This window comes from Carassius auratus, chromosome 14, assembly GCF_003368295.1.
Source record: "Carassius auratus strain Wakin chromosome 14, ASM336829v1, whole genome shotgun sequence".
NCBI classification, from domain to species: domain Eukaryota; kingdom Metazoa; phylum Chordata; class Actinopteri; order Cypriniformes; family Cyprinidae; genus Carassius; species Carassius auratus.
The window spans coordinates 10,908,826-11,197,183 of record NC_039256.1 but is presented as its reverse complement, the minus strand read 5'-3'; the positions used below and the strand labels follow the sequence as shown (position 1 = coordinate 11,197,183).

At 38.1% G+C, this 288,358-nt stretch overlaps 8 protein-coding genes and 1 long non-coding RNA gene across 23 annotated transcripts; 8 read left to right on the top strand and 1 right to left on the bottom strand.

Moving 5' to 3' along the window:
- Positions 1–16,278: 16,278 nt before the first annotated feature.
- Positions 16,279–19,402, top strand: LOC113113606 (lysozyme g). Of its 2 annotated transcripts, XM_026279911.1 has the most exons (6): positions 16,279–16,637; positions 17,730–17,884; positions 18,037–18,120; positions 18,235–18,431; positions 18,617–18,755; positions 18,867–19,402. In XM_026279911.1, exons 2-6 carry the CDS (start codon positions 17,881–17,883, stop codon positions 18,998–19,000), a joined length of 558 nt encoding a protein of 185 aa, XP_026135696.1. In that variant the 5' UTR covers positions 16,279–16,637; positions 17,730–17,880; the 3' UTR covers positions 19,001–19,402. The 2 variants fall into 2 exon arrangements, with proteins under 2 accessions (XP_026135696.1, XP_026135695.1); XM_026279910.1 differs by lacking the exon at positions 17,730–17,884.
- An 8,551-nt stretch (positions 19,403–27,953) lies between these two features.
- On the top strand, positions 27,954–43,814 carry LOC113113607 (lysozyme g). Of its 2 annotated transcripts, none has more exons than XM_026279913.1 (6): positions 27,954–28,163; positions 29,280–29,405; positions 29,569–29,652; positions 29,736–29,932; positions 43,263–43,407; positions 43,515–43,814. In XM_026279913.1, the coding sequence occupies exons 2-6, from the start codon at positions 29,402–29,404 to the stop codon at positions 43,646–43,648; spliced, it is 564 nt and encodes a 187-aa protein (XP_026135698.1). In that variant the 5' UTR covers positions 27,954–28,163; positions 29,280–29,401; the 3' UTR covers positions 43,649–43,814. The 2 variants fall into 2 exon arrangements, with proteins under 2 accessions (XP_026135698.1, XP_026135697.1); XM_026279912.1 differs by having other exon boundaries at positions 28,006–28,163; positions 29,340–29,405.
- Positions 43,815–68,063: 24,249 nt separating this feature from the next.
- LOC113113605 (lysozyme g-like) lies at positions 68,064–81,989 on the top strand. Its single transcript, XM_026279908.1, has 6 exons — positions 68,064–68,193; positions 69,045–69,176; positions 69,337–69,420; positions 69,504–69,700; positions 81,329–81,473; positions 81,606–81,989. Exons 2-6 carry the CDS (start codon positions 69,173–69,175, stop codon positions 81,737–81,739), a joined length of 564 nt encoding a protein of 187 aa, XP_026135693.1. The 5' UTR covers positions 68,064–68,193; positions 69,045–69,172; the 3' UTR covers positions 81,740–81,989.
- A 4,623-nt stretch (positions 81,990–86,612) lies between these two features.
- Positions 86,613–88,270, top strand: LOC113113604 (lysozyme g-like). Of its 2 annotated transcripts, XM_026279907.1 has the most exons (5): positions 86,613–86,769; positions 86,891–86,974; positions 87,088–87,284; positions 87,515–87,653; positions 87,763–88,270. In XM_026279907.1, the coding sequence occupies exons 1-5, from the start codon at positions 86,766–86,768 to the stop codon at positions 87,894–87,896; spliced, it is 558 nt and encodes a 185-aa protein (XP_026135692.1). In that variant the 5' UTR covers positions 86,613–86,765; the 3' UTR covers positions 87,897–88,270. The 2 variants fall into 2 exon arrangements, with proteins under 2 accessions (XP_026135692.1, XP_026135691.1); XM_026279906.1 differs by lacking the exon at positions 86,613–86,769 and having other exon boundaries at positions 86,838–86,974.
- Positions 88,263–129,988, top strand: LOC113113603 (uncharacterized protein KIAA1211-like). Of its 9 annotated transcripts, none has more exons than XM_026279898.1 (14): positions 88,306–88,373; positions 100,531–100,587; positions 109,304–109,383; positions 116,541–116,709; positions 116,920–117,052; positions 118,785–118,919; positions 119,527–119,586; positions 123,514–123,672; positions 123,844–123,949; positions 124,728–125,098; positions 125,895–127,083; positions 127,776–127,900; positions 128,230–128,302; positions 129,703–129,988. In XM_026279898.1, exons 2-14 carry the CDS (start codon positions 100,538–100,540, stop codon positions 129,864–129,866), a joined length of 2,814 nt encoding a protein of 937 aa, XP_026135683.1. In that variant the 5' UTR covers positions 88,306–88,373; positions 100,531–100,537; the 3' UTR covers positions 129,867–129,988. The 9 variants fall into 9 exon arrangements, with proteins under 9 accessions (XP_026135687.1, XP_026135683.1, XP_026135682.1 ...); XM_026279897.1 differs by lacking the exon at positions 88,306–88,373 and adding an exon at positions 94,625–94,876; XM_026279902.1 differs by lacking the exon at positions 100,531–100,587 and having other exon boundaries at positions 88,263–88,373.
- A 728-nt stretch (positions 129,989–130,716) lies between these two features.
- On the top strand, positions 130,717–134,535 carry LOC113113602 (uncharacterized). Its single transcript, XR_003293611.1, has 3 exons — positions 130,717–132,896; positions 133,039–133,233; positions 133,948–134,535. It is a non-coding gene; the product is annotated as an uncharacterized LOC113113602 (long non-coding RNA).
- A 134-nt stretch (positions 134,536–134,669) lies between these two features.
- Positions 134,670–140,319, bottom strand: LOC113113600 (uncharacterized). The gene is made up of 13 exons (XM_026279893.1): positions 140,192–140,319; positions 139,748–139,833; positions 139,349–139,637; positions 138,478–138,652; positions 138,101–138,305; positions 137,742–138,009; positions 137,464–137,641; positions 137,242–137,318; positions 136,968–137,148; positions 135,716–135,964; positions 135,437–135,608; positions 135,189–135,322; positions 134,670–135,069 (listed from the first exon to the last, which is right to left on the bottom strand). Exons 3-13 carry the CDS (start codon positions 139,622–139,624, stop codon positions 134,795–134,797), a joined length of 2,190 nt encoding a protein of 729 aa, XP_026135678.1. The 5' UTR covers positions 139,625–139,637; positions 139,748–139,833; positions 140,192–140,319; the 3' UTR covers positions 134,670–134,794.
- Positions 140,320–140,693: 374 nt separating this feature from the next.
- On the top strand, positions 140,694–163,486 carry kdm3b (lysine (K)-specific demethylase 3B). 3 transcript variants are annotated; one of them, XM_026279890.1, is made up of 25 exons: positions 140,694–141,101; positions 142,589–142,738; positions 142,948–143,061; positions 143,181–143,286; positions 143,546–143,670; positions 143,753–143,821; positions 144,310–145,011; positions 145,941–147,126; positions 148,966–149,170; positions 149,245–149,459; positions 149,945–150,097; positions 150,182–150,283; positions 150,366–150,490; positions 150,599–150,863; positions 151,770–152,017; positions 152,308–152,580; positions 152,665–152,836; positions 152,927–153,017; positions 153,746–153,876; positions 154,565–154,684; positions 155,665–155,688; positions 160,547–160,686; positions 160,845–161,021; positions 162,381–162,515; positions 162,634–163,486. In XM_026279890.1, exons 1-25 carry the CDS (start codon positions 140,940–140,942, stop codon positions 162,712–162,714), a joined length of 5,271 nt encoding a protein of 1,756 aa, XP_026135675.1. In that variant the 5' UTR covers positions 140,694–140,939; the 3' UTR covers positions 162,715–163,486. The 3 variants fall into 3 exon arrangements, with proteins under 3 accessions (XP_026135675.1, XP_026135674.1, XP_026135677.1); XM_026279889.1 differs by having other exon boundaries at positions 150,179–150,283; XM_026279892.1 differs by lacking the exon at positions 155,665–155,688 and having other exon boundaries at positions 140,695–141,101; positions 150,179–150,283.
- Positions 163,487–169,270: 5,784 nt separating this feature from the next.
- reep2 (receptor accessory protein 2) lies at positions 169,271–183,057 on the top strand. 2 transcript variants are annotated; one of them, XM_026279895.1, is made up of 8 exons: positions 169,271–169,467; positions 171,746–171,818; positions 174,079–174,155; positions 174,345–174,465; positions 174,676–174,789; positions 175,650–175,797; positions 177,705–177,871; positions 180,732–183,057. In XM_026279895.1, exons 1-8 carry the CDS (start codon positions 169,436–169,438, stop codon positions 180,804–180,806), a joined length of 807 nt encoding a protein of 268 aa, XP_026135680.1. In that variant the 5' UTR covers positions 169,271–169,435; the 3' UTR covers positions 180,807–183,057. The 2 variants fall into 2 exon arrangements, with proteins under 2 accessions (XP_026135680.1, XP_026135679.1); XM_026279894.1 differs by having other exon boundaries at positions 169,272–169,467; positions 180,729–183,057.
- Positions 183,058–288,358: the final 105,301 nt, after the last annotated feature.

The window sequence follows — 288,358 nt, the reverse complement described above, 5'->3', positions numbered from 1 at the left end:
TTGAATGGTTTTGGGACGTGTCCTAAAGATAACGACGAGTTTATGATATTGAGAAGCGGTTCTTCGGCTACAGGTAACAGCTCTTTCAGTAATTTAGAGGGTACAGGATCTAATAAACATGTTGTTGGTTTAGATACAGTGATAAGTTTATTTAGCTCTTCCTGTCCTATGGTTGTAAAGCACTGCAGTTTATCTTTGGGTGCGATGGATGAAACTGAAGTGTTAGATGTTGTAGAATCTATATTCGCTATTGTATTTCTAATGTTATCTATTTTATCAGTGAAGAAATTCATAAAGTCATTACTATTTAACGTTGGTGGAATATTTGAATCAGGTGGCATCTGGTAATTTGTTAACTTAGCCACTGTGCTAAATAAAAACCTTGGATTGTTTTGGTTATTTTCAATGAGTTTGTGTATATGCTCTGCCCTAGCAGTTTTTAGAGCCTGTCTATAGCTGGACATACTGTTTTTCCATGCAATTCTAAAAACTTCCAAGTTAGTTTTTCTCCATTTGCGTTCAAGACTACGAGTTAATTTCTTGAGAGAGTGAGTATTACTGTTATACCATGGTACAGTACGTTTTTCTCTAACTTTTTTCAATTTGATTGGGGCAACAGCTTCTAATGTATTAGAGAAAATAGTGCCCATGTTGTCAGTAATTTCGTCTAATTCGTGTGTATTTTTGGGTACAATTATCAGTTGAGATAGATCAGGCAGGTTATTTGCGAATCTTTCTTTGGTGGCTGGAACAATAGTTCTGCCCAAGACGGTATGCTGCGACATATAGTTAATATCAGTTATACGCAGCATGCACGATACAAGGAAATGGTCTGTAATATCATCACTTTGAGGTACAATATCTATAGCAGTAAGATCGATTCCATGCGATATAATTAAATCTAATGTATGATTAAAATGATGAGTGGGCCCGGTGACATTTTGCTTGACTCCAAAGGAGTTTATTAGGTCAGTAAACGCAAGTCCTAATGTATCATTTGCATTATCAACGTGAATATTAAAATCTCCCATGATTAGCGCCTTACCAACTGTAACTAGAAGGTCTGAGAGGAAATCTGCAAATTCTTTTAGGAATTCTGTATACGGCCCTGGTGGTCTATACACCATAGCCAGAGCAAGAGATACATTAGATTTCTTTTGCATGTCTGACAGAGTAACATTTAGCAGAAGTATTTCAAAAGAGTTAAACCTGTATCCTGTTTTCTGGATAACATTGAGAATATCACTATATATTGTTGCAACACCCCCGCCATGACCAGTCTGACGGGGCTCATGCTTATAACAGTAGTTTGGTGGAGTAGACTCATTTAGACCAAAATAATCATTTGGTTTTAGCCAGGTTTCAGTCAAGCAGAGTAAATCAAAACTATTATCTGTGATAATTTCATTTACAATAACTGCTTTTGGTGCGAGTGATCTAATACCGTATTTATGAGCCCAAACTTTAAAAATTGTTTTTGTTCATTTACTTTACATTTTTCTGGTTTAATTACGATAAGATTTTTTCTAGATCCTACTTTATATTTATATTTTGACCTCACTATTCGGGGAACAGACACAGTCTTAATAGGTTTTACAGCGCAAGTACTTTTAGCATTTAAGCGGTTGGAACAAAACTCATCATAATGGTTATTTGAGAATTGTCTTACTAGTCACATGGAGCGAAGTGTCCTGGAGATGTTGTCAGAGAGAAGCTCCGCTCCAATTCTGCTGGGGTGTAATCCATCAGCGCGAAACAGTCTAGGACGCTCCCAGAAAAGATTCCAGTTATTAACAAATAGCAGTTTCTGTTCTTTACACCATGACAACAACCATTCATTTAAAGCAAAAAGTCTACTGAACCTTTCGTGTCCTCGTCGATACGTGGGCAGTGGTCCTGACACGACGATCGTAGCCGCGGGCGTCGTGCTTCGAACCGTCTTGATCAGGCTGCTGAAGTCCCTCTTCAGCGTCTCCGTCTGCCGCAGCGTGGTGTCGTTAACCCCGGCGTGAAGCACGACCGCTCTGGGGCTCTCGCCGTCCTTCAGGATCGCGGGTATCTGCGCAGAAACATCGAGAACACGAGCACCAGGCAAACAATGAGTGTGCACTTTACCTTCGGCTAGCGTAGCACTTACGTGTCGGACGATGGAGTCTCCGATGATCACAGCGTCGCATCCTGTCTCGCGGAGGGGAGCGAAGCGGTTCTGGATGGAGATCTCGAAGGCCCGGGACCCAGCTCGCGTCCTCCGCTGTGGATGCACCCAGGGTCCGTGGTGTCCCGGCGTCGCAGTGAAGGACATCTGGGAAGATCGCGTCCTGGGTGCACCGGGCCTGTGCAGAGAAACACACGGAGTAGACGTGGTGGGACTGTTAACAGCACGCTATATACTTACCCCGGACTTGTGAGCGTCAGCCCGGGATGATTCCAGCGCGGCTCTCCGCTCTCTCAGCTGGGCCTGCCTATGTTCCAGGTCGCGAATCTGCTTCCCCACGAGCTCGAGCTCGAGCTGCACAGAGTGGAGACATTCATCCGCCATTAAAGCAAGTAACCGTGAGTACAGCAGTGGTAATGTGTGAGAATAGAGTATTAGCAATGTAAGCGCAGTTAGCAGCAACCACGCTTGCTGATGCTAACTGGCTAAAAGCTAATAGCGGACCCGGGAGATCAAAATAAAACTAGTGATAGCGAGGCGCTCTGATTGTTTTTGTTGTAGAATACAATAGAGGATATATTCACGCGTTATATAAATGGAAACAATGATGTATAAAATTGATTTTTAAGTTAAAAATAGTCAATGAAAAGAATATAGAGACGGAGCTCAAACGCAGTACAGCCGTCAACAACAAACAGGAAGTGACGTATCCTAGTAGTGATGTCCTGAAGTGAAGGTTCAAGAGCAAAGGAGAAGTGATGATACTGTTAAACATATCGTGAGACATGAGGTTGGTCAAGCAGAGGAAAACAATACAAGGGAAAGTATCTTGAGACAAGAGGTTGGTCAAGCAGAGGAAAGCTGCACAGCACTGACAGTGGATAAGTTGATTTTGTTCATTGCTTATGTAATTAATTGTACAGATCAAGTTAAACCAAAAACAGAGAAAATTTAAATAATTGTGAAAGGAGCTGAAAGGTTTTGGGGTATAGATAATATATATTGGGAAAATATTAAGAAAAGACTGGAAGATGGTGGAAAGACAGGAGGTGCAGGTGATAAGTCGACTTGAATATTTTACAATGGAATGCAAGAAGTCTGTTAGCTAATGGTCAGGAGTTTAAAGGATTTATAAAAGGGCTTAGAAAGAAACCAGAAATCATATGTATCCAGGAAACATGGCTAAAGCCAGTATTAGATTTTAGTATTAAAGGGTATGATGGTATATGCAGAGATAGAGAGGAGGATATTGGGGGAGGGTGTATAATATTTTTTTAAAATGGAATACAATATAGGGTTATTGAGAAAGGTAATGAGTTGGAATTTATAGTATTAGAAGTTTTGAGTAAAGAAGGAAATGTTAAAATTATAAATTTTTATAATCCATGTAAAAGATTATCACTAGAGTTAATGGATGAACTTACTGTACATTTAGAAGGAAAAATTATATGCTGTGGAGATTTTAATGCCCATAGCACTTTATGGGATAATTGCAATGATGGGAATGGAACAGTGATGGAAGAGTTAATGGAGATTAAAGACCTAGTATGTTTAAATGATGGAAGGGGTACAAGGATTAATGTCAGAACGGGCACAGAATCAGCTATTGATCTTACACTTGTATCAAATTCACTTGCGGGGGTATGCTTATGGGATGTAAATAGAGAAATGACTATAAGAAGTGATCATTATCCTATAGTAGTAGAAGTTAATTTACGTATAGAAGAAGGTAATACAGAAGGAGTGGACAAATGGTTTTTTGAAAATGCTGATTGGGAGTCTTTTAGGTATATTAGTGAGCAAGAAATGAAAAAAATTGATATTGAAGAAAGTGTTGTTAATGTTAATAATTCTATTTGTAATGTGATATTATTAGCGGCAAGTCAGACTATACCGAAGAAAGGGGGTATAAAAAAGAAGATTGTACCATGGTGGACAAATGAATGTGATAAAGCAATTAAATCTAGAAATAAAGCTTTTAAAATGCTAAAAAAGAATTACAGTTTCCAGAATTTTATTGAATGTAAAAGGAGGCAAGCAAATGTAAGGAGAATCATAAAAAATACAAAGAAGGATTTTTGGAGGAAATTTTGTAACACAGTGGGAAGGGAAACAGAAATTGGTAAGGTATGGGGAATGATAAAAAGAATGAATGGGATAAAAAAAGAATTTGGGTATCCAATATTAAGGGATGGAGAAACAACAGCAATAAGAGATGAGGAGAAAGCAGAAATGCTGGTTAAAAATTTTGTTAAAATTCATAACTCAAACAATATTAGTGAAGAGGGAAAAAAAGGAAAGGAAAGTACACTGGAGGAGTATAAAGAACTATTACAGAATGAGGAATACAATAATGACCAATTAAATATGTTATTTACAAAGACAGAATTAAATTGTGCTCTCAGGAAAACCAAGAAATCAGCTCCAGGCATGGATCAGATTTGCTATATAATGATAAACTAACTCAGTGAATCATCCAAAGATGTTTTATTAAAAATGTACAATAAAATATGGGAGGAAGGAAAATTACCACAAAGTTGGAAGGAGGCGGTGATTGTTCCAACACGTAAACCAGGGAAAGATTGCACAAATCCAGAAAATTATAGACCAATAGCTTTGACATCTAATGTCTGTAAAATAATGGAAAAAATGATAAATGAAAGGTTAATGTATTATGTGGAAAAATTTTAGGAGAGGGAGAAATACCATGGATCCAGCTGTATGTTTAGAACATGATATAAGAAAAGCACAAATAAATCGAGAGAGTGTTGTGGCTGTTTTCTTTGATATAGAGAAAGCATACGACATGATGTGGAGAGAAGGGCTGTTAATCAAACTAGGTAAGTTAGGTATTAAAGGTCAAATGTTTAGATGGATTAAGGATTTTTTTTATTAGGGAGGGCAATAAAAGTGAGAATCGTAAACAGTTATTCAGAGAAATTTATGATAGAAAATGGAACGCCTCAAGGAAGTATAGTTAGTCCTTTATTATTTTCGATAATGATAAATGATGTATTTGAGGAAGAGGAAGGAACATTGATTTTATTGTTAAAGTACAGGAGGCTATTAAAGTAGTTGAAAAATGGTCATATAGGTGGGGTTTTAAATTTTCAGTAGATAAGACAAAGATAATGTTTTTTACAAGGAAAAAAGTTGGAGGTGAGGTAAGTCTAAAGTTATATAATGAAGTACTGGAAAGAGTGAAAAGTTTTAAGTTTTTAGGGTTGTGGTTTGACGAAAGAGTTACATGGGCGATGCATATCCAGAAAATATTGGACAAATGTAAGAAAGTGTTAAAATATAATGAGGTGTTTAGTAGGAAGTGAATGGGGGGCTGATTGGAAGGCATTGAAAGCCATATATAGTGGGCTGATTAGATCTGTATTTGATTATGGTTGTGTGGTGTATGGATCAGCAGCAGATACATCACTTAGAAGGTTAGACCGTATTCAGCATCAGCACAGGAGCTATAAAAACTACACCAATCGTAGCACTACAGGTAGAAATGGGGGAAATGTCTTTAGAAATGAGAAGGATACAATTATCACTAAGTTATTGGGCTAATTTACAAGGCCATAGACAAGAGCATCCTACACAAGACACTTTAAAGCCCTGTTGGGAAAAAGAGAGGAGAAAAACTAAAAGTTTTGGATGGACCGTAATACAGAAAGCAATAGAATTCAAAGTTAATCAATTAATAGTGAAGGAGTGGATGCCGAGTTGCCATATCCTTCATACTGATATTATATTATATTATTACATGATTTCTTGTTTGACTATTAATCAAGTTATAGCAAGAGTGAAATGTGTAACCTTATGTGTGCTGTATTTCTTTTCCTCAAGATGAACGTCCACATATTATGTGTGTGTATCCAACCGTAATGATAAGACACTTGCCAGTGCTAGAAAGCCTTGAATTTTAGATAAGTTCTCTGTGTACGTGTGTTAGTATCTGTCTGTACAGGGAGAAGCTCAGACAGTCCCAGGATAAACAATCAACTGCCAGTGTCCAGCATTTCAGATCTACGTCTTTGGAGAGTTTTATCTAGGTTTTGGAACCAATCAGAATTTTGTTGACTCATGTATTGACGCAATTAGTATCCTCTGTCAGGGTATAACTGTGGTTGATTTTGTATTGTACTGGGGGCGGCCTGCGAACTCCTTCGAGAGTGTTGAAGCTGACTTCTGCTGATGAAATTGCAAACTATTTTCTTCAAGTAAAATTATTATTATTAATTGAACTCATCTCTGAGTCCTGGTCTTCATTGCGACATATCTGGTCCTTGGGTTTTAACTGTAATTCCCCTACAATAGTGAGTCCAACTGTTCCGCTACCAGTAATAAAACCATGGTTACTCTCAGATGCTACAGTAGATTTTACATTGTTAGAAAAGAAAAACAGGGACAAAGAATGGAGTTCATGTAATGTGCAGAAATATATTAATGATTACCACAGCTATGTTCAGATATATACAGATGCATCAAAGAATATAGACAATAGGATAGGAGTCGCTTTTATTGTTCCAGAGTTTCAGTTAGCAATAAGGAAAAGGACTGGTGATGAGTTATCAGTTTATACAGGGGAAATGATTGCAATATTATTAGCAATACAGTGGATAGAGGAGATAAGACCTTTAAATCAGTTGTTTGTTCGAACTCAAGTTCATCATTGGCTAGCATACAGTACAGTCATTCGGAAAGTAGACCAGATATCTTAATAGAAATACAGCAAATATTACACAGAACACAAATGATGGGGCTTACAGTGAATTTTTTATGGGTACCTGCACATATTGGTATCCAAGGAAATGAAATGGCAGATAAGGCAGCAAAGGAAGCCTTTAAAAATAATGAAATTAACTTAAGTGTTAGTATAAGTAAGAATGTATTCAAGAGTATTATTAAGGAAAAGTTGAAGGTAAGGTGGCAAAAACAATGGGATATGGAGAAAAAAGGTCGATGGTTTTACAGAATTCAAAGGAAAGTGGGAGAGATGAGAAGTGCAGGAAAAAACAGGAGAGAGGAGATAGTAATATCAAGGATGAGATTTGGACATACAGGATTAAACGGTACACTTTATAAAATGGGTAAACATGATACGGGAAGGTGTACATTTTGTGGGCAAGAAGAAACTGTGGAACATGTTATGATATACTGTCAGAAATATGAGCTTGAAAGAAGGATTTTAATAGAAAAATTAAGAAAAATAAAAATGCGATTTATTTTAGGGGATATTTTACAAAATAAATCTGGAAATGAATGTTAAAGTTTTATTTTTCAGTATCTTAGAATAAATAATTTGTATGAGAGGATATAAAATGTCATTTTGATCCACACTCCATTACCAGTTGGTGGCGGTAATACACCATTTTGTTGCTTGTCAACCGCCAATAAGACCTTAAGAAGAAGAAGAAGAATCCTGAGCTGATCTGTTGTTTTCCATCGGGGTGTTATGTCCGCTTTTAGTACAGATTCCAGTCTTCCTATTTGTCCCCCTCGGGATGTTTTTTTTTTAGTTTTGTTTAATTTTTTGTATTAAAAGGACCATTCTGCCTGCATTTGAGTGTTCACCTCTTTCGCACCGTGACAGAACAGATCAGCCAACTTGAAGACTCAGCGGCAATGGGAACCCGGCTGCCAGACAACAGAGGATCCAGACCAGGGCCATTGGGCCACATCCCTGCCCACAAGACAACCGCCCCTTTGGGCTGTATGCGGAAGATCTCTTCTATAAAGGCCAGGGGCTAGGGCTTGAGGAAATCACCCTCATCCACCTGTTTCTATCAGGCCTGGATGAGCCTGTCAACAGGGAGGAGCTGGGGGAGCTGGATATGTGGTCCTACTGGGAGATAGTCGACCACATCATCGATTTGAGGGAGGTGGAACTGCTGGATGGTGCCCCCCTCCCAGTCTGGGCTGCAGTTCCAGAACCTCCTCAAGTTGTGCCAGCTACTTCCAGGTTCTTGGAGTCATTCTCTGGGAACCTCGGGCTTATACAGATGCATCAAAGAATATAGACAATGGGATAGGAGTCGCTTTTATTGTTCCAGAGTTTCAGTTAGCAATAAGGAAAAGGTCTGGTGATGAGTTATCGGTTTATACAGGGGAAATGATTGCAATATTATTAGCAATACAGTGGATAGAGGAGATAAGACCTTTAAATCAGTTGTTTGTTCGAACTCAAGTTCATCATTGGCTAGCATACAGTACAGTCATTCGGAAAGTAGACCAGATATCTTAATAGAAATACAGCAAACATTATACAGAACACAAATGATGGGGCTTACAGTGAATTTTTTATGGGTACCTGCACATATTGGTATCCAAGGAAATGAAATGGAAGATAAGGCAGCAAAGGAAGCCTTTAAAAATAATGAAATTAACTTAAGTGTTAGTATAAGTAAGAATGTATTCAAGAGTATTAAGGAAAAGTTGAAGGTAAGTTGGCAAAAACAATGGGATATGGAGGAAAAAGGTCGATGGTTTTACAGAATTCAAAGGAAAGTGGGAGAGATGAGAAGTGCAGGAAAAAACAGGAGAGAGGAGATAGTAATATCAAGGATGAGATTTGGACATACAGGATTAAACGGTACACTTTATAAAATGGGTAAACATGATACGGGAAGGTGTACATTTTGTGGGCAAGAAGAAACTGTGGAACATGTTATGATATACTGTCAGAAATACGAGCTTGAAAGAAGGATTTTAATAGAAAAATTAAGAAAAATAAAAATGTGATTTATTTTAGGGGATATTTTACAAAATAAATCTGGAAATGAATGTTATAGTTTTATTTTTCAGTATCTTAGAATAAATAATTTGTATGAGAGGATATAAAATGTCATTTTGATCCACACTCCATTACCAGTTGGTGGCGGTAATACACCATTTTGTTGCTTGTCAACCGCCAATAAGACCTTAAGAAGAAGAAGAAGAATCCTGAGCTGATCTGTTGTTTTCCATCGGGGTGTTATGTCCGCTTTTAGTACAGATTCCAGTCTTCCTATTTGTCCCCCTCGGGATGTTTTTTTTTTTTAGTTTTGTTTAATTTTTTGTATTAAAAGGACCATTCTGCCTGCATTTGAGTGTTCACCTCTTTCGCACCGTGACAGAACAGATCAGCCAACTTGAAGACTGCCAGACAACAGAGGATCCAGACCAGGGCCGTGCAGAGACCTTTGGAGGGGCAGGTGCTCAAAGTATAAAAGGGGCACATGGAACAAGGTTTAAATAGCGCGGTTCAAAATAGCAATACAGCAATATATCATGATGCATTCCTTGCCGATTTGCGTATTGATATGGATGATTATGATACGGCAGCAAATTATGTGATGCAGTTTTGAAAAAGAAAAAGATTAGAAGAGACAATTTTAAGTTTAAAAGTAAAAAAAGAAAAATTATTTCCACCTAATAATAGCTCTGGGATTAGAAACTGAAATGTCTTAAATTGTCCCAACCTGAAGGCTTTTCCTTCTCTGTTCAACAGAATAATTAGGAACAGTGGTTATAGTAAAAACTACAGAAAAAACTCTACATTTTCCTCTTTCTCACCAGCCTCTGTATACTGGCTTGCTTACCTGCTCTTTCTGTCACTTGTGAGTCTACATTTGCTTTTTTTTCTTCCTCTATCTCCATCTCCTCATCTGATCTATTACTTTCCAGTCTATGTCCATCAAGGATCAAGGCACAATCTACTATTTCATTATCAATCTAATATTTTAACCATCACTACTATTCTTGCACCTAATCAATAAGTCCACCTTAAATATTGATACAAAACAATAAACAACTGAGTCATGCTATGAAAGCACTGTATAACTTATATAGGCTTATGTTTTATTTATTTTTCCCTTTTATTCAAAACAATTCCAATCATGCTTAATATATCAGGAAATATCTTGATTCTCAAACGTGTAAGTAAATGCGTTTTGCACCTTTATAGATTGTTATTTGATCAATAAATGGAAAGGTAGTGTAATCTATTAACTACACATAAAACCCCGACTTTTTACTTAAGTGCCATATCATGCCATAAAATATTTTTAATAAGACTGAATTTGCATTTAATGTAAATTTTAATAACAATATTGTAAGTTACTTATTTTAACACTTTCATTTTACAGAGAGTGAAAAACATTTACATTATCACATAACATTTTCATTCAGTTTAGCTAGAGTTCAGGCACTCTCAAAAACTTCCATTACAATCAGTGAAGCACTTTACATTACATTATGCACATCAGGATTTTTTTTTTGTTTTTTTTTCTCTCTCTCTCTCTGAAGAAAGAATTCGCTAAATAATTCAGTCAGAGAGCAAGTGAACAAAAACACTGCGTTTCATGATGACTCTTCTGTACGTCTCCGATTGGCCATTGCATTCGCGCAACAGAACCGTTGATTGGTTATCATGAAGCGTTGTACGAACGTCTCTGGCTCAGCGCCAGCCAGCGAACACAGATTTGAATTTAGCAGTTCAAAAAATATTATTCTGCTGTTTTTTTTTTTTTGGTCGTTTGGAAGCTGCATTTAAAATCAACTTGGCTCAGAAATCTTTGAATGGGCATGACGCCTCTGCCCCTCGATGCCTGTGAAAGTTTCTCCCTCAAACAGCACGCTAACTTTACTCTACACTACAGGCTACACACCGCAATATAAACAACATATCTGCATGTTCTCACGTCATTCTTGTAAAATAATAATAAGTAAATAAATATCAAAATCACTTCGCTGAGAATGAAACACCACTTACCAGCTTCCGCGGTAATGAAAATATCCTCTGACAATTAAAAAATGCGCGTGCGGCGTGACGAATCATCCTGGTCGGATGAGGAGGTCGTCGTCGTCAGGTCAAAGGTCATCATGTTGGTCATCTTATTGTCGGCTAAATTATTATTCAAAATTTGACTAATATTTAGATTGGACATGAGCAGGCATTCACAAAAGGAAACGGTATGACAAAAAAAAAAATAGAGGAAATTTTGCTTTGACAAAAGGGCACTTTGGGCACCAAAGGGCAAAGGGGCAGGTGCTCAAGCACCCTCCGCTGATATCGGTGAGGGAGGCAATGGCTGCTCACAATCCACCAAGAGCAGCGGGACCTGCTCACAGTTCCCCTGAGGTGGCGGTAGTGTCCGCTCGTGATGCCTCTGAGGCGGCGGTGTCCGCTCGCGAGGCCCCTGAGGCGGTGGTGGCTGCCCGCAATGCCCCCGAGGCAGCAGTGTCCGCTCGCCATGCTCCCGAGGCGGCGGTGTCCGCCCACGAGGCTCCTGAGGCGGTGGTGCCCGCCCGCGATGCCCCCGAGGCGGTGGCAGCCGTACAGAGACCTCCACGTCTCTGCTGAACTACCAGAGCCTCTCCACGTCTCTACTGTACTATCAGAGCCTCTCCACATCCAGGGATGGGCAGTATTTCAGATACATGTATTTAAAATACGTATTTGAAATACAAAATACTATTTTGTATTTTGTATTTTAAAGCCTTTGGAAAAAATCTAATGTAATTTGTATTTAAATACATTTAAGATGAGTATTTTTGTATTTTCAAAATACTTTGAGACAGGCAACCACTTTATCAGGGTGCTGTTTTCATGCGTCAACTAGTTCAGACCAGACACGCCCCTCCCCCCCCACCCCAACATTCATGCACGTGAGCCACAGCTGTACAACCCAGCCTTGGATCGGCAACTTTTCTGGAATAAGGTGAGGATGTGCTACTTGTTGATTAAAGTAGCTTGTCAAATGTGTTTGCAAACCAAAGCGGAACTGGAGACATTGCACTTCCTAGATCAGGGGAAGGATTTTAACATCTTGAACCAGTATCCACTTATTAGACAGCTGTTTGTGAGGTTCAAGACAATCATTCCCTCTTCAGCTCCTGTGGAGCGCTTGTTTTCCTTTGTCGGTTCAATCAATAGGCCACAAAGGCGACGCCTTAAACCCGATCTTTTTGAAAAGTTGGTGGTGCTAAAGGGTATCGCCTAGATGGATGTCTGAAACACACAGGTACACCACCTGGAAGAGTACACAATCAGTTATTTAAAATATGTGTTATCGAGGTCTTGTTACTGAGTTCGAAGTAATGATGGTGATAAAACATAATAAAAGTTAAACATTCAAGTTCAAGCCGAATGTAAATTGTGCACAAAAAAGAAAAACATCACATCTGGCTCTTTAGCTGCAACTAAAAATTTCAAAGTTCATTTAAAGAGGATACACCCTGAAGCAGGACTATGAACAACACAAGCAGGATTTCACAGCCTCAGCAGCAAAGAAAAAGACTCCAGCCAACACCAAAAACAAGCAGAGCAAGTTGTTTGCAGGGTCCTCAGTCACACAGGTATCACAAAAAGGATTAGATGAGCTGATTGTTTGGTTATAGTGATAAAACATAATAAAAGTTAAAAAATAGTTTTTTTGTAGTTTTTTTTTTTATTTCCTACAGGGCAGGGGAAGGGAAGAGGTATATAAAATTAAAACGAAAGTTTCTAAGCAGTTGGAAACATCTAAATGCTTTTTGGCATTCAGAATAGGCCCAGACAGATTTCAGGCTAATGGGGATACCACCACTGAATCTTCAATTTCACATGTATTTTGTGTATTTTCAAAATACAAAATACTGTAGTTGTATTTAAATACATTTTCCCACACAATATTTTGTATTTGTATTTAAATACATTTTTCCACACAGTATTTTGTATTTGTATTTTAAATACATTTCCATGTATTTACGCCCCGGCTGTGGTGGTCTTCTGCGCCGTCCTGGTGGGCTTCTGCCTTGACCGCACAGCTCCAGGTCCACCTGCTCCACCCTGGATTCCTGCCCTGCCAGCTCTGCCCTGGGCCCCTGAACTTTCTGTTCCCTCCTTGTCTTTTTGCTTTGTTGTCGTTTTTTTTTTTTTGATTTTTTTTTTCTCTGTTTCCCTCTACGGGCCTGGCCCTCCATCCTTCCCCCTGATCCACCTCCGTTCCACCACCCTCCATGATTCTGGCTTTGGAGTGTCTGGAATCCACTCCTTAAGGGAGGATTTCTGTTATAGTCTTCAGCTGGTGTATCTGGGAGGGCCACCAGATGACACTGTCTTTTTGTGAGTGTTGTGTGTTATTTGGTGCCATGTGCTCTCTCCTGTCTATTTTCTGACCCCATCTTGTTACATCATTATTGTTTTAGTTGCCACACCTGTGTCTCCCTCGTTAGGTTCCCTATTTACTCTCCTGGTGTCTGTAAACCTGTGCTGATCTGTTGTTTTCCATCGTGGTGTTATGTCTGTTTGTAGTACAGTTTCCAGTCTGCCTGTTTTTCCCCCTCAGGATGTTTTTTTTTTTTGTTGTTGTTTTGTTTCATTTTTTGTATTAAAAGGACCATTCTGCCTGCATTTGAGTCTACGCCTCTTTCGCACGGTGACAGTTACAAGTATTGAAGAACCATCACTTCTACCACAAAAGACTGATTTTTAAGTTATCTTCCTGATGTATCAAAATTCCTTAGCATATCCAAAACCTCAGAACAACTTGATGATGTAACAGAAACTATGGACTCTCTCTTTTCTAGCATTTTAAATACAGTTGCTCCTTTACGCTTAAGGAAGGTTAAGGAAACCAGTATGACACCATGGTATAATGAGCATACTCGCACCCTAAAGAGAGCAGCCCGATTAATTTTCTACTCGTAACATAACCCCAGGTATTTATTCAACACAATGGCTAAATTAATGAAAAATAAAGCCTCAACATCACAGCAGTAATGACTTTATGAACTACTTTACTTCTAAAATCGATACTATTAGAGATAAAATTGTAACCATTCAGCCGTCAGCTACAGTATTGCATCAGACAGTGCACTATAGACCCCCTGAGGAACAGTTCCACTCATTCTCTACTATAGGAGAGGAAGAATTGTATAAACTTGTTAAATCATCTAAATCAACAACATGTATGTTAGACCCTATACCATCTAAGCTCCTAAAAGAGGTGCTTCCAGAAGTCATAGATCCTCTTCTGACTATTATTAATTCCTCATTGTCATTAGGTTATGTCCCCAAAACCTTCAAACTGGCTGTTATTAAGCCTCTCATCAAAAAACCACAACTTGATCCCAAAGAACTTGTTAATTATAGACCAATCTCAAATCTCCCTTTTCTGTCCAAGATACTAGAAAAGGTGGTATCCTCACAATTATATTTCTTCTCAGAGAAAAATGGTATATAAGAGGATTCCCAGTCAGGATTTAGACCGTATCATAGTACTGAGACTGCTCTCCTTAGAGTTACAAATGATCTGCTCTTATCATCTGATCGTGGGTGTATCTCTCTATTAGTTTTATTGAATCTTAGTGCTGCGTTTGACACAATTGACCACAACATTCTTTTGCATAGACTTGAACACTTTGTTGGCATTAATGGGAGTGCTTTAGCATGGTTTAAATCATACTTATATGACCGCCATCAGTTCGTAGCAGTGAATGAAGATGTATTATATCGATCACAAGTGCAGTATGGAGTACCTCAAGGCTCAGTACTAGGGCCGCTACTCTTCACACTTTATATGTTACCCTTGGGAGATATCATCAGGAAACATGGTGTTAAGTTTCACTCTTATGCTGATGATACTCAACTCTATAGTTCTTTGCGGCCCGGTGAAACACACCAATTTGAAAAACGAATGGAATGCATAGTCGATATAAAAAAAAACTGGATGACGAGTAATTTCTTACTGCTAAATTCTGAAAAAAACAGAGGTGTTAATTATAGGACCTAAAAACTCTGCATGTAATAACCTAGAACACTGTATAAGACTTGATGGCTGCTCTGTCAATTCTTCGTCATCAGTTAGGAACCTAGGTGTGCTATTTCATCGAAATCTTTCCTTAGAAAGCCACGTTTCTAGCATTTGTAAAACTGCATTTTTCCATCTCAAAAATATACCTGAATTACGGCCTATGCTCTCAATTTCAAATGCAGGAATGTATGCATTTATGACCTCAAGGTTAGATTATTGTAATGCTTTATTGGGTGGTTGTTCTGCACGCTTAGTAAACAAACTACAGCTAGTCCAAAAAACAGCAGCAAGAGTTCTTACTAGAACCAGGAAGTATGACCATATTAGCCCGGTCCTGTCAAAACTGCACTGGCTCCCTATCAAACATTGTATAGATTCTAAAATATTGCTTATTACTTATAAAGCCCTGAATGGTTTAGCACCTCAGTAATTGAATGAGCTCCTTTTACATTATAATCCTCTACGTCCGCTACGTTCTCAAAGCTCAGGCAATTTGATAATACCTAGAATATCGAAATCAACTGAGGCGGCAGATCCTTTTCCTATTTGGCACCTAAACTCTGGAATAACCTACCTAACATTGTTCGGGAGGCAGACACACTCTTGCAGTTTAAATCTAGATTAAAGACCCATCTCTTTAACCTGGGTTGCACATAACATACTAATATGCTTTTAATATCCAAATCCGCTAAAGGATTTTTAGGCTGCATTAATTAGGTAAACCGGAACCGGGAACACTTCCCATAACACCCAATACACTTGCTTCATCATTAGAAGAATGGCATCTATGCTAATATTTGTCTGTTTCTCTCTTGTTCCGAGGTCACCGTGGCCACCAGATCCAGTCTGTGTCCAGATCAGAGGGTCACTGCAGTCACTCGGATCCAGTACGTATCCAGACCAGTTGGTGGATCAGCACCTAGAAAGGACCTCTACATCCCTGAAAGACAGCGGAGACCAGGACAACTAGAGCCCCAGATACAGATCCCCTGTAAAGACCTTGTCTCAGATGACCATCAAGACAAGACCAAAGGAAAAGGATTATTCTTCTGCACAATCTGACTTTGCTGCAGCCTGGAATTGAACTACTGGTTTCGTCTGGTCAGAGGAGAACTGGCCCCCAAACTGAGCCTGGTTTCTCCCAAGGTTTTTTTCTCCATTCTGTCACTGATGGAGTTTCGGTTCCTTGCTGCTGTCGCCTCTGGCTTGCTCAGTTGGGGTCACTTCATCTACAGCAATATCATTGACTTGATTGCAAATAAATGCATAGACACTATTTAAACTGAATTCAATGATGAACTGCCTTTAACTGTCATTTTGCATTATTGACATACTGTTTTGCTAATGAATGTTGTTCAATTGCTTCGACGCAATTTATTTAGTTTAATGCACTATATAAATAAAGGTGACTTGACTTGACTTGTGGTTCTCACTGACAGTGTCAGGGCGAGACAGAGGACCCAGAGGTGAATGACCGGACTACAAACAGAGCCATAGAAAACTAGAATAAAGGCAGACTGCCGAGCACCGGCTCTTGAGGGTGAATGCAGCTGCCAGAACAAAAATGGTCCACAACGGGAGAACGGGTCCAGGGCTTGTCAGTGGGCTTACGGCGAGCAGGTGGCACAGATCCACACCAACAAACTCAGCACCACAGATGGCAAGTAACCAGACGAGCTCTGGCAGCAAGAGGACTGTACAGAGAACAGGTAAGACGAGCACAAAAAAGACTAAGACTGAGACAAAACTAAAAATAAGTATGAGGATAGCTTGGGATTAGACGTTGAATAACATATTAGCATATACAATAATCTGGCAGAAAGCAGAGGGAACGGCAGAGGGAAATAGCAGTGAGAATTAGAGTATAGAAGAGAAGGTGTGTAGATGATCAGTGCAAGTGCTGATTGCAATGTCTTGTTGTTTAACCCATGTAAAAGTTTGTGAAACCTTTAGAATTTTCAATATTTCTGCATAGATATGACCCAAAACATATTTTTGCACAAGTACTAAAAAGTAGGAAAAGAGACCCCAATCAATCAAATGGGACAAAAATATGTCAAACTCCAGATAGTCCAAAAATGCAGCAGTTAGAGTTCTCAATAGAACCAGGAAATAGGACCATATTAGCCCTGTTCTGTCCACACTACACTGGCTTCATATTAAACATCATATAGGTTTAAATATCTTGCTTATTACTTATAAAGCCCTGAATGGTTTAGCACCTCAGTACTTGAATGAATCCTTGTTACATTATAATACCCCACGTCCGCTGTGTTCTCAAAACTCTGGCAATTTGATAATACCTAGAATAACAAAATAAACTCTGGAATAACCTACCTAACATAGATACACTCAGTTAAAATCTAGATTAAAGACCTATCTCTTTAACCTAGCTTACACATAACACAATAGGCGTTCTCTATTTTTTGTTTCATCGAAACTGCTTTTCAGAGGATAACTGCCAAAACTATTAAATTATGGTGGTCATTATTAAACTTACAGCCATTTTATCAAAGTTGTATTTTTTTATGTTTTACCTTGGAATAATTGCTAAGATTTCCCACAAGCTTTCATTTTATTTTCTTCACTTGCTTCTTGTGCGTGCACCTGCAATGTTAGGGCGTTCCCTATAATCTAGCTGATTCATCAAAATAGATGATAAATTTAACGTTATTAAAGTGCATGAAGCACCTTATAAACCTGTCTGTTCATGATTAATGGATAGGGTTCAATCTAATAATGAGACATAACCAAACGGTGAAATACAAAATTTTGTAACCTTACATTTATCCACACCTTAGAGGAAAAACATCTGAGATAAACAGTTGAACCACTCCCTCTGTGATCATATATAATCCGGCCCTGCTGAGTTCTGATTTATTGAAAACGTTCATCAGACTCACCAGTGTTCATCAGTGATTTGCTCTTACACGGCAGTTCTACATTAACATCATGGGTAAGTCATAAAGTATCAGGTGCTGACTGTTATTATACAGTACTGTCTCAATAATGAAGAGCAGTTTGTGATAGGATAAAACTGCTTGAATATTCTGAATAAAGAATTATTTATTGACTTGAAAGGGCTTGATATTTTACATGTTTTTTTAGCATACATTTATGGAGACATCCTGAAAATAGACACCACCGGTGCATCAGAGGTGACAGCAAAACAGGACAAATTAACCATTAAGGGTGAGAATGCATGACGACATAAAAATCACTTATGGCACTTTTGTTTCATTTGGCAATATATGCAATGAGCACTATGTTACAATATTTTTTGAAAATGATCTAAATATATCATAGGGGTTGAAGCCTCTAAAAAACTGGCTGAGCACGATCTTGCCCGGATGGAGAAATACAAGAGTATGATCACTAAAGTTGGCAAAGCAAAGAAGATAGATCCGGCTGTGATTGCTGCCATCATATCCAGAGAGACCAGAGCTGGAGCCCTCCTGAAGAATGGATGGGAACCCAAAGGCTATGGCTTTGGCCTCATGCAGGTTCATTACAACTATAAATCTACTCTATTTAAAATTGTATTAGACCTAAGATGAGGCTTGTACATGTATGAGTGCACATAAATGGTTCAGGTTTTTTGTCTCAATAATCATCCATGCAAAGTGCTACTAAATATTTCTGCTGGTTTAAAGCTTGATTTCATTTTATTTTATTTATTTTTTTTCAGGTTGACCAACGTTACCACTCTCTAACTGGTACATGGGACAGTGAGCAACATGTCACACAAGCTACAGAGATACTCATTGGCTTCATAAAAAAAATTAAAGTAAAATTTCCCGATTGGACACAAGAGCAATGCTTTAAAGGTAATACACTTCCACTATCAGAAACCACAAACTGTGTCTTGTTTCAGAAACTACGCAAATCTCTTAAAAATAATGTTACCAGTCTGATTGAGGATTCTGTGTCTGTTTCAGGGGGAATAGCGGCCTATAACAAAGGTCCGGAGAGAGTCACTTCGTATGAGAATATCGATGCCAAAACCCCAGGACTAGACTACTCCAATGATGTTGTTGCCAGAGCCCAATGGTTCAGAAGCAAGGGTTACTGAAGAACTGCAGTTACTGAGCTGTTAAACTCTTGTGAAATATATACCGTGTATTAGCTTCACTGAACTACTCCTCATTGATGAAGTTACTGTATTTGTATCGCTTAAACATAAATACCTTTTAATATGTATTTTTCCAGTATCTTTTGATTCAGTTAATAATCCAATTACTAAGAGCGAAATTAGTTCACTTACAAAATGTCTGTCTTGTCATAATCATGATAAAATGTCCTTATATTCTACATTGTTCCTGGGTTTTAGTCACATGACCTGCACGGAAGACTGCAGAGAACTCATGGTTTACACCATAATTAAAGCTGGAGAGATGCAAGCTTTTGTTTACAAATGTCCAAAGTAAGATACGGTGTCAGTGGTGAAACTTTTAGATGCTTCTTCTAATGCAATGTCTTGGTTATATTTGTAATTGCAGTAAAAAAAAAAAAAAAAAAAAAAAAAGTTCCCTGTTATTCGTTTCTGTTTCGTTTTTGCCTTGTTGGCCTTTTTATTTTCTTTTATTAAAAAGTTATAATTTCCGTGCATTTGGACCCAGACCCTGTTTCTTCCTGCGCGTCCCACCGCGCCGTGACAATATGTGGGTAAAATGGCCATAAATAATATTCCCGTCCAATGCAATGTATCTATACACTGTATCTAATTTGCATATTAATGTGTTCTTGGAGCAACATTTAATGAAAAAAGAAGTGTAATAATTGGAGTAATTATTGGCAACATTTAAATATTAATATATAATATTTCATATGAATATTGATGTATAATTTATTCACTTGTTGTGTCTCCCAAAATGCCTGATAAACATGATTTGAGTCCTGAAGTCCTCTACAGTGGACAGGTATGAAATCAATGAGCTGTTCTGTAACAGAAAGTCATTTTTTTTATTTGAAACCCCATAACGTTTTGACATAATTTCTGAGATTTTGGTTTATGAAATATAATTTGAAAAGTAGTCCGTTTTAAATTATAATTACACAGATTTGAAAATACTGTTGGCTAATTACAGGGCCTAATGTTAACCAAACTAATGGAAATAAATAATAACTGAACTTGTAACAGATTTGTTGCAAAGCACAAAATTATGGTGAAATTAGATCTCTGTTTGTTGAGTTAAAACCGAATTATTGTTGAAGTAACATAGCAAGCATCATTGCAAAAAGGCAAAAAAAGTTAAAGAGTTATACCCACCACTTACCATAGCCCTTCATTCATGACGTGGATACCATAATAATCAAACACAGAGACAGTCACAGAAGGTATTTAAAAATCTTGTTCAATAATTAAAATGTAATCTAAATACAGAAAATATTATAATATAAATACAGGAAATAACTGTATTCATTCAATCTAAATATATATATATATAGAGAGAGAGAGAGAGAGAGAGAGAGATGTTATTGAAAATATTAAAAAAATGTTAGTCCTGTTAAATGTATAATAAAAACTGGATTACTGCAACAGAAGACAATGAAAAAAAGACTGAATTATTGAAAAATAACTTTTTTTAGTTCATAATTATATTATTATTATTATTATTATTATTTATTTATTTATTTAAATTGTTTATTTTGGATGGTAACATTTAGAAATGTGATTGTAAATAACAGTAAAAAGATAAATAAATAAAAAAATTTACTAGCTGTCAAAGCACATTTTTTTAGTGCTGTCCTGAGTAAGATATTTAGCATCAAATATGTTTTCATACAGTATAGTCCACAAAACAAAATAATAACTGAATTATAAAAATTTAAAAAATTTTAACGGAAACTTTAAGAGTGGCTGGTGTTACTCCATCAGAGAACGGTCTTGAAGAAACTCAAGTACTGAAGCCACGGGGCAGTAAACTGGATCCATATTACGAATTAAAAACCAGGCAGCAAACAGTTTCCACTTAAAGCATATAAGCGTCTTCCAGAAGCTGCCCTAGAATTCTTTATGGTCTCAACTGGTGGTTTCAACTGAAAAAGCGGGACAAATTAACTCACTCCGCTCAGAGGCCATGCCCCCAGCTTCCATAGATCTGGCCTTGGGTGCCAAATCATCCCTCATGCTTGCGACAGTAAGTCCTGTCTGAGAGGAATCTCCCACGGAGAGCCCACTAGCAGATTGACCAAATCTGCAAACCACGGCTCTGTGGGCCACCACGGAGCCAACAACAGCAGCAGCTCCACTCTGTCCTGTCGTATTCTGGATAGCACTGCTGGAATTACTTGAACTGGAGGAGAAGCATATAAGATCGTCCTGGGCCAATTGTGAGCTAACGCATCCAAGCCTAGGTGTGATGGAGGACATAGGGAGAACCACAGCGGACAATGCATAGTCGTGCTCGACGTGAATAAGTCCACTTTCGCTTCCCCAAACATTAGCAATATAAGACTCACCATTTGGGGGTGCAACCTCCATTCAGAAATTTGTTCTGAGACCAAAGAAGAATATTCCTCGCCAGCCTGCACAGGGGGCAAGTGAGTAATTCTCCCTGATGATTCAGATATGACACAACTGCTATGTTGTCTGACCTGACTAGTACATGATGGCCAGTCAGCAGATTCGAGAAATACTGGAGAGCTAGAAAAACTGCCAGCAATTCTAACCTGTTTATATGCCAGCCGCGTTGTGTCGCTGTCCATACTCAGTGGGTTGGGCATCCTTGGCAAACAGCCACCCAAACAGACTGTCTCATGGGAAGCACAAACCCCCAGCCAAACTCCAGTTAGAAGGAATTGGTTTGACATCCACAGTTTTATTGTCATAACACACCTCCGTGTCACCGTAATCGTCCGATGCGGAAAACAATGGGGTGAAATGTTTTGGTTCTTCATACACCACTGAAACGGGGGTATGTGAAGCAAGCCCAGACATACTACAGGGCATGCCGCCGCCATTGCCGCCACCATTAAACCCAAAAGTCTGAGGCATAAACTCATTGTCACTGCGCAACCTGCTTTGAAGTGGTGCAGGCATGACGTGAGAGACTGAACGCGCAGGAGTAATAGTCTTGCTGTCATCACATGAGAGTCCAAGTCTATTCCCAGAAAGGTTATTCGTTGAGAAGAAATAACAACACTCTTCTGGAAATTTGTGTATAAGCACAGGCTGTTTAGGATATTCAGCACAAGATCCCGATGTGAGTGTGCTTGAGTCTGCGATTGTGCTAACACCAGCCAATCGTCCAGGTAGTTTAATACACGAACGCACTGGAGCCGCAACGGTGCCAGAGCTGCATCCATGAATTTCGAAAATGTTCCAGGAGCCAAGGCTAACCCGAAGGTAAGAACACGGTATTGCTACGCTTTGCCCTCTAAAGCGAATCAGAGGAACTTCTTGTGTCTCTTGATGATCTGAATATGAAAGTATGTATCCTTCAGATCGATCGTGACAAACCAGTTGTTTGGTTGAATCTGAGACAGAATGGACTTTACCATTAACATCTGGAATTAGCTCATCCTGAGTGTAAGATTCAAATGGCATAAATCCGTAAACGTAATCGTAAACCGCCACCTCTTTTGGGCACAACAAAATAGTGGCTGTGAAAACATGACTCCATCTGAGAAGGGTGTACTTCCTCTATAGCCCCTTTACTCAGCAGAACTGACATCTCTTGTCGTAGCACCTCATGGGGTCGGTAAGCAAGGGAAGTGCATATTTGATGGAAGGGAATCACTGTGTTTCGTTGTGTATAATCCTGAAGCGTGTCCAAGGCAGGAATTAATCCAACAATATGAACATCGGGCTCTGCCGCTAGTGAGAACGCGGCAGCTGAACGAGCCGTCATAAACGGGCCGTCTTTGCCAGACTCTTAAGCTGTGCCTCGAACTCTGAAGGCTGGATCGCAGTCTGAAGAGGCGCTCAAAGTGGTAGCTTGATCCATTGCTGCTTGAGGCACTTTTTGCGGTGAGACAGTCAATGGTAGAGGGTAGCGACTGCAATGAAATGGTTGGATGTGCATTAGCGGTCCAACAGCGCTCTCTAGTGGAGGGCACAGGTCTAATCTTTTCCACTGTCGCTGGCGAGCCATTGGAAAAGTCCTAGGACCCCAATCCTTATGAGGGGGTGCCATAGGTGAAGGCTCTTCTCGTGGTGCGACCCGTTGGCGGGGAATACTTTTCTCCTTTCCGCAGAATACTTCCCACGGTTGTGAAGCCAAAGAAGATTAAGGTGAGAAGAAGTTGAGCATGAACGCGCCGCTGGTGCCTGACGCTGTTCAGTTTCTCTGGGACTGCGGGGAATTAGCTGGCGGAAATCGGTTGATTGCTGTTTCGCTGCCCTAGACTTCTCCACCACCGAAGTGACCGCTTCGACAAACAGACCATCCTTAGAAATAGGGGCATCCATTAGAAAAGGTTTGTCCTTTTCTTTAATGTCCGTGAGATTAAGCCAAAGGTGCCGCTCAACCGTAATCAACCCAGCCATAGAATGGAATAGAATGATTTATTATTATTTTTTTTTTTTATTATTATTGTCATTGTACACAAGATAAAATGAAATTGCAGAGCTTCTGCGCAAGGTGCGTGGCATACAATAGACAAAAAAAAGGATACATATGATATACACATATTGCACTGAATAAGATGGAAGGGGTGGGGTCAGTGTGTGTCAATGAATGTTTCTGTTCAGCATAATTATAGCTCTGGGGAAGAAGCTATACTTAAGCCTGTTTGTACATGATTTAATGCACCTGTAGCGCCTGCAAGATGGCAGCAGTTTAAACAGGTGGGAAGCAGGGTGAGAGTGGTCTTTTTCAATGCTCTGAGCTCTGTTGAGGCATAGGGAGTTGTAAAAGTCCTTCAGAGTGGGAAGAGAACAGCCAATGATCCTCTGCGCGGTGTTGATGATCCTCTGTATTCCTTTTCTCTCCGCCTCTGTACAGCTGCCATACCATACTGTGATACAGTATGTCAGCAGGCTCTCCACTGCAGAGCGATAGAAGGCCTCCAGCAGCTTCTCCTTCAAGTTGTTCTTTTTCAGCACTCTTAGGAAGTGAAGGTGTTGCTGTGCCTTCTTGATGACTGCTATGGTGTTGGTTGACCATGTGAGATCTGCTGCAATGATGGTGTCAAGGAATTTGAATGTCTGAACCCTCCCTATGCAGTCTTCATTGATGTAAAGGGTAGCTGGGTCTGCCCTGGATTCAAGGATTATTTCCTTTGTTTTGGTGGTGTTAAGTGTCAGGTTATTAACTGAACACCACTCTGACAGTCTCAGGATCTCATCTCTGTAGGCAGTCTCATCCCCCTTTGAAATTAGGCCCACCACTGTAGTATCATCTGCAAATTTGATAATGGTATTCTGGTGATGGGCTGGACGGCAGTCATGCGTGTACAGAGAGTACAGAATTGGGCTTAGCACGCATCCCTGAGGGGAGCCAGTGCTGAGCGTGTGGGTGGAAGAGAGATGGGGACCGAGTTTAACAGTCTGGGGGCAGTCAGTCAAGAAGTTTCTGATCCAAGTGCAGGTGAGTGAGTGGAAGCCCAGATCTGTGAGTTTGCTGAAGAGAATGTCCAGTATGATGGTATTAAAGGCTGAGCTGTAGTCAATAAAAAGCAACCTATGAAGGTTGGGCCTCAGCCTTCTCAACCTCCCAGTCCAGCCCCAGTTTGTCCACCACATGGGAAACCACGTCCAACAGCTCACTGTAGGAGGGGGAAGCACGGTTCTCCTGTCCACATGGAGGGAGAGAGCCACATGCATCGGCCATGATGTCCTCAGACTCTGAGGCCGCGGTGGATGAAATGTCGTCATCATACAGCCCACAACTGAAAGAGATAGCATCATAGACCTCTGGCGTGGGCCGTAAATTCTCTTTTCTCGCTGAAGCGGCATGGCTGGGATTGGACTTGGGGGCGACCTTAGAAAATACTTCTACCCTCGAGCGCAGTACTTTAAGCCACAGGCAGTCCCTCCAGAAAAACGGCAAAAATGCGGGCAAAAATCCTTGATTTTGTGGCACATTTTCTTAAAAAATGCGATGGAATATGCGGGACATTTTTGCAATTTTATGCGATGAAATTGCATGAACTTACAAAAACTGTGGTTCAATTAAAAAGAGAAAAAAAGTGCAACGTAAATTATTTTACATACTACTAATGTAATTACAACTAAGTTTTTGGTACTGTTTTGTAACAAAAAAGTGCAATCTTACAACTGTAAAGTTGCATCAACTTCTGAATGAAACTACAACAGTGTTAGTAGCCTAGTGTCAAGGGGGTGTTGGGGGAATCACCTTTTTTTCTCTATTTTATCAAACCGCAGTTTTCGCAAGTTCTCGCAATATAATTTGGCTCCACTGTCATGTAACAAATCGGGAAAACTGCTTCGCGATTTCTTTTGCGCTTATTTTTGTTGGCAAATAAGAATGATTTGCATGCTTCAAGTTTCACCGCAGGGTTTGCAGACGATGTTCACGTCACGTAATTACGTCACTTCATAAGGTTCCCACGGCAATAGGGGGAAATTGCGCTTTACTTGTGTGAAGTAAAAGAAACATTTTTCAAATTTCTGCTAATATATATGTGAGTTTTTTTTGCAACGAAAATACAGGGATCATTCTAGCCCCGCATATTTTGCTTTCTGAAATCAGCAATTTAAATTTAAAAATGCGACCCCGCATAAATATGCAGCCTTTGGCTGATTTTGCATTAAATCAAGCAATCGTATAATCGCGTTTTTCTGGAGGGACTGCACAGGCTATCACAATGAGGGCAAGAAGAAAGCCCACTGAGCGCTGCCTGTGCGTGATGTAAGCCCAAGCACTACGCACCTTTCATGAGTGTCTCCCCCCGTGATGAACCTGGTACATGGCTCCTTACACTTCTGAAATCTCATTATTGCGTCCGTGAAGAGGAGTTTACACTGCTCAAAGAAATAACTGCTAAGAACACGAGATGATTAACTTAGGGCACAGATTATTCGCTTTCCTGAAGGAAATGAAATATGATCGAAATGGCACGCGGCACCCAGGTATACTATGCGTACGCATGCTTGGGCGGTGCCAAGTGCTACTTGAGCAATAAAATTGGCGGGATGGTATAGGGCTTCAGACATTTGTCACACCGAAATGTGTTCCCATACGGTGCCGTCACAGCAGCATAAAAGTGACCTATGAAAGGGAAACTATATGTACAAATAGTACAATTAATCCAAGGAGTGGGAGACCTGGAGAGTTTTTATGAATAGTAGACAGTTTAACCGATCAGGAAACTGCTCAGGAAAAATAAGGGACTCATGAACAAAATAAGGGACTTTGATCACCAAAATAAAAAAGAAGAAGAAAAAGAAGAAGAAATGGAATGGATTTTTTTTTATTTAATTGAATAGCATGTGTCCTGAATTACATATGAGAGTAAACCCTGAACTGAAATGTTCAATTAGAAATCATAAACAAGACACACCTTTTGATGTTGAAATATAAGACTTTATTTATTTTAAAAGAATTTATAAGTTTGAATGTCACTCATTCAAAACAACTGCAGCTTATTCCTCTAGGGGGCAGCAATACTGGAGACTCTATGGAAGGCTGTGCAATCGATTTTTGAATGTCAATAGCATGACTTCGGCATTGTTTTTGACATTGAAAACTACTACTTTATTAAATCTGTAACATGACACAGCCTTTGTAGCTGAGATATAAGATTGTATTTATGTTAAACTAAATTATGTATCGGTTTCATTTTCAATAGTATGTGTTCTATTATAGTACTGTGGCTAAAACCGTCATCAAAGTGTTCTTCTAGGAACCAGTAGCAGGACACACCTTTTGAAGATGGAAAATTATCCATTTTAAATGAATTGATTAAAATATTTTGAATGTCAAACTCAGCCAAAACAACTGCAGTATCTTCCTCTAGGGGGCAGCAATACTGGAGACTATTTGGAAGGCTTCACAATAGATTTTTGAAAGTCAGCAGTGTCCCTTATGCATCACTAAATATCAGCTAAAATAGAAGCTTAGCTTTTTTAACTAAATTGTGTAGTGTTTTCATTTTCTACAGTATGTATTCTATTATAGTTGTTTGTCTAAAACCACCATCAACATTTTTGTCTAATCTGTAACAAGACACATCCATTGAAGTGGTGTAATAAAACTGTGTGTGTTATAAATTAATTTATTAAATTCAAGTCAAAACAACACTCTTTGCCAGCATTGTCTTAATAGTTGAATTTCAATAGCATTTTTTCTGTTATAGTTCTGTCACTAAAAAACATAAAAAATGTTCTTATGAAAATAATAACAAGAGACACACCATGAGGTTGATACAGAAGATTGTATTTATTTTAAATGAATTTATTTATTGGCTTTAATTTCAAGTGTGTATACTTCTGTGAATATATATATTTTAAAAAAATGTTCTCATAAGCACCAGGAATCAGCCTACTGCATAACCACTGGATTATGGAATGATAATGCTTTTTATGTTGTTGTTGTTGTATGTTGTTGTTTTATGCATTATAAGTGTTTGTCTTATATCTTTCACAGACCTTGGTGCACAAATTGCTCGTTTTGCTAATAATAAAAAACATTCCGGTGGAAAAATATTAATTGTTTATCCCTTTGTAGACGGTTCCTAGCTGACCTAAGAGCTAGCACGCTGATGCTCGAGTCTTTAAGGGTTGAGGATGATTAAAACAAATAAACTGCGGTGTGTGTTCAGTTCTCATTGCTGTTCAGATATGCCATTTTTATACAATTACACTCATCCACTAATAATTTATTTAAATTTTTCGCGGCTCAATATCTGTCTAATATCCAATATCAAACAAACTTCATATCGGTTGAACAGTTGTCCGCAAACATAAGTGTGTGATACAGGATCCCACAGCCTCCTGTCGCTGTCTTCTCGACGTATCGCCTGCAGCCATAATTGCCTTCTGTCCGGATGTTTCTTTTTACATCTTACACATTACACATTCTTTTTACATGTTTTCCTTTTACAAAGGAATGAATTTCAAATTGGAGTTTTTTTTTTTTTTTACCAACATTATTGGTGCGCCCAAGCACTCAACAACTCTTTGGCATGTTGGAAGGTTTGTCCACTTCCTCGATCCGATGCTGTATGGCGGTTTGTTTTCCCCTAAAAGTGGGTGTGAATCTGAATATGCGCTCCAATATCCACCGTGAAAATGCCGCTGACTGAGTAGCTACAGATCTATGTACGATGTAAGTAAGAGATTAATTTCCTATTTTCATTGATTATGCCTATAAGGGGAGTTTCTGTTCTGAGAATGCTTGAACTCGCGCAAAACTGTCATAATGTTCTTCTTTGCTCGCTTTCTGTAGCCTCTTTTAGACTACTACATTTGGTCATATGCTCTCTATATAACCATGTACAATTATGTGACAAATAAAAATATTGAATCTCTAGTTTAATTTATTCGCTGATAACTGTGGAAAGGAAATGCGTTATATAGTAAATTAAAATGTTTAATTCAATTGTGGTATTGTTAAATAAAAATCCGGTCCTATTAAAATTGTTTTTATGGCATTACACCCATTTCTTGTAGTTCCCTAAAATAACGGGTTTATGATGTGCGTAGTGGGCTATTTTTAGCCCCATGGGGCCTTGGTTTTCCACTTTCCGCCTTTCACTTAATAAACGAAATCAAGTTTATTACGGATGTGTCGCATAATGTTAAAGATAAAATGAAATGAAAAGTTTGGACAAGTTGTATTAAGTCTGTTTTGAATAAAGTGGAAATAAAAAGTGTGTACAAATTGCATTAGGGCTTTCTCGAATAAAGTGAAAGTAAAAAATAGATTAAAGTGTGGACTAACTGTATAACGGTTCTGTCGAATAAAGTGAAAATTAAATGAAAACTGTTGATTAAACTCAACCTATTATGGCTCACAGATAATAACCGATTATAGTTAACAGGTGAAACTAACATTACGCTATATTAAACTTTTTAGTTGGTTCACCCTCTGCATATGCATATAGACTAGAATAAAATAATTCATAAAATTATTTCTTTATTTGAAAATATTGTATTTATAATTTCAGTATATTACAAAATGTTTGTAATGCCTCATATAAATAAATAAAAATACTTGTTTCAAATAAAATATATAGAGGGAAGAGTAGGCTACTTCTATTCAGAGATTCAAATTCTGTCAGTTTTTATCAAATTTTGGCTATTGGGGCCCATAACTAAAAGTCCTATAACCATTTGATCAGAAAAGTTTAAATATGGTATGCATTTACACTGGTACACGTACTTAGATTTCACATTTTTTTTATATTCATCAAAAGTGGTTACTTATTTCTCCACACTATAGTTGGAAGAACTTCTGTGAAAAACAAAAAGAAACCACTGTGATCGTATTTTGTATAATCAGGTCCTGATTCTGAAGGCTCATCATTCAGAATTGCTCTTTCACAGTAGTCCCAAGTAAACATCATGGGTAAGTTATATATTAAGTTATATAACTTAATACATCAGGTGCTGACTTTTCTATGATATTATCTGGAAAAATTAGGAGTAATATGTGATAGTTTAATGCTGTATAAATATTCTGTAGACAATAATTTACTAACTTCCATGTTTATTTTCCATGTTTTTTCTAGCATGCATTTATGGAAACATCATGAAAATAGACACCACCGGTGCATCACAGGAAACAGCTAATCAAGACAGATTAAACGTAGATGGTGAGAAAGCATGACTGCATTCAAATTATAGCAATATATAGCAATATGTAATACAATTATAACAATGATTTAATCTTGAAAAGGTGTTAAAGCCTCCGAAAAACTAGCTGAGACTGATCTGGACCGGATGAAGAACTACAAGAGTATGATCACCAAAGTTGCCAGAGCAAAGCAGATGGACCCAGCTGTGATTGCTGCCATCATATCCAGAGAGACCAGAGCTGGAAACGTCCTGAATAATGGATGGTCTGATCATGGCTATGAATTTGGCCTCATGCAGGTTGGTTAGATGGACAGGTCTACTCTGGTTCAAAATATAATAATAATAATAATAACAATAATAATAATAATAATAATAATAATAATAATAATAATAATCAGGTATTGAAAATAATCAGTTCTGCTCCTGCCTGCTTATAAGCAGAAACTGAAATGGAAAGCACCTCAGGACAACTAAATTCTTGTCGGACCAATCGGACGCAATACCACAGGACTGTTTAGATCAATTCATTTTTCAATTTAATTCAAGTTTATTTTAATTAAGCTTTTCACTATACAAATCGTGAGAGAATTATACGGAGCATACATGACATGCAAGAAAAATAAATAAATTTTGAGCACGATTTACTAATTCGTTACTGTACTAAAACGTGCACAAGATTACTATTGCATTCCCTCGATTTGCTAAATTGTGCACACGATTTAGCAAATCGAGGGAACGAATTAGCAAATCATGCGCACAATTTATAAATCCAGTTAACTAAATAGTAAATCGAGGGAACGCAATAGTAATCGTGTGCACGTTATAGTACAGTGAGGGAACAAATGAGTAAATCGTGCACACGATTTAGCCTACAATTTTTTCCTACATGTCATGTGCGGGACTCCATAGAATTACTGTGGAGAGAGGTAGCGTTCTGTTATGATCGGAACCCAGAGAAACGCAGGAGACAAGAGATCCAAATGCAGTGTGGTATTTAATGGGTAATCCAAATCAGCATCCAACAAGCAGGGGTCAAAACCATAAATCCATCCAACAATAAACAAACAGGGAAGGAGCAAGAATGGGAACAGGAAGATCAGAAGACGAGGAAACTCGGAAGGCGAGGAAACTGGGTGACGGAATGAAAGGACTCCATCTAGTCAACGGAAAAAGACCGGTTAATATAGGCAGGGTAATGACGATCAAGTGAAGACACCTGAGTGCAATTAACAGGAGTGCAATTACTGTGATGAAGGGACAAGGCTTTGTGGGAATTGTAGTGCCTACGGTGAGGTGCTTATGGGGAAGTGAGACCACTGGTGGAGACTCAGGGAAACAGAGACCAGACAGTGTGACACGTTCACACACAAGACAGCAGCACATAAAAGTAGTATTTACTCATCAGCTAATCACAAAGTGTTAAGAATCATCAAAGAATCACATCACCTTAATTAAAAGGAGTCAAAGCCTAGAAGCGTAAAATGTGTAAAGTGTCCTGGTGCATGTGTAATGCGTAGATACCAGTTAGGAGTAAAAGCTTTTTCATTTCATCGATGGGTTGACTGCTCCAAAGTGGATCAACAAAGTTGCTGAAAACTGCCAGAAGAACGGACTCCCCCGGAAGGGGAGTCACAAGGTTTCCAAGATGATAGGTGTCTCCAGGGAACCGCAGGTTAAGAGAAGACACTTTTTTGGTGTGGAGTAGGTTTTATCTGGTTTCCCTGTAACATTCATTTTGGTTTGATTGACCAGTAACAAAGCGTATAGTTTCAAGGGAAAGTATTTAGTTGTCCCAGTGACACCCGATTTGCATGCTTTATGACTGTCCTGATTACCTGGTGTAGTTTTACCCAAAATATGGTACAAATAGTATGATATATGTCACGGTCACATAGAATACATCATCGTTTGAGGAATAAAGAGCAGATCATTTTGATACCAAGAATAACAGTGTCATACTGGTCATAGGTCAGTGTGGTGATACGGATATGCATGTTGCCAAGCCACTGATTTCCCACAATCTCTGCTTGCATTTCTGTGACTTGTGTGGGAGGCTTTGCCTCAGCAGAGTGGCAGAGTGTCTCTCTTTGCATGGGTTGTAACCTGCGGATTCCTTCAGTGTTGTCTCGGAGGAAGGGCCTGCTGGGGCAAAGATAATGAATGTCTTTGATTAGGGTATACATACGCAGATTTGGGGCCAGGTATAACTGTGGGTTACTTTTGTGGTAGGCTACCATAACTGGTGTCTGTATCCTGATCGATAATGTCTTTGAGTCTGAAAAACTGGTGGATTCAAGGATGGGTAGATTCAGGAGAAATGCCATCTTGCTTTGCTGAGGGTCTACATGTAGCAGGATGGACCTCCCAGGGAGTAGGCAAGGTTGTCTTTCTTATTTTGTTAGAAAGGAAGTTCTGTGATGAGGCTGGCCATTCACTTCTTCCATTGTGTAGCAATTCTTGCATGGGGGACTCTGTTCTGCTCAGTACTGGTGATGCTGAAGAGGGCTCCACCCTTCTTGGCTTTTTTTTTTCAGGTGGTCTTCCAGAGCATTTATCTTAGAGTCTTTGTTTTAAGGTCAGTTTTGGCTTTCTCTAGTAGCTGTTCTGCAGACTGGAGATGTTATCTCAAGTCCTTCTGGGAAGCCTTTAGTTCTTGACAGTCACATTCAGCAAGTTCAAGAGCTTCTTTGAGCTGTTCAACTTGTTCCTTTGTTTCCTGTTTCTCTTCTGAATCATTACTATTACTCAGTATAATAACAGTTCAGTGATCTTGTGGGTGAGGCTATCCATAATGCCTCTTAGCCAGGTGTCCACGTCTCCTCCAGTGCTGTGGTGTTTTGTGGTTTGGGTTTGATGTTTGGACTTGACAGCAACCCAGCATGCTCTGACATTTTCCACAATGTCTGGCCAGTCCAGTGTGCTACTTGTTTTAGTGTCTCATAAGTGACTCTAATAGAGCCAAAGATCTTTGCCCGAACCCGATGGGACCCAGTGGGTTTGGTCGGGATCAGGCTTAATCTATATCATTTTACACGGGCTCGGGCTGGGCTCGGGTTTGCACTCCGGTTTGCGAGGTAAATGAGCGGTCATGTGATGTGTTTCGATTAGCACGAGTAAGATGAGAAAATAGATGCTCAGTAGGTGAACGGAGGCTTGCCTCTGGCGATTACATTTTGGTTGCACCAGCAACTAAACAAAGTCTGAGGTTTGTAAAAGTTTTGACTATGTTTATAATGAAAATAATGAGCCAGTGGGTTATATTGCTGGTTGCACCATCAGTGAGCGCAGGAGCATGCTGAAGCAATCTACAGTGGATTCAATAATTTTCCTCCACAAAAACATGTAGGCCTAGCCTAATCTTGGTGATTAAAGGTTTTTCAAATTATAACTCATTTTAATTGAGTCTTAAATGCATAATGTAGACAGAGTATATAGGCTAATGTTGGTATTATTCTTTTATTAAATTTCAGCTGCTATATGTGAAGCAAATCCGGCGGAGACTTCATCTTAGTTTCATTATTGCCAAATACCCAGAATTTATCTTAATTTAATTTTTTAAGAAAGACTCGTTTTAATTGGTGCGTTGGCCTATTTATAAGCTAAATGAGCCTATGCCTAGGCCTATTTAGAGTGCTCAGATGTTACGATGTTACAGATGACTTATTTTATTTGGTTCCAACTTCCAAGTGGCCTATAGCTACGTTAGTCATGAATAAATTATGTTAAAACATGTATAAATGACTCATTCTTAACAAAAGGCAAAAGAGCTGTGTGCCTGCCCATATTTGAATAATGTCAGGCTGTAAATGAGTTCAGACTTTTAAAAAACTGTCAATCAAAATGTACTTGTCGGGCTCGGGCTGAAATCGGTTGGGCTCGGGTCCTGTTGGGCCTAATTTTTAAGGCCTGATTATAGCTGTAGTCTCTAGTAATGTGGTAATCAGCACAGGGTGCATTGTTTGGCATACATTACCCCCCCCCTCCCCCCCCCCCCCCCGTCATTGTGGAACCACAAGCTTTGGCACAGTTTGGTCATCAGTGGCATATTATAAATTGTTGTTCATCACAAGCAACATGTATTTGACATCGTGCAAATGTGATAGGGTGGTTGGAGGGGTTAGGTAGTTGGCAAAGAATAGTTTTATTGTGGTGTCAGAGGTTTGCATTTAAAGGTGCCATATGCAGAAATTGAGGTAAAAATATCCATAACATGACGTACACGCATCAAAAGAATGAGAAGAAATAAAGGGCGATGATGTCATTAAAAAAATGTCAAGTTATAGTGCTGCAGAGATATCAACCTTAATTAGCATTAGCATTACTAGCCCCGGCCCGACAGGTGTTGTAATACCAGTTTCGGCCATGGGAGGCGGTATGCAGGCAACATAACCACGAGCCAACCTACAATACACATTAACTCGCAGGGCCGGTGGGCGTGTACTTGAACCTGATGTCAATCGTGTGGAAAGTACAGCCCACTACTTTCAGTTCAGAGATGAGAGCGGAAGGATAGCTGAAGCCCTTGGCAAGAGACCAACACCCGCTACAGGGATACAACCGCGCTCGGAATCACAAATCAAATCCGATAAGAATACCAGAGTAATAATCGGCACTGCTTTTAATCGCTGGAGACAACTGATGGACCTGAAAGAAATGAGGTTCGACTCCGAACTTGCAAGTTAGATGCTGTTAGTATTTCGCTAGAAGTTTGTTTTATATGTTTGTGTATTTGTTTTCGGGAAGTTATAACATAGAAATGTATCGAAGGCTGTTCGATAAACGTGCTAATGTTAACGATGGCTAACCGTAGCTGCGTTTGATAATTAGCTAGCTATAACTTAACGTTACCCATTTTAGTATATAGGGCTGTGCATGTCTTTACTCATGTACATCTCATCAGTAAAGACGCTCCTGTAATTAGGAGTATATCTCCAGCACGTGTGTTCAGATCAGGATTGCAAGGTTTTCACAACAAATCCTGCCCAGTTGCTTCTCAAAACTAGCCCAATCTCGCTTACAGAAGGTTCCCCGATAAAACATTGCTTCCCGGGGTTAAAATATAGGTTTTTTAGCAGGGTTGCCTTGATATAATTTGCATTTTAGGGGCTAAATATCACGTTATTTGTATTGGGGTCGCTGTGACCAGCGGACATGAAAAACAACCACCACAGACTTGGCAACACTGGTTGGCATTTACTACACAGAGCCGTAATTCACTGACAATCTACACAACATCGATGTTAAAATCGCAAGCGATTCTTTGTCGATTTTGAAAGCGATTTTGTGTTAGTTGTCGGTAGACTAAGGCTCTGTGCAGTAACTGCCGCTCCACCTGAACCAGTGTTGCCAAGTCTGCGGTTGTTTTTCATGTCTGCGGTTTGAAGCAATCCCAATACCAATAACATGATATTTAGCCCCTAAAATGCTAATTTTACCAGGGAAACCCTTCCCCAAAATTTATATTTTAACCCCGGGAAGCAAGTTTTATCGGGGAACCTCCCGGAAACGCGATTGGGCTAGTTTTGGACTAGTTTTAAGAAGCAACTGGGCAGGATTTGTTGTGTGAACCTGGCAACCCTGATCTGAACGCACAGGCTGGAGATATACTTCTAATTACAGGAGCGTCTTTACTGATGAGAGGTGCATGGAAATCGCATTCGATTTTTTGCACAGCCCTATGTATCATAACTAACCTGCTCTGTCTAGTCTGTTGGTCTCCGTGTCCTCTTTGCTTCGTGGTTTTTCTGTGCATGAAAAAATTGATGTGTGGTGTGAAAGTGTGTGAAAAGAGTCAATTGCGTGTGTCTCACGGTGAATGCTTGAGAGTTGGCACATTAGTTCTCAAGCAGAATAAAGGACTTGCCTACAGGGACATAAAAAAATTAATTAAAAGTGATACGTGGACCAAGGTGTCTGAGATTGTTCATTTTAAGTAAAGGATCCTAATATTTCGTCCAAAACAATATTTAATGAGGTTATAACTCATTGTGGTTAGTCTGCATGAGATCAACAAGCTTGTTTGCTTTGCGGCCGCTTTAAATACAAAATAAGCATTCGATCTACGTTAGAGCGTCTGAGCGCTCACAAATCTTTCTGCAGCATCGTGAGCACAGCGGCAAGAGCGATTTTTGACGCTCTAGACGCTGGCGGTGTGAACGCACAGTTAGGCTTCAGCTATGGCTGTAGTGTTGTTGTGAAAGTAGGGGCGGAGCATAGAGACTATGCCGTTTCTCGTTTGTTACTCTAGAGCAGTGTTAATTTCGTTGACTAAATATTTTCGTCATTATTTTCGTCACGAATATATTTTTGCCGACGAAAACGAAACGAAAACTAAAATAGAAGGCACTGATGGAGACTAAAACTATGACTAAATTGATTGACATTATCGTCAACGAATAAAGGACGAGACGAAAATAGACTGTGACGAAAATCAAATCAGCAGACGGGAGAGATGCGAGGAATGAGCAAAAGAACCGGCAAAAAAGAACAGACTGCATGAGAGAAGAGAACCAATCAGAGCCTGACTCATTGAGACGTGAAGCGAAGGTTTTCAGTTTTTATGAGCTCCCGGGAAGTCGGCATTCGAAGAGGTGATAGGGACTTTTAGCAACAGCCTCTGGTGGAACGGCAACGGCATTCTGGCGTTGTATTGCGCCTGCGCGAATTTAACTGCTACTTTGTGACGTTCTAATTTAACGGTCTACTACGGGAGAACAGCTGATTTGCCAGAGTCGCTACAACGTGAGAGGTTAGGTAAATAAAGGTTATGTTTTTAGACTTATTTACATCATACAATATTAAAAACTCCTCTTCTGACAAAAGATTGTCATTTAACGCCAAAAGCAATCCTTCTCCTGCTTTTTTAAATTATATATTTTTTTGGATCTCAATAAATGAATTAATGCTGCGTTGCGCTGTTCTGTTTTACCGTTGCTTAGTGACTTTTACGTTCTTGGCTACAGCGGTGTGACGGCAAACTTCCGGTCGCTGTAGCCGTTCCATTCGCAGCTGTTGCTTAAAGTCCCTACTGTCTAAAAGAGCGACAAAATGTCCACAGCTCACTTCACGTTTGACGACGAACAAAACAAAACAAAGTGTAAAGCACGCAGAGCGCTCATTCGTGGCAAGAACACAACCAATTTGAAAAGACATTTACAGACGAGCCACCCGGACATTTTCTGAAATGTAATTTTACAACGATGTTCTTTTGTTTATTGAGCTAAGCAAAATTGGAATAGTGCAGTGCGTAGATGTTGTAGCATTAAATATTACGAACTGAAAAGTACTGTAAAATAGCCCCTTCTTCAAATTAGATGCGAGCACAATACTAATACGTAATATCATGATAAATACATTTGATTAATACTAATGTTTAGTATATTTTATAATGTTCTACTTGTTGACAATATCACAAATATTTCTATATTAGTCATGTGAAACATGAATGTTCACATCCTATCATTATACATACAAATCTAGCAATAATGTAGTATTTAAAACATACAATATTGCTAGACAAATGAATACCTTATAAAATCTTGTTACTTTTTTTATCCACCTAGCTGCCAACTTATTAAATATTTACTTTAAATGTATGCACTTATTGTTCAGCTCAGCTGTAAGCTTTAAGGTCCTGGACCTAACATTATTTTTCTTTTATTGATGGTCAATTGGCAGCTAGTTATTGTTTACATTATCATGACAGTGTTTGTTGCTGCATAAAAGCTTTTGAATCGAAATAAAGACACAGTTGTGTTGAAATAAAGTTGAATTTGTGTTTTATATATTTTGGTTAAGTTTGTTTCCTATACCAGCTGTAAAAAATTGTCTAGTAAATCTGTTATTGATTTTAGTCTTATTTTAGTCGACTAAAATACCAAGCAATTTTAGTCGACTAAAATACCAAGCAATTTTAGTCGACTAAAATAAGACTAAAATTAAAACAAATCAGATGACTAAAACTTGACTAAAACTAAAAAGAATTATAGTCAAAAGACTAAGACTAAAACTAAATTAAAATTTCGTGTCAAAATTAACACTGCTCTAGAGTAGACCAATTCACTTTATTGAGGCATACTGCCCCCATCTGGTATGGAATGTGGAGTATGACTTGATTTTCTTTGCCAAACATTACAGATGGCACCTTTAAGCAATGCCATTTGTGGATAGTTGTTAGGTTAGTGCCAGGGCTTCAAGATGGGTACCATGGAGGTGAAAGTTGGTGTCTTGCGGGTTATGACTGTCAAGCCATGGGAAGGTGGGTGGGTCATGATTGAGACCATAGCTCACCGTGCAATGCATCTGTTTTGGCAAGGGCCTGTCAGGACTCGGTCGGTTTGAGTAACCTTACACCTTAAAGTAGATGATCAGATAGTGCTTACTTGTAATGTTGCATGCATGGGCCTGGTGTTGGTGCTTGACAGACTTCTTGTTCATTTTGGCAAACTCATATTTTTGGCATAATTTAAGTCTGTGTAAATCAGGAGTTCCTCTTCAGGAACTGGAGTTGCGTCAAGAATGAATGGGGAATGCGTCCAGCGTGATGTCTCTGAATATCGTGTATAATCAGTCAAATGGAAGGGCGAGGCATCATAGGCGAGTGACATCAGAGACCAGGAAGCATAAAAGCATGAGCGGTAAAAGCACGAAGCCGGTAATCAGCCTTCTGTTTTCAGCAAGCGCTCTCTTTGTGTGTCAGTCGCTATCTGTTTGTGAGTCTTATTTAGTGTCGTTTGTCTACTGATAAACTCCATTGTCAAAGCTTCAATCAAGAGAAGTTTTGGGCGAGAGCAGGAAGCATTCAGGCTGTGTGTTTTCCCTGCCAAAAAAAAAAAAAGAGGTAGGGACACACGCAGCTCGTGTGTTGTCTGCTTGAGAGTGAAGCGCGCAGTGTCAGCTCTCGAGGGAGTTGATGGCTGTGATGCGAGCATTTTGCTCCACTCTCAGAAGGCTCTCTTTGAGGAGGGATCCTTCATTGATGTTTCTCGCGGTGCCAGCCCCGCTTTCGTCAAGGTGGAGCAGTGGTTGTGCTCACGGGATTCGCTTTCAGATCTGCTGGAAGGAATGTAAGACGGGCAAGTCCTTATCTTCTTTCTTAATCACCAGATCCGGCGCCCGCTCTCCAGGGTTCGGAAGCCCGCGTTTGCGGTACTTTCTCCCCGACGAGAGGGTGCGACGCACTGCCTGTCTTTCTAATCTGGGTGTGGTGTAGGATTCGAACACAATGCAGGCACGTATGTCACCTGCTCGGATCGAGTCTTGGTTCTTGTCTCAGGGCCCGTGCTGAGAGCTCCTTGTCACTGCGTGATGCTAGCGATGGACGCGTCCCTCACCAGCTGGGGTGCGGTCATGAGTGGCCACCCTGTCCGCGGTCTGTGGAGTGGTCGCCATCGGACATGGCACATCAACTGCCTGGAGATGCTGGCTGTGCTTCGTGGACTTTGTTATTTTCTCCCAGACCTAAGAGGTCACCATGTGTTTGTGCGCACCGACAAGACAGCGGTGGTCTCTTACATCAACCACCAAGGAGGTCTGCACTCATGCCATTTATACAAACTAGTGTACCAGATCCTTGTGTGGGCCCAGGACGAATTCCTCTCGCTCAGAGCAGTTCACATTCCTGGGCATCTTAATATGGGAGCAGACATCCTGTTGAGGCAGGGGCCAAGGCCCGGGGAATGGCGGCTTCACACTGAGGTGATGAAGCAGAGTTGGAGAGCTAGGCCAGACTCGGTTGGATCTGTTTGCGACTCGAGAGACACTGCACTGTCCCCTCTGGCTTCCTCTGACTCATCCAGCTCCACTGGGGCTTGACGCCATGGTACAGATGTGGCTGAGGCTTCATCTGTACATTTTTCCACTGAATGCTCTGCTCCCGAGAGTTCTGGAGAGAGTGCGCCAGGACGGAGTCCGGCTGCTGTTAGTAGCCCTGTTCTGGCTGGGCCGGGTATGGTTCCTGGGCCTGATTTCTCTTTTTGACGCCACTCCATGGGAGGTTCCCGTCAGGAGAGATCTCCTCTCGCAGGCAGAGGGTGTGCCCCCGGATGGAGCTTAGAGGCTGTAGGTGTGATTTCTGAGGAGGCACAACTCTTAGTTACCTGATAGCAGCGTGATGACAAGTGCAACCTTGGATTCCTCTGTGGGAAATGATGAGGGCTGCAGAGGGAAGAACAGTTTACATTGAGTCAGAAATGCATGACAGACTTTGGGCTCACCCGAATAGGCAGCAGGCGGTGACAGTCGGGGTTCCGTGTTGCTGGTAGGTCAGCTGGTGGGTGATGTAGGCACAGTGGGCACGTAGACAGGCTTGACTCTCAGCTGTTGTATCTGGGTGGTGAGATCTGAGACCTGTGCTACCAAGGCCTGAACTGCTTGACCAGTAGCCACATCCTGACGATCAAATCGAATTTTGTTCTTCTTCAGGATCGTTCATACCTCGTTTACATTCGCTGGATCCATGATGGTCAGATCGTTATATCAGGGCAAACAAACACTGGATTCAGTTGCGAATGAACAAAGTCTTCATTTGACTGTTCAAGAGAGCAAAGAGGCCAGATGGTAGGAACAAGTCTCTAAGTCAGCAGTTATTCCTTGGCAGCACAATGACTGCAGTGGGCATAACCTCGAAGACAGGAACCGAAACAGGAAACCGCGAAGGCGAACATGCCAACTCAAACCCGTAAATCCTTGTAATCCTAGTAAGCACTAGCACAACGGCAGGAAACTCCAACAAACTGGACAAGACGGCACTGCAAGGAGCGAAAATGACAGAGAACAGTAACAAACCATCTGACACTAGACAAGACAAACACAGGACTATAAGTAGGCCCACAGACACAAGACGCACCTTTCGCTGATCTGATTGCTCGTCAGCAGCTGACGCTGTTGGCCAATCAGAGCAGTGACACAGAATGAGCAAACAGATCTGCGAACCGTGACACAATGTCATTGTCAAATTTACTGATGACACAAAGGTGATAGGCCTGATCACTGACAGCTATGAGACAGCCTACAGAGAGGAGATGAGCACCCTGACTTGATGGTGTCATGAGAACCACCGCTCACTCAGCATTGACAAGACCAAGGAGCTGGTGGTGGATTTCATGAGACAGAGCAGAGAATATAGATCCATCACCATCGACAAGACACCTGTGGAGCGGGTATACAGTTTTAAAATCCTCTGCGTTCACTTCAGTGAGGATCTCACATGATCCACGCACACAGATGCAGTGATGAAGAAGGCACATCAACACCTCTTTTTCCTGAGATGGCTGGGGAAGTTTGTAATGAGCTGCAGCATCCTCAGAACATTCTACATCTGCACTGAGGAGAGCATCCTGACTGACTACATCACTGCCTGCTTTTGGAAACAGCACTGCTGGCAACTGCTGCTCTGAAAAGGGGTTTTGTGAACTGCCCACAACATTGTTGGAGTTGAGCTTCCCTCCCTACAGGACATCTACACCAGGCGGTGTATAAGGAAAGCCCAGAGGATCACCAGTGACTCCAGCCACCAATCCTACAGGCTGCTCTCTCTTTTGCCCTCAGGAAGGACTCCTGAATCATTGTTTTTGGATTTTAAGAACTAGGACGACATTATTAGACGAATCTCAAAGCTACAGTTGACTTAATCAACATTGACCAGACGAATAGAACTGATTTCAGATTACCTTTTTTAACAATTTCTAAAAGATATTGGTGGTTCAGAACATTTCAGTTTAGTACTGGACGAGTCTACTGACAGCAAAGATGTCGCTCAGCTAGCAGTGTGGGTGCGTTTGCTTAAAGGGGAAAAGTTTGTAGAGCAAATGTTGACCTTGCTTCCATTAAAGGGACAAACCACTGCATTCTGCATCAGGAGCAATTGTGCAGCTAGCTTAAATGTGGAGAGCTTAAAAAGACAATGGACACTGTGCCACGAATAGTAAATTTTATCCTTGCACATGCTCTGAAACACAGTCAGTTCCGTTCCCTGATCGATGAGTTTGAAAGTGCATACTCTTACTTGGCAATACATGCAGAGGTCAAATGGCATATAGTTGCAAAAACTTCCTTGATCGCTTCATGGAATTAATTTCAGTTGTGTGCATATTTTAGCAAGAGAAGGGCAGACATAATTTATTGACAACCTTTGAAAACAAAACATTCAATAACAATGCAGCTTTTTACCTTATGTTACATGACATCTACATGCACTCAATCGTAAACTTTCCGATGATGCAGAATGATGTGGCTGCATTTGAAGCAAAACTGGACCTGTACATACAGTACAGGCTGTTGCATTCACATCAGAACAGTGTGGAAAAGGCAGCATTTGAGGAGCAATTCATAAAGCTGCAGCACAACAGCATCCTCAAAGAAAGACGTGAGGAAGAGGGCACTGATGCATTCTGGACCAAGTGTGTTGTGAAAGACACATACACTGCATAAATCCACTGTGCTGTTAAAATCCTTACCTGCTTTGGATCTACATATGTCTGTGAAAGTGCTTTCTCTGCAAGGAAATAATAAAATCAAAGCAATGTTCTCGTCTAGATGACAGACATATGACAGACTATCTTAGAGCAGCTACAAGTGAAAAACAGGCAGACCTGAAACTGCTTGTGAAAAGAATACAGACTCATATTTCCCACTAGGAATAAGGACTTCTTTTTATCAAGGCTTGTGAACTATATTTGCTCATTGTTTGGGTTTGAACATTGACTTTGTTCAGAGTGAATGCATTTTTTCATATAGTTAATCCATTCCATAGTTCCAGATTAAAAAAAAAAAAAAATCAGTATCATTATTTTCATGTTCAGTATATATATATATATATATATATATATATATATATATATATATATATATATATATATATATATATATATATATATATATATATATTATTATTATTATTATTTTTTTTTTTTTTTTTATATAACAAGGACAAGCAAGGTTTTTTGTCTATGATTGAACAGTCTTATGATGCAAATTGTAATTTGTGGCCCTTTGTATTTTATGTGGTATAAATGTGGCCCCCTTGGCCTTATGAACTTGAATAACCCAGCCCTACAGCATACTTCCACTATACAGTATGCCACGCACTGCACTTCAACTCCAGCACAGTTCAGTACTGGACTATACGTACATACTGCACTTAATACAATAATCTATCTGCTACCACTGGATACCATCCAATGCATATCCATGGCATTTTTTTTTTTTTTTTTTGCGTATCCAGTTTATGTATAATCTGCTGCACCTTTGCATATTATTTTGTGTATATATGTGTACATAATGTACAATTTGTACATACTGTGTATAATGTTGTAATTGTTAACTGTAAGTATGACTAATAGTACACTGCATTTACTGAGTATATGAGTATATTGCACATTGCCATCTGTATAAGTCTGTAGGTATGTAATAGTACTGTCTATACTGTACAGAAATTGTTTCTGCACTGTGATGACACTAAAAGTGATTTGATTTGATTTGATTTAAATTCAAGCTGACTCCTATTTAGAAATTGTCACAGATGCATCATGCAAAACAAGAAGTTAAAAAGTATTCAAAAATAAGTATGGTACCTTAAACATTTTTGAAAATGTCTAATTATTCTCCTCTTTGATGGTGTTTCTTTTAGATTGACAGGCGCTTCCACACTCTAGATCCACGCGTTGCATGGGACAGTGAGGAGCATATCACACAAGCTACAGAGATACTCATTAGCTTCATAAAAGAAATTAAGGCAAAATTTCCCATGTGGTCCCAAGAGCAATGCTTTAAAGGTGGGTTTACAATAACATGTACAATAATAAAAATAGCACAAAACATAAAAAAAGATAGATAAAGGCATATAGAAGATGTCTCAGTTGTATTAAAATTTCTGTTTCAGGGGGAATATCAGCCTACAATGCAGGTGTGAGTACCGTCAGTTCATATGAGTATATCGATGCCAGGACCACTGGAAAAGACTACTCCAATGATGTTGTCGCCAGAGCCCAGTGGTTCAAAAGCAAGGGTTACTGAAGAAGAAAAGCCTTAAATTAGTATAAGGAGTAGGCCTACAACCACTCAAGATTATAAGTCTTTATTTTTAATAACCATTTTAAGAGTTTGTATTTTCAAAATATGACAATATTAATGCAGTGAATTTCCTGTAATGATGGTAATAAAAATCATCTATTTACTCAAATCATGTGTATATTATTTATCACAACAACTTGTGGTTCTCCACGACAGAGGGCGAAGTTAAGTCTAATCCTGCATTCACACATGACATTGTAGAGCAATGTTTCTCTGAGTATGCAGGAAAAAAAACGCATGGATTCCGATTTTCTCAGATCGGATTCAGGCCTCATTCATATGTTGTCATTCATTAAAAAAGTAACGTCAACTGAGATCACGTGACTTATTACAGGCGCGAAATTCGCCCAGACTGCAACAAGGTCTATCCTCTTTTATCTCTACCATACGAGACCAATGTTTTGCTGATTTTTTTGTTAATTTTTCAAATATTGTGGAAAGCAAAACACTGTATAATTTTATTTGCATCTGCATCCATTGTATTTCGTGCTGTTTTACTTCCTTTTCTGGGTCAGAACGTCTATGTTTGGTAGTTTAAGCAGTGTATAGTGTAAATGCAAAAATCGGATATGGGTCACTTTTAAAAGATGATGTAAGCGGGTCGTCCAAAAAATCGGAGATAGTCGGATTTTGGCATCAAGAGCTGCAGTGTAAATGCAGCCTATATATGTGTGTGTGTGTGTGTGTGTGTGGTGTTGTAGGTCTATGCACGGATCGAGTTTATACATTTAAGCAAGTGTCTATGGTGTATGCATGCGTCATTGTATATACTGTAGGCAAGTTATTCACAAGTGTATAGCCTATGCATTCATTGCTAATATGTATTGGCATGGATTTCATCTTAGTGTGCATGTATATTTCATATATGTATTTTTGAACGTCCAATAGTATACATATATATGTGAGTAATTTATATATGCACGTGTTTATGTATCTACTGATAAGCAAAGTTTGATTTAAATCCTACATGGTGCCTAACACCACAGCCCCCTGGTACTGTCTTCTAGATGTATCGCCAGCAGCCATAATTGCCTTCTTTCCGGATAATTATTTATACATGGAAAAGGAATGAATTTCAAATTTGGGTTTTTACAAATATTATTGGTGCACCCAACCACACAACAACTCTTTGGCATGTTGTAAGGTGAGTCCACTTCCTCGACCCGTGTGGCGGTTTGTTTTCCCTTGTGTTGCCAACTAATTTTCAGGGTACTAAAGACAGATCGAGTTGTTGCTCAAAGTTGCTAAATGACATTGTGTGATGTCATGCATAACCATAACACAATACAGCGTTTTTACGTAGAATACACAATGAGATTACTCAGATCTCAGCGAAAGATATTCTTGCAAATGTTATTTGTTCATAAAAATAATTTAAAACATAAAATATATTAATTTGTAAAAGTAACATATGTAACATCTTTATGATCCGATTTGTACAAAATGTAATTATTGAACAGTTACACATTTTATGTATTTTCTTATTAACTAGTAAAGCTGCACATTCTGATCAATTATAGATTTTTTTTCTTACAGTGTATGTAGGGAGGCCAACCAGTTAGAGTGGAAAAGGGAAATGATGTGCTGTACAAAAAGTTAATGCAAAATCCAAAAATTGTGTTTTATTGGAAGCTGGTAAAATATTTACAGTGAAGTAGAAAACAAAAATAAAAAACTGTACGAAAAGAAAACAACAACAATGTGCTAATTTTGACTAAACCAAATGGCCCAAGTTTGCAATACTGCTCAGTATTAGAGTCCACAATCAGAACTGAAATCCTTCTTCTTCTTCTTCTTTTCATTTTTTTGGCAGATTGCAACCATGACTTTTAAAGGTGACTGAAATCCTTCCAGCCATAAAGCCTATTTATAGGCTGAAGACCCATGGAGCATACCAACTAGATACAAACGTTTTAGTTTGCAATGATCAAATTAAATAATATAAACACCCAACACAACACTTAAACCTTCCAAACAGGTAAAACAAAAAAACATTAACAGAGGAAGAGTTTAACAACTATTTAAATGGCAAAAGCAAGTTTTTCTAAATACCCTCCCCTTCTGACATCACACCAAAATGGTATCTTCCACAGGAAGTGATGTGGCTGTTGCTTAAAAAAAAGTAAAGGTAATTATCATATGAATTATTATGTGTTCTGGCATTCTGTTATTTTTAGAAAAATAATAGCAAACTTTAAGGAAAATTATCAAGAGTTGAAAACTATAACAAAACACAGCAGTAACAAACTTTAGATTAAAAATAAAAAAACAACTCCATAAAACTTTCCTGAGGTGTAAACCAATGTTAATAATGCTGCCAATGCACAGTATCAGTGAAATGGGTATATGTTTGTAAATCCAAGTTTATAGAGTCACCAGGTTAACCTTTGACAGTGTACCTAACTGAACAACAGTTATTTACAGGTGCTGATCATATAATTAGAATATAATCAAAAAGTTGATTTATTTCATTAATTCCATTCAAAAAGTGAAACTTGTATATTATATTCATTCATTACACAGAGACTGATATACAGTATTTCAAATGTTTATTTCTTTTAATTTTGATGTTTATAACTGACAACTAAGAAAAATCCCAAATTCAGTATCTCAGAAAATTAGAATATTAATTAAGACCTATACAAAGAAAGGATTTTTAGAAATCTTGGCCAACCAAAAAGTATAAAAATTAAAAGTATGAGCATGTACAGCACTCAATACTTAGTTGTGGCTCCTTTTGTCTGAATTACTGCAGCAATGCGGCGTGGTATGGAGCCAATCAGTCTGTGGCACTGCACAGATGTTATGAGAGCCCAGGTTGCTCTGATAGTGGCTTTCAGCTCATCTGCATTGTTGGGTCTGGCATATCGCATCTTTCTCTTCACAATACCACATAGATTTTCTATGGGGTCAAAGTCAGGCGAGTTTGCTGGCCAATTAAGAACAGGGATACCATGGTCCCTAAACCAGGTACTGGAAGCTTTGGCACGGTGTGCAGGTGCCAAGTCCTGTTGGAAAATTAAATCTGCATCTCCATAAAGTTGGTCAGCAGCGGGAAGCATGAAATGCTCTAAAACTAACTGGTATATGGCTGCGTTGACCTTGGACCTCAGAAAACACAGTGGACCAACACCAGCAGATGACATGGCACCGCAAACCATCACTGACTGTGGAAACTTTACAATGGACCTCAAGCAATATGGATTGTGTGCCTCTCCTCTCTTCCTCCAGACTCTGGGACCCTGATATCCAAAGGAAATGCAAAATAAATGGAAGTTAATTCAATTGTTTGAGTTAATTAGCTGATTAGAGTGTGGCACCAGGTGTCACTGTTAACCATTTCACAATATTCTAATTTTCTGAGACACTGAATTTGGGATTTTCCTTAGTTGTCAGTTACAAACATCAAAATTAAAAGAAATAAACATTTGAAATGTATCAGTCTGTGTGTAATGAATGAACATAATATACAAGTTTCACTTTTTGAATGGAATTAGTGAAATAAATATTTTTTTAATGATATTCTAATTATATGACCAGCACCTGTATTTAAGCTAAAAACATGCTGTATCATAAATATGTGCATATTTTATCGACCAGTTGGAACAAGCAACTTAATGCACATTTGATGTTTGTTGCAACACTGGTTTTTCCCTAAAAGTGGGCGTGAATCTGTTCAGGGACATTCTATGCTTGCCTGGTTATGGAAAGCTGTTGTAACATTTAATCTCTAAACTGTACTAGTATCTTTTTTCATGTTACTAGTACTTATTTTTTAGATAATAGTATCATTTCCATTAAGTACCAGTACTTACTCATTAGATACTAGTAGTGACTAGTATTTAATTATACTCTTCTTGTTAAAAAAATATATAGAAGTAGTACTTAATACTATAGAAGTTAATTACTAGTAACTTTAGACCTGAGATATTCTGGACTTAATAGATACTAGTACTTTTTAAATGAGCATTTCTGCCCAGTATGGTAATTGTATGTTAAATATTAATGAGCCAGCCACATATAGGAGAGAGATTAAACAGGAAACTGAAACAAAGGGATTGATGTACTTTTTTGAGAAAACCAAATAGAGAAGAAACAATTATTTGTACACAAGCACATAGCAAACATATTTTTGTCAGTTTTACTTAAACACTATAATTTCGTAAACCTAGTAGCCTAATGTGTTTGTTGGTCTTTGAGTGACCTCTGGTGGCAGGATGGAGATAAGACCAATTTTATTAGCTGTTATTTTTCTATTTTTCCTCCAGTAAAAACAATAAATGTCATACCAGGGCTGTATGTTGTTGGTGCTACAGACACTGAATGTTTTTACATTTATGTCCTGTACAGGACACGCTGGTGCTGCAGACACTGAATGTTTTTTAATTAATTTTCTCTACAGGACATGCTGGTGCTGCAGACACTGAATGTTTTTACATTAATTTTCTGTACAGGACATGCTGGTGCTGCAGACACTGAATGTTTTTATATTAACCTTTTGTACAGAGCACCCAAAATCCAAACTAGTGGTTTTCAGACAAACATTTTCTTTATTAAAAATAGGCCAAAAGGTAGTAATAAAAAATAAATAAATTAAAAATTAAAAAGCCAGGTTTGCTGTACTTGTAGGGCTGCACAATTTGGCCAAAGCTTTTGTTTTTATCTATATCAATAAAACTAATAATGATTATGATTATTATTTATGAATAAAAACATTAAACAAAATAAGGAATATTACTTTTGTAATAACTCTATTTCACTATAATTTACAAAACTCAGTATTTAAGAAAAAATATAATAATAAATATAGCTGCAATAAAATAACAAATGCAAACTCCTTTACCCATGGGAGGAACGTCAGGAATTGCAAATGTTTACCTCAAAGCTTGTAATTATTTTAGCTATTTTTACTCAAATTAGGGTTTTGTGAGCAATAATGAGTACTCAAATAATAAAAAAATAACAGATTGAATCATGAAACTGAATGGACTGCACATGTGCAAGGATGCAGAAATAATGTAATGACGCATGGAAGCAGCATCTCTTCCATTTGAATAAAGTGTTTGTGTTGTATGAATGTGTATCCTGTCATTAAAAACAAACGTTCATGTTAACACTACAATCCGATTCATCAATCGTAATGAATTTGGTCCGATCGAACAAAAAAAGTGTGCATGTAAACGTAGCTACTGATGAAGTTCCAGGAAATTCAGCTTTTGCTGTAGATGTTGTCTAGTTACAGAGGACCTGACCACGCTGGATATGGAAAGATCGAAAACTCCTGTGGCCCACGGTGAAATATGCCAGAGAGAAAGGTCTTAAAGCTTTTTTTGTGGGAAGTAGAGCCTTTGTTGATAGCGTCAAAATATTCCCCACATAAAGGTTTGGTTTGGATAATTTTTTACCATAAAATAAGCGCAAATTAAAAGACAATGGACAAGGGGGGATGTAGAAAAAAATAAATACAAAATAATAATCTCCCAGGTTAAATTGTTAATAAATAGGAACTATGCACCCTTTGAGTTACATATACCTTAGCTTTTAAGAGAGTTTTTATTTCTTTTTCTGTAATTGTTAAAAGTTCATGTCGTTATCGTTTTGTTATTTTAATGTCAGAGGTATTCGAGATATAACGTAGATTTTTATTTGTTACAAGAGACCCATGCTTGTTCTGCAGATGTGATTTTTTTTTTTTGGAAGGCACAATGGGGCAGTGAAGTTTGGCATTCTTTTGGAAGTAATCATTCGGCAGGAGTTGCGATTTTAAAGGGTCCATTCAAAGGTAAAATTGGTAATACCAAAGACCCGCCGGCAGCAAAGTGTTCAGCCTGCCCCCAATGACAACACCACTGCTTACACTTGCAGCAAGTGCCAGCGGTGCTGTCGCTCCCGTATCAGACTCTACAGTCATAGCAGAGTCTGCAACCAAACCACAGACTGACCTGGGTGCAGATTCTAAACCATTGTCTCTCGAAGACAGAAGGATGCCAACAATCATTGGATGGGAAAATGTTTTTGTTAGATACTGTACAGTATGTTCCTCAAGTAAAAAAAAATAAATAAATAAAAATACAATGTGGATTTGTTTTCTGATATTGAAAATTAGATTAATTAGGTAAGAGAAAGATTTAATCATATTGAAATTATTTTAGGTGGGGACTTTAATATCGTCCCAGATCCTAAAATAGATAGAATTCCTATTCCAATTAAACCTTCTACATCTAATTCAGAGCAATCTAAATTTTGTGAAAACTTTGGGATAATTGACATATGGAGAAATAAACATCCACTTATGAAAGAGTACAGTACACATGGAGTAATAGAGATAAATCTAAACAGTCAAGAATATACCTTTTGGTTAATTTCTAATTCATTAGAACAAAATACTAACAAAGTGTCCATTGAACCATCAATATTGCCTGATTACAAAATGATTTATCTTCTCATTAAATGGAATAATGAAACTTATTTTAAAGGCTTAATAAATAAAAATAAAATATATGTCACTTGGTGGCACTATTATAAAACAAAACCTGAAATTGGCTCTATCAACAAAACCACTGGTCTGTTTGACTGTATGAGTTAAATTTATAGTCAAAGCTGACACTTTGGTGTATTAAGATGAACCTTTATGTACCATTGTAATCATTCCAGTTTCCAGAAAGATATGTTCAATCAACATTTTTCAAATAGATTCATTCACATTACATGTCTGCTATTATGTGTTCTTGCCAGATATATATATATATATATATATATATATATATATATATATATATATATATATATATATATATATATATGTATGTATATATACCCATATATATATATATATATATATATATATATATATATATATATATATATATATATATATATATATCTGGCAAGAACACATAATAGCAGACATGTAATGTGAATGAATAGAATATAGCAGGAAAGGAAAATTTCTATTTTGCTTTCCCGTTTAGTGTCTTTTCTATGACTTATTAGGCTGGTTACTGTTTATAGTTAGTGATGTGTCCATTTAAAGTTCATGGTCATAAAGAAGCTGTTGGAATGTTCAGACGCACAGCAGGTGATCAAGGCACAATAAAATAACTGTTTTTTTTTTTTTTTATCTCTGTGAATCCTATCTAGGTCTTCACACATCATCTCCTAACAAATTTACAGCACAGCCTTTCTCTCACGAATTGAATGTGTCACGGTTGGTAAACCGTGGCCTCGGGATTTGCACTATGTGGGTGGAGTTTGTGTGTGTCTCGCGTCAGCACTGATTGTTTCTTGTGGGTGTCTCCATTAATTGTTCATCTACACCAGCTGCTACTCATTAGGCTATCCGATCCCTAATTATTGCCCTGTTTTTCGTCTAGTGTTTGTCAGAGCGTTGTTTGCAGTTCCCCGTGTTTTGCCTGGTCTTTCGTTCCTGTTCTTCTCTTCGTTGGATCGTCTGTGTCTCTGAAATCCCATCCACCTCTCACCCCCACGGCTCGCTCATCTCAGTTCCTGTGTCACGCTCTCCTGCTGCATCTCCTCACCGTCACTTCCTGGATCACCATCGGACATTGTTACTTCCCGTATCGCCATCAGACTTCGTCCTTCACCCACCTGTTATCCTGTTTGTTGTTACTCGTGTGTTACTCTTGCTCCCTCACCTTCTTTCGCTGTTACAGAATGCCACTGACAATTCACAAACTGAACACATCCAGTGACGTATAAAGTAATCTAAATTACTCCGCTTATTTAATTGTATTTGCGCTCTGCCAAATTAACATTCCTCTAGAAAGGAATAATTGTAGAATTAAAAACAACAATGTGATTTAAAAACATTTACATTACATATTATTTGCAGAGCATTTGTTTTCATCCCAACCTACATGTTTCATGTAAAGGACTCGGGCAATGGGAGAATAAGACAATCAACATTATCATTTAGCAATAAATTTAAACATGACTCAATTTTCCTAAGACATCTTTGCATGGGCGTAGGTTTGGTCTCAGCTTTGGTGGGGACCGAACCCAATCCCGAATTCTTTTGTTGTAAGATACCACCCAGCAAACACAGAACGTTGTGAGGACGTTGCCAGTTAGTCGTCATTTGGTCAGCGCGACATTACTTTATGGCAACGTTGTGAGGACGTCGTGGTAAAGTTCCATTTTTTTAAATCTTGGCTAACTTCCCAGAAACGTCGTGGGCACGTACTCAAAAGACGTCGCTAGTTAGTCCCATTGGGGACGTTGTAGCGACGTGGTCAGCTGGTCTTCAGATAACTTTTAATATTATTGCACTAGATGTATTATTATTATTAAGATACCATTTGAACAGCATATTCTTTGGGAAATATACAAAAAAATTAATCAAGCATGTTAAAATAATATATATATATATATATATATATATATATATATATATATATATATATATATATATATATATATATATGCCATCAGTTTAAGAACAATAAAATAAACAATTTACTTAGCAAATGGTGATAATTTTTGTTAATGAAAGAGAGTACGGGACAAATTAACATTTAAACCTTAAACTAGCAGCGCACGTCACTTTCTGAATGAAGTGCGCGACGTGCGCGTGCCCGTCATTTTGTAACGGTCAACTTCCAGCAGACGGACACGGAGGAAAGGTAAGTCCTATAAATCTACTTTTATTCATAGATTTTAACTGATATAACGTTAAATGCCATCAAAGAGGAGTAGTGTTTTGTATTTTTGTAGGTTTTCTCTTTCAATTTAATAAATAAATGCTCTGTTTGGTTAATTAGCTCAAAATCAGTCTCAGAGGTGGTCTAAGGTAACGGTAACTGTTAAAATCGAATATAACCTTACCTGTTTTAAATTATTTGAAATTTATCACTATAAACTATACAGTATTAACTTTCTAATAATTAAATTTTTAACCGTAGTAACGTTAATTAGTTTGTTTGAATACCTGCTGCTCGAGCTTGATGATGCTCATGCTATCCATGCTGTGAACTTGAATATAAACCGATATAACGTTAAATATAAAGTTTAACGTTAATTAGACCGAGGCTGCCGAAATCATGTTCAGTGTAACGTTATGTGGGATTAATAATTTCCCCTTTTCTCCCTCAAGTGGCAGGCTTGTAAATTCTGTCATCTGTTCATTATTGGTGTTGATGGTGTTTTTCACATGCATGCTTTTTAATGCTAGTTTAATTCTCAAATTGATCTGATACTTTCGTTTCACAAAAAGTAAACAAATTGTTCACTTTCTTAGGGCCTGACAACCACCAGTTGAGTCCATGATTCAGTGAGTTCCTTATAAGGAAATATATTTGTTACCACCTAGTAATTTAAATGTATTATTTATTGCTTTAAAATGAGCACATATATTTATCATCAGGGGAAGAGACAGTCTGGGCAGCAGCAACAAGACAACTATTACAAGTAGAGATGGGTTTCAAGAACTGGTACTAATTTGGTTCCTGACTTGTTCGGTACTGAAAACATTTACATAAGGTACAGGATCAATAGTGCTGCTATCAGTTTTCTTGTAACATTGATTCATTACCCTTTAGACACAACCACATATCCTCCAAATCATCTCTTCGTGGATGGCAGCAAGGATCCAGGATCAAGAGATCATTCTTCATGGAGACTGTTCCACAGGAAGCAGTTTCTCCTGGGTGAAAAACTAAACCTGGTTGTTTCAGCATCACTCAGGCAAGACTAAATACTTTTAAATTGATTTCAGTTGGTTATGTGTTTCAGGTCATCCTGACCATTCTGCTGTCCTGGATGTAAGTCCGTGCAGGAACTACATTTCTCGTTGTTGAAAGATTTGTGCAGCAGTATCCCGACATATAACGCCCCATCACATGGGGTGTCAATGCCTCTCGTTTACTTTTAAATGAAGTGACGTCAAGCATGGTGAAATAAATTCTAGAAATTAATTCTAAATAGAAGTTGAAGACTTTTTAAGCGCCAATGCAGCCGTCCTCCAGTCAGAACGTCTTATGCAAATACCCTAGCGCAGACGCTAGCCAATCAAGTGCATGCAATACCAGAAAACTAATGTGATTGGCTGTCACTATGAGAAGAGACAGTAATTCTGATCCGATATCAGTGTCGTTTTTTGCAAAAAAAATTTTTAATCAATGTAGAATTTTCTATACTTCTGTGTAGGGATGTCAATTTTCAATCATTTCCATGATTGATCGTCGTTTATATTAATGATCAAATAATCGATTAATCGTTAACCTTAATGCTGCAAAGTCTATTGCAGTAACACCCAGTCACTGGTATGACAGGATGTGCAAAAGTGTGTGTGTGTGTGTGTGTGTGTGTGTGTATATATAAAAAAACTGTAAAATATATATTTTACAGTAAAGACCAAAAGTTTGGACACACCTTCTCATTCAAAGAGTTTTCTTTATTTTCATGACTATGAAGATTGTAGAGTCACACTGAAGGCATCAAGGGCTATTTGACCAAGAAGGAGAGTGATGGGGTGCTGCGCCAGATGACCTGGCCTCCACAGTCACCAGACCTGAACCCAATCCAGATGGTTTAGGGGTGAGCTGGACCGCAGACAGAAGGCAGAAGGGCCAACAAGTGCTAAGCATCTCTCTGGGAACTCCTTCAAGACTGTTGAAGACCATTTCAGGTGACCACCTCTTGAAGCTCATCAAGAGAATGCTAAGAGTGTGCAAAGCAGTAATCAAAGCAAAAGGTGGCTACTTTGAAGAACCTAGAATATTACATATTTTCAGTTGTTTCACACTTTTTTGTTATGTATATAATTCCATATATAATTCCACATGTGTTAATTCATAGTTTTGATGCCTTCAGTGTGAATCTACAATTTTCATAGTCATGAAAATAAAGAAAACTCTTTGAATGAGAAGGTATGTCCAAACCTTTGGTCTCAAACTGATATATATATATTCCGGTCTGTGTCGTGTATATCGGTCTGGCTGCGGTGCCATCTACAAACGCAGTTAAAGGCAAGGTGATGAGTAGACTGAAGTTGGGCTCAGGTGGTTGTGCTGCGGGATGTTTCCCATACATTTATTTATTTTTGGAGACTCGCCACAATTTTAAAACTGATAGATTTTCAAAAAGGCTTCGTTGAATAAACATGAGTAACGTTACGTACTGCACGTTTAATAATTCCTAACATTTATATGTTTAAATATCAAAACGAGGCACGGGTGTTTTTATATCGCTGTATTTCTGAAAGAAGACTTGCATGTTATATGCCTGATAAAGCAGCGTGTGAGCGTAGCAGCTCTGCTTTGTTTACAGCTGTTACTGGGGAAACCTCTATTTCTCGCACTTTATGTCTATGCTTTAAAACATCTCCTGCTGGCAAAGGATGAATTTGCATTTTCATCAAGTCCGCCTGATCCACGCAGAAAACATATTTTGTTTGTTATCAAAAAATATCTACTCTAGAGGGACTTGGCTGTTGTTATTGATTCTATTTGGAGTCTACCGGTTAGGTTAGGTCTACAGAAGCGTTTGTTTATAAAAGTTTGTTTATGTTGTTGCCGTTGAAACCGTCTATATATATATATGTGTGTGTGTGTGTGTGTGTGTGTGTGTGTATAATGTATGTGTGTGTAAAATACATTTCTTTTAAATTTATAGCACCGTAATGAAGGCAGCAACATGTGGTAGATGGGACAGAACAAGAATCTTTCATTGTGCTAATGTATTATAATACGAAAGGGAATGGCTCCTATACAGCGTGCATCGCGTAAACACAACCAGTGCGCAGAATGATGCACTTGAAGCAACACAGAGTCACAGCGTGTAGCATTACTCACAGAAATGTTCAAAACACCAAAGGAAGAGATATTGTTGTGTATTATATGTGTGCAATATTTTGAGCCTTTTCTTTTAACAGTTTTAAATATCAGTTATTGTGCGCTCTTGAAGAGAGTTTCATTGTTTTGACTGTAGTAACTAGGGCTGGGATGATACGCTAATCTGCCAATTCAATACTATCCCGATACTTGTGTGCCGATTCAATATATATTTATAATTATTTATATATATATATATATATATATATATATATATATATATATAATTTAGCATTGTGATTATAGTTATATAACTATTGCAATTCGTGACTTATCCAAATTGTCTGTAAAATGATGTTTGTTTCTGTAGATTTGAGGGAAAGAGTAAAAACAAGGAGGTCTGGGAATGACTGAAGGGAACTGACAGCAGTGAGGGAAGGAAGTTATCACCAGAATGTAAGTTCTTTGAGAATGTGTGCATTATTACAAGTTGAGTTTTCATTTAAATGTGGCAATGTACACAGTGAGTCAAAAGTTTTAAATATATTTTAAAAGTTTAATTTATTTCTATAATGCACAGCTATATTTTCAGCATTAATTACTCCAGTCTTCAGTGTCACATGATCTTCAGAAATCATTCTAATATGATGATTTACTGCTCAATACATTTTTCTGATTATTATCAGTGTTGGAAACAGTTGTGCTGCCCAAACATTTTGTCTACACTACAGTTATATTTATTTTATTTGGGGGTGGTTGGCTAATAGCAAGAATGCATAAAATTGAAAACCAGTGGTAGAGAAGACTTTTGTAATTTTACAAAAGATTACCTTTTTTTTCAATGTTTTGAACTTTGTGTTTTATAAAATAATAATAATGAAGAAAAAATTCAACTTTCCAGAAATGCTAAGTTTTCTTCCTCATCATTTCTAATATGGGGTGCGTTTCCCTAAAACCAACTTTGGTCACAAGTTCCTTCTTTACCAATAGAGTTCAGTGGAACTAACAACCGTAGTAAGCTAACTGCAGATGTGATTTACATCATGTATGTCATGAGCAGATGTACACTTTGATCTTAGCCGCAATAATGCGTTTGGGTGCATGTAAATGCACTGATTTGTGATAATCAGCAATGTTGCCCGATCAGCAAATCAGTATATGAAAAAGATCATGTGACACTGCAGACTGGAGTAAAGTTACTGAAAAATTCAGCTTTGCCTCATAATTATTTCAATAAATATGTTTAAGTATATTCAAAAAAGAGTATGAAAACTGTTATTTCTTTCTTTCTGTTTTCTTTTTTTTTTTTTTTTTTTTACAATTACTTTAAAACATTTTTTTTTATCAAATTAATCTAGCTTTGGTGAGCAGAAGAGACTTCTCTTGAAAACCATAAAGAAAAGATTCCAGATTTTTGACTGGTTGTGAACATACATGAGCAACATTAACAAGATGATCCTCCCTTTCAGCTCAGAGGATGTTGACAGCAGGCCCAGGATGAAGAAGAGGAGGAAGAACACATTTAACAATTTTCTCATAAGCTTGCCATGTGTTATAATAAAAACAATGAACATGACTACAATAATATGCTAAATGTTATTGAAAGATTCCAGTTTGCAAGAAGTCTGAGTGTCTGACTCTACACTAGAGGAACTCTTTTCTGAAGAAGATCAGGTGCTGAGAAGAAGCCTTGTTCTACAGCAAAACACTGCATCAAGCCTCCTGTCCTTCCCTCAGAAGAGCCTGTCTTCTGCTGCTGGGGTAAGAAACACACTCTTCCTCTTCTCTATCAGCTGTCCTGCACCTAACTCTGCCTCCTCAGCACTGTCTGAAAGAGTCTTCTCCACAGTCAGTAATCAGAGATCACAGATTCTTCTGAGAAAGTCGATATGCTCATTTTCTTAAAAAACTTTGTTTTTTCAGGTGGGACAAATAATACAGGAGAGATGCTAGAAATCTCTATATTGTTCATTTTTCATATCTTTACGCTTTATGAATGTTTTTCTTCTGAGAAGCTCAAAAATTATGGTTCTTTGGTAATTGTTATATTGTTTAGTTTTATCCTCTGATAGTGAGCACAGAGCCCTGATCATGACATGCAAGAAAAAGAAAGAAATCATGTCCATGATTTACTAATTCGTTCCCTCTATGTACTAAACGTGCATGATTACTTTTACATTTCATTGATTTGCTAAATCGTATGCACAATTTACTAATTCGTTCTCTTGATGTATAAAAAGTGTACACGTTTTAGCAAATCGAGGGAATGAAATAGAAAATCGTGCGCATGAATTAGCCTAATTTTTTTCCTGCATGTCGTGTAATTAAAGCACATCACCACCAGACATTTATACCAGGAGCCTCATATACGACGCTCACAGTTTTACTTTGTGCAGTATCTCGGTGCATTATCTGCTGAATTGTTTCATATCTATTTATCATGTATTTTTTGTTGCACTAAATTATGTTGTATCAATAAGTTTACTGATAATTATTTTTAATTTTCACTAATAACGTCATTAACCATCTCCCCATCTTTAAGACAAAAATTTTCTATTGTTTATATTGTGTAATCTATGAATTGTTGTGTTTAGTTTTCTGTGCTCATAACTTAGTAACATTTTGCATGTTTAAAGAACAGGTGCGATTTTCAAAATGTTTTGGCTTCCTATTTGTACAAAGTAGTGCTGAATAAATATTGATTTGTGAATGAATGCAGTGTGTTTTTGTATATTTTATATTAGAATGTAATGTTTTTGTATTTGTTTGCATTGCATGTATGTAATTAATGTATTAACTATGAATCCCCTATAATTAGATTACAATTAGATTTCATAAGGTTTATTTTTTGCACCAGAGATGGATTGAGTTTATTAGTTCTTTATGTATTTCAAGGTAATGGTGAGGTGAAAATATGAATTACCAATATGATCCTGTAATGTCACGTCCTCATAACGTGCCAGTTTGGTCGTCAGGACATACTCATCACGTTCCAGCGACGTTCCACTATAACGTTGCCACGACGGATATGGGAATCACAAAGTTACGTCACTGGAACGTTATGTGGTACGTCGCTGAGACCAATATGGTATTTTATAGGAACGTCCTCATAACGTGACAGTGTGGTCGTTGGGACGTACTCATCACGTTCCAGCGACGTTCCACTATAACGTCACCACGACGGATATGGGAATCACAAAGTTACGTCACTGGAACGTTATGTGGTACGTCGCTGAGACCAATATGGTATTTTATAGGAACGTCCTCATAACGTGACAGTTTGGTCGTTGGGACGTACTCATCACGTTCCACGACGTTCCACCACGACGGATATGGGAATCACAAAGTTACGTCACTGGAACGTTATGTGGTACGTCGCTGAGACCAATATGGTATTTTATAGGAACGTCCTCATAACGTGACAGTTTGGTCGTTGGGACGTACTCATCACGTTCCACGACGTTCCACCACGACGGATATGGGAATCACAAAGTTACGTCGCTGGAACGTTATTTGGGATGTCGCTGCAACGAATATGGTCTGGTCCAGTTACGTCGTCACAACGTAACTGTGTTAGCTGGGCAGTGATTTAATGATTTCCATTTTTATTTCAGACTGTTGGCAATACAGAATATCACAATACAGAAGTGAATCTACTTCATCTCACTATATTGTGCCCTGACCCCGATATACCATCCTGTATACTGTCCCTAAAGAGCTAGTATAACTGTAGGCTATAATCTCATAAATGCACTCTCAAAAAAAAAAAAAAAAAAAAACACACCTGAGACTGTGTAATGCTGAACAACCAAACGTTTATTAACATAAATCATTATGTACATTAGTATTTACACTAACAATACCTACAAATCTAACAAATCTAAATAAATAAATATAATAACCTTTTTCTATTATAAATACTATTTACCCTAGAGTAGACTCAAGTTTATGTTGACTGCAAGATTCTAAGTTAAGGTAAAGGCTAACTGACATTCAGTTACTTGCTAACCTAGTATTCTATCATCCTGAGTAATACTATCACCAGTTAATACTATTTTCCACAGTAGAATATGCATTTGAAAGCCTGGTCAGTCACTGCTGCTAGTTTATTTGTGTGGCTAGCTAGTTATTTTGCTTACTTACACTCTGACTCTGCTTTATGAAAAAGCTTCTTATGTCCCTTTTGCAAAAGGCATCTACAAAGTAAAAAAAAGGGGGGAAAAAACGGAATATTAAAATGTTTTTACTCTGGCCTTTGTATGTGGCAGAGAGACAGCCCTGGTAACTTGCTGTCGGCGTCGTCAACATGCGCGCGCGCACACACACACACACACACAGCGCGCGCATCACCCGCTCGCTGCTAGTGCAAGCACCTGTCCGCGTGTGTAGCCTGTCAGATACCCCTCCGTCAATCAAATTACAGCGTTTCTTGTACTGTCGTCATCCTGGCCGTTAGAATCGATCCAAATAGCAGTGCAAAGATCCAAAAAGCAGTTCAAATGAGATTGTCATCTCAAAATATTGATAGGGACTAGTACCTAGCGTCCCCCCCTAAACCTACGCCCATGCATCTTTGCCACCCATCCTTGTCTGAGTAAAAAATACTGGTAGGGCAAAAGCAAAGGCTAGAATCCAGTGACATATACTGTAAATCACATAGCTGGAAATATGTTTAATATAATAAAAAAAAAGAATCCAGTCCATCTTGCTATAAATCATGTTTAAAGTGATACAGGTTAATCTGAAACAAATATAAATACTGTACATTTCAACACATTGTTCAAATGGTGCCATGCAAACTGATCATCATCCCAGTCACATGTCTGGTACTTATCTGAAACTAAACTAAGTGGTCAAACCACATCACAGTGTATGCTTTCCTGTTTATGGTTTACCATTTCGTGTCAGGTTAATGAAGCTAGCATAAGCAAGGTTCCATTGCACTTACAGTTCCATTTCAAAAACATAAGACCTACAAAACATCTGCCTGCCAGTATTATAGTGGGACAACATTTATAAGACACTACAGCAGCAATTAAATTCATTACAGGGTCGTTTTTATAAATGACTGAAAATGATGTTCATCTTTCTAAAGTTTGAAAAAGCAATTTTCATACCAGAAATGCAAAATGCAAATTAGAGAGATTACAAAATTATTTAAATAATTGTAAACAAGAAATATTGACCCTCACCGTGATAATGATTATACTTAGCATTTATTCATTGACATTCTCAGATTTTAGAATTGCATTAATGCAGCTTTTTACAACAGAGAAGTAATTCTTACACAAACTGAAATGAGCAGTTTAAAAACCTAAACATATTTATCTGCATTTGTAACTAGGAAATAAACAAATGTAGCTGCTACTTAGTACACTTTATGACATTTCTTGAAAAGAAAACATAAAGAAAAGGATTCAGGCAGCAGTTTAGTAAAGCCAGAGTCTTGCTTGTATCACCATATACTCTGCGGAAAGTCATCAGTTGGGAATGAACAATTGGATGAGATGTTTTAGTCAGAGTAGTGACTATATCAATCACACTGATACTGGCACAGGAGTCCAAAACAGAAAGAAAGCCACAACGATACTGATCACAAGTCTCTTCTTGTAAGTCTTAACATTTGTCCCCTGGTTTCTGGGTTCCTGATCCTGTGGAGATCTAGTTAGACTGGAGCTCCTGGCTTTTTGTCTCAACCCTTTGTCCAACCATAGATAACATGTCAACATTGTCAAAAATGGGATGACAAACCCCAAAAAGATCTCAAAAAGCAAAACAGTGACTTTTACAAACTGTGACTTCGTTATCCTCTGACATCTTAGCAATCCATTCTTGTCTTTGAGCCCTTGAGTAAAAAATACTGGTAGGGCAAAAGCAAAGGCTAGAATCCAGATGCCAATCAGCTGAAGGCATCTCTGCTGTCTTTCCAGTCTCTGAAGTATCATACTGTTAGTGACTCTTGACTTGATGACATTATGATAGCGATGTATGCTCATGGATGTGACAGTCAGAACAGCAACATACAGACTCCAGTGACCCAAAAAAACCAGAAACTTACAAGACCAAAGTCCGAGTTTCCATCCAAACTGTATTCCGTACATAACAATGAGAGCCAAGCAAAGGGTCAAAGCATCAGAGACCGCAAGGTTTAGGATTAGCTTTAAGGTGAAGCTCAGATTTTTGCTCCACTCACGAGCAATGCTGATGATTACCACAATGTTGCTTGGTAAACCAACCAAACAGCACAAACCCAGAACTACAGCAGGAGTGATCTTCTCTGAACCTACAGCAGTGCTGTTTGATGTTGAATTGAAGCCTGATCTTATATCCATGATCAAATGTTGTTTTATGGGAAATTCATAGAAATAAAATAAATGAGCTATATATGAGTGTTTGAAAAACAGGGTTTGTTGACACCTCCCACATCTAAACCAAAACCACAGCTTTGCTTTCACTTCAGACTTCCTAAAAATGGTGTCTAGCGTTATAATATGACTTATTGGAAACTCAATAATAGACTAATGGAAATAGATAGTTTTAAACATTGGATTAAAAAAGAATAAAAACCTATTGGTATCAAGCTACACACACAAATTTATAATGTAAAAATGTGGATCTTATGAAGTTTCAGATTAGACGTTAGTGCAATTAAAAAAGGCAAAGAATTTGCAAAATTAAATAAATCAGAAGAAGAAATTATTTAATCTATTTGTAACATTACTGACATGAATCCTAATTTGTTAATGGATTTGTATATCTAAGAAAGGCAAAATGAGTATTTATTAGATCACGAAGAAGGGGAAGGGGCAAATTAATTCCCAATATTTCTATAATTTAGAGAAAAGGAATGGAGAGTATACATCTTTTAGAAAACTTAATTTTAAAGGGTACTTCACCGAAAAATGAAAATTATGTCATTAATGACTCTTTCCAAATTTTTCCAAACCCGTAAGACCTCCGTTCATCTTCGGAACACAGTTTAAGATATTTTAGATTTAGTCCGAGAGCTTTCTGTTGCTCCATTGAAAACTTCTGTACTGTCTACTGTCCATGTCCAGAAAGGTAATAAAAACATATTCAAAGTAGTCCTTGTGACATCAGAGGGTCACCTAAAAAATGCATACTAGTACCCAATGAAGTGGAATACATACTAGTCAAAATTGAATAGTTGATATCTTAATGATGGATCCCCATAGAAGTCAATAGCAAAAAAATACATTTGTGACCCGTCACGGAAACCAGTGACACAAGTCGGCAGCACAACTTTAAAAAGAAGCGTTTTTTTTTTTTTTTTTTTTTTTTTCAAAATTGGTAATTTTCGTTTTTTTGCAGAATCTGTTAGTTGAGATCACAAAAGTGAAAGTGAAGTAAAGTGAAGTGACATTCAGCCAAGTATGGTGACCCATACTCAGAATTTGTGCTCTGCATTTAACCCATCCGAAATGCACACACACAGAGCAGTGAACACACACACACACACTGTGAGCACACACCCGGAGCAGTGGGCAGCCATTTATGCTGCGGCGCCCGGGGAGCAGTTGGGGGTTCGATGCCTTGCTCAAGGGCACCTAAGTCATGGTATTGAAGGTGGAGAGAGAACTGTACATGCACTCCCCCCACCTACAATTCCTTCCGGCCCGAGACTAGAACTCACAACTTTTCGATTGCCAGTCCGACTCTCTAACTATTGGGCCACGACTTCCCCAAAGAAGCCTCTCCATGTTTAAGATAGCAGTATTGGTATATTTAAAAGCATACATTTTGAGGTTGAAATCAGCTTGTTTGTCGGAGATTCTAGCATGCAATAGGGGCGTTTCATTGTCTGTCTGTATTTCCATACTGGATAAGCCGGCTTTTGTTTCTTTTGTTATTGCCCCCGCCCTCCGAGGGAAGCATGGCTACTTATTATGCAGCACTCTGGCCGGCTATAGCTGATATCAAAATTCAATGAAGATGTACGCCGCAAAGATGATCGCAGACGAGCTGAACCGTGACTGTTACACCTAAAATGTTTTGAAGTACTTCTTCAACAATTCGGATGTCAGACCCCGACAAAGAGAAAGTGTGCCAGAACTACTTATTTCATTCGAGGCATCTAAATGAGATGTAAATGAGCCCCATTGTCACTCGCAGCAGTGAGAACAGGTGAGAACTGCACAATCTTTAGAGGCTATTTTCTGCTTTTTGAGCTTTTTTGAGTGCCTACATTCAAATTGCTACAACTTCTCCAAATATTATCAGATTTCCATGTGTTACACATCGTTGGAAAGCTTGCAGACTACACTTTCAGAATATGTGAATAACTCAAAATGCCCCAGAACTGACTTGTGACCCTACTTTCCGTGATTGGTCACATTTGTTACTAGTAACAATATAAAAGTTACTAGTCACTATTGAATTAACTACAAGTATATAATAAATAAATACTAGTATCTAATAAATAAATACTAGTATTTAATCAATAAGTACTAGTATCTAATGAATAAATATTAGTACCTAATAAATAAGCACTAGTATCAAATAAATAAGTACAAGTAACTTTACAAAAGATACTAGTAGCTAAAGAATAAATATTATTATCTAATGAACAAGTAGGCTACTTGTAACTTTACAAAAGACACGAGTAGCTGAAGAATAAGCACTAGTAGCTAAAAAGAAGCAATAGTAGTTGATGAATAAGTATAGTACTTAGTGGAAAATATACTAGTATCTATAAAATAAGTACTACCCAGCCGGCATTTCAACGTTGATTCAACGTTGAAACAACGTCAGGTACCAGGGTTGAATCAACGTTGAAAAACCTTTCGATTTTGCAAATTGGATCAACGTTGAAATCACGACGTTGATTCACCGTTGAAATCGTGACGTTGATGTACGGTTGAAATCACAACGCTGATTCACTGTTGAAATCCCGACGTTGAATCAACGTTGAATAACCTTTCGATTTTGCAAATTGGATCAACGTTGAAATCACGACGTGGATTCACCGTTGAAATCGCGACGCTGTTTCACCGTCTTACCTGCATTATGGGTGAATTATGGTCGTGCTGCAGCCCTGGGATGAAAGCTGAATGAGGTGTTGATTTTGAAAAGTTAATCCGCGTTGATAACACGACGTTGTTTCCCCGTCGTACCTTGCACCGTGTGTAAATACACCTAGATCCTAGTTGGCATTTAGATCAACAATGTACATGCAAGGCAAAAAATCTAATGACTGGCAGCAATGGCTTTACAAACAACTTCAATAAACTACCACATGCTCAAAATTGTCAAACAGAAGGTAAATTTTGGAAACATACTGTATAAAACAGATGAAAATAATCCCACACTTTATTATGCAGAGTATGCATGGAGGTAATGCTAAAAACATGTAGTAGAACAATCCAAATACAATAAAATTTAATATATTTTGTATTTTATATTTTATATATATTATATTTTATAATATTTTGTAAAATAATTCGGCACAAAAAAGCATATTTTTTTCAGCACTTACAAGACAAACCCTTGTACCTTTATGACTGAAACCAGTGGATCTTTTATTTTGGTGGAAACCTACAGTTTCTGTCAAAAACATGTTTTAGTAATGTGTCTCATTACAAGAGTTGTGTACATTTGTGCAGTGAAAATGTGTTGCACAGTTCGAGCAGGGAACCTTCAACCAGTTGATTTCTAATGGGAACCCCCCCGGACTGTGTCTTCTTTACCGTGGGGAATGCAGAATGAGATTTCTACCGCAGGGCACTCTAAAATGTTAGAACCAGCAGCCTTAGTGTATACAGTGTGGTTGTGCTTCGGGTGATCCTTGAAAGTGTCCCAGCGCTAGGTCCATTCTGACGCCGTCCCCTCCACTCTCTCCCACTTGTGCACTTTCTGTACCGTCCTGTATAAACATTTACATTTAATCATTTAACAGACGCTTTTATCCAAAGCGACTTACAAATGAGAAGAACAGAAGCAGTCAGGTGTACAAGCGAACAACAACAGTATACAAGTGCCATGACAAGTCTCAGTTTAAGTCTAGTACAGAATGCATAGCCAGGTTTTTTTTTTTTTCTTTTTTTTTTTTAATATGAAAGACAAGAAAAGAAGGAAAAGTGCTAGCATTAGTTGGTTAAGTTCCGGTGAAAAAGATGAGTCTTAAAATGTTTCTTGAAAATGAGTAAAGACTCAGCAGTTCGGATTGAGATTGGGAGGTGATTCCAGCAGCTGGGCACAGTCCAGGAAAAGGTCCGTGAGAGTGATTTTGAACCTCTTTGGGATGGCACCACAAGGCTTCGTTCACTTGCAGAGGGCAAACTTCTGGAGGGAACATAAGATTTAACCAGTTTGTTTAGGTATGTCCACAATGTTTCACAATAACTTTGATATTGTGAAATATATTTAACTGAAAACTGAATGCAAAATAAATCACACAATATTTTCACTTTACAGTTAAGTAACAGTGAGGTTGGAAACAAAGTGGACAACACTATTCATTAAACACTTATTTAATGTATTCAGATGAAAATTTACAATATTAACAAATTATTCACAAGCAGTGTTTTCAGAGCCCCCAGTTACACTGTTTTAATCAGAACACTAGCAATACAGTGTAGTAAAACAAATAAAATCTAATTCAGTAAATTTTTAATAAACTAAGTACAATCAAAACCTATCACAAAAGGTCAAAGCATCTCTAGCAGAAGTGACAGTGCAATGTAGCAGATGAACAATTTCTTACCAATGTTTCAAGAACAAGCTGGATCCTCGATGACTCTACAAGGGGAAAGAAGAAATGGTTTACTGAAAAGTTCTTAAAAAGCAGGATTTCATATTATACCATTTCTTTAAACCACTGGTTCTCAAACTTTTTATACCAAGTACCACTTCAGAAAATATTTGTTATTAAATATTAAGTTGCACCATAATGACCAACATTACATTTCAGCAGCGTAGTAGACCAAACTATTCAGCTACAGGTCTACAGTTAAAAAATGAGGCAGTTTTATTCTAATAAGAATATTTATTGTTGTCAGACACTTTACCATGTTTGAACATTAACACTACAACTGTGCTTACATACACAGGTAAATAAAAAAAAGTTTAAATTAAAATGTAATTTTAAATGTAATTATGTAACAAAAGTTACAAAACTGTACTGTACTTTAACTCTAACATACTTAAATGTGCAACAAAAAAAAAACTTACTCAAAGATTAAGTTAAAATGTATTAACATTAATTAGTTTAATTTAGTGATTCACCTGCATAACAACTAGAGGGGGCCTGACACTTTGAGAACCATGGCTTTAAACAATCCTTTTATTTATTTATTCATTTTCATTAATTCATTAAAATTATATTATTTAAATACCGACATTTGCACTTATATGTTTCAGAAAACACTTTGAAACTATTATAAGAATAAATACAAACATATATAACACACCTAATGCATGGGATACATATCAGGAAAATATGGGAAAATCTCTAAACCATCTCTAAATCTCTCTTACCAGCAACACAATAGGTGAGCACCTAACTTGATCAGCTGTGATAAAGCAATGCAAAAATAGACACACGGGTATTTATTTATCTGCAGGTTACATGTCCTTTAAACTACCCATTTGTAAACTCTGGTAATACTTTACTATTTTCAAAAGATAATACAGATAACGTTAGCGATTTTCTTACCTCATTTTGCCAGGATGTTTTCAGGACCTCGCAGAACACCTGACCCTTCTTGTGTTCACAGTTTTTGTTCTCCATTGACATGTCACGACTCAAATTCGCTCAAAATAAATAAAAAATGTACAGGCAAATATGAAATAATTCGGGACCGATAGAGCAGTCAGTTATAACGAGCAGCAGCTCACTGTTAGCCGCCTCACTCACAGAAAGACGACAATAACGGTCATATTTTTAAATGTAGAAAGGCGCGAACCGATTCATTGTCCAGTTTCCTGAATGACAGCCAGATTAACCAATCAAGATAGAAGTAATAAAATAAAACTACCAATGGGAGTTGTTTCAGTGTGATAAAGCAGCGAAATGTATATAGTTTTATTGTTGTTAATGATGATAATATTTAACATATACCTTTAGATTTTAGAATAGGTATCATGACTAAAATATTTTAAAATGCTATTAAAATAATTAATTAATTTAAATAATTTAATATAAATAATTTAAAAGCTTGTTAACCTTTTTCTACCATTTAGCATTAAACATTTTTAACGTTGTTTCATTAAAACAACTGACCTTATTTCAGCCATATTTCAATGTTGAAAGTTGGTCATGTGCTGGAAGTTTTTCAACAGTTCATCTTTAAACGTTGAATCAACGTTGTTTCAACGTTGAAACCACAACTGACCTTATTTCAACCATATTTCAACATTGAAAGTTGGTCATGTGCTGGATGTTTTTCAACCATTCAGATTTAAACGTTGAATCAACGTTGTTTCAACGTTGAAACCACAACTGACCTTATTTCAACCATATTTCAACGTTGAAGGTCGGTCATGTGCCGGCTGGGTAGTAACGTTAAATTAGATGCAGTGCAGTTTATAGATTAAATGTTAACTCGGCTTGCCATATACGTCGGTTATGAGCGCTCAAATAAACCTCCTGATATGGGTGACTCGTTTCGCGATAGCGAAAGTCCCGCTGCTCCTGAATGACCAGTTAACTGCATGACAGATTGCAGATCTATGTACGATGTAAGTAAGAGATTAATTTCCTATTTTCATTGATTAGGGCTATAAAATGAGTTTTCTGAGAATGCTTGAACTCGCGCTGAACTGTCATAATGTTCTTCTTTGCCAGCTTTCTGTAGCCTGAGCCTATAATTTATGATATGCGTAGTGGGCTACTTTTAGCCCTATGGGCCTTGATTTTCCACTTTCCGCCTGTCCCTGAATAATAAACGAAATCAAGTCTATTACGGATGTCACGAATAATGTTAAAGATAAAATTAAGTGAAAAGTTTGGACAAGGCTGTATTAAGGCTGTCTTGAATAAAGTGAAAATAAAAAGTGTGTACAAATTGCATTAGGGCTTTCTCGAATAAAGTGAAAGTGAAAAATAGATTAAAAGTGTGGACTAACTGTATAACGGCTCTGTCGAATAAAGTGAAAATTAAATGGAAACTGTTGATTAAACTCAACCTATTATGGCTCACAGATAATGACCGATTATAGTTAACAGGTTAAACTAACATTACACTACTATTAGCCTTTTTAGTTGGTTCACCCTCTGCCTATATAGACTAGAATAAAATAATTCATAAAATGTATTTATTTATTTGAAAATAAATGTAATATTGTATATTACAAAATGTTTGCAATGCATCATATAAAAAAAAATTGTTTCAAGTAAAATATATAGAGGGAAGAGTAGGCTCTATTCAGAAATTTATCAATTTTTTGCTATTTGGGCCATTAACTAAAAGTCCTACAACCATTTGATCAGAAAAGTTTAAATCTGGTATGAATTTACACTGGTACAAGTAATAAGATTTCACTTTTTTTAATATTCATCAAAAGTGGTTATTTATTTTTCCACACTATAGTTGGAAGAACTTCTGGGAAAAACAAAAGGAAACCTCTCCTTCTGTCATCATATTCTGTATAATCAGGTCCTGATTCTGAAGGCTCATCATTCAGAATTGCTCTTTCACAGTAGTCCCAAGTAAAAACCATGGGTAAGTTACATATTAAGTTGTATAACTTGATACATTGGGTGCTGACTGTTTTTCTATTATCTGAAAAATTAGGAGGAATTTGGGTTAGTGTAATGCTGTATAAATATTCTGTATACAATAATTTACTAACTTCCATGTTTATTTTCCATGTTTTTTCTAGCATGCATTTATGGAAACATCATGATAATAGACACCACCGGTGCATCACAGGAAACAGCTAATCAAGACAGATTAAACGTAAATGGTGAGAAAGCATGTCTGGATTCAAATTATAGCAATATATAGCAATATGTAATACAATTATAACAATGATTTAATCTTGAAAAGGTGTTAAAGCCTCCGAAAAACTAGCTGAGACTGATCTGGACCGGATGAAGAACTACAAGAGTATGATCACCAAAGTTGCCAGAGCAAAGCAGATGGACCCAGCTGTGATTGCTGCCATCATATCCAGAGAGACCAGAGCCGGAAACGTCCTGGAGGAAGGATGGGGTGATCATGGCTATGCCTTTGGCCTCATGCAGGTTGGTTAGATGAACAGATCTACTCTGTTTCAAAATAAAATAATACTAAAAATAAAAATAAAAAAATCAGATATTGAAAATAATCTGTTCTGCTCATGCCTGCTTATAAGCAGAAACTGAAACGGAAAGCACTTTCCCTCATGACAATTCCACTCTTGTCGGACCAATTGGACGCAATACCACAGAACTGTTTGGATCAATTAAATGTTCAGTTCAATTCAAGTTTATTTGTATAGCACTTTTCACGATACTAATCACACATAATCAAAATTATGTTTCTACAATATTTAGTAGTATTGTGTCAGTGGTCAATCGAAATGTTAAATTGATGTACATATGGCATAAAAATGTACAGTAAAATTCAGTTCATGATGTAAACAGACGTTGAACACTATTAGCTTTTTGAGCAGTACAGTCCCACCTATGGGATTTTTTTGTTTCCGTGCCCCTGGGAGTATGGTCCTACATATACGTGGTGCGCACTGGTTTGCATGTGAGCAAAAGTGTTTTTTAGGAGTCTAACTTTCAAACACAAGACCACTGATCCGTCAAACCTGCTTTCATGCAGTCTGTGTTCTTCTGACTAAGTAATGAATATACTTAGGCTAATATATAATTAGGATAATTAGGAAAGTAAGACATTCCAGTTTAAGGTCAACAGTATCTTTACATTATCTTGTTTGAAAATTATTATTTATTATTGAAAAATTATTATTTTTCAGTTTCCTTTCATAGATCACTTCGATGCTGCAGTGACGTCACCATATGGGAACCCCTCTTGGTGTGAGGCCATCCTTAAAAATATTTTGGTTTGCAGTAACAGTAATAAAAAAAAGGGGGGGTCTGTAGGTTGGTCTCAATGGTTTCAATGAAAAAAAAAAAAAAAAAAAGAACTAAATGTGGCTGATGGCGATGATGTAGGTATGAATTTAAACAATTAGCATATCGTGACGTCACTGACTGGATCTTCAACTCGTTTCTTCGGGCAAATAATTGCAAGCCTCATTTTGATGCAGGCTATATAAATCTCAAACAAATTAAAATCTTTGAATTTCAGGTGAGAAGAAAAAAAATGAGGTACTGTTATACGGTTTTACTTGCATCCACCACTAGATATCAATGCAACCTACAAATGAGAGACCATTTACTTTGCTTTCTTGGGTTGTCACTTTTGTGAAAAAAAATTGTTTGATTTGAGTGAAAAGTGTTCATTGAATCCATTGTAAAACCGATTTTGCATGTCTAAATAAGTTTTATACGGCAAATAACACTAAATATAGGTAAATCCATGGACAACAGGCAGGACGAATGTAATGACCATTATTTCTGATGATTTATTGCCGTTAAGTTACGTGTACAATGACAAACAGGAGTGCTACATTTTCGAAAAACAATAAGCAGAGTGTATTGCCATAATGCAAAACATTTACTACAGGCTTCAACATGGCTGTGTTTACGATTAGAAATGTTAACAAAAAAAAAAATCCCATAGGCGATTCTAGGGCTGTCTCAAAAAAAAAATCGAATTTCAAATATTCGTCGAATTTAAAATAAAAATCCACATTCGAATGCAAAAACGTTGTATTTGAATTTTAGGTGTGCATTAAGGAAGCTGCCTTATGAGCCCCGGTACTTCACAGTCTGTGTTCCATTCCATCTCGCCACGCGAACAGCCGTGTCTACACAACTTTCAAAGTATGTATTCTGTGTGACTGGTTTTCCGCCCTTTTTATTTATTTAACAATGCATGCTTATATGATGCTCTTTTGTTTATAGTTCTTAACAACTTCTTAGTTTTAAGTTCTTAGCAACTTAATTAATGATAATTGGTTCATAAAAATTATTTTAGATATTATGTTGTCATGTATTCTAATGCTTTGAATAAACGTGCAGTAATATCTTGAGGCCTCAGAAGATAATCATCCTAACTGAAATTATGCATTTTAAATCAATTTTGAAAACAATTCGAATTTTGATCATATTTAAGTAAAAAATTTGAATTTAGTTTTTCAGCTATTTTGACAGCCCTAGGCGATTCTAGCCCGAATCTGTAGGCCTATCTGTATGCATGAAACTGTCTGAATACCGGCAGAATTAACATTTCTGTTGTAAAAAGAGAAACAATGTGCAGAAGTATTATTTGTTGTTATGCGTGTGTCCGAAGATGCAGTTGCTGCATCTCCAAGAGAAGGTCGTTAAAGTCATTAGACGCGCTCCAAGAGAAGGTCGTTAAAGTCAATTTCCTATTTTCGTTTTCCAAACTTGGTTGGTCCAATTGATTCGTGCAATAGATTTTCTAACATAAAATGACAGTCGACATGGACACAGTTTTAGACTAGACGGGAGAAGGGATGGGAAAAGAACTGTGCACAGTTTTTCCAGAACTTCGTGCCAAGTTAAAGTGGTGTCAAGCTGTTTTAATGCATTTTTTAGATGTATTATGTTGCCCGAACCCATATGACTTTGAACAGTGACCATGAACATTTTGTTCTGCCATCATTACCAAGCACGAACCGTTGACTCTGACAATGAATGAGAGTATTAAATGAAGCGAACGCACAGGCCATAGTGTGACATCCGTGTAAACATAGATGACATCACAGTTTTTTTTTAAAGAAAGAACGTAGTCTTTGTTTGTATGTAGGTCTAGGCAATTTATATATTTACAATACTTAAATATAATTAATATTATTTTATTGCTTTTGTATTAGTTGTTTGAAGAGTAAAAAAAAATTGGATGGTCTTGACGCAAATTTACAATCGGCAAGTCGGTTGGACTACGAAAAAATTTAGTCTGTCCTAAACTGACACGGTCGGTCGGGTTACGGCAAGCAAGAATATTTTTAAGGATGGCCTGACGAATGTCTGAAGCCCTGTACCATCCCGCCAATATCATCGGCCAAATAGTGCTTGGCACTGCCCTATTCATTTGTATGCATAGTAGTGCCGCTGTTTCACTTGGAGTTAATTTCCTGTAAAGCATTTTTCTTTGCATTAAAGAGCACCTATCACGGAATTTAGAAATTTACCTTTTATGTAGTGTGTAACATAGATCTAAGTGAACAAAAACATCCTGCAAAGTTTGAAATATGACAGTGCACCGTATATAAAGTTATTGTCTTTCAAAAGTAAGAGTCGACTCTGAGTCATTTTTATGAATCGTTAGAAGACCGAAGCTTGTCAAGTTATTTGAATACGATATGCCCACTTATTGCGCTCCAAGACGCCAGTGAAAACTAGAAAACAACATGGCGACGAGACGCTGTGTTCTGAAGTGGGACTCAAAAGCAAACTTTTTTTTATCTGCCCAAGGATGAGCATTTGAAGACTAAGTGGCTACCCAGACAGCAAGCAGTTTTGGCCCATATCCGGCCCACATCTGGCCCGCATGGATTTCACATGGGCCAGATGTGGGCCGAATCTGGGCCAACACTATGTTGCTGTCTGGGTACAATTCATATATACAACTGTACCACGGAAGTATAGTCCGAGCCTTGTGCTTTGTTCACGCCATTTTGAAAATGATTGCTTTACCAACTTAAATGCAATCAAACTTGGATTCGCGAGCCGGCTGATATTGAAGGAAGGTTCAGTTTCCAAGTGTATTTGCATCAGTTTCCTCCTCCGTATAACAACCTGTAAGTGTTATTAATAATTGTTGCTTTTATGTTTTATGTAGCATGCTTAATGATTGTTTGGTTTGTTGTGAAGGCACCGTTTAGCTTCTACAATTGTATTGAGATATGTGAATTGTTTGTTGTTGTTTTTGGAGTTTTCTTTAAGAATAGAGTCATACCTCGTAGTAACGTAACGTTACTGCTTTTTTTTTTTTTTTTTTGGTAAAAACGTTATGTTTATGCATCGAGTCAATGCGAACAAAGACTGATTGTGCTTTTACAATATGAACGTCACGTAAAGGCGGGTTTTGAAAAGTGAATCACTAAACGAATCATTTGAGAATCGCTGTCAAAACAGGTAAAAATAAATGCAAAGTGTATCAATACCATGTTCTTCCCTTCGGCTTTGTCTTGGCTCCTCAAACATTTACAAAATGCATGGACACCGTTCTGGGCCCGTTGCGGCTCCAGGGCATTTGTGTATTAAATTACCTGGACGATTGGCTGGTGTTAGCACAATCACAGACTCAAGCACACTCTCATCAGGACCTTGTGTTGAATCATCTAAAAAGCCTGGTTCAGTTTCCAAGTGTATTTGCATCAGCTTCCTCCTCCGTATAACAACCTGTAAGTGTTATTAATAATTGTTGCTTTTATGTTTTATGTAGCATGCTTAATGATTGTTTGGTTTGTTGTGAAAGCACCGTTTAGCTTCTACAATTGTATTGAGATATGTGAATTGTTTGTTGTTGTTTTTGGAGTTTTCTTTAAGAATAGAGTCATACCTCGTAGTAACGTAACGTTACTGCTTTTTTTTTTTTTTTTTTTGGTAAAAACGTTATGTTTATGCATCGAGTCAATGCGAACAAAGACTGATTGTGCTTTTACAATATGAACGTCACGTAAAGGCGGGTTTTGAAAAGTGAATCACTAAACGAATCATTTGAGAATCGCTGTCAAAACAGGTAAAAATAAATGCATATTATAAGAAAACGAAAGTCTTTTTTGTCATTTCATGCATGCAAAACTGTTGTTGGGGACTTCTAAAACAATATTTGGAACATTTTAAATGCTATTTTAGGTGCTCTTTAAGAAAAGCATCTCACGTTCTCTGACTTTCTTCATCGAGCAGTGTTCAACTCCTCTTTGCGGACGCAATGAGTTTTCGGGAAGTGCAAGGAGCCATGTGGCAGGTTTATCATGGGGGGGGGGGGGGGCGAGCAAGGTGCATAGTGTGTTTGAGCCTGCATCATTTACATTGGCAGTGCTTAGTGGCATTTCTTCTTGTCATTACTGTGATAGTCTGCGTCTTAAAGTGTTGCGTATTTTCTAAGGTTGCTCCAGCATCCAACCACCACCGTGTCGCTTCTGTGGTTGCCAAGGCACATCACGAGGCGATGGCTTGTGGAGACATGTGCGACATGGATTACTAGGACAGCGTTGCGCTGTACTTCTCTCCACGTCACTCACTCTCCCTGACTCGAGTGCAAGAAATAGTCAAAAACTTTGTGGAACCCGTTGTTTTTGCAAATGAGGATCTACAACCCATCCCGGTGGCCTATGATTGGCCTTCGGTTGTGGGCCACATGATGATGATGTTTTGTCCAACACGGCTTTGGAGTCAGACTCCATGGCTGACACATGCAGCTCTCTCTCTCTCCTAGCGGACAGGAGAAGCATGCATCCCCCTCCTACAGCGAGCTGTTGGACATGGTTTACCACGCAGTGGATAAACTGGGGCTGGATTGGGAGGTTGAGAAGGCCGAGGCCCAACCTTAATCTAAGCTGGACCACCATTTTCTAACCAGTCATATGTCTGCACAGCCCCTTAGGCCTGTGCCCTTTTTTCTGGACCTCCACCATGAGGTTTCGAGGTCCTGAAAACAGCCTTACTCGGCGCACATTACAAACGCTGCGGCTGTGGATTTCGCAACCATTCCGGACATGGTGGACCGTCGCTATACACAATGCCACCAGCGGAAGAGACTCTCGCCGAACATCCCGTGCCTAATTCGGCCACAGCTTGGAAGTCTCGCCCCCTTCTTGCTTCAAAGGCGAGATGGTATCAAACCCGAGGCTGTGAAAGAACTGCAAGAGTTTTTCCTTCGGTTCCAGCAACAGTGAAAAACGGCAAAAGCCTCTCGTCCTCACGCCTTGAGCAGCATTGGATCGAGCTACCACTTCGAGCGCCCCCTCAGACACTCTACGCAATCCGGCCTTCAGAGTTTGAGGGACGGCTCAAGGGGCTGGCAAAGACAGCCCGTTTATGATGGCCCACACAGCTACCATTTTCTCACTAGTGGCAGGGCCCGATGTTCATCTTGTTGGATTAAATCATGCCGTGGACTCGCTTCAGGATCTTAAACAAAACAACGCAGTGACTTTGACACATGCGCTTCCCTTTCCTATGGACGCTGTGAGCCTTCAGTGGTTAGATATTTTAACGCATATGGAAACGCTGCAGCTGGAGGCTTTTAAACCACTAATGCTTTTCCAGGCCACGCGGGAACACATGCCTGGCATTTCATAATGGGTGTTACACACAATCACGGATACACCATTCAGTTTTGGAAAAGCCCAACTCCTTTCTGCGTAATTCTTCACACGATTGTGAAGTCAAAGGAAATCGCAGTGCTGCAGCAGGAGATGTCAGTTCTGCTGAGCAAAGGGGCTATAAAATAAGTACACCCCTCTCAGATAGAGTTAGGTTTTGACAGCCGCTATTTTGTTGTACCGAAAAAAGGTGGCGGTTTACGACCGATATTGTAGTTACACCGTTTTAATCTTGCACTCAGGATGAGCAGACTCAAGATGTTGATGCTAAAGTCTATTCTGTCTCAGATTCAACCAAACAATTGGTTTGTCACGATCGATCTGAAGGATGCATATTTTCATATTCAGATCAACAAGAGGAACAGGAAGTTCCTCATTTTCACTTTAGAGGGCAAAGCGTATCAATACCATGTTCTTCCCTTCGGCTTTGTCTTGGCTCCTCAAACATTTACAAAATGCATGGACACCGTTCTGGCCCCGTTGCGGCTCCAGGGCATTTGTGTATTAAATTACCTGGACGATTGGCTGGTGTTAGCACAATCACAGACTCAAGCACACTCTCATCAGGACCTTGTGTTGAATCATCTAAACAGCCTGGGCTTACGTACAAATTTCCAGAAGAGTGTTTTAATCCCCTCTCAGCAGATAACCTTTTGGGGAATAGTCTTGGACTCTCACGCGATGATGGCAAGATGTCTATCCCGCACGTTCAGTCTCTCATGTCATGACTGCCCCACTTTAAAGCAGATCGCTCAGTGATGGTGAGTTTGTGCCTCAGACTTTTGGGTCTAATGGCAGCAGCATCATCTGTAATCTGCCTGGGTTTGCTTCACATGCATCCATTTCAGTGGTGAATGAAAAGCCAAAGGATTTCACCCCGTTGTTTCCCGCATCAAACAATTTCAGTGACACAGAAGTGTGTTATGTCAATAAAAATTTGTATGTCAGCCAAATTCCTGCGAACTCGAGTTTGGTTGGGGTTTTGTGTTTGCCGCGAGACTGTCACGACGGATGCGTCTTTGACGGTTGGGGAGCTGTTTGTCAAGAATTCCCAACTCACGGAGTATGGATGGTGATACAACTCGGCTGGCATATAAACAGGTTGGAATTGCTGGTGTTTTTTTTTCTCCAATATTTCTTGAGTCTGCTTATCAGCTGTCATTTGTTAATCAGGTCAGACAACACAGCAGTTGTGTCGCACCGGAATCATCAATGAGGATTACGCTCTCGCCCCTGTGCAGGCTGGTGAGGAATATTCTTCTTTGGTCTCAGAACAGATTTCTGTGGTTCATGTCCCCGGGCACTTCTGAGTGGATTTGCTCTCCAGACAGAACCTGGAGGAGGGGGAATGGAGGTTGCACCACCAAATGGTGAGCCTTATATGGTGAGTGTTTGGAGAAGCGAAAGTGGGCTTATTTGCGTCGAGCACGACTACACATTAGTCACTATGGTTCTCCCCATGCCCTCCATCACCCCTAGGCTTGGACACGTTAGCACACGATTTGCCCAGCTTATATGCCTTAAAATGGAAACTGTTTACTGCCTGGTGCGGAATTCGTTTGTGATAGTTTTTTTGCGACCGAGGCCTAATTATGTAACCCTTTTCGCTTTCAGCAAATGTTCTTGGAAGCTTTCTCTCCTGCAGAGGTGGGGCTATAAGATCTAAGTCTTTGTCCTGTCAGAGTGATGAGGATTTATGTTGATCGTACAGCTCCATGGCGTGAGTCCGACCAGCTGTTCATCTGTTTAGGACCTAAAAATAGAGGCCATGCTGTCACAAAGAAATGCATGTCTCATAGGTTGGTGGAACCTATATCTTTAGCCTATGAGGTGCGCGGACTCACTTCGCCCTTAGGAATTAGAGCTTATTCCACTAGAACAGTGCCTTCATTGCAGGCTTTTCTAAGTGGATCCTAAATGGATGACATTTGTGCTGCAGCAGGATGGTCCTCACCGAGCACTTTTATCAAGTTTTACAGTCTGAATGTACGGATAGCTCCTGGTTATCGGGTTCTCTCCGCTTAAGCAGATGCTTTCCTTGGATTCCAGCTATCTCGAGTACGTCAGGCGTTATTGTATAGGGTTCCTGATCCCATATTTTCTAATAATATTACCAAGGGGCAACACATATATTGAAAATAGAAGAGGATCTAAGACAGATCCTTGTGGCATTCCATATTTTACTGGTGATAAATGAAAGGACTCGCCATTTAAATAAACCAAATGGTAACGATCGGACATGTAGGATCTAAACCATCTTAGAGCCTGCATTTGAATACCTGTATAGTTTTGTAATCGATCTATGAGTATGTCATGATCTATGGTGTCGAACGAAGCACTAAGATCAAGTAAAACAAGCAATGGAATGCAGTCTTGATCTGACGCAAGGAGCAGGTCATTTGTAATTTTAACAAGTGCAGTTTCTGAACTATGGTGGGGCCTGAAACCTGACTAAAATCTGTATGAAAATCTTCATAGAGTTTTTTTTTTTTTTTTTTGGCAGGAATGAGCTCAATTGAGCAGACAACTTTTTCTAAAATTTTAGACATAAATGGAAGATTTGAAATTGTTCTGCCAGTTCACTAGGATCTAGTTGTGGTTTCCTAATAAGAGGCTTAATAACCGCCAGGTTGAATGGTTTTGGGAAGTGACCTAAAGATAACGACGAGATAATAATGTTGAGAAGTGGTTCTTCTGCTACAGGTAACAACTCTTTCAGTAATTTAGTGGGTACAGGATCTAATAAACATGTTGTTGGTTTAGATACAAGTGATAAGATTATTTAGCTCTTCCTGTTCTATAGTTGTAAAGCGCTGCAGTAAACGCTCTAGAATCAACATTTGTTATTGCATTTCTGATGTTATCTATTTTATTAGGGAAGAAATTCATAAAGTCATTACTATTAAACGTTAATGGAATATTAGAATCAGATTGCATCTGGTTATTCGTTAATCTAGACACTGTGCTAAATAAAAATCTTGGATTGTTTTGGTTATGTTCAATGAGTTTGTGGATATGCTCGGCCCTGGCAGTTTTTAGGGCCTGTCTATAGCATACTGTTTATCCACGCAATTCTAAAAACTTCCCAGTTAGTTTTTCTCCATTTGCTCTCAAGGCTACGAGTTTTTTTTTTTTATTCTTGAGAGAGTGAGTATTACTGTTATACCATGGCACAGTAAAGTTTTTTCTCTAACCTTTTTCAATTTGATGGGGGCAATAGCTTCTAATGTATTAGAGAAAATAGTGCCCATTTTGTCAGTCATTTCGTCTAGTTCATGTGTATTTTTGGTACAAATAGCAGTTGAGATAAATCAGGAAGGTTACTTGCAAATCTGTCTTTGGTGGCTGGAACAATAGTTCTGACCAGATGGTAACACTGAGCCACATAGTTAATAACAGTGATATGCAGCATCCCCGATACAAGAAAATGATCGGTAACATCTTCACTTTGAGGTACGATATTCTACGTATATCAGTAAGATTGATTCCATGCGATATAATTAAATCTAGTGTATGATTAAAACTATGGGTGGGCCCGGTGACATTTTGCTTGACTCCAAAAGAGTTTATTAGGTCAGTAAACGTAAGCCCTAATGCATCATTTGTATTATCAACGTGAATATTAAAGGGGGTGTGAAATGCTAATTTTCACTCAATATCCTGTTAATCTTGAGTACCTATAGAGTAGTACTGCATCCTTCATAACTCCAAAAAGTCTTTAGTTTTATTATATTCATAAGAGAAAGATAGTCTGTACCGATTTTTCCCGGAAAAACACGACCAGCTGGAGGCGTGACGTGTGGGCAGAGCTAAAGAATCACGAGCGCCAGTAGGCTTTTGTGTTGAGAGCGTTTGGAAGTTGTGACAGGGAAAAAAACCATCATCCAAAACAAACCATGGCTAACAGTTAGATTCAGCCGTTTATTTATTATACAGAATCAGATCCCGGGGCTGAAACTGAACGAGAGCAGCAGCAGCAACGACTCGCTCCGAGCGGGGCTCGAACCCGGGTCTCCAGCATGGGAGGGGACGCACTAACAAGGAGGCAGAGATATTTTAAGCAGTTTTACTCACCGCCTGCGGTTCCAACACATGATCGTGACCCTTTTTCGTTGGGATTGCATCATCCTTAAGAAATAAACGATACGCAAATCCATCGTCAAACTGGGCCTTGTTTGTAAAACAAGCATCTTTGAAATGCAGGGAACAAACAAAAACACTTGCACAACTCCGTTGATGCTCTGTAAAAATAAACTCCATCCACTGGTCCCTTAATGCTGTTTTTTTTTTTTGGTAATCAAAAATTTTTTTGTGCAGGGTTGTCTTGCCCTGGCAACCAGAAACACACTTCTTTTGTGACTTTTCGCGACGCTCTCACTCTGATCAGTGAATGATTGTCTGTGCTCAGCCTCTCAGTGCTCTGCTATACGGGAGCGCGCGCTCTTCCAGCAGACGTGCCCTAGGACCCATATAAGGAAATTCCGCTCCATCTAACGTCACACAGAGCCATACTCGAAAAAAACTTTCCGAAACTTGTGACAAACCGGAAGGAGTATTTTGGGAACAAAAATACTCCTTCAAACGTACAACTTAATTTTTGAAACTTCGTCCATGTTTAGCATGGGAATCCAACTCTTTAACAGTGTAAAAAACTCAGTATGCATGAAATAGCATTTCACCCCCCTCTAAAATCTCCGACAATTAGCACTTAATCAACTGTAACCAATAGGTCTGAGAGAAAATCAGCAAATTCTTTTAAGTTGCCAGAGCAAGAGGCACAATAGATTTATTTTGCATGTCTGACAGTGTAACATTAAGCAGAAGTATTTCAAATGAGTTAAACCTGTATCCTGTTTTCTGGGTAACATTGAGAATATCCCTATATATTGTTGCAACACCTCCTCCACGACCAGTCCGACGGGGCTCATGCTTATAACAGTAGTAACAGTAGACTCATTTAGATCAATTTAATCATTTGGTTTTAGCCAGGTTTCAGTCAAGCAGAGTATATCAAAACTATTATCTGTGATCATTTCATTTACAATAACTGCTTTGGGTGTTACTGATCAAATGTTTATGAGCCCAAACTTTAAAAATGTTTTTTCTTCATTTTTATTTACATTTTTCTGGTTTAATCGTGATAAGATTTTTTTTTCTAGATCCTACATTAAATGTATATTTTGACCTCACTATTCAGGAAACAGAAACAGTCTTAATAGATTGGACAGCGCAAGTACTTCTATCATTTGAGCGTGTAGAACAAAAGTCATCATAATAGTTATTTGAGAATGTGACAAAAGTGATTTGATTTGAATTCAAGCTGACTCCAGTTTAGAAATTGTCACAGATGTATCATGCTAAACAAGGAGAAGTTACAAAGTATGCAAAAATATGTATGGTTTCTTAAAAATTTGTGAAAATTTCTAATTATTCTCCTCTTTGATGGTGTTTCTTTTAGATTGACAGACGCTATCACCCTCTAGATCCACGCGTTGCATGGGACAGTGAGGAGCATATCACACAAGCTACAGAGATACTCATTAGGTTCATTAAAGAAATGAAGGCAAAATTTCCCATGTGGTCCCAAGAGCAATGCTTTAAAGGTGGGTTTACAATAACATTTACAATACAAAAAAGAACATAAGTAACACAAAACATAAAAAAGAGAGATAAAGGCAAATAGAAGTTTATCGCTTAATTTTCATGTCTCAGTTGTATCTTAATGTCTGTTTCAGGGGGAATATCAGCCTACAATGGAGGTGTGAATGCCATCAGCTCATATGAGGAAATTGATGACAGAACCACTGGAAAAGACTACTCCAATGATGTTGTCGCCAGAGCCCAGTGGTTCAAAAGCCAGGGTTATTGAAGAACAGCAGTTATGAAGGTCTAAAAACCTTCAATTAGTTTAATGACTACAACAACTCAGGTCTTCGTTTTTAATATTAGGCCTATTGTGTCAATATGCTTTAGTTATATAGATATAAGATTGATAATATAATCTTTCCAAACCATTTGAGTGGTTATATTATTTCAAAATATGACAATATTAATGATACTACTGAGCTGCAGTGAATTTCCTGTAATGATAGTAATAAAGTTCATTTATTTACTCAAAACATGTGTGTATTATTTATCACAATGATCTTACAAACAGTCCTTCCAAATTTACAATAAAATAACTTGTTCTCCACGACAGAGGGCGATGTTGAGCCTAATCCTGCACTCACACATGACACTGTAGAACAATGTTTTTTTTTCTGAGAACATTGCATTTAGGGAACATTGGGGGGCGCTTTAGGCAATATTGTGCTACAACCTCTCTTTCGCAATGTGAACATGATCAGGAGCGCTTATACACTTAAGTTTGAACGCAGACTGACCCACTTGCCAGATCGGTACACACCCAAATTGCAAGCAGAGATCCACTCCTCCACTCTAGGCATACTAGAAACTTCTAGGCAGGTGTGTTGTGGCAAGTTGGAGCTAAACTTATGAGGATACCGGCCCTCCAGAACCGAGTTTGGAGACCTCTGTGCTAGACCTTTCGTCAAGGGCCTAACAGCTCACACAGAACATCAAATTCTTGGGTATGACCCTAGAATCATGAGAAATGCAAGCTCATTTTGCCCACTGTTCTTATAACGAGTGTACCCCTGGAAGGGGATGAGCTATCAAGGTACTGGCCAAAAAAAGCACAAATATGCTTTTCCCCAGTCAAGGTCATGCTGTTGGTGCTTCACAAGATCAGGACACTGTACTTCTGGTTGCAGTTGTGATTTCCAGTGACAGAACTATTTAGAGCTCTCTAATAGCACATTCCATTACAACGGGACCAAAGTCAAAGTCTGCTTTATTGTCAATTCTGCCACATGTACAGCACATACACCACGGAGAATTGAAATTGTGTTGCTCTCAGACCCTTGGTGCATACCGATAACACTAAACACTAGCAGTCGAATGTAAAACCAAAAACAAAACGGATGAATACAGATTAAATATATAGGTCCTCTGTGATGTGCACACCCAGAAACTTGGTGCTTCTCACTCTCTCCAGTTGCATCATCGATGGCCAGAGGAGCATGCTGAGTGTGCACTTAACTGAAGTCAACTACACTCTTCTTCATCTACACATTCAGAGAGATCGCTGTCACTGCACCACCCGGCCAGATGGCTCACCTCGCTTATGTAGTTTGTCTCATCTCTGTTGCTAATGAGAGCCACCATAGTTGTGCCATCCCCAAATTTAAGAAGAGATTGTAGTGGTGTGACAGTATGCAGTCATGGGTCAGCAGAGTGAAGAGGGTGGGCCCAACATCCAGTTGCACAGCAAGGCATTGAGCCCCAGCTGGACCAGTTTGTAAATGAGCTGTTGAGGGATGATTGTTTTGAAAGCTGAACAAAATCTACTAAAAGCAATCTGACATTAGATTTTTTTCATCAGGATGTGTGAGGGCTGAGTAAAGGGCAGTGGTGATGGTGTCATCGGTCGAGGGACTTGACCAGTATGCAAACTGGAAGGGGTCAAAGCAAAGTGTTTTGTACACAATTGCAGAAGCAAGAACCCCTTCAACCAGGTCCCCATTTGTCCTAAAAAGAGGGTTTTCACTAAAGTGAGGAATAAAGACCTGGCCAGCTCTGCTTTTCTATAATTTTAGCATTTCTTATAGACTGTTTAGATCAGTGGTCTCAAACTCAATTCCTGAAGGGCCACAGATCTGCAGTGTTTAGCTCCAACCAGCTCCAAATCACACCTGCTTGGACGTTTCTAGTAATCCTGAAGACCTTGATTAGCTGGATGAGGTGTGTTTGATTAGGGTTGGAGCGAAACCGTGCAGAGCTGTGACCCTCCAGGAATTGAGTTTGAGACCAATGGTTTAGATGATGGATGCACACAGTCTACCTTGTGTATGTGGAAGCTATTTCAGCTTTCCATTATTTCACTGATTCGCTGCGACCCCAGAGCTCAAGTATGGTACCTTTCTTGGATCTGTCTTTGGCGCTTATGCCAACTTTCAAACTGCTGTATGCAACAAAACTGAAAGTGTTCTCATTTAAGCCGATGCTTTTACTTGCTTTAATGTGTTCGGAGAAAGTGGGTGATTTACATGCACATTTTATGGATACTGCTTGTTTGGAGTTTGGTAAGCATGATGGACAGACTGCAACCCAGAAGTGGCTATGCGCCTAAAGTGCTTTCTACATTGTTCAGAGCATTTTCTCTTCAGGAGACACATCCTTTATTCACATACTTTATGTCCCATTTGCACTTCACATGCTTATCTAGACCGGTCTAGTCATTTTAGACTGTCTGAGCAGCATATTGTCTGTTTCGGGAGGTCACAATAAAGGATTGCAGGTTTTTAAACAGTGGTTCCCTTATGAAACAAAAATATATTGCAGTATATTGGAAAATATCATGTAATATATTAGGCATATATTCTTATATATATTTATTTTTTTTCCAATATATAGCAATATATTGAAAGCGGCAATCATTTGTATATTTTGCAATATATTATATAATATATGTATCATCAATATATTATTAAATGTATTCAAATATATATAATATTAGAAAATAAAAAGGGAAAATAATATATTACAATATATCACAATATATTTAAAAAAATATATTGGTAAATAGATTTTCCTTTCGTAAGGGTTGTCTCATTGGATTGTGGATCCAGTAGCATTGGCATACGCTTCTGTAGCGTGAGGTAGTCACTCATTGTTTATGATTGTTAGGCAAACCTTTGAGGAAGCGGAAGAGGGTATTTAAAAGATTTGTGAGGGGTTGTAACATCCGCTCCTTCAGTTTGTGTGTTTCAACTCAACAGTTGCAGGAAGAGATATGCATAACAAGTATTTGTTTGTTTGTGACAACTAATGTTCTGTTGGTAAAGTTGGGGCATCTAGGGCCTTCGCCCAAGTCTATTTCAAAGGGAATATCATGAGTGCATGGACGTGGGCACAATACTGACTATGCTAATAATGTTGTTGCCAGAGCCCAGTGGTTCAAAAGCAAGGGTTACTTGAGCAACAGTTTTTTTTTTTCATTCCATTCAATATTCACTGTTCTTAATTTAGTTTTTTTGTTTTGTTTTGTGTTTTGGGATGAAATAAAACACTTTTATTCACTCAAATCATGTATCATTCATGTCTCTCTGGAGAATGGTCTTCCCATATCCATATTAAAATTATTATATTAGGGATCTAGGTAGTATGTGAGTTTTAGCCTTCTTTGCTTTGATGTACTTCTTAATCGCCATATTATTTTTCTTTCCTAAATGCACATGGGCAACAGAAGGAGTCAAAATGATGTGCTCATTTCAGAAAAGTGCAGACTAACCATGCTCAGATCGAAGACCTGTGTAGCTATGGTTAAATAATCTATCCTTACCAAAAAAAAAAGTGCTTAAAATTGTAGAACTAACAGTTATATGACATATCAAGACCAGATCAGTATAACCAGTATACAGTAAAGAAGACTGGAGTGACATTGATTTTTACTTAACTACATGGTAAAAAAATGTCATGTATCTTTTTAAGGGAGTCCCTCTTGGTTGTTATGAACAGTGGACTCCCAGCTGTGAATAAGCCGAGGTTTCAAAGCCTACCTTCACTGATGCTTTGATACAAATGTTAACATTTAATCAAGGAAGTTTTGAAATCAGAATCAGAAAGAGCTTTATTGCAATTAAATAAGTGTAAACAATTATGCTATGAATGATAATGGAATAGGATTGAATAAGATGCAGGGATGTACTAGGATGGAGGGGTAACAAATAAATATAAGTATATTGCATGTTTTTATTGAATAAGTGGGTAACATTTAACTGTTCATGAGGTAGATTGCCCTGGGGAAGAAACTGTTCTTGTGCCTGACTGTCCTGGTATTTGCCGGCCAGATGGCAAAAGCTCAAAGATGGGGTAACTTGGATTTGAAGGATCCAGAGTGATTTTCTGAGCCTCTTTCCTCACTCTGGATGTATACAGTTCTTGAAGGGAGGGCAAGGGAGCACCAATAATCCTTTCAGCAGTCCGAACAGTTCTCTGTAGTCTTCTGATGTCTGATTCTGTAGCTGAACCAAACCAGACAGTTATTGAAGTACACAGTACAGACTCAATGACAGCTGAGTAGAACTGTTTCAGCAGCTCCTGTGGCAAGTTAAACTTCCTCAGCTGGCGAAGGAAGTACAACCTCTGCTGGGCCTTTTTCACAATGGAGTCAATGTGATTGTCCCGCTTCAGGTCCTGAGAGATGGTGGTTCCCAGGAATCTGAATGACTCCACTGCAGCCACAGGGCTGTTCATGATGGTGAGTGGGGAAGGTGCAGGGGGGTTTCTCCCAAAGTCCACGATCATCTCCACTGTTTTGAGCACTTTCAGCTCCAGGTTGTTAAGACTGCACCAGACAGCCAGCTGCTCAACCTCTTGTCTGCAAGCAGAAATAGCAGATTTGGCATATTTTTTTTATTTATTTATTTTTCACTGGCACAAGTGCTAACATTTCCACACAAACCAAAACTTTCCCACAGTTTTACTTTCATTTGTCATTGACTACATTCATCAAAAGTGGTTCTACCTTTTTGAGGTTTATGAAGCCTCCACCTGATAAATTTTCCCACTTAATGAGTCACTTGCTTGGGTGTGATCTAATAATATGATGACAATTTTTAAAGAGAGAGAGAGAGAGATTTTAGTAAACTTCACAGTTGCAGATTTTGTAAAATTACATTTCTCCACACCTTAGTGGGAAAAAATTTGGGAAAAAATGAGAAACCACTCCCTCTATGATCATATATAATAAAGTCCTGCTGAGGTCTGATTTAGTGTCAAGTCTAATCAAAACTCAGTGACTTGCTCTGCCACAGCAGTTCTACATCAGCATCATGGGTAAGTCTTATAATATTTGGTTCTGACCTTTTTCACACATATATATTGTGAGCACTGCATACATTTTCCCCATAAATAATTATTCAAGGGTTTCAGGTGATATTTTCTATGTTGTTTCTAGCATGCCTTTATGGAGACATCCTGAAAATAGACACCACTGGTGCATCAGAGGTGACAGCAAAACTAGACAAATTAACCATAAAGGGTGAGAATGCATGGATATGTTCTGATCACATATGACTCTTTTGTTTTATTTGCCAATATAAGCAAAGTGCACCACGTTACACAGTATGTATTAACATTTCCAACTTGTCATAGGGGTTGAAGCCTCCAAAAAACTGGCTGAGATTGATCTGGTCCGGGTGGAGAAATACAAGAGTATGATCACTAAAGTTGCCAGAGCAAAGCAGATGGACCCAGCTGTGATTGCTGCCATCATATCCAGAGAGTCCAGAGCCGGAGCCATCCTGAAGGATGGATGGTGCAACAAAGGCTATTGCTTTGGCCTCATGCAGGTTGGTCAGAAGAACTGCTTTACTCTATTTCAAAATATAGTAACATAAGAAAGCAAAGGAGTCATGAGATAAGATTTAAAGTGAGTGAGTATAAACTAAAGCAGACTCGTAACTGTAAGTTGTAGATATCCCATGCAAGACATTTTTATACAAGCATGAAATATGCTCTCAAGTACGTTCAATATTTCTGAAAATTTTGAATCTTTCTCTTTTGATTATGTTTCTTTTAGGTTGACAAACGCTACCACTCTCTAACTGGTACATGGGACAGTGAGCTGCATATCATTCAAGCTACTGAGATACTCATTAGCTTCATTAAAGAAATTAAAGTAAAATTCCCCAACTGGACTCAAGAGCAATGCTTTAAAGGTAGGTTGGGTTTACACGGAGATAAATAAATATACATAGCATAAAAAGGCAAAATACAAGTTCACCACGTAACTCTCAAGTCTCAGATGTGGTATAATATCTGTTTCAGGGGGGATATCAGCCTACAACGCAGGCTTGAAGAATATCCAAACGTATGAGCGCATAGACGTGGCCACCACCGGCGGTGATTACTCCAATGATGTTGTCGCCAGAGCCCAATGGTTCAAAAGCAAGGGTTACTGAAGAAAAACAACATAAAACACTAATATTAGAACAGTGAGAACCACCAGTCCTGATCCTTAATACTAGGCCTACTGTATTGCTATGGTTAGTTAGAAATAGTTAGCAGATGCTGATGTAATCATTCTCTTTTAAGAATTTGTGGTGTTTTCGAAATGAAACTACACAGTGCATTTCCTGCTATTAATGAAGAATTTATTAAATAAAGCTCATATTCACTCCAATCATGTGTCAACTTTTTTTTTTACAACGGTCTTTTAAAGTCTTTCCAAATGTACATTAAATTAGCCTCGTGTGTAGGCTATTCTTCTTCGCTCCTGAAGTAGAAGCAGGTTTTGAAAGCGTGTGTTGTCGAAGACAGAGGGCGATGTTGAGCCTCATCCTGCAATCACACACATGACTGGAGAATGTCATTATAAAGGTCCCTGATGTTTCGCTCGCTTAAGGATGGCAAGATATCTCTAGGGGTTTCTTCACTTTGTAAGTACATATCTGCGTTAACGTATTAATGAGCGAATTTGATTCCGTTGAGGCTTTTTTGTCGGTTTTTTAGTTGACTGCGCGTGCGCGACAACGCGGTTGTTTGGGAAGTTTGGGAAGCGAACATCTCCATCACTTTCCGCTAAATTCAGTGAATAATGTTAATCTGAGTAGCTGGCGATTTGTTATTTGGTTGTTTATAGTAGTATGGCTTTTTAAATGTTGTTTTGTAATGTAAAAGAAGATAACTCCAGAACATTTAATAGTGCTCTAATAATATTCAGAGTATCGAGCTGACATAATGCCTAAATATTCTACGTTTCACGTAGTGTTTACATTTTCTGTTTTCAAAAACACGAAGAATGATAAGTACCTCTTTAAGTTAAATGTTTTCAAACGTTTTAGTTGTTAATGCTGTTGTTTACCTATGTTTTCTTATTTTAAACATTTCGAGAACCACAAAATCACGGTTGACTGATTTGAATATATTTCGGGAGATATAAGAAAAAGAAAATAAATTGGCAGGTGCCCATATATAATCATTGCTGCATGTAAATCTATGTACTATTTTAACAGTAGCCTATGATCTAACCACCAACTTGTCTGGAAATTAATTGTAAACATTTCAAGGCCTGTAAGAATAAACTATTACAAGAAACAAAAGTGTATTCTAGATCATGATTTTTTTTTTTTTTTTCTGTTCTTTGAGGAAAATGCCCTATCTTTGTTAACAGTTGCTGTGGCGCCTGCTGCCCTGAGAAGATCAAATGACCCTTTTCTTGCTCTCAGCAGTGTGTGTGTGTGTGTGTGTGTGTGTGTGTGTGTGTGTTTGTTGATTACTGTACAGAAAGAACAGCCTCATGATAAATTTCTTCTCCTTATGTTTCTGACCAAAGTAATAATAATATTTTGTCATGCTATGTGCAATTAGTATTTTTAGAGTTGCCTGCTGTGGTGGCATTATAAATAATCTAAATATATTTAAAAAAAAAAAAAAAAAAAAATTATTTAGCTAAATTGACTTGCAACAAAAAGCTGTTCTTCTTGACTTGATGACAATTCTATATTTCCATCCCATTTTATGACCTCGTTATAATTGAGAGACTACATTTATATATCAGTTATTTTAAAAATGTTTTTATCAAATTGCAAAGCTATACAAATGTATCTAGTAAAGACATAAAAGCAGGGTTATTATAGTTAAAACTTTTTTTTAAATCCATAGTTGAAATACACATTAACTGAAATTATTTCAAATATAAGAAAAAATATGAATTAATAAAAATTATATAGATATATAAAAAAACTAATGAAAATTATAAACACAAAATTGTCAAAACTTTAACATTCAAAATAAAACTGAAGATAAATAAGAAAATAAGAACTAATTGCAAAATATTAGTAAAACTGTAGTAGTATCTAGTAATAGTGATACTAAAATAATACTAATATAAAATATTATAAAATAATACTTATAATTAAAAGCAGATTTCGGAATGTGAGCTACACATTCCAAAAAAGTTGGGACAGGTAGCAATAGGAGGCCGGAAAAGTTAAACGTATATATAAGGAACAGCTGGAGGACCAATTTACAATTTATTAGGTCAATTTTCAACATGATTGGGTATAAAAAGAGCCTCTCAGAGTGGCATTGTCTCTCAGAAGTCAAGATGGGCAGAGGATCACCAATTCCTCCAATACTGCGGCGAAAAATAGTGGAGCAATATCAGAAAGGAGTTTCTTAGAGACAAATTGCAAAGAGTTTGTAGTTATCATCATCTACAGTGAATAATATCATCCAAAGATTCAGAGAATCTGGAACAATCTCTGTGTGTAAGGGTCAAGGCCAGAAAACCATACTGGATGCCAATGATCTTCGGGCACTTAGACGGCACTGCATCACATACAGGAATGCTACTGTAATGGAAATCACAACATGGGCTCAGGAATACTTCCAGAAAACATTGTCGTGAACACAATCCACCGTGCCATTCGCCGTCGCTGGCTAAAACTCTATAGGTAAAAAAAGAAGCCAGACCTAAACATGATCCAGAAGTGCAGGTGTTTTCTCTGGGCCAAGGCTCATTTAAAATGGTGGACATAAAATATTATGGTGTTTAAAAAAAAGGGGCTGATACCGATATTTCAATATTATATTCAATAATATGCCAATGCTCTTTGTGTATATTATAATACTGTACAAGTCAAAAGTAACATTTCACTGGTACCTTATATAGAATACAGTATAAAATATATATATATATAGAGAGAGAGAGAGAGAGATAAACATTTTTTTTCTTTTTTTTTGCAATGATCACTCAAATGTGGTGAGTGATCATTGCAAAAACAACTCATCCACCACCAGTGTGCAGCATCCACCTGGATGATGCGACGGCAGCCATAGTGCTCCAGAACGCCCACCACACACCAGCTTACTGGTGGAGAGGAGACAGAGCGATGAAGCCAGTCAGCAGATATGGGGATTGTTAGTAGGCCATGATGGTCGGAGGCCAATGGGCAAATTTAGCCATGATGCTGAGGTCACACCATCTTTTCGAAAGACATCCAGGGATTTTTAATGACCACAGAGAGTCAGGACCGCAGTTTAACGTCTCATCCGAAGGACAGTGCTTGTTGACAGTATAGTGTCCCCATCACTACACTGGGGCGCTATATATATATATATATATATATATATATATATATATATATATATATATATATATATGAATGAATTAATGAATGAATGAAAAACGTAAAGGTTTTCTACCTGGTTAGAAAACATGAGATGGCCCAGTACACAACATCTGTGTTTAAATTACGACACTCATTAACTTTTTGTGTATTTCTCATGAGTCGTTTAAACAGGCAAATAGCAGAATTTTTTTTTTTTTATTAGTTAATTTAACCCTTCTGAGCATGTGCTAATAGAGCCTGTTGTCCTGTAAAATATATTTTGATGATGAGCCATGTTAAGAGTCCTGTTGTGTCTGTAAAGGAACTTTGCAAAGAAATGCATCATAAAACCCAGGACACAATTATTTAATTATCATCTCATTAAACTATTAAAATACTCCATTTGGAAACCTCCCTCTAGAAACGCCGCACACCAAGTTTTAAAAAGCCTGGAAAACAGGGATACAAAGTTAACTGGTCACAGAGGAGATGAATGGTTTGTGCTCAATGGTCAAGCTGTGTGGACCCAGCTGGATGGTTTTTATTGTAAGAGTAAAGGACTTAACAGACTCATGGAGGGCTTGGCCTGCTCATGGCTTTGTTTTTCTCAGAAGAGGATAGAATTTGCATGAAGACTGGAACTTGTATATTCATCTTATAAGTTATTTCGAACCATCTCAATCGGCACCGTCCTGCGTTTTGGGCTTCTGAGCTCTGAGGGTTATCATTTCTTGGGTTATTTACAGTTTGGCATACATGGCCTTAATTAGAGTGTGGGGTAGAGCGCTGCCTCAGAAGATGTGTTCCAGATGTGGGCTGGAATTCAGAGAGCTTTGTAAAGAAAAGAAACAGTGCTCTGCAGGAGATGCCTGAAGAAACTTGAGTCAGGGAAGACTGTTGAGGGGATTGACAGAGTTGAATTGGGGGTGGTGGGGTCTGGCACTTTTTAGGGTTAGGCTAAATATTCATGTGTCTAGGTCTTTAAAAGAATGTAGTCCGACTTGTTCTGGCTGATTCTGCGCCTTAGGTTATTATCTGATTTAGTGATGGTAAATATTACAGATCTATAGTTACGTTTACATGGACACTTTTTGCTTCCTTCTAAATTAATGCATTCTGATTGACGAGTCCAAACCTAGTGTTTACATGAATACTGAATAAAGTGATTTGTTTGATATAGCATTTACCGTATTTTCCGGACTATAAGTCACACTTTTTTTCATAGTTTGGCTGGTCCTGCGACTTATAGTCAGGTGCAACTTATTTATCAAAATTAATTTAACATGAACCAAGAGAAATGAACCAAGAGATAACATTACCGTCTGCAGCCGCTAGAGGGCGCTCTATGCTGCTCATTGCTCCTGTAGTCTGCACTGAAGACATATAGCGCCCTCTCGCGGCTGTAGACGATAATGTTTTCTCTTAGTTCTTGGTTCTACATAAATGCGACTTATAGTCCAGTGCGACTTAAATATGTTTTTTCCTCGTCATGATGTATTTTTGGACTGATGCGACTTATACTTAGGTAGAACTTATAGTCCGAAAAATACGGTATATGTTACAAGCTTCTGATTTACTCTTTTGAAATGCGCACACCACATGAATATACAGAGTTTCCCGCTGTCGCCACATACTGTTTTAAAAAGCACACGTGATAGTTACCTACTTCGGGTTCTATTTAGGTGACGACTAGCGCATTAACTGTTGTGCAGTACTGCTTACTTTATAAAACAGTAAAAGTGCCCCTTCCTGCACCCAAAACTGGTCTGTTGACGAGAGTCTTAAACAAGGACTGTTGGGATGTTGTCCTGCTAGGGCTGGGCGATATATCTAACGATATGATCATGGGCACCTAGTCAGTAAATCCGGTTCCGTGATTACTGCTAAATCGCCATCACCTGCTTTTAAATGGAGAGGCATTAAATAGACAGAGCCTTAGATCACTGACATGCTACGCAATATCACATTCATTATCCAAGATGAAACGTCTTCGAAAATGAACGCGATATTGCGTTTATTATTGTATTAGCAAAATAGCAATATTGTGAAATATTATTTAAAATATCCGTTTTCTATTTGAATATATTTTAAAATTAAATTTAATCCTGGGATTTTCAGCATCATTACTCCGGTCTACAGTGTAACATTATCCTTCAGAAATCTTTCTATGCTGATTTTTTGCTCGAGAAACATGGATTATTACTATTAATGTTGAAAACAGTGCTGCTTAATACTTTTTGGAAACTGATACATTTTTAAGAATTCTTTGATAAATAGAAAGTTCAAAAGCACAGCATTAATTAGAAATATGTTTTAACAATACAAAATACTTTACTGTCAAACATGTTAATTTTAATCTGTAAAGAAAAGAAACCGTAGTGTATTAGTCAAAGTTTATATCTTAATGTAACAATCAAAACAGGACACATCAGCTTTCTAAAAGTATTCAGCCCCCAAAACATGAAGAAAGAAGGAAGTCAAGGACATTTGAAGGAGAATGTTTTGCTGATCATTTAAGGAACCATAGACAATGACTGCATTAATGCATCTGCTGATAATGCTCAGTCTAATGGCCCTCTTAAGAAAGTGAAATACATATGGGTTTCTTCAGCGGCAGAGCAAAAAGTTCTCAGGAAATGCCAACCTGGCTTTTTTCAAAAAGAAAACTGACTGACATTCCACCCAGCTTTGAGAAAGAGGACTGTAAGATGTACGCCTGCAGTGCAACTCCATAGAGACTCTGTTCACCATATGTGTGAGGAAAAAATAAAGGGGTTTGACAGCTATCAGTGAGTGTGAACTTGACATCTATGTCTGCCATTTAACATGAAACATGAATCTCCCCAACCAGAAGAAAATACTTTTTCGAAATCCAGTGTTTGCTATTGTTTGTATTTAAGAAAAAGCACCGGCTGGCGCAAAGCTTTGTTTACACTTTCGCCGGATACTCCTACACGATTTGCCTGAGGGGTAAGGAAAATATTCAAAACTGGCAGGAAGGCGAAACATTTGTATGTAGTGGAGTCTTATGGTTTGAGTTTGTGTGCACGACACATTTTCTAAAGAAAATATGATGAATGTCCTGTCACTTAGAGTAAAATATCATTTGCAGCCTAGAACCATGAATCTGGCTCTTCAACAGTCACCCTTCTTCTAAAGTAAAGAAGGATTTTTCTTTGCATGCATGAATCAGCAACACTTTGGTCAATACTCACCTAAAAATAAAGGTTCTAAAAGGGAACTTTCACAGTGGCAACATTCTAATTCATTCATAAACATTCCTCACTGAACTAATGCCAATTATTTTTAAGAGTGTAAGAAAGAAGCTAACTAAATATTGGGTTAAAAATTGCTAATGATTTATTCAAACTGAGTTGGCCGTGTGACTGGCTTTCTAACCCCCTTTAAGAGGCCAGAAAGACACAAAGGTGGTATCTCCTCAGGGAGCTGCGCCATCTAATTATCAAATGACACCCAGCCTGTCAATGGGCCAATGGGGTGAGACAATAGCAGCTGATTCTCTGGATTAGGTGACGGGGGTTGGAGAAGAACGGGAGGGGGGAATCCAAAGAGGAAGAGACCGAGAGCATGCTCAGTCCTGAGAGACAGGCTACTGGAGCACACTTGTACCTTCCCTGTGAAAGATACACAATCTCATGAGCTTCTGCTCTTTCTCAAACACCCCGTGTGAAGATGTTGGTGATTTGATAAAACAGATGCGAAGATTCACTCTTGGACCTTGTACAAAGGATGCACTAATGAAACTCTGCTTTTCGGGTGAACTTTGACACCATGGCTGGATTTTACAGCTGCTTTGGGGACAAAAAGTAAGCTGGAGCCTTTTGTTCATGTGAAAACTTAGTTTAAAATGACTTCTAGTAGTGATAAAACACTTACCATTTGTCTTGTGATTGAGATTGCATTTTAGTGGCATGGTTGAATATAAGAAACTGTGATTTATTATTAGTGGAGCACTGATTAAAATGACCAGTTTGGTATGCACTCTCATAAAAGAAATGTTTGAAAGCTGTCACTGGGGTAGTGCTTTTTCAAAAGGTACAAATATGAACCTTTAAGGTGTTAAAATGCAACTTTAGGGGTAAGTAAGGTACAAATGTGAACCTTTTTAAAGGGTACCATCCCAGTGATAGCTTACCTTTTTTTCTCAGAGTGTGAGTAGCTACATACTTCACTTGAAGTTTTTTTGTTCTGTACTGTTTCTTTTGTTAGTGCACTATAATAGCTTCTTAGATGAACTCTTTCAATTAGAGTCTCTTTAAAAGCTCTTCTATGTAATGGTCTCATGACATGTCCAACAAGACTCTACTCATCACCACCGGTTGGTATTCCAAGACCGCTGAGAGAACATGTTGTTTTTCATTGGGTTTCGTCCAGATTCTTTGCAAGTTTGGAAAAAGACTGTTTTGTTTATCATTTCTTTTCACCGAATTTGCCATTTGTTATTTTTTTGTTCTCCTAGTCCAGCCCCCCAGAGACGAAATGAATGTACAATAAGAGAGTTTGGACTATTATTCAAACATAATGTTCCTTATTCATGTAAAATTGTACTTTTCAAAGAGACTAAAAATGTGCTAAAAGTTTAAACTGTAACCAGCTTCATCCTTACATACCCCCATTTTTCACACCATTTATGGTCCTTGCGCTCCTGTGAGAGTGCTGCTTTGTTTGTATCTACACAGTGTATCTATCTGGCAAGAAACCTGAGCCATCCCATGACAAAAAGTGTCCAAATGTTAATGTTCTGACCCCTATTGGTTTTGTCCTCTGAACTTGTTGATGTCGAGCTCAAACATTTCCTAGTTTCTCATCATCTTGTGCAGTTGATGAGGTTGTCTCAAGTCATTGAGAGACTTTTCTATTAAAGTGTGAGCTAGTTAAATGTACATATTGTGGAGAGTGGGGTTAGAAGAGTCAGTGCATCAACTTTATTTGAAACGGTTTTCTAATCCTGAAAAATAATTGAGTTTTTTAGCTTCCCCTCTTATTTTAAGTAAAAGGTGGCATGTGTTACCCCACTCAATTTTAATCTGTAAAAATTGTTTCTTCTGGGGTTTAGTTATGGAATCTGTAATAATGAATCAGATGGCCAGAATGCTCTGCTCCTTCTCTGCTGGTTCAGCCACGGCTAAAAGAGTTTTGTACTTTGTGGTTAAAGTTCTGAAAAACCACAAAAGTACACATGGTTTTGTTGTATGTCTGGATTTATGCTGCCCCTGTTAACTACTTAGATTTTTTTTTTAAATCCATCAATCAGTACCAACAGCAAAGGGCTTCCAAACACATGTGGTGATATTGCCTTAAATATCTGCCGGAATGGAAAGTAAAAAAATAAAAATATTTTAATAGAAAATTCAGGGCTGGATAAATGTTCTGTAGCTGTAATTTTAGGGTTCATTTAAATAGACAGATTTGCAGTTTTATTCACAAAAAGCTCCTCATTTTGTGTAAGATGTCACTAGGCGCGTCACTAGAAAGCCTAATGGAAATGCGTAAATTTATCCAAAACTTCCAAATATCGCAAAAAAAAAAAAAATTTGCGCTCGCATGAGGTGGTTTTTCAGGCAATGCGAAAAAGGAATAATTTGCAAAACTGTAATGGAAAAGTTTTTTTTCCACATTTACAGGTCACATGGCGTATGTAAAAAGTCATATGATCACTGGGGCTTTCCCAACCATGCTTAGACAATTTACACTTCACACATCTGCGGTGCAGTGTGGCTCTGATGCTGATTGCGGCCATTCTAGTCAATGCTTGTGTTTATTCCAGCCGCAGCACGCATGTTTCTGAAGAGGCTCTCTGTGCTGCTTCTGTTAAGATACACGCATAATTTTATAAATATAGCCAAAATCCCATCAAAATCTGTTGCCATGACTTATCGCGAGAGACAAATGATTACATCTTAGTCGCATAACATTGGTTAAGGGAAACAGCGTCATTTTGCAATACTTTTTTTATCTACATTTATTACGTTTTATAAAGTTTTGAACAAATCTGTAATGGAAACACGCTTACTTTCATTCTTAAAGGGATAGCTCACCAAAAGTTGAAAATTATATCATTAATTACTCCTTTGTTAATCTTCTGAACACAAATCAAGCTATTTTTGATAAAATCCGAGAGTTCTCTGATGCAACTGAAAAGTTCCCAGACCTAAACATATTCCACCATTATCAAGAGTACCTTGACACGTGTTCTACGTCAGCAGCACCACACGCATGCATTGTTAACATGCAGATGTACTCTCAATAATGGCGGAAAACGTGATTTGGAAGAGAAGAATTGGTGAATAAAGTTGTTATTTTAGTTTTTTCTTTGCACACAAAAGTATTCTTGCAGATTCGTAAAATTGCGGAAATTACGGTTAAATCACTGATGTCACATGGAATGTTTTAGCGATATCCTTACTACTTTTCTTGGATTGGGAAGATTTCAGTTACAGTGCTGTCTGTGCAGGCTCAGAAAGCTCTCGGATTACATCAAACACTTTTTGTGTTTGTGTTCCGAAGTTGAATAAAGGTCTCACGGGTTTGGAACAACATGAGGATGAGTAATTAATGACAGCATTTTCATTTTTGGGTAAACTATCCCTTTAAAGCCTAAGTAACCTCAGCATTGTATACTATGTATGTACAACTTCCTATTTCGCATGTGCAAGGTTAATTCCTATTCATGAGGAACTGTATATAAATTAGGCCTAAAACCACAAATTTTGCTAGATGTTAGAATCTAACCTAAACAACATGCTCATTGATGATTAGTACTGTTTTGGTTTGCTGGCTGTTTAAAAGCTAAATTGCATGGTATAACTTATGAACTTTCATAAAGTCACAGAAGATTGCTTTTTATTTTGCTACCATCTCATAACAAAACCAGCAAGTAGTAGAATAAGACCTCATTTGTTAATGAGCCACATTATGTCCAATAAATGTTTCAGGATGTTATTTCTCTTCAGATATAATTTAATATAGTGAGTTAGTGACTTAGGGAATGAGATTTATATTTAGGGAATGAGATTTATATTTAGGGAATGAGATGGAGATGGTCACTCACCACTTTAGCTAATGTTGTCAACTGATTGAGTCTATTGGTGACTGCATCTGGTTTAATAAACTCATTATATCATAGTTTACACCAGGTCCCTGTAAAACGTCCAATGATTGAATATACTACCTTTCAAAAGTCTGTTTGATTTAGGTAATATTTTTATTGAGACAGGATGCATTCAATTTCTTGAGCAGCAAATCACATTAGAGTGATTTCTGAAGGATCATGTGACACTGAAGACTAGAGTAAATTACTTTTTAAAATATATTAAAAAAGAAAACAGTTTAACTTGTAAAACTATTTCAAAATATTACTGTATTTATAACTAAATAAATGCAGCCTTGATGAGCAGAAGAGACCTCCTGACCCCAAAGAGTAGAAAAGTAGAAAGGACAACGTAATTAGACACTTGTTTGCAAGCTGCACTGGTTCACAGAGGACCACAGGGCCTGTGACATAATGAACAGATTTACTGCCTGATTCACATTCTTGTCAGATGTGTCATCCACTTCAACTAATGTCTGGAGAAAGCAGCGCTGTCCTTTCAGCCTCAGAGGAGAACATCATTTTGACATTTTCTGAGGTACTCGACAGATGGTGTGACTTTAGGGAGTCCATCACTAGAGTCAAGTCGTTGATGTGTGGTTCACCATCGAGGCCTGTGGAGAAGCTTAGTTCTAAAGCTGCATTGCATAAGATGACTCTGATTGTCAGGATGTTGCATGATGAGGGTTGACACTTTAATAACTAATCATCAATTTGGTTGTAACATTCATTTAATCTTTCCACAGCTGCACCAATAGATGCTTCATTTACGTTGAGCCATCAGCTCTATATACTGTTTTACTCGATATGTACATAGATTATTTTTTTCACTATATATATATATATATATATATATATATATATATATATATATATATATATATATACACATATATATATATATATATATATATATATATATATATATATATATATATATATATATATATATATATATATATATATATATATATATATAATATACAGTACAAAAGTTTGGACACACCTTCTCATTCAAAGAGTTTTCTTTATTTTCATGACTATGAAAATTGTAGAGTCGCACTGAAGGCATCAAGGGCTATTTGACCAAGAAGGAGAGTGATGGGGTGCTGCACCAGATGACCTGGCCTCCACAGTCACCGGACCTGAACCCAATCCAGATGGTTTAGGGGTGAGCTGGACCGCAGACAGAAGGAAAAAGGGTCAACAAGTGCTGAGCATCTCTAGGGGAACTCCTTCAAGACTGTTGGAAGACCATTTCAGGTGACTACCTCTTGAAGCTCATCAAGAGAAAGCCAAGAGTGTGCAAAGCAGTAATCAAAGCAAAAGCTGGCTACTTTGAAGAACCTACAATATGACATATTTTCAGTTGTTTCACACTTTTTTGTTATGTATATAATTCCATATATAATTCCACATGTGTTAATTCATAGTTTTGATGTTCATTGTGAATCTACAATTTTCATAATCATGAAAATAAAGAAAACTCTTTGAATGAGAAGGTGTGTCCAAACTTTTGGTCTGTACTGTGTATGTATATATATATGTATATAGCATAAATAATTACATTTTAATCATAGTTTAATAGAACAATGTAATAGCAAATGCTATGCACACAAATTTAGGGCTATATCATTTATGGTAAATGGTTATTGTATTTAATATTGTATTTTTATTGTTATCAGGTTGATATTATATATTTAATTGTGGATTTTCTGTGTTACCTTTGTTGTCGTCCAATTTAAAAATATTTTTTAGAACCATAATTATTTCCCTTTAACACACTTTCCTAAAACTTAACACTAATTTTTTCACTTTGCTAAATGCACTGTAATATTTAGCAAGTCTCAGAATGAGTATATTTTATATTGTACATTAAAATCTTGTGATGCATAAATTCACTACAGATTTTTATTTGTATTTTTTTTGTGTGTTTATTTTTATTATATTCAAAATAGTGTGGAAATGGGTCATTATAGGCTTTTTAGATTTATAGACTTTATAAACTAATCATTATTGCCTATTATTTATGTATCCATCAAAAAATTGTTTGTTGTATTTCGCTAAAAAACTGTATATATGTTGATATGTAATAATGTGTGATTATTCGTCACCCTTGCCTGTTGATATAAATCACACTGTGCATTCAAAGTATTTTGTTTAACTAAATCAAGCTTTGCATTTGCGTATGCGTATAAAAGTATTACAGTCTCCCGTATGATAATTCCCTACATTTTTTTTTTTTTCTAAACTTGTTGATGCTTACACAGCTAGCATGCTTGCTAATATCTTCTGCTTCAATGCTTCACTAACTCTTGCTCTTTCTCTCTCTCTCTCTCTTATTCCTCCCTTCCTCTCCATGTCCAAAAGTTAAGACATGAAACGTCGGACGTCATCACAGAACTCTGGCGTTGGAGGCAGTCCAAGGTCAGTCCATTAGTCCCTGTAGAGCTCTGAACGACCTCTGTGCTATCATAGTCACGCACTGGGTAATGATGAGAAGATGTTTTTAGTCAGAAGAGGCTCTTGGGAAAGAGGTCAGTTTGGTTTGCTTGATCCGCTGTTAAGCAAGAGCTTACATAAAATGTAAATTCTGTCATAATTTACTCATCTTCATTTCTTTCCAAACAAGTGTGACTTTCTTTGCTTTGCATCCAGGGTGCGTTTGCTTTTCTGGTGATCCATGATGTTGAGCTCCACAAATGCAGTCATGAAAGTATTATAGAAGCTGTAAATGGTAAAACTATACTGCAAGTTTTCAGAAGTAAAGCTAGTGTAATATAAGGAGCAACTTGAAATGAAAGTCATTATATGCTATAAATCTACTTTCAAACCAAGCAATTTTCAGTTTTTTAAAGCAAGAATCTGACCATATTGAACCTTTTGTGAAATCTGCTTATGGAAATTATCATCATCGCTCTTGCATGATTTTCCTAGTCTTGTAGATTCCTATTGAAATGACTGCATTTGCGTGGGAAAATTCACCAAACAACAGTAAATCTGCTTCCACCTTACAATATGAGCATCCTTACAGTATTTAAAGCTGAAGTAAGTAGTTTCTATCACTAACACCAAACAAAAAAGCAAAATGATTTGCTGTGTCTAAAAATGGAATGCTTCCCTACTATATGTAGTATGCAAAGTAGGGATGTAATGATTCACTGAACTCGCGGTGCGATATGATTCTTGATACTGATTTCATGGCACGATTTTCTATTTAAAAAAATTCTTAACAAAATGAGATTTAAGAAAAATTGTAAATTAAATAGTGTCCTTTTATTTTGCTTGGACAACATTTTGAAACAAACCCCAAATCAAATAGATAATTATTACAAATGAAAAAATCTCTGCATATAAACAAACTAAGACATTGTCTGTGCTCTTTCCTTTTAAAATTAGAGGCCACCGCTACGGCTACACGATAAATCGCATCGGTAAATCTCCATCACCTGCACGCTTTCACATGGAGCAGCATTTACTACACAGAGCCGTTGTTAACTGGCAAGGTGTGCAAAACATGATGTGCATTAAATATTGCATGCGATTTATCGTGCAGCCCTAGCCACCACTGTATTATCATCACAATCTTAACAGATGCTGCATACATGTTATTTTAATTGATTATAATTTCAAAATGTGAAGCAAAAACAGAATGGCCTGACTTTCTTGCGTTCTTGTTTTTCCTTGGTTACAGCTATAAACAAAGTAGCATATGCATTATACACAGGCAAGATAATACCATCAAAACTTTTCTGAACACATTGTTCACCTCAAGAGATACATTTATATACATTTAAATACAAGTAAAAAAATATAATTGATTAATACATGTTTATATGTATTTTATCTGCTCCATATATAATTCTAGATAACTTCTGAATAACTATCTGAATTGTAAAAAAAAAAATTAAATCCACATAAGCTTGTTTTTCATCAACCAGTCAAAATATACAGCAGGGCATGCAAATTCACTCTGTTTTTGGCCAGACAGAAACTGCACACAGACTGAATGTAAATAGAAATCTCTGTAAATCCACTTTCTGACAGCAGGTGGCGCTTATGGAAAAGCTGAATTAGAGCTCTGCACAGGCCTCAAAACTAGGCCCTAGCCTGAGATGCCCAGGTCCTAGCCCAGCTCATGTCCAACAGCTTATCAGAATTACCAGCCAGCGGCATACAGTAAGCCTATGTTTGATCAATGAAGTCTTCTAATCATCGTGACTTGCCTAAAATAAAATCTATAGAGATAAATCAGTTTGTGCGGAGACGCTCTGCAGGACATGGAGGCGCCAGCGCAATCATTTTTTACAGTGGTTACACTGTAATTCAGTAATCAAACGTAACAGCAAAGGGTCTACTTTTATTTGTGTGTACTCACAATATCAACAAAATGTGCTTTTATAAAATAAAGAAAACAAACATGATGCGCCGTCTCGTCTTTAACAGGAATTCAAAAATGAACCGAAACTCAATTATTCATATATAGAATAATTTAAATTGCTACTAATCAAAATAAAACAAATCAAAAACTAAAAGTCTTTCATTAAAATCATAATACATAAAGATGGACTTCTCTCTAAAGGTGCGTCTAATGAGGAGATGACGAGTCAGGATCAGCAAATGTATCCTTGTGATACAGAATCAGAAAACACTAGTTGATTAGTAAATAATTGAAATATCTTCTTACAAATTTATCCTGTTACAATTTTGGTAATTACTTTGCGGCAAGCTTAAGCCTATTGTGTGCATTTGAACGCAGAACTGTTCAGTTGCGCTGATGACACGCTCTCTGCTGCGGGACACTAAACACCGTCGAGCTGCTCTTGACAGTCGTGGTAGCACGGTCTTGTGTTCTTTCCAACAGTGCAGCAATTATTATTTTTTCATCACTAATTAATGGATGTCTAAAATATAAAAATAAGGAAAAGCCTAAAACAGGCCAATGGCCCATCCTACGTCTGAACTATGACGTGAAAATTGGCCTGAAGCCCGGCCAGAGGTTTGGGCCCTTTCTGCCCGGGCTGAAATGCAGGCCTGTTTTCCGTAACCTTTCGTGGACAAAGCAGTACTGCAAATAAAACACTTCCTTTAGGTATTACATGGAGCAAAGATGAAAACAAAATGCCATCAAATTGTTACTGAAGACAAACCTTCAGAGGTACATTCATATAATTAATTAATATATTCATATGTATAATTCCCTCAGCACTCTTTTAAAAGCTCCCAACTTTTCTCCCTGATTTCACTCAGAACAAAACTACTCTTTGTGCTCTGCGCCCATGAGACTGTTACTGAAAACTTTGCGATTTGTGCTGGACAGTATTTATTTATCATGATAATACGGTTTTAATGATAATTAAAATATGAACTGGTAATACTAACCATTGTGAATTTTGAATTCAAACTGGTAATTGTTACATCCCTAGAAGCGATGCAACTGATCCTGGTAGATCTTGTAATAGAAACAAAATGGCAGACATAGTACATTTAATTCATTTTACATTCAACTTCATTCATACTAAATGGATCACTTTTTTTAAAGGGGTCATATGACGTTGCTAAAAATAATTTTATTTTGTGTATTTGGTTTAATACAATGTGTTTATGACGTGTTTTTAAAACACATTATTTTACTCTTCTTTATTGTTTCATCTCTATGCCCCACCTTTCTGAAACATTGATTTTCACAAAGCTCATAGTTGAGGAAAACGAGGTGTACGCTAATTGGCCAGCTATCCAGTGCGTTGGGATTGGCCGAATGCCTCAAGCGTGTGATGGAAATGTTACGCCCCTAACCATACTGTGATATCATGTGACCCAGCTTGATGAGCCAAAACCATTAAAACCTGTTACAAATGAGGCATTTGTTGCATCCACTGAGGACATTTCTATGCATTGTGTATTGCGCTGCATGAACATAAAACCATGTCTGCATTTGTGAACGGAGAAATAACAGTCAACAAGCTATAACAGTTACTCTGAACTGTTCAAATCTCATGTTTGAATCATCAGTGGCAAAGTCTTTTAATATGCAAACATACTTACAGACTGTGAATGAAAAGTGGCAGACTGTCCTTGCAAAGTTGAAATCGCCCCACTTTATAGAAACAGACATCAGCATTTTACACCACTCTCACAGGAAATGGTCCTCATCCTCGGCCATAAAACCTAACCTCTGATTTCTAGTTGTGTCCTCTTTAGGAAGGCCAAACAAAGTAGCTTCGATTTCACAAGGAAACACACAGCATCTCCACAAGATGGTGCCAGCTGCGACAGCGAGAATAAATGTTCTAAAAATGCATTCTTTCTTTGCGCTAACATTTGGGCGGCATTATGCAAATCTTCCCACATTGTACGTAGGGATGTGGGGGCATGTTATAACGAGCCGTTTTTGAGGGGAGTGGTTGACTCTTAACTTTTATAAAGAATATCTCTTTGGATTTGAGACTTTAGTCTTTGCAACTTTACAGAACTTCTTTATGCACCTAGAGCTTGTAACCCTCCAAAGAGAAAGGAAAAAATGTAAATCACGTTACATAACCCCTTTAATGGTCATGAAGTAAGTTCGAATACAAACAGTTTTTAAAACAGATTTTGGTCAGACAAACAGATAGTCCCGCCCCAAACTCAAGCTATTGGTTGAGACGGTGTTGCTGCTGGTTGAGATGCTCAAACAAAGCAATGTTTTCATAGCAAATGTGTTTACACTTTTCAGGGGAATCGGTCTACAGAGGATTGCTTACAGCTGACTCTGCTCTGGAATGGAGAAAGTGTTTACAAATCAAAGAATTAGACGTTTCCCCTTTAGTAGATGGACTTGCCTTTTCATTTAGTTGTACGTAAAATATCCAAAGAGTGGCTAAACGCTCTTGATAATGTAGTATGTTTTCTTCTTCAGAGAATAAAATAATCTTGGATTGTACTATTCTTTGCAGATCCTAAATATCAATTTACATAAAGTATAGTAATAATTCATTACCAAAGAACTATGGTGCTGCCACAGTAATTTATTGTAAGGGAAGTTGTTTTCTTTGTGATCTTAAAGTGTCTGTGAAGGAGATGTGTGGACACAAGACCAGCTGTGTGGTCCTTCGTCTAGTGTTTGACACAGGCCACGCAACGCTGACCTGAAAGGGTCAAAGACTTTCTGGAATTAATACAAAAGAAATAAATTAAAACTCTCTCAAACAAAGTTACTGTCCTTTGTGACAAAAAATAAGTGAAGGAACTGCCTGAAACAATCAACTAAACATCCAAATGGATCAAAAGAGAAGGAGATATTGCACAACTGATCATAATGGTATCACATGGCTTTCACAATCTCACCCTTAGGCAATAACTGGACAAAATGACCCCATGTATGAGTGCATGCATTTATTATTCCTTTGATTAGTGCTTTATGGTGTGTGTTTATGCTTTAGTCATGTCGGTTTTTTGTATCTGTGGTTTTTCTTGTCTCGTTCTTTCATATGCCAACATAAGCTATCTGTGAATAACTCGTCTGTGAATCTGAAAAGCAGACTTTATATGCACTTCCCCTGAGATAGACAGAGGAAATGAATGAGTGCTATCTGATGACATGGAGTACGGGTCATCGATGTGCTCTGATGTCACACCAGCCCCTTTAACCACTGGAACAAATCTGCACAACATATTTAGCAGCAGTGTGGAAGAAACTGCAAGTCTGGTGTCTGTAAGCAGTGGAGGACAGATAGTGCTTGCAGGGAATGGTAAGGCAGAGTGTTTCTCATTAGTTGACTGTTGTTATCTGGTCTCGTGTGATGTTCAGCACGCAGTTCAGCTCAAACAAGAACGGTCTCAGTCTGTTGAATGGGCTTCTTGTATAAACTGCAAGGAAAGAAATGTGAGGAGTGCTTGCCTCTGCAGAACCAGGTGTTGCTATGCAGATTGCTGAGGTGTTTTGACTAGTTTAAGTATGTCGCTCTGTGGTTTCTAGGGTGCTTTGGATGGTTTCTGGGAAGCTTTCCTTATTGGCACAAGTTGAACAAGCCCATCAGTCATAAGTCCCTAAATACAGGACCATTCAAAGTTTGATGTTGCTAAGCTCAGGAAGGCTTCATTTATTTGATCAAAATACAGCAAAATAAATAAATAAAACCATGAAATATAATTGGCATTTCAAATAACAATCTTATATTTTAATATATTTTAAATAGTAATTTATTCCTGTGATGCAAAGCTGAATTTTCAGCATCATTACTCCAGTCATGAGTGTCACATTCAGAAATAATTTAAATATATGTCATAAAAGCTTTGATGCTAAAAATTTTTTTTTGTAACATTATAAAATAATTTGCTGTCACTTTTTATCATTTTAATGTGTTCTTTCCATATAAAACTATTGCTTTCTTTAAAAACACGCAATCTTTTGAACAATAGTGTATGTCTCATGTTTTTACTTCGCTGTGTATGTTTTTATAATCCACTAGTCCATCTTATAATCATTTTGGCTATGGGTTTGGTCACTAAATAGAGGAAGATTGACTAATAAAATATTGATTGTGCTTGAATTGTGAAATAGCCTGTTTTCGTATTGCTGTTGAATGTGAATATGAATGATATTTGGCTTAGCTGCTCTGTGTTAAGCTTTTGTTGAGCAATGTTTGGCAGACATGCCAGATAGAAATCACTGATGACTTGAGTTTGACTCATTTTTCTCTTTCTGGATGTACTTCAGTACATTGTTCTCTGTGAATAGTTTATCAAAACAGGAAGAAGGAGTATTATTTTTGATTGTCTTTTCTAAATAAACAAAAGAATCAGTACATTATTACTTTTAAAATAATGGTTGAAACATGCAAAAAAGATGATTGGTCACACACTTTATTTTAAAGTCCTATTCTCAAGATTAACTAACCTCAATAAACTTCTAATTCTTGCTTGTTACTAGTTAGTAAGGTAGTTGTTAAGTTTAGCTAAGGGGTAGTGTTAAAAAATCTAAAATAGGGTCATAGAATAAGGAATTAATATGACAATATGCTAGTAATATTCATGTTAACAACTAGTTAATAGTGAAAATTGGACCCTAAAGTGTTATACAAAGCTGATAGTCTCAAAATGTTTATTTGAATTAGCTGATAGCTCAGTCTTGTAACGCATTTCAAGCTGTCCCAATGTCTTTGTTTGGCACAACTGTGAAGCATAACAGGGAATATGAATCAGAATTATATTTAGCTGTGACGGACACATGGCCTGTTGCTTACATTTAAAAGCTAAACACATTTCAAGGTCTGATATGAAGAGGATCACATCCTAAAACAGAGGCACGGATACCTGGCACAAACACTGTGGAGTTTTGAGTACAAAATATTTGGCATTTTGCTCTGTTGTTATATTGTTGAAAGAATGTAGCAGAAACCTGCCTGAGCCTGGTTAATGTTGTTATCACAGGAAGTGAATGGTGAGATGTGTGGAGTACAGGAAGTGGTACAAATGAGGGTGGGAGCGATTACAAGAATGCCAGATGTGTTGGATACACGAGTGTATGGATGAATAGATGAATGTGCAATAACTTGTGACATGCATTATTAAAAACAAATCCCCTCTATGGAGAAAATTAAACGCCAGGCTTTGAAAATTACTTTACATATGCAATGGGATAGTTGCTTGCCATCAATGGTCAGATCTTGCCCTTTTTAAACTGGAATAATCCTTGTCAAAGTTGTGCATGTCAAACTAGAGTGCAAATTGCCTTCTCATCCTGTTTGGCCGTTCCTCCGGCCTGGAGCTGCAGTTGTCTGTCATAGATACCGTTTGAGAGTTTCCTCCTCGAGAGCTGGAGTCGTTCCAGAGAAGAGTCTGATCCAGGTTTAGGCTGCAGTCACTCATCAGGACAAATACCGAGGCCTCAACTGGTCTGGAGTCTGTTTTGGGCTGCTAGTATCAGCAAGTCTGCTTCTTCAGATAGGGTGGATCCGCTGGAGTGACTCGGCTCCAGTGCTGTAATCTAACATATGAGTCAGCATTGGCTTATCGCCAACACCTCCTGTGAGGCCTTGGGTGTTACAAACCCTCTGACAGGGGTGTGGGCACGCTCTCGTGAAAGACAATATTGACAAACATACTGTAGAGGACAGATCAGTTCAGTCTTTTTATTTGAATTATTTAATTAATTTGATATTTTGTAATAACAGCTGAGAACATGCTTCCCCCGGACCCCCAACTCGTGCTCCCTCAAAAAAATAAAGCGTGCATGACACCCCTGATATCAGTGGATCTGAAAAGTCTGGAAGTGCCTGAATAATTATAAAAATTCTAAACTGAATGCCAAAAAAAAAAGGTGTACAACATTAAATTAACATCATACGTTTATGTTTTTTTTTATTACAACAGAAATATCAGCGGTGCATATACAAATACAAACAAAGAAAAGCTGAATAAATCAAAAGAGAAAATAAAGTAGATTAATAACTGTAAAGTAAAGGTTACAGTTAGAATTAAAAGTGCTGTCGATAGAAGTCATGTTATATTATAGGTTTTATATAATATAGCCAACTCAAGAACCCTAATAAAGTGAGAAATGACCCCTGTTTTGCTGAACCTAAGGTACTTCAAAGAAAAGTGACAAATGCTTTTATTAAAAAGCAAGTGTTCGCCCAAATGCTGTCATCATTACTCACTCTCATGTCTTTCCACTCCAATAGAAGACATTTTACCAAGTAAAATAATAAAACCAAATTTCTATATGATATATCGAGACATTGAGTTTAATTTTAAAACATTTTATTGCAGCTCAACAAATTTAACAATTAAATTAAAAATTACTTATGCCTGACTTTTGTTGGTAGAAAAAAAGTCTAATTTGTAGGCTACAAAGCTTTGCTCAGTTTCGAACCACACAGCTTTCTAGATTCCTATTATAATTACTGGAGTCTGTTCGTGAAGTTTCACCGAGCAATGGTAAACTGCACCTTTACACAAAAGAAAGAAGGCCAAATTGCTTTGGAACAGCATGACAATGAAAAAATAAATAAATAAATAGCTAGAAATAATTGCTAATTAGTCATTCAAAGATGTCCCTAAGTTTTAAAAAATTATGTACAATATTTTATTTATTTATTTATTTTTTCTCCAGAGTACCTATTCAGGACTGGTTTATCTGACGAACTCTTTTTCTCAACAGTGATTGTGACATCATGGCCTCAGGATCTCCAGACGTCACAGTCACTACTGAACAGCCAGAAGCAGCAGAAGAGTGTTCAGGTAACGTTCAAGTCCCATTCTGTGTTTTAGCATCCATGCGAACAACCAGAACATCCATCTCACTCCGTCATACATATTTTCCTCACATAGAGATCAGACGTGAAGTATTAGGACACTCTGAACTCAATGAAGAGACACATGATGCTAGGTCTCACTGACAGGAAGTCATGTAGCACACAGACAAAGCCAACATTTGTTTCTCCCATACGAGCTTGTCTTCCGCTGTCCCACATTTAACCTTTCTCTCCAGTTCAGTGTGGGAAGAAGGAAGCCCAGACTGCTGGAGTCAGATCCTGCAGTGCAGACGGCGGGCCTGCGTGGTGATGTGGATTAGCCATTTCCTCACTATATAGGGTGCTCACAGAAGCCCGGTAATCTCCTCTATCGTATTGTGGGGCCAATAAGTTCAAGAGTTAGTCAGTGGCTAGGGTGTGTTTGGGAGCTGTTAATCTTGTACAGATTTATCACAGGATGATGATAATTGATCCATGACTGGGGTTATATTCATTAAATTCATGGCCATTTTTTTTTTTTTTTTTTATAGATGTAAGGATTTTGAATCTGTCTGCAAAACAATCGGATTCATTCAGTTATATATATTCAATAACCCTTCCTGTAGCCTACCTTAGAATAATTTTTTTTATTGCTGATTCAAAAATATAGACTAGATTTTCAACCCTCTACATTGCGAGTAAATCACTTGCATATGAGACAAAATCTTCACTCTGGGCAAAAAAATTATGTCTTATATTAGCCAATGGCTAATAAATAAAATATGAATAAAATATTTACTTGCCAGTGTGTGAATTGGAGGCTAGGTATTAGCACAGATATATTTTCACTCGCCGAACACTCTGACTGAGCGCTTCAGAGTTTCTCTGTCTATTAGGCGATTTGTGTTTATTTCAGTTTATGGATGCGCGGCGCACCTGTATTTTGCGTAAAGGGTAATTTCTAGTATACAGCGCAAGACTCGCCATCACTTCTGTGAGAGCAGAGAGAGCGAGAGAGTCTTACATATGTATGCAGAATTGACGTGCTACACGTAAATATTATTCTTTGTTGTATTTTCCTGTCAAAATAATGGAGTTACTTTGGTTTTTAAGTTTTTAAGAACTGCTGGGTTTTCTGGTAGTGGGCGGGACTAAAGACGCAAACAACAATGGAATGCACTCTACCTGATTAATATTCTTGAATCCAGCAGCTTGTTAATCCTCAGTGTGTTTTATACTACTACTATTATTATTATTATTATTATCATCTTATCAGTATTATTGTTAGTTTTTTCCCTTTTTTTATTTAAATTTTTTACAGAAACACTGAATGACCAAGTCCTAAATTCAGTTCAAATGTCTATGCATTCATACATCTTACCAAGTTTTGATTCGTATTACTAGGGCTGCACGTTTTCAAGTTTTTCATTAACCGTTAACCGAGGCCCTTAGCGGTTAATACTCGGTTAACCATAGTGTGTGCCAGGGTTTCCGTTGTCTGGTAATTTCCGGACATTGGCCGAAAAAAAACGAAATGTCCGACAAAATTTAATCTCTCCGGTCAAATTGTCCTATTAAAACTGCCTAATAATCTCGCCCACTAACACAATCTGAATTTGAGAATAAGCCTAAAATGTATAAAGCAAATATACACCGACCTTTGGCTATCTTATAAAGGAACAGGCTCTAGTAATAGTTATGTAACTTTCCGTGTTTAGGCGAAGGTAACAAGCAGGCTCCGCGGCCGCCTCGCTAAGGCTATGACTATGTTTGACAGGTACAATATTTGAAAATCGATAAAAAAATTTTTTTTATTACATTTATATCTTAATTTATGTCAACCTATAGACTTTCAAATATCAAAATGTCATGAATTAATATGTATTTCTGTACAAAATGACAAACATATTTTCCTATTATATTTTGCCTGGAAACGCTTCCAACAAGGCGTCGGTTCTATTTCTAGCATGCACGCGTCGAGCCGCGCGTCTCACGCAGGCAGTCGGCAAGCTCTAACCTGTTAACATGGGAGCCGAATTAAAAACAGACACGCCACGCAGCTGAGATGCTTTCCCCATCGCCACGCATCCAGTGTGTCCTGACTGGCCTAATGATGCCCGGGTGTTGGCTGTTGAGATTACAACAACGAGGTTGTACTTGAAGTATATCTAAGCACTGTATTGCGATACTTGCATTTTGCCCCGTCACTGTCAATTTTAAAGTGCTCCAACGCTGTACTTTTTTTTTGCCCGCTTCATATTAGAAAAATGACGACTTCTTGTGGACATTACAAATGTCTGGGAGCGCTCTGGCGGTGCAAAAATGTATTACAACTAAATTCAATGCACGCCATTGACGTCACTTAACCGAGCAAAATGTTTCACTCGGTTACGCAATTTTTAACGGTTAATTGGTTAACCGGTTAACCATGGACACCCCTACTTATTACTAAAGTTATATAATTAAATAATACTTGATTATCATAAAATCATATTATAATGCTTGACTGACTGATGTTAGGAGTGTACTTTCAGAAATTTGTAAAAACTGTGCCATTTTACAAACATATGCAGTATTATACAGTATGTGTAAATGTATACACACACACACATACACATACAAACATATCGCATTGAGTATTTTTATAATTGCTGATTGGAAAATATAGACTAGCTTTTAGTACTGACTCAAATATTCTGAATTAGTTAATCAAAATAGCTCATTTAGATTCACTGACTAATTAATTTGGTAACCCTTCTTGTAGGCTACATTATTGCAGATTTTATATTACATTCTGAATGTTTTTAATTGTTCATCTACAGTGACATGCTAATAGCTGGAACATTGATTCTTGCAAGCGAGTTAAGTCATCTGAATCATTTAACAAAAAGCTCATTCAGATTCATTCTCTGATTCGTGTAGTAACTTTTCCAATAGATTTCACGATTATACCTTGAATTGTGGTCGTCAGTATTTTTTTCACATTGATAAACTTTTGAGTCATAGCCTCAAGTGTAAGTATGTTCAGATGGTTCATAATATATCTTCACTAAGTTCATCCAACCAATAATATCCTCCTTTAAAGCTTGCATTGTAAGGCTCTTTGCTCATGCTGCAGTTAGTGGACGAAGGTAGAAAAAGCAATCATGTCCCTCTGCTACAAGGGAGAGGCCTGAATGGAAAATATGAGTCATAGTAGTTAACGGGACTGTATTGTTCACTTAAAAGATTCATTTCAAATAACGGAGTTGAAAAGATGCAGTGAAGAGCCTGGGAAAAAGACATGATTATAATATATTAGGTTAATTTTGAATTTTGATACTAGTTTAAATATTAGTAAATTATTTTGACAATGATAAAGTTAATTTATTGGAATTTTTGCTGTGCATAAACATATTGTTCATCCCTGAAATAAAACCTTGGCATAAACAATGCAACCCTTTTCTCTAGGCCACTTAGTGTTTAATGTGGCTGCATTTAAACATACTGGGGCTCTGTTCTTAGAAGGCAATATTTAGCATCCCTTACTGTGTAATCACATAACCAAGCATTGATTGGTTTATAAGAGACAGTGGGATCTCTCACTATGTGTTGTTCACTGCCTTTAGACGGGCCCCAGCTGGAGACTGTAGGCTTTGCCAGTAGAGCTACATCATGTGACTCTCCTCAAGACGACAGTGAGAGAGACAGGATGTCAGACAGCAAGGGAAACTAATACAGAGAGCCTAAAGTCATAATCGACTTCTCAAAGACTGTATGGAGAGCTGTAAATTCACTCACCAAAGCTATGATTTTATTCTCCAGAAATGTTTATTGAGTTGAGTTGAGTGAGACTAGCTCTGTTCCAAAACCTACCAAGCTCCCTACCTAGACAGCATTTTTAAGGAATCACCAAACATGAAGACTGTTCCAAAAGGTATGCAGTAATATAGCAAAAATACATTATTTTGGCCAAGTCGATTCAAGAATGCACTGTGTAAAAGCAAAACATGGTGAACGTTTTTATTTAGTAATTTATATCATGACAACTCTTGGAAAATGTTAGCATGGTAATGGATATGCCAGTGTTAATGTATTTGGCCTTGTAGGAATAGATCTGCTACGCTGCTGCTGCTGTTGGTTATTGCTGTTGTTGTAGATTATTGCTGCTGCAATACAAGTACAGGAACTTGATACTGCCAGTGCATATGGCGATACAGTGCTGTGAGAATTTAAGACATACTGCTGCTGCACAAGTAGCATATAATAACCCTTATACAGGTGGAGCTGGGGAAGGTGGAGGGTTTCAGAGGAAATTAGCAGTAAGCTAATTAGCTGTGCATTCAATATGTACCAATCAGCTTGTACCAAGTAGTTTAAAGCTGTGAATATCATCAATTTGCATTAACAAACCATCAGCCTGCACCATCTAGAGTTTCATGAGAGAACTTGGCATTTATGCCAAATTTAAACTGCAAAGGTCTAACAGAAGTTCTTCTGAAGTACCATTCAGTTCTCTTTAAAATGGACTGTTAATGCTGCTGGCAGAGGTGGGTCAAAGCAGGAATAAGTTATTCTGGTTTTTATGCTGCATTATGTCTTTCTCTTTACACAGATTTTTGAGCAGCCACAGAGCAGTCTTAACTCAGCTGTGTAAATATACCTTATGAGTATCTTGTTGTTAGCCAAATTCTGTTGGATTGGAGTTGTGATTGGAGTCAGTGGTTGTTAGGATAAATAGATCTAGGATGTTTAAAACAGTCAAGATGGCTTGTTTTTTTTTTATCTCCCCACCACGAGTGCAAGGCATCACTGTGAACTGTGTTTGTTCTCACAATTCTACTAGCGTGTGACTCTACTAGTGAAGGTCATCATACCAGTATTGTTCACGCAGCTGTACTTCTTTAAAGACCACTGAGACTGACCTTTTAATGTTTGCTTTGGCTTTTTAAGCCTTTCTAGCTCTTAACCTTTGGGATGAATGAAATTACTTTGTAATCTAATTGTTCAATCTGGCTGAAATCCCCAACACTGCATCTTAAGCTGTGCACTGCAGGTGATGTCATAGACATATGTAATGATGCATGAAAAAGACAAACCGAATTAGCTTCTGTTTCTATTGGCCATTATACATAGAGATATCTATATGATGAAAACAAACATTTTATTGTATTCCAGTAAACTGCATCATTGATTACCTAAGAAATCACTTGATTTAAAGGGGTCATATGACGCTTTTTTTAAAGATCATTATTTTGTTTTATTTGGTGTAACAGAATATGTTGACATGCTTTAATGTTCAAAAATCACATTATTTTTCAAACACTGTAAATTATTGTAGGTCCTCTATGCCCCGCCTCTCTCAAACCCGTAGTTTTCTACAAAGTCCCTCCAACTGGCAAGCACAGTCTGCTCTGATTGGCCAACTGACCTAGTGCATTGTGATTAGCCGAACACCGCAAGCATTTGTCGGAAATGTAATGCCCCTTTCCATAGTTTTTTTTTTTTTCATAATAAATGTTAAGACAGTTAATAATGTCCTTAGTTTTACCATCAGTTCAAGCCCAAAAGAGTAACAGAGTGGCATGACAGACGCAGTGATGAAGCTCGTATGTGTTTGCAGTACACAAGCCACGGACGGTTAAGACAGTCTCTGTTGTGTGACCATCTCTCTCTCTCTCAAATGCACGACACACAAAACTCTGCATTGGAACATTCAATAGCAAATACATAAACTAATAACAAAACATACTTCCAGCAACTGATTCAGAAGTGCCAGATTGTCGTAGCAAAGTCATAATTACCTCATCAGTTCACGAAACTGTCATTTATAAAATGCGTTGCTGTTCTCTTGTATGTAATCTTAAAGATACCTAAATACATCTACTTTAAGAAGGCCAAATAAAGTGCTTTTGCTTTCGTCTAGAATAGATACACACAGCATCTCCCTGACCTGGCTGCTTAACACTAACTGTGGTTACTGAAATCATGCCTTTTTTCTTTGCATTAACATTTGGGCGGCATTACGCTAATATTTCCACATAGTGATGTAAACGTGGGGGCGTGTCTGAATGAGCAGTTTTTTTTTGGGGGGGGGGGGGGGGGGCGGGTAAAAGATTCTTAACTTTTATAAAGAATATCTCTTTGGATTTGAGACTTTAGTCTTTGCAACTTTATAGATCTTCTTCATGTACCAAGAGCTTGTGACACTCCAAAGAGAAAGGAAAAATTTACATTGAATCATATGACATCTTTAACACTATTTTAATGATCTAAATGCAAAGTGTAAAGCACGCGGCGCGGGTGCTCTCAGGGCGTGTCCAAATCCACTTTTGCTATTTTAACTACGGAAAAATGGTTGGCGCACCCGGGTGCATGGTCTAAAGCAGTTGTCCCTATTCTCTTAATGAGTAATGGGTGTTTTTGGGCGTAACGTGCAGTAAACCAATCAGAGTCTCATCTTCCATTCCCTTGAAGAGCCAGTTGCGCTCGTGCCATGACGGCTCGTGCCATCACGTCTCCGAGATGAACTAGCAAACACAGTTGCGCTGTGCCTTGCGTCGCATTGTGCCGGGTGTATTATAGGGCCCTGAATGCGGTATTGGGGCTAAATTGTGTGTTCAACAATATTGTTGTGTGAAATTATTCAATATTAAACCTCATTGGGCCTATTGACAAATTGGTTTTTAAAACGAAAGTATCAGTGGATCAATGCTACAGCCATTTCACTAATACAATTAGTATTTTATTGGCAGCTAAAGATAAATTAGTGTTACATAAGCACACAGGAGGGAATATTAATGTGTCTACAAAGACATTTTGTTTAATAGTTATTATATAAACACATTGATTATAGTATTATATAATCCACTGTAACTGGCTGTCAGATATACTTCACCACGGTCAGTGGGACTCCTCACTTTACCATCTTGACCCCAGTGCAATGGTATTTGCGTCATAATCTACGACGTGATTGTTTAAACATGCTGTATATATAATTTCTAAGACTCGAGGGCCTGCAAACATGATTGTCTGCCAGTTGAACTTATTTTGTTTAGATAAGTGAACACTAACTGTAAGCACATGCTCGATGTTTGTTTTATACAAGCCTTTCAAAATTGTCCTATGAGATGCCTTCAAAAGTGGTTCTCATTTAAATATATTCATGTTGTGTTTTTAATCCAGGGAAAAAGAAGTCCAAATTCCAGACGTTCAAGAATTTTTTTGTAAAGAAAAAGAGGAAGGAAAGTCCCGCACCATCGAGTGAAAGTGGTTTAAAGGCCAGTCAATCAAGTGATGACGTCAACACCTCAGAGCCAACCATCAGCCATGCCAACAGCGACAATGACTGCGGGTGAGGGAATACAGTTCAAATCACTCCCATTTGTATTACTATACTGCATTTATGCTACATTATATTTTATATAAATTCTTAATTATATATAATATAATAATTATATTCTGAAGATATTCTTTGTGTGTATTATAGTACAGTATGTTTTCCCATTTTCTTATATATTATGCATATTAATGCTTCTATATTATTTCTCTGTTTCAATGAAAGATCCAAGATCAACATGGGAAGCAAGACCATGTCACATGATAGTGTCTTCGTGTCTGATTCGCCCTCATCAGAGACTCGTGAGGGTCTGGGGGAATCCCAAGACGGCATTCATGGGAAAGTGAAGTCTCTGCAGGTATTCCAGTCTGTTATGATTTATTAATATATTAATTGTGTTTTATGCCCATTTTTTATTATTGTCATGATTCAATTGTCAGACATGTTAAGATCTGTGTTACTTAATAAAATTAAATATATTTTCAGATTGTCCTGTTCTAACTTTTTTAAAACTTTTTATTCAAAGTTATTCAAAGTGCCCCATATTCCCAAAACCAACACTGTAAAAAAAAAAAAAACAAGAGAAAAAAACGTCTCTGTTTTGTGCCATTTTTATGTAGAGTGGCATCCGTGTGCTCAGATGGAGTGGATAAGTATCTGTTTTCTTTCCTGTCGTCTTTCTTTAATGAGCATTAGTGAAGGCACTGGACTTTGGTATAAAATTTGCAGGTCTAAGCCTCAGAACACAAAGCCTGAGATTTTCACTCCTGATGTTTTGCCATCAGCACAGTCTAGACAGCAGGGATCATTGTCAGTGTCACGGATAGACAGAAAAAAACCAAAACAAAGGTGAACTAAAACAATGACCTTAAACAAATGTATATGTGATGTTCAGTAAGTTTATAACCCTTAAATGTATTTATGTGAGTATCATTATTTAACCCCTTCTCTACCACCCCCCAATTTTGGCATGGGGACATAAATGACATGCACAAAATAAAAAGGTTGCTGCTCATGTGTCTTACCAACTAGATACATAATCAACATACATTTATAAAGCTGACATTTAAAAGTTTACTGCACAAGACTTAAAATTACTTTATGAATTACATTATGAATATGGAGATACAAATATGTTCGTCTCACTTGTGTCTTGGCTTTGATTAAAGGCTACTTAGCGTAACTCTCTTGATGCGGTTAGCGTATTACACGTAGACATAGCAGATAGACACTTTGACACTGAGCCAGACATGAAAACAGCTCAGCAATGAAAGCTACCAGTCCATTAAGAGTGGAATCAGCCTCTTTCAGACACTGTTTGAAAGAAGCAGATCAGCTAAATTAGCTGACACAAAGCAGAATGAATCGTCTAAAAAAGCATGGACTGGATATTTTCCTTTTTTATAAAGGATATTTAACAAAAAATTCTGTCATCTAACACTAGCATAACATTTCTTTATCTGTGTGTGTGTGTGTGTGTGTGTTTGAAAAAAGTGTCTTATGCTCACCAAGGCTGCATTTATTTGATCAAAAATACAGTAAAAATATCAATATTGCGCAATATTACAATTTAAAATAACAATATATTTTAAAATGTAAATAATTTATACCTGTTATGTGAAGCTGAATTTTCTGCATCATTGCTCCAGGCTTCAGTGTCACATGATCCTTCAGAAATCATTCTAATATACTGATTTGCTGCTGAAGATTTCTGAATACAGACATTTCTTCTTATTTCTGATTGTCATAATTTGTTTTTTTTTATTTGTAAATATAAATAGTTTTATGTAAACCATTAAACTTTTTTTGTGTTTTACATGATTATTTGATGAATTGAAAATTCAAAAGAACATTTTTTTTTCAAAATAGAAATATTTTGTAACTTAAAAAACTTAAAAAGTTAAATCTTGTAACAATTTAATGCATCCTAGCAAAATAAAAGTGTTATTTTATCTTTAAAACGTATCATTCATGGCTTAAACTTGTAAATGGCAGTGTCTCATGTCAACACATTACTGTACAACATAGTAGGTAGTAGAAGTGTGTGATTAAACAGTTATTAATAGTTCACGTTTCTGTCCTGTCTGTAGCTGCAGTTGAAGCAGGCGATTCGTCTGGGCTCTCCGCCATCACTCCAGAGCGGGAGGAAAGGAGAGGACACAGGGGCTCTTTCTGAAGATGATGGTCTTCCCTGCAGCACTGTGCTGGCCACACCTCTTCACTCAGTACGCCTCTCCTCACTTTTTACTTGCATCAATATAGACTCACTGATTTCTATAGCACATACAGTTATCTCATAATCATGTTGTGCTTTCATTACCAAATAGAAACATATACAAAGTCAAGTAATCAGACACAGTGTGATGAACGTGCTATGCATGCCTGGGTATTTTTGGCTCTGTGAAAAGCGTGTAAGAGCCTCAGACATCACGGGGCATGATTGAAAAGACAGGAAGCTCCCTGCTGAGTTCTCTAACAGGATTAGTCGCCGTGCCTTTCCCCTCGCTGTACCTGCCTCCCCTCAAATCTCTTCAGAGATGTACACAGTCCCTGTCCTCACCTTCCCTGAACTTGAGCACAGCGAGACCAAAGCTGCTCTTTAATTTAGGAAATCTCATATAGTGAGAGTGAGTTTTGAGATTCTAGTCCAGTCTATCAAACAAAGTGAAAATGTATTTGAGGTGAGAATATGACTGTGATATATATCAAATTTTCTTGTAATCGGTAAGGTAAATGATTTTGTTGATTTGGGAGTCATTGATTAAGGAAAGTATGTTTTATGTCAAACATTCAATGATGAAATTATTTTAATATGTCTCTTTATCATTGCAGTCGGTGGATTTGACCCAGAGTTCCTTGAGCATTGAGGCTTCAGAGAGTGAAGATGATCAGGTGACACAATCACACATAAATCACACGCCACATATCAGAAATGCCTGAATGGTCTGTGGAAGGCTTGTGATTAAAAGGACAGTTCACCCAAAAATGATAATTATGTATAGAAATGATGAGAAATCTCTCAGGTTTCATTAAAAATATCTTAATTTGTTTCTAAATGATAAATGAAAGTTATTGGTTTGGAATGACATGAGGGTTAGTGAATCATTTTTGTGTGAACTATCCCTTTAAGAGTGAGCACAATCGCATGCTTTGAATGGTGATGTCATGCTTTTAAATGCAAATTGATTACAGCTGCATCTACATGTAGGCAAATTGTTTGTTGGCCTTTCGTGATCCAACTAAACAAACTAATGCAGCTGTTTCCCAACACTGTCCCTTGAGGCACACCGATGGTACACATTTTCAGACTTTTCCTAATCAAACACACCTGAATCAACTCATCGCTGGTTTGTAGACTGTCCGAAATGGATGGGTCAAATGAGGGAGACATCCAGCATTAGAAAAATACACTTTTTTGTAGCTTGTCTTGTAGATAACTAATTTTCAAATCAGTGGCTTGACTGTACTTTAAATATTTTTGAATAACCTGTAGCTGGATTTTCTGAGAAATGGTGTAGAATTATTTAGTTGTTGGTATCAATTAATATTCATATATTTTGACTTGAATCTCTGGTTTGAATCACTGCAGATGATTTGAATCGACCTCTGGGCATGGATTCAGACTAGTAACATGTTCCCATAAAGTCCAATGCATTTTCACGTCCAGCGCCACATCGTTTAATTACCAAATGCATTTGCGCCCATTTGTGCGCCCATGGGCGTGCTGGTCTAAAAAAGAGGTGTGTTCAGGCGCATTGCTGGCGCATTGCTATTTTAAGGAGCTGAAAACAGACTACACCATAGACCAACTCAAACCTGGTCTAAAGTCAATGGCGCAATATATTTTTTGTTATGTAAAGATCACGTTGGTAGAAAATGTGCCTCTGGGTGGGTCCACAGTGCACGTTGACTTTGCTGATTACAAACAGGGATGCGCTTCATACAAACATGCCAAATATTAAAAACAAAAGGATAACTGTGTAAAATAATATTTTTGTGTAGGCTACATAAATATAAAATTATGGATAGTCATTGCGTGCATTAGAATTAGGCTACCTATTTGCAATTCAGCCTATTACTACTTATAATGATTAATTAAATTGGCTAATTAATTGAACAATCGTGCCAATACACACACATATATATATTAACTGACTCATCGCGCATAGCTTTGGGGGATTCCTGCTTGTCCCGTAGATGATCTGCTCGTGATCTTTAACTTCGTGCACAAGCAGATCGGGTTCTTTGAATGAGAAGCATTCGGCTTTTGCGCCAACAAATTCCGCCATGTAAATAGCGATCCACCATGGTGCGAGTGCATCTCCTCTTAAAGGGAATGGGAGATGACACTCTGGTTGTATTATTGAATGTTACGCTCATTACTCATTAAGAGAATAGGGACAACCCATTCCAAAAATGTGCACGGACTATTTTTCCGTTGTTAAAATAGAAAAAGTGGATTTGGACACGCCCTGAGTGCACTTGTGCCGTGCGCATTTACACTTTGCATTTAGATCTTTAAAATAGGGCCCTAAGAGTATTCTTATCTATTGTTGTTTTATCTGCTAGTTTGGATCAAGTTCAGAACAAGTACTTTCACAGTCAAAGGCAGTTTGAAACACAGACATTAGACAGCAGGACACTGCTTGTATCCAGTAGAAAGTTACATTTGAATTTCAAATAAAAGTGAAACTAGTGTTCATTGAAAGAGCATTTCTACGACTCAGTGCACATGCATCTCACGCACTACACCATTGCCTATCCAAAACTGCTCCAAAACAATCTCGAACCACTGAAAAACATGCACTTTTGTATTTGTCCTGTTGCCAGGGCTTAAAATAGCTATCATGTGTTTGTGTTATGCAATGCTTTGAGCTGGACCAGAGGGTGTTTTGAGAAATTGGGTTTCGGTGAGAAATTACTGTTGGATATTTTAAATGGGGATTCATTTTTCTTATATACTAATGTTGAAAAGTTTTCGTTCAGATTTGTAATGGTAAAAAGCAGTCTCTTATGCTCACCATGTCTGCATTTATTTAATCAAAAATACAGTAAAATTAGTGATATTGTGAGAACCTTTTTTTTAAATAACTGTATTTTAAAATGTAACTGATTCCAGTCTTCAGTGTCACATGATCCTTCAGAAATCATTCTAATATGCTGATTTACTGCTCAAGAAATATTCATTAATATCAATATTGAAAACGGATGTGCTGCTTAATATTTTTGTGAAAACCATAAGTTAATAAAAACAAAAAGCATTTATTTTAACACTATAAATGTCTTTAATCACTCTTGATCAATTGAATGCATCCTTTCCCATAAAAGTATACATTTCAAATAAAAAAAAAATTATACTGAGCATTCCATTCATTCCATTAATTTTTACAGTTGATGTATTTATTGGCACCCTGATGTCTAGATGTCATATAAGCATCAGCCATTAAAACCCATATTAGTTCATGACTAGTGAAATTTGACAGTATTATTGAATGCTGGCTGTCTTTGACTTCAGGGGTTACGAGTGAAGTAGGCGTGTGGTCTGAAAAGCATTCCAGCGGTTCACCCTCGCAGCCTTGCTGTCTGCTGGAAATGGGATATTCCAGCAATCTGGGTCAAAACGGCTGCCAAGCCGGACCTGAGCACAGCACAAACACATGGCTGTCTCGCTTAGAACTCATTCACACGAGTTCCTGACATACTGCATCATTAAACGCATGTTAATGTGTGTTTTTTCACTTTCAAAAGTGTTAATCTGAGGTTAAGGCTCACCTATTGATTGAAGCCTGTTTCTGCTACAGAATAAAAGAGTAGGTAATTGCAGCTTTTCTTGTTTATCACAGTTCTGACTTTTATATCTTGCAATTCTGAATTGTGAGAGAAAAAAGTCCGGATTGTGAAACATAAACACTGCGAGAAAAAAGTCTGAATATATATATATGTATGAATACACTTAGAATGTATCTATTTTTTTCTCAAAATTCTAAGATTACATCTTGCAATTAAGTATTTAGTTTCCTCTACAGAATAAATAATAAATAAGTAATTGTGACTTCTTATCTCACAGTTCACTTTTTTGTTTCATAATTTCAAGTAAAACAGAGTTGCGAGATACAAACTCAGAAATGCAAGAAAAAAAATGACTGTATTATGTGATTAAAAGTCGCAACTGACTTTTTTATTATTTTAACGAGCGGAACATGGTGGAAACAAACTTCCATACTTACTGAGCTTTGTGAATAATATTTAAGTTACAGTAGTAGGCTATAATTCCAGACTGCTTTATTTATGTTGCCACGAAATTGTTCCTTCAGTTGGAGAACTATTGAAATAATAAAAGTTTTAAAAGCAAGCAGCCTTTAAAAATAAAGACGTGGTATTAGAGATGCAGATTTGAGAAAAAAAAACAGTGCTTATACAGCGGTAAGGACCAGCAGTCACAACATTGCCAACATAACCTTCAATTGTTTCTGCTGGAGTGGCTTTTGTTGACATTTCATTCTGAAAGGAAATAGCTGAGGACAATCATCATAATTAGTCATGTTGAGTCAGTGGTGGTGAAGGTGGCTGGGTATGCACGAGTGACCTCGAAGAAGAATTTATTCCCACTATTGCCACTCGCACACTATTGGTTTTCTGGTGGTTAAGGGATGGAGGGAAATGCTTTGAATACGACAGTCTATTTGAAACTGTAACCCAAATATGGAGGTTTTGGTGTGGAAGTGCTTTGAAAGAATTTTGAGTAATGTTATTTGGAATTAAAGTTGTAAACAAATTACAGTAACATCTGTCTTCCTTGTCCCCCTCCATCATATAAAGATGTCTTGTGAAGCTTCTTCGAGACCCGGCACACCTCAGGGCTCTGTCCCCGCAGACTTCAGTTTGCCCGCCAGTTCTGTCTCCTGCTTAGACAGCTCAGCTGCCCGTCACCGCATCGCTGTCAAAGCCAGCGCTTGTGCCAAGAGAAAGCCTGTCAGCGTAAGATTCTTTACATCATCCATTCATACACTTTAATTATCTGTAGTGCCTCATCATATCAGGCCAGCAAGCTGTTAGAGATGTTTGATTCTCGTATAAGTCGATATGGAAAAACATTCATGTTTTTGTGTAAGTGGCGTTGAAATGAGCTGTGTGCTTCTTCGTGTTTAGAGACAAATGTTGGTCAAGAGAAGAGACCTGAGGGAAAGAGTGCTGCTCAGAGACACAGAGGATAAACTACGGATGATGGTCACAACTATTGAAGAAGAACATAAAGGTTTTTCTATATATGCACTAGAAAAAGTGTATGGTAACCAGCGATTGTTACCTTAAAGCTAGTTATATATCTATAAAAGTCATTTTGTTGGTATAAATTAATTAGTGCTGTCAAATGATTATGGCACACACATACAGAACATATGTATTTACATGTATATATTCATTAAATTTAATATATATAAATATGTAACCTATTTTTCTGAAATATATTTATGCATGCATGTCTATTTATATATACATAATAAATATACACAGTACACACACAAATACACAAAATTATGCACACAAATTATTTTGGATGCGATTAATCGGTTTTAATTGTTTTACAGTAATAAAATGTATATATTTTAGCTGATCCAGCTTCCAGTGATATTAAATCATTTATTTAATAATAATAATAATAATTTACTTTAAAAAAATGCAATGCTTCTGAACTTTCTGTTCATCAAAGACTCCTGAAATATGTGTCACAGTTTCCAAAAAAATATATATTTCTATATTTCTAAAAATATAATAAAAATATATTTCTAAAAATATTATGCTTAACTGTTTTCAACATTGATAGTAATAATACACGTTTCTTGAGCAGCAAGTCAGCACATTAGAGTGATATCTACAGGAAGAAATCACATTTGAAAATATTTTAATATATACATAGAAAATATATTTTATATTGTAATATTTCATTACATAATTTAAAAAAATCCCAAACTTTTGAATGTTAATTCAATAATTGATGTTCAATAAGGATTTTTCTGTTGTTTAATTTGGTCTAGATTTGCCCGGAGAACAGGTGAATGATTCAGACCGCGAGTCATTTGCTTCTGAACAGGAGGAAGAGGACGTGAGCGACTCCAGCCAGTGTCAAAAAACCTCTCCAACATCCTCCATCTCAGCTGGAGACATCTCTGAAGAAGAGGAACACGTTCCTGGCGAGGATCACATCCCCAAGTATGAGATCCCAGAATCCTCTTGGGAGAGTCCAGTAACTCTTGAGCTGCAGGCCGAAGACTTCCTGTTGGACACAGGATGTGAGGTCGTTCCTGAGGAGCGGGGGTCATTGCTGGAGGAAGTGTTGAGCTCCCTGAAGAGCCCTCTAGTGTCAGGACTAGCACTGGAGCATGAGAACATGCTTCTTCAGAGTGAGGTACAGCACATTCAGTGACACTTTCAAGAAGAATCAAACAATGAGATTAGTTGGCATAATGGATAAATAAGGTGTCTGGAGACAAACTGAAAAATGTGCAAATTTCCTTGAAATGTACTGTTTGCATTCATGTTAGTCTTGGGGAAGAAATTATATTATTTTCATCAAATGTTTAAATATAATGGAAGTAAAATAATCAAATATAATCAAATACAAAAATAATTGTCAAATAATTAAAAAATATAAAAATAATAATAGATTTTTTAAAGTAATTTTACAACCCAAAAAGACTTGGACTTGTAAAAAAAAAAATATACATATATACATATATATATAATTTTATTTATTTATTTATTTATTTATTTATTTATTTACTTTTATGTTTCCGCATGGCACATCACTTTAATTTGGCTGGAAAATATTTTAATTTGCTTTTATATAAAAAACTATTTCTTAGCAAAATAAAATAAGCAATAAATGTATTTATATTTGATGTTAAATTTTTATTTATTATAGATTTTTATTTAATATTATTAACTCTTTAGTATTATATACTATATATAATGTTCTAATATTGTTATATAATATTCTTAATAATAAAGGATTATGCCAAACTACTTAATAAGAATGTCATATTTGTAATATTACGTCATGCCACAAATAATATGAAAATTGAATGAATATTAATCCAGAAATTGTATTAATGTCGGTCATTAATGTATAAATTGCATTTTGAATGTATTTTTCATGCATTAGAAATGGCATCGTGTCAACTATTTGTGGTTCCTTTTTGTAGGTGCAAGACATAAGTGGTGAGAGCGTAGCTGCTCAGCTTGAGGAGGATCTTCTCAATCCCTCAGAGCCTACGGTGAGCACAAAGGAAGCGGCTCCTCTGCCTGACTCGCTTTCTGAATCATCTGTGGATTCAGAGGAGATCGCGGAGGAGACCACGGAGGAGGAGGAGCTGCTGGAGGTGCCAGAGTCTGCTGAGGAAGTGCCTGAAGATGATGTGGAGAAACAAGCAGATGAGGCTGAGAGTGCCAAAGAGAGCCAAGTGTTATTAGAATCGCCAAAAGCCTTCGCAGTACACGAGAAAGAACCAGATGAAGATGTTGTTGAGGGTGAAGCTGAATTGGAGAGAGAAAACAAAGAGGGTGCGGATGAAGATGATGAGTCGACGGTGGTGGAACCTGAGATTCAGAAGAACTGTGCAAATGATGTTGAACATCAAGAGGCTGGAGGTCGGACAGGTTCTCTAGAGCCTGAGAAAGATGAGACTTCAGCCGATGAAAGAGAATCAACTGCGGTCGATGCTGAGAACGTTCCTGAATCCACTCCCACAGTCAGAGATGACGTCTGGACTTCAGCAGAAACCACCGGTGAGCCTGAACTTTCTACAGTGTCCCCTGTGCTGGAGAGTCCACTTCTCCATTCTCAGCTCTCCAGTGCATCGGTGTCTCCTGTAGAGCAGGAAGAGGATGTGTCTGGGGAGCCTCAGGAAGTGTCTTCAGGAAAAATTCAGGGTGTTTCTGAGCAGCAAGCTCTGGAGACACCTACAAAAGAGCCCATGAGAATCCTTGAGGTCCGTCCTCGGTTCACCATCGCCCCTGCTTGGCAAAGGTCATTGGCTTCTGGAGGCGCCCAAGAGCAGACCCAGGCCATCTCACTGGTGCTACCAGAAACGAATGCTTCTAATGGATCTCCCCAAACAACTGAACTCATTAAACCAGCCCGAGCTCAGAGTTCCCCAACACTTCCTGTGCAGAGAGAGACGCCCCCAGAGAACCCGTTTGGAGTGCGCTTGAGAAAGACTCCGGTCCTGCGCCGCTATGGTTTAGATGGAGAATCGCCTTGGACCCCCACTCAAACAGAGTCTTCAGCGGCGCAGGAGACCCAGGAGCACGAGCAAAGCGACAGGAAGCCCATCCTACCAAAGAAGCCTGATCTGCTGGCTGACACCGTGATGTCCGTCAGGAAGATCCCAGGTACCTCCGATCTCAAACAGCTGAGTGTGTTTACATGGGAGGGAAAAATCACTAGTTTGTCCTGTTTTACAGTAAAGACATTCCAAATCCTCAAAACAAGATGAATACCTTAAAGACTTTTTCTTATAAATAAATTTCATTATTAATTTAAACTTAAATGTAAAGTCATTTAAAAGTCTTTTTACTTTTCACTATACTAGTTTTATTAATTCAATTATTTTATTGCAAATTCAATTTAATAAAAATAATATGTAACATAAAAAAAAGATACAAATATTTTTTAAAGCGAATTTATTTTGAAGGGATGATCGTAATATTTTTAATGTGAAACTGGACTAAATACTAATTATTTAAATAATTGTAAAAAATATTGTTTAAATAATTTTTTTTATTAATTCTTATTGAATAATTAGATATTTTGCAATGTAAAATATTCTGGAAAAAAGTTATTTTGGTATTTTTTAATCACAATTTCATGTTAGTAAGATAACTTAAAATGGTATTTGCAATGCATTTAACTTACATAACATGACCGAATTTTTGGAAAGAATACTGTAAAGTTCAGGTTTTAGTTGGATCATAAAAAGTGAGTGTTATTTTATGTTATTGTTTAGCGTAATTTTGACTTCCAATTTATGTTAATGTAATAATAAAAAAAAGCTTATTGATGCATATTGAATGTCCTTTTTCAGACGCAGTGGGGAGAATCTCTGTTGGTGGCACTGATTCTCCGAGCTGGATCTCTGTGGCCAGACAGAAACAGAGGAACTTCATCGAGAGCTCACCTGAAAACTCTCCAGAGAAACTTCCCGCGCAGGTTTGTGCTGTTCCTCAACAAATACGTCATGTCAAATCTTGCCCAGTTCTCAATGAGTTGCTTGAAAACTGTCTTCAAGCACCAGGACAGTCATATTCACGCATATATCCTACTTAGTCATCTCTGCATGCTTCAGCTTGGGAAAATGCAGGAAAGATTTAATGAAGTGAAATGAATCGAACACTAAACAGTTAGGATACTGACTCATTTTGTGTAGCAATCAGTTTTAGCCAATGCTACAAAAGCTTGATTCCTTAATGATATTTAGTGTTAATCTCTCAGATATTGATTATTTTCCTCATTTTTTAAATATGTCCACTTGTTTTCAGGGGGATTCAACGGAGAGTTTATCAAATCCAGTCGCCAAAGAGCAACCGGCACGGCCGTGTTCACCTTTACAAGGTAATAATCTTAACATTAATATAATGCACTGTCATGGCCTTACATAGCATTACTTACTTTATTCTGTTTGGTCTAAAAAGTGCAATGACCTGCAAAGCAACAAAATACTGTATTCATTTCTTAACAGCACAAGGTTATGTTTTAAGATCAGCTCGAGAAAGATATTTATAGCGATAAATGTCTGCCCTCTAGCGGATATGTATGTAACTGTTTAAATCCCCAATGTACGTCAATATAAACACTACCTTCATACGGGACTTTTTCTGACCTTTACACTGACAGACTTTTATTTTTTTAAGTCTCTTATGCTCACCGAGGCTGCATCAAAAATATAATTTAAATGGTACTGATGTGAAATATTTTTGACAATTTCAAAGAACTGTTTTCTATTTGAAAATATTTTTAAAATGTAATTTTTTCCTGAATTTTTAGAATCATTGCTCCACAGTCCTCAGTGTGACAGTATCCTTCAGAAATCATTTGTATATACTAATGTGCTGCTCAATTATTATCAATGCTTAATTATGAATAATAGATCATATTATCGTTGTTGAAAACAGTTTCTGCTGTTTCTATATATATATATATATATATATATATATATATATATAGATAGATAGATAGATAGATAGATAGATAGATAGATAGATAGATAGATAGATAGAGATAGATAGATAGATAGATAGATAGATAGATAGATAGATAGATAGATAGATATAGATATATAGATTTGGATATAGATATAGATATATAGATATAAAGATATATATATTTAGAAATGTTTGAACATTATTTCAGGATTATTTGCTGAATATAAAGTAAATAGAACACTGTTTATCTGTAATATAAATCTTTTGTAACATTATAAATGTCTTTACTGTCACTTTAGTCCAATTTCATGCATCCTTTCTAAATAAATTAAAATAAAAAGTATATATCTTTTTTTTTGCACTTACCCAAAACCTTTTAATGGTAGTGTATTAACGTTGAAGCAGCACAATTTTTTTCAAGATTGACAATAATCAGAAATGTTTCCTGAGCAGCAAATTACCGGTATATGAAAATGGTTTCTGAAGTATCATGTGACACAAATTTTATATTATTATTCTGTTTATCAAATAAATGCAGCCTTGCAAAGCGCAATATATATATATATATATATATATATATATATATATATATATATATATATATATATATATATATATATATATATAATATAATATATAATAATTATGCCAGTCTTTTGGCCAGCAGTATATGTGTGACCTATGTAATTGCATATATATATAGTAGCAGACCTATGTTTCTGCATAAATGTATTATTTCTGATATGATGCATAATAAACTATGAATGAAGATTAATATAAAAGCTGTTATCCATTGTTTTGAATGAACAGTGTTCTGCTCCCTTGAACTGTCCAACACATCACCGGTAGAGAAGGAAAGCAAGAGAATCACTATCCCGTCCACTGCACCTTTGGCCCAAGATGAGCCTCCCTGGCTGGCTCTCGCTAAGAAGAAAGCCAAAGCATGGAGTGAAATGCCCCAGATTGTTCAGTGAAAGGCCCTGCTGGCATATGGACTTCATAATTCTTCCCTATATTTACATACACATAAACAATGCATCTGAGCAGTAATAGGAACCATATACAGACTAATTTTGCTTAATCTGCCCGGTGTCACTTATGTTTTTGTGACATCATAAAGGAAAAAATGCACATTAGACTGGGGCTTATGGGTAATACATTGCATTTGTATTATACAGGTGCTGGTCATATAATTAGAATATCATCAAAAAGTTGATTTATTTCACTAATTCCTTTCAAAAAGTGAAACTTGTATATTATATTCATTCATTAAACACATACTGATCTATGTCAAATGTTTATTTCTTTTAATTTTGATGATTGTAACTGACAACTAAGGAAATTCAATTAACTCACCGAATTAGAATATTACTTAAGACCAATACAAAGAAAGGATTTTTAGAAAACTTGGCCAACTAAAAAATATGAAAATGAAAAGTATGAGCATGTACAGCACTCACAGTGGACCAACACCAGCAGATGACATGGCACCCCAAACCATCACTGACTGTCCTTCACACTGTGCTTGGACACAGAGCTCTGTGAACAGCAGCCTCTTTTGCAATGACCTTTTGTGTCTTGCCCTCCTTGTGCAAGGTGTCATTGGTCGTCTTTTGGGCAACTGTCAAGTCAGCAGTCTTCCCCATGATTGTGTAGCATACAGAACTAGACTGAGAGACCATATAAAGGCTTTGCAGGTGTTTTGAGTTAATTAGCTGATTAGAGTGTGGCACCAGGTCTCTTCAATATTGAACCTTTTCACAATATTCTAATTTTCTGAGATACTGAATTTGGGATTTTCCTTAGTTGTCAGTAATAAACATCAAAATTAAAAGAAATAAACATTTCAAATAGATCAGTCTGTGTGTAATGAATGTATATAATATACAAGTTTCACTTTTTGAATGGAATGAGTGAAAGAAATCAACTTCTTGATGATATTTTAATTATATGACCAGCACCTGTAATTTGGTTTGCAGCAAAACACATTTACATTTTTTCAAACAGACTGTTATGTAACAGGTCGGTTCATAATGCTTTAAACTGAGGAAAAAAATACTAACGAGTTTTGGATAAAAAAAATTTAGAGATTGACTATGTGAATACCGTAATTGCTCTTTACTAAGTAATTTTGCTATGTTACATTATAGCCTTTAAAGAACACAGTAAGACAGTTATCATGAATGGAGCGGAAGGTGTCTTTGTATTTATTTATCTCACTCTTGTATGTTTTATGTATTTTTGTATTTACGTGCACAGATTTGTGACTTGCACATAAAATGTGAAGTACAAGAACAATAATAAAATGGAGCCATGTTTATTTGACCCAGCCACAGACATGTGATAGATGCCCGATTTCCTTCCTCTTCATGTTTTTTATATTCATTTCTCATTCATTTCTGTTTCTTCGGGATTGTATTGGTTATTATCAAGTAAGTTATCAAGGTAGCATTTAATGCATGTAATTGTCATTATAAAAGATGAAAATATGCGCAAATGATAACAGTATTTTTATCCACACTACCAGTCAGAAGGTTTTAAAGAATTATCTCTGCTCACCTATGTATTCAATACAGAAAATAGTAAACATATTTAAAAATTGTACTGTTTTACTGTACTTTGAACAAAATAAATGCAGGCTTGGTGAGTAGATTTGACAAAAAAAAAAAAAAATTTGGAAAAAAAAAATCCTGCTGTACAAAAACGTTTGACTGGTAGTGTATGTAAAACCCAACATGTGAGAGACAATAAAATACAAACATTTTAGCAGATTATTAGTTCATGTTCATTCACATATGTGAAAATATATCAATGTTGTGGCATTTCTAACCATTCAAATAAACAATAATCCTTAGACATTATTAGGAATAGTAAAGGAAATGTTCAGAAAAGTTTTGCATCACATCACTTGTTCACCAGTGGATCCTCTGCAGTGAATGGGTGCCGTCAGAATGAGAGTCCAAACAGCTGATAAAAACATCACAGTAATCCACAGGACTCCAGTCCATCAGTTAACATCTTGTGAACCAAAAAAATAAAATAAAAAAAATGTTAGTAAAAAACAAACAAACATCTAGGCCTACATCTTGAATTGCCTGAGGTTGAATACATTTTATAAATGTAATAAAACATTGTATTTAATTCACAAATGTTATTTACACTTATGTTGTTTCCACTTTTTAATAAGGTGGCAAATTATAATACCTATAAGGTGATATTGGGGGAATTTCTTTCTTCTGATTTATACATTCTCATGTTCATTCTCACCTTCACACATGCCATCCTGTTGAGTCTGTGTTATAGTGAAACGTTAGCGTGCTAAACATTAATAAGCATTAGCAAACCTTTCTTATCATATTCATGTTTTGGTATGGCTAAAATGAAATCATACTGGTGTACAGACAGACTGTGACTGTCCACACAGACCTGAGAAGAAACTCTGGACGGAGAGGAGAAAAGTGCAGGGAAGGTGAATGTAGGAAACAGTGGAACTAAGCAAGTGAAGACATTTTTTGGTTATAAATTCACTAAACCACGGCTTCATGGGGCTTATTGTTTAAGTTTTTAAAACAGTCTCAGCTCTGTGTTTAGCGCTTATGGTTGGCTATAGAGGAATATTTAAAGCGCGGGACTCATCTGTTCACTTCGCGGGGAGTAAGGAGTGTGTTATCAACAGTTTACCGTGAGTTTAGTTGTTTATAGGCTTTTATCGTGTTTCTTATGGGACGGAGAGACAACACTTAAACCCACCGACCACACGGAGCCATCTTCTCCTGAGGAGACGCCTGTAGCTGTCGGTGAAGAGGAGAAAAGACGAGAAGAAGAGGCATAAAAAGAGCAGGTTTCTTCTGTTGTTTCTCTCCTCACAAATCCACCAAAGCTCAGAGAGAGCAGGACACTGATGTGTCTCCATCCAGGAGCTGGACTGATGCTAAATCAACATGAACATCTGAGAGTCTGTTCATTGCTCACACACCACCATCACATTATACAAATGCAGTTAAGTGAGTTTTTCCACTATTCATGTGTTACATGTTATATTTCAAGATTGAAGTAACCGAAAGTATCTCCTGAATGAAGAATGAATACGAGTATTGAATGTTTTACTGATATTAGTAGATTAAAGCAAGCTTTTGGTTGATGTAGCGGTGTTTAGATCAGACTTCTCTGGTGTTGACTTCTGTAGAGGACACTGATCCTCAGGAGTCTCCTTCCAGTCCTCCTGAAGACCCCTCACTGCAGAGGAGCACATGCAGGACGTCCAGCCTCAAGATCAGGACAGTCCAGTCAGTCCTTCACATCCGAGACATCTGGACTGTGACGAGATCACGAGGAGTGAGGGTGAGTTCACTGTCATAACCCAAAATATAACACACAACCTCTAATAAAGCAATTAGCCTTCACTTCATACCTAACAACCCCTCTTAGCTGTTATAAATAAATTCGCTGTAAACCACTGCTTCACAGGGATTTTTGCTTTTATAAAACGGTTACTCCATATACATAGTACGGTTTCACAGAATAAAACAGCAAATAAAGTGTAACCATATAAATAAAAACAGTATTCTTCAACCAAACAAAAACAGTTGTGGCTCCAACAAAATAGTTGCAGAGCAACACACAGAATCAAGGCCCGGAACTGTCCCTTTTATAAAGGAAGGTTTGTTTTACGTCATATAGCTGCAATTGCGATAATACTTCTTTAGGGTTTTTGGTTTTACATCATTTAGGTTTTTTTTTTGCAGTTGGCTTAAATCGACTTGAAGTGTGACAACTGAATTAAAAAAAAATGGTCCTACAAACAAAGTGTTATCTGCAGATATGACCTTGTTTAGGGATCTGTGCCTTTGTGCATGCAGACATCTGACTGATAAATGGGAATAGATGGGTGTTTTTCAGCAATACAGCGCACCCTTAATTTACAGAGAAAAGAAGGTCAGGGGCAAATCTGTAGATGGAAAAATCTCCAAACTGTAGAAGGAGCAGATGCCACAGGACTGAAATTTGATGGTGCATCACTTAACCATTTCTCATGTGCTTTTATCTTGCTTTCAGAACAAGAATCACCTGAAGACTCCCTGTAATGAGATATCACTCTCCTCACTGGATTTGGCAAGTCTTTCCTTGCTCTTCGTGAAAAAGTGTCAGTTCCAAAGTATGATACCATCATATTTTGTTACCCAGTCTCTTATGAAGAAATTGTCCTCGCTTTGAAATCAACATGATCACATCATGTAACATCATAATCAGTGTCGTCTTCTACAGGTTTCAGGCCATCTGCAATGAATGACACAGCACCAGGCTTCGAACCTAACTGTTTAAATCCTTAAGTCCCGTTCACAACGAGAACGAAAACTATAAAGGTAACAATATTAGCATCCACACCAGCGAATGATATCGTCTCTTTATTATAAGTGCACATGCGTCTGCCGCTTTAAATTCTCGAGCTCATTACAGCAGGATGGATTCTGATTGGCTGTATCGTTTCTCTGTGTCTTTACTGTTATAGTTGTGGTGTGGACTCTGCTATTCTTTAATATTGAGAATGATTTTTTGAACTATATCTTTATCGTTATAGTTATTGTCCTTGGTGTGAACCGGTGTGAACGGGCCTTTAAACCCTCCAGATTACATTAATAACATTTACTGCTGATTTTGGACACCTGAGGAAGAACAGAGGAACAGTCTTTATGTAATCTTATTTCTATCATTTGTAAATCAAACCAAATAAAATGTTGTTTTCATGACACATAAGCAACAAAAATAAAACCTTGAAGGATTTTTTCCAAAAGATTTATTTGTTGTAAAAAAAGGATAAGGCATATAATAGTAAGTATGTACACATTCTCAAAAATATACTAGTGTCCACATCCGTCTTTTAAGGCGGTACTGTAAGCGGGTGCTATTTAGGACAGAATGTCAGAGTTGTTCTCCCGTCCCGGTGTTGTGCTTCCGATTCGGCAGGAGTTCCCTGATCCGGATGGACAGCTTGTAGGTTTTCGACCGCCCCTTGACTGAAGCGTGAGATGTGGCAGCCAACAACTTCCTCCTTTGAAGGTCTTTCAAACTGGGAGGACAGGAATGGAGGAATGGGGATTTGTTTTAACTCCTTTACAAATGGTGCGGGATCTGCAAACACCTCTTTAAAGACCAGCTTCATCAAGTCAGCTACACAGTCTGTAAATACATGGTACAAAAGGACATTTTATTATGCATGTTACTGTCTTAGTAACATATCAAATGCATCACTATGTGTAATTTGTAAGTGTATGAAAATAAAACATGTTATAACATACCATTTGAAGGGGCTGTTTCAAGTGGCTTTGCAGTGCATGCACTCTTCTTTGACTTTGAAAAAGCAACCTTGTTCATAGGTTGTCCTGAAGCTGTCGTGGCCTGCTCATTGTATTGCATTGCTGCCAGGTACAACCTGCAGTACAAGAGTGACATATAAATTAAAACATTACACACTTCAGCAAATCTTGCACATACATATTTAAAAAAAAAATACTATATTGCATTTCATAATCTATATATATAATACCTGCACAACATTCCAATGAAGGAAACGATGACATTCTTTTGGGCCACACGCAGGATCACCCTGTGAAAGGCCTCTAGTGAAGATGTCCTGTAATGGTGACTGAGCTTTTCCACGTCCTTTAGGACTCGCTTATTGTTCAGGATCTTTTCCACTTTGTAGAGAGGCATTGACCCTTGAATGACAAAAAGAAACAGAATATTGTCAAATTATAAATTACTAGTATTAAGCCATGTCTGTATTTTGTCACATTATAAAATAATCGAAGAATCTGATGCATACCTGGTTGGAACCATTTTTTGGGATCTTTGGACACTTTCTCTGGATGTGCACATTTCGGGAATTCAGGGTTCTCATGGATGTGTTTATTTTGGATGTGGTTGAGCAGGGATGTCCATTTGGCCACCTTCTCGGGACCAGAAGTAGACGACTTAGCACTCCAGTACACGTGATTCTTGATGCTGCGCAACCACTTCTTCAGTATTTGGTACCCCTTTTTTTGTGACAGTTTGTTCAACTTTATAGACAAACCTGTAAAAAAAAAAAGGAGAACAAAAAAGTATTAACGTGGTGCATGCATAGTTAATGACACATTAACTTCATAAACCAGTAATAACCAATAGTTTGTCATTACACAGCTGTCAGGCTTTTGCACTGTCAATTTGTTTTATGTATTTGTTTTTTGTGTATTGTGTCAACACATGGCTTTGTTGGTTATTTTCTCAGCCATGTGCTCCTTTAGCCCCTCCTCCTTGTTTCCTCTTAACTACACCCTCTTGTTATCCTAGTTGGTCTAATTGTGCTCACCTGTTCCTCCCTATTTATAGTGCATCTTACACTTTTGTGTTTGCTGGTCCGTGGTCATTCTCAGTCCCTTTGTCTCTGGCTGAATATATGTTCATATCTCCCTGTCTGGTTGGTCTTGTGCCCTTGTAGTTCTATGTTCTTGTCTTGCTCCTTGTTTTAGTAATTTGTTTGTTCTTGCTTTTATTTGTAACATTTATTTAGTTTTTCTAGTCTTGATTCTTGGTTTTGTTTGATTATTATAAGTTGGTTTAAACTGGTAATTTCTTATTTTGTTACTTAACCATATATTTGGTTTAAATTTTTCCCTTGTCTTGAGTTTTAATTTGTGTTTTTGTGGAGCTGTGTCCTGTCTAGTCTTGTGTTTGAGTTCCTGACCTGTCCCTGTGTGTCCTGTCCTGGTTCTTCCTGCCTGGCATTTGGTCCGTCTCAGAGTCTGTTTGTCAACACGTTCCTGAGCTCTGCTCTATGGTGCATTATGTGGTCCTCTCTATCAGCCTGGTCTTGCTGCCCACTCTGTTGCCAAAATATTCTGCCAGTTGTTTCCTGAAGCCTTCCCAGTGGCCTTCCCTAGCTGTTCATGTTTATTGTGTTCCTCTTGTGCACTTCACTACCTCTTGTATCAGTCTGTCTTGTCAATAAAACCTTTTTATCTCACTGCAATTGGGTCCTCCTTCCTGATCCCTGACGACAGCACTGTATGTCACAAAACACACAAAGCTTAAGTCACCTTTTTCGAAGTGACACACATCGTAGAACTGTATGATGTTGCGCTCTCTGAGAAACTCCTGGATCTGTGGCTGACGATGCGTTATGATGTATTCCACTGCCAAACTGTTAGCCTCCAGATGATCTAGACAACGCTTCAAGCCCTCCTTCTCCATGTGGCAGCTACCCCCTACCTCATTGCTCTGGGTATAAATTCAATTAAAAAGGCATAAACCTACAACTGAATATTTCCCAATGTAACAATATAATAAGTTTATGATATAAAATAAGTTTACCTGAACAAGCTGCATGTCAAGAATAGTGTTGCTGTCCGGGTGCATCATAGAGTAGATGCCGTATTTTGCCGAGCGCCCTAATAATAATTTAAAAAAATCTGAGTTTTCTCTCATATTGTGTCTGTACCACTCTTGCTATGTCTGCTGATTTTGTCAGTCCAATGTAACTCAAAAATTATAATCAGAAGATCAAGATATAAGTACTTCCAAATAAAAACTTACCCGGTGTATCAGCTCTCATTTCTCCAGCAACTACAATCTTTCCCGCTTCTTGCAGCTTCCTGAAAAGGTTTTTCTGATCGATCTTCCACTTGTGTATTACAGCAGGCTCTAGGTAGTTCCTAGCATGCCTCCTAAATGTCTCATATTGGATGATCTGAAGATGCATGGCCTTGCAAATCTAAAGAAAATAATGAAACGCATTAAAAACCATATAAAAATAGAGCAGTGATTGACCTGGCAATATGATCATAAGGGTAATGATATGATCTTATAATGACCTTTTCAAACTGAATGAAGGATGCACCACAGAAGTAGGTGGCTGCAGACACCAGTAGGTTTCCAACAGGTGTACTTCCAATGACTGGCTGACTCTCCCACTTCCTGTGATAACTGCACTTTGGACAACGCTGGGTGAATGACACATAGCTGCCCATTCGTCTACATTGAACATCACACTTTGTTTTGCAAAGTGGACACGTTTCAAATAGCTCTCGGAGGCAGCTTTCAAAAACGATGTATTTTGACACATTGTATGCGCTCTGTTCCCTAGAAAGACAAACAAGAAATTGGGCTCTTTCAAGTCAGTTTTACAAATCTCTTTAAAACTGAACAAACTATAAAGAGGTCTAAAACCTACCATAATCCAGACTCCTCTGTAACCGCAGAGTGGTGAGGTTCAGCTATGCTTTCAGAAATGTCTGTGTCTTCCTCCTCTTCATCCAGCTCAAGACGAGGCCTTTTGTGTTGGGGGAATGTGATGGGAGTTGAAGACAGGGCTCTTAAGGGGAAACTGGGAGTAGTTTCAGCACCTACATCAAAAGAGGAAACCGTAGCCCAGGTTCCTGCAATTAAAAGGAAAAAGATTGTATTTTTACTCAAAGTATTATGATAATGTCGTCTGAAAACGTAACATCTACGGTTTAACATGCAACTGGATTTGGATTTCTGCACATTCAAGTTTGCCCTAATAAACAACTATAATTCATGCATTTGTAGTTACTGCGTGTGAAATACCTTTGCTCCACGCGTGCGTGTCGTTTAGTGTACCCAAAGACAGTTGTGTGCCAACAGATCGTGTTTTTGGAGACGCAGCAGGAAGTGTTTCTATACTGTCCGTTTGACATGAAACGTCGCGACTTCTGGATGAAATGGATAACTGTTCTGTACCAAGGGCTTGCTGAGATGTCCTCTAAAAGAAATACCCAAAAACAACTAACTTTGAGAAGTGGTGAGAGGTGGAATCACAGCTGAATATGAATACGATAACATGATATTTAACACTGAGTTTTACAAGGGGAACCTCAGCAAAACATGTGTATTTTACCCCCTGGAATGCGATATTTACTGTGGGGTTGCCTATGAAAAGCCATTGGGCTAGTTTTGAGTAGCAATCGGGCGGGTTTTGTTGTTAAAACCTGGCAACCCTGGCATCAACGCCTCTGCAATGCAGTGTGCCTGTGTTTAAAAACGTTGTGATGACGGTTTGGATGCAGTATATGCACACTGACCCCAAACCAGCCCAGTTTTGTCCACCCACCCAAGCCAATTTTTACCCGCACAATCAAATTCAAAACCGCCCAATCTGACAACACATCAAAGACTTGGCAACACTGGTCTCCGGCGCACATTAACATCCATTACAAACGAGTAATTTGTTGCATCCAGTGGGGATAACCAGTATAGTCATAATTACTGATTATAATGATTTGTATTGTGTTTTTATGCGTCACGTGGTTGCATGACAGACTACACTTTGTAAACTTCATACCAAGTCTGCATTTGTGATCATAGAAACAACAAACAAAAAGCCTGCTCTGCATTGCTCAATTTAAACTTCTGTATGAATAGTCAATAGCAAATTCTTTAAATATGAAAACATACTTACAGGCTGTAAGTCAGAAGCTCCAGACTGTCCTTGTAAAGTTGGAACTGCCCCACTTTTGAGTAAAAGTCTTTGTGCACAGTTGGCCTTGTACTCTCCCAGGTTCAGAAAACAATCCTCAGTGAAGTGCGCAGCACAAACTCGAATATTTGTGTTGTACTGCTCTGGAACAGTGTTGTAAATAAAACTCAGCCACAGATTTCTTGCTGTGTCATCTTTTGGGAGGCCAAATAAAGTACTTTTTCTTTCGCAACGAAGCACACAGCGTCTCCACGACATGGCGGCAACAATACTACAGAGAGAAAGTTACACCTTCTTCCTTTGAGTGAATGTTTGCTGATCTTCCCACACTGTGATGTAGATATGTGGGGGCGTGTTTAAGGGGGCATGTATGACTCTTACCTATTTATAAAGAATATCTCCTTGGGTTTGAGTCTTTAGTCTTTGCAACTTTACAGATCTTTTATATGCACCAAGATATTTTAACACTCCAAAAACAAAGGGAAAAATAAAATCACAACTTAACAGTTACCATAAGATTAGTAAAACAACATTGAACTTTAAGATGTGATTGCAATTTGACTAATATACAAGTCACACACACATATAATTATATTTAAAGAACACGATGTCGTTTATTTAGCAAGCATGGACTTTTACCAAGGTAACGTCAGTCTAAAATATGTTAACAAGGTGAGGATTGCAGACTACATTAATTCTCAAATATTAACGGATTTAATCTTTTTAAAAAACAACACTGATACAACTAGCTATATAGACTATACATTAATGTATACTTTATTTTATAAATAATGTAAATACATTCCTTAATAGTCTACTAATTACCAAAAAGATCGCAGTTGTTTCTCTCTCACTCAATGTTTTCCAATTGCCCGCTATGAACTTCCTGGAACTTACTCGAGGTCTACGTGAATCACGTGACGATCGAGCGTTCCGAGCTTCCGTTCTCTCTCTCTCTCTCTCTCTCTCTCTCTCTCTCTCTCTCTCTCTCTCTCTCTCTCTCTCTCTCTGGCCAGCATCACAACAACAGCAGAACAAAAGTGATCTATTTTTACGTTAATTATAAAAAATACTGCAACATATCTCCAAAAATGTCTATAAATAATCCCAAAAAACATATTTTTAAACGTGAGCGTAAAACTTGCCCATTCTTGTCAACGCGGACGCTTCGTCTCGTTGCTGCGCGACTACAAATAAAGCGGCGCATGCAAATCTCGCGATAGTTTGGGACCTCCAGAGAAGTGCGTTGACGGTGAACGGCGCGTACAGTGTCCAGCGGAGGGCGCTGCTCCATTTCCCTGGTAGCCAGCTGAACGCAGTCCCGCAGCAGTACGAGGGGTGCGTTTGATTATTGCACAGCTAAATGGCGGATGAGGACAAGGAGCTGTAGCACGAACAATAACACCACACATTCCCAGCAAAGCGTTTCTTGATCGTCTCAGTTTGCCTATGCAAATCCCGCGTGCAGTAATACCTATGTGGCTGTAGCAACTGACTGATTGAGTTTGGGCACGATTGATCGCGGATTCAGCCGAGCTCCGGAGGAAGTCGGTCTCTTGATGGTGGTTGTAATATGGGGGACTCGCTCGGTCTGATCGGGAAGCGGCTGCTGCTGCTGCTCGGTGACGGGAGCTCCGCAGCGGCGGCGGCGGGAGGAGCGGTGGAGCAGGCGGACTGGCTCCGCGGAACCGTGCGGGCGGTCAGTGTGATCGGGCTGGCGAGCCCGGGGATGGAGGTGAGACCGACACAACAACAACAACACACCGACAAAACAAAACAAAACCTACCCGTGGGAACAAACTCGCGCATCCGTCAGTTTCGGTGTGCAAAACTGAATTATGACTCTAGGCTGCGTGAGAAATGAGAACGAGATATGTTAGTGAACCTCTTATGTGTGTTTGAGTGCTAGTTAGCTCAGAGGCTAGCTGCAGATGTACTACTTAGCCTGTGTTTTTTGGGGTCACTGATGTTGTCTAGTTAGGCAGCTGTCTGGTTTTAAACTGAAGTAGACTTAGACTTAAATGACCCGTTGGGATTTTAAAAACCGTCCCACACAATGAATGCACCTATCAGATCAATTAAACATGCTCTCTACGAATACAAAGGGAAAGGTCATTATTCATGGCTGGTTGGTGGGGAAGTAATATTCATTTTGTATGATTTCTTTTCTGAGTGATTAGATGAATACATAGAAATTATGTTCTGGTTTTCATATTTGCACAGGCAAACTTCATTAATCGTCCTTTTGTTGATTTTTCATGGTGATTTTTTGTATTTATTATTATTATCATCAGTTAACATGGATTGAATTAAATTAGGTACTGTGTATAGAGTACTAGAACCACTGAAATACAGCAGACCTTTAGTATCCTATATGTAGTGTATGACTTGCGTTAGTTTAAGTATATGTTTATTCATTTATGCACATTCAGGCTTTATGTTATGTATTGGTGTGATATCATTTAGATTTTGATCTGATATGAATGCAGTAGTCTGTCTGTGGTTACTTATTTGTGTGGCTGACACTTTTAGTGAAATGTGTGTACACTGTGGTTCAAAAGATTGGGTTAAGTAGTTTCACTTTAGAAATATTTTTTCTTTTTTTTTTTTAGTGAGAATGCATTGCATTGATCTAAAGATATTGTTACAACATGCATAATGTTACAAAATATTTCCATTTCAGACGAGTAGTTCAAAAGAACAGCATTTATTAAAGCATTCTGTAAAAAAAAAAAAAAACAGCACAAACGTTTTATTAACATTGATAATAACTAGGTTTGCAAAAAGTTGGAATTTTTTTTTTTTGATAGTCATTTTTCACAATATTATTGTTGATACTGTATAAATGTAGCTTGTGCAATCATGAGATACTTCTTTCAAAACCATAAAAACCCAAACTTCTGAGTGGTTATGTATGTAACTCCATACAGAGTTATGCAGTAGCTTTATCCTGTTACTGTCCCTTTAAATGTCTCAGCCAATCAAACCAATATCAAACTAAAATGCACTTATGTAAACTGATTTCTGAAATACTGCTTTATTTTTGAGAGAAATCTGTGTGAGTCTGTTTCACTCACTGGGTTTTAATAATAGAGATTTCCAAAGTATTAGCAACAGTGTTGAAATATGAGTTAAAAGCTGTATTTTTCTAGTTTGAGCCTATGATCGTGTGGTTTGGTGTTATGCTAAAAAAAAGTTGTCGACTGTCCGTCTTGATTGCAGGTGTTTGTAGAGTTTGACGACAGCCCTTGGCGGCAGCGCTCATGGGTGCAGGTGTACGGGGACGAGGTGCGAGCCGTTCTCATGGAGAGTGCCATTGTTTGGGCCACCTGCAGCGACCCATCGATCTCCGCCGCTCAGTGGCCAGCCTTGGTGAGTACCTTTCCATAATTTCCCATGTACTCCTAATATGGGTTGAGAAGTGGAATGTATCGCACTCCATCTACAAGCATGTTCATGCTTTTTTGTAGTTATGGTTGGATAAAGCTTTGGGACATTGGATCTCTTGTAAGAGTCAAGATTCAGTGTTTTCTGTTCACTCGTTAGTTTGAAAGCTATTTGTCTTTTGGCTTAATCCCCAGATGTTCAAAGCGCTGGTTGACCGTGTGGGTTTGGGATCCCTGGTTCCTGTGGAGTTCTTTGGTGCACGAACTTTGGCGTTTCTCCCTAATGGGAGTTCACTGCTCACTTTTGAGGTTGGTAACGGTCCTAAGATCTGCATTGTCATCTTTTTGCATGTATTAATTTAGAACGTTTGCACTGTGAAAGGTTTAAATAGAAATACGCTATCTTTTTTCTTTTTTTTTTTCTTCAGACTGAAAAAGATTTTGAACACTCTTTGCTACAAGAGCAGCCGGCTCTTCAAGCTGCCATCAGGAGCTGGCACGGTGACTCTGAGTTACAGGAGATCCTGCGCAAAGGTCAGTCACATTTAACTGTTAATAAACTTGAGCTCTATAGACTCTAATGTGCTCACCTGTAATTATAATTTTTTATTGTGTCTGTACAGCTAATTTTGAACATAAAATATGTGGGTCAAACATATGAACAATAAACATAGAATGGAATTGTTACATTTCTCTTATATTCAGTCTCTGACAAACTGCAATAGAGATTTTCTGGTAGCATGAATCTTTAGTATTTAAGTGACAAGCTGTACCTCCTTCATATCTTGGCCAGGACCTTTCACTATCCAGGGTCGGCGAGTGCAGGTGTACCAGCCGGAGTTTGAGGAGCCCTGGGCCCTGGGCCTCGTATCTCAGCACGATCCAGTTTCACACATTATGGAGGTTACCATGGACCAGGTCCGTGTGGAAGTCAGTCCTCTGTCTCTTCTGATTCATGTGAGAGAGAATAAAGCTGACTTCAGTGCGTGGTTTGTTTCAGGGTGAAGAGACACAAGTCGTCGATCCCCGGGTTATTCATGTAAAGCTTGCGGTGGAAGAATCAGAAGAGGTGCGTTGGGTTTCTGTCTCTCCTAGAGTTGTTAAGTGTTAATTCAGTTACAGTGTTATTTTTAGCAACATTTTTATTTGCACCAGAAGTTTTTTTTAATGTTACATTTTATTTGCAAAAATGAATTTGTAATATTTGCAGTTATACTTGGAAATGCTGAAACGCATCATTTTTACATACAAAAAATGTTTAACACTAAAATATGCAAATTTTAAGCCACTGTTTTAAATAATAAGAAGAAGAAATGGTTCTTGAGCATCGGTATATATTAAGAAAGATTTCTGAAGGATCGTGTAGGAAACCTTGCTTTCAAATGACATAAGTCACATTTTAAAACCGAAAAATAAATGTAGTTTTTAAGAACAAGGGACAATAATCTTTGTGATTATAAATAGATGTGTATATGCGTGTTAAACATTACTTTAGTCATGTAAATCTAGTAATTGATGATGCGCCTGGGTCATTTTGCTGTATCACATCTCTCATAGAGCCCAGACCGACGCAAGAAAGAGGGCGACGGTGGGAAAGGTGAGGGCAGTCGTCGGCGCCGGACAGCATCGGAAGGAGATGAAGACATTACTCTGAAACGTTTCAAAGGAGCCGGGGAGGGCGCCTCTGACAGCCAGAATAACAATGTCTCCAACAAGGACGCTGAGGCTATGGTGACGTGTGTAGAGACGCCAGGGGAGGGAAGGGACGGTGGACGGGGGACGGACACCTGTAGTCCAGTAGCTTTGCCAAGTCCAGACTCCTCTAACAACAGCAGTTCCTCTCAGCAGGAGCACTCCCACATAAGGAGCACAGGTTTCGTCAAGGAGAATGGCAGTTTGGTCCCAAACCAAGAAAGGATCTCCTCTTCAGTATCAGCGGTGCTTCCTGCGTCCACTCCAACACCACCTCCATTGAAGCCTGCCCCATCGCCCTTCTCTAACACTTTTCCTTCTTTGGGTCAGATGCCCAGCTTGGTGCCCGGGGCCCCTGCCCCTAAATCATCTCCCACACTCCCGGCAGCCGAGAGGGAGGAGGGAGGCGTCCTTTCAGGGTATCCTAAAACAGCTGCCCTGGTGTCTCCGGGTCCTGTGACCATTTCATCACCGTCCCAAGACAACGCTTCAAGTGTGACTCTGTCTGCTCCTGTAGAAGCCGACCAAAAGCCCAGGATGTGGGGATCTACCCCAGAGTCGGGTCAGGTAGGACACCGATGCTTGTATTTTACTTTAGACTTATTAATTTATTCAAAAAATGCAATTCGTATATACAGAATAAATTAAAAAAAAAACACCACTTCTCAGATGAGTTTTTATTCTGAAATTGAAAACATTCTTGTTTATAACATTTTTGATGTAAATAAAGTTAGCATTATTACATAGTAATTATTACATATTTTGGTAAAACACTATTTTAAGGACTAATTCTCACTATTACTGCATATTGCTAGCATATTGCCCATTTATTTATATTTGTAAAGGACATATTAATGCTTTATTCGGAATGACCTTATTCTAGATCCCTTAAAACTACTCCATACCCAAACTTAACAACTACCTTGGTAAGCTTATTAAGGGAAAACTAATTAAGTGATTTTTTTCTTTATCTAAAGAGTTAATGAGAATTCCCTAGTTTGGCTTAATGTTTTATTGTTTCATAAGAAAAAAACTGTGAAGCAGTTTTGTTAAATAACATTTCCATGCAATTAATTAGTCATATATATAAAAAAATTATAATAATTGAAATATGATATTGTCTCCTCTGTCATTCTGTAAATTTTTTAACCAGTTATTTAATATTATTTATTTATTTTTATAGTGCTTATTGTTATTGTCGTTTCAAATTAGCTTTTTTTTTTACTTTTTTTAATTTGTTGTAGTAATTTTACATGTTTTTTTTTTCTTTTTACTACTTTTCTTTTTCTTTTTAGCCAGTTCAAATTCTATTTAATATCATTTCAGTACTGGTAATTTAAGTACTTCATCTTATTCCAGAAAGTTACAAATGCATCATTTCTAATTTTGTACCTTTTTTATCTAATACTTATACTTTATTTTATTACAGATTTATAATAGGCATGGCATGCCTATTACTCTTTGACCATCATTTATTTGGCTCATTTGTATTTCAGAGCTCCAAGACCCCCGCTCTAGCTGCTGCAGGATTTGGTAAACAGGCCAATGGTCCTTCCCAGGAGGACAAGCCTTTCGGCTTTCCTTTTGGAGCTGCGAAGGAGTCGCAGAGGCAGGACTCTGATCCCTCACAGAACCTGTTCTTCCAAATCATGTCTCAGAATCAGAGCATCACGCCAGGCCAGTCAAAGGCCTTCACGTCCTTGTCCGAGTGCCTGAACAAGGAGCCGCCCAGCCTGTTCAAGCCTGCCGCTCCCTCCGAGGGTTTCAAAAAGGTTGTAGCTTCTGCATCCACTGGACTGTTTAGTTCAGCACCTGCTAGTGGCCTCGCACCAATGAAAGAGCAGCCAAAAGTGCCTGATGTCAAGCCTGCAGGCAATGGGATCCCAATGAACAAGCCTTTCGGAGCCGTGGGGGAGGCGCACAGCAAACTCCCAGCCGCGTTTCCCTCAGCCGTAGGTCAAGCTGCGAGCTCTGGAGAAGCTCTGAAACCCTCTTTGGGATTAGGTACCAGTGGCCTTGCCAGTGCCAGAAATGTTAACAGTTCGAGTCCAGTCAGAGGTTTTGGTCTGCTTGCTGGCAACAAGGCTTCAGAAACTCACGAGAACCTTTTCCTACAGGCCACCAAGGAAACAAATCCATTTCTTGCTTACGGCGGAGCTGTTTCTCACAGCCCTTTTAGTGCATTGTCAACTCCAAAGTCTTCACCTACGCTGTCCACATCTGCAGTTCCACCTTCGGGCAGCTCCAGTCTACTTAATCAAGATCCTCCTGGTGGTGATGCCAAACCAAACTTGTTCACAATGGCAGAACCTCCTAAGGGAATCCTAGCCCCCCAATTCTCTGCTCCTGCTCTCACGACCACTCCATCGTTCACTGCAGCTGCCCAGGATGGACAACAGACGTCCAAACCAAACAAAGAAGGTTCAGATGGCAGCCCGGGAACCAGCGTCAGCATCGAAGGCCAAGGTGTCGCTACGCCTTTAGACCAAACCAAGTTTTCTTTGGAGGAACGCAGTCAGTCCGCTAAAAGGGATTCAGAGTCCAGTAGCAACAGTGACCTGTCCGATTTGAGCGAGGGGGAGGACAACTCAGGCCAGAAACCTGGGGATCCTGCAGCCGGTGAGGATAAGAACAAGACCCAGCCTGTGGCTAAGAGCCGGCCGCGGAGCAAACCCTTCAAAGGTAACATGCTTGACACCTGCATGCTGTGTACTTCATGAGTTAGTACTCATCCTCATGTCAGTCTAAAGGCCCGAGTATACGTTACTTTCTGAGCTTTCAAAGTGCATTTGACCATGAATGAGTGCGGACGGACGAGCTCGAGACATGCACAGTACCACCTACTTGACTTGCACTGTTGGATGTGTAGCATGGAACGATATATCCATGCATCGCTATTCTCTCTTGAATCGATTCTGATCTTAGTTTTTAAAACAGCAGATGTTACTCTAGGCTAGTTATAAACTGCACACTCAAATGCTCGCGAAGAAGAGCGCTTGTGCATTCAGCTGAGTAATGTATGTGTTTAAATGTACTTGAACATTGGCTTTTATGCTTTTATGATGCAAGATTAATGTAAACACAGCCCAATGTGAACATCCTTGTAATTCGCTTCAACCTTTTCAAACTTTATGAATTAATTTTTTAGTTTCAAGTGGTGCATGTGTAAGAAACTGGAAGAAAGTAGAATACAGCTTTTTCTAAAGCACTTAGTGCCATCTGCTGTTAAAAATTAAGCTCAGAATTGATTCAAGAGAGAATCGCGATGCCTTCTGAAAATCTAAGAATCGATGCAGAATCATTTCTCAATTTATTGTCCCAACCGTACTAAATAAGTTATGTTCCAAACTTAAAGTTATTAAAAAAAAGGATTCTGTGTGATTTTTACTGTGCGTTCACACCGCCAGCGTCAAAGCGGCCGGAAGTCATTCATTTTCAATGTAAGCCGGCGTCCAGCAGCGTCGAGGAGCGACGCGCAGCGCGACATGGCCGTTGAGAGCGTCGAGGAGAGTTGAAATCAAGGCAACTTTATGGTAATGAGCTATGACACTATGACATTAGTTCCCAAGCAAAATGGAGGACAGGTTGATTATTGCTGTTTCAAGTTTGCAATAATCTATGAGGTGTCCCTGTTTGCGTACAGGGACATAAAAAATCTATTTAAAGTGATACGTGGACCAAGGTGTCTGAGATTTGTTCATTTTAAGTAAAGGATCTTAATATTTCGTCCACAACAGTATTTAATGAGGTTAACTTATAACATTACCCTCATTGTGGTTAGTCTGCACGAGAGTCTGAGGCCACTTTAAATACAAAATAAGCATTCGATCTACGTTAGAGCGTCTGAGCGCTCACAGATCTTTCTGCAGCGTCGTGAGCAGAGCGGCAAGAGCGATTTTTGACGCTCTCGACGCCGGCGGTGTGAACGCACAGTTAGGTTCTATACCAAAAATAGCCACCGTGTGACACCCAAACTCCATTGAACTTTTTAATGCCTTTTCGCAAATTTACAAGTTTTCTTTGGAATATTACTTTTGTCACAAAATATTACTTCTATCAACTCCACCAAAATGGTTATGTTCTTGACATAGAAATAGAAATATGAAATATTAGAAATATGTTTATGGTAATTAAATTAAAGTGTTTGTTTTATAAAGTAACAACCATGTTTGATCAGTTTAGCCTTCTTAAATTATCACGATGTGCTTAACCTCTTAGTGCAAGCCTCCAAGGACAGCATTTAGCATTTAATGAATCAACATTTCATCAACTAATTTTCAACATGTTTGTCATTAAAATATTATACAAAAAATGCTGTTTTATAAGAGAAGTCACAGACAGTTTTTCAAGGTTTGGCCATTCCCATAGCCCTCTTTTCATTAGTTCACCGTCTTTGTTTAAAAGTTCTGTCCACCTGCTCTCTAAATTATCAGCAGTTGCGTTAACCACCAGTCGAGTGATATGATCGATCAGTTGATGTTCTCAATCATCTGATTTTGGGTTTGTGTGTGATTTACGTAGCGGGGCAGTCCGTGCTGAAGGACCAGAATAAGGTTCGGCGCTTGAAGCAGTCCGGAGAGTCCTTTCTTCAAGACGGCTCCTGCATTAACGTGGCGCCCCATCTGCACAAATGCCGCGAGTGCCGTCTGGAGCGCTACAGGAAATCCCGCGAGGACGAGGACGATGACGACCCAAACGTGGCCTGTCGATTCTTCCACTTCCGCAGGTCAGTGTGATGGTATGACTAGCTTAACTCTTGGCTAGGGTGCGAGACTGACACCTTGACTTGTGTTGTAACAGGCTGGCTTTCACTAAGAAGGGAGTCCTTCGCGTGGAAGGCTTTCTGAGTCCGCAGCAGAGTGACAGCATGGCAATGGGGCTCTGGCTCCCCTCCCTCACGGTACAGGAAGGACTTGACCTGGACACATCCAAATATATTTTAGCAAACGTGGGTGACCAGTTTTGCCAACTGGTCATGTCAGAAAAAGAGGCCATGATGATGGTAGAGCCCCACCGTAAGTAACCCTTCGTTTATCAAAACTGATTACAGCTTTTCACAAAATCATTAATATTCTGAATAAATTCTGAGAAAGGACATAATCCCAACATTTTCTACACTCACTATTAGCACCAGTCCATCTAGTTTTATGGACACAATTTCTGTAAACTAACAAAATAGTAAAATAGCTACTAAAATAGTTTTCAGATATTAAAGTGTTCTAGAAGTTTTTAAGAGCTAAATGTTCAATGTACATTTTTTTTTTTTTTATCGGACTCTTCTAATATTTATTTATTTTTCACATTTTAAAAAACTATTTTACCACATGAAAAGTTTTAGAGCTTAACATTACTGTGTATGTTCTCTATAAAAATTAACATGGATTTTTTTGTTTTTTATTAATTCTTCGTGACTTTTCCATAACCCATGTTGGTAGCTAATAGCTAGGGACTATTTTAAAAACACAATAAGGTCTTGTATAAAATCGTTGTGATTTTGCAGAAAAAGTGGCATGGAAGCGAGCTGTGAGGGGAGTGAGAGAAATGTGCGACGTGTGTGAGACGACGCTGTTCAACATCCACTGGGTGTGTCGCAAATGTGGCTTCGGCGTTTGCCTCGACTGCTACCGGCTACGCAAGAACAGGCCACCTGAAGGTAGATATGACAAGGGATCTGCCACATTCACAAGGCTATCATCCTGTCTTGTATCATGAACTCTCACTTCTTCTCTTACAGTAGACGAGAGTCCAGAAGAAGAGGTGTTCTCATGGCTGAAGTGTGCTAAAGGCCAGCCACACGAACCACAGAACCTCATGCCCACTCAAATAATACCTGGAACAGGTTAGTGCATTTAGCCCTGTTCAAAATATATGAAATCCCAGTAACTGGAGCTCAGTTTTATTGTCTCCTTGTGTGTCTTTAGCCTTATACAGCATAGGTGACATGGTACACGCAGCCAGAGGTAAATGGGGGATCAAAGCGAACTGCCCCTGCACTAGTCGACATAAACCCTTGGTGCGGCCCAGTGCTCCAAATGGCTTTTCACAGGCAAGATATCTCCAAAACATTTGAACTGAAAGTCAATTACATCTGTAATGCTCTTAGATGTTGGTTATTTTTTGTCTGTTTTCATCTTTTGTCTCATGTTTGGTGCAGTCGGGTGCAGCTAACAGTGTGGGGAATGGAGCCACTTCCGCTTCAGCCACAACCCGTCCGAACGGGGAGCCAGCAGCGGGTGCAGTAGTCAAAACGGAGCCTGCTGAAGAGACGAGCATTGCTGACACTGCGTCAGGCTCCAGTGGGACAAACAGCAGCACTCCTAGCCCTGCTCCTGTCCTGACACCGGCTGCTAAAGATGGCAAGGGCAGTTCCTCGGCCCTTCACTGGCTGGCCGACCTGGCCACACAAAGGGAGCCCAAAGGTGAGACTCAGTTGAGAGCGGTGAACTGTTAGTGGATGGTGATTAACTGGTTTTGCCTCAAGACCTTGAACTTACACTTGAACAAAATGGTCATGGAATGTTATTTATTTTATTTTTATATAATATATAAGGGCTGTCAGAATGGCTGAAAAAATGAATTCGAATTTTGTACTTAAATATGATCATAATTTCAGTAAGGGGGGAAAAGATTTGGTCTTCTCTCCTTAGGCCAAAAGAGGACAAATTGTACGAAATATTACTAATGCACGTTTATTCAAAGCAATAAAATGACGCAACTATCTTTGAAAAAACGTGCATTATGTTTAAAATAATGTTTGTCAACCAAGCATACTTAAGTTGCTTAAACAATTAGAAACAAAACGGCATCATGTTCGTATGTATAGTTGCTTATAAAGGGCCGAAAACCAGTCTCTCTTTTTTTTGTCTGGAGAATTGCTTTTTAAAAGTGGAACTTGAATTTATTTTACATGGGTTTCCAAACATGTGGCCCTCTTGTGCGAGACATGAGTGCAACGGTATGTAAATAATAATAAAAAACATAATAAAAAAATAGATACCAAAACAGATAATGCATTCAAAAGAAATTTAAAGAAAGTAATTTGAATTAAAAGTAACACGAATTTGCTGTTAAATAGCATATAGTTTGATTTTAAAAATGTAATCTTATTTATCTTGCTCTCTGTGATTAATATGGCATTAGCAACATTTAGCTATTTTCCTTTGGCATTGTTTTTCCCCTTGTTTGCAACACTATAAGAACAAACTTGTGACTTAATTTTGTTCCGTTAACAATGTTTTCGAACCACTGTACATACGTTTGTAAGTCTTTGCAAGGGCTCTTGGCAGACACAGTGTGCTCAGGCTCTTCCTCTTGTCTTGTCTCAGAGTCTCTGCGCTCCATGATGGGTCGTGACTCTCGTTCTCCATTTGGTCTGGACTCCTTCGGCACCCTTTCCAAACCCTCAGGGTCCAGTCCCAAGCTCTTCAACAGTCTGCTGCTGGGCGCTGTCCCTTCCCAACCCAAAGCAGAGGGCACTAGCCTCCGGGATCTGCTGAACTCCGGCCCTGGGAAGCTTCCGCAGGGTCCCGCTGAAGGAGGTGTTCCTTTCCCTTCAGTGTTCTCCACCGCCGGCGTACGTGACTTTATCAGCGCTTTAACTTTATCAGTATGCTTTGAGAAACATTTCTTATTCTCAGTGTTGAAAACTGCTTCCATGATACATTTTTCAGGATTCTATTTCTAATTATGAAGTTAAAAAGAACATTTCTTTTAAATGGAACATTATAAATGTCTTTATTACCAATAAAACATTGCAGAATACATTTCTTAAATTCTTACTGACAACAACAGTTGAACAGTAATGTTTTTGAGTCATAGACATAAACTAAATTGTTATATATGCATTTTGGTTCTTCTAAGCAGGCTGATAAAATGAAGGGAGGTCTTCCTAACTTCCTGGATCATATTATTGCATCAGTGGTGGAGACGAAGATGGCAGAGGGTCGCCGTGCGTCAGGGTCAGCAGAAGGCGGCGAGTCGGGGACCGCTCCTCGCAGAGAGGGCTTGATGGGTCTCAGTGTATTAGACCCCCACACGTCACACTCGTGGCTGTGCGATGGCCGTTTGCTCTGCCTGCAGGACCCCAGCAACAGCAACAACTGGAAGATCTTCAGAGAGTGCTGGAAACAAGGACAGGTGAGCGGAGAAGGCGGATCAAATGGATGTGTATTTATGTGATGAGTTAGATTCTGCTGATGCTAGTAACCTTTTCTTGGCTAGCCTGTGCTGGTCTCAGGCATTCACAAAAAGCTGAAGGATAACTTATGGAAGCCGGAGTCCTTCAGCGAGGAGTTTGGAGACCAGGATGTGGACCTGGTCAACTGTAGGAACTGCGCCATCATCTCTGATGTCAAAGTCCGAGACTTCTGGGATGGCTTCCAGGTCATTTCCAGTGAGTACCGACACTTTAACATCTTTAATTGTCATGAACTATGAAACCACTTTGACCGGGTTGTCTGTTATATTCTCCTCTGCTCTCTAGAGCGGTTGCAGGGTGGAGATGGCCAACCTATGGTACTAAAACTTAAAGACTGGCCTCCTGGAGAAGATTTCCGAGACATGATGCCTACTCGGTAGGTTTGCTGACATGTTATTTGGTGCCATACCTGGTGTTCAACTGATGTGGGGGTTAGAAGTTAATATATTTTTAAGATATTCAGACTTGTTTAAATTAAATTCATGTTTGCTGAATGCTGATAGTAGATGAGGAAGCATTACACTGTTTGCCTTTATCACTAACAATAGAAAATATATTTTCATATACTCTTAACCAATTTAGTTTAAAAGCTCTGGGATCATTTATTAGACCTAGTTTACAGAGAGTGTAAAATAATGGAATCCCTTTATCCATTTAGCATGTTTTATTAGATTGTGCTGTTTTTGAGAAAACTTTGTTAACTCTTTTGAAGATATTTTAAAGAGAGTTAAGCCAAATACAGTTTTTAGCAAAAATGAAAAAATAACATATGATTCAGCTGTAATATTTCCCAGCATGAAAATAGCCACAGAATCTGGAATGGCATTAAACAAACAAACAAACTGCTTTAAAATAATGAAGATGGACAATGGGAGCTCTGTGCATTCAATGTTGTCAAAATAAAAGTCCCGTGCACTGACACGTCCATTTCTGACATATTGGCCCAACAGAACAAATTATTGGCCAATGCTGATAATTAAAAATGCCAAATATCAGCTCATATATTGACCTTGCCAACATATCGGTCAAACACTAGTATGGCATCTTCGCTTAGGAGCAGCTAGTTTTTCATGAATTAGCTTGCTTATGTTCTCCTGTTTGCAGGTTTGATGATCTTATGGATAACCTTCCTCTGCCGGAGTACACAAAGAGAGCTGGCCGTCTCAACTTGGCCTCTCGTCTTCCAAACTTTTTCGTTCGGCCAGATTTGGGTCCTAAAATGTACAATGCCTATGGTAAGAGATCTGCATTTAACATCCTCACCACTGCTTATCAGTGTTGGGGGTAACACATTACAAGTAACGTGAGTTATCAAGTAACTAGTAAAGTAACGGATTACTTTTAAAGTACCGTATTTTCCGGACTATAAGTCACACTTTTTTCATAGTTTGGCTGGTCCTGCGACTTATAGTCAGGTGCAACTTATTTATCAAAATTAATTTGACATGAACCAAGAGAAAACATTACCGTCTACAGCCGCTAGAGGGCGCTCTATGCTGCTCAGTGCTCCTGTAGTCTACACTGTAGACGGTAATGTTTTCTCTTGGTTCTTAATAAATGCGACTTATAGTCCAGTGCGACTTATATATGTTTTTTCCTCATCATGATGTATTTTTGGACTGATGCGACTTATAGTCCGAAAAATACGGTATTCCAAAAAGTAACGCACACTTTTTGGTGTGAAAGGGCTTTTAAATTTGATATAAATAGAACTTCTTGAATTAAAAACAATCAATCACTGCTCATATTTAAACAGTAATGCAAATGTAACGCATTACATGCCTTAAACGTAATTTAAGTAACGTAACGTAATTAGCTACTTTTTTAGGGAATAACACAATATTGTAATGCATTACTTTTAAAAGTAAGTTTCCCCAACACTGACAGCTCTTTAACCTCTGCCCTTTGCCGTGTCCCTCCCAGGCCTGATCTCCACAGAAGACAGGAGGGTCGGCACCACTAACCTGCATCTGGACGTATCTGATGCAGTCAACGTAATGGTGTATGTGGGCATCCCAGAAGGAGACAGCGACCAAGAAAAAAGTAAAAGCAATAAGCTATTGTTTGTTTGTGTGTGTGTTGAGGGTTTTTTGTGTGTATGTGTATTTTGATGCAGCAGTTTGATTTTTGTAGCAAATATAATTAAGCTATTGTTTCTGTTCATAGATATGGCTTCAGTTTTCTTTTGTTCATTTGTAACACAAAATATTGGTCTTCAAGACTTTTTGCTCCTGGTCTGAATAAGTAATTTTGCATTCTGTTTTCCTTAAAAAAAAAAAAAAAAAAAAAAAAGAAAACCTTAAGGCAAATAGTTTTGATTCTGCATCACACATATTACTGTTTATATTGGTTTCAATGGAAATGTAAACATCCACACTGTCTTCGCTAGCTTTCTAATTTTCCTGAAAACACTTCCTGTCCTTAAAGGGATAATTCGGACAAAAATTAAATTCTGTCATTTACTCACCCTCCAATCCAGAAGTCGTACAGATTTGGATCAACATGAGGCTGAGTAAATGACATTTTTGTGTAAGCTAATTAGTTAATGTCTAAATGATAGCGATCCCACCCATAGATGAAATACTTTTATAGGAAACTGGCATTAAAATAGGAAAAAATTAAGAAAGAAATAGATACTGTGCCTTGCAAAAGTATTCAGACCCCTAACTAAATCAGTGAATAATGATTGCAAGCCTCCCTCAAGAGGAAGTTTCTTAGAAGCCAAAATGGCAACCTATTGACCCAAGTAAGCGCAAAAGCCATATTTAATTTGATGACGTACAGTTAAGTGTCTTTCCCTTATAGCTGCATTATCATTGGTAGAAATTAAATATGGCGTGTGCTCTGACTGAGGTTTCTCATAGTAAAAATACGTTATAAGCTTTAACAAAAATTTCAGCTATAGGCTTATAGCATTCAAACCGCTCACAGGACAGTGAGATGGACGCAGTTAAGGTCTTTAAGACGTCCTGTGCTCATGGGGTCTTGCTACTTTTGATTGTGGCACCATTTCTCATTCACAGAAGCAGGCCTCGATGGATTCAAAGGTCTGTGCATTTTTTTTCATTTGTCTCACCTTAGGCATGCCACTTTTCTTCTCTCTCTTGTTCTTCACTCCCATTGCTTTAACCCATCTCTTTACATTAAATGGTATATTATTTATGTTGATATGGTACATTATAAAATACCAATTTGTGCACCAGTTTGTAAACTCCATTTAGAGTTTTCCAGGACACTGAAACATAGTGACCATGGTGTTTTTTGTTACATCTCACTGTGTTGATGCCCCTTCAGATGTTTAGATGGTTTAGTTATTTTAAAGGGGTCATATAATCACAATTACTTCGGTTCTTTTCAAATAAAAGTTTAATGCGTTTATTTGAAGACGAAACCGGTAGGGCTGTCAAAATGGCTGAAAAACTCAATTCGAATTCTGTACTCAATTATGTACTCAAAATGATCAATGTTCAAATTAAATTCAAATTTAAAAGGCATAATTTCAGTTAGCTTTTGGCTTTTCTCCTGAGGCGCATCGAGTAATGTGCATAATGTTTAAAATAATGTTTAGAAACCAAATATAAGTAAGTTGCTTAAACGATTTTAAACAACACAGCATCATGTATGTATGCATAGTTTAATACAAAGGACCAAAAGCCAATCACACAGAATACTTTCTTCATTTAAAATCATGAGATGCAGTGGGATGGGAAAAAACCCACCATAAAGTCTTGAGGCATGTTTTTTAAAGATTTAACTTACTTCAATTTCACATAGCCTTCTATACATGCAGCTGCATGAAAATTAGCAAAATATGCGTTCTGTGTGAATGGCATGGTTTCAGTTTTCACGTAAACAAGATGCTCTCTTTTTCCGCAATATTTTGAATAAACAACTCTGCAGTGCCGCATCTAGTTGGTTCAACTGGATAGGCTAACAAAAACATGAAAATGCAACATTTACATCGTCATCACATCTCGTATGGCACGAGAAGGCTGCCTTAACACGGACAACCTAAAATTCGAATGCAACGTTTTTGCATAATTTAAATAAAAATTCAACAAATTTTCCAAATTCTAAGTTTTTATTTGACAGCCCTGCAAACCAGAAGAGCTAGGACTGCACATATTACACACTATAAACAAAGCACACCAGTTTACGCTTCCATTTTTACACCAGGCACAAACGGATGGTATTTCTTTTGTGTTTCTTCTTGTTCACTATGCTGAACACTGATTTCTCTCACTGATGAGCTTCGCCATGCTCAACTGGTCAAAAAGCTGTTGACGGGGATCTGACTAATGCTAAAGTTGCAGAAGATGCCACGAAACTGGGCCAACTGATACTCAATGGCGGCTCAACATTGGCTTAGTTTGTCATGGCCTTGTAGCACTATATTTCAAGTCTTCTAAAGCTGTATGATAGCGTTCATCTCAGGAACAGACCCAGAACTACCAGTGAGCTGTTAACTTGAGAACCACTGCAACTGGATCGAACAGATCACTCTGAGCTAGTTAGTTTTGGTTAACTGGTTAATCTAGTTAATAACTTTAAACTGAACAGTTGTTTCACAATCAGACTGATTTGTTGAACATTTGGAGTTCAGCTTTAGGTTAACATTATGACCCTTTTAAATAGTTCTTATTTGCTATATTGCTTTTTTTCCATGCTCTTCAGTGGTTGGTGATGGACCTTCATATCCTGTCATTCCTTCTTTTAAATGTAAAAAACAAAACAAACAAAAAAACATTTGAATTGGAATTTGTCAACTTTTTTTATTCCAGGAATCTGTGTGGTCATATTTTTCCCCCCTCCGTAATGTTCCCCCATAATGTGTTGGGATACTGGGAGCAGTTTATTTGGATTATTATATTTTTTATGTATTTTCTTTTTACAACACCTGAGCAGACCCTGCAGGATTGATCCTTACCGTCGCCCTTATTCAGCCTCTTTGCTCCGTTTGCTTGCTTGATTAGTTAGGGCTGTCAATAGATAAAAATGTATCACAATTAATCGCAAATTTCTTGTTGTTCAGTTCCTTCTTAAGACAAAAAGTCAAAACATTATTTGTGTTTGGTAGATTGGCGATACCACACATTGCAAAATTATTTGTGTAATCTACAAAGTAATAAATGCAACAGTTTTCCCACATTGAATGGACTTAAAGGGATGGTTGCCCCAAAAATGAAAATTCTGTCATTAATTTGTCATAATTACTCTCCCTCATATCGTTCCAAACCTTTAAGACCTTCGTTCCTCTTCGGAACACAAATTAAGATATTTTTGATGAATTCCAAGAGCTCTTTGACCCTGCATAGACTCGTTAAAATAATAAAATAATCCATCCAACTTTATTTAACAATTTCTCTCCTCCTCGTCACTATAGTGCTGTTTATGAAAGTCACATATGTAAACGTATGCTCTTCGGGTGTCCCCAGCACCATACGTGGTTACACGGTTTACATTGTTTACACTTTGATCTGAATGCAAACCCACGTATCTGCATACATAATTGTTGAATAAATTGTTATTTTTGTTTTCTTTGCACACAAAAAGTAGCTTAGTGAAATTACGTTTGAACCCCTAATGTCACATGGATTATTTTAACGATCTCCTTGCTATGTTTGAGCCGTGGTCGTTTTAGGATCCTTGCTGTGTATGGGAGAGTCCGAGAGCTCTCGGATTTCATCAAAAATATCTTAATTTGTGTTCCAAAGAGGAACGAAGGTCTTAAAGGTTTGGAACGATATGAGGGAGGCTAATTAATGACAATGTTCATTTTTGGGTGAACTAATCCTTTTAATTTTATGTAACCTTCTCTGTGGCTCAATGTTTAAGTGTGTTTTGCATGTGAGTAAATAACTGAATGTCCTGTAAATGATTATATCTTTGAATTCCACTCTTAAAATATCCTGTCTGACCGATATGACTGAGATTGTTCACATCTGTGTCTGTGACAGTCCTAAACAGCAGGAAAAGTGTCGGGGACTGGCAGAACTGCTTTAAAGCCCCTCAATCATTTTGTGTGTTTGGGTTTGCTGGCTTCTTCAGTGGACAGAGAGAGTAAAACCAGAATAAAACGGTCAGATAAATTAATAGTGTTTTAATGGCATTGCATAAATGACAGTGGTAAACATTTTGAATGAATATTCATTTTGACAGCCCTATTGCTTAGTGATTATGGTCAGTTATTAAAGGGTTAGTTCGCCCAAAAATGAAAATTATGTCATTAATAACTCACCCTGATGCTGTTCCAAACATGTAAGGCCTCCTTTTATCTTCGGAACACAGTTTAAGATATTTTAGATTTAGTCCGAGAGCTCTCAGTCCCTCCATTGAAGCTGTGTGTACGGTATACTGTCCATGTCCAGAAAGGTAAGAAAAACATCATCGAAGTAGTCCATGTGACATCAGAGGGTCCGTTGGAATTTTTTGAAGCATTGAAAATACATTTTGGTCCAAAAATAGCAAACACGACGACTTTATTCAGCATTGTCTTCTCTTCCGTGTCTGTGTGAGAGAGAGTTCAAATCAAAGCAGTCTGGATATCCGGTTCGTGAATGATTCATTCAGTTCACCAAATCGAACTGAATCATTTTAAACGGTTCGCGTCTCTAATGCGCATTAATCCACAAATGAATTAAGCTGTTAACTTTTTTAAAGTGGCTGACGCTCCCTCTAAGTTCAAACAAACCAATATCATGTACTCAAACGGTACATTGACTGAACTGCTGTGAAGAGAGAACTGAAGATGAACACCGAGCCGAGCCAGATAACTAACAAAACATTGAATCGTTCACGAGTCAAGAACCGTTTCTGTCAGACGCGTCCGATTCGTGAACCGAGGAGCTGATGACACTGCACATGTTTGATTCAGCGTGAAGCAGACCGACACACAGAGCGTCTGAACTGAGCTGATTCTTTTGGTGATTGATTCTGAATTGATTCTGTGCTAGTGTTATGAGCGATGTAAACCGAAGGCTTGAATCAAGGGCAATCATCGCAAATGACGCCATTTACGTCAAGCGCAAAAGAACCGGTGAACCGTTTTCTTCAACCGGTTTATTGAAGCGAACTGTCCGAAAGAACTACTGGTGATCCGAACACCGATGCAACCGGTTCTTCACTCGTGAACGAGTCAGTCTATTGTTCGTTATCTGGCTCAGCTCGGTGTTCATCACAGCAGTTCAGTCAGTGTACTGTTTGAGTACATGAATTACTCCGGGATATTGGTTTGTTTGAACTCAGAGGGAGTGTAAGCCACATAAAAAAAGTGAACCGCTTAAGTCATTTGTGGATTAATGCGTATTAGAGACGTGAATCGTTTAAAACGATTCAGTTTGATTTGGTGAATATCCAGATATCCAGACTGTTTTGATTTGAACTCTCTCTCACACAGACACGGAAGAGAAGACAATGCTGAATAAAGTCGTAGTTTTTACTATTTTTGGACCAAAATTTTTTTTCGATGCTTCAAAAAATTCCAATGGACCCTCTGATGTCACATGGACTACTTTGATGATGTTTTTCTTACTTTTCTGGACATGGACAGTATACCGTACACACAGCTTCAATGGAGGGACTGAGAGCTCTCGGACTAAATCTAAAATATCTTAAACTGTGTTCTGAAGATAAAAGGAGGTCTTACATGTTTGGAACAGCATCAGGGTGAGTTATTAATGACATATTTTCATTTTTGGGCGAACTAACCCTTTAAACTTTAAAATGTTAAATATCTAATCTCTGTTTTGATGGTCTTAGTGTAGTTGCTCAATGCTTGGAAACCTTGTGTAGAAACAAATGAGGCTCTAACAATCAAAATCAGTAGTTCAGCTCTAGTTCACGGTTTAATGAAAAAGATTAAGACGTGTGTGTGTGTGTTTACTGACCAACCTGTTATTACTGTAGAGGTGATTCAGACCATTGAAGAGGGAGATGTGGATGACGTGACTAAGAGAAGAGTCTATGAAGCAAAGGAGAAACCTGGAGCTCTGTGGCACATCTACGCCGCCAAAGACGCTGAGAAGATCCGCGAGCTCCTTCGAAAGGTGAAAGGATGACTTTGACTGTTATTGCGTTATCCCAAAAAAGACACTCATGTGTTTCCAAACAACATTTGACAAGGTTTCAGATTTGGGCAGCGTTTTCTGCTGAAATGTCGTAAACGCTATGAATGTCTGAAGTTCATTTCACCTATTAATTGCAGGTTGGAGAGGAGCAAGGTCAGGAGAACCCACCAGACCATGATCCTATCCACGACCAGAGCTGGTACCTGGACCAGGTGCTGCGCCACAGGCTGTATGAGGAGTATGGAGTCCAGGGCTGGTCCATTGTACAGTTTTTGGGAGATGCCGTGTTTATCCCAGCTGGAGCGCCACATCAGGTTGGTTATTTAAGATGATGTCCACCATCAGAGTTCAGTTCAAAATGATTTACTTGACACTAGGGATGTGCAACATATAGAGAATTAATACCTAAATAATAACTCAGCAACAATAATAATAGATGATATTTAGCCGAGTGTGTTTTTGTACTGGAGCCTTTTCAACAAGGGCTGATATTTGTATTTTTTTTTTTACTTTTTTTAAGGACTTTTTTCTATCCTTATTAGATGATGTGCCTCTTATGTTAAATTCTTAAATTTAATCGAATAATTCAAATAGAATAGTAAGACACTTTAGGCTGATACCGATCAAATAATATAAATATAAACAAAATTCATTTTTCACTGCAGAAGAGGAGCATAAGCTACACCTAGAGCATTAATTTAGATATATTTACACTGCATTTACAATTGAATAATTGTTGTTATAAGATGAAACCAAAACTGCCAGTTGGAAGCAGCAAGTTCCTACCTTTTAATGAGTCAGGGAGTCATTCATGCTTCTTCCACATGAAGCCAGAGCTTTCCCTATCCAATCTTTTTTTTTTCTTTCTCGTCTTAAGAAATAGCTGCGTCCACACGACACCACAAAACCGACACAGAACGGTGTAATATACATGCCAGACCAGTATGTGGAGCTGTAACTCTGCCACAAAGATGCACTAAAAATGGAGAAGAAAACTTGGACTATGCGTATAAACCTTCCAAAGCGGTATATAAACGAGCATGGAACAATACATTTATTAATCTGTGTAAATGTTAATAAGAAGACAATTGTTCAGTTTTTTTGTCACGTGATGTAGCGGTGTCTGACTAGGGGCGAGACGTGGGCTGATGACGCCATCGTTTCAGAAATTATACGGATTCGCTATCAACATGAAAACGCAAAGGCAGCTTATTCAAATGTATTCACTTAATAAAAAAAACAGTTTCACTCTCCCAAAATATGGACGCAATGCCTATACGATAAAAAATGTATCCGTATACAGCGAAATGTGTCTTTTGTGTGGACAGGGCCTCAAATTCAGGAACTTGTAATTGACAGTACTAACACGTTGTTTGTTAAACCGTTGTGTAAAATTAGTATAACATTTGCAATCGTACAGAAATTCGGAAAGACAGCACTTGCTTTATATATATATAATATATATATATAATATACATAGCGGCATTTTTGCTGCTGTATATTGAATTTTGGGTCATTTTGACTGCATTTGGATTGGCTTCATTGAAAGCGTGAACTCTTTGCACAGTGACACATTATTAAAACAACAATTAAGATATTATAGTAGACAATGCGTAATGCACACGCCTATGTGACAGAAATACTCATTTTTCTTCTCATCTTGGTTTTCCCAGGTGCACAACCTGTACAGCTGTATCAAGGTCGCAGAGGACTTTGTTTCTCCTGAGCATGTGAAGCACTGTTTTAGACTGACGCAGGAGTTCCGTCACCTTTCCACCACTCACACTAACCATGAAGACAAGCTACAGGTATTTCTGTCATTCCAAACCTGATGTCAAATTTTAAGATTTTTTGGTTAGCTGTGTGCATAAATGGTTCTCGAGCACTGAATTCTGATTTAATGTTAACGATTTCCATCGTTCACAGGTGAAGAACATCATCTACCATGCCGTGAAGGATGCTGTGGGAACATTAAAAGCCCATGAGCCTAAACTAGGCCGCTCTTAGTTGTTGAACTGATGGTAGAGAAGTCACAGAGAGATTGGGTCTTGGGGTGGGTGAGATTTGGGTTTGGATGAAACCAGTATGCCCACAAAACAAGCGGTTTATAATGGGACGTCTCAGAGTTTTGGTAGGATGAAGATGCTGCTTCATCAATGTTACAAAAGCGTTGTTTAGTTTTACAATCCTTTTCTCTGTATTTAAAAAGCCTGTTCTTTTTCTCAGCGTTTAGAATTTGTTGGACTGTTCAGAGAGCTGGTGATATAAGCTGACATGAATAATTTAAAAGGCCTATAACAAGGTTTCTTCGAGACTTCTGTGGAAAAAATAAATAAATAAATGAGAACTGGGTTTCTTTCTTAGAGAACATTAATTTTGCGCTCCTCAATGAAGGAGAGCTTTTAGGTAAGATGGGGGTCAACAGTAATTAAATTGATTAAAAGATTCCAACCAACTTTTTCAGGAGAGGTGGATGAGAGCATGGAAGGGAACTAGACCAAAGTTTTTTAGTTTTTAAGTTCCTTTTTTTGTCTTTTTGATGAAAACATGTTCTTTAAGTTTTTTTTTTTTTTTTTTTTTTTTTTTTTTTTTGTAATATGCCATTTAGGTAATATTTCACTTACCACAAACGTTAGACTGGCTTTCGAGGAACATAATTCAAGAATCAACAATTCCAGTTCTGCAGATCTACTGGTCATTAATATGTACCAATATATATATTGATCTTAGCAGTGTGTATGATTTTCGTTTTTTCAAAATAAAGGTTTACAAGAAATGATTTGGCCCTGTTGTTTGGAAATTACATTTCTTCACTATCTATTTGTTTAATGCTTACTATTTTATTTTATAAGATATTTTGTGGTTCATGGATGACACTGCAATAAACTAAAGCTTTTGAAATATTGTCTGTTTTATTTGGCTGTAATCCATGTTTATCAAATTACTTTGTCCGTCCAGTCTGCTTTAACAACTTACATGTTAGCATGTATGTAACAATTCTGTGGAAGTCATTGGGTACCAGAAACCGTTTAGTTACACACATTCTTTAAAATATCTTTCTGCATTCAACTGAAGTTTTTACGTTCATATTATATTCCAATGATGCTGAATACATATTTGTCCAGAACCAAATGTGGAAGAGGAAGGAAGTCCCCCACAGTACAGGAGACCTCTCAGCATCTGTTCCACCCCAAAGCCACAGAGAGTTTGGACATAAGTCATTATCCCATTGTCATGGAAAAGAGCAGAGGGTTTCGTACCAAAAGAAAGACTCCTCTGAGATTAGTCAGTTCCGAACTATATGTCTTAACGATCATCGAAGACGAGATGTTCTTCTCTGTTCTGGCCAAAAGGATGACTACCTATATGGTTGAGAACAAGTATGTTGATACATCAGTCCAGAAAGGTGGCATCCCAGGCATCTCTGGGTGTTTGGAACACACAGGAGTCCTCAACCAGCTGATCCGAGAAGGCTAAGGAGAGCAAAGGCAGTCTAACAGTTGAATGGCTTGACTTGGCCAGCGCTTATGGATCAATCACCCACAACCTCATCAAAGCAGCTTTGGAACACTACCATATCCCCCTCCACATCAGGGGCACGATCACAACCTACTTTGGAGGGTTCAAGTTACGGTTTAAGCCTGCCTATTTTACAACACCGTGCCAAGACCTGGAAAAGGGAATTGCAACTGGCTGTACTATCTCACCCATATTGTTTATTGTGGGAATTAATTTGCACATAACAGCAGCAGAATCTGCTTTGTGGATGACCTAACCATTACAACATCATCCCATGCACAAGCAAGGTGGATCCTGAAAGCACTTGATGATGTGGCGACATGGGCGAGAAAGCCAAGGATGTCAAGAAGCATGGTGATCAGAAATAGGAAAGTGACCAGCAAGTTCCAACTCCAACTTCAGTAGGAGATTATACTTTCAATTGAGCAAAACCCCAAAAAATACCTAGGGAAGTGGTACGAAGCCTCTTCCACTGACACAAGCAACATATCCAGGACAGAGAAGCTGGCAGATAGATGGAGGGATCAGGCTTACTGGGAAAGCTCAAGGCCTGGCTGTTCCAGCGTGGTCTTCTACCAAGACTCATGTGGCTATTGACAGTTTATGAAGTGCCTATGACATCTGTTGAAGGAGTTGTGCGGCGAGTGAATAAACCCGTCCGCAGGTGGCTCGGAATCCCACCATGCTTCACATCAGTAGGCCTAGACATTAGGTTTGGACTGTTACAGCTAGCCCTATCAGCAGTGTTGAAGAGTTTAAGGGGGCAAAGTTCAGGGCTTTGATGATGTACAGAGACTCAAGCGATGAAAAGGTCAGAGATACAGGCATCACCACAAGATCAGGATGCAAGTGGGCAGCTGACACATCATTGGCACAAGCTGAGAGCATGCTGAAGTTGAAGAACATCATCGGGAACCAGTGCGTGGGGAGACAAGGATTCGGGACCAACTACTTCCAATAATGGGGGAAAGCAGATCGAAGGCAGAGGAGAGTTTTGATCCAAGCCGAGGTCCCAAACCTGGAGGAAAAAAGGCTAAGCTCAAAGGCTGTGGAACTTGGATCATAAGGAGCCTGGAGTAAGTGGGACCTGCCAAAGAGAAAAATCACGTGGCCTGAGCTTTGGGCACTAGAGCCCTTTGGCATCTCTTTCCTACTCCGATCAGTGTACGACACTCTTCCAACACCAACCTCAAGAATGGCAGGAAAGGAGAGGAAAATCCTCTTATTGGAGAAAGGGCCGGTAGTTGGCTCTGGGGTAAATGGAAGGAGTTAAGCTGAAAACCAGGAGAAGATGTGCAGTGACTGGCTATCACTGCCATCCCGCCAACTGGAGGATGTTTTGGTTCAGGGTTGAAATGTCCAAGGAAAGTTTGACGACACCTGATGACATCTTCCCCAGGCTGAAAGCTACAGTCACAAGACTGTGACTGATGGTGTAAACATACAGATGTATCTAATAGCAAGTCAGTTGCCAGACATGGCTGAATATATTTCTGTGCAAATTAAATGAGACCAAATCATTTTTCTCTTTTAATATATTATAAAACATAATAAATGAGCTCATAGAGAAGATACAAAGGCAGTGGCATGGCTGTAAATTATTTGTGAGCCAAGCAAGGCTTTGCGATTTGTCGTCATTAAATGTCCAGTGTTGAAAAAACTTGAGAGTGCGAGTGTCCTGTCTGTTTGGGCCAGTCACTTACCTTTACCATACTGCTGTTAGAGACATTCAGAATGCTAAGACACTTGTCAGTGTGATGTAAATGAAACATGGAACCTCTCTTCAGGGGTGCTGGTTACGTGGATATCTGGTTCACATCCCTCCCTGGGCATATAGGGGGACAGTATATTTTAGTTTAGATTAAAGCTGGGAGGTTTAGCATTAAAACCCCAATCCGAGAAAAGGCGAAACACATGGGGGGAATTGAAGGCACCCATTTACTTTAAAACAGTTTTTGGCTTGTCAGAGCGTGTCAGTTAGCATGACAGATGTAATGGTTGTTACATCAAAGCAAATTTATCCAGATCTAAAAATATTTATGATACAAATAGGTGATTTAGCAACATATAAAACCATGCAATTCATTTAGCTAAATGTTAACCTGAATTGGTAAGCAACAGTAGCTATATTTTTTTCCAAAATGGCAGCTATCGGGCAAAGTGAGCCAAATGCTGTGGGGAAAATTGAGTTAGCATTTTAACATACCCCACCATAAGGCACTGTAGTTAAGTTAAATCTCTGAATTATAATCTGGTATTTTATTGTTATATTAGTGGTTTAGTTTATCACATATACATAGTATTTGTAGTTTATTTGACAGTGACAGTGTACAAGTGCACCAAATCCTTCTTTGCTTTTCATCACATTATAATTTGGCTACATACATATTGTCTGTTTAATCTGTTTGGGACTTTAGTGCTCAACAAATCGTTTCAGAAATGCAAACAATTAAATATTGAATATTAAACTTAATTTGGTTTGTTTTATGTTGTGAAAGTGAGGTGACTAGGCCAAGTATGGTATTCCATACTCAGAATTTGTCCCATGCATTTAACCCATCCGAGTGCACACACACACCATGAACACACACCTGGGGCAGTGGCCAGCCAATGTTGTGGCACCAAGGGAGCAGTTGGGGTCTCACCTCAGTTATGGTATTGAAGGTGGAGAGAGCACTGGTTATTCACTCCCCCCACCTACAATCCCTGCTGGTCCCAAGACTTGACCCGGCAACATTCCGGTCCAGGTTAGCAGAATCACTGGATTTTTTTTAACAGAGCGGGAATAGATAGCTTTGAGCTGTGGTGAAAGAGGGATTAGTGAGAGGGGCAACTTAGCCGATGAGGGCAAAAGGGCAGTGGCTCTAGCCACCGGGCCACCCCCATATAATATAATTATAATATGATATAAAGCTATTAGGGGTACATATCATGTCTATTATTACAAATTTTAGCATTTTTTCATTATCTTTTCACTTCAAGCAATGATCACTTTTATATCAGGGGACATTTCAAATTCATTTAATACACAAATTCAACAGATACCCGTCATTTATCTTGCAAAAAATGGCATATTCTGTGCTGAAATTTGCTGTTTTTGAGCTGTCCGATTTGTTAAATGTGAAGTTTTGCTACTCACATTGGCTCTTAAATACAGTTTCTGTATATATTTCTTATAAATGTTTGTCCAAAATAATCATTTAATTATGAGAAAGGTATTTAAAAAAATATTTTGCTCATGTATCTACATTAAATCTCACAGAAATCAATGCCAACTGTGTTATTATCTATTAAACCCCCTATAATTTAGCAATGATTTGTTCCAAGTCACATGTCCAACATGGCATGATGTAATTTCTTTTTTTGGAGGGAAATTTGAAAACAGTGTGGTAAGTTGACTTCTCCTCTTCAATATTTTATCTATATAATTGTCTGCACATAGAGTAGATTAATTGACCATCAATATATATATATTATTTAAATGTGTGTGTGTCTAAAATGCTTTATAGATACTTAATACTTACTGTAAACACATATGGGACCCAGGACCACAAAACCAGTCTTAAGTTTAAATTGTTCTAAATTGAAAAATAAAATAAGCTTTCCATTGATTTATGGTTTATTAGAGTCAGACAATATTTGGCCGAGATGCAAATTTGAACATTTGAGTGTGCAAAAAAATTGCCTCTTGTCCAAATGAATTCTAAGCAATGCATTTTACTGATCAAAAATTAAGTTTTGATATGTTTACAGCAGGAAATTACAAAATATCTCCATGGAACATGATCATCACTTAATCTCCTAATGATTTTTGGCATAAAAGAAAAATGAGAATTTTGACCCATACAGTGTTTTTTTTTTTTTTTTTTGGACTATTGCTAAAAATATACCCCAGTGACTTAAGACTGGATTTGTGGTCAAGGGTCACATATTAAAGTCGATGTGATTCCATGATTTGAAATAAACCTAACTTGATATTAAACCGATTGATTTGTGTTTAATTAAGATTAATTGCTTGTACTTACATTTGTTGGATAAAAATAAAGTTCTTAAAGTAAGTTTTCTTCTAATGTGTCCTGTCAACTTTGTTACTTTGTTTGTCAACTGTGTTATGCGTGGTTTTTATGCCATAAGTCTTTTAAATGTGAACTAAACCGTCAGTAAAAAAAAAAAAAAAGAAAAAAGGATGGGTATATAAGTATGGTGACTAACACTAAATTCAGCATACAGTGGATTTATGTTCAAGAAAAGCCTCAAAATCTTCAAACAAATGTATTATCAAACATGTAGTACTTCATTCATGTTTCATTTGACACAGCATTTGTCTGTAAAAGTTGACAAAATAATAAATCAAATGTTAATTTCATTAGCATATTTAAAAAGTCATAAGAGCTTAAGCTTGCCAAATAATACAACAGTCTGACAGCACATTTTTAATTTCCCCTGACTGCAACTCAGAAGCACACATTGTCTTGACTAACAGTTTATTCTGTGGATTATTTTTGCATTGCATTGTTACAATATAAAAATTTGTAAATATATAATAGGCTATATAATAATAATAATAATAATTAGCTATTATTATTATTTTGCAGGTTATAATAACACCCAGTCAACATGAGCTAGTATCTGTACACCAAAAAGTGTTATGTGCTATAAATGTACAGAAACTCAAATGTTGAGTAGCCTTTTGAGCTGACAATGTATTTAGCTATTATAGCGTTTGCTTGATTGTAGTTTCAGCAGTATATAGCTTTGCAGATTAATGTAAACCCAACAGTTCACACAAATACAGCTTTAAAGGTCAGCAGGCCGCCTTCTGGGCTTACAACATTTTGAGCTTCAAATGAAAACTTTTGAAATTGGCCTCTTTCAAAAGATTTGGTACAAACTTTACAGTAGTAAAAAGTATATACAACAATACTGTTTTGGGTACCACGTGAAATATTTGTGAGGGCAGCAACGAAACCGATACATACATGTTTGTTTTTTTAATAACCGGAGCAGGTGCAAAGATGCCGCTGTCCCTTTAAGAGACGCGGGCTGACTGACTGCGCGCGTATGCAGCGGCTCCTCGTCATCCTCACTGCTGAGACGCAGACACACAAGATCCGCTGGGACTCCTCCGATATCCAGCAGCTCTCCTGCGCTCGGAATGGAGATGTTGAATAATCGACTAAAATAAGGAAAAGTCCTCGCAGAGATCAAGATGGTGTCGTGGATCATTTCGCGGATGGTGGTGTGAGTGTTTATGCGGCGCGCGCGCGTGTGTGTTTGTGTTGTGTGTTGCTGCGGATACATGCCGCTTTTCAATGAAAATAGAAGCTATATCTGTTATTTTGTCATTAAAATGCTTTATTATTAATATTAAGAGGTATTTAAATTAATTGGGCTACTCTGAAAAATTACATAAAGGGTTAAATTAATAAAACAAAGCGATGACTTCATCCAGACGAGGGTTCACGTATTAGACGTTGTATTGCATGTTGTGTGCACGATTTTCACAGAGCAAAATGCCCTATTTATGATATTGTGTCTTGAACCAAACACCTCAATAGAGAATAAGAAACACGATTTTGGCTTTAAAACATATTGGCAGGTTTTAAACATAACATCTGTTGTGTATATTACACACCCATCACATCATTTCCTCTTTATGCTGATGTCATCATACTTTCAAATATCAATTATTTTTTTTTACTAACTGTAACAAGTGACTTCTGAGATGGGTTGATGAGGGTTTTTTCTGTAAGAAGGCCTACCTGCCTTGATGATTGGCACCTGCTGGTAATATTGTTAGGTACTGTAATGTAAAGGAGGCCAATCCGGTCCATTGACGCACACATTTGTTATGTTTGGATCTCAGATGGGATCTTAGTGGGATTTACAGTCAGGTGACATTGATCACTTTGGATCATACCCAGTCTGCCAACTCGGATTTTAACTTCCCGATTCATTGATTACATCAAGCGCTCAGGCCTTGCTCCACAATGCATGTGCAGGTCATATTATTCCAGTGCTTGAGTACAAATGGGAGAGTTTTAATTTGTTATGACTTTGTTGGTCTGGATCTAGGCCATTAGAAACAAATATCAGGTATCATTATCGTGGTTTTGCTGAATCTCATGGAATGCTCTTTGCTGTGGCTTTAACTGTGGCGAGCAGATGCATTATGGGAGTCGGGCTAACAAATGAGACCGAGGGCATGTGGTCTGCCACGCGCCAGACTGCCTCGCTGTCATCATGCTTCATTATGCATTACACATGGTGCACAGTCTATAATCTCATATGCATTTACTGAATATAATGCACCATAAGTACCATGTTTTAAAGGCAAGATGCCCAGGTGAATAGGGTAAAAAACTACAACTAATAGATATCACTAAACTTCCCCATTGTCTCTTTAAGAATTGCAAACTGTTTTTGTATTATGAGTTTTTTGAAATGGTATGTTTACATATGCAAATGAAGCATCAATATAATTAAATATGCAATAATTTCACAGCCAGAAAAGTCCACTGTAATTTTAGGGATACAATTTTTGTTAAATGAGGCAAATTGTATACAAGCAACCTCCTCTGTAAAAAAAATAAATAAATAAAATTCAGAATATCAAAAGGAATAAAATCGTAGTGGAGAGTTTTGTCTCGGTGTATGAGAAAACACTCATTTTAAGAAACTGGCCTTTAAACATATATTTGTGATTTGAAATCTACAGGTGCAAATAGATAAAGTACAATAATTATTGGGAAGAATTGGAATAATTTGACTTTTTTCCATTAGACTCAAACACCATGTTGTATGGAAAGCCGAATAGCCCCAAAACTCTTAAGTTGAGCAGTCCATGAAAAACGATGGTTTATCCTGTAGCCACAGAACACATTGGGACGCTCTCATGCCAGCTGTCTGCAGTGCATTCAGTGGATGGGTGTGGTCTGTCCTGTATCCTCTGGATCTGCCGTTGCAGAACGTTCAGCTTTTGTCACATCAGCACAAATCGGCATGTTTGTGTGTGTGGGAGCCCGAGTGAACGAGTGCATGCTGTACATGTGGGGCATCTGCGTCTTATCTGGTCCCTTTTGTGTGCATCCGTCTCTGTGCACTTCGACTCCCTTTCATAAATGATTCACTTTTAATGGCTCTCAGATTCCTAGCGTTTGCTCTCTGTAACGTCATCAGGCATGATTGCGTGTGTACAGTAGGGATAGTGTTGACTGGGATATGTTTTCTGGGTTTGCTTTTCACTGAAGTACAGCTCTGAATATTTTGATCAGCCACCAGTATATTGGTGTGATTTTATAAACTGATTTATATCTGTTCTTGTTGGATATGAATGACCTGGAGAGATCAAGCTTACCTTTATCACGTAGTATAAATCGGCAGCCTTTTAAGTGTCATAATTGTGTGCTTTAAATTGAGGTGATGGTGCAAGTGAAACTGTAGAAGCTGAAGTGAGTTGGTGTGATGGTAAGATGAGCTTGTCTGTGTCTGATGGGTTGTGTGTCTTTTCTCTCTGCAGCCTGGCCTTCGGGACCCTCTACCCAGCCTATTCCTCTTATAAGGCTGTGAAGACGAAAAACGTCAAGGAGTATGTGAGTATTTCAGGATTCAAGTTTATTTGTAATCTGGTTTCAGTTGGCCTGAAAGTTGACTGTTTTGTAATGTTATAGTTGGCAGGATTGAATATACTCTACTTAATGTGTGTGTGTATTTGATATATATACACAAACCCAATTCCAAAAAAGTTGGGACACTGTACAAATTGTGAATAAAAACAGAATGCAATGATGTGGACGTTTCAAATTTCCATATTTTATTCAGAATACAACATAGATGACATTTCAAATGTTTAAACTGAGAAAATGTAGTATTTCATGGCATCAAAACATCTCAAAAAAGTTGGGACAAGGCCATGTTTACCACTGTGTGGCATCCCCTCTTCTTTTTATAACAGTCTGCAAACATCTGAGGACTGAGGAGACAAACTGCTCAAGTTTAATAATAGGAATGCTGTCCCATTCTTGTCTAATACAGGCTTCAAGTTGCTCAACTGTCTTAGGTCTTCTTTGTCTTCCTCTTTATGATGCCCCAAATGTTTCTATGGGTGAAAGATCTGGAGTGCAGTCTGGCCTTTTCAGTACCCGGATCCTTCTTCTACACAGCCATGATGTTGTAAATGATGCAGTATGTGGTCTGGCATTGTCATGTTGGAAAATTCAAGATCTTTCCTGAAAGCGACGACGTCTGGATGGGAGCATATGTTGTTCTAGAACTTGGATATTCCTTTCAGCATTGATGGTGCCTTTCCAGATGTGTAAACTGCACATGACACATGTACTCATGCAACACCTTACAATCAGAGATGCAGGCTTCTGAACTGAGGGTTCTCCTTGTCCTCTTTAGTCCGGATGACATGGCGTCCCAGTTTTCCAAAAAGAACTTCAACAAGAGAACAGTTTTCCACTTTGCCGCGGTCCATTTTAAATGAGCCTTGGCCCAAAGAAAACACCTGCACTTCTGGATCATGTTTAGATATGGCTTCTTTTTTGATTTATAGAGTTTTAGCCAGCAACGGCGAATGGCACGGTGTATTGTGTTCACGACAATGTTTTCTGGAAGTATTCCTGAGCCCATGTTGTGGTTTCCATTACAGTATCATTCCTGTATGTGATGCAGTGCCATCTAAGGGCCCGAAGATCACGGGCATCCAGTATGGTTTTCTGGCCTTGACCCTTGCGTACAGAGATTGCTCCAGATTCTCTGAATCTTTGGATGATATTATTCACTGTAGATGATGATAACTTCAAACTCTTTGCAGTTTTTCTCTGAGAAACTCCTTTCAGATATTGCTCCACTATTTTTCACCGCAGCATTGGGGGAATTGGTGATCCTCTGCCCATCTTGACTTCTGAGAGACACTACCACTCTGAGAGGCTCTTTTTATACCCAAACATGTTGCCAATTGACCTAATAAATTGCAAATTGATCCTCCAGCTGTTCCTTACATGTACATTTACCTCCTATTGCTACCTGTCCCAACTTTTTTTTCCAATATTTGTTGTACAATATTTGTACACTTTCAACATTTGATATGTTATATATATTCTATTGTGAATAAAATATACGTTTATGAGATTTGTAAATTATTCCATTCCTTTTTTACTCACAACTTGTACGGTGTACAAATTGTGAGTTAAAAAAGGGTAAAATAAAAAATTCTAAAAGGGTAAAAAAATGTGAATAAAAGAGTTTTATCACATTTTTTAAACCCTTTTAGTAGAATGTATCGCTCTTATAAATAAAAGGTTTGTACCCTTTACGTGGAAAGTGGCAAAATTATGTTTTATAAGAGATTTTTCGGGTAATAACCCATTTAATAATATCTAAATACATAAAGACACCTATAATATTACTAATAATAAAATGTTATATATCTCTCATCTTGGAGTCTCAGGTTACCGGTTGCTATGGAAACCACTCGGGCAGCAGTTTGCTCCCTCTGACACCATTTTTAGCGTCTCTGTCATCTGTGATACAAGAAGCACCACCGTCCGTTCATTCAGAGATGTTTCGATAAGACCGTTTGGACATTGCATAACCTCTTCTGTTGTCTTATGGAGATGAATTTATAAATGCAAAAGGAGTTTTAGATGACCATAGTGATGTGTCCTGTCATAATTACCCAAAATGGCAGTACAGATGGAGACATAACTGGCAGTGCAGTGTTTTTCATAAGGCAGTCATGCAAAAAACACACAAGGCTATATTCAGCGAGAACATGTGACCGGATACATGCTGATGTCATGCACACACATGCTTGATTATAACATCTGTGTGTGTATCCATCCTCAGGTGAAATGGATGATGTACTGGATAGTGTTTGCGTTATTCACAACAGCAGAGACCATCACAGATATGCTTTTATCATGGTAAGTCAATTGTTAATAATGTTTTTAGGCTATTTCAGATATTTTTGTTATCATGCTTTATACATTTGATTTTTCACATTTTGTATGTGTAGTGGTGTATTTATCATCCTAAACCCTATCATTAAATATCATTATTTTAATGTAACTTTTACTGCATTAATTGTTAAACGCTGACCTCCCATTTTTCAGGTTTCCATTTTATTTTGAGCTGAAGATTGCGTTTGTCATCTGGCTGTTGTCCCCGTACACCAAGGGCTCCAGTGTGCTGTATCGCAAGTTTGTGCACCCCACGCTCTCCAACAAAGAAAAGGTACGGCTACAGCTTGCCCCACTGAATGTAATCAAAAAATTGTTGAAGATGACTCATTTATTGTTTCCCCAATAATTTTAATGACATTTTTGGCATCTTCAAACCATTTTTCAAAAATTGTTTTCAAACAGGTTTCCTGAACACTCCACCAATCAGAGAGTTGAGGCAGAGTGATGGATTTGTCATGCATGATGTATATGTGTGTTACAGGAAATTGATGAGTACATAACCCAGGCTAAAGACCGCAGTTATGAGACCATGATGCGCTTTGGGAAGAGAGGACTCAATATAGCTGCCACTGCAGCAGTCACGGCAGCCACAAAGGTGAAATCACTGGGCTAGATGAAGTGTGTCAAATTAATTGAGCTAAAATAATTAACTGTAAAAACAGTAAGATTGTGAAATATTACTACAATATAAAATAACTATTTTCTGTTTGAATATATTTCAAAATCTAATTTATTCCTGTGATAGAAAGCTAAATTTTCAGCGTTACTCCAGTCTTCAGAGTCACATGATCTTTCAGAAATCATTTTAATATGCTGATATATTTTCACATTTCTTATTTTCACTATCAATGTTAAAAGCAGTTGTCCTGCTTAATATTTTTCGTGGCATTATAAAAGTCTTCACTGACACTTTTGAACAATTTAATGAGTCCTTAATTCATAAAAGTATTACTTTTGAACATTAGAGAATATATATATATATATATATATATATATATATATATATATATATATATATATATATATATATATATATATATATATATATATATATATATATATATATATATATATATATATATATATATATATATATAATAACAATTTTTAAGTAAGTAAAGTTCCGCATTTTGCATAAGTTTAACATAAAAAATATACTTTATTACCGCGATTGCTAGGTGCTATTGTGAAGAGCAGGTTTATTTTTTTTATACTCTGAGGAAAAAAAACATATATATATGTTTTATATATATATATATATATTTTGTATATTTTATCTTTTATATATATTTTGCAAAGTGTAGGGCAGGGTCACTGTTCAATGCACATTTGTCTTTTATTCAAACTGTGCAAATAACTTTATTGTCATATGTACAAGTGGCGTATAATTGTGACTAGCCTTGAATAAGATTATGCGATTGTGATATTTGAATCTTTTGTGTTCTGGACCTGCAGGGTCAGGGTGTGTTATCAGAGAAGCTGCGCAGTTTCAGCATGCAGGATCTGACCCTGATTCAGAACGAAGACGAGCTGTTGCTGGACGCTGCAGACGACACACACACTGCCGCCACGCTACCTCGGGCTAGAACAGTCACGCGCACAGGTACCACACACACGCCGGCCGTCCTAACAGAATCCAACTTTCTGGAAAAATCCTAATAGGCTGCATTCCCACAGTGCTTTCGCCAGCCGTACTAACAGGTGTGACTCCCAAAATCGAATCCTCTACATACAGACAAAGGGGATTGAAAAATAACCAAAGGGAAGTAACCATAGTGAATCTGCTTCTTTAATCCCTGTGACTATAGCGAAAGATCACTCTAGTAAATATCACTGAATACAGCTCGTATTTATAATGGTCTGTCCTGTTCAAACACACACAAGCACGTCAGTGAGGTGTGTGTGTGTGTGTGTGTGTTTGCTGACTCATTGAAAGCAGCTCTGCTGGCGGCCTTTGTCTCGGCCTGTTTCTAATGCTGATGCTGATGTGACCAGCATGTGATTCAGCTGCCGACCGGCCAAAAGACAGGAGGGCTCGATCTGCTGGGGTTTGCTCATACGCAACTGCACACACTTTCCCATTCGCTGGATGAGTTTCAGCGCTCATTTAAGCGGTTCAGGACAAGTGCTGAGTGTGACCTCTTCGTATACCATGAAGTCACGAGACTCGCAAGTCACGGAAGGTCGTGACCCCCGAGTGAGGCTTTACGGCAAACAAAAGAAAGTCTGTGGTAGAACCACATCCCAGTTCTACAGAGAGGGGATCATTTCAATAATGAGACGGGTAGTGATTTTATTAGGCTTCGTTGAATTACAGCGCGTCAAAGATACATTGTGAACGGCTCTTCTCAAGAAGTCTTTGTGTTTCAGGCTTTGAATGAGGCCTGGCAAGCTTTAAATGCCAGAGAGAGTCTGTTCACAGCGCAGTGATCACACCGCAAGACCAGTTTGATGCTTGTATTTGATTTGGTTGAGTCATTTGATTTCATGCACATGACCTTAATGTGACTTGCATTCAAGACTGGTCTAAACAGGACGAGATCTAAACTGTTTATTGTATTGTGGCAATTTCCTAATATCCCTTCATTTATATTTTGTTGTGCTGTTAATCGATTACAAAACTGACTAATAAATCCCATTTTTCTGTAATGATATCAAACCTGACATTCAAATTTATAACCAAAAATCTATTTTCACATTTGAATTTCCAAATGAATGTAGAAGTGCTATGAATGCAGGCAACTAGCACCAATATCAATGCTGTTACTAATGTCTCTGGGGTTTCTGGGGATAAAGTGAGTAAATATTACTATTCAACAATTCCATAAAATGCGTGCAATAATTTGTCAAATTGAACAGGGCTGTTACAGAATACAAAACACATTCTCTTAATTTAAGTCAACCTAAAAGAATCTTCAAATAAACCCATTCTAATAAATGTCATATTTAGCTGTATATATTAATATATCGTGCAGTATATAGAAATAGAATGATGTTTCTGTCCGTATCTGCTCTCTCTGTTTGAATTTTTCCCCAGGTTGTTTGTGCACTTATTTTGACACTAAATAGAAAAATCTACAGGGATTGTAAGCAATGAACTCATTTTTTTTGACATCCCTAATATTGTTGTTTATATGACATTTAGTTTTTTTTTATTGTCTTCCAATTTTTATTATTTTTTTTAAAGCGTTTACATTAAAAAAATGTCTGCAATGTATTTTCAGATATTAAAATGGCCCGATCTAAATTTTTAAATTTCAGATTGGGGGAAAATTCCAAAATATGACTAGAGCGAGATTCATCTGTGGTGAAATTGGAGCCTTGGAGACCTACTCAAAATCTGGCTGTAATTTATTGCAGATGAATAAAAAGCAAATGGTTTCATGTCACATTTGTGGCAGCTGCACATCTAAGAGGAAAAAATTCAGTAAAGCAATTATTTAGGCATAGAAAGGAATGTCTAAACGGTGTCATTATTATTATTATTATTATTATTATTATTTTCTTCAGTTCGTGCCACACCCATACCGGCTGACAACGAATCACAGCACAGCTGTCGCTCGGATGACCAATCAGATAGCAGGACAGAGCATTCGGATGAAGATGCAGCAGATAAGGCCCCAAAACGCCCTGCAAGCTCCAGAGCAGTCAAGAAACCAGCCGCTGCCAAAACAGAGGTACAACAATTAATTTGCTGTTTCCTCCCCAACCTTTTTTTTTTTTTTTTTTACTCCTAGGCACTCACTGATTAGAAAAGAATGATGTATTTAGAAGTGTACAACATTACAGTGTCAAGAGTGGAAGTATGAGAAAATGGACTTGATAGTGTCTTATTTAAATCACTTTCGAATTCACAAATTCCCACCAGTACCACCCATAAACATTATTATAAGTTTACCGTTGTGAATCAGGCTTGGGTAAGGCAGTAGTTTTGAACAATGGCTGGTTATGTACTTGCTCAAATTAATTTCGGATAGTTTTTAATAAAAAAAAAGTTATGCACTGCAGCTTTAAATTGGTCTAGACATCTTGTATTTGTATAAAATAAGCCAACTCTCTGACAACATATTTGAAATGCATCCAGACAGCATTCAGCCCTCTTAATTATTATTAATATTTATTTTTGTTGCAGCCTTGTGCTAAAATGCTTGAAATAATTTTGTCAGTCTACACTCCACATGCCATAGTGACAAAGCAGAAATCGAGGCACAGATCTGTAGAAGACTACAGACATTTTTTGCTGCATTGAAGGTTCTCAAGAACACCGTGGCTTCCATAATTCTTAAAGGTCAGAAGTTTGGAAAAACCAAGCTGAGCTATTGGCAGATAAGAGTAAGAGAGGAGCTCCAGAGATCATGTTTGGAGAAGGGAGGACAACCTCGCTCTGACACTCCAGCATTTTGGGAGAGGGCCCAAGTGAAAGTGCGTGACATATAAAATTACAAAAAAGCACAAAAAGGACTTCCATACTGAGAAAGCTTCCAAGCTTCATTTCCAGAGGAAACCAGTGCAGTTCTGTGTTAACGGATGTTGGAGCATCATGTTGTGGAGCTGTTTTTCAGAGTTAGGAAATCGGGAATATCACAAGTTGGAAGATACCTTGTCCTAAACACATCATGTACACAATTTAAGAATTCCCTCATTTTAAGAAAATCATGAGCACCATTAAGGCCTACTAATTTATTACCTTGTTTTATGAATATCCTTTCTGTTTGTTGAATAATTTATGAATGACACATTGCACCCTCTTTGGCAACAGACTATATCCCCATCACAGTCCTCTTAAGCCGCGTTTCCACCGCAGGAACTTTACCCAGGAACTAGGGACTTTGGCCTGGTACTTGGTGTGTTTCCACCGCAGGAACCAGGAACTAAATATGTTCCGGGTAAAAAAATGCCCCTCAGAAAGTCCCTGCTGGCGAGGTGGTACTTTTTCAAAGTTCTGGAACTTTCGGGGGGCGGGACTTTGACGCTAAACATCCTGATTGGTTGAGTTCACACAGCATTGGTTGAGTTCAACCACCATTTATTCAAAATATTACTGTTATTGTGTCATGAAATGTAATTTTAAAAGTATTTCAGGCGATAATGTAGTGGTTTAAAACTCAAATCTATGGTTTATTTATAAAGACAGCGCCTATTTAAAAAAAGTGTTTCGCCGATCTCGTAGACGGTGAGCTCCACTCGATCAGCAGGAGCTCAGTCCTCATGTATCCGCAGAGAGCAGCCTCTCCTGGGATAGACCTTCTGATATGTGCCGCTGGCTCTGATGTCTCTTTAGGGGTTAAACATAAAATATAATTCAGCTGGGGGGTAAATCTAACAGGTTTTCTTTGGTCTGTATTCAATTTATCCATATGTTAAAATGAAAATAAAAAAGGCAAGTCTATATAATATTTCGTTTCATTGTAATGGCTGTATATATACATATATCCCTGAACTAAGTACATTTCTCCCGCTGTTATTATGTTTAAATGAAAACGAAAGGAGGCAGTGGTGTTTTATATCATATTTCGTTTTGTTGTAAATATACAGTGAGGAAAATTGCAGTAGCCAAGACAAGCTGACTGAAGTTATCAAGTACACTGCTGTTTATAGATTTACCGGACTTGCGTCGTCACGGACATCACACTCCCGAGATGAATGCACAAAGTCTGAACTAAATACCGAGGATGCATGTCCAAATTTTTTTTTTTAAATCAGCGCACTTTGTATTGAGAAACGCGCAGACCTACGTCACCAGTCTATTTGCCTAATCTTCCCGGTACTTTACACCGCGGTGGAAACACAGAAAGCAACAGGTCTGGGGGAAAAAAGTTCCTGGGAAAAAAAGTTCCTGGTACAAATGTTCCGGGTAATTTCGGTGGAAACGCGGCATTATACTTTATTCATAACAGCAGCAAGTGGCCTTTTCTCAATTTGCAAGAATTAGTAAAACATACTCGTGATTTTACTAAGATGAGGCAACAGATTCGTAAATTGTGCTGGCATGGGAATGAATTGTTTACTCGTGACGACAATATCAATATTTATAAGATTCAGTAGTTTCAGTAGGAAGCCATGTGATCTGAAACTGTGTAAAGGTGAGAATTCCACACACATTGTATTTCCCCAATGGATTCCAGATGGTCATTCGGTGGTATTTCTGTTTTCCAATTAGCACGATCTAATGCCAGGGAGTGTATTTGCACGTTCACCTGGCTCATCACCAGTGAAAATCGCTATGAACACAAAAGACACATCATAAAACATTAGCAATAAGCGTGCGTGATAATCGTCCCGGTGTGTACGAAGCTTAAGGCTGCAGCATAACAAAAAGAAGCTATCTGAATACTTTCTGAATGCACTTGAGTCTGTGACATCAGCCGCATGAATGTTAAGCAGAATGAGAGATTCCTTTGTGCATTTTTTGCCTTCACTGAACTGCATTCATCCAGCTGCTCAAGACGATCTTGTTACAACGGTAAAAGGTTTTAATACTCTTCCTCTTTTCTTTTGTTTCTCTTTACCACCATATCCTGCCGTCATCCCCAGCAGACCACCAAGACAGTGAAGAAACCCACAAAGAAGAAAACCACCACCACGGCCAACAACAATGCTGAGTTACCATGAGTCACACTGCGTTTATCCATCCCTGGACAACACACACATTCATGTGCTTTCCCATACTAACATTAGTGCTTTCCGCTTTTACAGATATGTTCTTACAACTGCAGATACACACACAAACTAAAATGCATCACCTCTAATCGGTTTAATGCGGTGAGGAAGTTAAGATGTCTGGCTTCATGCATTCATTTTCTGTTAACACTCCAACGTGTGTGTTTCAAGTAAGGCTGGGTCTTGTCTTTTTGTCTGTAGGCCTTAATATTTTCAAAAGCATGAGATCAGAAAGCAGTGTCTGCACATGATCGTATATAAACACACCCACGGTTTCTCATAACCACAAAATCCATGCCAGAGCTTCACGGTTTCCATATTACAGGCCAATCTCTCTTTTTTTAGCATGTAGGACACACACTATGGGACGAACAAGAACCGGGAACAGAAAAACCGGGTTGTTAAATGAGTAGAGTTGATTTACAGCTCCGCGTCCACAGGGAGTCCTGGAGGTGCCCAGAGCAGCTCTGTTCTCATTCCGGGTCACCGAACACCCCGAGCCCGAGACTTCAGAGAGGTCAGATGTCTACTGGAAGCTGCAGGCACTCAAACGCTCTCGCCATCAATTAATAGCGCTTTTGTCAGCTACGGCTGGAGGCATTTGGCACATACAAGCGGTTTCTTATGCTAATTTTACATTCGTGTAGCGTGATGAAACTTAAACAAGTGGTAGATGAGATGACAGGTGTCATCTGGCGTTTTGGTAGCGCGCAAGATGAAAACCAGTAAAGGACAAGATCCCTCTGTCTTGAGTGATCGGTTCCTGAAGACTGGAGATTTTTATTCGGTTCTTGGCTTTCTGTTGTTGTGGCTTGTTCAGCGAAACTCAATTATTCCATATCAGTTTGTAATAGTGTTGAACAGAATCGGTTAGCACAAACCATAGCATCCGCTGAGAGTCGGCAGATGATTCATTGGGGTGAAATGGTCTCGTTGCTGAAAATCATCTTAAAAGGTGCTTTTGGAAAATATGCTGGTTTAAAACCCTCTGGTCCTTTTAAAAAAAAAAAAACCTAATTAATTGTTTGATCCTTAGAACAAAGTTAATTTGAAACCGCATGTAGCCCTAAATCCAGATGTGGGCAGTTGTGTTGTCCTGATCGAAACTTCAACTGCAGTTTGAAGTACAGGACTGTTTTGCATTACTACATGCAATACTACTGAGAGCTGGTGGGTGGCGCTGCTGTACAGGAGAATGAGAACACATGGATGGGGAATAGTTTTGAATTATCATGTATTTAAATCAATCTGTTAATAAGCTGATTTTCCTGAAACATCTTCATTTGTGTAAAACTACTGACTGATCAAAATTTCTGCCTTACTTTAATAGGCTTTTGAAGTTAAACTTTTTTTTTTTTTTTTTTTTTGAGGTTTACATTTAGTGGGTCACTTTAGTAGGGTACGATGTACAGAGACGTGTTAATTCTTTTAATTATTTTTTTAAGTGCTGTTTGTTTTGTGCATATTTGTGATGTTTTAGTTGAAGAGTTTCTGCCTGTTTTTGGATAAACATGAGTCATAGGCAATTTGCTCTTGGAAACAAAAGATGCGTGTGAGAAGGAATGATTTTCATTTTGCAGTTCATTTTAACAGTGCAAGACATGTCAGTCTTCCATTTAGTAGTTATTAGCAGATCGATGTTTCTGTAGAAACGCACGGTTTAGAAATAAGATCATCATGATCTTTAATTTAGTGTTGCTGATTGGCAACTTGACATTTTCTGTGTCTCAGTCTCTTGAGTAATCTGTTTTTTTTAAAGACTCTTTATTTGAGATCTTTTTTTCTTTTAATTAAATGCTAGTGCGGTTGATGTTCACCAACCCACACAGAAATGACAAGTCAGACTCACTTCTCATTCTTTGTTTCATACTTTTATTTGCTTCTCTCCCCTCTTTGTTCAGTATTTCTTATTTGCATAAATAAAAATGACAATAACGTTTGTTTTCGTTTTTATTCACCAAGGCCCACACTGAGTGAGACATGACAAACTGAACATATTTTTCTTTCATATTTTCTGTAATGTGTTGGAAAATGGAATTATTGCATACAGATTTGAACTGTGAGAGAAAAGTCAACATTAATATATTGTTTGTGCCAATTCTCAATGCTCTTAATATATTAAAAGAATGAAAACGAAAGAGATTGCTGCTAAGTGTGTACTAACTGACCTTGAATTATTATTCAATAAAATGCAATTACATACCTAATGGATTATTCATTTAATTGTCATTAAGTACCTAGTTTCAACAACCTTTTATTATTATTTTTTTCCTTTAATTTTTTTCAAATTGTTTTTTTCGTTAGAAAGAGGATACCAGGTGAAATGTACTGCAATCTGGCAATAAACAATAAACTCCTCTCTCTTTGGTTTTTAGTTTAGGAGTTATACATTCTCAATCTTAAACCGCTTCAGAATTTAAAGAGTTATATTTAGATATAAGATGTTTATAAGAAATAGAACACAGTGACTACGTTTACATGCTGTTAAAATTCGGGTTATGGTCGGGTTAAGGTCACTTTTTGGGTTTCTGAAACATTCGGGATAACCTGTTTACATGCGTGAGCAGAGAGAGTTACTCCTGTATACATGGAATGTGTAATCAGTCGCCAATATCCCGATGTAAACAGCGACGCACGGTTAGCATCTGGACGTAATACGCAATAAAAGACTCAAAAGACCAAGATTCCTTGCGAATAGAACATGCGCAGAACACACATTTTGATGGAGATATGCCGAAACGCGTTTACAAGACCAAATATTCGGGTTAGAAAAGGGGTACTCCAGGTATAATATCCCGGTTTTTAAAAACCGGGATATGAGCATATCCGGGTTTTTGCCGGTGTTTACATGGCCGTGCGCGACCGGGTTATTGCTAATATCCCGGTTTTGAACGGGTTATTGGCTGCATGTAAACGTAGTCATTGAAGTTTAGCATGTGCAGAATGATGCATCATTGTTATTAAAAGGAGTACTTGCATTTTTGAATTTAGTCGTAAAATGTAAACCGTACATAAATATACCGTAACAGCCACACTGTAAAAATGATTATAAATTTAACGGTAAAAGACTGTAAAGGTGCTACAGTAAAAGCTTGTTATATGGTTAACAGTAAGTTCCCCTATCCCCTAACACGGTTGTGTTACATCTAGTGATTTTAAATGAATGTTTATTGCATTATTTCAGTTTTGTGTGTTACCATAGTGTTTAGTATTTGTGTTAATGATACTGTGCACCTTCTATATATGTTAACATTTAGATTTTTTTATCTATATATTTTATTTGATTATTATTATTATTATTATTAATTATTATTATTATTATTATTTTGGCAGTGTAACATAAGACTGAAGAATATGTAAATGACTTGATATAATACTTATAATCCATAGAAGCCTTACCTCCCAACTTGCAGGACCTAAAGGATCCACTGCTAAATGTCTCGGTGCCACAGAACACGGTCAGAGGTCTTGTGAGACCATGGTTTGATGCATCAGAGAAAGTTTGCTTTTTTTGTGGATGATAAGTGTATATAATTGCCCATATTTTAACTAAAGATGTTTCATAATAGAGACACTGTGAATTCAAGTGGAATGATAGATTGAATATCACTCTATATTATTATCTAAAATATTACTACTCTGTAGCATGAAGCCCACAAAACACCCAACCTGTTAGCTTTGAGATCACCTGTATTCTAGTGCACTCTTAAAAGTGGAGAAAGAAAGACATATTTTGGCAGTCTAGCAGACACACATTTGACAGTTTTACAGTATTGGAGAAGATAATCGGTCGACCTTCAGTCTTGTGCAGTGATCATGTTTTATGGCGCCTCTGCAATTTTAGCGAAATGCCAAATTCTTAAAGACTGAAGGTTTTAAAGACTATGGGCCCTATCTTGCACCCAGCGCAATTGACTTTGTACACCGACGCTTGTGTCATTCCTATTTTGCACCTGCGCAAAGCGCGCTTTTCCCTCCACAGAAGCACGTCGCTAAACTAGTGAATGAACTTGCGCTCCCTGGGCGGTTCAGCGCAAAAAAGGAGGCGTGTTCCGGCGCAAACAATCCCTGGTGCTATTTTGCTGTTCCATTAAACAATTGCGCCACTGACCAGAAAAAACCTAGTCTAAAGTCAGTGGCGCGTTGCGCGTTGTTCATTATGCTATTTTAAGGGCGCGTGCTTGACCATAATGTATAGCGTGCACAACGCGCATACACTTTGCTCATGTAATCTACACAGATGCAACAGTTATTTTTGCAAATCATAAATTGTTACACTAAAAAAATATTAACACATGAGATGACGGAAATCATTGTGGTGTGCCACGAAGATGTGAACAAAATAGGCATAAGTCTAGCTTACAAATTATTCAGGCTAATTATTCTTCCATCCCCATACAACACAACTTCTCTGTCTTTCACTGCTCTTACAAGAACATCAGTCTCCTCGGCTGTGAACCGCTCCTGGCATGCGCCTGGTAAATACGCCATAATAATAGCAATCCATAATGGAACTTGCGCACCTGCTTTTAAAGGGAATGTTGGATGACGCTTTGATTGGTTTATTTCACGTTACGCCCAAACCACACCTATGAATAATGAAGCTACTTCAGACCAACCCACTTTAGATTTGCGCCGGGCGCAAGAGCCATTTATCCCGCCGGGAAAATAGCAACAGCGCCGAGACCCGCCCACAAACTTACTTGCGCTTCGCGCTTTGACACTTGCGTTTCAGATCGTTAAAATAGGGCCCTGAAGGTTTCTGTGAAATATTGGTAATGTGTAAATCTGCAATTACCTGATGACAGTTGGCTATTTATGCTTTGTCAATTATCTTTAAATACTCCACGCTCTCGAGCGATGTTGCTATGGCTACATCCTCAGGGAACATTACTGTATATTTAGCTCAGTTTAACTTGAAACACTGTTGAAAAAATGCGGTTTAATTTTATTTTTTTTCTTTTTTTTCTTTTTGATAAATTAAAAGCATATTTTTAAGAAACCTTTTGTTCTGACTACCTTTTGGGGTGTTTAATTTGCTTAGTCAATGTGTGTTTTTATATGGGATGCTGGTTTAAGCTGGTCCTTTGCTAGTTTATGCTGGTTTACCGGTTCGACTATCTTAAGAACAGCATCCCAGCTTCAAAACATACCTAACCTGCATATGCAGGTTTTTTTTTTTTTTCAACAGGAATGCCATGATTCAATTGCACAGACACGATCACACATTGATAGATCCATGTTTGTTAAATAAAACAGGGCACAAACTGACACCTGATAGTCATCTCCATAACTGAAAACAACTCATGATATTATACATCGTCATAGACCCCTGAGAGAGCAATTGTGTTGTAGCGGTTATGTGCTTTTGTTAAGTTTTAATAGAAATATTGTCACAGACCAATTCTAAGCAATGTCACTAGGTGGAGCAAGTCATCCAATAATATCACTTTGTAAACTGATGTCTTTAATCGATAATGACAGCAATGCAGCAACAGCTTTAGTGAGCAGTAATGAATGGTGTGTATCTCACATCTCTGTAATGAGAAAGCTAATTATCTTTACCAATTAAAACCAGTTTAACCGTGCAAATAAACAAAGAGGCAGAATGAAAGGGAAATAATGAATAACGCATTCAGTCAGGCAGATTTCAAGTCGTGTTTGACTCACAAGTGCACACATTAGCTTCACATGACACGTTACATGTTATGTTAATGAGCACTTTTCTGTGTGCAAAGATAGTTTACAGAATGCCTTTGTTTTTATACTTACAAAGTGCTTTGAAATGAACTCTAGCTTAAGTAGAAGTGCTCGTGTTTCACTGCATCCGTCATGTGTGTGTACTGGTGAAAACATGTCCCTAGCTGGTTACATAAGGCTCTGCAGTAAGTGAATCTCATTACTGCTGCAGTCCCGCGGTGTGTGGGGTGATTCCTGGGACGTGGGCTGGTGTGAACCCCATGCAGATGTGGGAATCCCTGAGTTTGCCCAGAGCTTGCATCATCTCCTCTCTCCTATAGGTTTGGCTCCTCTGCTCTCTGGCTATTTTCTGCTCTCTCTGTTTCCTTCCCCAGAGACTGTGGAGTTTACACGGACTGTGCTGACGTCAGCAGGAGAAACCCTGTTACTCTGCCTCAGCTGGGCTCCGAAGGGGCCCACGTAACGCCTCTCTCCCACTGCAGCGCTGTCTCTCGTTTCTATCTACCCTGCACATTTGTTGCCATGAATTTGTTTTTGAGGAGGTGTGTGTTCATGCACAAGTGTGACAATGTAAGATCTGGCTCAGAAGATCTCCGCTGTAAGGAATTGTAGATGTATGCAGTTAATCTAGAAAGTACTGGCTTGCTTGAACAACATTTAAAATAAATGTTTTTGCATTATTATAAAAAAAAAATTCTAAGTGTAATTTACACTACCATTCAAAAGTTAGAGAAATTACATTCATATAAAATAATCCTAAAAAATGTATCACTGTTTCCATAATAATATTAAGCATAATAAGCATGTTTTTGAGCAGCAAATCAGCATTATGGATGCTGGAAAATCAGCTTCGTGACAGGAATAAATTCAATTTTACAATATATTTTCATAGGAAACTGTTATTTTAAAATTATGTAACAATATTAGCTTTTTTTTTTCTTTTCTTGATCAAATAAAAGCAATCTTTGTGAGCATAAAATAATTATTAATCTCGCCAACCCCAAATGTGTATTAATTTATATAAATAGTTTAAGAGATGCACTCAAGGAAAAATAAATCAATTAATGCACAACTAAGTTTGTGTGGGTTTTAAATGATGTAACAATATTCAAAATGAAGACATCAGATGTTTTGGTTCTTTCTGTTCTTGTCAAACATTAGTGGGTCATATTGATCTTACTAGAGCTTTTGGTTAAAGGTTAAAGGCAAAAGTTAGTTCAGCATGTTTTTGCAGTTGTCACTTGATTAGGTTGAAATGGATACATTTTTAACTGAGACTTATGTGTCCATATTTTAGGGTGACCTAAAGTGTAAGATTATTAAATGAACCCCGTTCACTCGTCTCCGGAAGCACGTGGCTTCTTCTTCATGACCAGCAGAGGGCCTTGTTTGATCAAGAAAGACAGAGACGTCCGTCTCCATGCAGCTCTCCAAACACCTTTCCTGCTGGAGAAGTTTCAGCTCATTTATTTAGCAGCTTCTGTCATTTTCATCCTTCAAGATCTTGAAGGTTGAGGGTCATGAACGAGAACCGCCTACATTTTACATTCAAATACCCCAATAGTTTTGATATTTTGTTCTTTATATTCTTTAGCAAAACAAATGATATTTTAATGGTACAATTGTTGAGGCACAATTAAGGAACAATGTGTCATTTACTTTATATACAAAGTACAAGATGTTTAGTTTCTGCTCTGTTACACACACCAGCGTAAGCAATTCCCCTCTCGTTGCCCTAAGCTTTCCTTTCATATCATGTCCTATTAATGAAAAGAGCATAAACCCCTCAAACATATGACCATAATGAGATCATATAGTATAGTACGGTGTATTGATAAACAGTACATAAAGCATGTTTTTACAGTGCTTGCTTTTGTAAAACCTAACATGAAATCCACCATTCAAAGTCTCACAATAGTTTTTGCATACTTGGTTTCTACACGATCCTTTGCATTTCACCATCTCTAATAAGATCCTGAGCAACAATCTTCAAACAGACTTTCAGTTTCACAGAAAGTTCACAAGCCCCAAAACAAAACCCACACTTCCTTCAGGAATCTAGTTAGATCTTGGAGCTCTCTTAAAGCAGTGACTGAAAAATGCTGCGCTGTTGGAGGAAGTTTGTTGCCATGCATCAAAATGTGTCATTGTCTCATTTTTTTTGAATAATAAATGATGCCGGAACTCGAAAGCATTTTTAAGCATCAAGCCTCACTAAAAGGTGGAGTTCACGGTGTTCACCTTTATTTTATTCATTGGTTCACCAGCCTTTCATGCACGACTGATTTTAATGTCATTTATTAATCTTTTGTATCGCGATGGACTCTCACTGAAAAATAAAAACCAAATCTTCATCCGTGTCCACGCCGCATGCTGTTTTTGTTTGGATCATGCCTAAAGCTTGCGCCTTCTCTCTCTCTTCCTCTCCTCTTGCTTTCTTTCCTCCGCCCCTCCATTCTTGTCCTCCGGTAGCCATAGCAACGTGTGCTGCCATGGTGCAGGGCCTCTGGCAGGTGACACAATGCGGCTAATTACTGGCACTTAGCTCAGCGCTAATTAAAGCGAGCTCAGCTAATCGGGGGGTCAAGTGGACCTGCTGATCCATCCATCCATCCATTGCTCCATCCATCCATCCTTACCTTTACCTTTAGCTTAAACTTCCCCATGCAGCCCCTCGGAGTGAAGCTGTCTCTCTCTCTCTTTCTCTCTCTTTCTCTCTCTCTCTGTCTCGCTCTATCAGACAGCTGGCATCCACACAGGGGTTGAGGGTTTGACCTTCCTGCTCTCCAGGCTCTCTCAGCATCCGAGTAAACAGACAAATGAATCTCTACAAAGGTGAGGGTCAATTTATCTAATTTGGTCGAGGTCGGTCAGCCAAGATTACCTGGCTCTCTACTGGGAGGAACACTTCTCTCTCTAATTCCATTAACTACAACTTTTGCCTCAGTTACTTATAATTGGCTAGTTATTAATAGTTTGTAAGGTAGTTGTTAAGTTTAGGTATTGTATAAGAGATGTAGAATATGGTCAGGCAGAATATGTGCTTTATAAGCACTAATAAAGAGCCGGTATGTTGATAATAAGCATGCTAATAAGCAACTAGTTTATAGTGAGAACTGGTTCCTATACTGAAGTGTTACCGAAACATGTTATGAGTACGGCACCATATTCAAAATACAATATTATCATGCTACATGTACCCAAAAACACTAACATACCCCATAAACGGTATAAAACCTTGATTATATATATATATATATATATATATAATATATATTTATATTTGTTGTTAAAAGTAGATGTTATTTCATTGTTAAGTGACATTTAAAACATTTTTAGTTTTAATCATCAGTAAAAATGACTAAATAACTATTTTATGTTAAAAGTTAAACCTAAATTTGATAATATAAACCATAACATAATATACTGTACAATCCACCATATGTATTAATATTTACATCATTTTGGGGTTTTATAAAGTACATCTGAGCATTATATATAGCAGTTTATATATAATTGAATATAAAATATAGTGTATATGCATACAGAGAAAGAGAGAGAGATGTATATGCTGTTTGTTTGTTTTTTTTTTTTTTTTTTTTTACTGATTACAGACATTTGTTATGAAAAATATATTTAATTTGTTACAAATACTCCAGAATTTTCTGGGACTTTAAAACCTTTAACCTGTTAACTGTCACTCACGTTTTTGAAGATAGACTTGAATGTGCATGATACAAACCTAAATTTTTATAATTCATGACTGAAAACATTTTGTAACATGATTTTGATGTACCATTTACATGGTAATGTAATGTCTGATTTTAAAATGGGTTTTAAAGGAAGAATTTAGAGATTTTATGTTTTCAAGTGATATATAACTTCTGATGATTTCTAAATGTGATAGAGAAAAAGGCAACGAGGAAGTATTATTTTTAAACAAAGGTCAAAGCTCCTTTTGTAATGTAGATTTCTGATGGTGCACTCTTGTCATAAATTCATTTTATATTACTTTTCCTACATAATTTTTAACAAAAGATATTGGTAAAATATATATTTGGGAGTCTTAGACCTTTCCAACGATATATAGTTTGTCAAGATTAGATTAGATTTGATTGTAATATAGTATAGTCAACGTAGGTGTCCCGTATTCGGGACGGGGTGACATTTAACAGGTTAAGTTAAAAGTTTAAGAATTTTAATCGAAAGATTATTTCTCCAGAAGAAATGATTATATTATACTAAATAACTATTCTATTAAATAAATGTAATAATAAATTAAAAGTCCAATAGTGCAATAATATTCTTTCTTTCTTTCTATTCTTTTCACTCTACTTAATTTTTTTTTCATTCATTCATTCATTTTGCTTCATCATATTTTTATTCTGCCATAGGGCACAGACACACACACACACACACACACACACATTTCCTCTGCTCTGCATAAAGGATTCATCCTACCTTTGACAAATGTGGGCAGATGAATATTGGAGTTGCCCTGCTGAGGAGAGACAGATGCATGCTTACAGGGAGACAGAGGGATGGTGGGATTTAGTTTAGAGGAGTGGATAAGGTCAGAGCTCGTCAGCAGGTTCGCTGTTTACTGATGTTTACCGTGCAGCTCCTGCTGAGGGGACACCTGGTGTGCTGTCATCATCCACCACACACACCCATACGTGCATACACACTGAGATACAAGCACAAACTGAAGGATGTACACTCCGTTAAACAGTGGCACACAATATGAGCACAAATGCACAAACACATACAAAAGCAGGTGATAAAAGGCATGGCTGGAGATGTCCTCTCATAATCAGATGCCGCTCTCATTGGATTGTGGCTGTTGGAGCTCTCCATGGTGCTGAAAGCTCTCTGTAATCCACAAGCACTTTTAATGAGAGAGAGAGGGAAATGAAGTGCTATATTTAAAACAGGCTTCGTTCTTTATTAATTAGTGCTTATTTAGGCAGTTCTGGAGTGCTATTTGGCGTATGTTGACAAGTTTGGCATTTCTACATTTTTCTTCTAAATATATACAGCTAACGCATTCTCGGTGCTCTGCTTTAAGCTTCAAATCATGCATATGCATTAAAAAAGTAACTTGGACACACCTGTGGAATTTGCATAGTGAAAAGCGACAATCTGAGATGATAATACTAGGTGTATATATATATATATATATATATATATATATATATATATATATATATATATATAATAACTGTGTGTGTGTGTGTATGTGTGTGTGTTTATATGTAGGTATGTATATGTATATATATATATATATATACACCCACACACACACAGTTGGGAAAATATATGTTTGATCCCTTGCTGATTTTGTAAGTTTGCCCACATAAAAAAAAAGAAAAAAGAAGGGTCTGTAATTTTTATGAAAACTTACCAAATTAACCAAAAAATCCAGAAAAAAAAAACATTGTCTAAAGGTTAGAAATTGCCTTTCTTGCCTTGGCGGTATGTTTTGGGTCATTGTCATGATGGAAGAACCATCCATGAACCATCTTCAGTGTTCTGGCTGAGGGAAGGAGGTTCTCGTCCAGGATTTTACAGTACATCGCCCCGTCCATTTGCCCCTCAATGCAGTGTAGTCGTCCAGTACCCTTAGCAGAAAAACAGTCGCAAAGCATAATGTTTCCACCTCCGAGCTTGACTGTAGGGATGGTGTTCTTGGGGTCTCTATCCATCAAAATAAATGTACCATAAAATTACAGACCTTTCACTTCTTTGTAAGTGGGCAAACAGATATTTTCCTCACTGTGTGTGTGTGTGTGTGTGTGTGTGTGTGTGTGTGTGTGTGTGTGTATATTACATTTACCATATTATAATTATATTAATTGTGTTTAGAAAAAGGTTCAAACATTGCTTAAAATGTCAGTAGTTACTTCAGTAAATAATTTAGGTCATACTAGTTCAGCAGAGGTTCAGCAGATGCTGGGAACCCCGGACTTACAGGGTGCGATACTAGAGCCACAGCGAGAGCGAGGACTGAATGAATAGGTGATGAGCGAGAAGTAAATGTTTCTGAGAATGTCAGAGCACTCTGTGTTCTGTGGTTGTCCAGCGAGGCAGCGTTTGTCTGTAACCCCCTGTGCAGTCACTTCACAGCGCTGCTTGTACGCCTCTAATTTCACTTACCAAACACACATTCATCCATACTGAGACATGACCAAATTCATTGTCTCTCCCCGATGAACAAATCACACATAAGAACATGCACTTGGAAATATGTCAGCATACACACTCACACTCACACACACGCGGCCGTGTGTTTGCTTAAGGGGGCATGAATGACACAGGAGTGTTCTGACAGTCGCCTGGAAGATCTCACAGGGCAGGAGGGAGATCAGTGGAAAAAAAAAACCTATTTGTTTCTCCGTCCTAGATTGATGAGCGCACACACACACACACACACACATGCGCGCAGTGAGTCACTATGGCTCATTGAGGCCACGCTTTACCAAACTGACAGCAGCAGGTCTGTGGGCATGCACAGGAAAGAAGGAGGAGAGGGGAATGCTAGAAAAATGAAAGAGGGGATGGAGGGAAAACAGGAAACAATGTAGAGAAGTAAACGCAGGAAAACACAGACAGCAGGAGAGAGAGAGAAGTCCCTGTGGCACATTGTTGTATATCGTGTTGTGGTGTCACTACAATACAGCAGCACTTCTCGTCTCCCCTCCAGCGATGTCATGATGGAACTAGAGCTGGATGGATCCAAACTTCATAAATATACAAATCCGCATCCGTATAAGCAGGCTTGAAAGTGATGCGGAGGTCCTCACCGACATCCTGCTCGAGTTACGGAGAGGGATCCAGAGAGGTTAGGAAGCTGCTGTGCAGGGGTCAGTCACATGTGATCGGAGAACACTGCAGTGCAACCTTCGTAAAAAATTAATATATTTAAAATACATTAAGTATAGTTCAAATCTATGAACATATTTACTGACATATAACTCAAGACTTACTGATATAAAAATTCTAATTAAACTTTAAAGTTATGTGACATACAGCCAAGTATGGTGGCCCATACTCAGAATTTGTGCTCTGCATTTAACCCATCCAAAGTGCACACACACAGCATTGAACACACACACACACACAATGAACACACACCCGGAGCAGTGGGCAGCCATTATGCTGCGGAGCAGTATATTTGGCATACTACTTGTGCACAATGCACATTTCTTAACATTAAGTCTAAAATGTGTTTAATGTCACTTTTAAAGAGGATTCTCTGATCTTTGAATAATATCGGTCTTTAAATGCAATGTATATAAAGTGTGCCTAAAGTATCTTGCAATAGTTCCACTTTAGCACAATCAAATATTCTAAGTATATCTTTAATTGTACTTCAACAATACTTCCACACAATTAAAATGTATTAAGTATAAAAGTAGTTGTTCCAATTTAGCAGACTTTATGTGTACCATAGTTTAATATCTTAAAAGTGCAATTGCAGGCTATTTTATCAAGTACATAAATATGAAAATGTTTTTGTAGTATAGTATACTTAGCATGAAAGAAATCTATTTCAAATACATTTTAAGTATATTTATTTTTCACTAGGGAACACGAGCATCTTTCTTAAAATCACTTGTTAAAGAAGATAAAAGATGATTAAATAAAACTAGCAATTGGGTTTATTATTATTATTATTATTATTTACGTCTGTCTGACTTACAGGCGCTGAAGAAACCCCTGCCAAGTGCATTAATTGCATTTTGAAAACAACCTCACCAGGTCCATGAAGTTAATCTACAAGTTATTTAATTTTAATATGTTGTCGAATGTGGTTTTAGACTTCGAGGGATAAATAGGCCTATATTTAAAAAGCAGATCTCGCGTGAGTGACGTGACTAAACTAGTCCTATATTCAAAAGAGAAAATGGTTTGAGTAATGGAACAGCTTCCTGAGGGAAAAGTGATGATTCATGATTTCATGATAATCAAAACCTTCATCGCCATTTATTCTGATCGCACGACCGCATTTAGTTAGACACAAAAAAAAGTTTTTGTGTTGCTGACGTGCAGCAAAATATTTTTTAGACATTTTTTTAAAAATTTACTTAACATTCATCAAAAACGATAACTGTAACCACAAACTTAAGTCAAATTTTCATTCTGACCCAATAGAATACACCACAACTAGAACGAGTCAAATAATAAACCATTCACAAACATGAAGTATGCGTGTAGAATAAAAAGAATGAGACGGCATGTTGGTGCGTTGACGTAATACACTGTATAGTTATATATTCTTTATTATAGATATGTATTTATAATTTTAATCATTTTGCAGTTTAGTATTTTATCGCATAGCTATATGGTTTATGACCAGACTAGCATATTTTGTCACACAATATTTACTGAGCTATGGTATTTTGCACTTATTTTTACCTGACAAACCAACTTGTGCACTCACAAGTTCTCTCTCTCTATATATATATATAAATGTGTGGCTTGTGGGATTGACATGGGTTCAGCTTTGTCCCAAATGGAACCCGAAGTCCTGGCCTTTCTCAAAAATCAACAATTTTGTGACGTAATGACTTTTGTGACAGTCACAATTGACTCTACAGCAAAGGAGCAAAGGTGGCACTTGCAAGCACCCCTTTTCAACCTGAAATGACAAAAGGCATACCCTACACATCAGTAAGTCTGCAAATGCCACATTAAGTGTGCTATTTGGGAAAGGGCCTGCATTTAATTTTGAAGGCTGCACCTTTGTTGGTGGCATACCTCACTGAGGCTGCCGCATTTAAAACAAATAAATAAATAATAATAATGTTTATATTCCAAAGTAATAAAGAAATTAAAGTAATTTTGCTTAAAGGTAGAATTTGTAAGATATTTACAGTAAATTACTAGGCTAGTGTTATATATTTTGTCCAGCTGATTACTAACAATATCTCTAATGTTTTCAACTAATTCGGTAACACTTTATAATAACTACACAATATTAATCATTAATTAAGTATTAGTAAACAGATAATTCATAATCTATACAGCATTAATAGACAGTAATAATCAGTTTATAAATACAGATATAAATGCTTTATTCTTGATTTAAAAGCATATCTATAATGTGTAATTTCATACTTTATTCATGATCAATTTATCATTTCTCAATGAAGTATAGCATTATTTACAAACCAGTTATTTAGGAGTTGCCAGTGATTCAAAAGATCACAAGAAATGTAGTAAATTCAGGTAGTTATAAAGCATTTAGTAGTGGTCAGTTAACTATTTATGTGAGCTCATCTAAAGTGAGTCTAGTTATGCCTTGTAAAGCATTTATGAAGGATATTTAAAGGCTCAGTTATCTTCTAAACAAAATCAGAAACAAACACAACACAGTGATACAGAACATAGAAATTTTAACAGCCTTTAAATCTCATTTGTAAAAGCTTTACAAGGCATAAATAGTCCTCACTTTAGATGAGCTCACAAAAATAGTTAACTAACAACTACATATGTTTTATAACTACCTGAATTACAGTAAAAATACATGTTAATAAACACTTTATTAACACTATAAGTAACTATTACTATATGTCTGAATAAAAAGATGTATGAATGCACATTTAAATAGTTTATAAATCATTTACTTACAATTTCAAAGTGATCTTACGAACCACAGACAACTCCTTAATAACTGGTCTGTAAATAATGCTATACTTAATTTAGAAATTATAAATTGGTCATTAGTTATGAAAAAACAATTATTAAATACATTATAGATATGCTTTTAAATCAGGTATAAATCATTTATATATGTATTTATAAACTGCTTATAAATGTCTATTAATGCTTTATAAATGATGAATTAACTGTTTCCTAATGCTTAACTGATGATTAATAGCATGCAGTTATTATAAAGTGTTACCGAAAATTCCCATTCTAAACAGTGACACGGGGCAGTGCAGTCGCCTGTCAATGACGTTAGTTCTTTATCTTCTTAGTTTTATGGCAGATTGCAACCATGGCTTATCAGGTGCATACCGCCACCTACTGTATCAGAGTATGTAGTATGGCTATGAATCTAATGAGGACAAGGACGCATCTGATCCATAGCCTGATCGCGTCTTTGCATTGATTTTGTATGTAATCTACTCGCGCAAATCGCTGAACTCGCATTAAATCCATGATTTATGTTTCCGTCTGATTTGTTGGTCGTCAGCGGTTGGGTAGAAGACAACAAATCCCATCATTCCACGCTTCTTCATAGCGTCATCAAACCATGTGATTGTTATTGTTTTGATAGTGCGCCCTCTAGTGGCAGGTCCTACAACCTGTACCTTTAATGGGGAATCACATAAAATTTTATAATGGTTTTCTAAAATAAGACATTCTCAATGTACAAAAGTCCCCCAAACATCTCTGAGGCTACATCCACCTTCTCAAATCTCATGTTTTGAATGTGTTATGTTTCTTAGAAAGATGGCTTTTGTTGTCATTTTAACTGTTTTGTAACTCAGTAAGTGTATAAGTTATGGCTTGGTCACATTGTGAAAGTGAGAACATGTGAGTGTGTTTATGTAAGCTGTGCATCAGTAATACCGGGGAAGCCCTTTTCCACCCACCCGCAGCTTGCACATGAGTCTTTTAACACCAGCCGTTTGTTTCCTCCTCCACTCCTTGCTCCCTCCATCGCTCGGAATAATGGAACAACAGCCTCCTGATATTACTTCATAAATATTACATCAATAATCAGACGCTAATGTTTTCCCTAAGTTATAGTTTCCTGAATGGCATGTGCGCTCTCTCCACAGGCGCCAAACCCAATGTACCCTCTGAAACAAGTTTAAACTAATGCTCTGTGCATGCGTGTTTGAACATACACATCTCCATTAATGTTCAAGCAATTAATCAGTGCCATGTTACTGTGGTTATATGCACAATAGTGTGTATGCATGTGTAAAATTAAGATTCTTATTGTTATTGTTATTATTTTACTATTTTAGATAAATGCATTTACTAGACAAAAGGTGTCTTTAACAAAGTCAATGCATTATTTTATGTATGCAAATTAATGTCATCCTACCATGAGCAGGATGTTTTTATAAAAAATATAGATACCTTTTTATATGTAATTAGTCACACTAATTTAATGTGTCTCCTTGTGCATTAACAGTAATATAAATGTGTATTCAGAAATATTCTCACGGCAGATATTGTTCCCCATGTTCATTGTAAATGCATGACTGTCAATTGTTCCTTTAAAAGGAAGAGTTTCGTGTGAAGGAGTGTGAAATTCAAGTCCGTAGGTCACTAGCATGCATCTACTGTAACTTTAAGGACTACCTTCATGCATTATGTTGTATTTAAGGATAAATAATAGATGTTCCTCCTCTGGTGTGTTTTCTCCATTGTGTGTTTTGTTTTGTGAAGGATAGCATGCACATTCGACTAGCGGGTGGAGGTGAGATGGAGGGTGGGTGTTTCATTTTGTGTTTGTTTGCTTTTTTTAATTGTGCTGCCGGTTGCTGTGGAGAGCCTGAAGGCTATAACTCGTCCCACTCAGTGTTGTCATGGACGACAGAGCTACAGCTCTCATGCAATTGTTTCTATGCCTGTAGTCTTCCATTACTTACAACAGGTACAGTGGAACATGATTTAGACTCCAGCTTTTCCAGACTTGCATTGCAACTGTTGCATCTAATACATACAAACTGCATTAAGGTTTCCAAGGCTGCGTTCTCCGAACATTTCTCTCATTGGAGTTTTTCAGATCAATGCCTGTGTCATATTTCCGTCTCCTTTCGACTCGTTCTTTGGCTCTTTGAAATCTCATAGCACACAGCGGAGAAGGCCAGTGCAAATATGAGCTATATGTTCCTCTTAACGCCATCGGAAAAATGAATCTCCATTACGTCTGAAAGCTTTTCTCCGGCAGTCAATATCTCTGATATGCACGGAGAGTTTACAGAATGAATCATCCACGGGCTGCGCGCTCGCACAGCGATCCAGAGACTTTTAAACATGGAAGATTCAGAGTTGCGATGGCACCTGAGAATTATTCTCAGACACATGCTCTGTCACTATTGTGGCGGATTCAATATGTGAAGATGTTGTCCGAGCCTAGCTCAACGTCCTTGAAAAGCCGCTTGCGGAGTGTGTCATCAACACCTGGCTTTGAAATGACTTGTGAAATGTCTGCTAAGTGAAAGCAGCAGCAGCAGAGATTGAAGCGCGCAGGTGGAAAAAAGACCATAATTCACGCTGCGAGGGAGAAATGTACCATAAACCGCATTAATCTAGAAGCAAAGAAAGTTTGAGTCAAACCTGACCTAACCTGATAATAATAACCATCGCTTTGTATCCAAGTTATATCCTCCTGAGTGGAACAATTCTATTGGAAACACTTTTAATGGAGTTCTTTTGCTACATATGCCTACACAGAGGAAGAAAAGGGCACGTACTGTTTTTAAAATAAATGAAAAGAAGGTTAGAACGTATCGATCTTCAAAGCTGAGCCAAAAGCATTTGCTTTGAAAGGAGTAGCGCTGGTTTGTGTGTGTGTGTCACTGGCGTAGGAGGCTGCTGGCTCTCCCGTTACAGCTCCGGAGCGCTGCTGAGGGGGCGATTTGGGATGGCCACTGCTAGTGATGGAGTTTTCCGTCTCCCCAGCCTGTTGTCAGGAGAAAGTCCCCTCCACCTCCACCTCCGCCCCCGAACGCAGTCCAGGGACAACCTCTTCACCTTCCAATAAAGCCTCTGCTCTACAGGTCGAAACCTTGTGGAATAAATGCATGAAAGTGCTGCATGTTCCTCCTCTGTGTTCCCAGTACCATTCATGCCATATGTGATCTTACAAGTCAAGTCAAGTCTGCTTTATTGTCCGTTTGTTTCATGACTGGGATAAATTTATATCTTAAAGGGGTCATATGATGTTGCTAAAAAGAACATTCATTTGTGTATTTGGTGTAATGAAATGTGTTTATGCAGTTAAAGGTTAAAAAAAAAAACATTATTTTCCACATAATGTACATTATTGTTTATCCTCAATGCCCCGCCTTTCTGAAATGCATTGATTTTTACACTGCTCATCTTTCTGAAAAGCGAGGTGCGCACTGATTGGCCAGCTATCCAGTACATTGTGATTGGACAAAAGTTTCAAGCATCTGAAGGAAATGTTACATCCCTCAATATATACTGTTATTGTGTGTCCCAGTCAGAACACCGCCATGATAGGACAAAAACAATAAAACCCATTACAAACGAGGCAGTTGTTGCAACCAGTGGGAACATAACTACTGATTATAATGACTGAAAGGGGGGGTGAAATGCTCATTTTCACTCAATATCCTGTTAATCTTGAGTACCTATAGAGTAGTACTGCATCCTTCATAACTCCAAAAAGTCTTTAGTTTTATTATATTCATAAGAGAAAGATAGTCTGTACCAATTTTTCCCGGAAAAACACGAGTAGCTGGAGGCGTGACATGTGGGCGGAGCTAAAGAATCACGAGCGCCAGTAGGCTTTTGCGTTGAGAGCGTTTGGAAGCTGTGACATTACCGTGAGGAAATACACCATACAAAACAAACCATGGCTAACAGTCAGATTCAGCGTATATTTATGATCCAGAATCAGATCCAGAGGCTGAAATTTAACAATAGTAGCATCAGCAAACAATGTCTCTATTTGGTATGTACTGAAACTGTATATATTTGCTTAGTGGTTTTGGAAAATGACTAAATTCCACTTTGTCGTCTTTTTTTTTTTAAAGCTGTACATGTGGAAAGTGCAGTTTGTTGATGCCAACATCACATGTTGTTTACTTGATGTGCTTACGCGTCGATAGCTAAGTTAACAACACAGAGATATTTGAAGCAGTTTTACTCACCCCCTGCGGTTCCAACACACGATCGTGACCCTTTTTCATTGGGACTGCATTATCCTTAAGAAATAAACGATGTGCAAATCCGGCGTCAAACTGGGCCTTGTTTGTAAAACAAGCATCTTCGAAATGCATGGAACAAACACAAACACTTGCACAACTCCGTTGATGCTCTGTAAAAATAAACTCCATCCACTGGTCCCTTAATGCTGTTTTTTGGTAATCTGTGCAGGGTTGTCTTGCCCTGGCAACCAAAAACACACTTCTTTTGTGACTTTTCGCGACGCTCTCGCTCTGATCAGTGAATGCCTGTGCTCTCTCATTGCTCTGCTATACGGGAGTGCGCGCTCTTCCAGCAGACGTGCCCTAGGACCCATATAAGGAAATTCCGCTCCATCTAACGTCACACAGAGCCATACTCAAAAAAAACTTTCCGAAACTTGTGACAAACCGGAAGTAGTATTTTTGGAACAGAAATACTCCTTCAAACGTACAACTTAATTTTTGAAACTTTGTCCATGTTTAGCATGGGAATCCAACTCTTTTAACAGTGTAAAAAACTCAGTATGCATGAAATAGCATTTCACCCCCCCCCCCCCAAACTGTCTTTATATGCGCTGCGTTGCATATCGTGCCATGTAAACATAAAACCATGTCTGCATTTGTGATCGGAGAAATGTCGAACAGCAAGTGCTAATCTAAACTGCTCAAAACTCGCATTTGAATAATCAGAAGCAAGTCCTTTACATATGTAAACCTAGTTACATACCTTAAGTCAGGGCTAGACTGTCCTTGCAAAGAGTGAGGAACAGCTTGGGGCTTCAGTGAGTATCAGCCAGTGGCTATAATGAGGAATGGCGACTGGTGACTATAATGAGGAATACGACTCTGGGCTGGACTCCACTTCCTACACAGTGAAAGCCAACCCGGCGATCCACAGCGTGAAGTTGATGTATTTCCTTATAAAAAGGCTCAAACATAATTAAGTAATACTTCCTGTTTGCAGCAATGCCGTAGAAGAACCATTTTGGTTCTCCAAACAAACTTTCATTGAATAGTTTGTAAAAGTAAGATAAGATTGTAATAAGATTTTTAACAATCTGAAGAACCTTTTACACTCTAAAGAGTCTTTTGTGCAGTGGAAAAGTTCCAGGGATCTTAAAGGATTGTATGTAGGTATGTAATTTTGGACTGTATTAAAGCATAAAAACCATGATGCTTGCAGATATTTAGGACACATGCTAAGTCAACAATGCTACGGCCAGTTATTGCACTTTGAACTGTGTGTTCTGTGTCAGAATCTCTGTTTTTGTTTTAGTTTTTGTGATTCCGTTCCCTGCCAGTTTAGCCGTTAGTGTTCCTGCCAGTTACCGCCATTGAACCAAGTAAACAAACTGGGTCAGAGATCACAGATTTGACCCAAACTTTAAAGTCTCAGCATGGATCTAAAATGCTCTATGAGCTGAGGCATATTAAAACTGTAGATAAGTCAAGTCATCAACTTACAGTGTAAGGCCTGTTGCTTTTCATTGCCAATTGCGATCATTCTTGTCATGTGCTCTCAGTCTGGCAAACCAATGTGAGCATCCAGCGTAAGGAGGAGGGGCTGGGAGAAACAACTCTCTCTACTATTTAGAATTTGGACTGTAGTAATTATCTCAACCACTTGCTGTCAATATTACGTACTGCACCTTTACACAATATGTTCCACATGGAATCATTGATGCCAATAAAAAACCATTAATTCTAAGAGTGTAAAGAAACTCTCAGTGAATTTTTTTTTAAGTTTTAAATTTTAATAGTCTGAAAACCCTATTCCCGCTATAAGGAACACTTTGTGCAATGGAAAGGGTGCATGGATGTTAAAGGTTCTTCCATGGAACAATTTTAAGGTTATGTTGCTGTTGCATTTCCTTCCTTTTTTGCTTTCAGCTTTATACGCAACTTGTATTTTTCTCCATTGGCCTTGATGACCTGACATAGAATAGTGTTACAGGCCGTTTTTTTTTTTTTTTTTTTTTGCAGGAAAGGGTGTAAAAACCTCAGAGTTAAGTGCGTATGCGCTTTTTTATATATATAAACGCGCTCTTTAACCTCTGTGCTTTGTGCCTGCTGCTCTGTGGTGAAAATCATATTAGTTGTAAATGGCATGAGAGTTGGTCTCTCTCCCCTCCACCTGCGTGCCGGCTATATTAATATGAGGGTAGCTGGACGCTCAGAACAAAGCTGCAAACCTTTCCTTAGCAAGATATGGATCACGCAGTTCAGGGAAGGCAAAAGTCGAAAGAGCTACATTTACTGGCCGTTCGGTTTCCATGTGATCTGGGTCTGTTTGTAGTCATAAGGTCTGTTGCATAAAGCTTCAGTATAGAACTAGTAAATACAATTTCTATATCTCAAGGAGACGTGAGTGGTGTTTGTGCATGTGAAACTCACTCACTTCTAATGATAGGTTGTTATGGCTGCTTGTTGCTGTGTGGGTTTTAGCATATTGCCAAGTTGTTTGCTTTGGTATTGCTCAGCGGTGGCTAGGCTGTTTTGAACGGGTTTTAACACATGTCCATGTGGTTGCTAGGGTGTACTGAGTGGTTGCTATTGCTAAGGTGTCTTGAGTGGTTTATATTGCATTCTTTTGTGGATGCCAAGATGTTCATAGTGGTTTCTAGGCAAAGGTGATTTTTATGCATTGCTATGTAATTGCCAAGATGTCGATCACTATTAGTTGTTGTTAGGTGGTTAATGCTAGAACGTTATAAAAGTAATATGTAACAATATTTCTCTATAACAATAAACCAATTGCATTATTTTGTTACTTTTTATGTAATGCATTACGTTACTTTTGCCTTACTTTTTTGTCACCTGAGCTGGGTAGCTTATTTGCTTTCTAATAACAAAACCCCCCAAAAATGTTATAGTTTTGGCAACTTTAAAGGCCCTTTCACACCAAAAGTGAAAATAATAAGGCTCAGGCTAAAGAAAGTGTCTCTGCACCTAACTCCAAATTTCTCGTAAAACAGTCAGTAAATAGGAAAACAAAGCGACTTCGAGAAAAAGTAACTTCGATTTTTTTTTGTCACAAATTTAAAAGTAATGCATTACTTTACTAGTTACTTGATAAAAATTAATCTGATAATCTATAACGTCTTACTACCCCATCCCTCTTTGCTAGTTATAGCATTTCTTAAATCTGGGGCTGCAACCAATTATTGTTTTGATAATCAATTAATTTAATCATCAGTTGTTTAACTTTGATTAATCAGTAGGCATTGATGGATTATTCAGCTTTTGCTTTAGTTCAAATATTGTGTTATACATATTTTATACTTATTTATATGCCTTTTAGCACAAAGTCAAGTTGTAATTCTAATTGAACGCAGCACTGACAGTTTTTATGTCTAAAACTGAAAGGCTGCTTGCTTTAAAATAGTCTACTGCATATAAAAATAAACGTGACGTGTCTTGAGTGCTGATTGCAGTGCTTGTGCAAACATCCCCATCAGTATGATCAGATGCTTTCTTAACTGCTGTTTTCCCACACAGCCATGTTTGTTTTGTGTTGGTTACTGAGAGGAAAGCACACAGCATATATTTACATATTCACCTAAATGCCACTTTCAGCAGCGTTGGGATGTTCAGCATTAACCACTGCTTGCGTATATAGAACTTATCTTTTACCCTTAAACAAAGAATGAAAAAAAACTTTGCTGTGAGTATATCGCTTTGTAAAACTGTCCTGCACTATATTGGTTCGGCTCATAGACTGTATACATACATCTATGTGAAAACATGTACCTAAAATTATGGAAACCATCTTATTCGAAGTTTAAATGTATTTATTTATTTAGGTTTAAGACCTATACTGCAACCAGCCACCAGATGGCAATCCAAATGTTTCTGCTCCACTTTTCAGGATGTGTGAGGCACACCTGTTGTCAACCGTACTCAAGTCCTCTTTCATTGTAAAACTATGGGAGGTTTTTTTTTTTTTTTTTTTTTTTTTTGTCTATATTATCCTTATTGCTCAGAAAAAGGAAAAACACAACTCAACAAGCCACACGATTTGAGGTATCATTCCATAGCACAATGTTAGGTACAGAATAAAGTTTAATAGTTATGTATAACACAGAGGGGCAGAATATGGAAATGGTAAGAAATATTGCATGGTGGTAATCTACTGGCTCTTTAAGAGATTTTAAGCTTGCCTCTTAACACACTGGAGTGCTGCCCTGTGGTAACAATAGTGTTGGTACACAGGGATGATAATGATAATGTAAGCCCGGGTAAGGCGGGATAATACGGGCTTAACCACTGCTCTGGGATGAAGGAGCAGTGGAAGAAAATAAAGAGAGAGAGAGAGCAAAACCCTCAGGCGTCCGCCTACTTCTTACCATTCAGGCATGATCAAATATCTACACAAACACCCACAAACACACTCGCACCAGTGAAGCACAAACAGCTCAAAGGTGGAGGCTATAAATAAGTGATCCAAAATCGCTCTCTCTTTTGTAAGTTTGGGTTTTGTCCATGTAAATGAGGCTTGAGGATTAATCCGAGACTCCGCCACGGCTCTTCCTGGATAACGTGTCATCTTCAAACCTTTGCCTGGCATTGTAAACTGATATTGTGCTCTATTTTAGAGTGCAGTTTAGGTCGGAAACGGTGTGGATTAAAACAGGCTGAACGCCAGCGCTCCAGTGAATAAGTTTTGCCCACACAATACCTGCACAACGGAGATGTCTTGAGTGGCTCATAAGAGCTGTTGACTGCAGCGCTCTCCTGAGAGCTGGTTTTATTGTGCCCCTGACTGCATCGCTCAATATTACACATCTCCCCTCATGTCCATCTCACTCGCTTGCTTCTTTCTCTTTACCTTAATTTCCTCCCTATCTTTTCAGCTTTGCTGTTCATGCTGAAAAAGTTTTATTTGCCATAGCAACCACTTGTGTTCTCATTTCTCTCTCCTGCTACAAAAAGCACTGCGGTGGTACCATGGTGCAAGAAGGGTAATACTGCTGTTTAATTAACATCTTCATATACCATGGTATGTAGATGGTTCTTTTATATTCACACCAAACAATGTATGTTAAACATGCATGTGATATCAATTATCTGCATCACTATGTGAAGTCACATTATCCATATTACCTTACCTTTAGGTTTATATACACTGCCAGTGGGATTTAAATAAGCAAACTTGGATTGGATAATTGTTGTTGTGATTAATATGTTTCTGTCATTTTGTATGTTTGGCAACAATTCTTTTAACTCAAACTGATGCAGTGTGTAGCTTTTTACTTCTCAAACAACCGCAACTGAAGCCTTGCCCATGCAGATATTCCAGGACGATGCAAAGATTTATCAGGCTGAAATTGTGAAATACTGGTTCAGTCAGATAGCATGAGGAAGCATTTCATGTATAAATTGGCCACCAAATTGTGACCTTAACCCTATTAAAAGTCTTTAGGATGTGCTGGAGTTGACTTTACAGATTGGTTGGACTCTCCCATTGTCAATACAAGATCTCTGCCAAAAATTCATGCAACTCTTGATGGAAATAAATGTTGTGATTTTGCATAATCTTGTTGAAACAATGCCACAATGAAAGGATTCAGTGATATATATATATATATATATATATATATATATATATATATATATATATATATATATATATATATATGTGTATATATACACACACATATGTTGACAGGCCAGTCGTAGCCCTTGGACAACATTTGATGGTCCTATGCCTTCCACAGATAATATAAACATACATTTAGAGCACTCAACTTAGTCATTGCTATCAGGATGTGTAGACTTTCAACCATCATAGCAAATAATCTAATTTGACATTTATTTGAGCATTTCTTGCCATATTTTCTATATATAAATTTCCTAGCAATCTCTGAGTGAAAATTGTTTCTACGCTTAATTTTTTTTTTTTTTTTTACAATTTCAGAAAGTGCTTTATTACCAAGTATAACACAAATAATTTGATTTGACAACTGGAGCCTTCAGTGCAGAAGAAAGTACGGACATAGTGCAAACATACATGATAGTGCAGAAATACATGGGAATATCACAATAGAGATATAATAACACTAATATAAGAAAAACTGAATTTGTTTTATAATAATGCACTATAAAGAGAAGTAGAAGCATAGAAAAAAAATCTCAAACAGTCTTATTTTATCAAAGTATTAAGTAAGTCATACAGTTTTAAAACAACATGGGTGAACTAACCCTGTAAGGAGTTAAAGTACAACATTAGTTTGTAATAGTTTGAATCCAGCTCATTGCAACAAACTTCCCAGGCCTGGTCTCCGGCAAACTTAAATTTTTATCTCATTTTGTGATTCTATACCTATCCCTGTCATTACAAAATAAGACACTGGCTTTTCAGCTCTTGCCTCAGTCACTAGTTATGAGCAAGATGTCAACATTATTGCGACAGCTCGCCGCTGATTACCTGTGGCCATTTCTTATTTTAGTTCCTTTGCTTCGCTTTCACTCCTCATCTGTCTCTATGACAACCACTGCAGCCCGAGCTCGAGCCGCCCGCGCTTCTCTCTCTCTCTCCCTCTCTCTCTCTCTCTCTCTCTCTCTCTCTCTCTCTCTCTCTCTCTCTTTCTGTCTCTCTCTCTCTCCCTCTCTCTCTCTCTCCCTCTCTCTCTCTCTTTCTCTCATGCACACATGCTTCCCGTCCTCCAGCCGTGTTGGGAGTCTTCCTGCTCACAGGGTTAAAACGTAATATCCGGAGGCCACAGCTGGAAGCGGACAGAGGGCCGTCGTTTCAACGTCAGCTTGATTCGACTCGTGACAGCAACGTGCCTCGCCATGCAACGCGGGCATACACTGACATTGATGCTAAAGCTAAAGGAATAGGTCAGTGTGTCTGTAAATGTGTACATCTTGCCAAGGACGGCATGCTGGCATTAACGCCGACGTGCCTGTGCCACCGCGTGCCAGACACGGGTTGACAATGAGACGAGATGTGCTGTGACGCGGGTCAGCGTGACGGATGTCCACTAGCGGAGACGGCCCGGAGTCAGTATCGGGTGTCGGGATCACTTGAGGCTAGAGCAGGCAGGATAACAGAAGAAGAAATTACTGTCATTAAGATGACAAATGCCTGAGCCTCTGAACACACTCTATATACTTAAGAACTAAAGAGCACCATTATATACTGACATGTCTAGTAAATGGGCTCACAGAGAGACTGGGGTTACATGATTCACAGATATACTTATCTAGATTGTGTATTATTTGAGTATATTGTACCTGAGGATATCAAGAGCAGTTGTCGAAATCTAAAAGATACAGTTTTTTATTTACTGACCCAAAATCTTACTTAGGCGCTGAGGCCAAAATAAATACTACCAGAGTTGGGGGTGACAAGTAATGCTAGTTATGTAATCAGATTACTACAAGTAACTAGTAAACTAACGCATTACTTTCAAATTTACAATAAAATATCAGAGCTACTTTTTTAAAATAAGTAATGCAAGTTACTTTGTTTCCCAATTTATTATTTATTTACTGACACCTTTCTTGTCCCCCTTGTTGAGAGAAATCGGAAGTCACCCTGAGGTTTGTTCAATTCACTTTCAGTGTGAAAGGGCCTTTATAGTTGCCAAATTATTAAAAGACAAATAAGCAAACCCAGACCGACAAAAAGTAACAAAAACGTTATGTAATGCATTTCTTTTCATAAAAAGTAACTAAGTAACAGTAATGCAAATTATGATTGTATATTATAAATTAGTAATGCAATATTTAATGCATAGAAGTTTCCCCAACACTGAATATTACTCTTCTGTATTTCTTGCTAATTATATATATTAGGTCAGGTAAATTTTAGAACTTATATTATTACTATCAATTATGAAACATTGGTTTAGTAACTGTTTATGTCAAAGGGTTGTAAGCTCAGTATTATGCATGCATCATGTATTCTTCATGCACGAGTAATAACCGATTAGCTTGTAGAAGTTGTCAACGTATGTTTTTAATTTTCATGAGCACTGTTAATGATACACAAAAAAGTAATGTGGTTTTCACTTTCAGCATGTCAAATTTCACAAAGAAACATAAAAAATGGAACCAAAACTTAAAAAAATAAATAATAATAATAATAATAATAATAGAAAATGTTTTGGTGTTATAGTAGAAAACAATATCAAGTGGCATCTGCAAGCAAAAGAAATGAGATATTATGTTTTCTCAGAACTGCCGTGACTTTTAACCAGCTGTCAGCAAGGTGGTTTTAATAGATGTATGAAGTCAGTTCTCCTCAAGTTCATACAGGAGTCAAGCAGAGTAACCACAGGTGTAGAGAATCACATTAACTATGAATATGATCCACAGACACAAACATCTTTGAAACCAAAATTTGCATTGCTCCCTAGTATCTACATAGGCAGCTCCATTCTAAGGCAGTATCTTAACTGAAATCTCACCTTTTGTGACTGATTTGGAGCCCACATTATAAAAGGCTTTCCTAGTGTAGTGTACAGGAGACTCAAAATCCTTAATTTGATTCCAATACAGTCTGACATGTGCATGTTGCTAAGATAATGATGTGATACTCCAGCAAGGTTAAAATAAAGAGTACATACAAATATTGGCGAAAATAATAATAATAGCTCAGAAAAAATACAGCAGTTTGGCTTAGTGTGATTATCCAACGTTGTGATAAAAAAATAAAATGAATGCGCTGTGGGTTTCAGAGTGAAGCACAGCATTGTGTTCCTTTACAAGTGTCCTCTGTATTTAAGATATGGTTTAAGTCACCACTTGTAGTACACTTTATTGTAAGAGTTGATGAAAGATGGTTCAAGTGTACTACAAGTGGTATCAAAATAATTTTATTAAATACAGAGATAGTATGTTAAATGCATTTTAGTTCATTATCATGGTATCCAAAAATAACACGGTTGAGTACAAGTGGATGATCTGAAGTTTATCTTAAGAAGTACTAAAGAATATTTGTTAGTGTATTAAGTACAAAATTAGTGCACAATAACAGAGCACTTTAAAGGGTTAGTTCACCCCAAAATGAAAATTGGCCTTTATTTAAAAGAGCTTAAAAGTTCCAGGAGTAAAACCAGGCTAATTAAAAAAATAATAATAATTTTTGGGTGATTTAACCCTTTAACTATATTATTGAGATTACTCTTTCTTTCACCTGGGAGCTCAGAACAGTTCGGCTCATTCACAAAATGAATGAAGGGGAAATGAGGAAATTAAGATGTGAATAACTTAAAATTATTTAAAGATAAAATGTATTTTTTATATAAATATTTATAAAAAAAATACTAATTTGTTATTTCACAATTTATATTTCCTTTTTTGTTTAATATTTTTATTTAATGGTAATAACAATACAATTCATAATTATTATTTATAATCATATTGAATGTGTCAAAAATAATGGGAGTGCTAGTTTAAAGGGTTAGTTCACCCAAAAATGAAAATTAGTCTATGTTTTACTCACCCTCAAGACATCCTACAGTTGGTGTATATGACTTTCTTCTTTCAGACAAATCCAATCAGAGTTATATAATATATATGATATTGTATAAATTGTCGTGGCACTTCTAAGATCTATCCTTGTAGTAGGTGGGTGTATCTGTTCAACAGTCCTAAAGTAGTCAAATAAAGCACATCCATCCATATTAAAACTGACTCAAACCGCTCCGGGGGGTGAATAAAGACCTTCTGTAGTGAATCGATTAGTTTTTGTAAAAATAAATAAAAAGAAAACTATAAACAATATATAATCAGTTTTGTGTAGTTTCTGCTAACTGTCGTACACACATTCACAAGAGACCGTCTCCTAGCTCATGCGCTTGTGATTTTCGCTAAAACCAATATTTGTTTACATGAGCAAAGGAAACAAAGTTTCCTTACTTTAGCAAAGGAAAACATCCTTTTGGATTATTTGTAGAAATCCTCCAACACTTTAGAATACTGTTTCTTTCTTACTGCAGAACTAATGAGGAATTATTGAAGAACAAACAGGTGATTATTCATTAACACTTAACACACTACTGTTTACTACTTATGAAGATGTGTTAACTAATCAGTATGTTATGTTTTGTGCTAAGTAACAGTTAGTTAATCAATAATTAATAAATTCTGTCATACCTCCTGAAGAACTACTATTGATGATCTACTAGTTATAATAAAATAACTATGAAATAAATAATACTGAACAGTTATACGCAAATAGTCACTATAATAATCAGGCTGTGGCCCACAAATCAAGAACTTGAGTAAAAGTAAATAAAATGTTACTTAATATTAAAATTATAAGTGGGCCTATTCATTTTCAAATTACTTGAGTAAAAGGACAAGTACAAAGTACTACTTTGTAACTTTGTTACAGTCCACTCTTTTGCGTATAATGGAAATGAAATATGCATTTTGTCTGCTTCTAAATTAACTTTTGACAATAAAATGTTTGTTAAATAGTTTAAATGTGGGAAGTATACATGTTTAATATGCTGTATTAAGAAAAGTTCTCGTCTGAAATCAAAAAAAAAACATTTCACTCCCTTTTTGGCAGATGGATGAACTCCCCTATAAAAAAACAAATATATAAAATCATTATATAATAAATAAATAAATATAAATGATAATAAAACATTGCTACAAACTTTTTTCCAATATCTTATAGCCCTTACTGACAACATAAACACCAGCCCACTGCAATGATAACGCTTGGAATAGCCAGGATATTTTTTATATAACTACAATTGGATTTGTATGAAAGAAGAAAGTCAAATACATCTAGGATACCTCAAGGGTGAGTAAAACACTGGCTAATTTTCATTTTTGTTTACATGTACTCAGATTACAATTCTTTGGCCACTTTTAGAAATCAGTCGATTAATCAGGATACACTACGTTTCAGGATCTAGTGATATCACTAAAAAAAAAAAAAAAAAAAAAAAAAAAAAACGGTGTGTTATTCAGCCAGAGAATGAAAAGACAGTTATGGCAGCTACTTGGCAAAACCTTGTAATTCATTATTTTATCTTGCAGTACATGATCACACAAGTCTTTTATCTTTCCGGTGATGGATCGCAAGTTTAGTTTTCACGCAGGTTTGATGAATAGTCTCTCCGCGCGGATCGTTTTTCTGCACTACTCCAGGAATTGGTCTTAAGTATCAGAATGACAGCTGACATTTCCCTCCTGCCTATTTTTAGTATAACACTATTGATTTCGGGTCACCTCCGATGTCTGCACTCGGATCCGACCTCTCCTCGTCGCATTGAGATGATTGTGCAAGTGTGTTAATATGTGCCCCCTTCCTCTCTCACATTGTAATTCGCATAGTAGCTGTAGTCTGATATGGGCCTCCTGTGGTGAAAGGGCTGCTGGGTAATATTGTGAGAGCAGTATTCCCTGGCAGACGGCTTCATTAAAGGCAGTGGGATGGTTCCTGGATCAATCTTCTCGCACGGGGATCGATTGATCCTCCCCTGTGCACTGGGGATTCCTCTGCGCTCGACCTGTTAACAGAGTAAATAGGGCCGAGGGGTGCAGTGTCTTGCTAATTATCCCAGAAGCCCTTGTCGCTGGCAGAGGCTGATGAATAACCGACATATACATACATAGCCTATATGACAATAGGGTCTGTCTGGTGGTTAAACTCGCCGTCTGATGTGTTTGTTAACCCTCGGTTTTGACGTGAGTGTGTTATGTGTGTGTGCTTGAATATGTCGTTTCTGGAAGCGGCCCTCGATTCTCCAGTGGTCCACACTAGAATTAATAGCTCAGCTACTTTCCAAGCTCAGCAATTACGGTTATTAAGATTCGGTAATTGACCCAGAGGGTTCAAGAGTGCTGCTGTGGAGATGTGTTTAAGCAAACATCAGCCTCTCACCATAATGAGTGAATACAGATGGAAAAAAACAAAGGCTTTTATTACAATCTTTTAAAGTTTTTTATATCTATATATATTTATCAAACTGATTTTGTGAATATATAGCTTGCGTTACTATTTTGCCTCATTTGGTGACATTTTGCAAAAACATAGGGTTCTTCATCTATAGGACACAGTCATGTTAGATGCCATATTCAATTTAATGTTGATGAAATCGAGGCTATGGGGAAGAGACTTATAGTTTTTATGATGGCACGGTGTGTATAAAGCCCCTAGGTAACATAGTTTTCACAACTGTTTTATAGATTTCTGGCTATGTTTTTCTTTGTTTTTCTTCTTCTTTTTTTATAATATTTTGCCAGCTGTACAGTTGACAAGACCAAAACATCACCAAAATCTTAACACAATCTGTGAATTTTAATTTCAAGTTTTAAGATAACAGTATGTGTCATATATCTATATATATGTGTAATTAAAATAAGTAAATGGAGCAAATCACTAACAATAGGACAAACAACCAGACGAAGATACAAAGAAAGAAATAAAATCAAATATATTAAAACACTGCATACTAGTCTTCACAGTGAGTGATTTTCTCTTTGTCTTTTGTTGTTCGATTAACATTAAAGACACAGACAGCAGCAGGGTTATTCGGCTGCTGTCACTTTAAGACCTAATGCACAGACATAATATACCAACACATGGCCTGATTTTACCTTATTGTTTACATTCATTAAAGACGTAAATGAATGTGTTTATGTGGATTCCTCCACACAATCATAATTTTGGCGTATTTGTTATAGAACTTAAGTAAATGTGACAACTTTACATCCTTTCATTATTACTGTTTCCTACACTGAAAAATATTTACCTGAAAAAATATAATGAACTATTTTCACTCAGAAATTAATAGTGAATTAGTATATATACAGTATATATATATATATATATATATATATATATATATATATCCCTCTGGGGTTCTTCATTTATGAGTCACACTCAGGACCTTCGGGTCAAAAATGACCCAGAGGCCGGGATTCAGGTATACTTTTTTTCAGTAAAATCAATCAAATGTATTTTTGTTCAATAATATTTTTTCTTTCTTTTTTTGTGTTTTGAGAGAATTTTATGATAATAATAATGAATAATGAATTTTTATGCAATAATTATGATCCATTTTTTCCCATTGAATATAATAGAAAATTTATATATATATGTATTTTTATTTTTATTTTTATTAATGCTGTATTTTATTTTAAAGTACGGCCAAGGCCTATAGAAAACAATTTTTGAAATTAGATTGGTGCCATCTGGTGGACAAATTAAGCATTTTTATCATGCAATAGCACATTTTTACCACTAGAGAGAATGTACAGCTCTCTGTAGAAAGGCTTGTGAATTCTAGTGATTTTTGCACATATTTGCCTATTTATTTCAGGTTGTGGATTTTAATATATAATCACAGATTCTCAAAGACTATTTTTGTCAAGTTTTTTTTTTTTTTGTTTGTTTGGTTGATTTAAATGGTAATTTCAAGTGCCAGTTTTACTTTATAATACAGTCAAACCTGAACATTGCACTAGAAAGAGAACAAATGGAAAGCATTTTGTTACCCATTGTTTTAATTCTAACTTAATAAAAAAAATTACATTATTTAAATCATAACATATTTTTATTTACCTTTTATTATAAACATTTCCATTAAAATTATTTTTTGCAATTCAATGAACAGTAACTCTTCAAAATTGGCAACAGCAATTATGAACAAAAAACAAAAATAACAGCAAACGTATAATCATTTTCAAACAGTACATGTAAATGGAAAATAGAAAAATAAAAAAAGTGTCACGCTGGGCCTGGGTCGCTCGAATAGGCCTGGAGGTTACTAGGGAAGAATTCCATTCTTTGACCTTACTCTGTTTGTGCGTGTGTGCGTGCGTGCGTGCACACGTGCTTGTGTGTGTGTGTTTGTGTGTGTGTGTGTGTGTGTTCAAGAGAGAGACATGGTGTGTGACTTTTGCATTTTGGATCCAATGTCTCCCCTTTATTTGATTCATTGATTTTATTTCACATATTCTCACATATCTCTGTTACAGTTTCACCAGTCTCATATTTCCCTATGTGTGTGTGTGTGTGTGTGTGTGTGTGTGTGAGTGAGTGTGTCTATTTTGCAACCTTGATGGCTTACAGCCTCATGCTTTTATTGCTGTGCACTTTATTTCTTACATTGATGAATAATTTCTTTTATTTCACACATTTCCCAAAATTAGCTTTTGCAATGATACTTTCATTTGTGTGTGTTTTTGTGTGTATAAGTGTGTGTGTGTGTGTGTGTGTGAATTTTTTTGTCTGTTTTGCACTCTTGATGTTTTAGAGATTCACCCCTTCACTGTTGTATGCTTTTTTTCTGCATCGTGGCTGATTTGTAGATTGTACACACAAAAAAACTCAGTATTTTCATATTTTTGCAAATTTCCCATTCATTTCCTATGTCGGGTCATTTTTGACCCGAAGACCCTGAGTGTGACTATTTTTTTTACGACCACTTAGACTTTTAAAATCCTGTCCCCAATTTTTTGGGGTGTTCATATACCAAGTACCAAAAAAGTCACCAAGTTTCGGACCATTCCGATGAAGCTACGATTTGTAACATTTTTTTAAAAAAAAATTTCGGGTCATATATGACCGAAGAACCCCAGAGGGTTGTGTGTGTGTGTGTGTGTGTGTGTGTGTGTGTGTGTGTGTGTGTGTGTGTGTGTGTGTGTGTGTGTGTGTGTGTGTGTGTGCATGCATATAAAAATCCTGTTATTTACAACTTTTTACAGTGTATGTTTACATATTTGAACAAATATCTAATCTGAAATATTGAATTTAGCAGTAAAATTTGGCCTGCTTTGTTTGTGTTACTGATTTGATGTCTCGTGGAAGCAGTTAGACTTATGATTTTTACATAACCGATAATAAAACAAAATAAGAAGTGCACTAAGCCAAATCTCAAGACAAAACGTCATGGAGACTTGCTCTTTTGACTTGCCTAGCAACATGAAAAAAAAAAAAAAACCTTTAAGAAAAAGAACAGCATGCACAAAACCAACCACAACCAACAACCACATACTGTGGTAAAAAAGACCATTTTGAAATATATATATACAAACTATTTAATATTATTACTGTAACTATTTTAATTTAAAATGAATTACAGAATATTACAGAATTTATCTAAAAATTTCAAACTAATTAGCAGGAAAAAAGTAGTTTAATTAGACATGCAAAAATAATAAACTCTTATTTTTCACAGCATATGCTACAAATATGTTTTTTTTTTCTTCAGAATGCTACTTCACAGTATGTTTAACAGTGATACGGCTGATTCAACATATTTCTTTCATAAACCCTTATGTGCTAAACTATAATTTGGTGTAATTATAGAATAATTTGCTCAAACTATTCAGTGCAGCACATTTAGACCTCAATATTCTCAATTGCCCTTTATGATAAATAATTAAGCATTCTTAATTTGGAAACTGAGATTGCACTGTGCAATCTTGTACTTCACACAATATCCGCTATTCCATTGCCTTAATTTAATAAATTAAATATCAGCATTATGTTGATATTATGTTAGCAGTATCCTTCTGGGATTTCTCATCGTAAAGTGTCTTTTCAATTTCCTCTGAATCATTTTCATAATGGAGATGTGCTGGAGCCAAACTGTTTTCCACATTCTGAGGGCGCTAACAATCAGCCACCTGTCAGGGCCGGATTTCATCCCTTTTTTTGCTCCGGTTTGGAACAAGCGAGATTATAAGCCACTTTCAGCTCATGTGGAAACATTCGATCACACCATTGTTTGATCAGAGAGGGACGAGCCTGCTAAATAATTAAGAGATCAGCACCCCTTTGAGAGAATACAGTGCTAAGCCCTACATGAGAGGCAACCCAGGATCCCGCTCGAGCTCAAAGCGTCCGCATTAAAACAAGTAATCACGCGCACAATGCTCGAGTCAAATGAGAATTTTTCTTCTCCCTTACATGTATTTTTTTCCCCTGCGTTTGCTCTGTCAATCTGTGGCATAAAGAGATTTGCTTTTCAAAACAAGGCATGCAGGAGCTTAAAAAGCATGGTTTAATACGCGCTGAGATAAGTTTAAAAGTGAGGCATTCTGGATGCGCTGGAGGTCTGCCCATTGCTGTGCATCTCTTCCTTATGTTTATTTACATGCTCCTGCACAAACGCTTCGCTTTAAAGCCTTTTAATGGAGCTAAAACAGAAACGGCAATAAAAAAAAAAGAAAAAAAAAACAGGAAGGGAAAAAATGAGTCACACTTTTCTCTTTACAATTCGAAGGTGTTTGGCATGTTCGCTTTATGCCATCTCAGAGATTAGGGAATCCAACCGCCGTCTGTTCCCCAGCATGTCCTCTTTCAACTCCCCCCCCCCTCCTCGCCAGCAGCCCCCCGTGTCACAGAATTAAACACACTTCTTATTTATTTATTTTATTTTATTTTTATTATTATTCATCCGCCCGGAAAAGAGGCACCTCAGATACCTGTGACTTATAACACGCTCCCAGCCGAGCCTTTGATTGATTTTTTGACAGAAATGTCCTCATTAGGTCGCTACAAATGGCATGAAAAGACGCACGCCGCAGAGAAGGGAAGAGGAGAGGGAAAGTGGCGGAGAGAGGAGGGAAGAAAAAGTTTGCTTGCTTTTTGACACTTGCTGGCTTTTATCTGTGTGGCATTTCCAGAGTACGGTTCAAAGTTGCGAGCGTGCATTCGTACATGCTACCGCGCGCCTCTATAATTATAATGCGCGATTAATTAAAGAAAAGAAGTATAATAGATTCCAGATGAACCTCTGTGACTAATTATCATGTCTTTGATAGTGGAAGTGTCCAGATGGAGCGAGAGAATGAAAGAGAGTGAAGGGGGCTCAGGGCATGAGAGAAAGAAAGCGGTAAAAAAAAAAAAAAATGTATGGAATGGGAAAGAGATGGAGTTTTGAATATTCCCCAACATGGCATCCGGAGATGGGGTTGCACAGTCGAATTCAAAGCTTGTTTTCTTAATTAAAGGGTTTAATAGGAATGGGGTTGGGCTGCCTGAAGAGAAAACGAGAGAGAGAGAGGATTATGGGGGATAGACGATGGGGAAGATGAGACTTGAGATAAACAAAAGTTATGTTTTTTTTTTTTTTTTCATCTAAGCCTTGCTTAGATAAGTTTTAGAATATTTGCTGTGTTCATTTGTGCTACATTTCCAAGTCCGCCGCTTATTTCTGGCATGTGATTGAAATGATATGTTGGAGCTGCTTCAGATGGCAGCGGTATTAAGATAAGTAGCTTTGCTTTAAGTGTAACACCACAATAATCTCTCTCATATCGCCACCTTTAAACGGCTCTCTGGAGGAAAAAACTAAACCGAACCTAAACAGCATTGCTTTTCTTTTGTGAGATTTGGAATTCAAGTTCTGAGTACGACTCTTACCTGGTTTACACTATACACAAGATTGACAAGCGTGCAGTGATGTGTATAAAGCAATAACAGACTCATTTAAACCACTGTAGGCATAACAGAGATTCAAAAATAAACAGATTAGGATTAATTATCTAGTGTGTGGAGTGTAAATTCATCCTGAAGATTTCTTTGTGTAGAGCTATGTGTGTGTGTGTGTGTGTGTGTGTGTGTGGCTGCAGATGGAGTCCTTGGCGAAAACCTGTTGACACATTGAGACCATTAGTGCTTTCCTTCTACTCTCACTGCCAGTCTGCCTCTGCCACCTCTCCTGCTGACGAGAATAAAAATACTCCGTAATGCCTAATGCCAGCGCTTTCTGTTTTAAATCCCACAGTTCGCCCATCTGTAAGTCTGTGTGACGTTAGTTATGAAATATGAGTGTGAATCTCACTAAAGAATATATTTTGCATAAAGAAAATGTCCATTTTAAAGGACATTAAGATTTTTATTTCTGCATTTTCAAGGTTAAAATTGACAGTTAAGCAAATTGTCCTGCTTATTGTGTAGCTATTTGGCAAATTACATAAAATGGACATTAATTATTAATATTATATAGTGCAGCATCATTGTCAAGAGCTGTTTGATTGGGGAATGGTGTGGTTGACCAATCAGAATGGAGAATTCCATACAGGCGTGTTTGATTTTGGGGTGCAATATGACGGGGACATCTTTCTGACAGGTTTCACAAGATTCACTAATAAAAGTAAAGCCAACACGTGATCATTTGTAACTCTTCTTCACACTCTGGATATGATTCACTTCTTCCGGTGGACAAGTGATCATTTAGAGGGGCTGAAATACAAGGCCTTGCTCTGATGATATAGATATGAAAGCGTACGGCAGGCTCATTTGAAATGTTTGTGCAAAAAAGGAAAAAGGAGGAGAGAGAGAGAGAGAGAGAGAGTGACAGAGTGCAAGAGAGAAGGGAAAGTCGGTGGCAGTGCTGAACCTGACACTAATGAGCCGCCTTTCTGATGGGACCTGACAGCGCAGAAGAAAGCTGAATCCCTCGACACTGACGCTACACAACACTCTCTCCTAATTGGAGCAGTGTGTATGTGTGCACGGTATGTGCAGGGAAACCTGGGCAGAAATAAGATCAGCTTTGTGCGAAACATGTTAATAACAATGATAATACACTCTTGAGTGTGACTGGGACCAAGGCTTATTTGTAGACGCACATCGCTGCGTCTGAGGTTGACATTGTTCGCTACACCCAAACTCTCTCTCTCTCTTTCTCTCTTTCTCTCTCGGTCTCTCTCTCTCTCATTCACACTTTCTCAGCTTTATTTGCACGCATTTGAGGAAATTGTTGTGGTATAGGGCTGTTGATTTAAATTACTGTGCAAGTGCAACTGTCATCAACTTAATGCATTAATGATCAAAACAGGACTTTAAATATAAGCTAATTTGGTATTCATCCTGTGTGTGTGCGGAAAACACTTTTATATTTCAGAACTGGCCAGAGCAGCAAATTGCTTTAATTAAAATAATAAAGAGTTTTATTATGCTAGGAGTCTGTGTAAAGCTTCAACAACACCATCCGGATCATTCTTTGTGTGCAGCGCCTTTTTGACCTCAGGATGTGCTGAAAAGAAGTTTTCAGATTTTATATCACAATGGTTGAATTGTAAACAGCATAAAATTATAGTACATTTCTAAAAAGAAAAAAAAAATACATACTTGAAACTATTTTAGTAGTCGAATATTTTCTCTGCTTACATAAAGCAATATAAACAGACTGATTATTAATTAAATGATAGAATCCAGTTAAATCCAGTGATAAAAAAGGGTTTAGACACTTAACCTGTTTAGACACAGGTTGCATGTATGAATTTAATTTGATCATATAACAAACTTTCAAAGCATCTGGCATATGCAAATTCTGTAAATGATGCTGGAGCTTTTTCAAAACTAAATTCACTTTTTTTTATACTAATCTCAATGTTAATTTAATGGCCTGATAAAAATCCTAATTTTAGATGAAAAACTTCAGATGGTATATATGAAGAGTTCAGATGCAAAAGCCTCTAAGTGCCATCTGAAGTTTTCATCTAAAATTTGGATTTTTATCAGGCTCCTATATTTATGTTCAGATATTTCACTTTAATAGCCTGGAAAAGGACCTGCACGTCGCAATTAAAGTAAAATGACTCAACCTAAGCTTGATAAAAATCCTAATTATAGATGAAATTTTCAGATGGCACTTAGAGGCTTTTGCATCTGAACTCTTCATATATATTACATAAATACCATTTTATCCACTTTTTGCTAATATCTCATTAAGGCATTGAAATTCCTGCTATTAAGTGGATTATTATATTGGATTCAATTAATATGTTTGTTTTGCAAATTCAACTTTGATGTCTAAATGTCAAAATTACAGGTCTGTGATGTTGTGAGGCTGATATCGAACTTTTATTTAACAATTTTCAAAGTTTAAAATTACATTTTGACGAATAAGTTGTGTACTTAGTGGGACCATATGATGATAATAAAACATAAAAAATATCACAACGTAGTAGTAGTGTTGAGACATAATGTGTCCTAGTTTAATTACTTAAGAAATTAAAGATTTTATAAAGGATTTTATAGATGGTTGGAGTAATTTAATGTCATGTTAGTATGTCCTAACAGAGAACAGGCACAGAACATTGAACAATTTTAGACACAGAAGATTTGTTCACATCATTAAACATTTGTTTTTTGTCAGATAGTAAGGTAATATTTTATTAGATTATGACAGAATTTCATTTAGGTGACAAATAGCACCAGGATTTTTTTTAAAGTGGATAAATTAAAAATATGTTCAAATGCATGTATTTTTTTTGCAGAACTGTACATCTCAGCTATGAACATAATCTTCCTGGGAGCAATTCAGACTGATGTTTTAAATGTATTACAGGATCACTTTCCTCTGAGACGGAAAAGCCAGCGCTTGCAGAGACTGGCCCATTAGCACAAACAGTGACCAGGGTTATTTTATCACATGCTGAAATTCAATACAAAATAAGGTTCTTGCATCTAGCTGATTTTAATTGACAAAGCGCTCTAAAAAGCGGGGCAGGTTAAAGCGAGGGGCGGACTGATTGCGGTAAACTCACTCCTGAGGTGATTACAGGGCCTGACTCTCACGCTCAAATGAATGTGGACTCAATTATGTTTCCGTTTTTGTCCTCCGTTGCCAATAGATTCCTCCCCCCAACCCCTATGGTGCTGTTTCCTCCTCTGAATCAATCATTTTTAATTTATCGGGGGGATTTATGTGACAATGGCTGATGAGAGTTTCAATAAGGCAGGAGAGGAGAGGAAAAAAACAGGCTGAGATGAAAAAAAGCCCATGCAAATCTCTTGGATGATGCGATTAGTGTTGGAAACCAAATCAAGGCTGACTTGAATAGACACAGAACACAAAATCATATTAGGCTGAATTCGATGTGCATGGCTTTACATTCAGCACTGCATCCGCTCTCGCGTTCTGTTTGTCTTTTTTGATTTTACTGACCTGAAAATGCTTTTCCACGTCACAATCTTTGAATATTCCTGGCTCGTCCCGTACTGTGCCCCTCACACAGATGGTTTGGAGGTTTAAGTACTGCCACGAGCTCACCGGCTCCTCAAATGAGACCAGAACAAAGTGCTGCCACTTACTCTGTTATCACATTTTGCAGCACGCAATACATATACGAGCTCCTAATGATTCCCCTCAGGTGATGTTTGATGTCCCAGCCATGACAGAACGGCTTTTGTACATCAGAAATATATGTGATGTTAATTTGGTAGGTGAGAGCGGTGACCCACACATCAGAAAAGTGTTATGTATCATTTCCCTGTGATCATTTGGGTACGGTTAGATGGAGAGTGGCATGAGGGCTGACAGAAGCTCTCAGTGAAAAGTGTATGTTATGTGTGTGTGTTTGAGTCACAGGGCATGGCATACATGGCCAGGACCTCGGCGTGAGGTTCCCTAGCACAGATGGCCCTCTCTGTAGGGCAGGGCAGGGAACGGGGACTCCCCCCTCGGCCCCCCTCCGCCGCAGAAGGTCGAACTGTCCGAGCAGTCAGGGATGCCTCAGCCAGTCACGTGCATCACTTGTCTCTGCAAATGTGTAAACATGCCCATAAACAGACCAAAAAGAGACATTCCACTGCCATAAGTTTCTTACAGAACCGAAGAGTATTTTGTTAAAAATATCTGTTTAAAGTCATACACTAATATTCAAGACTGCAGTCTTATATGTATCCTATTAAATGTAGCTTAGTAAAACTATGTCTACATAGTGGAACATATCATTGGAACCGATATTCTGAAATAATTTGAATCAGTGTTGCCAAGTCTGTGGTTTTCCCACTGGTTGTGTTTTTAATCTACGGGTTGAAGCAAAAGTTTTTGACCCCTCCCCACCAAATGTGATTTTGGAGTGATTTTTAATAGCCAATTTGATCCAGAGCGCAACTTAACTAGTTTTAGACATGATTGTGCTATAATCGAGTTGCTGTTGGGCTGGTTTTGTTACAGAGACCTGGCAACCCTGAGTTGGATACTTTTTCATTTTATCTCCTTAACCTCCAGTAAGTGACAGTTTCACAAACTGGTGGATAATTTGTATGAATTTTTATGATCTTATTTACACGTTTTCGTATACCTGCTTATGAGAACTGATGGTTTGATTAAGGATATGTATTCTTACTTTTTTCTTCTAAAAACCACGTTCCCATAGAGATTGTATGAATTTGCGCAAACCTGGCATCTCGTACAAAGTACAGTATAGTTATTTTCCTGTGAGATCGGATTGGAATTGGTTACCAAATACTATTTATTTTTGACGATGCTATATCCACACCACTAGGGGTCAGATTTACTAACAGCTTGCACCAGCGCAAACACTCTTTTGGCATTAAAAAACTACTGCCGAGACATGCGTGAAACTATAGCAATGGAAAGACATGGACACAGTTACATTCGTAGCTCACCTTAATACATATGTATTTGTAAGAGTTTCCCTTTCAGAGGCAAAATTTATCGGAGGAGAGTACTTAAATGAATCATGCAATGTGATTTACTAAAGTTTTCGGTAGTCGGTTTACTGGTATTTTTGCCATTGTTTAACGGCCAAAGATTTCTTAACCCATGTTGGGCCTTATCATCGAATCATCATGTTTGTTTGTGACCCTCGTCTAATTTGTGCTGCTCATGTTAGATTGTGTTGGTCATGATGAAAATGATCTGGCTGCATCTGTGTTTGTTCATTTGCGTATTGTCAGTAGATAACACAAAGAACTTCCCACAACCATCGCCACTTTTATGGGATTGTGCTCAGTTAAATTGGTGTTAGTATAAGTCTGAGATGGATTTCACATTGAAAAAAAAAAATATTGCATTCACATTAAAGAAAAGTGCATTTGTGTGAAAGGTCTTCCATAAAGACAGAGATGGTCACATGAAACAAGAGACCCTACTGAGCCAACAACTTCCTGTTGCGGATCTCTGAAGAGACGTAACGTCCATGAGTCTAATAGGAGATGGACATCCAGACGTGCCTTTATGTTCAGTAAGGCCACAGAACAGCACGTGCCGACCTGATGAATGGTGGCCGCTGAGCGGTGCAGTCTGTTGGCGGTGGGGGTGATTTTCCAGCCTTCCAGAATCTTCTCAGGGAAGCCAGATCAATAGAGAGACACACAGATGGCTGGGGTTGTTCCTGCTCGGTAAGACTTGGAAAAGGTCTTGAGGAAGGATTAGAGTTGCTTCTGCTATTCCAGGGAAGGGCCAGACTCAAATCAGGTCAGAGGAGGTAAACAAGGAGATGGGGAAGATTTGTCGGAGTCTGAGAGTGACCTGACCTGTCTAGAGGGCTCAGACTTTGAGAAGTTCCTGGGGTGTATCTCCTGCAAATATCTAAACTTGAGGTTCAACTGGCATACAGTACCTTGGCAGAATGTCTTACAGAGAGTTGAACAGCTGTATCATACAACTCAGTTGATGTAAGAAATTATATTTTTATATTTTTCTAATTAATAAAGACCTTTTGTGTGTTTACTTGTTATGAACTCAGAATGCTTTTACCATAGTGCATGATTTTGCATCACACAATTAGCTCTATATATGTATGGCTTTTCTAATGTGGCATTGGCAAATGCCTTTTTATCTCACATCCACCTGAGGTTTGGGTCAGGTTTATGTCATGAAAGTTATTTTCAAATACAACAGAGTGTTAACATTCTAGCGCCACTCAAAATTTCATATATATTCCTTACAATTCAGTATGTTATATTATATATCATATCATATTATATTATATTACTTGGAATATTTTTTCCATAAAACTGAAGAAACAATGCATAATCGTTGTTGATGCAAAACTCTTATTTTTCATTGACATTAATGAAGCCAAGTGCTCCAAAAATAGATAAAAGATTGCTGGTTTCTTGGAAATACAGCGAAACCTATTAATGGAACATAAACAACCACCATTTTCTATCAGAAGAATCTAGCATTCTTAGGAAAATGATTATTGCCAGAGAACATCTTGAAGATACCTTAATAATATGTTTTTTTCCTCAAAGGACAGGCTTTAGCGAGTCTTCTTGCTGCTGCAACTCAAGTATGGGTCAATGTGCAAATGACCATCAAGAGAATCAATATCAAGAATATAGCAAAGAGTTTTTGTGAAAGTTGTTGTCTTGATCTACAATGGTGTGCTGATCTTTTCTGGTCTTCAAACATATCGGTCTACATGAATGTCGATGACTAAACAAGGCAGTGGCAGTGAACTGTGTTTTACCCAGGAACCCTTTCATAGCAGGTCTATTTCTCTGCCATCCTATCCCTTCTCCCCAGTGCAATGTTTTGTAACCCAGACTGGTAGGTGAGCTCAGGATAAGTCGCTCCTGTCCAAATCAGTATGTTGTCCTGCATGGAAGGCTGCGTCTCTTCACGCATGCAGTATGAGAGTCACGGCTGGGGATGGGAACCCTGCTCAGCATCAAGTCTGACCCCTGCTCGAGAATGTCATTGTGTTTCAGAAGTGTTGTGGGTTAATGAGTCCTTCAGGCAGGTGGATGAGTCTGTCTTTTGGATCATGTGCTCCATTGAGCCTATCATTGACATGAGACCCTGACATGACTGCAGGGGGGTGAAGGTGGCTTCAGGACAGGTGTGTAGATGAAGCTTCATGGGCTTAAGGACATCAAAGGGTTAAGAGATATACACATTGGCTGATGTTCTGATATAGGCTAAAACAACTACTTTTTTGCCAAAATTTCTATGGATGTTAAAGTTTTTTTTTTTTTTTTCATGGAACCATTATTGCCAAAAACCTTCGTTTTTATGTACATTATTATGTGACCCTGGAGCACAAAACCAGTCTTAAGCGGTTGGGGTATATTTGTAGCAATAGCCAAAAAAACATTGTATGGGGCAGAATTATAGATTTTTCTTTTGTGCCAAAAATCATTAGGATATTAAGTATTATGTTCCATGAAGATATTTTGTAAATTTCCTACTGTAAATATATTAAAACCTAATTTTTGATTAGTAATATGCATTGCTTAGAATTTAATTTGGACAATTTTGAAAGCGATTTTCTCAATATATATATATATATATATATATATATATATATATATATATATATATATATATTAGGGGTGTAACGGTTCACAAAATTCACGGTTCGGTTCGATACGATACACTGATGTCACGGTTCGGTTCGGTTCGGTTCGATACGTTTTAGATACAGCAAAATGTAAAAACATCTCAACTTTTCAGAATGCCGCAAGCACACCGCGGGTCATGTGACAAGAACTAACCAATCAGCTTCATCCTTTCCCGTAACAACGTTGAGAGCTCAGCCAAGATGAAGGATCAGCTGATCATAGTTGTATATGGATTGCAATTTTGAAATAAATTTAGTAGCAGCGCTACTGCAAGCGATTTTTAGAGCTGCAAATCCATTTATCCTTTGCTGAAATTTCCGCGTCTCATGGAGAGAGCACGTCATTGTTGCTTAGCAAAGACAGACGCCTCATGAGCGCTTCTGCCCGAGCGCTTTGGAAAGGAGGAGAAAGACGCGCTTAGCGTTTTCCATGCATTTTTAGGCACGATATGTGAACGGCCCCTAAGGCGCTCGCTCACTCAGCACGCGCTGAAGGCTCGTTGCAAAATGTCGAATGCCTTTAACAGACCAGAAATATAAGATCCTAAAATAACCAACAGGTCTGGTGTTTGGGTTGGATTCCCTGTAAGCTATAGTTTCTAAATGCTGCAGGGATAGTTTGCTGCGTGCATGTTTCTCCTTTTTTTCGTCTTTTCCCAGATAGTACTGACGCATATATCCCAGATATTCCCGCTGGTGTTTTTTTTTTTTTTTTTTATTCCCGCTGGTGTACCCTGTCATGTTGCAGATGCGACATACCGTTGTTTTTTTATCCACCACTCTCTTGCCATCACCATTATAGCTTAAAGGGAATCCAAAGTGCACCCAAACACCAGACCTGTTGGTTATTGGAGGATCTTCTCATTTCTAGTCTGTTAAACGCATTGGCTATTTTGCAACGAGCCTTCAGCGCGTACTGAGTGAGCGAGCGCCTGACTGAGTAGCCTAACATAAACATATAAGATGGTGTTTTTTTCTTCTTCGGGAGTGTCAGGGGCGTTGCCTGTTACGTTGTTTGGGTTATTGGGCTACCTTGTTGAACGCATATCATTATATTTCTCTCTCTCTCTTTTTTTTTTTTTTTCAAATATAATTAATTACTCCAACGAACCGTTCAGTATACATAATGCGTACCGCGTACCGAACCGAAAGCGTCGTACCGAACGGTTCAATACGAATACGCGTATCGTTACACCCCTAATATATATATATATATATATATATATATATTTTTTTTTTTTTTTTTTTTTTTTTTTTTTTTTTTTCTTCACCCTCAGATTCCAGATTTTGATGTATAAATCTCAAATTGAACCTTATAACTGGTTTTGTGGTCCAAAGCCACAAATTATACACATATAATGTGATAAAAAATATACATACATAATAAAAATGAAATTTAATGAATGAAGTGCATAAATTATTATCTTTATTGTATGTATTTTTTATATGTGTTCTGTGAGGTAAGAATGTGCAACAATTAGACTTCTTAATAATAAAATAATTTTATTATTGTAGGTTTTATTATAATTCATTTGTTTATAATATTAAAAAATGTTTTAGTTTTTATTGCACTATTTACAGGGTTCTATCTCTTAAATATTGTTAAGTATCTGTGATTTGTTTTTCCTGTTAAATGTATCAGCATTAAGTCATCAAGACACAAATGCCACCGATTCCCAAGAATGGGCCTTTCTTCTCAAATAATAAAATAAAAATACAATTCTTTTATTATAGTTTTTGCTTTTAACATAATTTTATGATCATTTCCTTTTTATTGCACTATATAAAGGATCATATCCCTCAAGTGATTTTCAGTATCTGTGATAGTGATAATTATATCAGCAGTTATTAATTTAGACAGTAATAGCAACATTTCCCAAAATAAGCCTTATAATAGTTGTCTCTAAACAGTCAGAATTAGTTGCTTTATTTATAAGCAAAACTCTTCCATCTCTGCGGCTAAAAGGAAATGTTTGGTGAGCATCCAGCCCTGAACTTTCTCTTTCAATGCAGCGTACTGTGTTCAGAGCAGCAGTGGTCAGTTAAGGTCACCGGTTCAAAGGTCAACACCCACATCTCTGCTGCTCGCTCTGGAGCATGACGGTCACCTTTGAGGAGCTATAAAGGTGATGTTTGATGCACAAACATGACCACAAAACTAAGCTAAAGGTGTTGGTGAGTCAGAATCACTTGTTTGGAAACTATTTCTGAGAGCTCTTGGAACCTACCAGGTCATAACTGCAAACTCTTGTGTAAACGTATGAAGTAAATGCATACAGAAAAAATGATTTTAGCCTCTTTTGAAGAGTGTGGGTTGATGGCTTCTGTTTGACACACAAACAGCAGTTTGAGGACTTTATACACCAACTGTTGGTGTCAAACACAAACAACTGTTGTATACACAACTGAAGTGGCTTTTTAAATACTCAATCCTTCGTTATTCCTTTTAAAGTTATGGTAATGTCTAATAGTATGGCATTTTATGGCATCAAGTCATGAAATAACCTTTTTATACTGTATGTTTTAGTATCTCTGTGGCTTTTTTTTTTTTTTTCCAGAGTAGTGAAACAGTTTGAGGAGAAATAAGTTAGAGCTAGATAGATATTTACCACTCATTATTGTATTTTCAGCTACATTTGTGATATTGTTTTCACAAGAACGCTTGCAGGGGTCAGTGAAAGGCACAACCATTGCCCGAGGTTCACATCGAAGGTCAGAGGTCTGACATTTGTCTCTGTCCATCACTATCAGCAAATGAGTTTCAAATGAGTCACATGTCGTCAGCCCAGAAAAGTTCAAGAGATCCTTTAGAGACGCTTGTCAGTTTGTAGAACACCTCTTAAAATCAGGTGGAGGTTATTTTTGATTGTTTTGCTCTGTATGAATCTCCATAATCCCAGTTTTCAATTCAAGCTCTACATAACTTGTAGTTTATACTGGAATATATTGTTCTAAATGAAAGACCTGCATTCTCTATGACTAATTGAGTACTTTTTTATATAAGAATAAGAGTAATTTTTATTTTTTTATTTTTCAAGAAATGTTCAAAAGAAAGGTCCTTAAATTCCAGAAAATAATGATTGTCAATATTGTATGAGCGGTTTTAGTTCGCAACTTAGCTATCCAAAATTAAAATGTTTAAAACCCTGATTTGTGTACTTTCACCATTTTACAGCATTATACATTAAATAGAAAATATATATTTAAAATGAAATTGAATGAAATGAAAATAAAAATAAAAATCAGATTAGATAGCTGGGTTACTGAGTGGGTTCTAGATAGCTGGGACCAAGTTGTTGTTTTTTATATTAACCTGCAATCTATAATTTTATTTTTATTTTGAGATATATACATATATAAACCAAATGAATGCAAAGAATTGATAACACAAGAATTTGTGGAACATGGAATTCATATATATATATATATATATATATATATATATATATATATATATATATATATATATATTTATATATATATATATATAAATTTTGTTGTTGGATTAATTGACTAATTTTATGTTGCAACATAGCTATCTAATAGTCCTCTCATCATCAACAACAAGTAAACATGATATTTGTGCCTCTAATGCTTTAAAAAGACTTGTGGAAGATCAAAGTGTAGTTTATTCATGGAAAGTGCCATCCAGCGTAGGAACTGATAGGTCATTGCCTATGGGCATCTGACGGTTGGTACAAACATCTTTAGAAACTATTGAGGAATGGGTTTAGCGCATGGCAGATTTTCCATGTGTTGCTGCTGAAGATCATGTCTCAATAAGCTTTAGCAGTGAGTCACGTGTCAGTGTCTCTGTACGGTGTAATGGTTCTGGCCGTGTCTTCAGTGCTGCAGGGCAAGTACATATTCAGCTGGATTATTCACAAGCACTTCAAACGCCGTTCCATCACTAAGCTCTCGCTTTGTTTAATAAGCCATCTCTGCACTAACAAAATGCTAATTATTTATGCTTTTTCGAAAGCAAGCATATTTTTTATCTTCTCTTTTTTTTTGGTGGAAGGGGGAGGGGGGTTACATAAATAAGCTATTTCCAAAAGGTTGACAAATTAGAATTAGTGTTTGGCAGAGCGTGCGAGGCATAGCAGCTTGCAGCGTGGACAGGGCTTTGTAGGTGGCCCATTTGAAGTAATGAATTCCAGGCGAGGAGCTTTCGGGTGGCATTACGGTGGATGGAGGTTTGCGGCTCCCAGCTCGCTGACCGTGAGAGATATAACATAGCATGGCAGAAAATATTCAATTATGCTTCTGATGTTCTGTATGTTCCCTAAACACTCTGAAATCAGTAGTGAAATAAAAAAAAAAAGTTAGACGAATATCCAACTAAAACGTTTCAGAATTTATTTTTTCAATGTGCTAGCATTTTGAGAACAAGACCAGATGGATGTTTTGATGGATGTTACTAAATGAATGTTAAAGGGGTCATATGATGCGATTTAAATTTTTCCTTTCTCTTTGGAGTGTCACAAGCTCTTGTTGCATGAAGAAGATCTGTAAAGTTGCAAAGACTTAAGTCTCAAATCCAATGAGATATTCTTTATAAAGGTTAAAACTCTGCCACGCCCCCCCTAAAATGGCTCATTCAGACACGCCCCCACATGTCTACGTCACTATGTGGAAATATTTGCATAATGCCTCCCAAAAGTTCACGCAAAGAAAGAAGGTGTTGTTTCAGTAACCACAGTTAGTGTTAAGCAGCCATGTCAGGGAGATGCTGTGTGTATCTATTCTAGACGAAAGCAAAAGCACTTTATTTGGCCTTCAGAAAGTAGATGTATTTAGGAATCCTTAAGATTACTTACAACAGAACAGCAACGCATTTTATGGACGACCGTTTTGTGAACCCAGGAGAGGAGGTAATTCACTTTTTTAACTGACTTTGCTACGATAATCTGGCGCTTCTGAAAGTATTTTTTGTTATTAGGTTACGTATTTGCTATTGACTGTTAAAATGCGTGTCGTGTGTGTGTGTCTGTGTGCTTGCACGGGGAAAGAGAGAGAGAGAGAGAGAGAGAGAGAGACAGGGTCACACAGTGGAGTCAGGTGTCTTAACCGTACCGTGTTTTGTGTACTGCAAACACATACAAGCTTCATCACTGTCTGTCATGCCGCTCTGTTCGGGATTCAAGTGATGGTAAAACTAAGGACATTATTAACTCTCTTTACATTTATTTTGAAAGATGAAGCTCACAACTATGGAAAGGGGCATTACATTTCCGGCAAATGCTTGCGTTGTCCGGCCAATCACAATGCCCTGGGTCAGTTGGCCAATCAGAGCAGACTGCGCTTGTCAGAAGGAGGGACTGTAGAAGACTATGCGTTTGAGAGAGCTGGGGCATAAATGTTTTTTGAACATTAAAGCATGTAAACATATTCTGTTACACCAAATGCACAAAATAATGATCTTTAAAAAAGCATCATATGACCCCTTTAATAGAATCTTTCTTAATGAATACCTAAACAGTATGTAAGCCAAAGTTCTAAGAATGTAACCTGTTAGTGTGGTTGTTGGTATTTAAAATGGTACTTCAAAGAACACCTATGTATATTTTGGTACCAATTTATTTTTGAAATTTCTCTTGAACTTGCAGTACAACTTTTTATATATTCAAGATACAAAATTAAACAAAGTTTAAAGCAAGAGTCCAGCCCAGACCAGGCTCAGTGGTTCATGTAGGTTGTCTACAAACCAGAAGGTTGGTGGTTAAATCCCCAGCTCCACCTGACCAAGTGTCGAGGTGTCCTTGAGCAAGACACCTAACCCCAGCTGCTCCCGACGAGCTTGATGGCACCGTGCATGGCTGACACCACAGCCGTCAGTGTGTGAATGAATAAGTGTGTGAATGTGAGGCAACTTGTAAAGCACTTTGGATGGCCATGGGTCTGTTGAAATATATATAAATGCAGGCCATAATACTTAAAAAGTAATACTTTTTATATAGAGTCTTTCTATGACTATTATTATTTTTTATCATGTTTAAAGTATTGTGATTTCACTGTCTAATACTTATGAATATTCATAAATACACATGCGGAGTCATTACTTGAATTCATGTGCTCTGTGACAAAATGACACATTGGGGCCCCAGCCCTCATACCGTCACCAGCATAAAAACGTACTATAGGGCCCTCTCATCACAAGGCCTGGGACAAAAAAAAATTCCCACCTGACAGTGGCCTTGCACAGTGGTTCTCAATCCTGGTCCTGGGGACACTCAGTTCAGTTCATGGAGATGATCTGAATCAAGTGTGTTAAAGGGTCATGAAACCCCAGAACACATTTTTTTTATATATGGGAAGAGATATGTACTAGCTGCACATCACTGAAAAGAGAGGCATGCAGAGCGGAGGGTCCCCAATACCAGGATTAAGAACCACAGGCCTTGCACCATAGCCTTCAGGTAGGAAGATCAACCTTAAATAATGTCCACTACAAAGCAATATTATGCATAAAAGTCTGTTGTTTGAAGTACTAAAAGGTACATTTTGCACCCTGTCCACATTCACTCCAGCAATTCATTGGGTGAACGGGACGTGTCTCATTCTGGGGCCCCTCAGATCTTCTTAGTGTCAGTGAGAGCACACGCTCAGAGATATAAATGGGACAACTCGTGACGACTGCACTAATTCTGCAAGATTCCTTTAACACTAGGAGCCTCTATGCAACCCTTTGTAGATGAAAGGCTTCCACTTTCTGTCAATGGCCTCGAGCGATGTGAATTAAACATTGATTTTATCGGAAGTTTAGTGGCTGTGGCTGTGCAGAGCGCTGATTCACCCGTGCGCTGGAGCAGACGGAATCTGTTAGAGGAATAAGTGGAATGAGGAGATGAGCGTGGAGAGAGCGGAGCGCAGTGTACGGTATTAAAAAAAGGGCAATTAGGAGAGGAAGAGGACAAAGTTGTAGTACTTTTTTTCTCTAATGTTTGTTCCTGGCAGTTCAGTCAGACAGCAACAAAAGCATTTCCTCTCCTGGCTTCTGATATTCCGGGAAAACTGTAGTTGTATTTTTAGTTGGGTTGGATTGAGAAATTCCTGCCTCTAAGCATTTATTAGAAAGCCAATATCAACACTGTTTACACTCATATGTAAAGCTCAGGATGCAGAGAATAGCATGGAAGTCTGACCTACTTTAATCACTTTAAGAAATTCCTAGATTTATTTATATGTAATATAACAATGATAGAATAAAGTCAAGGGGATAACAGCTTTGTTGCACATTCTCTTTTGTCCTACCTCTTTTTTTCTCTTGCTCTCTCAAGTTTGTTGTCTGCCCCGAGGAAATGAAAGATGAAAGTAAGGGAACTATCTGGGGAATTTCACTGTATATGGAAATGGCCTCCACTTTCCCTTAATGTAACTTTGTTCAATTCACATGGTCCCTACGCAGTGTACGTACACTGATCCTAACGTACTAAACCGTGTGTAGATGTTCAATAAATTTGTTTGCATGCAGCTTTGTCAAACAGACTTGAAACAGTTGGGTTGAGCAGATTTGAGCAGAAAAAAATCTATATATGGACGTAAGATATATACCAATAAGTGCCACACATTTATTTATATGAGTGTGCATAATGCATCTTCATTTCTTTTCAAAATTTCTTATTTTAGATGTGTGACCCTGGACCACAAAGCAATTTGCTGAGGTATATTTTTAGCAATAGCCAAAAAACATTGTATGGGTCAAAATTGTCGATTTTTCTTTTATGCCGAAAATCATTAGGATATTGACTAAAGATTACGTTCCATGAAGATATTTTGTAAATTTCCTACCATAAATATATCAAAACTTAAGTTTTGATTAGTAAAATGCATTGCTTAGAATTCAGTTGGACAATTTCAAAGGCGATTTTCTCCAGTATTTAGATTTTTTTGCACACTCATATACCATATTTTCAAATATTTGTATCTTGGCCAAATATTGTCCGATCATAATAGACCATACAGCAATGGAAAGTTTATTTGTACAGCTTGCGGATAATGTACAAATCTCAATTTTGAAAAATTAATAATTAAGAATCCAATCTTAAGTCAAAGAATCCAAAGATAAATGTATCACGGTTTTCACAAAAAGAAGCAAAACTGTTTTTTTACATTAATAATAATTAGAAATGTTTCTTTAGCAGCAAATAAGCTGAGAGTAATTTCTAAAGGATCACATGACACTAAAGACTGGAGTAATAATGCTGAAAAATCAGCTTTGCATCACAAGAATAAATAAAATTGTATTTAAATACAAAACTTGTATTTCAAATTGTAATTGCATTTTCACAGTTTTATTTTATTTTAATGTATTTCTAATTAAACAAAGACAAAAAAAAACATATATAAATAAGTTTTTAATAATAAACATTTCATAGCAGAACATAATTGTTACGTTTGCTTACTGTGAGGAGCAAGGAACGTGGAGATGAGGGATAATGTCAAACTGTCTTTAATAAACATCCAAGGAAAAACACAGTCAGGAAGGAGACACATGTAGCACCACTAGACATTTACATTTATTCATTTAGCTGACGCTCTAATCCAAAGCAACTTACAATTGCTATATATGTCAGGGGTCGCATGCCTCTGGAGCAACTAGGGGTTAAGTGTCTTGCTCAGGAACACATTGGTGTCTCACAGTGGATTCAAACCCGGGTCTCTCACACCAAAGGCATGTGTCTTATCCACTGCGCTAACACCACCCACAACCAGACACAACACCACCCATTTAACACCAGACCAAGGAACCATTCAACAGACAACACTTTAAATACTAAACTAAACAAGGGTAATAGAAGAGACACATCTGAATCAAATGAATACAATCAAACAAGGGAGAAACTGCATCCCAGGGAGCACATGGGCAGAAAAACAAAACAAAACAGGAACACAAGTCTTACATTACCTCCCCCTCCTGAAATGCACATCCTTACGCCACTTAACTTCCAGAGGGGAAGGGGGTAGGCACCTTGCAAGGCGGTACCGGTTCTGGGAACCATGTCAGAGCAGGCAGTTCATTGGGCCATGGTGGTACAGGCAGTCCAGGGAGCCTTGTTAAAGCAGGTAGTTCGTATAGCCAAAAAAATATTGGTGAAGACTCCGGATCCCCTGGCTGGAATTGGCTCTGGGCTGGGCTCAGGGGCCCTCTCTGGGTTAGACTCGGGATCAGTGGCCCTCCTTGGGCCAGACGTGTTAACAGCAGCCCTCTCTGGGCTTGAGGTGGAAACAGGAGCCCTCCATGGACTTAACTCGGGATTTGAGCCCCTCCCTGAGCCAGACATGGGAACAGCAGCCCTCCCTGGGCTTGACGTGGAAACAGGAGCCCTCCATGGACTTAACTCGGGATTTGAGCCCCTCCCTGGACCTAACGTGGGGACAGGAGCCCTCTCTGGGCTTGAAATGACAACAGGAGCCCTCTCAGGGCTAGACTCAGGTTTTGTGGCCCTCCCTATTGAGCCTAACCTGATTTTACCAAGTGAGACATGTTCCTGGGACAACATCGTAGTTGACCCTGGAACAACATTGTGATTAACCAATCAGATCTGAAGAACCAGTTTATAGATTTTGTGAAGTTTATGCTTAAAATCAGTGTTTGGTGCTTGTACATCAGTGTCATTCATCTATCATTTCCTCTGATTTTAGGGATTACTCATGGTTAAGGTTAGGTTTAGGTGTAGGGATATGGTTAAGAATATATTTTTGGAGTAAAATGTTGTTCCAGGGTCAACAAAATATGTTGACCTAGGAACACATCGGACTTGGCAAAATCAGGACATGCGGGTCAGATGTGGGAACAGGAACCCTCCCTGTGCCAGACGTGGAAACAGGAGCCATCTCCGGGCATGACATGGAAACAGGAGATGAAAGATGGCTGGACAGGACCAGCAGATATGAAGGAGACAAAGGAGAGCTAGGTGACTTGTTGAGCTCTGTATATTGAGTCGGTTCCTGGTTGAGCTCTGTGACGAGAGTGGGTTCCCCGTTGAGCTCTGGAGAGCATTCTGGAGCAGATTCTGTAGAGAGGATCAGGGCTGAAAACATTCCATTTCTCCTCATCCTCCTCATGTGGTTTGAGGTTAAAGAGACTACTGTCGCTATCTTATCACTCGAGGGTGGGGCAGTCGGTGGGTTTGAGAGTTGAACAGTGCCTGTTTTAGGGCTGAGGACTGAGAAGGAGCTCGGAACTGGATACGGAAAAATGGATTTGAGTGCTGACCAGCCCAAATGGTACGTGGGGTCTGCCCTGATCAAAGTCTGTCTTCGAGCTCGGGCTACATTGGAGGTGAAGGGTGATCGGAACCATTGGTTAGGCATATGGAGGCTCCTGGTGTGGGATGAGCTCGAGAGGCACTGTGTGTCACAGAGGAGGCTAGATGAGGATGATTCAAATTTTCATTTATTTCTTGTACCTCAAAATTAATAAACCTTAATAAAGAATAAGATAAATTAACTCGACCAAGGGAAATTCACATGTAGGGAAATTACAACGGATCATATCCTCATGCAGACCCATCTGGAAACAGACACCAAGAACAGCATCATGCCAGCTCACCTGATAAGACAACTCAAGGAATTCCTCCAAAACCATCTAAGAACTAGCTTAAACAGATAACATGTTTCGTGGCTTGGCAATGTTTCTAAGATGGAAGAATGCTGTTTTTGTAACATGGGAAATATGATTTTCAAAAGAAAAATATGATTTTTCACCCAGATTTATGACTGTAGAGTAAGTAACAGTACATCCGTCTAGTTGCAAATGGTAATCTACGAGAATATGTGTACTATTTTGGGGTCCAGTTATCTTAATTTAATAGGAACATTATTGGTAATCCTAATCTTTTGCATTTTAAACACATTCTGTTAACTTAGATAATATAGAAGTTTCACCTGGTCTCATTGAGATATACAGATGAGCATCATCAGCATAACAGTGGAAACTAATGTACATTGAAAATAGAAGAGGACAGCTGTCAGATCAATTAATCTTGATTAACAACATCCAAAATAAAAGTTTGTTTACATAATATATGTGTGCACTGTGTATAGTAATACGTATATGTAAGAACACATAAATACATGTAAATATTTAAGAAATATTTACATCTAAACATGTATTTATATATGATTTATTTTATAAATAAATATAAATATATACTAGATAAATTTCTTAAATTTATAAATGTACAGTATGTGTGTATTTATTTATAAATATAAATTTATACAGTACACAAACATACCTGTATATTATGTAAACACAAACTTTTATTTGGTTGGTGAGAAGTTGTAATGTGAAGCTGAAACTTCTTATAAGCAGCACTGATAAATCAGTTTTTGTCAGTGTTTACTTTCAAAACTGGGAATTTAAAACATAGGTCACAGGCAGAGAGAGAATAAGGTTGGGGACTTGGGGCAAAAATCCCACTAAATTGGACAAAAATGCCCCTGCACAAACAAATGAAATATATTAGATCTGTTGTTAACAAAGTGAAAATAAATAGACAGTGTCGATTGCGACATTAAATTAAGATCTGCTCATGTTGCACCATATTTCATTTTAGGAGTTTTTACAGTATTGTGCATTTTAACCAATCACACACAACTAAAATCCAAAGCTTCAGATGTGTCATCACTGAAACTCGTTAGTTTTGTTGAATGCACGTGCGTTCTTTTTCAGAATTCGGAACTCTTTGTAAGATAATTCCATTTCACAGTGTATACATCTACAGTGATCATAACGATAGTGTGTATATTATAACAAAGTGTACCTGAACTCACAATGTTTTTATTCAATTGTTATCAAATTAAATACAAATTCAGTCCTATTAAACATATTTTATAAGCCTACATAACACCCATGTCTGGGTTCCTGCCTAAAAAGATAGGTTTATGAGGTTTAATTCATTTGGCTGCATTTAGCCGTACCCTGGAGTTGGTTCCCCCTCCTAATGCATGTGACTGATCATGGAATCAGTCTCATGGAAGATCAGGATATTTCTAAGGCAGACAAATGCTTAAGTGCTCCTTCCATTTTTCTCTTGTGCTTGTTTTTCACATCACTCATTCTCTCTCTCACGTTTTCCTCCTTCATGTTACCTGCTCAAAATGTTGATTTTGTCGTTTCCCTGTCCCAGGGCAGCACCCATGAAGCATCATGCACCTCTGGCCTATGAATAGCACCAAAATCCTCATCTGGGTCAGACTCACTCTGTAGAGACTAAATAATTAAACCCTTATTTTCTCTTCCACTTCTCTATTTCTCGTCTTATTCTCGATCGTTCTCTCTTGCTTCTACCAGATCAGCCCTCCCCTCATCTTGTTCTCTTTGTCAAAGGGTAATAACTAAAATGAGTCATGTAATGGAAGAAAAAAACATAACGTGCCGTTCAAATAGGAAGCTAAGTTTGGAGCTGTTACATAAGCTGTCACTGCTTGGTGTAGACAAATGAGAGAGGGGAGGTAAAGAGAAAGATGGTGATACATGAGAGGAGGACAAGGAAGAGCAAAGGAAGCTGCTGAATTGTGATGGCTGCAGTGTACAAACTCTAAAAGTATACCAACTACCTACTTCAGTAGTGTGGTCAGAGATATTATAAGGGGAGTAATGCTAAAAGCCACTTGTGGGAGACCAATTATACACATATGAATGGGAGAAATAGTAGCCTAACACTTAATATGGTTTATTGTACAAATTGGTTATGCCTTGGAATTAAAGGGGCCAACTGCCTGTTTGTTTACTCTAGAAAGTGAATACTTATTAACTGAACCATCCTGAAAAGAAACTTTTTAACTGCTATTTTTAAAAAAATCTACCTGTGGAAACATTTCTACAAAATTATATCATTTTACTTTTTTGCACATTACGTGACACTTTTCATGACATTTTGAATCCTTCAAAGATGGATGCTGCCTGAGAGAACAAAGCAATAGTGATCGTGTAATGAAAACAGTTGCTCACACTTATGTGTTGCGACATTACTGTCGGATCCAATATATCTTCTTCTATGGAGGCGGTGCTTATCCACACTATTATGTCATAAAGTGGTACATCCCACAACATATCGTTTTGGCAAACTGGCTTCAATATAAGTTACCTTTTACACGTCAAAAGGTCAAGGAAAATTTGGTTTTTCAGTTCATGACCCCTTAACAAAAGCAAACGTGAGACAAAAACATGGCAATCTTAACATGTTAGTCACTGAGCTCTTTTATTATGACTCGCATTTCACATGGCTAATACCCGGATGCTCCACATTGCAACTGCAATGCTGTATCAGGTGTGCTACTGAGCAAGTTTACTAAACCTGAAAATCCAAACATATGGAGCTGGTTATGTTTAATTAAATGTCCAAATGTATTGGTTTACAAATCATGCACTGTGGTAAAAAATGTGTTGAGGTCAAAACAGTGTTGTGCAAGGAATCAAATGAAAATATGAATTTATTCATTTATAATCTACCATAGTAATTATTATGTAAAAACGAATAAAAGTTGTTTTCTGATACAGACTGTCTCTGTGTGTTCACCATCCATCACCTGCCCATGGATGATCTAGCCAGATTCACTCCAGACCCAGTGCCCAGCCCACCATCTCCCAGCGGTGTGTAGCATCAGCCCAAGCCCACCAATGACAGAGAGCCTAATCCCGCCGCGATCAATAAGCCAGCGCAAAGCAGAGTGACTGGATACAGAGCCAATCCCTTCAGACCAGGTGCGAGAGCCAGCTCCAGTCCCCGCAAGCGCCCTCTAGTGCCTGCTTCTTGAAAGCACCCTCAAGTGTCCGCTCCTCCAGAGCGCCATCCTATTCCTGTATTCAGCCCAGTGGGGGCTCCCGATCCAGAGTTTAGCCCTGAATACCCGAAGGCTCACAAATGCCAAACCTCCTACCTGTTACTGCCTCCTCCACTTCTGTCATCTGGCAGCCCCTCTGCTTGCCCTCAGCCCACCATGATTACGGTGCGATCTCCATTGGTCTGCCATCCTCCAGCATTACCATGGCTGGAGAAACCCTCACCAGTAGACCCAGCAGCTCCACCTCGGCTCCTTGCTCCCTCGCCTCCACCGTCACCTGTCGATCCACCAGCTCCAACAGACTCCTTTGTCCCTCCGACTTCACCTTGGTCAGGTGTCAGCCCACCATCGCCTCGCCGCACCATCCCTCTGCCTCCGTTGGGCTCCTTCCTTCTGCGACCATTCCTCCTACATGGCTCCTCCCTCTGTCAGCTCCACCATGGGTCCCTGTGGCCTGGGTCTCTCCTGGCTCCTCCTGCTCCGTATCCCTCCTGTCTCCCCCTTGGCTCCTCCCTTCATCACCCACTCCTCCCCATGTGGTTTCTATGGTGTAAGGATGCACCTTCTGGTAGGGGGCATAATGTGAGGGTTCTGGACTCTCTGTGTGTGTTTTGCTCCCTGTGACCCAGTTTCTCCTTGTGTTAATTGTGTTAATTTAATTCCAGCTGTGTCCATTTTGTCCCCTTGTTATCCTGTGTTCATAAGCCTCAGTCTGTTCAGTTAGTGTTTGTCGGGTCTACCAGTGATGTACCTGTGTCTACCTCCTTTTCCCTGTGTTGGATACTATTAAAGACTCTTTTGATTATCCATGACTCCGTGTTCCTTCCTGCAGCGTAATGTGACATATTCACTATCAACTATGACTTTTCCCTCAGTAAATTCCTAAGTTGCTGCTTATTACGTATTTGTTTAGTTAAGATATTGGATAGGATTAAGGATGTAGAATAAGGTCATGTAGAATAAGGCACTAATATTTGCTTAATTAGTACTAATAAATGGTTAATATTCTAGTTATATGCATGCTAATAAGCAACTAGTTAACTCTTTCCCCACCATTGACGAGTTATCTCGTCTTTTAGAAGACACCACCATTTTTACGGCTTTTCAAGTTTTCATAGCTATACACTCAGGGGTGCTGAAAACCTCCCGAACAAAAACACATTTGAACAGGACGGAGAAACGAGCGATCTCTTATGTAAACAGATGCATATAAAAAATAATGTGATTATCAGCAATAAACAGTGTATAAATGAAAACTGCATAATGTAGCTGCATAGCTAGGACTTGAGAGCGCGACTGACCAGGTGCGTGAGCCGGCAAAACCATGCATCGTGGGAATACTGATGGAGATTGAGGGCTTGGAGGAGAGACTAGTGCACACTCCTGCAAATGAGGGTGTGCTGCATCTGGTTCGTGGGAATCATATTGGAGGAATTAATGGACATTTTTCAAATGGACTTAATAGACTGGTTTGGGGAGGTAATTGCCAGTTCTCCTGTGTCTCTGCTGGCTCCGTCCAGCCCTGAATCTCCTGCATCTCTGTTGGTTCTGCCCAGCTCAAGTCCTCCTTTGTTTCCTCCCAGCCTCCCTCTCCCACGTCCTCTTAAGCCAGCCAGCTTCTCTGCTTTCAGCCTTTGAGTCTTTGAGTCTGCTCCATCCTGGGCTCCTACTCCACCAGCGATGTCTCTGTCAGTCGGCCCCCCTAGTGTTGTCGGCCCTATGTCCACCATGGCTCCTCCCGCCATCGACTCCATCATGCGCTGCTATCCCGGCTGGCCTCTGGATCTCCACCTGGCTACAGGCTCCGCCCTGATTCCTCCCTCCATCTTCTCCCCCCTATGAACTATGCCTATTTTCCTTGGCCTGCTCCACGCCTGCCTCCTGGACCCCCAACCTCCCTCCTCAGTTGGACTATTTTTGTTTCCGTGAGGGGGCAAATTGTCACATGTATAATCTGTTTTGGGTTGAGTTTTCTGTGTTTCCTTTCTCCTGTCTTGTTTGTTTCTATGGTTAGATTAACTAGCTCCACACCTGTTTCAGTTCTCCCAATTAAGTTTCTGTTACTTAAGTCTGTGTTCGCTTATGTTCCTTTGTCTGCTATTGTTTGGATTTTGGTTGTGGTTGTGCCCATTCTCTCTTGTGGAATATTAAAATAAATCTTTTGTTATACTTTGTCGTGCGCTTTGTTTTGCACAACAACGTGATACTGATTTATTTGGGTGTATTGCATATTCAAATATTCGTACATCCATCAAATTTGAGTGAAAACCATCAAAATTGCTGGCGATGGCTGGCAACTTTTTTCAAAAATTATGTCGGGGAAAGAGTTAAGAGACCCTACAATTAAGTGTTACCAGTTTTTTCTGCTGCTAGTATTAACTTGAATTGAATTGAACTCTGAATTGTATGTTTAGCGACATTTTTGCAATAATGTAAGCAGAGGCACATGTTTCCAATCAGCATGTATTTTTAAGTTTATTTTTTTGCATATTTTTGTGTGATGTAATTTGAATGTAATTTTTGCCAGCAGCTTTAGTGATTCTGTGTGTTTCCTTTAGTACATCAGTAACTTACATTCAATCTACACCACCTAAGTTCATGCATTTCTCGGGAATTAAATCCATGGCCTTGGTGTGGCTAGTGCTATGCTCTGTTGTCTAAAAGAAAGGTAAGATAAGTGAAATTAATCAAACACACTCACCTTATCCCTGCATGATATTTTATGCCTTTTTTACTGCTTTTTCTAGGCTTGATTGTGTTTATGGGGTGCAGTCTAACGTGTTAATGCTTCATAAAAATTAAAAAAAAAAAATTCATTATTTTTCACTGAATTTACCTTTATTCTACATCACTCTGTCCCTTCTCTTATGAATGTCTCATGATTTCCTGGTATTAGGAAGCCCCTCCCTCAGAAATATGCAATGGGCTCAAATGTCCACGCCCCTCACCTTAGTTGCATGTGCCTCGGTGCGGTATTGTGAACAATGCGTCGTCAATATTGCTAATCAGTTTGAGCCCGATTGATACCCAGAGAATATTAGTGAAGAGGATCGCAAAGAACCTGTGCAAGTATGGATCTTACAGGATGTTTCAGAATAGTATATTTTTTGTTTGTTGTTGTCTCATACTTTTAGATATGCTGTTATTTGTACTACGTACATACTATTTGTATGTTAGCTTTTAATATATGGTTTTATCCTGATTATCCTGATTATCCTAAGGCAAAACAACATAGCCTTGACCACTTGTTGCATGTTCCTAGAGGCGTTTTTTTGTTGTTGTATATTTCAGGGTTTGTGATGTCACCAATCCAGTAAGTAGCTTGTTATAGTCCCTACCAGCTGTAATTAAGACAATATCTCTGTTTGCATTTAAGTTTTAGCATCGCAACTTTGCAGATATTGTTTTTGCTCAAACAGCAACAATACACGCTAACTAAAGTAAAAAAAATAAAATTAAAATTAAAATCACGGTCAATCACCCCTTTAATGTAGTTATACAGTTACTGTATATGTTCAAGTTTAAAGCCCTGACCCTAATTAAGATTTATTTAATTGAAAAACAATCATTATTTTTTAGAATATGGACCTGATTAAATTATATATTAACCAAACACTCTACCAATGTGCTTAACAAAATATTGGTCCTTTCGGTCTAGTTACTTTGTTGAAGCTTGTAGTGTAGCTAATTTTTTAAAAGAGTAGCTTGACTGCAGTTTAACTACTTCAAATTATGAGTAGCTCGTAGCTTGACAAGCTACAGCTTTAAAATAGCTTCCCCAGCACTGGATGGGCGGCAGAGAGAATCCACTTTGGAAGCTGAGTTTGAAAGGACAAATGGAAAAAGAAAAGGGGGGGAGAGAGAGAGAGAAAGAGAAAGAGAAAAGGGAAAGGCTTACCTTCTCACACAGGGAGGCTTTCATTAAACACAGTCATCTTTGGTAATAAGCACTTGAAGACTGATCTCTCCCATTGCTTCCCTCAGGTGCTGCATTACCATAATGGATTCTCACTGCAGCGCGGTATTAAAGCGTGGAGGCATATTCCAAACTCAACGCAAATGCAACTTGTAATGCACATTATCCCAGCTCAACACATTAGATGTCATTACTAGAGCTGGTGCAGACAGCATTTCGTCATTATCTGCTGAAGTGTTGCACGGAGAAGTGGAAAGTGAAGGAAACGCACAAATAATTCTGGAATCGGCTGATAATTATTATTATTTTTTTCAATCAAAGTCTGTTAATGAGTCTTTGTAAACAAGATAATTATTAATTAGTGATAAAGATAAAACTATATTGCTTTTAAGCTCCGATATTGAGAGCTTAATACTAATACTTATTTTCTGGTTCCCCAAAGAACCTTTCACTAAGCAATTTGTAAAGAAACTTTTATTATCTGAAGAAACTTTTTCCATTATGAGAAAAAAAAAAGTTTTATTTATAAAAAGGAAATGTAACATGGATCTAAATGTTCTCCATGGAGCCACTAATGCAACATGAACATTTATTTTTAAGATGTTGATATGAGTTTAATCTTTAATCTTAGTCACTATAAAAATTGCCAAATGGTCAATAAAACCTAACTGTGAGAAAAAAAGCAAATGAAAGGTCATTTCACTACGCTGAAATTTACAATTTTATATTGTATAGCAAACATATATTATACTATACTATACATTATGATCATGATTTATGTGAGGAAAAACGGAGCAATGCAATTGAAGCATTATTGACAGAAGATTTAAATATCCCTATGTCTCAAATATTAAGCTGTACGTAAATAAACTGCCATGTGACTTTTTGAATCAGTCATGTGAAAAGGTTCTCATTCAGACATTTTCAGAGCTACATTTTGGTCACAAATGTGACTGTCGGTCTTAAATGGATTCATTTAACATCCATTACTGAGTAGTTTTGGTACATGCTGCAGTTGCAACGGTCTTTGTGTTGTCGTAGCAATGGTTTTAGAGTGTAGTCGTACGAGGATTTGCGTGTATGCATGTATGGGAGTGAAAATGTTAAGGTTTGTGGAGTTAATTCCCAAGCAGAGCCTTTAAATGACTCATAATGCTGATATAAGGACACTTGCTGTGCTCTTCATGAATAAGAAAAACAATAAAGTGCAGAGGAATGTTCCAGAGTAAGAAAATAGAACAAAAAAGCACAAGCTAACTATGTATGCATATGAATATTTGATCATTTATCTAAGCATGCAAAAGAAGGCAATCTCTCTTATTTTAGCGAGGCAGAGAGAGTTTCCTGAAGAGAGGAATGGATAATTCATCACATTTAAGAAAATACAGAGAAAGACTTAGAACGGGAACAGAGCAAAGAACTAAGAACAAAGAAGAGATATAGAAAGTCGTTTTTCTATACTAACTTGACACTGAAATTGTCATGACGCTCTTATAGTGACTTGATGTAAAATGTTATTACAGCCAATCTCAATTAACACAACAGACTCAAAGCATCCACCTGCCTCATAACACACTTTCTACTGGGACTGTGTCGGCACTGGGAATTATGGCTACATCTAGCGCTCCATCTTTCCTGTGACAGTTTTATGAAAGATTCATGACACCGGGTAACACAGTGTAAGCTCCTCTTTCAGGCCTTTAGTCCCGAGGCTCCAGCAGCAAGAAGAGGCAGAATTTGTTCTACAAGCAGAACTGCACTGCTGGAAAAAAGTAACACATTGCACAAGTTATGTGCCTTATATTTACAATAATGGAATTATTTCAGCTATTTTTACTTGTACTTTGTTTTGGGACATTTTTATACATTTGAACAAAACTGTGTTGCACTCTTGAAGCTATATATATATATATATATATATATATATATATATATATATATATATACATACATATATATATATATATATATATATATATATATATATATATATATATATATATATATATATATATATATATATATATATATATGTGTGCAGGCTTTGAGTAAATTAGCTGATTAGAGTGTGGCACCAGGTGTGTTCAATATTGAACCTTTTCACAATATTCTAATTTTCTGAGATACTGAATTTAGGATTTTCCTTTAGTTGTCAGTTATAAACATCAAAATTAAAATAAATAAACATCTGAACTATATCAGCCTGTGTGTAATGAATGAATATAATATACAAGTTTCACTTTTTGAATGGAATTACTGAAATAAGTCAACTTTTTGATGATATTCTAATTATATGACCAGCACCTGTGTGTGTGTGTGTGTGTGTGTGTGTGTGTGTGTGTGTGTGTGTGTGTGTGTGTGTGTGTGTGTGTGTGTGTGTGTGTGTGTGTGTGTGTGTGCGTGCGTGCGTGTGTGTGTGTGTGTGTGTGTGTGTGTGTGTGTGTATAGTGGGGAAGTCGTGGCCTAGTGGTTAAAGTTTTGACTCCTAACCCTAGAGTTGTGGGTTTGAGTCTTGGGCCGGCAATACCATGACTTAGGTGCCCTTGAGCAAGGCACTGAACCCCCAACTGCTCTCCAGGCACCGCAGCATAAATGCATGCCCATTGTTCCAGGTGTGTGTTCATGGTGTGTGTGTGTGTTCACTGCTGTGTGTGTGCACTTTGGATGGGTTAAATGCAGAGCACGAATTCTGAGTATGGGTCACCATATATGGCTGTATGTCACTTTCACTTCACTTGTTCCACACACACACACACACATTATATATTTCTTAATATTCATCTCTTAATTATAAATTAAATTATGCATTTGTTTTTGTTTTTTCAAATGTGATAGTAAAACCAGTTATAATGTAACAAAATATTTATTGTGTTTTCTGTTCATTAAATCTTGAAATATTAATCTTGAAAAAAAAAAGGTTTGCACGAAACTGTTTTCAAAAGATAATATATATATTGATACTAAACATTATTAAAAAATCAGCAATAAGTCAGAACATTACAATGACTTCTGAAGGATCATGTCACACTAAAGACTGGAGTAATGATGCTGAAAATTCAGAAATTTTCAATTATATTAAAATATATACATATAATTATTATTATTATTATTTAATCAAAACAACCCAGATGCAGTTTGATTGATATTAATTGGAATACAGGATTAAAAAAAAAAACAACATGATTTTTGAACATTTTTATTAACAGAGTTATCTGTTTTTGCAAATGAACTCTGATATATGAAATTATATTGCAATATATTGAGAGAATATTAGACAATATAGAATATATAGAGATATACAACAGAAATAGAAAAATAGAATACAAAAATGTATTTGAAATAAAAATCCTTTATTACTATACAAACATATATATATGCTTTTAGAATGATCAGAGTTTCTTTTATGGTTTACATTTTTAATAACCTTTCATAACCTTTCAACATTTCCTTTAGCATGTTACTAAAATAGTCAATTAATTTAAGGTCACCACAGGTATAATAATTATAAAAGAATTACAAAAATGTTATGTTGAAAATTGTGATTAAATAATTGTTAAAAAAAATTTTTTATGTAATATGTCAAACTGCTGGACACTGCAGTCCCTGCTGCCACACAAAATGTCAGTTCATTAATTAAGCGAATCAAGGTAGAATTTAAACAGTCAAATCTCCGACTGCAAGCCAAGCCATCTTCATCTCACTCAAGGATTGCCAATATTCATGCTTTGTGTGTGTCCCCCCCCCCCCCCTCAAATTAACTTTTCAAATCATTTGTCTGCTCCAGATATTAAGAATTCAGTTCGAAATGACTTGGCACCTAAAGTTAAGTGCAGAGAAACGTGTGGAGACATATGACACATTGAAAAGTTTAATAGAAATCTTTTGAGACATCTTGTTGTTTTCATGCAAATGCACGCCATGCTGCTAGTAAACAGACTGAAAAAAAGCACAAAACAGGAGAAAGTGTGTGCGTGCCCATGCTGATGTCCGTAGGCAAGACTCCAGGCAACATGCCCCGTTTGGCGTAAAGCAGGAGAGCGGTGCCGAGACGGCGCCCCGTAAGACCTTCTCTTACTTTTACAAATCTTCAAATTCCTTTCTTTGTTTTTCAATCAGTCACACCATCATCACCGTACCTGGGAGAGGAGCCACGTTCCTAGCTTCTATTATACCTTTGTGCCTCATCTGTCAAAAAGCATCGCTCTTTCCTTGAGGTTTGAGGAAAGCTGAATCGTGATTTGACAACACAAACTATTGTTATGTTTATTTGTTTACTTGTGAAAGAAGCAAGCGTTTGCATATTCGTATTTCTGTTCTCTTTTCGGATTTTTTTTTTGTTTATTTCATTTTCTTTTTTTGGTAACCCGCCTAGTTTTGGGTGGATCCGATGTTGAAGAACACTTGACAAGCATTATTCTGCATGCCAAAGCACTTGTATTTAAATAATGAACGTGTGAATGCATATGTCATCTCACGCGCTGCTCAAATCCATATTGTTGTTGAAACTTTTTTGACCTGCTCAAGGCGAAAGCATTTGAAACTGACGCTACGGTGGTATGAGATATGAATACATTATAATCTCAGGCCTGTAACAAGAAATGTGATAGTTAATTGTATATTTCAAAAGCCTTAATTGCTTTAATTCCCTGTAATTAATCAGTAATTGCAGCAGGAGTGCTTTTCACAGCTAAGCTTGAGATGCATAGACCTTTCCAGTATGGAAAAGCATGAATATAGATGAGAGGCAGGCCATAGGAGCTATATGACTAGTCTATATTTAGGAGTTTAAAAGCTGAATCTCGCCAATATTTGGTCCTATTTATCATTTATGTATTAATTTACGATGCAAATGCATAACTTAGCATTTCAAACTGTGTTGGCCAGGCTGGGTGCCGTGCAGTTAATGTTTTGTTGAGGCTAAATGAGCTAAACTGAATACCTCCCCAACTTTTTCTCAATCGCTCCCTTGAGACTTTCAGTGTGCGGAACACCTGGTGGGTTGGTCCCTCTCCGCCCTCCCATGCTGAAAACCCACATCTCCTACCTGCAGCCCCCTGCTGGGTTCCACGGTATAATTTGAGGTTCCATCACTGTGGCAGATGTGAGTAATTGCTGTTCTATAAATGGCGGTCGCGCAGCCCATCTGCCCAGAGGAGACACCTGGAGAAGCACGGCACACTTAGCTTCTGAGTGCGAGACATGAGGACTTGTTGCTGTGATAAGCTCTTGAGTCGCTTCCCCAGATTGCCAGCTGTGCAACTTTATTTTACAAACACTAGATACTTGTTGTATAAGTACCCATGCTGTTGTATTATACATATGCAAAGACTGCAACATTATCAGAGCTATCCCTGTTTAATATTCAATTATAAGTATACCTTTTAAAGGCTGATTCACATAAAAAGCATACAATAAGAGCCATTAGGCCTAAATTGAAGACTTGTCTATTTAAATTGCATATTGAATAAAAAAAAAATGCAATAAACATCTCTGTATGACTCAGCTAATGCAGCAAGTTTAAGCTGGGACTATCAGTTTAAGAGAAATCTGTCTGAAAATAACCATCAATACACACTTCATCTCATAGAAGTATATTTGATATATTTGATATAAGTAACTCTATTTGATAGAGTTCAAATATCTGGTGACACTGGCAATGCCCAGTGCATCATGCATCATTTTAAAATGTATTCAAATACAAAACCATATTTTTAATCATATTTATTTCCCAATAATAATGTTTTACTGTACTTTTGATCAAATAAATGCAGCCTTGGTGAGCATAAAAGACATTTCAAAAACATTTCAAAATCATAATCATTCCAGACTTTTGACTGCTAGTGTAGATCTTTCCCATGTTTAAACCTATCCACATGCATCCATTCACATGAATGTTAATCAGATGTTTTGACGTTTGAAACGAATGAAAGATGGAAGCATAAGACAAATAACCACATTGCCTTTCTTATTTGATATAAAGCTCTGTTCTGTGGGCATTTCATCAGCATCTGCATTATGCAACACTTAGAGGCTGATATAAATTCTCAGTGTACTTCCCAGGGTTTAAAATGGAAATAACGTGCATTTACAATTTACTCAGATCCTGCTGCTCCTAAAGGGTAATATACTGTAAGTTGATAAATGTATGCATATTGCTCAAAGGCTTAAGTATACTTCTAATATCACATAAATATTAATTTGCACATGTAAAATTAGATTTTTGAATAATAATAAAAAAAATGTGAGTGGAGCTTGACCATAGACAACATGCTACTACAGTGTTGTTGTACAGGTGTTAGGCTGATCTGAGCAGTTGCTAGGTTGGTCTGTGCATTTGTTTCATATAGTTGCTCAGCATTCTGGAGTGGACAGTTGTTAGGGTGTTCTGGGCAGTTGTTAGAGTGTTCTAGGCAGTTGTAGAATGTTCTGTGCAGTTGTTATGGTGTTCTGTGCAGTTGTTATGGTGCCCTGTGCAGTTGTTAGGGTGTTTTGAGTAGTTTTTAGTGTTCTGTGCAGTTGCTAGGGTGTTCTCTGCAGTTGTTTGGGTGTTTTGAGCAGTTGTTAGTGTTCTGTGCAGTTGTTAGGGTGTTTTGAACAGTTGTTAGGGTGTTTTGAGCAATTGTTAAGGAGTTCTGGGCAGTTGTTAGGGTGTTTTGAGCAGTTGTTAGTGTGTTCTAGGCAGTTGTAGAATGTTCTGTGCAGTTGTTATGGTGTTCTGTGCAGTTGTTATGGTGCCCTGTGCAGTTGTTAGGGTGTTTTGAGTAGTTTTTAGTGTTCTGTGCAGTTGCTAGGGTGTTCTCTGCAGTTGTTTGGGTGTTTTGAGCAGTTGTTAGTGTTCTGTGCAGTTGTTAGGGTGTTTTGAACAGTTGTTAGGGTGTTTTGAGCAATTGTTAAGGAGTTCTGGGCAGTTGTTAGGGTGTTTTGAGCAGTTGTTAGTGTGTTCTAGGCAGTTGTAGAATGTTCTGTGCAGTTGTTATGGTGTTCTGTGCAGTTGTTATGGTGTCCTGTGCAGTTGTTAGGGTGTTTTGAGTAGTTGTTAGTGTTCTGTGCAGTTGCTAGGGTGTTCTCTGCAGTTGTTTGGGTGTTTTGAGCAGTTGTTAGTGTTCTGTGCAGTTGCAAGAGTGTTTTGTGCAGTTGTTAGGGTGTTTTGAGCAGTTGTTAGTGTTCTGTGCAGTTGTTAGGGTGTTTTGAGCAGTTGTTTGGGTGTTTTGAGCAATTGTTAAGGAGTTCTGGGCAGTTGTTAGGGTGTTCTGTGCAGTTGTTAGGGTGTTTTGAGCAGTTGTTAGTGTTCTGTGCAGTTGCTAGGGTGTTCTGTACAGTTGTTCGGGTGTTTTGAGCAGTTGTTAGGGTGTTCTGGGCAGTTTTTAGGGTGTTCTGTGCAGTTGTTAGGGTGTTCTGGGCAGTTGTTAGGGTGTTCTGTGCAGTTGTTATGGTGTTCTAGGCAGTTATTGGGGTATTCTGTGCAGTTGTTAGTGTGTTCTGTGCAGTTTTTGAGCAGTTGTTAGTGTTCTGTGCAGTTTTTAGGGTGTTTTGAGCAATTGTTAAGGAGTTCTGGGCAGTTGTTAGGGTGTTCTTGGCAGTTGTTAGGGTGTTCTGTGCAGTTGTTGATGTGTTTTGAGCAGTTGTTATGGAGTTCTGGGCAGTTGTTAGGTTGTTTTGAGCAGTTGTTAGGTTGTTCTGTACAGCTGATATAGTGTTCTGTGCAGTTATTAGGGTATTCTGTGCAGTTGTTAGTGTGTTATGTGCAGTTGTTAGGGTGTTTTGAGCAGTTGCTAGTGTTCTGTGGAGTTGCTAGGGTGTTCTGTGCAGTTTTTAAGGTGTTTTGAGCAGTTGTTAAGGAGTTCTGGGTAGCTGTTAGGGTGTTCTGGGCAGTTGTTAAGGTGTTCTTGGCAGTTGTTAGGGTATTCTGTACAGTTTTTAGGGTGTTCTGGGCAGATGTTAGGGTGTTTTGAGCAGTTGTTAGGGTGTTCTGTTCAGCTGTTGGTGTGTTCTGGGCAGTTGTTAGGGTGCTTTGAGCAGTTGTTAGGGAGTTCTGGGCAGTTGTTAGGGTATTTTGAACAGTTTTTAGGTTGTTTTGTACAGTTGTTAGGTTGTTCTGGACAGTTGTTAGGGTCTTCTGTACAGTTGTAAGGGTGTTCTGGACAGTTTTTAGGGTGCTTTGAGCAGTTGTTAGGGTGTTCTGGGCAGTTGTTAGGGGGTTTTGAACATTTGTTAGGGAGTTCTGGGCAATTGTTAGGGTGTTTTGAGCAATTGTTGGTGAGTTCTGTTCAGTTGTTAGGGTGTTCTGTACAGTTGTTAGAGTGTTCTGTGTATTTGTTAAGGTGTTCTGTACAGTTGTTAGGGTGTTCTGTATATTTGTTAAGGTGTTCTGTACAGTTGTTAGGGTGTTCTGTGTATTTGTTAAGGTGTTCTGTACAGTTCTTAGGGTGTTCTGTACAGTTGTTGGTGTGTTCTGGGCAGTTGCTGGGTGTTTTGTACAGTTGTTAGGGTGTTTTGTGCAGTTGTTGATGTGTTCTGGGCAGTTGTTAGGGTGTTCTGTATATTTGTTAAGGTGTTCTGTACAGTTGTTAGGGTTGTCTGTGTATTTGTTAAGGTGTTCTGTACAGTTGTTAGTGTGTTTTGTGCAGTTGTTGATGTGTTCTGGGTAGTTGTTAGGGTGTTCTGGGCAGTTGTTAAGGTCTTCTGTATAGTTGTTGGTGTGTTATATGCAGTTGTTAGGGTGTTTTGAGCAGTTGTTAGGGTGTTCTTTACAGTTGTTAGGGTGTTCTGGGCAGTTGTTAGGGTGTTTTGAGCAGTTGTTAGGGAGTTCTGGGCGGTTGTTAGGGAGTTTTGGGCAGTTGTTAGGGTGTTCTGTACAGTTGTTAGGGAGCTCTTGGCAGTTTATTAATGTGTTCTGGGCAGTTGTTAGGGTGTTCTGGGCAATTGTAAGGGGGAGCTCTTGGCAGTTTATTAATGTGTTCTGGGCAGTTGTTAGGGAGTTTTGGGCAGTTGTTAGGGTGTTCTGTACAGTTGCATGCTGGTCTGGTTAGATGCTAGGGTGCTCTATGCAGCTGTTACATAGAACAGTTACAGTAACAGTTTCAGTTGCTGGGTGTTCCGGGAAGTTTTTAGGGTGTTCCTCTTGGCAGTTGGTGAGTGGCCCAGTCTAAAGAGCCCACCTGTAAGTCTCTAAAATAATAACTCGGTTATTTTATGTTTCAGCTGATGAAAATTGAAATCTTATCTGTTAGAAAAGTAATAGAACACCTCTCCCCATTCATGTCAGGTACCATTCATGCCTGTAGCGTAAGATGGGTTAGTTTAACACTTCTTCAACAAAGCCTTCAACCTAAATATAAGAACAATAGGTCTAGCGCTCCTGCTTGTCCACAACAGAACTGCATGTCTAATGCATTGTGTGTGGCTATCTGTGTGTGGGATTCAGTTTCCAGGGGGATCCCTATCCCATTACTTTTCTAACAGGAAAATCCCTCCCACATAAAACACCCCCACTCTTGGCTAATCCTGCATCTTTCCTTCATAGCTCCACATTCATCCCTTCATCCAGTGTGCTCTTCTTTCATTAATTCACTATTAACTCCCACCTCCGTCCACCCACATCCTTCTACTTCACTTATGAGTTTCAAGAATACTCTTACTCTGGTTTTCTGTGTTCAGTGATTGTGTAAGATTTGTTTCATCGCATTTTCTACTTCACATGAAAAGACCCGATTTCCATGTAATTTTATCGCAGTTGTCTGTGGTGCGTTAAAAGCGATCCTCTTGTGTTAGGCCAGCGCTGTCTCTGTCCTTTGTTTCTGGCTTTCCCGTCACAGCAGACGCCAAGCAGATTTATATCAAGCAGTCACATATGTGGAAAGCCTTTCTCAAAGGAATGATCTTTCTCAGAATGATCAAATCTGATCCGATGAATTATTAAGCTTATAAAACATCCTGTAAATCTGTTGTAATGAGATCAAAAGCAAAAGCTTCTGTAATCATGCCTCAAGAACACAAAAGCATAATCCGCAACACATCAGGGTCATGTTTATTGAATGCATCAAGATGCCGTTTTTCCACTATGTATGCGGCGAGCTGGTAAAGAAGATACGACTCGCGTGCTTTGCATGTTGTTATGCATGTATGCATTGCTTGCAAATCTGTGCTCGAATGCTCGCTAACACGCTTAAGAAATCTCCAGCAAATCAATACAGGGGCACAACAGCTCCTAGACAGAGGAGAGCTTTAAGGATAATTATGGATTAAGCCTATGAGCCGCTTTTAATATCAAAACTTTTTTTTTCCTGCCCTACTTAGAGAACGGCTGTCAGTAATCGAAGTTAGTCATCCAGAGAGCCATTACCAATTCACAAGGGTTGGCGAGAATCGAATTATGCCATTGAATTGATTCCACAATCCAAGCAGTATGATAACGTAACGACAACAAGGTCATATTTACACTGTCTTTTAACATCCCGTGACTCTTCGCTGGCTGCACAGTTGGTTTCAGTCGGTATCATTACAGGAAATGGGCCCTGGTGGCTCAGTTCTGAGTTGGTGAGATGAAGTGGGTATGAAAATCAAGCTTTGTTTTATGCCTCAGCAGCATGAAATGAGCTGCTATTTATACCGCGGCTCAATTGTGCATTCGCGCTTGCCTGAGACAGGTTGGAAAAGGTCAGATGTGGCAATTATGCAGGTGTGGTTTGAATAGAAGTGCGGGGCTGGTGATTGGGGCCTCGCGCGCGGTTGTGGAGGTTGAACGCGAAATTTGCAGGAACTGCGAGCGCACGGCGAAATGGCAAACATCTTGAGCGTGATGAATGCTCATATTTTTACACTAGAGGGAGGAGATATATAAGTGTTTCGTGATTAGGGAAGGGGACTGTATTGTTATGCTGAGAGCTCTAGCACAATGGTATCGATTAGAAAGCAGTAAACTCAGTTTAGAGAAACAAATCACACAGACGCAATCCTCAAACACTCAATGCACTCTCAAATTACCTTCCCGGCACACACACTCGCACTACAATGAGCAGGTGATAATGAGCCATGGATTCCTCGCATGCATCCGGAAACACACACGCGCTAAAAAATAAATAACTGTAATGAATGAATTGTGTCTGATAGTTATGTTTTTTTGTAGCTAATTTCTACTTTTTTTATTTGATCATCATTTGACCCTAACGTTATAAGTGCTGTGAAATATCCTAAAATATCCTAATATCCTATATATATATATATATATATATATATATATATATATATATATATGTAAGCAGCTGTGGTTGCCACATATTCACTGTAAAAATATGGTGATATTTTTCAAGGATTACAGGGTGGCATGTTGGTGCCTGTATATTTTACAATCAACAACCAAAAGTTGTATGCATACTCTTAATATTCCAATCTATTGGAAGTGCCAAAAACTGCTTTATACCTAAAAAAGAACTGATAACCACCATGATAATACAATTTGCACAAAAGAAAGCCACACAATGAATGACTTCATTATATATGACTAGAAAATAGAAAATACATATTTAGATAATACTCAACACTAAAATATTGCAGTACACATTAACTAAATAAAATAAAATAAACCATAAAGACTACAATGTACATTACTGAAAACAAAAATAAATCTGTCATGCAAGGAATGTCCTTATACTTTTTTCACTGATATGATAATTCATAGAATTTACTGACCAAAAAAACAAAAACAAAAAATACAGTATTTTTACGGTATTAAATTTGAAACCTTTTTTTTTTTTTTTTTGCAGTGTATACAAAAATATCTTTAATTTAGAAGTGCAAAATATATATCAATACTATATGAGCCATATCAGGCCAATATTATAGTTTTTAAAACGTTTTTTTTTTCCATGATAATTTCATATTTAACATGATTGATTGTAGCTTTAGTATTTTATTTTAACATTAACATTTTCATATCAGACATTTATCATTCAGAAGAACATTTCCTTTTCAAAAAATGCAGAGCCCCAAAGTACACCTATATATATATTGAAGTACTAATTCAGGGCTGTCTAAATTGATTAGCCATTTAGTGAGCTGATGGCCACTAAAATGTGCAAACATTTTACCTTTAGGTGTACAACAGCTTGTCAATGGGGCAAAACTTTCAAAGGGCCACTTTTGTACCCTTTACCCTTAAAGGGTGCCTATTAATACCTTAGAGTAGTAATATTATGTACACTTATCTTACTATTTTGAACCCTTTAGGGATACATAAGGTACAAAGGTGTCCATTTGAGGGTACTTCCCCAGTGACAATCTGTTGTACCCCTAAAGGTACAATTCTTGCAATTTTTTTTTTTTTCTGAGAGTGTGTCAGCTCCCATGAGTCTCATCTGCTCTATGTGACACCCATCCCCATCCCCTTCACTCCTCAAGCATCCGTACAGACCTCGGTCTGTATTGCTAAGCAGTGCTTGTCATCTGACCAGTGAACGAGACAGTCACTCACTTCTTTGTTCACTAATTACCGTTCCCCTTCTGTAACATGTCGCATATGTGCTTTACTATATATAAACTTGCTCACAAGGGGTTCAAGGCACAATAACTACTTTCGACAGTGCTGAATGGCAGTACTGTGGCTTGTCATTCTGCTGTAATAATTCTGATTGTCGGAGTATGGCACTGATCCACCCATTTTATAGAGGAGCCTGACACTCATAATCACATAGTCTCATCTAGTATAAAGGCATGACAGGCCCGTGATGTCATTGTTTCCAAGGCAACACTTTATTTGAAGAGTCTTTAATAAGTTCTAGAAAATGTTAATTAGTCATGGTCATGAACTTGACATAAGAAGTTGAAGGCTGATGACTGACTTAACATTGTTGTGAAGCCCAGCATCAATCCTCTTGTGTGGTTGATAGTCTACATTTACTTGACACTTGTATCCCAAATGTGTTACAGTAGACTTATTACAAGGGCATCCTGGGGTTAATTGCCTTGCCACTTGCACATTGTTGAGTGATCATCTTTAAAAGACTTGAACCTGCAACCTAGCCCTCCCAGATCTTTAACTAATAGGATACACCAATGTTTCTCAACACTGTTCCTTGAGGCACACCAAAAGTACACATTTTGGATGTCTCTCTTGCCTGACCCATCTATTTCAGGTATTGGAGTCTCTACTCATGAGCTGATGAATAGATTGAGTGTTTGAATTGTGGCCTAATGGTTAGAGAGTCAGAATTGTATTGAGTACCAGCAGGGATTGTAGGTGGGGGGAGTGAATGACCAGCGCTCTCTTCCACCCTCAATACCACGACTGATATGAGACCCTTGAGGAATGAACCCCCAACTGCTCCCCGGGTGCCAGGTGTGTGTGTGTTTGTTCAATGCTGTGTGTGTGTGAACTTTGATGAGTTAGATGCAGAGTACAAATTCTGAGTATGGGTCATCTACTTGGCCTCACATCCTTCCCTTTCTTTTGATTTGGAAAAGTTTGAAAATGGTAGTTGGTGTGGCTGCAGGAACAGGGTTGGGAAACTCCAACCATAAGTGTTTTTTTTTTTTTAGAAATGAAATGTATAGTAATGGCCAAAAGTTTTGTCAGTGACATAAATGTTGTGTTTTGCAAAGTTTGCTGCTTCAGTATTTGTCGATAATTTTTTAAGCATATCATAAGTTTTACAGGCTTTTATTGGCAAAAAAATAAATAAATATGAGTCAATATTTATAGTGTTGACCCTTGTTCATAACCTCTGCAATTGGCTCTGGCATGCTGGATATTAGCTTCTGGGCCAAATCCTGACTGATGGTGATCCATTCTTGCCTTATTAGTTCTCAGAGTTGATCACAATTTGTGGGCTTCTGCTTGTCCACTCGCCTTTTGAGAACTGACCACAGGTTCTCTATGGGATTGAGATCCAGGGAGTTGCCTGGCAACGGATCCGAAATTTCAATGTAATGATCTTCGAGCCACTTCTTTATCACCCTTGCTGTGTGACATGGTGCTCCATCATGCTGGAAAATGCACAGATGATCACCAAATTACTCATGGATCTTTGGAAGAAGTCGCTCTTGCAGGACGTTTTGAGACCAGTCTTATTCATGGCAGTGTTTTGGGGAAGAATTATGAGAGAGCCCACTCCCTGGGTTGAAAAGCAACCCCACACATTGATGGTCTCAGGATGCTTCACTGTTGGCACAACACAGGACTCATGGTAGCATTTACCTTTTTTTCTCCAAACAATTGGTTTTCCAGATGTCCCAAACAGTCAGAAGGGAGCTTCATCAGATAAAATAATTTTGCACCAGTCTTCTGCTGTCTAATCCTTGTACTTCCTGCAGAATTTTAGTCTGTCCATGATGTTTTTCTTGGTGAGGAGTGGCTTCTTTGCTGCCTTTCTTGACACCAAGCCATTGTCCAAAGGTTTTGGCCTCACTGTGCGTGCAGATGCTCTCACACCAACCTGCTGCCATTCCTGAGCAACTCTCTCTCTGGGATGTCCTGAAGACTTCTTCACTGCAGTCGGACCTCTCTCCTTGAACTTTTTGATGATCCAGTAAATGGTTCTTCCAGGTGCAATATTCTTGGTAGCAATTTTCTTGCACGTGAGACCATTTTGATGCAAAGTGTTGAAGGCTGCACGTGCTTCTTTGGAGGTAACCCTTACTAACAAGAACACAATGATTGGAAGCAATTCTTCCCTTTTTTATAGCAATCAGTCTGCTCTTACAATCTAATTAATATGATAGTGATTTTACCTGACTAGTACTCATTCGCACTTTCACATGTGCTGCAGATATGAATAGTTAATTAATGTCCGCTAGTCATATTGTGTTAGGATCAAAAAACTCTGAATTTATTTATTTATTTATTGTCTGTGAAAAGTTTATATTTTAGCCAATTAAGCTCTTAGCAATTATTTAAAATGCATCTGATCGCTCTACACAATAATCTGGAAATAATGTGAATGAACACCAAAACAGCAAATTTAGCTAAACACAAAATGTATGTCACTGCCAAAACTTTTGACCATGACTGTAGATTCTGGTGTCTGGTACCTAGATTTCTAGATAGATACTTATTTACACTTATATTTGTGTTATGCAAATAATTCATCTCTGACGTACTACAACATCCGCCTGCACATCTTCCGGTTCCCAACAGTCAGCAGATGTGAGAAAAATGTGTTATTAAGTTTGAATTCTGGTTATTTATCTTACAAAAACACATGGATTCACTACAGTGGGCCTTCACTCATCCCCCGGAGACGTGTGAGGGATGTTTTATTATGTGCACACTTTATTTGATGTCTTCTGAACTGTTGACAACAAACAACAAACAATGCTTACCCCCATTGAAAGGATCGTAAGAGCAAGGACAATTTTTGATATAATGCCAATTGGATTCGTCTGAAAGAACAAAGTCACGTACACCTAGGATGCTTCGAGGGTGAGTAAAACATTGATGAATTTTCATTTTTGGGTGAACTAAACCTAACCGTGATCATAATTATTAATGAGATTGTACAATGCATTATAAGGTGCATTACAAGGCATAATTAATACATTAAAACTAATTTTATAATGCATTTTACATAAAGGGCTTAAAAAAAATTAAAGTTTATCCAATCCCTGGGAATTGAACCCGTGACCTTTGCATTGCTAGCACCACATTTGCAGTTTGAGCTACAGGAACCCTGCATGATGTCAGTGTTTTATTTCACCCGTTTTATAGAAGTTGACTTGTAAGGCCACTTAAATTTACAGACGATTTTTTTTTGAACATGCCACAGTGTTTACAGTTTTCTGGAATCAGTCTATAGTAATATTTGGAAGGGACTAGTTTTCCCAGAAGTCATTATAGAGATTTGTGTTACACAGACATACTTTGCAGTTTGAATCTCGTCCAAATCTGCCAACTCTGTGTTCTTCTCACACAAAAATTCCAGAGCAAATTACTGTTTTTCGGCAAACTCATTGGTCCTCTGAGAAATCTGATCCCCTCTAAATGTGAATGTTGTCTGTGATTGCTGATATATTACTATCCTATCAGTTCTCATCATGTGTTTTAAAAGTCCATATTGAAATATTGAAATTCATATGACTTTTTCTGACAAAAGCCAAATCACAAAAACTTCTGACTGGCTATTTTAATATCAACATCAGGTATAAAACATTTACAAAGCTTTATCATAATAACACTTTTATGAATTTATGTGTAGTTTAATTAGAATTGATATTAACTAAAAACAATTCATTAAATGTCATATGTGATACATTCAACCACAGCACGACTTTCTGTAATGGCCACATCTAGAAAACACACACTCCCATCTGTGTAATAAACACAGAGATGTTAGTCCCATGTGAACTGGTACACAAAATCACAGATGTACTGTAATAAGACGTATAAGTGTAGTTTAGAAAACTCGTCCCATCCGAATAGGCCTTATGAATGGCTCATTTATAGCCCTCTCTGCATATTAAACTGGGATAGGAGAAGGTATTTTAACATCGTAAAAAAATCTTTAAGAACGGCAAGAGTGATGGGTAATAAGTGATGACGAAGGAGGTTTATGGATCTCAGGTGTTAGAGAACACTCAATGCAATTAAGGGAAAGTTATTGTGCTGCATAAACATTTTCATACCTGCATCCAGACTCCCTGAATGAGTCACACACACAACGCTGAGATGGAGAAAAGTGGATGTGCATGAGGAAGACTGCCAGTTAACATCATTATGAGGGATTCACGGACTCCTAAACTTAAGTTGGATGTAAAGGTACAAATAGGTCAAAGGTCAAATTGAGAGGACAGAAGAAAGATGGAACACAGCCAAGTCGAAAATCAGAATGACTGTTACTCTATCATTATTTACATGATTACACTTCAATCAATCTGGTTGAGCTCGATCTGAATGAAATTTGAATGGAAAGGGTCGGACCTAAAAATAAGCTGATCAACAGGTTAAAAATAAACAAAAACTTGAATCTGAATGTTTTCTATAGGATTCCTTTTGTACGTCCAGTGCTGTATGTACTTACATTTTATTTCATATAAATGGCTGCAGTGACATGATGACTGTACCTACTGGTGATTGGCTTTTTTATTGAGAATTCCTCCATATTGCACCATGCACTTTCTCCTTTTCTTTCACTTTATTTTAGCTTTTAGCGAATAACAGTTTAAATTTTGTCCATGTCCTCACAGGAAATTGGAATAAAGTCACCAGTTGACTATATTAATGGTGCTTTTTTTGCCACTTTTGGAGATTGACAGCCTTAGTTCCCATTCACTGAATACACTGAATTAAAAAAAACTCCTCATTTTGAGTAATTTCATAGAGGAAACACTTTATTTTTAGTTGCTTATTAACATGCATATTACTAGCATAGTGGTTGTTTATTAGTACTTATAAAGCACTTATTAATGTCCTATTCTGCATGACCATATTACATATTCCTTATCCCAACCCAATACCTATTGGGTATCCAAAGTTTTGTAATGACATACAGCTGGACAAAAGTGTGATTCATAGTGGATTCACTGACCATATAAACATTCCCAGTGAATGCTGGCCGTGCACCAGTTTCTGTGAGAGCTTGATGTTTTATTAAGAGAAGTCTGCTAGTTTTTTCCCATGCAAACTGCTAATCAACAACATAAGACCTCTCTCTGGCACATATGTCCTCTGCTCTCCCCTGTATGAAGCTGCTGAGGTAAGAAGATCGAGTTTTCCACTTAGTGGAGCACAAGGACTCCCACCCTTTTCCCACAGTCGTCTCAGCGGTGTATGTGTATGTGTGCACACGGATGTACATCTGTGCACCTTTAAAGACACAGGAGCTAAAAGCACAATTTATAAACAGGTGTTTTATGTGTGTGAGCATGCAGTCAGTGGCAGCAGTACACAGCTATGTTAACAAGTGGTCAGCAAGGAAATAATAAATAAATACTAATGTTATTTCCAACCAAATTATCAAATTTGCCTGGTGGGAAGCAGCAGGGAACTGCAAGATGAAACACAAATGGCCTTCGTTAATTCAAACCAGGCCGATTCTGCCTTGATTTTCAGACCCTGGTGTTTCGTTCTTCAGTAGGCCCTTTGTAAGGAAGTCATTTATTTCATACCGGGTTTGGATGGAATAGTTATACGTTTGCTAGCGGCTACACCCTATTAGCATAATTTCTCTTGAAATGGTTCTGAAATTGCCATGGAACTGACAAGTCGTTCGCTCCTTGCTCTTGTATTCGTATTGTCGGAAGAAAAAGAAAATATGCGTGTGTAACTAAAGGGTACTAATACAGCAAAAATGGTGATTTTGGAAGTGCGTTAATGACAGTGCTGCGCCGCTCGGATGCCTCGCACACCTAATTCCTTCACAGGACGCAGCGGTTTCCTCAGCCCTGCTCATTATGAAATACCTCCTGGTGTTTCAAACCAGCTTCATACATTCCCGCACACACAGTCTCACTTCTCTGATTCTCTCGGTTTAACACAATACACTGTTAGATCCTTACAGCGCTGTTTTCGCTTTTGTCTATGCGGCAGGAATCAGGTCTTTTTGACAGTGAAAAATGGAAGAGGTTTGTCTCTCACTGCCATTGTCTAGTTAGACTAAATGCAAACTTCCTCTCTTTCTTGTCTTCGGGTTGTCTCAGACAGGAAACATGTTTTAGACTGTGTGTATCTCCTTTCTTTTCTTTGCTTTCATCAGGTAGACACTTCCAGCACATCTGACGTGAAGTACTTTTGAATAACTAGACGAACTCACTTCCTCACTTAAGGATGTTGACAAAGAGGAATAACTTAGACAGTGATGACCTCTAAGTAGTGCCAACAGTTGGACTTCACAATCGGCATGAAGTCTGCGTTCAAGTCGAGTTGAGGCAAGTTTTATTTGTGTACTACCTGTTTTGTCATAGAAGATGCAGTGGACTCCATGATTTTAGTAGGGCTCATTTTTTTATTTTTTTATGATTATATGAAAATGTATTCAATAGTTGATCATAGTCATCTATTTGTTTATTCTGAAATAAATATGCTAGAATATAGAATGCATAAGTGGAAAGCAACTGGTTCAGTGTGTTTATTTCCCCCCATTTATATTTCCAATAGGAATTTTTTGAAAGTACCTTAGGCCCAGAACCAAACCAACTAGCTATGAAGAGAACCACAACATTACACCTTTTCATTTAAAGCAAAAACATATAGGAAAATGACACAAAAGACTAAGGTACAAGACTGTGTACCTATCTACTTTGATGAGGAAAAGAACTACAGTCCCATATGAAGCACTGAGACATAATCAAATAAAAAATTATGGAGAAATATAAAACTATTCATTTTAAGTTGTGCATTGTCAAAGTCAAAGTCAAAATCACATTTATTTATATAGCGCTTTAAACAAAATACATTGCGTCAAAGCAACTGAACAACATTCATTTGGAAAACAGTGTGTCAATAATGCAAAATGACAGTTAAAGGCAGTTCATCATTGAATTCAGTGATGTCATCTCTGTTCAGTTTAAATAGTATCTGTGCATTTATTTGCAATCAAGTCAATGATATCGCTGTAGATGAAGTGACCCCAACTAAGCAAGCCAGAGGCGACAGCGGCAAGGAACCGAAACTCCATCGGTGACAGAATGGAGAAAAAATCCTTGGGAGAAAACAGGCTCAGTTGGGGGGCCAGTTCTCCTCTGACCAGACGAAACCAGTAGTTCAATTCCAGGCTACAGAAACATTGTATCTACAGAAACAGTACATTATAATTTTATTGCATCTTATTCACACAATTTTTTTTTTATATTTTGAGAGTGTATGGAGACCAGCTTGTTTAAGGCATTTATTTTGCTTCTTAGGAATGGGCGGGGCTAAAGAGCTTGTTTGGCATGCTTTGCTCTCTAATTGGTGGAAATTTCTGGACAGCATTATGGGTAATATAGTTTTTCCAAGAATATGTCTATTAAAATCATTTTTTGATGGAAAAAAAGCATTATCGATTAACAGTCTCTGAGCTCACAACAGGACTATATTTAAAGGTTTGTTTAATATTGTTAAAAATCAATTCAGAAAAATCAATCAGAGTTTTTGCTTCTGTAATTCAATGTTGCGCTCTATAATCATGAGATTATAATCTAGTAGACTATCTGCTTAATATCTGCTTACATTTTATTTGAAGGACCCCTACAAGTAATCTAATGACTATAAGTAACTTTGCCAGTGCATGTCTACTAACGGTAACGCTAACCCTAACCTAACAATTTACTAATAGAGTTAGTTGACAAGTAGTTGCAAATAAATGACTGGTAGTTTACATGTACTATAGTTAGTTGAATGTCTAAACTGGATTATAAAAATAATGTGTTTAACCAAATGACCGAATTTTTAAAGTTAAAGATTTATTTGATTATTATGGCGAAAATAAATTTCAATAACATTATCACAGCAAATTAAATACATTTATCAATTTAGGCATTAAGAATTTGAAGATCGAGGAAATCTTTACTTAATTTGTCATCCGGTAAACATGCAAGTATATTTTGCTGCTTCCGAAGGGCAGTACTTGATGAAAAAAAAAAAAAAAAAATATTTCAACAAAATAAGAAAAATGTTGACATCTTCATCCTGTTCAAAAGTTTTCACCCCCACCTCTTAATGCATCATTTTCACAGATTCCGCAAGGGGTTCCCAAACTTTCACTCGCCACTATAACTATATTCAAACATTTTCTGTTTTAACTGAAACACAGTAAATATGCAATATGCATATTGACAGATTAGGCAAGAGCAAAAGATGAAGAAGAGAAGTGATCATGATTGGTAAACAACCATGAGCTAAACTCAGTTCGCCCAGATGGTTGTTGTGCTATACATCACAGTATACATCATACTTTCCTATGGCCGTCACTTGAATGTCTTTAGCTCTGTTTAGTATTAAGTTAATAAAAACAACGTTATCAAATGTTCAGTGCACAGATGTTCTGCTGTCCACCGAAACTGTACAGCGATGACACTGACTGGCTGGTGTAGAAGTGTGGAGAATGTAGCATGTTTTCGCCATTTCTGCCACAGTGTCTTCCATACTATTGCCTTGTTCTCACATCCCTCTATATTTAGGGCAGACCGATCATTTTGGACAACATCTCAAAATGAGTCATTGCGAACGGAGTCTTTATTTTATTTTTTTCGTCTTGATTATTTTTGTTCCCCCACCCCCCTGTCCTCATTATTTCTGCAGACTTTGCACTATCAAAGCAGAACAAAAGAATGCATGCTTCAGTTATCACTTGTCACCCTTTCATTTCCTATCATTCTGTGTCAAGAGTGAGATTTTGAACAAATAAAGAAGTTGGTTTAATCATCGGGGACCAAGAGAAAACTTTCATTATAGATACGAGCGCAAAGACTTCTTTTCGCTTTTCATTCTTCCCAAACATTAAAGCAGACAGACATTATAATCCAATTAACCAAAAGGAGGGAAGAAAAAAGGCAACATTAGATTCATTAAAGAAAATAAAATCAACTCTAATCACTGCAGAGCCGTTCCTAACTGATGGCACGCTTGCAGTTTCACAGATCCGATGCAAAAAAAAAAAAAAAGAAGTGCATTTGCAGTAATTAATTTGGAAGCTTTTTGATAAGTGGCATTGACAAGGAGATTATTGGTTCAAATGAGAACAATTTTTGCTCGTCTTCCTGAAGCTGGCACAAAGTTGATGAGGAGGCAGGGGAAATACAGTCTTATTTTCAGACTCTCTTGGGAAATGAAATATTGTTTTTTTTAGCCAACAATAAAGATCATCAGATGAGAGGATAAAGTAATTACTGCTGTTTTAATTCTCCTTTAAATTAAAAGGCATTTTCATAACAGACTGCCTCAAAGGAGATATTTTTTATACGTGCCGAAGGAAAGGGAAATTAAACGATTTGTAATTAAAGTTAAGATGTTTATTTTGCGTGAACAAAACTTTGCCTTTATAGTTTGCTTGATATTTATTTAGTCGGCCAGAAAGGCATGCTTTTATTGTTTTGCACCTTGCAATCAGCATCAAACTGACCTTCGTAATGTGAATTCATACATTTGTCTTTGCAAAGTGCCGAAATCTTTCATGGCGATACGTTTACGTTAGTATGGGAGCGATTGAATCGTGTCTGTTATTGTGAAGTGTGGAGTGCTCAAGGTCTGTTTAAGCTCTCTAAATGACTCTCCTTCTCTGCAACATTAGTGCCATTATTTATAATACTCTTAAACAACTTTAGGCATTGGTGATTTTTTTCATAGTGGCCGTAATTTGATTATTTTAATGATCTCATTCCACACTGGGGACTCTTGGTGCCTCGAGGGAAAGTCATGCTCCAATGAGTCGCTCAAATGTTTTATCAGGCCAAAGAGAGTCGTGTGCTAGATGGTGATGAGTGGCTCTCTGTAGATGTTGCCTTATTGTATCCCTTCCCAAAGTGTCTTATAATAACACATTTAAGGTAATTTAATATATTGGCATGAAAACACTTTGTCATATTGAAAAGCTGCGTTATGGTGCCTTATAAGTTGAGTGCCAAAGGGGTGGGAACTTCTTAAGTTGTATGAATTTATGTTTCTCATGATCGGGGAAAGGCTTTATAATTTGCTCTGTAGACAAACATAAAGTTTTTATTTATTTTTTATTTATATATATCTTTTAATTAATGAAATGGAGAAGATAGTGATGAAGTTTCCAACATACACGGGTGGTTATAGTTAACTAAGACTAAACTTAACCATGAAAAGCCATTTTGTTACTTGAAATAAAATAAATGTTTAACTGAAACTAATGGAATTATTACTGCAAATACTTTTCTCAAAAACATTTCCATTTCAATAACGTGATGAAAAAAGATCAAATAAAAATTACAAAACTGCTCAACATGACCATAATATTAATTCAAATGAAAATATTCAAATGAAAAAAAATAAAAATAAAATAATAATAAAAACTATAATAATTTGAATAATAATAAAATAATATAATTTTAAAATCCTCCCAGGATGATTTCCATTTTTCATTTGTTTTATTTCATAGTTACTTTAATTAAAAGTTACACTTACAGAATTTGTTTCAGTGGTAGTGTACTTTGAGTTTCAGTATTCATTTGTCATTATACGACTTTATTGTGTGAAGTTACAAATTGCAATAATGCTTAAATTAAAAGAATAATTTATCCATCAATCCTGACCCTTTATTATATTATTAAATAATCACATAATAAAAGAGCTAAACTGAATTAGGAATGCATGAATAATGATGAATCCAGAAGGAAATTGCTTTGGTCTGTTTTCCTCAGAGAGAGGTTAATGAGGGTGTGAGAGGATGGATTTGTTCCAAATAACTAACATGCTTCACTTTTACAAATTGGCTCTGTTTGAAAGAAGCGTTATTTCACATTTTTTCTTGTTGTCTTTACCTTTTCATAGACATTTGACTTCTATTTGACCAGTGCGCTAAGAGGTTCAGAATCAAATGTTCCTTCTTTTTTGCTAACTTAGTCAATGAATTAGGCCGTCTTTTAAACCATACACAGTGTTTCTTCAAAAACATACATTGTTTCCTGTAGTTGTGACCCACTAGGGCAACCCTGACCAAAGATTTTCCGACTATCAGACATTCGTGTAACATTAAACACTTTTTTTATATATATATAGTATCTGCCAATTCAGATGCAGTTGTATGAAAACAGCTTTGGAAAGAAAGCAAGTGTTCTCATATGTGGCTTGAACGCTAGTTAATGTACCCAAACAAGCTGTGTAAAACAGTTCTTCGAAACATAGCATCCAGCCCGAGGCTTTCCACATTCACAGTACTAATGTTTCCTTTTATCCTCGTGTCCTCACTTAACACATTCACCCCGATATCTCAGCTCACCTGATAACTCATTGGTTTCAGAGCCATAAGGCCTTTAAGTCATTTATGAAAACAACATCTTCTGTATTCGGGGATGCAAAGGTGTCCCACCATCACTCCAAAACCATCACAAAATCACATTCCTTCCAAGATGATGACAACGCAGTCGATAAACAAACATTTTCCCCTCCAGACCTTTACCTTCATAATCTCATCCCTTTACAGCTAAATCTAGTCAGTGAAACAGTAATTGTTTTGTATTGGATTTTAATGAGTGCAAGGTGAACCCAGACACCTCTGTACTCTGCAACCGTCTCTTATGACAGACGACTAAAAGAGAGAGTTATCAGTGCGGTTTCCATTTCACCGGCAATTCAAAGAGCACTATAAAGGGCACGAGCCGTGGCTGACGATGCCCGTGTACATGTCACTGTGTTATTAACTAGTTATCAAAGGCTTTTGCTTCACCTTTCCCGTGGATCAATGATGGTGCAATTAAAAGGTACTTTTCATGAAGCGATTTTAATTATAAGTGCCGCAGCTGAAGTCATAAACTCGCTCTTTGTAACTTTCCCTCCTGTTCTCCTGTCACTCCAGGGTGAGCTCTCCTCCTTAAATTATTCATGAGTAGTAGCATGTTAGGATTATACTCGTTAAAATGTAATGAGGTACCGCGATAATAAAAGGTTGTCTTGTATTGTTTTACTAAGTGTCTCTCACCAGCGGAGGTAGTTGCTCGCCTGCGGCTTTTATGAAAGGGATTTTGACTCTTGGCACGGAAAGAAAGGAAAACCAAAAGAGCGGCGAGAAAACCCGAAACGTGCATCCTAACAGATGCAGAGGCACACAGCTGTTGAAATAGAGAGGCTAAAATCTGTCTTGAGCCGTGTGCTTTTTTGTTGTGTTTTTTCTCTTTGAACTGAGAGAAGATCTGAGGGGCTTATGCAAAGGCCCGGGAAACTGATGGAAGCACAGAACACCTTTGCTTTTGTGATGAAGTGATTTGAGCTCCGATAACACCTGAGGTTGATGGTGTTTTCAGTGTGCTGAGTTATTGTGGTGTCACATACACACACACACACACACACATTACTGGTAAAGAGTTTGGAATAATTATGACAAGGCTGTATGACAATCCAGTGTCTTCCATTCAATATCCCACATACAATCAATTGTAAATTTGCAATTTTAAAATGAAAACATATATTATTCATAAGAAGTGCAGCCTTCTGGATTTCAATATAGCATCTGTCCTCAGAACAGTTACCATAGTTTACATCAAGTAATACTAACAGGAGTAGATTGTTATATTGACAAGCATTTGTCTCTCATTTGCAAACAATGACTCAAGGACTTTTCATTCTGATATGTTCATTAACATAAATAGTTACTTTTGAGCGATGAACTAAAGATCTTGAGTAAGTTACAGGCATTTGCAGGTAACCCATTGTGTGGTTCTGTTTGTACAAATTGTTTTGAGTAATGCATATACTTCTTGCAAATATTAAGGATGATTCTAGAAATGCACTAAAGTGACTGAGAAAAACTGTAATATGCTGATTTGGTGCTTAGCTATTAAGAAAGGTTCTTATTATTACAGTTTTTCTCAGTCGCTTTGGTGCATTTCTCAGATCAGAAATGAAATTCTCAAAACTACTTGTACAACCTCCACATCATTTCATGAGTTCACACTTATTTATAATAAACAGAGTAAAGGGTTATGCCTATTTGGTGTACTGTCCGGGGAGAGGGCTCCGAGCTCAGTACTTACTCCCGTGCCCGGGGTACTCCTCCTGTCCGGGGAGAGGGGTCCGAGTTTGGCGTTTAGCCTGGAGGCAAACACTCCCCAAATATGAGAACAGTACATCAACAAGATACGTATATTAGAGGGGTGCTGAACATCCTTTTGTATACGTTTGATGTGACGGTATCTAGGAAGAAAATTTGGCTTCTTTGGAAGCGTTCACTGCTGAAAGAGAGAGATAAAGGATCCAGCGGGAGACACTACTATCGCGGCAGTTGAGAAATACAGAAAAGGCTCCTGCTGGAGCCGCTACTGCTGCGGCAGTAGAGAAATACAGAAAAGGCTCCTGCAGAAGCGGGACCTGCTGCGGTAGGAAAATACAGATAAGGCTCCTGAAGGAGCGAGCACTGCTGAGGCAGTGGGGAGATATGGAAGAGCTCTTTCAGGAGAGGAAACTGCAGCGGCAGTGGGGAAATATAGAAAAGGCTCCTGCGGGAACAGTCACTGCTGTGGCAGTGGGAAAACACAGAAAAGGCTCCTGCAGGAGAGAGCACTGCTGAGGCAGTGGGGAGATATGGAAGAGCTCTTGCAGGAGCGGAAACTGCAGCGGCACTGGGGAAATATAGAAAAGGCTCCTGCGGGAACAGTCACTGCTTCGGCAGTGGGAAAATACAGAAAAGGCTCCTGCAGGAGAGAGCACTGCTGAGGCAGTGGGGAGATATGGAAGAGCTCTTGCAGGAGCGGAAACTGCAGTGGCAGTGGGGAAATATAGAAAAGGATCCTGCGGGAACAGACACTGCTGCGGCAGTGGGAAAATACAGAAAAGTATTCTCTGCCTTATGATAAAATCTGTCTCCTGATGTTGCTTGATAGAGTGAGAGTGATCAGAGGGATGAGTAGGGGTGTGGCAGAAGATAGAGAGAAAGAAGGGCGAGCATTCGAGGAGGAGGAAAGATAGCCGCTGAAGCCAATTGCGGAGGAGTGCTCACGGTTGGGACAGCTCCGGTAGTGGAAGAAAGAGGAGGAAAGATAGGGGGAATGGTGGTGTCAGGGGCTGCGCCATTAGCAGAGGCATGTTCACCCTTGGAATGCTCAGGGTGGAAATGCTGAAAAAAAGGGCGGAGGGGGGGTGGCAGGCAGAGGGGCATGGGCAATTAGCGGAGGCATGCTCACATTTGGGACGGCTTTAGGAGTGGAAGAAAAGGAGGGGAAGAGAGGGGGAATGGCAGGAATTGGGGCCTGCATGATTAGGGGAGGCAGCCTCATGCTAGGGTTAGATTGTGGGGCTGCTTGCCATGGGTAGGGGAGGGGGTTGGTAAGAAAAGGGGTGTGGATGAGTCTGTGCCACTAGCGAGGCATTCTCACGTTAGCATCTGCTACTGGAGCTGGAGGCCACTAAAAAAAAGGGAGGAAAGGTTATTAGTAGCATGAGGGAGTGGAAGAGATGTGGGCATGTGTTACAAATTGAGGCAGCCACACATTTGCTTTAGCTGCTGTAGCTGTAGGCCGTGGGAAGGGGATTGGGGTGTGTGATGTCCCCAAGAGCCTGTGTAGACTGCACTGCAAGCAGAGGCAGCCTCTTTCTAACATCTGCTACAGGAGCTGGAGGCCACTGAAAGGAAAAAAGGTGGTTAGAAGTAACTGGATGGAAATACGGTGATGTGGGGGCCTGTGTAGCAGCTTCATGCTTGCTTCGGCTGTTTTGTTTGTAGGCAATGGGAAAGTGGAAGGGTTAGTGACATTTAATGGGACAAGCTAAGAATGCCTGGGTAGCCTACGGCGTTGCCAACTTAGCAATTTGTTGCTAGATTTGGCAATACCTCAAGCCTTGTCCACATTTCCTTTTCCTTTCGTTTTGCCCTTCCAGCCTTTTTATACACTCTCCAGAGCGGATACTTTTGAAAATGCTGTTTTCACGTTGTAGTATGGACTGTGGAAATGGAGGCTTTTGAAACATTGAAGAATGTTTAGCCTTGTAACGCATTTGTACCAATAGAGTGTTTATATCAATAATGTTAATTTAGTACTATGTACTTTGTAATACTTGTGCTATTCACTTTCACACTGTTGCTAACTATATTTACTTTGCACGCTCTTCATATTACATGATTGCTGTCATGGCAAAACACAAAGGCAGTTGCATTTAAGATCAATTCTGAGTGAGCATGCCAGTGAATGGTGAAAATACAGAGCCGTTACACTACAGAGCGTTTGAAGATCACTTATGTCATCACACTGCTGACAGGAAAAGCTTGCGAGTGGGGAACGGCCGTTTGGGATGCGAGGGCCCATTTTTGCTTGGATTTTGAGGAATTTCGCTGTGAAATGATGAAGTTGTTTGATCGCTCCGTGAAGGGGGATGAGGCTGCTTCTAAACTCGCACGGCTCCGTCAAGGTGAAAGTTCTGTGACTGAGTATGCCATTCAGTTTAAGACTCTAGCGGCCTCTTGCGATGTTTCGGGAGGGGTTGAACTTTGACATACAGGTCGAGATTGTGACACATGAGTTACCTAAGACCCTGGAGGGCTTTATTGATCTGGCCATTTGTGTCGAGAGCCATCTTCATTTGCGTCAACGACGCTTGACTTCCCGTCCATCTTGGGGGCTAGAGAATACCCAGCCTTTCAAGGCTCAACAACCGCCCCAATCATCCTAGATGGCCTCTGTCTGTATTGTGGAGGGTCAGGTCATTTTGTTCAGTTGTGCCCATTAAAAGCCAGAGCCCACTAGTCAACCCGGGGAGTCCTGGTGGGCATTTCTCCTCTTATCTCCCCTCAGTCATGTACCCAGCTCTCTGCCACCATCAAGTACCAGGGCTCAGTTCACTCCTGCAAGGCACTTATTGATTCTTGAGCTGAAGCCAGTTTCCTGGACTACTGCACTGCTAAGAATTGGGGCATTCCAGCCATTTCTCTTCCTTCTCCTGTCACGGTCTGGGGTCTTTCTGATTAGCCGGTAGCCACCATCACCCACACCACTCCTCGTGTAAGTCTTGTTGTTTCGGGCAATCACCATTAATCAGTTGTACTGTACCTTCTGGATTCCCCTCATGCCACACTTGTTCTGGGGCATCCTTGGTTGGCTCAGCACAGCCCTCATGTGGATTGGTCCCGCAGTCAGATTGTGTCATGGAGTCAGTCGTGTCATGCATGTTGCCTTGGTCCTGCCTCTCCTCCTGTGTCTGTGTCTCCTGTGTAGGAGGTGGAGGCTGCTGATCTCACTGGTATACCGGCGGAGTACTTCGATCTGTGGCTGGTTTTCAGCAAGTCCCGGGCCACCTCGCTGCCTCCTGACCGGCTGTTCGATTGTGCCATGGATCTCCTCCCAGGCACTTCTCCGCCCCGGTGTCGCCTTTTTTCCCTGTCCGGTCCGAGAGACTATGGACGTATACATTCAGGAATCCTTAAAAGCCGGACTTATCCGCCACTCATCTTCCCCTGCTGGCACTGGGTTCTCCTTCGAGAAGAAGAATGATGGCTCTCTGCATCCTTGCATTGATTGTCAAGGGTTAAATGACATAACTATAAAGAACAGGTACTCCTTGCCATTAATGTCATCTGCCTTTGAACTTTTGCAGTGAGCCAAGGTCTTCACTAAATTAGACCTCCTCAATGCCTATCATCTCATCCGTACTCGTGAGGGCGATGAGTGGAAGACAGCCTTCAATACCCCATGGGACACTATGAATACCTGGTCCTTCCGTTAGGGCTTACTAATGCTCCGGCTGTCTTCCAGGGCATGGTAAATAGGGTGTTGGGAGACATGATTAACAGTTTTGCCTTTGTGTACCTTGATGACATTCTCATCTTTTCTCCGTCCCCTCAGGTACACACTCAGCATGTGCGCCAGGTCCTCCAACGGCTTCTGGAGAACCAGCTTTATGTCAAACAGAGAAGTGTGAGTTCCATGCCAAGTCTGTTTCGTTCCTGGGATTTATAGTCTCAACAGGGGAGATCAAGCCAGATCCGGCCAAGGTCAAGGCTGTCGCCAAGTGGCCAGTCCCCAACTCCAGGAGGGCTCTGCAGCGTTTCTTGGGCTTTGCCAATTTTTATCGGCAATTCATCAGGAATTTTGGCCAGGTAGCTGCACCCTTAATGGTGCTCACCTCCATTAAGGTACTGTTCACCTGGAGTACTTGGGTGAGTGGCACCACTGGATGGAGGGGTCGGCGCTGCTCTTCTTGGTCTGGACGGATCATAAAAACTTGGAATATATCCATTCAGCCAAGAGGCTGAGTCCGCTCCAGGCCCGCTGGGCACTCTTCTTTGACTGTTTTAACTTCACCCTTTTGTACCGGCCTGGGGCTAAGAACGTCAAACCTGATACTCTATCCCATCAGTTCGAGCGTCCGGGAGAGGAGGTGCCTACCGCGACTATAGGCCGGACGAGGGGTGGAAGTACCAGTTGAGTGTCCGGCGGGACGGTTGTTTGTGCCGGCAGTGTTATGCCCTGAGGTCCTTCAGTGGGGTCATGAATCTAAGGTCACCTGCCATCCAGGAGTCAGGAGGTAACTGGCTGCAATCCGTCAGCGATTTTGGTGGCCCTCAATAGGTCAGGATGTCAGGCAGTTTGTATTGGCTTGTTCTGTTTGTGCCCAGAACAAGGTCTCTAACCGTCCCTACATTGGCCAACTTCAACCCCTGCCCATTCCTTCTCGTCCCGGGTCACACATTGCCTTAGATTTTGTCTCGAATGGTTACACTGTTATTCTCACGGTGGTGGATTGCTTTTCCAAAGCGGTCCATTTTGTGCTACTACCCAAACTCCCCTTTGTCAAGGAGACAGCCCAACTGGTAATTGACCTCGTCTTCCGTATCCATGGCCTTCCGGTTGATGTAGTCTCTGACAGGGGTCCCCAGTTTGTCTCCCGCAAGAATTTTGTCGACAGGTTGGGGCCTCTACAAGTCTGTCGTCAGGGTTTCCTCCCCAGACCAACGGTCAGTGTGAACGAGCCAATCAGGATCTCAAACAAGTCCTCCGCTGCCTGGCATTCTGTAACCCTGCCTCCTGGAGCCAACAGCTCACTTGGATTTAGTATTCCCATAATACTCTTCCAGTAGCATCCACAGGTATGTCACCCTTTGAATGTTCTGTTGGTTACCTTCCTCCCGATGCTGCAGTTCCGTCTGCCCTAGCCTTTGTTCGGAAATGTTGTAGCGTCTGGAGGAAGGCAGTTGGATCCTGCTCCCTTTCTTGACAATGACTGCCATCAATTCATTGCAGTGAATGAAGAGGTATCATATCGATCACAAGTGCACTATGGAGTACCTCAAGGCTCAGTACTATGGCCGTTACTCTTCACGCCCTACATGTTACCCTTGGGAGATAGCATCAGGAAACACAGTGTTTGCTTTCACTATTATGCTGATGATACTCTGAAAAAAAACAGAGGTGTTAATTATAGGACCTAAAAACTCTGCATGTAAAAACTCACTGTAGAACGCTGTCTAAGACTTGATGGCTGCTCTGTCAATTCTTCGTCATCAGTTAGGAACCTACAGTAGGTGTGCTACTTGATGGCAAATTTTCCTTAGAAAGCCACATTTCTAGCATTTTTTAAAACTGCATTTTTCAATCTCAAGAATATATCTAAATTATGGCCTATGCTCTCAATGTCAAATGCAGAAATGTTAATCCATGTGTTTATGACCTCAAGGTTAGATTATTTTAATTCTTTATTGGGTGGTTGTTCTGCACACTTAATAAAAAAAAACTCCAGTTAGTCCAAAATGCAGCAGCTAGAGTTCTTACTAGAACCAGGGAGTATGACCATATTAGTCCGGTCCTGTTAACACTGCACTGGCTCCCTATCAAACGTTGTATAGATTTTAAAATCTTGCTTGTTACTCATAAAGCCCTGAATGGTTTAGCACATCAGTATTTGAACAAGCTCTTGTTACATCATAATCCTCCACTTCCACTGTGTTCTCAAACCTCAGGCAATTTGATAGTACCTAGAATATCAAAATCAACTGCAGGTGGCAGATCCTTTTTCTATTTAGCGCCTAAACTCTGTAACAACCTACCTATTATTGTTTGGGAGGCAGACACACTCTTGCAGTTTAAATCTAGATTAAATACCCATCTCTTTAACATCTGGTTTACACATAGCACACTAATACGCTTCTAATATCCAAATCCGTTAAAGGATTTTTAGGCTGCATTAATTAGGTAAACCGGAACCGGAAACACTTCCCATAAAACCCAATGTACTTTCTACATCATTAGAAGAATGGCATCTACGCTAATAATAGTCTGTTTCTCTCTTATTCCGAGGTCACCATAGCCACCAGATCCAGTCTGTATCCTGATCAGAGGGTCACTGCAGTCACCCGGATCCAGTACGTATCCAGACCAGATGGTGGATCAGCACCTAGAAAGGACCTCTACTGCCCTGAAAGACAGTGCAAAACAGGACAACTAGAGCCCCAGATTGAGATCCCCTGTAAAGACCTTGTCTCAGACGACCACCGGGACAAGACCACAGGAAACAGATGATTCTTCTGCACAATCTGACTTTGCTGGAGCCTGGAATTGAACCGCTGGTTTCGTCTGGTAAAAAAGGAGAACTGGCCCCCCGACTGAGCTTGGTTTCTCCAAAGGTTTTTTCTCCATTCTGTCACCGATGGAGTGACAGAAATGGAGCAAACTGAATGCTGAAAGACTAGAAATAATGAAGTTAGGACTGATTTGATTATTTATAGGGGTTCTCTCTTGCGCTGATTGGATAGATTGGATAGATGGATGTGATTACTGATGATGAATTTACCGTGTTACTTATTGGCACATGCTCCTCCTGAAGTGTGTTAATAGAACATCACCTAGTCACCTGGGCAAATCATAAAAGCAGTTTCTCATTCTTTTGAACAAGTTGCGATTGCTTTGGTACATTCCTGCAATTGATTATGTACATTTATCAGCAGTTTCCAACATTATCAGTTGCTGATGTCACGTTGCTTAAAATGTATTATTAATTCTATGTGCAATAGAATTTGGTCTTACCCCCAGAAATATCCAATCATTAATTAATTTTATAAGTAATTAAATGCAAAATGGTTGATCTAGATCTAGTGAGGCCGTCAATCATGGCGTTACAATTGCTGGGGTGGGTGGGTTGTGTTGGTTTGGGTGGTTTTTTCTGTCTTTGCCTTTTTAATTTTGTATTTTCACCTTTGTGCCCATATTTCTTTTTCTTTTCTATATCACAGTAACATTGTGTTTTTTACTAGTAAAAAGGGTAACTGTGAATCATATCCAGTCTTTTTCAATCAATAAAAAACTTACATACAGTAGTGTGTAAATTTGTACTTTTAAAATGTATGAACGGTATGCATAAGAAGTGCAGCCTTATGCATTTCAACACAGTAATCCAAACTGTTGCCATAGTTTACATTAGGTAATACTAACAGAGTGTACTGTTATATTGACAACATGACTTAGCATTTTGACATCTTTTTTGTGAACAATGACACAATGAGTTTTCATTCTGATGGCACTGATATGTTCACTGGCATAAATATATACTTTTGAGAGATGAACTGAAGATTTGGAGTAAGTAACAGTTTTTTGCAGGTTATCCATTTTGTGGTGCCGTTTGTATGAATTGTTTTGAGAAAAACACATACTTCTTTGGAATATTAAGGATGATATGAGAAATGTGCCAAAGCGACTGTAATGGTGTAAACAGGTTTTGCTACTTAAAGACTGTTCGCTCAAAAATAAAAAAAATGCTGAAAATGTCCTCACTCTCAGGCTATCCGAGATGTAGATGGGTTTGTTAGTTCATTACAACAGGTTTGGAGAAATGTAGCATTAGAGTACATCACATGTTCACCAATGGATCCTCTGAAGTGAATGGGTGCCGTCAGAATGAGAGTCCAAACAGCTGATTAAAACACCACAATAATCTGGAGAAAGTGATATTATGGATTACGGACTTGTTTTTGAGATTTGAAGATTTATTTCTTGCAAACACGTAGCTGTTCACAAGATGTTAATTGATGGACTGGAGTCATGTGGATTACTGTGGTGTGTTTATCAGCTGTTTGGAATCTCATTCTGATGGCACCCATTCACTACAGAGGATCCATTGGTAAATCTTAATTTTTTAAAACTTTTTGACAGTAATGTAAAATGTTTTAAATGCAGCTTTTCACTCAAATTGTTATGTTGATTATATAAGATTTTATATTATATTAAAAAATAAAGTGGGTTTTAACACATTGTTTATTTTAATGGTTTTTGGCCTTTATTATGGACAGCTGACAAGACAATGTTGGCACACACATACAAACACACACACACACATGCACACACAGGGAGAATAGGGTCAGGACTCATCTTAGATCAGAATATAAATTGGTTTCTTTCTGAGAACAACAGCTCCTTACATGGCATGAGCAAAATGTTCCGCTTTGTGCCACTGCTTCAACACACTTGTGTTTTTATGTTGACACCAGCAACAAATGAAATTACTCATAATCATTTTTTTTTTTTTTTACACTTTAATTTGGAATATTCTCTAGAAGCAGAACTATTGAATTCATATAATTAAGAACACAACTCATTAATGTTTAATTCCAGTTCTCTAACATTTTCCAAATATGCCATGACTCATTTGTGATGTCTATTTTGTACATTTAGTTTGACTCATCGGATGCTTTGCACGTGTAAAACTGGGCACCAAGGAGTGTAGGTAATGAATAGTAAATCTAGAGATACTTTATGAAATGAATTATTCAAATGAAATACAAAATAATGTAAAAAATCTCTGCACTAATGTCTGTTTGATTAAACTGAATATCATCTGCTGAAAAGAATGATTCAGTTTTCTTGTGGACACTTGACGTGTTTAAATGTCAGCAAGAGGCTTCGAGGCTGTTTGCGCATAGTCAGTTCTGGCAGAACACTGGATATTTTTAGGAGATGGAAGGTGCTCCCAAATGTCCCCCTTAACGAGTATTCAACACCTCACACACTAATTAAGTATTAATTACTCCCAGATGGTACACTTAACCCCCGCTCTATTTCTGGGTCTCTGTGGATGACAAGGGAATACTGTGACGTAGGGGAATTTTCTCGTAATGCTAACCTCTTACTGTGAAAGGATAACTATAACAATCAAAAATAGATCAGTCTATTATCTCGCCTGATTAACCCTGTGGCTGATTAGGAGTCTCTCTATTGTTGTGATATTATACATGTTCTAGTTCATATTAATTTGATTGTATGACTCTGATAATAATTTACTGATAATATTATAGCAGTAATATTACTAAAATGATGTTATTATCAAAATGTGATACCATTTTGCAATGATTTCATATTCATATTGCCATTTTTCTTTATGAACCTGAAAATTACATTATAATGAATGACTTTACCATTAGTTTTATTCCCAATGTTGAAAATAAATAAATGCCTCAGTTACTGACTATTTGTAATTTAGAATGGCATTAAAGGTGTAGCAAGATATATTGATAAAGTTAGAGTTAATACTTAATACTACCTTATAGTGTACAGGAATAGTTCACCCATAAGTGAAAATTTTGCTAAAAATATATATTCACCATAAAGGTCATCCAAAATGAAGATGGGTAAGTTTCTACAAAATGAAGCATTACATTATTATAATGTTTTCATCAGCTGTTTGAACTCTCATTCTGACGGCACCCATTCACTGCAGGGAATTCATTGGTCAACAAGCAAATTTTAATTTTGCAGAATGAGCAAGAATATTGACGCTGTCCTTAAGAACTTGTCTGTCATAGAACTGAAAAAAAAGAAGAAGAAGAAAAACCCTAAAACAACTGCATTTGATACCTATGAAGCATAAAAAAATGACAGATAAGCATCATTCATGTGTCAGTATAGAGATTGTGCTTTCGTTCTGTCTGATCAATGCTTCCGACAAAATAGATTCATCCAAACACGCTCTTAATTAAGATCTTGCAAGCCATGCTAGTTCTTACTCGCTGGCCCTCACTGTTTGTGCTTATTCAAATTTGTAATTAAAATTATATTGTGAGGCTAATTGGCAGGGGATGAATTTATAGATAAGAGTGCACATTTAAAGCGCTGATGTACACTCTTTTGAAAGGTGTCTGTTTAGCTGCTTAGTTTCTTGAACTTGTGATGGAGGACAAGGCCACATGGAGAATGGGACTGGAATAAAGGTTTAAGGTTTAAGGCTGCATTCATATTCCTGTATTTGTTGACCTTCAGGAATATAGAAATAGAATATCCTACTGCTAGGAAATAAAACTACTATTATAAAAATAATTAACGTGATCCTGCACCACAAGTCTGAATTTTTGTATTTAGCAAAAGTATCACTTGTCAGTCTTCCAAGCATTATGCTGTTTGTGTCATGCATAGAGTTGCTGCTTATGTACAACATTCCAAATCCGTCACTTGACAGTCTGGATGCCTTCTTGAAAAGAAGCTGCCTATATTGGAAGCAGACAACATTCCCTGTCCACACGCAAACCCACACATGGGGGCAAACACATATGCAAATGCCAACATCTATACATGCACATACACTGCAAACTCCTTATGCTTCAAACCTGTCAGCAGGGAGAGTTGAAGCTGTTAGACAAGGTCCAATACAAGGAACAACAAGTTTAGACTGAGAATGTAAAAGAGAGAGAGGGGAAACAGAGATCCCATAGCAGCACATGCAGACTGGACACACAGTAATTGCCTCTGAGTGTCAGTAATGGTGTGTATCAGGTATAGCTCAGACTGCAGTGCAGAGGAAATGGCTGGTACAAAGTCATATATGATTGATAGAGAGAGGTTGAAGTGTAAAAAATTTAATTGATTTTAAATGCATACATTTATTTAAGTTTATTTCTTCACTTTTAGAAGTAACAAGCATGGACTCAAAGCTTGAAGACAGTGAAGTAGACAACAAGCTTTTATATTTCAAAGGAGTTTCAAATAGTATGCATTAATTAATATTTTAATTTGCAATAAAAAAAAACACATTTAATCTGTTATGATTGTATTTTTATTTTATTTATTACATTAAGTTTTTAAAGCATAATATTGTTTTAATTTTGGCCTTTTTGCCATGATTATTAATCAGTACAGCAGATAAAGATTAGCAGAATCAGAACTGTTACACACTGAATTTGAATGACTCTGTTGGAACATGTGGACTAACTGCTGGGCTATGAATCATCCTCATCATCATCATCACTGTTATCACCATCATAATCACCATCACTGTTATTACCAACATCATTACATTTTCACCAGTCATGATCACTGAACTGAGTGGGCAAATGCCCTCAAGCTGAACTCAAAGATCTAAGACTTTTTCTATGTACACAAAAGGCCTATTTCTCTCAAATATTGTTCACAAATCTGTCTAAATCTCTGTTAGTGAGCACTTCTCCTTTGCCAAAATAATAATCCATCCAATCCATTCCAAGACTGTTTCCATCCACCTTACAGATGTGGCATATCAAGATGCTGATTAGACAGCATGATTATTGCACAGGTGTGCCTTAGGCTGGCCACAATAAAAGGCAACTCTAAAATGTGCAGCTGTGCTGTACTGGGGGGTCTAGGGGGTCCAAAAACCAGTCAGTATCTGGTGTGACCACCATTTGTCTTATGCAGTGCAAGACATCTCCTTTGCATAGAGTTGATCAGGTTGTTGATTGTGGCCTGTGTCCTCTTCAATGGCTGTGTGAAGTTGCTGGATATTGGCAGGAACTGGAACACACAGTCATATACGCCGATGCAGAACATCCCAAACATGCTCAATGGGTGACATGTCCGGAGAATATGCTGGCCATGACAGAACTTACATTTATTCATTTAGCTGACGCTTTTATCCAAAGCAACTTACAATTGCTATATATGTCTGGAGCAACTAAGGGTTAAGTGTCTTGCTCAGGGACACATTGGTGTTGCACAGTGGATTTGAACCCAGGTCTCTCACACCAAAGGCATGTGTCTTATCCACTGCGCCAACACCACCCAGTTAATATGCTGGCCATGACAGAACTTGTATGTTTTTCAGCTTCCAGAAACTGTATACTCATCCTTGCAACATGAGACCTGCATTATCATGCTGCAATATGAGGTCATGGTCGTGGGTGAATTACACAACAATGGGCCTCAGGGTCTCGTTGCGGTTTCTCTGTTCATTTAAAATGCTATCAGTAAAATGCACCTGTGTTCATTGTCCGTAACATACACCTGCCCAAACCATAACCCCACTGCCACCATGGACCACCACTCTATCCACAACATTGACCTCAGCAAACCGCTCACCCACACAACACTATACACGCTGTCATCTACCATCTGCCCTCTACAGTGAAAACCAGGATTCATCCGTGAAGAGAACACTTCTCCAAAGTACCAGATGCCATCGAATGTGAGCAATTGCCCATTCAAGTTGGTTAAGACGAAGAACTGCAATCAGGTCAAGACCCCGATGAGGATGACAAGCATGTAGATGTGCTTCCAAGACTGTTCCTGACAGTTTGTACAGAAATTATTTGGTTATGCAAACTGATTGTTGCACCGGCTGTCTAGCTAGCTGGTCTCTGATGATCTTGGAGGTGAAGATGCTGGATGTGGAGGTCCTGGGCTGGTGTGGTTACATGTGGTCTGCAGTTGTGAGGCCGGTTGGATGTACTGCCAAATTCTCTAAAACACTTTTGGAGATGGCTTATGGTAGAGAAATTAACTTTCAATTCATGGGCAACAGCTCTGGTGGATATTCCTGCAGTCAGCATGCCAATTGCATGCTCCCCCAAAACTTGCAACATCTGTGGCATTGTGCTGTGTAGCCTTTTGTAGAGTGGCCTTTTATTGTGGCCAGCCTAAGGCACACCTGTGCAATAATCTTGCTGTCTAATCAGCATCCTGATATGCCAACAACTGTGAGGTGGATGGGTTGTCACGGCAAAGGAGAAGTACTCACTAACTCAGATTTAGACAGATTTGTGAACAATATTTGAGAGAAATAGGCCGTTTGTGTACATAGAAAAAGTCTTAGATCCTTTTGTTCTGCTCATGAAAAATGGGGCGGGGGGCAAAAGTGATTTTGGTCAGTGTAATTACCACCCATTATCACAAAGATCATCACATTATCATTATAATGACCACCAATGTTTTCAACATCATAATCACAATTATTATTAGTACTCATCACCATTGTAATCACCATCGTAATCACCACCAGCATCATCATCATCACAATTATTATACTTTTACAACAATCATAATCACCACCAGTTATTATCATCATAATCATCACCTCCAATGTTATTACCATCATGATCACAATTATTATCAGCGTCTTTGTCAATACAATTATTGTTGTAATCACCATCATAAACACCAGCAGTACAACCAACACCAGCAATCATAATCACCACCACTGTTATCATCATCATCATAATTACAATTATCATTGCCTTCAGAATAATCACCAATGTAATCACCACCGCCATCATCATCATGATAGGTAGTATTGTATTTTTATTTCATTCACAATCACCAACACTGTTGTTGCCATTATCATCACCACGTTCATTACTGTAATGAAAACCCCACTGCTTTGACCAGTTTCATCTTCATCATTACCACTGTTATCATCATCTTCACCATCACTACTGTAATGGCCATCATCATCAAAATCACCACCACTGTTCATCACATCATCATCACAACCAATGTGGTCATCCCTGTCATTATCATTACCCCTCCTGTCAACATCATCTTAATCACCACCAATTTTGTTTCGTTTTTGTCATTATTATTTATCAGTACACCAAAGAAATATGAAAAAAATAGAACTGTTGCACTACACATTTCAAACATAGGTTGTCCAAATGAACACAAGGTCTCTTATTAAACCATGTTGATTAACATCTAGGCTTGTAACTCTATGCTTTTTATTATGTTACCCAACTATCACACTGAAAATCGCTGTAGTGCCAACAAAAGCTTTTTCTTAGGCCTTTCTGTAAAGTGATGTTGCTTGTTCTTCCTGGTTTCTCTCTCCCTTCCCTCCCCTCTCTCTCCCTCTTCTCACTGCACCAGGAATGAACTCTCTCCATGAGGAAAAGCAGCAGGTTAAGCTGGAGGCTTGCCTTGGGAAAGTTAAAGTATCCTCTCTTTGATGTGAGATTCCCACCTAGTCTATATCTTTCTTACTTTTTCCCCTGCCTTCTCATTTGTATATTCCCCACATTCCATTTGTGATTTACTGCAATGCTATTCATTGCTCACTGAGATTTCTGCTCCAATGTGATACTTGACAAATCACTGCTATATCACATGCTACAATTTTGAGACAAAATCCTCTGGTGCCATGAAATGGGATGAAGATGAGATGCCTTTTCTAAAATTAGCTGCTGGAATGTTGGTTCTCCATTATTCCAGTCCTGTCTGCTGTCTGTGGCTGTCCACCACTCTCACAGACTGAAGACAGCCAGCTGTCCCTGAGAAATAAACACTGTTCAATGTGTCAGTGAGTTTTCACTGTCTGGTTTTTCAAGGCTTCGGCTGATGGGATATGGATGAGGCTACTGAAAATGGGCCAGAAAGTGTTTTGTGTCTGGATTAGCACTGGGTAATTTACTATCTGTTTCATTGAAGCCTTGTTAAAGATATAGTGTTTGTTTAATATGGACAGCTCAGTGTGTGTATAATGTATAATACAGCATTGTGATGTACTACAGCAGTAGCTGTAGCGACTGATGTGGTAATGTGGGTTTCAGTGGTGTGGAACAGCCTTGGGCCAGTTGTAGCAGTCGATTCCTACCTTATGGCCAGTGACATCTTTGGCTTTATTTGTGGATTTAGATGGATTTTTATTCTTAGCTCTCCATTTCAAAGAGTGGCAGAGATACTTTATAGTGAGTGTAGTATTGTAAACCAAAGTGAAGTGGAAATATAATTCATGATAACACACCTTGGATCATTGCCAGTGTTATCACCATCATAATCACCAGCACTGTTACCACCCGTATCATCACATTATGAGTTCTACATAATCATCACCATCATCGTCACCACTACTGTCATTACATCAGTATCACCGATATCATCAGCACCATTGTCATTATTAATCTTTTTATCAAATCATAATTACAACCCATTGTCACTAACCTCATCGCATTGTCATTATTATGTTCACCAATGCTTTTCACCACCATCACCACAAAAGCACTATTATAACCAGCATCATCACTGTTAGTACCTTCAGTCAATACCAATGTTATCAACACCATCACATTATTGCCAGTATGCTCACCACTATCATGAAAACCTCACTGCTAAGACCAGCTTTATCTTTGTCATCACCACTGTTATCTTCACCATCACTACTGTTATCACCATCATCCCTACTTTATATAACTACCACGAACACCACCCGCAGCAGCTTGATTTTCAGAATCACCACTGCCATCATCATTATCGTCACTGTTATGCATTAACTATCATCACCATCCTCACAGTTATCACCAACATAATCATCACTATGATGATCACTAACACTGTTCAACACCATATCGTTACAATTATCAACAGTATTATCACTATTTTCATCATCATCTCTTTCATCACAATCATAGGCATCAACACGGTTATCACCATCATCACATTATCACCATCATACGCACCATTATGATGAAACCCCAATGTTCATCCAGCTTAATCATCATCATCACTGTTATCATCACTATCACTGCTGTAATCACCATCATAATCACCACCACTGTTATCACCACATTTATTTCCATCACCAGTGCATCATCATCTTATTTTTTTGTGCAGTAACTATCATCTTCATTATCATTATGCTAATCACCACCGATGTTATCACCAAAATCATCACATTCTCATCATCATACAATCATCACTACACTGTTCAATGTTATCATCACTGTATCATCACTTCTCACAATAATCACCATAATGGCCACACAATTCTGTTATCACCATCACTTTTATCACCAGCTTCATCTTTAACATCACCTTCGATATCACTATCATTAATCACCATAATGGCCACTAAAGCACTGTTAATGTACCATCACTATTATCACCATCATCATTACAATATGATCAGCATCACTGTCATCATTATCATCACAGTTATGATGGTCACCCCCACCAACACCATCAGCAGCAGCAGCCACACAGTTCAGTTTTTTCACCAGCTCCATCTTTAACATCACCTTCGATATGACTATCATTATCATCACAGCTTCAGTCATCACCAGCTTAATTTTCACCATCTGCATCACCGAGCGAGAAAAGCACAACTCGTGTAGAAACTTATGAAGAATAATTGTTCAAAAGTAGAGAGACAGAAAACATTTCCCCAGCAGGCTTAACCAATGCAGAGTCTGAGGAAGGCATCTTGGCCTCAGTATGAGCGTGCTGCTGCTCTCTCTACTCTCATTTGGATAAATATCTCCGCAGGGTAGAGGACAGCAGCGCCGGCGCTCATCCCCATCCTTCACGCTCCTCCTGCCGCAATCAGGTTGCATGAGTATCAAACCCCCCTCAGCTCATAGCCATGTTAATGTAATTCCTTCTACCATTCCTCTCCACAGACAGCTCTGTGTGTGTGTGTGTTTATATGTGTGAGTGATGTGGTGGGGGCAAGACTGTGTTTTTGGTTTTAAGTAATGTGTCGTGTGCTATCAGACCCTACTTTCTCTCTCTTATAAATAATTAAATTATGAACCCAGGGGTCTCACCATCTCCCATGACTCTAGTGACTGGAGGCCCATGGGACACTGGCAGGCCCCCCGTGGGACACTGGCAGGGCCGTGTCGCAGCAAAGTGTATATGTGGAGGGGGGCATAAATTCTCGCTCACTTGCTGCCGTGCTGGGCTGTCACCTCAGATCAGTCACTGGCGTCTCCCGTGAGTCCATGTGCAACCAGCAACCTGACAACAAGCTCAAAATGTGCAGCTCAAGAGGTAAAGCTTGCTGAAACAGAAACAAGGCTGAAGACATTCTGCTGGGAGAAGATGGCTTAAAAGAGGTGAAACATGGGTTCTGGATATTGTTCTTTCTTGACAACAGGATATAAGGGATGGCATATGGATAAAATATACTATATACTGTCACATTTGAAGCTTGATTCTAGAAAGACTCTTTAAGTATAACCTTTTACAGACAAACATGTTTGAGTCATTCAATCTTATTGGTTCTACATGCGATCAAAAAGTGCTTTAAATCCTAATATTAGAAGAAAACATGTAATGTCACGGGTTAAATTTAGTTACAGTATGAGTTAGGATTAAGAGATCTAGAATTTAGTAATGTAGAAAAAGGCTTTAATATGTGCTTTATAATTGCTAATAAACAGCCAATTTGCTAGTAATATGCATGCTAATTAGCATCCTGTTAATAGTGAGATCAGCCTCTAAATTAAAGTGTTAGATAGTGGCACTAGAGCTGCTAAAGTCATGGGTTTGATTCCCAGGAAATGCATGAACTGTTGCAACGTATACTTTAAACTAAAGTCACTTAAGATAAAATATTTAGATGAAGGAAAAAATACATTAAATTTCATATTTTAGTGAACATACTCAGTAGTGGAGTGAACTCCCAACCCTCATTTATCATAGTAATTGGGCCTGTCTGAGTATGTCGGTTGCATGACTTGGTTTTCTGAGATCATTTAGTCAGGCTAACCTAAAATCAACCCAACTGGCCATGGTTCCAGACATTCTGACTTGAGTAAAGTAATTAATACTGTATTTTAAAGTTACCTTTCTTTTGTCAAATAAATAGAATTGATCATATTAACATATTAAAAAGTTTAATCCACAATATTTACATTTTTGAGGTTACAAAATTTAGTATATGTTAATAGCAATATGCTATACTGATAGTATATTTACATCTTTGCATTTTAACTAGATATTTTCTTGCAGACCATTTAATTTAGCTCATTTTATGGGTGAAGGGTACCATCCTGGAGAGTTAATCCTAACCCTAATTATCAAGCACACCTCATTAACAGGCTTGTGTGTTTGATTAGGGCTTTAGCTAAACTCCACGGGACAGTAGTTGTCAAGCCAGACTTACCCACCTGATCTCACAGCAATTCAGAAATTTTTCACAAGGTGGCTCATTCGTAAGAATTCGTACGAAGTCGTACAAATTCAAATGATTGATGCCAAATCATACATATTTTACGAGTTGCACAATTCGTATGAATTTGTACGAATGACCTACACCTAACCCCGCCCCTAAACCTAACCGTCACTGGGGTTTAGACAAATCGTACAAAATCGTACGAGTGAGGTCGTACAAATTCGTAAGAAAAAGCCACCTCGTAAAATACGAACAAATTGGCCGTGAGATAGCGTTGGACTTACCCAGGTTAAAGATGAACTGTGAAGATGCAAGGACTTTAGGTTCCTAATATTTAGAACACTTAAACATCATACATGCATAATTATTTTAAATATCACACACTTTTGCATCAAATAAAACACGCAAATATTGAAGCCTTTGGCTTTGTATACCCTAATAAAGCAAAATATCTTGAGAGATACAACTTATAGAATCCAAAATAAATCAAAAATTCCTTTGGATGTGTTTTACTCGCATCCAGATGATATAAAAAGTGACACGAGGATTTTTGGCTAATCATATTCCACTCATGTCTGTTTAGAGTATAAACACACATATTTCAACAGCATTTGATCTACACTACTGGCTCGCCTATTTTGCAAAGAAAGATGGAAAAATTCTATTACTTTTTCATTGGTGGAGTTCAAAGAATGCAGACAACAGTAGACATATAAACAGATGCAGAGCTGGAGTGCACGATGTAAGATGCCATAATTAATACTTGTCAAAGATACATGCATATTTTAAACCGTAAAGCCAGCATCAGCATAATACCCCGCATGAAAAATGAGCACATGCAACATAATGAAGCAACGTTTAAGATCATAACAGTGAGACCCAACAGCTTCTCCAACAGGTGAAAAGAAAGTCTAATTGTGTCCGTATAAACCAGACATGAGCAGGAGAACAAAAGTACAGAAAAAAAAGTAGTGCACTCTGTAATTTCTCCTGACATTGTTCCCTCACAAACATGAATAAGGCAATTGAACTCAGGCCTCTAATCTCATACATATTGAGTAACAAGCGCTCTCCGCAGATGCATGTAATTGATGCAGCGATTACGGTAGTTCAGCTGCCCTCGCATGCACCGCTGAAGCAGAACCGACAGTAGGCTGGGCGACAGGTTCTTGACGCATCATAAACACGAGTTTTTCTGTGATGGCACGGCTGAGGACGAGTTACAATGAAACACATGCATGTGTGTTTTAGCGGTAAATCAATAAAACATGTGTGCCTTCCCCTCAAGCTCTACAGGACAACTGTTAGAAAGGATGAACATTCAGGGTTTTCCATTTCTTTCAGTCATGCTGAACATTGTGCTGCCAGAACCTGGCGCTTTTCCACGTGAAAAATAACAGTCGGTGACTTATTTCAAGCAAGCCGTGCGATTTGAAGAGGGAAAGAATAATGGAGGCCATTGAGTTTG

Excerpts from the sequence above, each read along its gene's own strand:
- LOC113113607 (XM_026279913.1), top strand. Across the intron at positions 29,933-43,262 it reads ATGAATTTGGCCTCATGCAG|ATTGACAGGCGCTTCCACAC; the intron begins GTTGGTTAGATG and ends TGTTTCTTTTAG. Across the intron at positions 43,408-43,514 it reads CCAAGAGCAATGCTTTAAAG|GGGGAATATCAGCCTACAAT; the intron begins GTGGGTTTACAA and ends TTTCTGTTTCAG.
- LOC113113606 (XM_026279910.1), top strand. The coding sequence starts at position 16,493 with ATGGTCCACAACGGGAGAACGGGTCCAGGGCTTGTCAGTGGGCTTACG. Across the intron at positions 18,121-18,234 it reads GGACAAATTAACCATTAAGG|GGGTTGAAGCCTCTAAAAAA; the intron begins GTGAGAATGCAT and ends AATATATCATAG. Across the intron at positions 18,756-18,866 it reads ACAAGAGCAATGCTTTAAAG|GGGGAATAGCGGCCTATAAC; the intron begins GTAATACACTTC and ends TGTCTGTTTCAG.
- LOC113113605 (XM_026279908.1), top strand. Across the intron at positions 69,421-69,503 it reads AGACAGATTAAACGTAAATG|GTGTTAAAGCCTCCGAAAAA; the intron begins GTGAGAAAGCAT and ends AATCTTGAAAAG. Across the intron at positions 81,474-81,605 it reads CCAAGAGCAATGCTTTAAAG|GGGGAATATCAGCCTACAAT; the intron begins GTGGGTTTACAA and ends TGTCTGTTTCAG.
- LOC113113600 (XM_026279893.1), bottom strand. The coding sequence starts at position 139,624 with ATGTCGTGGAGACGCTGTGTGCTTCGTTGCGAAAGAAAAAGTACTTTA. Across the intron at positions 138,010-138,100 it reads ACAGAGGAGTCTGGATTATG|GGAACAGAGCGCATACAATG; the intron begins GTAGGTTTTAGA and ends TTGTCTTTCTAG. Across the intron at positions 135,323-135,436 it reads TTCATTGGAATGTTGTGCAG|GTTGTACCTGGCAGCAATGC; the intron begins GTATTATATATA and ends CTTGTACTGCAG.
- reep2 (XM_026279894.1), top strand. The coding sequence starts at position 169,436 with ATGGTGTCGTGGATCATTTCGCGGATGGTGGT. Across the intron at positions 171,819-174,078 it reads CGAAAAACGTCAAGGAGTAT|GTGAAATGGATGATGTACTG; the intron begins GTGAGTATTTCA and ends ATCCATCCTCAG. Across the intron at positions 174,156-174,344 it reads ACAGATATGCTTTTATCATG|GTTTCCATTTTATTTTGAGC; the intron begins GTAAGTCAATTG and ends CCCATTTTTCAG.
- LOC113113603 (XM_026279896.1), top strand. The coding sequence starts at position 105,740 with ATGGAGTACGGGTCATCGATGTGCTCTGATGTCACACCAGCCCCTTTA. Across the intron at positions 116,710-116,919 it reads AACAGCGACAATGACTGCGG|ATCCAAGATCAACATGGGAA; the intron begins GTGAGGGAATAC and ends TTTCAATGAAAG. Across the intron at positions 123,950-124,727 it reads TATTGAAGAAGAACATAAAG|ATTTGCCCGGAGAACAGGTG; the intron begins GTTTTTCTATAT and ends AATTTGGTCTAG.
- kdm3b (XM_026279889.1), top strand. The coding sequence starts at position 140,940 with ATGGGGGACTCGCTCGGTCTGATCGGGAAGCGGCTGCTGCTGCTGCTC. Across the intron at positions 147,127-148,965 it reads GCGGAGCAAACCCTTCAAAG|CGGGGCAGTCCGTGCTGAAG; the intron begins GTAACATGCTTG and ends TGATTTACGTAG. Across the intron at positions 155,689-160,546 it reads AGGCCTCGATGGATTCAAAG|AGGTGATTCAGACCATTGAA; the intron begins GTCTGTGCATTT and ends TTATTACTGTAG.
- LOC113113604 (XM_026279906.1), top strand. The coding sequence starts at position 86,878 with ATGTTGTTTCTAGCATGCCTTTATGGAGACATCCTGAAAATAGACACC. Across the intron at positions 86,975-87,087 it reads AGACAAATTAACCATAAAGG|GGGTTGAAGCCTCCAAAAAA; the intron begins GTGAGAATGCAT and ends AACTTGTCATAG. Across the intron at positions 87,654-87,762 it reads TCAAGAGCAATGCTTTAAAG|GGGGGATATCAGCCTACAAC; the intron begins GTAGGTTGGGTT and ends TATCTGTTTCAG.